Below are 288,358 nucleotides of genomic sequence, written 5' to 3' on the forward strand. Positions count from 1 at the left end.
ATTGATTTTGAATTTTATTGTTAAGGTTAAGTTCTCATATTTTCCTGTCTGGCCAGCATGATTGGAATAGTAGAATCCCTTTCCTTCTTTGTCTTGAGTTATTAAAAACAATTAATTAAAAGGTGGATTTGGTTAGTGATTTAATGACCCCTAATTTAAGTAAGTGAAGATAGAAGGTTGGATTTTTAGGAGGTAAGTAGCACACGTTTTGGAAAATTTATTTAGGAAGAAAGCTACTGTAGCAAGGAATTTTGGTAAATAGATTTTTCCTAGATGGCAAGCTTAAAAAAAAAAGGGGTGGCTGGAAGGTTGGGTTGGCTGTTAGGATTAACAACGTAAGGGGAAGGTAGCCTTAAAGGAAGGCATGAGATACTGATGGAAAGACTACAACTTTGAAACAAAGAAAAGGATTTGTTTTGCTGTAAAAGAGAGAAGGAGACGTGGACTGCATCCTCAAACAAGCTTTTAGAAAAAAAGGAGAGAGGGGGAAAGAGAACTGGAGATCGATAGAGGAGCTGAAGCAACGGAGCGCGTTGATCACAACCTTCTTGCACAAGAGAGCGAAGGACCGGAGCGATTTGGAAAAAAAAAAGGTACGGTGGTTCAGATTTTAGCTTATGATTATGTGCAGCATGCATATGAACTATAGGTTTTTGAGGAAATTTAAAACTGTATTTACTGCATTTGGATTTCCAAAAGATTTAAAAAAAAAAAAAAAAAATATCAGACTCTACACATTAATGGATATGGGACCAGACGTTAGTATGTGTTTCAAGAGGGCTTAGAGATTTGGTATACATGGGTTTGTGTTTGTACAGGTGTTCATCAGCATATAAAACAAGAGGTAAGCATCCGATTTATAATGGGCATTGGGTATATGTTAATTTATATTATGTGGACTCTACACATTAATGGATATGGGACCAGACGTTAGTATGTATTTCAAAAGGGCTGGGTGAAAAAAAAAGGGTAAGCATCAGATTTGTAATGGACATTGGGTATATGTTAATTTATATTAGGTGAACTCTACACATTAATGGATAGGGGACCAGACGTTAGTATGTATTTCGAGAGGGCTTGGTGAAAAAAAAAAGGGGTAAGCATCAGATTTATATTGTACGTTAGGTGTATGTTAATTTATACTATGTGACTTTATATTATGTGACTTCATGCATGTACTTTAGCATGACATTTAGATGGGGCAGCCTGTGCAATTTAGTGGTTGGAGAATTCAGTGTGAGGGCATGGGTGAACCCAGGTATTAGATATTTGTTTTAATGGATATAGATTACTCTTATAACTGTGAGTTATAACTATTATGATTTCATTGAATGCAAGTACCTCGTATTGTTTTTTTTTTGAATGGCTTGGTATTGTATTAATAATATATGATGGTAAATGGCTGAACATAATAGGGTATTGATAACATGATTTACAAACCAGATTTTAGTCATACATGGTTGTAATGGCTTGGTATTGTATTGATAATATATGATGGTAAATGGCTAAACATAATAGGGTATTGATAACATGATTTACGAACCAGATTCTAGTCATACAGGGTTTTAATGACATACTGGTTTCTATCAGACTGTATAAACAGAAAAAAAAAATAACTTGGATCAACTAGTGACGTGCAAATCTCAGCGAGCCGATGGAATTTTTAGGCATGTCTTGGCATTTTGGAATCATCGAGATGTTCGTTAACTGGTCCCCGAATGATGTTGAATGGGTCTGAGTTCTAATTTTTCAGCAAAATTAGTCTTTTCAGAAGTTTATCAAGAGATACCCGTTTTAGACAAATTATGTTAAAATGACCAAACTTATTTGTTCATAAATTCTGGTAAAAGTTTTGTGTGTTTGAAATAGAGTTCTTTTGGTTCAGATATAAAAGTACGTATTTGAATCCAACACCCCAACGAAAATTTATAAAGGGCATTTGGATAATGTACATGGAGGATATCATTTTTTTTATGGTTTTATTTTCTCTAGTTTAAATTCGTCATGTTTGTAAAAACACCTCAACCCTTGTACCCTGGACCAAGTTGTACATATGTCGTGTACCCTAAATGGGGAAGTGGAACTCCTCCTGAGGGAGTATAATAAGTCAGGACTTCTGTTTGCCTACGGAGAGGGTAGGTGGTACCAGGCTCCGGGATTTCTGTTATATTGTTTGGAGAGCAAGGCGTCTCCTCGGTCCACCCAGCCCGGTTGTCCTAGGGGGACCTAGATAGTTACACGGGGAAGCCCGGTGACTAGCCCTACTGACTGAGCTCAATTTGAAAGGCTCACTATGGGACCTCCCGATCTTTGGATCGCCCTAGTGGGAGCAACGGCCGTGGGTACCGCGGTCCTCTGTATGTGACTATTGGAATTGATGGCTTGGGTTTTGACTAACGGTCAACCCTAACTTTTGTGGTCCAGGGACAACTTAGCAAAAGAATATGTATATAAGTTTGCAATTGAACATATTTCTATAAATACAAATGATTTTCCTAATGCCATGTTTTCATATGCTTTGATCTTTACTGTCGTACTTGAGAGGCTAACCTCTCCGTTGAAAATGTTACAGGTTCTGATTGATGGTGTGGCGTTGAACAAGGCTCGACGTGTGTGTTGCTCGAGGGATTTGGTTTTGGGGCTGTTTTGTTATAAGACTTACTCTACTGATTTCCAAGTTTATGAACTTGAATTTTTAATAAGATGGTTTGTTCAGTTATTGGTTTGTAGCGAGCCCAAATCTATTGTGTGTTTCAAATAAAAAAAAATGGTTCAAAATTTTGTGTTAAATTTGGGACGTTACATTAATAGCCTCAATGTCTTGCTGCACCACCATATCAGAAATATAGGGCTTCAGTCGCTGCTCATTAACTTTGAAAATGCTACCCGTTCGAGGGTCCAAAAGATCTATCGCTCCATGTGGAAAAACTCTATGGACTATGAATGGTCCATCCCATCTGGACTTCAGCTTCCCTGGAAAAAGATGGAGACGTGAATGATAAAGCCACACCTTTTGACCAGGCTCGAACTGCTTCCTCACAATATGTTGATCATGGAAATGCTTGGTTCGAGCCTTGTATATTTTGGCACTCTCGTAGGCTTCATTGCGCAACTCCTCAAGCTCACTCAACTGCAACTTCCTCTCAGCGCCAGCTTGGGCCATATCAAAATTGAACTTCTTGATAGCCCAATATGCCCTATGCTCCAATTCAACAGGAAGGTGGCATGGTTTCCCAAAAACCAATCGGTATGGGGACATGCCAATCGGAGTCTTGAAAGCAGTCCTATAGGCCCAAAGGGCATCATCAAGGTGCTGAGACCAGTCCTTGCGGTCTGGTCGGACTGTCTTTTCAAGAATCCGCTTGATCTCTCTGTTAGAGACCTCAACTTGGCCACTGGTCTGCGGGTGGTAAGGTGTAGCAATCCGATGATGCACAGAATATTTCTTAAGGAAGCTACTTGCACATTACGAAAGTGCGTACCACCATCACTAATGATCGCTCTAGGGACTCTGAACCGGCTAAAAATGTTGTGCTTGATAAATCGAAGCACCTCCTTATGATCATTGATTCGGGTGGCCATGGCCTCGACCCATTTTGAAACATAATCAACTGCCACTAAAATGTAAACAAATCCGAACGATGGCAAAAAAGGACCCATAAAATCAATGCCCCACACATCAAAAATCTCAACAATCAAAATAGGAAGAAGGGGCATCATGTCACGCTTGGCAATGCGTCCTGTCTGCTGACAGTGCAAGCACCTCCTACAAAAATCATGGGCATCTCTATGCAGTGTCGGCCACCAAAATCCTGACTGGAGGACCTTCGCGACGGCCTTTCGACTAGAAAAATGGCCTCCACAAGCCAAGGAGTGACAAAATGATAGAATGGAGTCATACTCCTCCTCAGGAACACACCTCCGAATCATCTGATCTGGACATAATCGAAACAACTCTGGTTCCTTCCAAAAATAGTGCTTTACCTGCGAGAAAAATCGATTTCTCTCATTGCGGTTCCAGTGCGCAGGGTACTCTCCAGTCACCAAAAAGTTGATGATATGTGCAAACCAAGGCAGATGCTTGACATGAAAGAGCTGCTCATCCGGAAATGAATCATCAATCTGCCCCTGATCAGTAGATGTCTCCATTGTCAGTCTGGATAAATGATCTGCTACAAGATTCTCATATCCCCTCTTATCTTGAATCTCGAGATCAAATTCTTGTAACAGAAGGATTCATCGAATGAGACGCGGTTTGGCATCCTTTTTACTCATTAAATATCGCAATGATGCATGATCTGAGTAAATGATGACCTTGGAGCCTAACAAATATGAGCGAAACTTCTCGAGAGCAAAAATTACGGCTAGTAATTCCTTCTCTGTGGTGGTATAGTGCATTTGTGCATCAGAGAGGGTCCTACTAGCATAATAAATCACATGAGATCGTCGCTCAATCTTCTGACCGAGAATCGCTCCGACCGCGTAATCTGACGCGTCACACATAATCTCAAATGGCACGGACCACTCAGTAGATCGAAGAATAGGAGCAGTAGTCAGAGCCTCCTTCAGGGCCAAGAATGCCTTCAGACAGGCATCATCAAACACAAACGGCTGATCTTTTGTTAGCAGGTTGCACAACGGTCGAGAAATCTAGCTAAAGTCCTTAATGAACCTTCTATAAAAACCTGCGTGCCCTAGAAATGATCGCACCTGCCGCACAGAGGTTGGTGGAGCTAATTTTGCAATGGTCTCCACTTTGGCCTTATCGACCTCGATCCCTTTCTCAGACACAATATGTCCAAGAAAATCCCCTGTCTCACCATGAAATGACTCTTTTCCCAACTAAGAATCAGATTTGTCTCCCTACAATGTTGAAGCACACGAGATAACTTTTGGAGACAATCGTCAAATGAAGAGCCATAGACCGAGAAATCGTCCGTGAAGATCTCAAGGACATCATCCATCATATGTGAGAAGATCGCCATCATGCACCGCTGAAATGTTGCCGGGGCATTGCAGAGCCCAAACGACATTCTCCTATAAGCAAAAGTGTCATATGGACAGGTGAACGTTGTTTTCTCCTGGTCCTCGGGATGAACGACCACCTGATTGTATCCTGAATAACCATCCAGGAAACAAAAATACTGTTGACCCGCGAGTTTCTCCAAGATCTGGTCGATGAACGGCAGAGGGAAGTGATCCTTCCTAGTTGCACTGTTCAACTTTCTATAATCTATGCATACTCGCCATCCTGTGGTAGTTCTCATGGGGACACTCTCTCCTTTTTCATTCATCTCTACAGTGAGCCCAGACTTCTTGGGGACAACCTGGGTAGGGCTCACCCACTGACTGTCGGAGATGGGATAAATGATCCCAGCATCCAACCATTTGACTACCTCCTTCTTTACCACCTCCTTCATATGGGGATTTAGTCTCCTTTGCGCCTCTCTTGAGGGTTTAGCCCCCTCATCCATGATAATCTGATGCATGCAAAAGGAGGGGTCTATCCCCTTCAGATCTGCCACCGACCATCCAATCGCCTCTTTATGCTCGTGCAAGACTTGTAAAAGCTGACACTTCTGTGTGTCAGTCAGGTCTGCAGAAATAATGACGGGAAGAGTCTGGTCCTTGCCTAGGAAGGCATACTTAAGTGTGGCCGGTAAGGGCTTCAACTCCAGCTCAGGCGGACTCTCTATGGATGGTCGGGCCGGCTTTTCTGCCAATTCAGGAAGCGGCTCGAAGTGCCAGGTCCAACTCAGCTCACCTGTCTGACTCTCTATTGACCCATGGAAATCTTCTTCGAGTGATTCATCAACCTCCTCCTGAGGTGGTTCACTCAATAACCAGGTATGCTCTGCTTCTACTAGGTCCTCAATGAAGTCAACCTCGAAAGAAGCCTCATCGCCGGCAGGTCCCATCGCCGCATGAAATATGTTCAACCTCATCTTCCTGTTGCCAAATGAGACATCCATCGCGCCTGTGCGACAATTAATGCACGCATTGGCAGTGGCCAGAAAGGGGCGTCCAAGAATGATGGGGGTCTGTCGCATATCATTAACTCCCTCCATATCTAAAGTGATGAAGTCAACAGGGAAGTAGAAATCCTCTACCTTGACTAGAACATCTTCCAGAATCCGTCGCGGGACCTTGATTGATCTATCTGCAAGCTGCAGGGTCATAGGTGTTGGTTTCATCTCCTTTAATCCAAATTTGTCATAAAAGAAACCCGGCAAGATATTGACACTTGCCCCAAGGTCGAGCAATGCACGCTCAACAGTGATGTCTCCTATGACACACAAAATAATTGGAGTCCCTGGGTCCTTAAGCTTTGGTGGGGTTTGGTGCTGCAACACCGCACTCACCTGCTCAGTCAAGTATATCTTCTTCGACACTTGTGACCTCAACTTTCTTTTCTGCGTACAAAGCTCCTTTAGGAACTTTGCATATGCAGGGACTTGCTGAATGGCATCAAGCAACGGGAGGTTTATCTGAACATGCTTGAATATCTCAAGCATCTCTTGCATATTCACTCCATGTTTGCCTAATGACTTCGGTCTCTCTAGCGCCTCAGGAAAGGGGGCTTTGGGAATATAGGACTTTGAAGGCTCAGTTGGTAGAGCCCTCTCGCTTTCCTGAGGTGGGATGGTAGGGACAGGCTGCTTCTCACTCGTTCTCTCTCTTTCTTCTGCAGCCTCCCTCGCCTGGTATTGCTTCTCATTCCTAAGGGTTATTACCGCTTGAGCCTGCTCTTGATGGGCATCTGTCATGTGCAAGCCATGCATCGGCTCCTTACCCCTAGGGTTCACCACCGGTTGGCTAGGTAAAGCTCCCTCACTCCGCCTGCTAAGCGCCTCGGCGAGTTGTCCCATCTGCGTCTCAAGCTTCGCAATAGAATGTGTATGGGAGCTCAGATTTGCCTTGATATCCGAGAAGGCTTGCAGCATCTTGTCCTCAAAGGACTGGCTGGATGAAGGCTCCTGAGACTGAGGTTGATTATAAGTAGGCTGAGCTGAAGGGTAGCTAGTTCTCTGAAATCCAGGCGCATAACCGCCTTGCCTGGGTTGGCTTTGGGAATGGTTGAGAGGTTGGGCTTGTGGATTTCTCCATGAAAAATTGGGATGGTTCCGCCAGCCCGGGTTATATGTACTGGAATATGGATTGGGTGCGGGCCTAGCGAAACTCTGCGCCATCTGAGCTTGCTCCTGGACAAACTCAGGGTACTGTGGCGCAACGGGGCAATCAACAACATGGTGTGCAGGGCTAGCACACAACGCACACACCTGTAGGACTGGAGAAGGACCCGACAACAACTGATCTAATTTCTGAGACAGTTGGTCGACCTTGTTTTGCAACTCAAGGTGCGTCCCTATCTCGAATATACCAGCCTTCTTCGCGCCATCTTGCACAGGTGTGGCCCTCTCAGATCGTGAAGCAAAAGCATGGTGCATGGAGTTCTCACTTAAGGTCTCAAAAAGGGCCCATGCTTCATCTTCACTTTTGAGCATAAAAGTGCCCCCACAGGCAGCGTCAACCATTTGACGGTTCTTCTCAGTGAGACCATCATAAAAATATTGCACCAGTTGCCAGCGGGGCACCTGGTGGTGGGGACACTTGCGAAGAAGATCTTTCATCATCTCCCACGTTTCATGAAACATTTCTCCCTCGATCTGTGAAAAGCTAGTGATGGCTTTTCGATACTGGTTCGTCTTACCAATTGGGAAGTATTTCTTTAAAAACTCCCTTTGCATATGTTCCCAAGTGGTAATTTGAACTGTATCGAGGGCCTTCAGCCAATGCTTGGCTTTATCCTTAAGGGAGAAGGGGAATAACGTCAATCTTAACGCGTCATCTCCAAAATTGTTGATTCGCACCGTAGAGCAGATCTCGAGAAATTCGTCGAGATGACGGTATGGGTCTTCGTTGCTAAGGCCATAAAAGGAGGGTAACATCTGGATGACACTGTCCTTGATTTCAAAATGGTTCGCTCCCACATCAGGTCTTGTGATGCAGGAGGCAGGAGTGTATGTGTTGGGCATGAAGTACTCCCTAAGAGGACGGATCAACTGCTGATCTTCAGCCATGGGGCTGGATTGATGGGCTCTCCTAAAGAAAGATTCGGGATCCTCAACAAATTCGGCAAGCTCAGGTTCAAGTGAACGTCGCCCGTGCATGCACCAAAGGGGAGACCGGTGCAGCAACCGTCCTAAATTGGGGTTTTATACCTAACTAACGTGCTAGCGGCCAAACCACACAAACCACAAAACGAGTAACAAAAACAATTACTGAAAACAAGGAATAAGAAGCACCACGCAGTTGCACTCAGTAGAAAATTTATGAAAATGAAATCTATGTGCACGGTACCAATCGTACACAGTCACTTCTAAGGGGATCCTAATGGGTGAGCTGTGCAGAAAAGTAAGCTTGTCTCTACGGTATGCACACACGTGGTTCTAAGCCTAAATGCGAAAAGCAAACTAAACAATTCTAATTAAAGACTGAATTAAACTAACAACCTATAAATACGAGAACAAACACAAGGCAATAAAGTGAATACTAGTATTTCGCTGTTCCCCAGCAACGACGCCAAAATTTGGTGTGAGTTTTATGAAAACCCTTTTTAAAACAATATTTTTAATGAAAATCCAGTGAAAGCCAGACACCAAAAATATAAAAACCGGCTCGCACAAGTGGTGGAGTCCGGGTCGATCTCAGGGAACGGAAAATACTTCGTATTCAAACACACACTCTAACTACTCTTTATTGCCAAAATAAAAAGAATTAATTAAATAATTAACTACGAGAGTACGGCCCTACGCAGAGGGCTTAAACAAAATAAATAAATGGTTTTATTACAACCCAATGAATTGAATAAAATAAAATAAAAGCCTAGTCTAAAGAGAAAAACAGGAGTCTTCAGTGCTTAAGGCTTTGGTGGTCCCTTCCTGTCCCTTCCAGGTTAAACACTTTGGTATGGTTTGATTCAGGGTCCTCTGAGGGTTCACTTGAGGGCACAAAAAAATTGATCTCTTTGCACATCCAACGCTTCCCTGCAAAACAGAAAAACACAAAACAAAGCAGTACGAGAAAAACTAACAAGAATTTAATAGCTAATGACTAAAAATATTCAGCAAATACATGATTTGAATTATGTAACTAAACTAAACATAAACAAACTAATCTAACCTAACACTAAAAGACAAAATAGGAAAACAACTTAACTAATTTATAACCAACTAATGACAAATTAACTAAAGGACATATGAAGACACGTAAATATGGTCTAACTAATTAAACCTGAAATGCAATTAACTATCACTAATGAGCTAATGCTAAACTAATCACGTAGTGACTAAAAACAAAGGAACTGTATGAAGCTGCACCCTAATTGTGATAAACTACTTAACTTCAAGTCACAAGTAAAACATTAAATCTAAACTAACTATTACTATTAAAGAAGATAGATCTAATATACTAACTACTAATTAATTGACCTCACATTAACCACTAAAACCTTGCAGCAACCTAATTACGAAACAGGAAATTAAAACTAATTGATGTTAACCCAACTCTCTGCAGTAATAATTGATAGACTCTACTCAATCCAACACAAAGTGCTGCCTAGCTGAAGCGTCATCATCGTTGATTACGTTGGTAGATGTGATTAACGATGATGACAAGACCCATTGCTCTAAAAAAAAATTGAATACACTCAGAGAATCACAATCTGCTGAAATCCAACTCTACTTAGTTTATTATCGTTAATTGCATCATGCTTGAAGATACAAATTCAACAGATTGCTTAAGAGCCCAGATCAAAACACAAGATCGGTGCACACTAACCAGCACACGTAACCTGAGTCTCCCACTAATCGGTCCACAGTAAACTGGTTCACCCAATTATAAAAATTTCACAGATCAACGTGCTCTAAGATTCACGCTGCTCTGCTTGATGAAATAGCTTAACATCAGAAATTAACATCATGGCAAACAATAACTAATGTAGCTAATTTAATAAATAAAACAACACAATGATAACTAAACTAAGCAACATGTTACAGAATATAAACTATAACAAAAAGGAAAAAAAACGTTGACCTAAATAATAAAAAGAAGAAGTGTTGAACTTATTTAACAAAAACGACGATGAATCTAAAGACTAAGAAAAATGTGGTATGTAGGTATAGAAACGGTGCTAAAAAAATCACTAAGTAAGAACATTAACATGCAGTTTGCAAAAGAAAGACTTACTGTAAAAAAAACATAAAACAACACTGAAACATGGCTGCATAAAATTAACAAAAGACGCTACCATTAACTAAAACAAAACAGGAAACGACTACATGGCTATTCTATCAAAACGAAATCTATGTTTTTCTTATTTTTCAACACTAAATACAAACCAATCTAATCTTAATGTGCAGAATATGATATGATTTATGAGATGTAAAAATCAAAACTACGATGCATGCAATGAATGATCCTAATCTACGATGAAAAAGAAGGAAAAGATGGAGGACTTACCAAGGTCGGCTGGAGTGGTTGAGAAAAGAGGGGTCTCTCCCGTATCAGATCATCATGCTGCTCCCTTGTGCTGAAAGAAGACGAAGAAGAAGAAGAAGACGAGAAGGAAGAGAGAAGGAAAAGAAGAAGAAGAAGAGCCGGCTGGTAGTGAGAAGGGGAAGAGAGAGAGAGAGAGAGAGAGAGAGAGAGAGGGGGGGGGGGGGGGAGAGAGGGAGGCGTACAATCCACCAGGGAAAAGATGCCTCTCCTTTGCTTATGTTTCTTATTTATAATATAATATTAGGTTAAAGCAAATTTTTCAACACAAGTCCAATATTTTCAATAATTTTCAAAAATTTTCAAAAAGACCCACTTTAGTAAAACCTGTTTTATTGTCTAAAAAGAAAACTTTCTAAACTAATTAAAAAGTTATAAATTAGCTAATACAAACCTAAGCTAGCTAATCTATGATTAAAACATTCTAACTATAATAGAAACACTAAAAAATATATATATATACAGGGAAAGCTTTGAAAAAAATACGATTTTCTGATAAAATTCAATTCAATGCAATTTCTCAGAACTAACAATAAAAATGGGTTTTTAGAGCGATTTTAACACGGATCATGCATAAATAATGATTAATAAAATGCAAATATTATGCATGATCACTCATCCTTCATTTTTTCCTCTCTTCGTCGGGTTTATCTTTGAACAACAGTAAATGTCGTATGTCTATGTTCAATGCCTCCCTTCCTTGCTGGCCATTGGGCAGTAGATTTTTGGTTGCGCTACTTCGGATCCTCCTATTTTCTATCTGGGTCTCCCTTTGCAACTTACACGCATCCCCTCAGCCGCTTAAAATGCCACTCTTCAAAAAATTCAGACCAAAATTTCCTCGTGACAGACTTCCTACCTTTCCATCACAAGTAGGCTTACCCTCATCAAACACGTCTTATCCTCTGTCCTGGGATTTCTTATGTCTATGTTCTTGATGCCCACGAGCGTGGAGAAGAAATTCTCCCGTTTGATGGCAGATTTCCTCTGGTTTGGCTGCCATCCTCAGACTAAGCGTCATCTGATGGGTTGAAATTCTCTATTGTTCCCTAGGTGTATGGTGGGTCTGAGAATTCTTGCTCTGAGACTTAGAAGTATTGCTCTTATCGTAAAGTAATGCTGGATGGCGTACCGTCCTGACAATCCGTGCACTCCCTTACTGCATGCTAAATATGGCTCCCTTGAGTCATTCTTTTTTTATCGTCGTCATCATAGGCTTTGTACTTCGCACCTACGTCGCATGTGGCTTAAAGCCATGTCTTTCGTCCTCATGGATGAGGGCGATCCCGGCCCTGCCACCCATCTTTTGCATTGGGCAATTGCGCCCAACGGTGCTTTCTGCACCAAATCTCTTTATCGGTATCTTCTTCCTCCTGGAGCTATCTGGCTACTTGAGCATTTGTTATGGGCTAAAGGCCCAACTCCGCGTTCTCAGTTCTTAGCTTGATTGATTCTGTATGATCAGGTACAGACGAACAACTACCTTAAAAGATGGGTTTTCAGTTTCCGAGTCGGTGTGTCCTGTGCAATGCGGCGGAAGAATCTATCTATCATCTATTTTGGGCTTGTCCCATCTTTGTGGATCTCTTCAAGTGTACGTGGAACAAACTTAATGTCAACGTGCCACAGGACTCCTTCGCACTCGATCTTTTGTGGGGCCCACCGTAGGTCCGCAGTTGCAAGAGATGATGAGTGATATGGAGAACTTGGCTCCTCACTTCCTAGTGGGCTGTTTGGATGACTCGCAACAATGCAATATTTCGTCAAACTCCGGTTGTTTTCAATAAGCTCGTGCATTGCATCTTGGCTGATGTGTACGGAATTTTGCGCCTCTGCTGCCCTGGTCTCCTCCGCCTTCCGCCTCTCTCTCTTCCTCCTGACCCTGACTGAATTTGTCAGAATTTGGTTCTTTTTTTGGCCTTTTGTCCTCATGTTTTTCTGTTTGCTTTCGTGTTTTTCGGCCCTTGGTTTGAGTATGTTGTTTTGTTTGCTCGCGGGCTCAACGTTTGTTGACTCTTTGTCTTAGCAATGTTGATGTTTCGTTCCACTCTCTCTCTCTCTCTCTATATATATATATATATATATATGTAAGCTATACTAGCTCTATTGAGCTGAGCCGAGACAAACACCCCGTGACTTGTTTAAGCTAAAACTGTTGTTTGTGGCTGGACTTGGCAACTATGCGAATCAATAATGAACAAATGAATTTGTGATGAGCTGAGACACGAGCAACTCGTTTGTTCATTATTGATTCTCATAATGAACAAAGACTCTGCTTGCTTCGTTTACCAGCCCTATCAGTACTTCGTACTTTGTACCGGTTCCAACACTCTTATACATTTTTGCTAACTATACTCGGACCCCATAGTTATTGAAAGCTTTTGCTATGTGAGAAAACTTGTTTTCTTGGAAGCCGAAAACTCTTCCCTTCATTGAAAGGAAAGTAAATTTTGAGCAACTCTCTTATAAAATATGATAATCTATTATCTTTAGTAGGAAGCTAGCTTCCTCTTTGTTACTCAAATTGATTTTCTTTTAATTCTGCAAAGTTTTCCTTTCGTTGATTGTCACACTTCCCACTGGCTTCATACATTTTTTTTATTAAAAAATATATATTTTTATAACAAGTTTGCATCTTGGTTTTATATTTGTTTATACGTGGTTTATTATTTGCCCACACATCATATTGCTTTATATGTGTTTCCTTTTCATCCTTTTATGCAATTGCATAATCGCTTCACAACCGTATCCCACTGCCTTTTCACACTCGCTTCCCCACTTCCGCTACACGTACGTATCCATTTCGGTTTTTGGTAAATATGGTCCGATCCCATCTCCCGCCGGCGAGAGTCGCGCGCTTCCCCGCCCACTACGGACGCCGCGTATCGACTGGCCGCATTTGAAGCGCGCGGAGACGATGGTCCGGCGACGGCGGTGGTGAGTAAGAAGAAGGGAGAGACAGATGAGCAAACTCTCCACCCTCTTCAATTCCTCCGTGAAGGCCGCGAAGAAGAAGTCCGCTGCTCCGAAGGAAGCCCTAGACCTCTCCTCCCTCAAAGCCCTCGCCCTGTGGCCAGACTCCCCCACGCGACCGAAGCAGAAACCCTCCCTCCTCTCCCGTAATTCCTCTTCTTCGATCTCTGTTTCCATCTCTCGGACCGTTCTCCCCGCTCCTTTCGGCTTACCTTCTTTTTTGTTGGGGTTTAGTTCCTCTTTTGGTTATTTTTTATTCTTTTTACTTCCTATACTTTGCGAACATTTGTGTTGAATCATCTTAGGGCCGAATCGAGATGAACCTGTGGGGATTGTTTGGATGCACATGCTTATCTGGAACGTGAGACAAGTTGGGATATTGCGTTGTGGAGAACAATAGGATATCCCGGCTTATCCCAATTGTCTGGTTGGGTGGGCGGATCCAAACACCTTGTTTAGCTTTATTTCTTTATCAGCGTTTTGTTTGGAGTATTTCATAGAGGTTTTGATGATTATGCGTCATCAACTCTACAAGTACTTCGAGCCAAGAAGGAATCAAGAATGCTGGCGTCCATAATTTACAATCGTGACCTAGCTAATCTAAGAAAACTTAAATTTTGTTTACTTTCTTTTTGCGTGTTTTATTTATTTATTTTGTATACCATGAGCGCACGCTTGGATATTACTAATTGATCCTGAAGGTGGGATGTCGTGCTGTTGTGTTATTTTCACTTACCGAATTCCCCATCTTATTCCATTTATCTCGAGTCGAATGCATCCAGACAACCCCACTTATCATGCAGTTTATCAATTTATCTTACTTTCCCTTATAAGTGGGTTGTTGGTACTTTCAATTATCCCTCAAAATGCTACCCATAAACTTATGAAGAGCTTTTTACTTTCTCCAACGTTATGCATGTCAATTTGTGAGTAGGCCATGCAGATAGATAGTGTGATATTTGTTCCCTAAATTGTAGTGATTGGGGATTGAAATAGCTGTTAATGATTTCTCAAGGAGTCTTTCATGTCATCATCGGAGGCACCAACCTTGATTTTTTTTTTTTACGTCAGACGAAATTATTATTAGTCATACAACCACTCAAAATTCCTCAAATATGTGTTTATAAGTCAAATTGGTTGGTTGGGATGTTGTCTTTCTCATGTTCTCAACGTTATACATTGGGAGATTTATTTTATTTTATTTTCAGATGGCAGTCCTATGGAGCTTCCTGAACTGCCTTCTTCGTCCTCCAAAAATGCGATGCTGCTGGGAAGCATTTTGGATATCCCGTGGTTTTCAAGCACTCCTTCTACATCAGTTTCACTGCATCGCAAAGAGCTGTTGAGAGGAAGAAAGCAAAAATGGGTATTCAAACATATGCAGAGTCGTCGGTTTGAAAAGTTGATACGAATGTGTGCAAAGAAATTAGGTGCTGAAGCAACACTCGAGGTGTTTAGTAAGTTGGGGCGAGAAAATAGCATCAAAGAATACAATGCGCTAATAGAACTTAGTGTAGAGACAGCACGGACGTGTGCTAATGAAGATGATTCGATAGATCAAATTCACAAAGCTTTACAACTTCTACAGTCGATGAGAGAACAGGGATTTCAGATTGAAGAAGGAAGCTACGGTCCATTGCTTCAGTATTTTGTTGACATGGGCATGATAGAGGAATTCCAGTTCTTTAGTAAATTAATTATGGAGGAAAATCCAGACTCATGTTTCAGGATAGGCTATTATGAGATGCTTCTATGGATTGTTATCGATAACAATGATAAAATTCAGGAGTTGTGCAATTATGTCGAGTCAAATAGGAGCGAACATGATCTTAAGTTAGCAGGTATGCTCTTTGGATTTTTTTTCTTTTGGTCCCACTTTTTTCAGATTTTTAGTGTTTCAATGTTACGTCCTTTATCCACTACATTTGTAGTTTACAAATCTTCTTTAATGATGAGTACAAGAAGCAATTTGGTGTGCATTCTCAGTAAACCATGTATCAACTTTGTGGTCATCTCTAATCGGTCTTCTTGTGCAGGTCTGTGTGTTTCATGTTTCCATGACGTCAGACTGGATATGTCTGTTGACATGATCTGATGATTTGCTTTCATCTTCTTTTTTCTCTTACTAGCATGCGGCTCTTAAACTCCCCAAAATTTAGCTACTGATCCTTCTCTTTGTTTGTGCTTAACTTCTATGCTTGAACGGATTCTCTTCTTTGTCTTACCTGAAGATGCAGATGCTGGGATACATGAATGCCAGTATCCATACAAGCATACAGCTACATATACTTTTATATATATATATGTGTGTGTGTGTGTGTGTGTGTGTGTGTGTGTGTGTGTGTGTGTGTGTGTGTGTGTGTGTGTGTGTGTGTGTGTGTGTAGCTATTTAATCTATGTTAGGAAATCCTATAGTATGGGAAGGAATCTTGCTTTTCCATGGGCTTTTGGAACTACATGGTAATTTTTTTTGGACTTGTTGCAATGGGTAGCCTCACCTTAAGCAATGACTATAATTAAAAGACTTGGTAAAAATTTTTTTTGGATAATCCAAGCCCCCCCCATCACAAACCACACATTGGCTAACCTCTGGTTGGTAAACCCTTGAGGTCCCCCCTGCCCATTAGGGAGTACACCCAGCTTTGACCTTGCGACAAGGGACACCACCCCTGGGTTTCGAACTTGTGACATCCTGTCAACTTGTTGACATTCACAAGTCTCCCCTATCAGATGAGCGGAGCTCTTGTGGGCAACTTGTTAAAATGTCTAAATAGGTATTATAAAATAAATCGGCCTAAAGACCAACAGCAGGTGCATTTTCCTTATTTTAACTTAAGTTGCTAAATTTCATTTGGTACAGTAGGAAGGCTTATATGATCTTACATCCTTTGGCAGAGAACTATTTGTTGGCATTGTGTAAAAATGACAGGAAGAATGAACTTCTGAGATTGTTGGAAGTCATGGATATTACAAAGGTTTCATCGTTGGAGGGTGTGACTAGACTTTTTAACTGCCTTGGAAGATTATCACTGCCGGATCTTGCTAAGAAATGTTTTTTGGCCTTCAAAATGTCAGGTAATTAGCTTTTGCTTTTCCCTTTACCTTTAGGGTTGAGAACTTGAGGTTTATGGTTGCTTAAATGCTATGTGGAAAACCTCTAAAAGATAAGGTCTTCCTTGATACTTGAAATTGCTAATCTAATCCCATAACAGCGTACCTTTTCCCTTTGTAAATTGTTTTCTTTTTAAGAGGGAACATTTTATGTTTTTTTGGTCCAATGTTGTGGTCAGCATGTGGAGTAGTCGTGTATTTCTGTTCTTCTAGATTTATATTGTGCTTCTTCTGTTTCTGCCACACAATTCATGTTTTTTAAGGACTTTCTGGTTTATAGATGCGGAGAGGCTTTCTTCTGAACATGCATGGATTTTTAATATTAGATTTTGAATCATATGGAAGTTTCACTGAAAACTGAATAACATGCTCATGACCTTGTGGATAAGCAACGAGAATCCGTTTTCCACATAATTCAAGGGATTTTATCTGTCCATTACTGTAGACCAACCCACACTACATTTTCCAAGTACTCTGTACTGTTTAACAAATTTGCTTCCACAATTCTCTACTGATCAGATTCAACTGGTTCAGGCACAAAAATAAGCAACCTAGTTTGTTGGCTTATTTTATGCAAGACAGGGACATGTCAAGGCCAGGTCATCACTTAAATTTTTCAAGACAATCCAAAGAAAGGGAAAAAAAAGTCGCCGGTTCTTTATTAGATGATTAAGCTGAGTCAAGGATGGATCTTGATAAAAGCAGTTTGAAGCCAAAATAGACATGGAAACAGACACAAAATATCCTTGTTTTTTCTTCTTTTCTCTTTTTGCAATGTGCACGTGTATGCACATGCATTTATGAGCGTAAACAAATTGATAAGCACCAAATGTGTTATTGCTCGTTTTCCTTGACTTTCTACTTTTTCATTGTAAACAATCCTCAGTTTTAACACAAAAAATTTACCTGTTTTGTGGGTGGTCCATTCTAATGACTTGCATGTTATATCAATTATAAATAATATCGGCTCATATAACTGATTACTAATGTCGTTTTAAGTTTTATTTCATGGTTAGGTTCACCTATCCATGAAACTTTCATCTATAAAATATTGTTCTTTCTTAATGAAGTAACTAGTTACCTACTCAAATATTGCTGTTTTGAGAATCTAGTTACCTACTCAAAGATTTAGTTTAGATCTCAGGGGGTGGAATCCTAAATTCCCAATGAACTAGAAACACTCATGATGTCTTTTTTGTATAGCATACATTTTGTCATCTGTGACATTTTGTTGCATGATCTTTCATCATGGGCTTCTTGGTGCTTTGACCATAGAAAGCTGAGAAAAGGATATCCTTACCTTATGTAATTTATATCTTTATATTGTGCCTAAACTGTCTAAAAATTGCAACTTTTTTTTGTCTTTGTGCAGTGAAAGCTGCAAGTTACTGAACATGTTTTCTGTTGATCATTGGCACATTGATGCTACCTTTAGCTCGTTTGCTGTAGATACTAATTATTTGCCATTCAGCAGGGACAGAAATGGACGATCTATCATCTTTCATTTGCAATTATACCATCAGTGTGCCTAATTTGAAGGTGAGAACATTAAAGAAAACAATTGGTAAACCTCTTTTTTTTCTCCCTTCCTTTCTAGACTGTTTTTCGCAAGATACAACTAATGCTTATATATTCCACCTTGATCTTAAATCTCCTCTGTTGCAAACTAAACAGGATTATGCAATAGTGATTGTATGTCATTTTGTAAGCTTAATTTTAGTGAAACGTTTGGTTAATGTTACTGGCACCATATATAGTACTTGGAGCACTTGATGGAATGTGGATACCTTAAACATTTATAGTATAGGATCACTGTATCAGTCAATATTTCTAGAGTAAGAGCAAAAAGTGCCTAGGCGTTCAGTTGGGGCTAGGGCTGGGAAACAAGCCGAGCCACGAGTGGCTTGGCTCATGTTTGGCTTGTAAAGAGCTCGTTCGAACTCTTAAAATAGGCTTGGCAAGCTGAATATGAACAATAGGTACTCAGCTCGGCTTGACTCATACAAGCTAGTTATGTAGTAAAAATATATTTTAGGCATATTTATGTCTTTTTTTGTAATCCTTTCTTCCAGCTCTAAAACAATTTATTTTTTCTATAAACAAGCCAGCTCGAACTTGGCCTGTTTAACTCATGCTCATTATAAGCTTGGACTCAGCTTGGCTCAACACAAGGATGATCCAAGCTTGAACACTTCAAGCTCGGCTCATTCAGCTCGTTTACCAGCCCTAGTTGGGGCAGGGTTTGGCTAGGTGTGTTAGAACATCAGTTTCCTCCTGGGCTGATCTGCAAAAGAGAGAAAGATGAGAAGAAAAAGGTAGAAAGAAGATGAGACGCTGAGTCGATTTTACTGCACACGTAGCCTGGTTTAATGTATTTAAGCATTAGGTATTAGGTTACAACTTAACAAGTTACAAATTACATGCGTGCCCCAGTAAACACGTCAATAGGATTTCCCAGTTTGAGCCCCAAACTGGATCCAAGCCCAAACTGCCAAACTGGGTCCAGCATACGGCACTTAATACTCTCCCTCAAGTTGTGCATGGTCTTGAACCATGGACAACTTGTTCTTCAGGAACCAAAATCTGTTTTTCGTCAAACCCTTTGTAAACAAATCCGTCACTTGGTCTTCTGTAGAAATGAAATGAGGTTCAATCTCTTTGTCTTCAACCTTCTGTCGAATGAAATGCTGCTCTATCTCAATGTGCTTTGTCTTACTGTGAAAAATAGGATTAAAGGATATGTTAATGGCACTTTGATTGTCACACAATAAAATAGACTTGGAAATATGTTCTTCCAATTCATTCAACAAATGCCTCGTCCAAGTAGCTTCAGCAGTTGCAGCAACCATTGATCGATATTCAGCCTCAGTACTTGATCTGGCCACTGCTTTTTGTTTTCTACTGCTCCAGGATACTAGGTTCTCCCCGAGAAAGATGCAATATCCGAAAACCGACCTCCTTTCATTAGGATCTCTTGCCCAGTCTGCATCACCGTAGACCATGACATCATGCATGCTTCCTTTTTTTCAACTTTTCTGATACACCAACCCATCTCCAATAGTACCTTTTAAGTATCTCAACACCTATGTCACATGGGTGCGGGTGCGAGTGCGGGGATTCGGCACTTCCAAAAAACCCGGGTGCGGGGGTGCGGCAGGGGCAAAAATGTAATATATATATATATATATATATATATATATATATATATATATAACATGCGTTTTTTTTTTCAATTTTTGCAGCAGTCAGCAGCTGACAGACAGCTGCTGCAGCTGACAGACAGTTGCTGCAGCTGTCAGTAGCTGACAGAACAGCTGCTGTCAGCAGCTGACAGCTGCTGTCAGCATAATTTTTTTTTTAAAAATTTCGCAGCCCATTTGGGCAAATTTTTTAAAAAAAAAATCCAAAAAAAATGGACCTTAATGATCCTGGGTGCGGTCAACGCACCCAGGATCGGGTTGACCATACCCGGTGCCGCACCCGCACCCGCGTCGAGTCGCGTCGACGCGGGTGCGGCACCTTGCTAGCCGAATCCCTGTGACATAGCTCAACACCCTCTTGACTGCATCCATATGCCCTGTTCGTGGCTCATGCATGAACTGCGACACTTGATTGACAGAATAAACAATGTCAGGGCGAGTAAAGGTAAGATATTGAAGCATGCCAACTACACTTCGATATCTTGTAGGATCCGGGTACAAATCTCCATCCTGTGAACTGAGCTTTTGATGTAAGACACTCGGTGTAGACAAAGGCTTGCAGTCGTGCATACCAAATTTCTTCAATAAATCTAGTGTGTATTTATGTTGTGTCAAGGTCTAGTAACCATCCTTCCTGTCTACCTCGACTCCAAGGAAATAATGCAAATCTCCCAAATCTTTCATCTTAAACCTTTGACTTAATAGTCCTTTTATTTCTTCAATGTGATTCATGGAGTTCCCTGTGACTATAATATCATCAACGTATATCAACAACAAGGTGGTTATGCCTTTATCCTTGAAGATGAATAAGGAGTGGTCTAAGAGAGATTTACAGAACCCATGCCTCTGTATTTCTAAGGAGAAACTCTCAAACCACGAGTGTGAGGCCTGCTTCAAACCATATATGGCTCTTTTTAGTTTGCATACATATGTGCTCGGGTCTCCCTCAGCATATCCTGGAGGTTGTTCCATATAAACTTCTTCCTTCAAGTCTTCATGAAGAAATGCATTTTTGACATCTAACTGACTCAATGCCCATCTATGTTTGGCGACTAAAGACAATATAATTCTTATTGTCCCCATTTTGACCACTGGACTGAAAGTCTCATCATAGTCCTGCCCATATTCCTGTGTAAATCCCTTTGCAACAAGTCTTGCTTTGTATCATTCTATAGTGCCATCGGGTCTGTATTTGATTTTATAAACCCACTTGGAATCAACAACATTTCTGTTAGGAGGTCTGGCAACAATTTCCCATGTCTGACATTTATGAAGCGCTTCCACTTCTTCATTCATGGCCTCAATCCATTTGTTTGATTTCACATCATGATGAAACCCTATAGGTTCATCATGCTTATCAACCTGAGACAGAAAAAGTTGAAGATCCATAGAAAAATTATTGTAGTTGACCCATCTGTCAATAGGATGTCTGATTCTATTCGAACTCCTCAGGTTTCCAACAGGCATAGAAGTATCTGATCCAATGTGAGGAACAGTGGGAGTACCTTTTTCTCTTCGCACATACACATACCCTTTAAATTTTTCAATAGGGTGCGATTGTGGGTCTGCCCCTTCTTCAGTGTATGAAGCTCCACTGACTTGATCCCCAGATTGAGGTAAGCATACTTGGCCTGAGTCAATATTATTTTGGTCAGCCAAGTTTGTTTCTTGAGTACACTGAGGTGAGCAATCACCATAAGTATCTGCAAATAATTCTGCATTCATCCACGGATGATAAACTTCTTCTCTGGGAATCCTTTGACTAGTATTAAATGATACATCTTCAAGATTATTCTCGTCAAACACAACATTCCTGGAAATCTTAATACGCTTAGTCATGGGGTCATAGCACCAATAACCTTTATAATCATCAGCATATCCCACAAATCTACACTTGGAAGCCTTTGGTTGGAATTTGTTCCTAAGAGAATCATCAATATGAACATAACAAATGCATCCAAACACCCGCAGAGCATTATAATCGGGTTGAATGCCGAAAAGAGAACAGAATGGTGAACTATTTTGCAAAACTGTCATAGGCAAACGATTTATAATATAGACAGCTGAATGGAATGCTTCTGTCCACAAACTAATGAGAAGATTACTGTCGTGCATCATGCTCATGGCCGTTTCAACAATATGCTTGTGCTTTCTCTCAGCGATCCTATTTTGTTGTGGTGTATGTGGATAAGACACTCTACGCTTTATTCCATTACTTTAGAGAAAATCAGTAAAATCCTTCGATGTATACTCACCACCTCCATCACAATGAAAATGCAAAATATTGGTAGAGAAATGGTTTCGAACAAAGGCCTGAAAGTTGCGAAATATGAAAAAGGTTTCAGACTTATGTTTCATAAAGAATATCCAAGTATAACGAGAGTAGCTGTCAATAAAGATGAGATAATATCTGCTGCCAGAAGAAGAGCATACGGGCGCAGGACCCCAAACGTCTGAATAAACAATTTCAAAGGATCTTGAAGCTCTTTTATTTATAGAATCAAAAGGAAGTACATGACTCTTACGCATCTGACAACTGAAACATTTTTTATTACTGTTCTCAAGGGCTAAGCTTGATTTAGGAATTAATTTGCTTGATACAAGTTTCTCAAGAAAAAAATAACTGCAATGACCAAGACGATCATGCCAAAGACTTGGCTTATTATATTTGGAAAGACTAAAAACAGACTCAGGACCTGACTTAGATGACTCAGACTGAAAAGACTTAGACTTCAATAAGGGCTTCAAGACGGGACTGGTACGCGCAAATGGATCTTCCTTGAAGATGTACATATTTCCTTTTCGCTCCTCTTCAGCGAATGTCCCTCGTTTGAAGATCCTTGATATACACAGAAGAGGGAGTGAATTCAACATAAGAATGTGTATCATCAACAAGTTTAGACACAGAGATGATGTTCTTTTTTATGTTAGGAGCATGAACAACATTTGACAAATTGATAGATGATTTTGACAAAGGAATGATTGCATTACCAATGTGAGAAATGTGATGGTGAGATCCATCTCCAGTAACAATACTATTTTTACCAAAGTAAGAAACCGAGTTCGAGAGCTTACCAACATCGCCTGTAACATGGGTTGCTGCTCTAGAATCAACATACCATGATCCTTGATCATTCTATTTCAAGTGTAACCCAGACAGTGCGGTCAACAAAAGTTGTTTCACCTCCCCATCAGACTTGGTAACATTATCTTCCTTTCTGCTCTCAGTGTTTTGCAATTTGCCTTTATTTTGAGGATTAAACCAATAATTTGCCTTAATATGTCCTTTTTTATTGCACAGGTAACATGTCGGGACAACTCTTTGAGTTTGGTTCTTCGCATTAGAGTTGAACGACATATTGGGTGTGGGAAGCAAACCTGGACCTGCAAATCTGCCACAACCTCTTCCTCCTCTGAAGCCATTTCCTCCACGTCCACGACCAAAGGAGAACCCAGTGGCTAAGACATCTTGGGAGTCAGATTGAGCACTAGAATCTTCAACGATACCTTTCAATGACATTTCGTATTGTAGAAGTTTTGCTCGGAGGTCTTCAAATGTGGGAAGTACGGGCAAGCACAATAATGATGTCACCAATACATGATAATCTGGGCCTAAACCATTCAATGTCTGTTGCACTTTATCCTTGTCCGACACTTCACATCCAATAATGGCTAATTGATCTGTAATGGTCTTCATCTTATTCAAATAATCCATGATAGATAGACCACCTTTCTTGAGAAGCTGAAATTCTCGCTTGAGGAATAAAACTCTTTCCTCAGATATCTGAGAGTATGTCTCTGTCAACTTGTTTCACAATTCCATCGCTGTGCAGTCATCAGAGATAGCAACTAGTACTTCCTGAGACAAGGTAGAGGTGATGCAGGCAATTAATGCATGATCTTTTCTCATCCAAGAGACATAATCCGGGTTGCGAACATGGTGAGTAGATGCAGCCTCATGAGCGTGTGTTTCCTCCTTTGTAATGAACTCTGGTGGGACTGGAATTGATCCATCTAGATGACCAAAGAGATCTTGGCTCTTGATAAAAGGAACTATTTGCCTCTTCCAAGTCAGGAAATTGGAGTTATTTAATTTTTCAGAAACAAGTTGACTAAGGAAGTTTGATGACAAACCAGACTGGGATGGAAAAGAATCCATGGTTACGAGACACGAGAATATAAAATGGAAAGCACTCTAAGAAAAGGGCAATCAAATGATTACTTAAAACTCAAGATAATGTAACTGTTTCAAAATCAGTCCAGAAGAGGACTCACTATAACAAAACTCGGATCTGTCTTTTTTTATCACGAGAATACTCAAATTATCAACACAATATTTATGAATCAAGCCAAAGCACAACTAATCAACGTTTGTGCATATCCAAGATATCGGATCACGTGAACAAGGGCCAGATCACGTTGATTAACTGAGTTTTCAGATTAATCAACGATGAATATTCAGATAAAGGAATGGGAAAACAGATTCAACAAAAAGAGAAGAAAGGAAAGCACGAGCGACAATTCAAGAGATATTGATTAATTGTATTTTCAGATTAATCAGCAATAAAGAATGAGAAAACAAATTTTAGAGAAGGAAGAAGAAATCGTGTTTTCAGATGAAGGAAGAAAGAGGAAATCACGAGTTTCAATATAGGGTTTCAGATGAAAAACACGACAGTGCTTTAAAAAAGAAACTGGATGAGAAGAAGAGATCATGGTTTGAGAGAGAATACGATAACCCAGATTGGGAAGAGGGAAAGTTTCCTGGCTGAAATTAGATGATCTCTAAGGTCATACCTTTTTGGAATCAACACCAAGCCCTAGGTCCAACCACACTCTGATACCATGTTAGAACATCAGTTTCCTCCTGGGCTGATCTGCAAAAGAGAGAAAGATGAGAAGAAAAAGGTAGAAAGAAGATGAGACGCTGAGTCGATTTTACTGCACACAGGCTGACGATATTTTTCAATGTGTTATCGTAGCCTGGTTTAATGTATTTAGGCATTAGGTATTAGGTTACAACTTAACAAGTTACAAATTACATGCGTTCCCCAGTAAACACGTCAATGGGATTTCCCAGTTTGGGTCTAGCATACGACACTTAATAAGGTGAGCACCTGTAGCAATACACAATTGCATTTTACTAAAAGCTAAAACTTGTACTCTCTCTCTCCTCTCTCTTTGGGTCATTAACAGGTTTGACCTCCTTGATTCACATCATCGTCCATATTGCTAGTTTGGACCAAAAACCCAACCAGTTTGAACTTTGTGGGAACCAATGATTTCAGGATGTTTGGGCCAAGAATGATGCCTATTTGCTGGAATCATGTATTTCAGTTTCTGGGAAAGAAACTCGTTCTGCTCTGGCTCAGCTCTGGCTCAGCTCTGGCTCAATCATGTAACCATATGTGATTTGCTTCTGTCTCTCTTTATTGTTGGATCATTAACAGATTTGACTCCTTGATTCAGATCACAGTCCATATGCTAGTTTGGGGCAAGAACCAAACCTATTTGTGGGAACAATGAGTTCAAGGTGTTTGGGCCAAGAATCAAACTAATATATAGGAACTGTTTGTTTCAGGATATGAGAAAGAAAGTCGGTTCTAATCTGTGCAAGCATATAAGCATATGTAATTTGCTTTTGGCCTGACCTTACACAAACTATTATTCACCACATTTATCCACTCTAATAACCTTATGCAAATCACCACAGGTGATATTTATCATTTCTTTTCAAAATAAGAGGCTTGATGCTTGGTTCCATATTGTCAAGGTCCTACATTCTCAGGCACTTTTTGGTATAGTCAGAGGAAAAAAAGGTCATGTCATGATCTGGGTCTATCTGGATGTGACCCATCTGACCTGTTGATGCCCTTGTTGTGTGTGAATTAATAAAATTCAATAGGAGGACACTTGGTGGAGAGGTAGACAAGGAGAGGAGTTAGTTTGTTTTACAAAAGTTTAATTAAGGAAATTGACAAGGCATCCTGCTTTGCTAGTTAGATATGAATATGCATCAAGTAAAGATTAGAAATAAGTGAATACTAATTGGCTAATTGCACTTTTGAGTGAAAGGTGCAGTATGTCATAAGTTGATGGTAGGATTTTATAAGGGGGCATACTATCTTGATTGATTCATGAATATTGAAGAATGTGTCCTCTTATGTATGATGGCATATGACTTTTGATCTATGTCACATGGGTGCGGGTGCGGGGATGCGACACTTCCAAAAACCCGGGTGCGGGGGTGCGGCCGGGGCAAAAATGTAATTTTATATATATATATATAATTTTGAAGTTTTAATTAACATTGTCATAATATGATTCATCATGCATGCAATATATCAACCTAAATATCAAATTATCAATCAAATAAGTAAAGCAATTACATAAATCGACCTAAATATCAATAAAAAAAGTAAAGTATAAAAGAACTAAATTACATACCAAAGTATATCCTGATGAAGTAATGGATGTTAATAATCTTCTTCTTCATTATCAAATGCATCATTAGAAGGAATACTGGGTTCAGCTAAATCCATGTTTGTTATGTTGAAATCATGTTCTCCCTCGAAGTCACACTCTTCTGGGTTTACATCCCAAAATTTGGATGTTCCTTGTCTGCGTTATAAACCCAATTTGAAAATGATAAATACAATACAAGTATATTTAAATGAAAACTAAGAAATAATCAAATAACTAAGAGAGCAAATTAGTACCTGTATTCATCATTGCTTCGCGAAAGTAATCGAAGATTTGAATGAACATATACTAAATCCTCTGCACGTTTGCTGGTAAGTTTGTTTCTCTTCATATTGTGGATTTGAGAATATGTGCTCCAATTTCTTTCACAACAAGATGAACTAGCAGGCTGCGATAGCAATCTTAATGCAAGACGTTGGAGAAGAGGTGTTTCTGATCCAAATGTTGACCAACATGTGATAGGATCTATATTATCTTCTCTCGCGAATAATGCCGGTCCATATAATCTCGAAGATGAAAATTTTCTAAACTCTTGTGTGACTTGATGTAGAAGATATGCTTATGGAAAAAGTCTTACAACAACAACAACAACAACAACTACGCCTTCATCCCAAAACAATTGGGTCAGCGATATGAACCAAAAAAGAAATTCATTTTGGGTCTTCCACATGAATCCTTTTCCTCCAATCATTTCTATCCAATGCCATGTCCTCGGTGAGGTTCAAAGCATTCATATCTTTTCCTATCATCTCCATCCAAGTCTTCCTAGGCCTACCCCAACCTCTTTTAACTAATATATTTTTCCATTTCTCCAACCTTCTAACTGGAGCATCATTAGGCCTTCGCCGAATATGTCCAAACCACCGTAAACGATTCTCTCTCATCTTATTTTCAATGGGTGCAACACCTACCTTCTTACGTATCTCCTCGTTCCGAATCTTATCTTTTATTGTATTTCCACACATCCATCTAAGCATCCGCATCTCAGCTACACTCATTTTTTGAATATGATGTCTCTTGGCAGCCCAACATTCCGTACCATATAGTAAAGCAGGTCTAATAGTCTTCCTATAAAACTTTCCCTTCAACCGCAATGGCATTCTACGATCGCACAGCACTCCAGTTGCACTTTTCCATTTCATCCACCCAACCTTTATCCTATGATTTACATCTCCATCAATTTCTCCATACTTTTGAATGATGGATCCCAAATATTTGAAATAATCATTCACCGGTATTTCTTGCTCACCAAGCTTCGCTATACTCCCATCACTACTTCGTTGCTTACTAAACCGACATTCCATATATTCAGTCTTACTCTTACTCAACTTAAAACCTCTAGCTTCCAATGTCTGTCTCCATAATTCTAACTTGGCATTAACCCCAACTCTAGACTCATCAATCAAGACAATATCATCAACAAACAACATACACCACGGTGCATTTTCTTGAATTGATCTCGTAAGCTCATCCATCACTATCGTAAATAGGAAAGGGCTTAAAGCAGATTCTTGATGTAACCCAACCGTTATCGGAAAATTGGTTGTCACCCCTCCACAAGTGCGGACATTGGTTACTACTCCTTCATACATATCTTTAATTATACTAATGTACTTGAGAGAAACACCTTTCTTCATCATTGTCCACCAGAGAACGTCCCTAGGTACTCTATCGTATGCCTTCTCTAAATCAATAAAAACCATATGCAAATCTTTGTTCCTCTCTCTATATCTTTCAATAAGTTGTCTAAGAAGATGTATAACTTCCATAGTTGATCTTCCAGGCATAAAACCAAATTGATTCTCCGATATCATGACAACCTTCCTCAACCTAGACTCAATCACTCTCTCCCAAAGTTTCATAGTATGACTCATGAGTTTTATACCACGATAGTTTGTGCAATCTTGTATATCACCCTTATTCTTATATAAAGTCACCAAAGTACTCTTCCTCCACTCATTAGGCATCTTATTTGTTCGCCAAATCAAGTTGAAAAGATTTGTCAACCATTCTAAACCTTTCTCTCCCAAGCATTTCCAAGCCTCGATAGGTATACCATCTGGGCCAACTGCCCTTCTTGATTTCATTTTCTTCAAAGCCTCTGCAATTTCTTTCTTTTGAATCTTGCGCATGAAGTCACGATTTATCTCATGAAAATGAATGGAGAAGTCTCCAAGATCTTGAGCATGACTATCATTGAATAGCTTATCAAAATAATCTTTCCATCTCTCCTTAATCTCCTCATCTTTGACTAAAACCCTTTGCGTTTCATCTTTGATACATCTAACCATACCCAAATCCCTCGATTTCTATCTCTTATCTTTGCAAGCCTATAAATATCCTTCTCGCCTTTTTTGGTATCCAACTTGTCATAAACCTCCTTATATACCTTAGCCCTCGCGTTTCGAACTACTTTTTTAGCTTCCTTCTTTGCTATCATATACTTCTCCAAATTCTCATTATCACGACTCTTACTTAGATTTCTATAACACTCTCTTTTAACCTTAATAGCTAATTTGACATCCTCGTTCCACCATGATGTATCCTTACCTAGTGGTGCACCGCCTTTAGACTCACCCAATACCTCCTTAGCCACTTTTCTCATGCCACCCGCTATCTTATTCCACATTGATTCTGAATCCTCCTCGAGACACCAATCAACTTCCTTAACTACCTGCTCTACAAACATTCCTTGTTTAGCTCCTTTCAGTGCCCACCACTTAATTCTAGGACCTATCCTATGTCTATCCCTTTTGCGGCATTGTCTAATTCTAAGATCTAAAATTAAGATTCTATGTTGTGTAGCTACACTTTCTCCCGGTATAACCTTACAATCGATGCAACAACCCCTATCTCTCTTCTAGAAAAAGTCTTGTCATACACATATTTCTATGTCTTGATAGATCTGGGTCTAAATTTGGAGGGACACAACCAATACCACCAGCCCGCCACTTATTTGCATAATATTTTGGATTAAGAGAATGTGCCATGCAATGCAAAGGAGTGGTTCTCTTATCCCATCTTCTGACTAAAATTGAATGAATATGATTAAAAAAATCTGAATAATCCAATGCAGGATTTTTTTCTTCATGCTTGAAAACTATAGCTTGTATTTTTTCAATCATATTATCCCACATTTCATAAACTCTGTGAAGCATGAGCTCATCCTTATCAACTTCTCTTAACATTTCCCAAATAGGTTGCGTAAATTGAATGAAGTATACCACTCTGTCCCAAAATTCATCATCAAGAATGATTTTTTTAATTTTTTGAGCCTTAATATCATCATCAGCACGATAGAATGTCCAATTTTCATCAGTCACCATGTTAATCAAAGCATTTTTCACTCTTTTAATCCTCTTCATCATTACAATGATGGACGCAAAACGTGTTTCAGCGACCTTCAACAATTTTAAATCAGAATGCCTATTAAATATAGCATTAGCACGATGATGGTTAACAACAAAATTCCTAATGCTTTTGGCATTTCTTTCTAAATCTTCAATCCATGAACATAAAGCATATGCTTGTGAATTTTCTTCTTCTTTGGGGTTGCAGATGCTCTTTAGGGCTAGATTTAAGCTGTGTGCTACACAGGGAGTCCAAAAAATATGAGGGTACTCACTCTCCAAACTCAACGCTGCACTTTTACAAACCGGAGCATTGTCTGTAATGATTTGTACCACTTTCTGATCACCCACTTCTTTTATCACTTCTATAAACAATTCCTTTAAATACTCTGCATTTTTATATTCCCCAGATGCATCAACTGCTTTCAAGAGTATTGGGCCATTAAGCGAACAAACAATAAAATTGATTAATGGACGCCTTTGAATATCTATCCATCCATCAGACACAATAGAAACTCTATTTTGCTCCTATGAATATTTTTTAATCTCTAGCAACCTCTCTACATTTGCCCTCTCTTTTGCAAGAAGTGTGGTTCGTATTTTTTCTGAACTTGGAGGCACATAACTACTCAAATTACAATTTGCCAAGGATGTTACTAAATCCTTCAAATAAGGATTTCTAGCCGCATTAAATGGGAGTGAACCAGAATAAAAATACCTCCCGACTTTTCTATCCAATTCTTCTCTTTCATATGTATTGAATGCTGCTTGTATCGTTCCTCTACCTCCTACATTGACTTTTTTTTTCCAGCATCTTCTTGGTGTCTTGCAAATGGCACACTGACTGCAGAAGAATCGGCCATTGCCTTTCTCTTCTCATATTCTTCTTGTATTTTCTTGTATTGTCTTCGCATTGCCTCATCAACTTTTCTACAAGCTGAAATGCCATGTCCTGGTATCTTCAACAAATAAGCCTTCACTCTTGTGTAAGATCCAACAAAATCTCTCCACCTCCTTCTCCAGTTTTTGCAAGTTTATCTACATGTACTCATAGTGGCCCCACATCATCAATCCCACTGCAATTATCAGCAAAACTAGCAGCAGAACTCACATGTTGGGATGAGGATGACGCAAGTCCTTTCCCTTTATCCGTCATTTTTATCCTGAAAACACAAAAAAAAAATACATTAAAATTTTCAAATCAATTATACTCGACCCTCTCCCCTTGTCGAAAACACAGGGAGAAGGGGGGGCTCAGCCCCTCCCTTGCCGAAAACAGAGGGAGCAGGGGGGAGGGGGGCTCGGCCCCTCCCCTGAAATCAAAGGGAGTAGGGTGGGGGGCTCGGCCCCTCCCCTACCAAAAACAGAGGGAGCAGGGGGGGGGGGGGCTCAGCCCCTCCCCTGCCAACCCAAAAAGAGAGCCAGAGGGGGGAGGGTCTCGGCCCCTCCCCGTTGACCCAAAAAAAGAGCCAGAGGGGGGCGGGGGGGGGGGGGGGGGGGGGGCTCGACCCCTCCTGTGCCGAAAAACGAGGGAGCAGGGGGGGCTCAGCCCCTCCCCTGCCGACCCAACAAGAGACCGAGAGAGGGGGGGGGGGTGCGGGGGGGCTCGGCCCCTCCTGTGCCGAAAAACGAGGGAGCAGGGGGGGGGGGCTCAGCCCCTCCCCTGCCGACCCAACAAGAGACCGAGAGAGGGGGTGGGGGGGGGCTTGGCCCCTTCCCTGTCCACCCAACAAGAGAGCGAGAAGGGAAGGGGGTGCTCGGCCCCTCCCCTGCCGACCCAAGAAGAGAGTGAGAGAGGGTACATACCTACGAAAGGAGAGGAGGAGCTGGGGCGGCGATGGGAGAGAGCTCGAGCTTAGGGGGAGAGGAGAGATAAGGGCAACAATTTTTTTTGCCCTAATCCTCCTTTTCATCGGGGAATTTTTTTTTCTGCCCAAACAGTGGACAAAAATGACCCTGGGTGCGTTGACCGCACCCAGGGTCGTGTTGACCGCACCCGGTGCCGCACCCGCGTCGCGTCGACGCGAGTGCGGCACCTGTTTTGCCAAGTCCCTGTGACATAGCTTTTGATCAGTCATCTTAAGGCAAGGAATCATCTAGGTGAAAAGGTAATGTCTCTGGTTTGTTCAGACTCCGGTCCTCCATTTTGCAGTTCTTCTTGTCAATATGAACTATGTTTTTGGAACTTTGCATTTCTTTTTTCACATGCAATTATTTTTTAGATTTATTTCTTCTTGCATTGCTAGTTTTTTCCTTTTTGTTGATTTGGAGCTGAAAAGTTATTGAGTTTATAACATTACAAGTATTGTTCCTTATGATGAACTCTTGTTAAATGCTTCTGCTGCAATGGTTTTTTGTTTTTTATTCTTTTAACTGCTTGTATCATGCTGTTTCTTAGACATAAAGGAAATATAAATGCCTTCTTATTCTGCTAACATTCTGAATTGAAGGTTGATGAAGTCATTGCAGAATTCAGCAAATTGCATGAAAAGCTTGGAGTGCGACCGTCATCATCATCATATTGCATGCTTGTGACTTACTGCTGTGACTCCCTGAAGGTAGTCAAACCTGTCATTTTTGTAGAATTTGGGAATTTTTGTCAGGCAAAATCTAATGGTGGATCTTTGACCAATTCTGTTTAAGCTAAACTTTTATGATATCTGTTTAGCTAATTTTCACGATATCTGTTTCTTCTGGTTTATTACTTTTTGCAGTGTATGTATGAACATGCATCATGCTTCATATTTCAGTGTTAAAAAATTAATAGGCGTGGGCTAGAATTTTTAGTAATGGGTTTTATGCCTTTAAAAAGGTGATGTTCATGTCGTCCTACTCCTTTTCTTTTCTTCTTTCTTCTTTCCATACTGTGACGTCTCATCACTCCTGCTGATTTTAGTAGATTTTATTTTATTAAAAATGATTGACTTTAAATGCGTACCCTAAATACTGGTGTTTGTAAATGTGTGTGTGTTTTCTCGTTTTAGTTTTCTTCCCATTTCTTGAATCTCACTTTGAAAAATCTCCGGATCTCATTTACTCTTGTATGTTTCGTATGTCAATGTTTATTAAACATATTATTTGTCTATTGTTTATTGTTGATTGATTTTATGTTGTATACATTTTTTTATTAATTTTAGTAGTTTGTTTACATATTTTGTATGTTTTTTAATTTTTTTTTGTTTGGGGCACCGCCTCGTGCCTTTGACAATTAAGCTCTTACTTTTAATATACATGTTGTCGTGTTTTGCTTAGTATACTTAACGAGTTTATCTTTATTTGAAATGTTTACCTAAGCCTTTGAGACATTATTACAAAATTGTTTATATTTTATTTCCAATATGTGTTTGTCTTTTGAACTTTAATGATCAAAATTCTACCATATTCAGAATTTATGTTTCCTTACAAAAACATGTTGTTTTTATGGTTATGCTTGTCTAATCGAGAGATTCTTAAAAAAATGATTTTGAAGTATATTCATTGTGTCTATCTTAATGGCTATTGTATCTTGCTTGAATTGTTGCTAATATTTCTAAAATTTTTAAATTATTGATTAAGGTGCATATCTTACTCGCTTTTAAAATTGTTTAGTTTATAGTATCATTATGTCTTGTTATGGAACTTAACCATCATCTCTCTCTCTCTCTATATATATATATGTACATATTCTTGTTCAAAATATAGTTGTTTTGAAACTATATACATATAATCTATAACTATTTTTTAACTATTGTGTTAAAACATTTCTTTTAAATCTATTTAGTTAGAATATCTTCCTTGTGTAGTTGGAACCTCTGTTTTGTTCTCTATGTAGGTTCTTAAAGATGATATGGGTTGAGAAAGAAACTAAAGGCATTTGGTGAAGATTATCAATGAAGACTTTGATCCTTCCTTTTGTTTTGTATTTTCAAACTTTTGGTAATCCTTAAGTTTGAGGGGGAGTGTTAAAATGTATTGATTTATATATATATATATATATATATATATATATATATATATATATATATATATAGTCATATGTGTGAATATATTTGTATATGAGTGTGTGTGTATATATATATATATATATTATAATTTTAAACTGTTTTTCTTTCATTTGTAATAGGTAATACCTTTTAGGGGCATTATGGTAATTTTGTACATGTAATAGGCTCTGCCTGTTAGGGGAAGAATGGTAATTCTGTTCATGTAATAGGCTCTGCCCTTTAGGGGCAGAATTGACCTCTTTTTTTATTCTGTCCTTTACATTTGTAAACAATGTAAAGACAGTTTTGTCGTTTAGTCAATATAGCTGTTGAGAATCTCTAACAGTTATATTCAGTTTTATCTTTTAGTGAATATAATTGTTGGAAATCTCCATCAACTATATTTTTAGCTGTTGGAGCCTTTCCCAACAGCTATATGGGTCCTCTTGGCCCTCTTGTTTGTATATAAATAAGGACCTCTTGTCTCATTAAGATGTAATGCTTTTCCAAAGCATTCTACTCAATAAAACTTATATTTTTTATGCTTTTGTGTCATTGTTTTGACTCTTTGAAGGCTTGTATATGTACTTTGTGCTTGTGTATTGCCTTAGTGTTTTTGTATTGTTCTTTATTGGACTTAATAGTGTTTGAGCAGTTTGTATTTGTTTTTCTGCATATTTCATTACAGGGTAAACATGCTAACCATTAGGATGTATTTTGCAACATGTATGTGCCATGGGGCACACACTTAAGCACAATGGAAAGTGTCAAGGCGATACATGTTACTAAACCATATAAGGGGCCATGGTTGAATGTTAGTGTTGTTTATGTTAAACAGGTCAATAGCCTGAATCATTGCAGGAGGGGCAAAGGTTTCTGCTTATGGTATACACCCTTGCAACATAGTGGTGTTGAGCGTGAGTGCACCCTAAACCCTTAAAGATCAGAAGCACTAACGGAATAGCTTCAAAAGCAGCCTGCCGTAGTCCCTAAGAAGGATTGAGGAATGTCAAATCATCCATCTCAAATGAATTGTAAAGCTGCTTCTTTGCTTATCTAACTCGCTTTCTCATCTTGAATAAAAGAAAGGGAAGTACATGTAAAAGAAAGTAATAATGTAAGCTAGTAAACCTAGAAGAGAAACACGAGAAATTTGGTCATAAATAATCTTATGGGTGTCTAAAAAATGTAAAAAGAGAAAATGATCCTCAGAACTACTTTGAGGCTGGAGATAGTTACATATGGTGGATCTATAAATGACATTGAAAAGTGGAAGAAAATTGAATTCAAAATATATCGAATGTTTAGAGCTGGTCTGCAAAAAAAAAATTGAACGGTGAAAGAAAATTGATTGAAAAATATCTGACATGTGATTGACAAAAAACTACCAAAAACAATAAAGCAAGGACTATTTGTTGAGAACTTGAGTTCTCTTGATGCCTGAGGGATTTGAATTCTTGTATGAGGCCCCTGACCTTATTATGCACATTCCTTATCCCGAGAAAAAAGGAACTTGAGGAATGTCCATGCAACAGAAGGAAAATGTAAAAAGAATGAGAATGCAACGGAAGAATAAATTAAAAGAGAATGAGAACTATGATTTTCATGATGCTTCTTTATTTTTGGTTTGGTGATGTTAGGAAATGCTGTATCCATGTGCCTTTTAGATGTTCAAGAACCAGAGTGCCAGAAGTATAAGCCATGATTACCTGGTTTGCTACTGTGGTCAGTCAGGAGACTCAGGACTTTCTACCCAGCATCATAGTTTGTAGGTTTTTATCAAATTTGTTTTCCATATTGATTTTCTATATCTATTGAATTTCGTAACTGTGACCCTGAATGCATGTGAAATGGTGCTAAACAAGATTGTAGCTTTGGAACACATACATTTTTGCATGCCACATTTGGTTACTCACAACTGTTGCATCTACAGATGTCCACAAACAGTAGACACCTTCAAAACGCCACATAATGAAGCTTAGGGTTGGTGAAATCGTTCTTTGTTTTGTGCATTCATGATGAGGTCATAAAAGTGTCTATTTTAAAAACTATATGTCCCTAACAAGAGGAGGCTACATATGCACTCTTACAGTATGAAAAACCCAAGATGCACATATCCATGAAATGATATTTGCATTTACAGAGTTGTTTTAATATTAGTGTAATTTGCTAATATGTTATATTTTTTTTTGAAATTCTTGGTGTATCAAACTTTTTCCCTAGTTCTCCTTGTGTTTTGACTTCTAATTCCTTCTTTCTAACACTCTATCTTCCAACCACTCAGAAAAAAGAGGGATTTTGGAGAGTTCTCATTATTTTTTCACTAACAGGTGCAAGCTGCCCTTGATGTTGTGGAGAAAATCTGTTCATCAGGATTATCCTTATCTATTGAAACCCTGCACCCTCTTTTTCGTGCCTGTGAGCAGACCTGTGACTTTGATCTGGTAGTTTCCATCTTTTCAATTTTCATTGATTGTCTTGTATTTTTGTCTTTGCTTTTTTTTTTTAAAGCATATACATTAACTTGTTTTCTATTTATGATATCTTGAACATGTTCATACAATCCTATGTCACCTGGGTACGGGTGCAGGTACGGGTACGGAGAGTACTACATGGCAATTCCAAAAAATGTGGGTACGGGGACACGGTTAAATATATACTGAAAAATATATATTATATATCTAAAATATATACAATATATCTAAAATATATTATATATATATAAAATATATACTGAAAATATATATTTTTATATCTAAAATATATACTGAAAATATATATTATATATCTAAAATATATTATATGTCTAAAATATATATTATATATTAAAAATATAATATATAATATAATATACATGCGAAATGCCGTGTCCGGTACCCATACCGGCACCCAAAGTGCCGTGTCGCGGTATCTTAGATACAATCTATTTTACTTTGTTCTTTGTTGGCATGGATGGCAATCTACATGTCTTTTTCCTTGATAAATAAGACCTAGATTTTCTTTTGTTTCTAGACTTGTTTTTGCTGTAAATAATGTCACCCCAAGTTCGTAGGCTTGTGTGCAGAATTGACCAAGCTTACTACCATATTTATTGATTATGTTTTTCCAGAGTCAGACTATTTTTTCATGCCTTCGTTTAGTCTTGGTTTACTTGCTTTGCCAAGGTGGGAATCAAAAGCAGGAAGCAATACGAGAATCAGAATTGGGAAGTGAGGAGTGAGAAGAAAGCAATATGGGGAATCATTTAGGGGACAATAAATGAAATCGTGTGAATTACTGTTAAATTAGTGAAGGTAAACAGAAAACTTTTAACAAATGATTGTCAAGTTAATAACTATATCATTCTATTGAAAAACCTCTAGATCACTTAAGAGAATAACACACAGATATACATTCAACAAAAGTACAAAATATTCAAAAGTAACACCTTTTTTCTCCATGAAGGATGGGTGAAACCACCCCAGAGGGGTGTAAACCCGGGAACATCCCTCGACCCCAGGGAGCCACTGGCTTTGGCTTATGCAAGGGGGATAACGCCGGTGGGAATGGAACCCCAACTGCCTGTATGACAGCTGAAGCCAGTTCCAACTATGTTAACCCCTCGGGTCATTCAAAAGTAACGACTTATTAAACTTACTTTGGAAAACAAACATAGAAATAATAAAGGAACACAAAATTCTATCATCCAGTGTCATACTTGTATCATCATCATTTTACAAAAAAAAGCTAACATTCAAATAGTGTCAGGACTGTGAATAGGATACCCATGATCAGGAATTGTGACCCTTCCTCTTCACACTCCCTAGGAATCATGATTCCTACTTACTCTAGGTTCTTCTGGTAACTATGTGGACACCTCTATGATATATATCTTTTTATTACCCTGGGAAACATGATTAATTTCATGGCTACATGAACATGTCCATAACATGTGTTCCAAGAGGACATCGTTGCAATATTAGGAGTGCACTGTATGTTGCCGCTGAGCCAACAATAATCTTTATCTAGATGGAATCATATGGTCTGCTAACCTTGTTGGTACTCCAATTGCTTGCTCATGTTTGAAAGCAATTTCTAGTGTATTTTCAATTCCTTAAACTTGTAATGTCACATGAAAGTGGTTTATCGCTGTGCCTTAATAGTAATTTTTCAAAGACCTTTTAGTTTTTATCAGTACAAACAAAATTCTGGTATTAAACTGGTCTTTTTCGCAGAACCGGTTATCACCATCAATTAAAGGTTCTGCTATTTAATTGGTGGACTTACAGGTCTTTGTGTAATATTTGCTTTTAGAGCAGTTCAATATTTTCATAGAGGATGGGGGGTTATCTTCTTCCAAGAAACTTAATGTGCGTATTTTAGTATTTCTTGTGACCTAGATAATCCTGGAGAGCTGGGACATTCAGGATTTTGAATTCTGAAAATTATTTTATTGTTCAAAGAATCATCGGTAGGCATGTATTGATATCTATGTCATAGGGTCACACCACTTTGACCACGTATCTTGCATGACACATGTGGACACGTGACAGGACTCATGTAGCTCTAAGACAGATTGGACACGAGTTTGACCGCATCTGACATGGTCAAACATGTATGGATAGACTTCCAACTAAACAAAGTTAACTTGATAAAAGACATTATGGTCTTTTACTAGTTTCCTTTTTTGAGAAGCCTAAGAAGACCCTTCATGTTAAGTTAACGCGATGCCTTGGAGTTTGTGTTAGATGTGTGTGATGGATGCAGTAGAGGAGGAGAGAAGAGAGATGAATTGGCAGCCAATAAAGGAGAGGACGATCCATCTGATTAGGGTTTTCGTCCTTATATATTAATGTATTTTGACTTGTACAAAAATACCCTTAGTATACATAAGAAGTACAAACACATCCCGATATAACTTGAATGACTGAAGTACCCCTACAATAACATAGGCTGCCGTGAGTCTATTCTTAACACTCCTCTTCATACTGTACATGGTTTTGAACCGTGAACAATTTGTCTTTCAAGAGCCAATGTCTGTGAACTGAAAGTGGCTTGGTGAATAAATCGACAACATGCTTCTCACTTGTGACAAAAATGGGCTGAATCTCTTTATCCTCAACATTCAAACATATGCTCTTGATCTTCAAACATATGCTCTATTATACTAAGGGTATTTAGGATCTTCAATATCATCAATACTTGCGAACCTGTAAATAGAGCTAACAAAACGTCCCAACTATACACATATATATATCATAAAACATAAAAGAAGATATACACACACAAAGACGAGTGTTAAGAACAATGTTTTTAATAATAGTTTTAAGCACAAAATTTTAAACAAAATAAAAAAAGTTTAAATTTTTTTTTTTTGAAAAAATAAAAAAACATATATATTTAACATATTGTCATATTTAACACATACATATGAATGAACCCTTAAATATCACAAATACGATTAAAAGAAAACAAGTCAACTCACCAAGGAGTTAAATCCACACAAGGGAAAAATAAAATATTCATGAAAAGGGTTTTCCAAAACAAATAGCGATATAAAAATGCACATCGAAAATAATGAGAAAATTCAAAATCCCACATACAACAAATCAAGAGATATGATACTTTGCAACAATGGCAAACATGGATCAACAATTATATAAATCAATATATATACAAAGGCGATACTTTAATGTCTCAAAGGGATGCAAAGGCTCAAACTGGTCATAACAATTTAAATTTCAATAATAGAAACAATATCTATAAATACATTCAAAATATAGCAACCTATGCTACCAAGGCATATCATGATGTATAAGCATGCTAATGGACCATGTAATGATTTAAATAGAAAAACAATGAAAATGCCTACAAGGGCAATAAGAGAGTAATATGTAAAGGCCACCTGTGAGCCAAGCACTCATACACAAGAAACAAACTCACAAGAGAATATATATATATATATATTACCTCACAATAATCAGCTTAAAAAACATTAATTAAATTTATGCAAAACACGCAAGACAACCAACATGGAATAAATCTAAATATCTTCAACACACACACACACACACACACACACACACACACACACACATATATATATATATACAACATGCAATTAAAGCATATTCAATGCACATAACAATGCATGAAAATATTTCAATGAATAAACATTTCCCATACAAGGGAAAATGAGTAGTAAAAGTTTAAAAATTTTATAGAAAAATTTAAAAAATCTTACATAACAAAATGAACGATATTTGCAAATCTCAATACCAATTTGCTCACCACAAACAACCACCTCTTAGACCTCCAACCCAAAGCACTTCACAATTCAAGTGTATCAGCGCATATGACAAGATCAAACATAAATGTCAGAAATAACCATATCAGTGACATGGCTATCTGACAATACAAACCAGCTACAACCACAAGAGGTGCACATTGTAATGAGATATGCGAGAATACAAAAGGTTCAATAATGAACCGAATCACACAAGCACTTATGTGCAAAATACACAAACCCACTATGGGGTGAATGCCAAAAGGCAAAAATGAATATTATTAAGGAGAGAATGTGAGAGTGCTCATACAAATCTTGTGGGGGGAGACCCCTTTATATAAAAAAGAAAACACACTAAAGAGGGGGCCATTGGGGCTCCCACAATAGACGTTGGGGAGCCCCAACGTCTATTTGAGTGGGCCCCCCAATGGTCCCTTACATGAAAAAACAAAAACAAAAATAGAAAATAAAAAACAAATTAGTTGGATCAGCCCAAGGTATAAATTTGTATTTATGTTATAACCTTCATCACAAAATTATTATCAACCTGGTGGGCCACTTAGTTACAAATAAATGCATAAATTACTATAAGATTATATATAACAATTGTATTTTTTTGGTTTAAAAAATCACTCTCTCTCTCTATATATGTGTGTGTGTGTGTCGTGTCCTAAATTTCAAAAATGTCTCGAATCTGTCTCATCCACGAATCACGTCATTTTCTCAAATCCATGTCTCGTCCACGAATCACATTTCTGTATCCACTCGTGTCTTTGTGACATAGATTGAAAGTGTATTGTGGCTTCATGGAGGAGTCATGGAACATGGTGAAAAAAATGTCTCTTCTACTTGGCAGTCATCTGGTGAAGTTCATTATTAACATGAATTTCACTAGAATGAGTCTAAGTAGTAAACTACATAATGGAACAAGCATTTTCTGACTTATGAACCCATTATTAAAAGTTCATATAGTTGCACTAACTGTTTTATTTTGTCTGATTGATGTGTTCTATTGGAAGCATTTACATTCTGAATTGCTCTGAGTTCATAGCAAATTCTTTAACTTGTCTTGCTTCTCTTGATCCTTTTGTTTGGTACGGTTTTGAATCCATTAATTATTCTCATTTATTTATTTTTTGTTTGACTGTAAGGTCCATTCCATCTATTCATTGATGCACCGTCTTGATTTAAAGCCTACTTGTGAGACCTACAAATACATGATAAATTTGTCTATCAAGATGAAAGATGTAAGTCACTATACCTTTTTGTTCCTTTTTTTCTGCAAGAGGCCTTCTCTTTGGATTTTTAAGAAATTCTAGTGTTTCTCATGTGTAACTGCCAGCATCCTTTTGTTGCATTAGGTCAATGCTCCTAGACCCCTTTCCTATTGTTGTAGTTTGGCAATATCGTTATTGCTGAAGCTGCCAGTTGTCAAATTCCAGACTACTTCGCTGATGATAACTGGACATATGTGATTGCTGCAGCAATAGATCTATGATTTTGCCGGGAGAGATCCCTGGATTATTTTCATTCAGTGTTCATTGATGTTGGATTTGGATATTCTGTTTGATGTTATCCACTTCTCTTCAGTTCTACTTGTTAAATTATGTATCAACCTTGTAATCTCGTGTATGTATATATATATATATATATATATATATATATATATATATATATATATATATATATATATATATATATATATATATATATAGAGAGAGAGAGAGAGAGAGAGAGAGAGAGAGAGAGAGAGAGAGAGAGAGAGAGATGTACTATGTATATATGTATATGTATCTCTCTCTCTATATATAAATATAAATATATTTATATATATTTCTTTTTTGTCTCATTGTTCACCCAAAAAGGGTATTTCTGTAAATACCTATTTTACACATATTTCATTTTGGAATATGATTGTAACTTTTTTAATTCTTTTATTTTTCTTCTTTTTCATTTTCTTTCTTTCCTTTTTATTTTTATTGTATTTTGTGCCACATAGGGAGGCTCCCAAAAGAGTCGTTGGGGAGCCTCCAACGGTCACATATGTGACCGTTGGGGACTCCCAATGACTCTCTTGGGAGGCCTCTATGTGGCTCCTTGTTTGGTTATAAATAGGGGCTTCTCCCCTCTTGTATTTTTATGGATTTGAGTCAAAGCCCAAGCCTCTAATAAAGTTCGAATATTTATTTTTATGCCTTTGGTGCATTTGTGAGAGTTTGTGATTTTGTGCTTTTATGCACAAGTGTTCTAAGTGTTCTTATTGTGCATATGTGCACATATTTGTTATTAATAATATTAAGGTCTTGATCTTAGTATCTTGTTGAAGATACTTTTACATGGTATCAGAGCCTCGTTTGAAGAAGAAGGATCGTGTGTTTTTTCATTTTTGAGTGCCTCTAAAAACGTGCCTTCAAGCTATTGTTTTTTGGAGTGAATCATCCTCTTCGGGCAACATTTTAGAAGCCTCCTTTATCAAGAAAGACTTGAGAAACCCTTGAGGTACGTATTGTTTTTTCATCATCTCTCATCTCTAATGGGTGAAAAAGATTCTCATTTTTCTCTTGGGTTCAAACTCAATGGGTCCAACTATCATGTTTGGGCCGGAAATATGGAAGCTCACATCAAAGGAAAAGGGCTTTGGGGCTATGTCCATAGCTCGATTCTCGAACCGGAACCCAAGATAACCTCGCTAGAAAAAGGAGAGATAAAAATTCTTGAAGGTGATGAAAGGATCAAGGCTCTTGAAGAATATACGAAAAAGCATGAAGAATGAGAAATGAGGAATTTTAAAATCCTCTCTTGGATTTTTTCGTCTGTAGAAACGAGAATTAATGCAAATATCATCAAGTTCAAAAAGGCTTCTCAAACATGGGAATATCTTGAGAAGATGTACACCTCTAGGGACGTGTCCCATAAGTACTATATCTAAAAAAGAGCGCTAACGCTTCAGCAAGAGGAGATGACTATAAGAGAGTACTTTGCCGAGCTCTCTTCTATTTGGGACGGGCTTGCTATGCTCGAACCTAAGTGGAGTGGAGAAGCCATAGAACTCCGCCATAAACAATTGGAAGAAGATAGATTTTTCAAGTTTTTGAATAGGCTTAGGCCTGAATTTGAACAAATCCGATCTTGTTTTTTATCCGCTTTCACTTCCCCCTCTCTTGAAGATGTAATTACTAAACTTAGTGGGGAAGAGACTCGGATGAGTATAAGCAAGAGCAACCCAAGTGTTCTAGCTACACCTTCCAACAATGAAGAAAATGAAGGTGTTAATGCCGTCTCAAGACCGAGGAGTAATTTAAGGACCTACAAGCCCCCTCATTTCAAGAATCAAAACTCAAGTGGTCAAGGAGTAAAGAGGGACTATAGCAAGCTTACATGTCATTTTTGTAAAGAGCCGGGGCACATTAAACCTATTTGTCCAAAATGGAAGAAATTGCTTGCAACGGTTATGACATCTCAATTGGAGGAACGACCTTCATCGTCAAATGGGTCTCTTTCCCTTCAACAAATTGTAGAATCTTTACAACCTCTTCTCAAAGGAGGGATTTCTGGAGCCGCTATGTCTACTTCCTCACCACCCGGTAAGACATCTTGGCTTCTAGATTCTGGTGCATCCTTTCACATGACCCCGAATGCTTGTTCTCTTTCCGAGTTTTCTAAAAATTCTCTTCCATCTTTTGTCTCAACGACGGATGAAACACCTCTTGAAATTAAAGGAGTAGGTAATTTTGAAAAACAAGATTTTTTTATTCCAAAAATTCGCCTTATACCAAAACTAAATTTAAATTTACTTTCGGTTTCTCAACTCTCGGAACATGGTTGTGATATAAAATTTTCTTCTAACAAATGTTGGATACAGGATTGCCGGTCCAGGAGATTGATTGGGGAAGGCTCTAGGAGAGGAGACCTATACTATGTTGATTTTCTTCAAGTTCCCAAGAATCAATTTTGTAATGTTGCTCAAAACAAAGATATTCATGTATGACATAAGAGACTGGGATATCCCAACATTGTTAAAATCTCTTATTTGCCTTTTATTAAACATCTTTGTAAAGAGGATTTTGTATGTAATGAATGTATTCTTGGGAAAATGAAAATGATACATTTTTTACAAAGATCCATGTTTACAACAAAACCCTTTGAAATTGTTCATTTCGATGTATGGGGTCCGGCTCCTGTGATATCTAAAGGAGGATTCTCGTACTATGTGATTTTTGTGGACGATTACACTAGATTTTGTTGGATATATTTTTTTAAACATAAACATGAAGTGTTTTCAACTTTTAAAACTTTTCATATGATGGTTTTTAACCAATTCAATGGAAGTTTAAAAATTCTTAGATCCGACTCTGGTGGTGAATACCTTTCAAACAAATTCAAGAGTTATCTTGAAAGTTATGGTATCCTCTATCAAAAATCCTGTCCTAAAACCCCACAACAAAATAGGTTAGCTGAACGAAAGCATAGGCATATCATTGAAACAACTAGAACCTTGCTTATTTCGCAAAATATTCTAAAAAAACTCTGGGTTGAGGCAACCCTCGCATCCGTCTATCTCATAAATAGACTTCCATCAAAAAATTTAAACAAGATTTCCCCATTTGAAAAATTGTATGAGAAAGAACCTGATTATAGCAGGTTAAGGGTTTTTGGATGTAAATGTTTTGTTCTTACTGATAAAAACAACAAACTTTTCCCAAAGGCTATTCCTTGCGCTTTTCTTTGTTATTCCAAAACCCAAAAGGGTTTTCGATGTTATGATGTTAAAAATGACAAATTATATGTTTTCAGAAATGTAAGTTTTTTGGAAAATCTTAGTGGTTTCGAAAACCTTGAATCTAATGACGAAAACGTAGATTATTCTTTTTTATTTGATCTGTTAATTGAAAGTGATGATACTAGTGATGATGAGTCAAATCAGAATGACTCAAGTGATAATGAAACCAGGGAAACCAGTCCTGTGTCCTCTCCATTTCCTCAACATGTCGATGAGGAACCTCCTAGGGATCCCATCATCTATACTCATAGAGATAGAAAGACCTTCAGAAGTGCCCTTGAAAAATATGATGATGCTAGTAGGACTGCTCCTCAAAGTGAGAAGAACCTTCGTAGGACCGAAAGACATAGAAAAACTCCTTCTAGGTTCATCTCATATGAATCCTTCTCACCTAAACATAGAGCCTGTTCAAGCGCCATTCATTCTTACATAGAACCTAGAAACTTCGAGGAAGCACGAAAATGTCCTGAATGGATAGCCGCCATGGATAATGAACTCGGAGCTCTCAGAAGAGCCAAGACATGGGAATTTCAAGACCTTCCTAGAGGTAAGAAAATAATAGGGTGTAGATGAGTATTTAAGGTTAAGACTAAGAGTGATGGATCCCTCGAAAGATATAAGGGTCGACTGGTTGTAAAGGGGTATAGTCAAGAATATGAGATTGATTATGAGAAGACCTTTGCTCCAGTAGCTCGGATGGTTACTGTCCGATGTCTTATAACTGTTGCCTCAATCAACAAATGGAACATCTATCAAATGGATGTTAAGAATGCCTTTCTAAACGAAGATCTAACTGAGGAAGTGTATATGGATGCTCCTCCTAGAATGAAGACTCCTAAAGGAAAGGTGTTTCGCCTTCGAAAAACACTTTATGGTTTGAAACAAGCCTCCAAGGCTTGGTATGATAGGTTTAATTCCGTAATGATAGAAAATGATTTTTCATCCTGTTTTACTGATACTGCTTTGTTTGTTAAAAAATCCAATGCAAGTATTGTCATCTTACTGTTGTATGTGGATGACATGCTCATAACTGGTAGTGATTGTAAAGGGGTTAAGAGCATAAAATCAATGTTGAAAGATAAGTTTGAAATGTCTGATCTGGGTTTCCTGACTTATTTTTTGGGTATTGAAGTAGCATACCCTCGTAGAGGGTATTTCTTATCTCAAACTAAGCTTGCTTTTGAGATCATTGACAAATCAGGTATTACAGATGAAAAGGTTTGTGAAACTCCTGCTATAGTAGGAGCTAAAATGAAAATTGATGATGGTGTTCTCCTTTCAGATCCTACTCCCTACAAACAACTTGTTGGTTCATTGATGTATCTGAGTATCACCAGACCAGATATCTTTCATGCAGTTCATACTGCAAGCCAGTTTCAACATGCACCAACTTTCGTTCACATGAGTGTCATCTTGCGAGTCGTAAGATACATAAAGTGTACTCTAAGTAAGGGAGTTTTTCTGTCATCTTCTTCTAATTTAAAATTAATTGCTTACACTGACTCTGATTGGGGAGGTGACCCAAATAACCATCACTCTACCACTGGTTTTTATGTGTTCTTAGGACACTCACTGATTTCGTGATGTAAGAAGCAACAAAAGTGTCCCTATCATCAACTGAAGCCGAATATCATGCCATACAACTACTACTATGGAAATTATATGGATCCATCAACTGCTTGAAGACATGGGGATCACTATTGAAGGGCCCACTAAGCTATGCTGTGATAACAAGAGTGCAATTTACATTGCCAAAAATCATACTTTCCACGAGCGGACTAAGCACATTGAGATGGACTATCACTATGTTCGTGAAGCCTATCTAAAATGAGTCATTGATCTACCTTATGTTACTTCAGAATATCAGTTGGCAGACTTTTTCACTAAAGCTTTATGTGCACCTCGATTCAACTTTCTTCTTGTCTAACTTTCGGTCATCATGCCCTAAGTTTGAGGGGGGTGTTAAATTATGTATCAACCTTGTAATCTCGTGTATATATATATATATATTCATATATATATAGAGAGATACATATACATATGTACTATGTATATATGTATATGTATCTCTATCTATATATATATATATATAAATATATTTATATATATTTCTTTTTTGTCTCATTGTTCACCCGAAAAGGGTATTTCTGTAAATACCTATTTTACACATATTTCATTTTGGAATATGATTGTAACTTTTTTAATTCTTTTATTTTTCTTCTTTTTCCTTTTCTTTCTTTATTGTATTTTGTGCCACATAGGGAGGCTCCCCAAAGAGTCGTTGGGGAGCCTCCGTTGGGGGCTCCCAACGACTCTCTCGGGAGCCCCCTATGTGGCTCCTTGTTTGGTTATAAATAGGGGCTTCTCCCCTCTTGTATTTTTATGGCTTTGAGTCAAAGCCCAAGCCTCTAATAAAGTTCGAATATTTATTTTTATGCCTTTGGTGCATTTGTGAGAGTTTGTGATTTTGTGTTTTTATGCACAAGTGTTCTTATTGTGCATATGTGCACATATTTGTTATTAAGAATATTAAGGTCTTGATCTTAGTATCTTGTTGAAGATACTTTTACACTACTTTGTTATCCCATGCATGTTATATTCTTTTCTTTTCTTTTTTGTTGAGTATATTAGATGCACTATGGTCTATCTTAACTTGATTGTTAGTATTTGGTTTGTTATTTATTTATGAGGGTATTTATGTCTTGTCATGTCACTCCTTGAATTTTTACTGAGTGCTATATTATATTACTACCTTCTTCCAGTAAAGGAATTGGTGCCATTTTCCGGAACTGTTGCTTTATGGTGGTTGAATCTCTTGATGCCAGTGCAGCTGTGTCTACTGTATCATCAAATTGCTGGCCTTCTAGATACTATCTTATGCCCACTTATAGTGAATTTCCAATCTCTTGTCAAGCATTTCTATTGAGAGTTCCTTTCTCTCCAACACGACACCCCCCAAAGGTAGCATTGGTTCTCATATTCGTACTGATGCTTATGTGGGCCTGCTTTCTTAGCTTATGAGTAGGCATGCTAAGCTTCATTTCTGTCTGCTTTTACCTGCATAATATTGTTCCTGCTTTTTGTCTTTCTCAATGTTTACTATCCAGTTTGTTAGTACACCGTCCTGCCCATGAAAATAATTGCAAGAAACATTAATCTATGCTCAAGCACTAATTAGCAGAGTTACCAGTCGAGGAAGCGGGAGCGGGAAGCGATACGGGAAGCGGGAGCGGGAAGCGAGGCACTTTCAAAAATTTAGAAAGCGGGGAAGCGTGGGACCACTTAGAAGAAAATTCCGAACCGTCTCGGAAACGACCTAGGAAGCGAATCGGAAGCGACCTAGGAAGCGAACCGGAAGCGAGGGGAAGCGAAAAAAATGAAAAAAATGGGGAAGCGAGGGGGAAGCGTGGGGGAAGCCCTTCCCATAAAAGGGAAGCGCGCTTCCCAAAAAAGGGGGACGCTTCCCCTCACGCTTCGGAAGCGCGACGTTTCGCGCTTCTGAAGCGCGCTTCGGGGAAGCGCGCTTCCCCTTTTGCCTAGGCGCTTCCGGTAACTCTGCTAATTAGTCTAATAGTGGACAGTGGGTGAATGTGCATTTGACCTAATTCTGTGTAAATATCTGATGGAGCCAACGAATGAGAAGCCATTTGGAAATGTAGAAAGTGTGGATGAAGGTCATCCTTTTTTGGATTCTCATTTGGTGAAGGAGATAGTGGAGGCTTACAACCGATAGTCTGTGGTATAGACTATAGATGTAATGAAAATAGCGGAAGCACCAATGATCCAACGAACTCTTTAAAAGAGTCAAACAAAGAGCCAGTAAAGTGCGCAAATAACCCACTAAGGGGTAAAGTGCCTTAAAGGCAAAAATATATTGAGGAAGGAGAGAAAAAGTGGGCTGAAAAACCCTTACAATGCAAGAGGGAGAGCCCTCTTTTTACGGAGGAGAAAAAGGTAGAGAGAAGGACCACATAGGGGCTCCCTTCTAGTCGTTGGGAGCCCCAACGACTAGAAGGTGGGGCCCCTAGTGGTCCTATTACAATGAATAAAAAAAAGAAGAAAAAAAAGAAAAGGAAAAATAAAAATAAAAAGAAAAACCTAAAAGTAAAAAAGTACATGGGGAATTATAAAAATACCCCTATCGGGTATTTGAATTGAGAAATGAAGAATATATATATATATACTTATATATATACATATGTATATATATAAGTAAATGTATATATATACATTTATATATATACATATTTTAACACGCCTCAAACTTTACGGGGAGAAGACCAAAAGTTTGCCAAGAAGAAACAAAAAATGCGGAGTTGGAAGTGCTTTGGTGAAGAAATCAACCAACTAATATTCTGAAGTAACATATGGTAGTGTGATGGTTCCTTTGAGGAATTCGTCTCGAACATAGTAACAATCCATTTCAATATGCTTGGTACACTCGTGGAATGTATGATTGCTTGCGATGTAAATTGCGCTCTTGTTATCACAACACATATTAGTGGAGGAAGAAATAAGGACGCCCATGTCATAGAGGAGACTTCTAAGCCACACAATTTTCATAGTTGTCATTGCCATGACCCGATATTCAGCTTCAGTAGATGATAAATAGACTTTTTGCTGTTTCTTACATCTCCACGAAATAAGGGATTTTCCTAAGAAAATACAAAAACCTATAGTTGAGATACGATTATTGGATTTCCTCCCCAGTCTGCATCAGTAAAAGCAGTTAATTCAAGAGATGAAGAAGATAATAAGAAAAGCCCTTTGGAGATTGTGTTCTTGATGTATCGCACAACTTGCATCACGGCCGCCATGCGAACTGTAGTAGGAGCGTGCTGAAATTGACTCTGAACATGAACCACATGAGCATTATCTGGACGAGTGATGGATAAGTAAGTAAGGGATCCAATCAATTGCCGATAGGAAGTAGGATCCTCAAGAAGAACACCATCCTCAAGTCTTAACTTTGCATTTATAACTTCAGGAGTTTCAATTTTCTTTTCATCCGAAACTCCTGATTTGGTACAAATGTCTATTGCTAACTTCATTTGAGATAAAATTTATCCTCAAGGAGAATATGCCACTTCAATTCCTAAAAAATATCTCAAAAACCCTAAGTCAGACATATCAAAAGTTTTCTTTAGCATAGTTTTAACATCATTTACTCCTTTTTTGTCACTTCCAGTGATGATCATATCATCAACATACATAAGTAGAATAACAATGGAGTCACTAAAACCCAATTTGATTAATACATTACTAAACTTGTCATACCAAGCTTTGGGGGTTTGTTTAAGGCCATATAATGCCTTTTTCAATTTCAAGATTTTTTCATTTAAATTCATACTAGGAGGTGGTTCCATATAAACTTCTTCACCCAACTCTCCATTTAGAAAGACATTCTTGACATCAAGTTGAAAAATGAGCCATTTTTTAATAGAGGCTATTGTAATAAGGGTTCGAACACTAGTCATTCGAGCAACAAGGGCAAAAGTCTCATCATAATCCACCCCATATTCTTGGGCATATCCTTTGGCTACTAATCGAGCCTTAAATCTTTCTAAAGAACCATCACTTTTAGTTTTTACTTTAAAAACCCATCTACATGCAATGAGTTTCTTGCCATTAGGAGGATCAATGATTTCCTAAGTTTGTGGTTTGTTAAGTGCATTAAGTTCAAGTTGCATTGCTTCATTCCAATGAGCATATTGTTTGGCATCATTATAATGGGATGGTTCATGAAAAGAATGAAGAGCTAACAAACAAGCTCGAAAATTAAGAGAAAAAGAATCATAAGATACAAATCTATTAGGTATTTTAGAAATACGATTTGATCTTCTTTGAGAGGATTCTTCTAACGATTCGTTTTGAGAGAATTTTTCAAGAGCACAAGGAAGATTACTTTCATTTCTTCTAGTATAAACTTGTGTGTGACTTGTTATATTTTAATTTAGATTTTCGTGTAAATTATGTTGCTCATTATTTTGAGGTTCGATATGATCTTCAATGACAGCTTCAGGAAGATCAATAGATTCAACATGATTGTCAATGCATTTTTCTTGAGGTAACAAGTCAAACAAAAAGGAATAATCATTATTTTCATTTAGGTTATGCGAAAAACCATTTTCTTCTTCTAGAAAAGTGACATCTTTTGAGATATAAAGTTTTGTTATTTAGTAAGTCAAAGCAGCGATAACCTTTTTGTTTTTTGCCATATCCTAAGAAAATACATTCAATTGCCCTTGAAGAAAGTTTTTCAAATGACGAAAGATTTTTCAAAGAAGCTGAGGGTGTTCTATTAATTAAATATGTTGAAGTCAGATTAGCTTCGGCCCAAAAAGATTTTAGAATATTTTTGGAAACTAATAAAGTTCTTCTTGTCTCTATTATATGTATGCTTTTTTTTCGCAAGACTATTTTGTTGCAGAGTGTTTGGAGAAGAATGTTGATAAAAAATTCCATTTTCTTTCAAATATGTTTGAAAATCTTTGGACATGTATTCACCTCTCGAGTCAGATCTAAGAATTGAAAGGTTTTCTAAAAATTGATTTTTAACTATTGCATGAAATTCTTTGAAAAAAGAGAAAACCTCAGATTTACGATTTAAGAAGTAAATCCATGTAAATCGAGTGAAATCGTCAACAAAGACAACATAATATGAGAAGCTTCCTTTGGATATAACAGAAGGACCCCATACATCGGAATGAACAAGTTCGAACGACCGTTTGAAAACATAATTTCTTTGAGGAAATGGAATAGCTTTAGATTTCTCAAAAATGCAATCTTTACAAGTCATGTGTTTGTCTTTACAAGTATTGTCCAAAAAAGGAAAAACATACATCTTTAAAAAATTCGGATGACCAAGTCTCTTATTATGCCAAACTTCAATACTTTTGATATTTACAAAATTACAAAATGACTTGGATGGAAGAGACAAAAAATCCATGTAATAAAGATCGCCCCTCCTATGGCCTTGCCCAATTAGCTTTCCTGACTGAAGATCCTGCACGGTGCAATCTTTAGGTGAGAAAGAGACTTGGCAACCATAATCGGTAATTTGAGAGACCGAAAAAAAATTTAAGTTGACTTTCAGAACAACTCTTACTTTAGGGACAATTTTTTTGAGAGGATTTCAAGTCAAGTGTTCCAATACTTTTGATTTTTAAAGATGTCCCATCGACCGCTGAAACATACGAAGATATAAAGTCGGAAAAAACGTTCGAAAGAGAATTTTTTATGAGATGTCATATGAATGGAAGCACCAGAGTCTAGTATCCACATACCTGGAGGTGACGATGAATAGTATAACGGCTCCAGAAGTAGATGTTGAAGAAGTTTTGAGAAGATGCTGAAGGACTTCGGAAATTTGGCAAAAAGTTTCTTTGATATCTCCTCCGTTGATATTTTCTTCTTTCTTTAGAGTGTTTTCTTCAACCACGACCACATTTTCTTTAAGCTTAGGACAAACCGGCTTAATATGTCCCTGTTCATTACAATAGTGACAAATCACCCCCTTTCTATACCCATTATTTTTTGAAAAATGAGTCGGTATATATGCTTTTACATTTGTTCCCGGCCTAGTAACGGCTAAAATTTCATCATTCTTAAGACTTATACCAAGACGAGTTTCCTCTTGACATACTTCGGCAAGAGCATCTTCAATAGGTAAGGCTTTACTTCTATGAAAAAGAGATGCCCTAACTTGTTCAAATTCAGGCCTAAGTCTATGGAGAAATTGAAAGAAATGCTCTTTTTCAATTTGTTCTCTTCTAAGCTTAATATCTTCCGGAGCCACCCATTTTGGTTCAAGAAGAGCCAGCTCATCCCAAAGAGGGGTTAGAGCACTAAAAAAATGACAGACACTCATGTCCCCTTGTCTAGTAAATCTATTTTTTTTTTTTGACAAAAAAATTGTCAAGCTAGATCTTTTTGGGTATACATACCCTTAAGGAAGAACCCTGCTTCATTGACTCTCCTAAATTTAGCAATGTTGACACAATTTTTAATATCAACATTGTTCATGAACCATGCCAAAATCTTGGCATGGTTACTTTCCCAATCTTCTACCTTGGATTGGTGCTCATCAATGGCTTTGATGCGGTCATCACCATCTAGAGCTCTCTCAACGCCTTCTTCAATTTTGGTGAGCTTTAGGGTGAGTTCAAGAGTGGTGCCCATCACAAAGCCCCACAACTTCTTACCTCTTAGATGATTTTTCATAGCCGATGCCCACATCAGATGGTTTGCGCCATTGAGTTTGAAGGAGAACTCAACTCTTGATTCATGCTCCATTGATGACGAGAAAGATAAAACATGAAGAGCTCCAAAGATCTCTCAAAAATATAGAAAATCCAATGGCTCTGATACCATGTAATGAAAATAGCGGAAGCACCAATGATCCAATGAACTCTTTAAAAGAGTCAAACAAAGAGCCAAGAACACAAGCACGTAAAGTGCGCAAATAACCCACTAAGGGGTAAACTGTCTTAAAGGCAAAAATATATTGAGGAAGGAGAGAAAAAGTGGGCTGAAAACCCTTACAATGCAAGAGGGAGAGCCCTCTTTTTACAGAGGAGAAAAAGGTAGAGAGAGAGACCACATAGGGGCTCCCTTCTAGTCGTTGGGAGCCCCAACGGTCATATTAATGACCGTTGGGGCCCCAACGACTAGAAGGTGGGGCACCTAGTGGTCCTATTACAATGAATAAAAATAAAAAAGAAAAAGAAAAAAGAAAAGGAAAAATAAATAGAAAAACCTAAAAGTAAAAAAGTACACGGGGAATTACAAAAATACCTTTATCGGGTATTTGAATTGAGAAATGAAGAATATATATATATATATATACTTATATATATACATATGTATATATATAAGTATATGTATATATATACATATTTTAACATATAGATACCTTGGGGTTTTGACTGCCTTCTGAGATGGTTAGAGTTCCTCATTGTTCAGCTTTGTTGGAAAGTGCATTTATTTTTTGTCCATAATTCTCTCTGTTATGTTTGATCATTTCTTTTTTTCATTGCTATTTGGCTTGTGGTAGACTCCAGCTTTACAAGTGACATAAAAAAATTTTGTGCTGGATGTTAGCTTTTGTTATGTTGTGATTGAGTGGTGGTTTTGATTTGTTTCATTCAGACAGATGATAATAATTTTTTATTCAACAGAAGACTTATTTTAAGATATGCTTTTTTTCTGTAGTTTGAAGGGGCATACCAGTTGCTGGCTAGTTTGGATGAGAAGAAAATCATGCCAACTGCACGCATGTATAATTCAATCATGGGAGGATACTTTAGAGAGGTAATGAAGCAAAATTTTTAATATTTGATTTCAGATGAGGATCATCTCTTAACTATATTTTTTCTTTGGATATGTTGCATGTGTCATTGCCTTGTATTAACATAAAGTGGAATTAGCTAATAAAGCAATGTATGCCCGTCCACCTTGTTTCAAACTTCCATTGCATGAGAACCATCCTGTACCAAATCAGCTTTGGCATTTCTCATCTTTGGGTAATGAAATTGTATTGCATCACACTATTTTAAGTCCTTTAAACCAAAGTTTTCTATCTTGGTAACATTTGTTCAAGAAAGTATACCTCTCGTTATTCAATCGTGCAATAATTGATGCATATATATATGTGTGTGTGTATACACATTCATGACTATAAAACGTTTTGTGTATTATTGCTTATTTGAGTAGCTACCACGTCTTGTATACTTTTGTGAGCATATTTTTAGCTGCCACCTAGGGTATAACTAAAAATGTAAAACTGTATGAATTACAGTAGTTATCCTGACCCATCACCTGATCTTGAGTGGCACATACATAAAGATGCAACTTCTATAAGCTGAGGCCTCTGTAAGGAGCTAAGCCTCTTTTTGTTGTTTGAGGCCTGTGCCTCATGTTGGTATGCACTTGACACACTCAAGGGCATACTTCTTTCTACCTTTGATTCTCACCTTTTCAGATTGAAACTGAACATTGTTGAACGTGAGCAGTGTCAATTGTGGCAAGATGTTACTTCAAATGCATGACAAAAGTACAAACAGAAGTGAAGGTATGCACAATTGAAGGTCTTGGAGGATGGAGAAGTCTGGCCTACACTTGGAAAGTACCAGTACATTGGTGGTCTGGTTTAGGAAACGACTTTGAATACATTAGGTTCAATAATGAACCAATAAACGTGCACATGAAGTGCGAATACACCCACCCACTAATGGGTAAACAAAAGCACGTAATGTGCCAACACATAAACCCACGAAGGGGCAAAGCCACAAAGGCTACAAAATATACATCTTCATTATGTGGAAGGGGGTGAAAACCCTTATTTTACAAGAGGGAGAGCCCTCAAATATATAGAGGGAGAACAAACGAGAGAGAGGGGCTATTGATGCTCCCTTCTAGTCGTTGGGGCCCCAACGGTCAACGGTCATATTAATGACCGTTGGGGCCCCAACAACTAGAAGGGTGGGCCCCCCAATGGTCCTTCTATTTTGTAATAAAAAGAGAAAAAAAGAAAGAAATAAAAAGAAGAAAAATAAAATGTAAAAAATACAACCATATTTCAATTGAAATATGTGTAAAAGGAAAAAAGACAAAAGTACCCTTATCGGGTTTTACAATGATATGTCAATATATATATTTGTATATGTATAGAGATATATATGTACATATATACATAGTATATATGTACATCTCTCTCTCTCTATATATATATATATATATATATATATACATGAAAAGTTGCATTTTAACACCCCCTCTCAATCTTTGCGTGGCGAAACGAAAAGATTGAAGAATACACGAGGAAAAATCTTTAAGGCTTTAAGAATCTTCAGTAAGGATGCCATGGAGATTTGCAAATATCTTCCTCTAATTGACTTTAATGGAGAGCATCTTCTATGATCTATCCAAGGTACTTCTTTTCATCTTATCTTCAAGATCCTGTGGAACAAACCAAAAAAATGTCCAAGTAAAAGATATCTTTGCACTTTAATCAAGTGAAATATTCCAAACAAGATGAATTAACCAAAAACCATATCATATGATTCATCCAAAAGTAATGGTGCAAAAAGATATTCTATGTATAGTAAAAACACAATGATTTTATTTGAAGCACAAGATTTGACAGAACAAAATAATTACTTATGTATGCAAAATGATTTTAGAAAACCAATTTTCATAATCATATACCATGTTAAAGAGTGAGCGAAAACAAATTACAAGAATGCATAATGCATTCATAAGGTCCAACATTGGACAAACATAACCTCATAATGAGGAATAACACAATGGTCCACTAAGGGACACCACAAGAAGCCTACGAAGAGGCATAAGTTGCACATAATTTATTGAACGAGGGCCTAAAGTCCATAATGAGCATATGCATATAATATCATGAAATGAATCAAAATGAATCAACACTTAAAAATGTCATTAATGAACATGCTCCAATCATACTTTAGTCAAGTAATATTACTTCGGCTTACCAGATAGAAAGACAAGTGTTATTGATTTTAACAATTCTTTTGAAAGCGATTTCAAGAAGGAAATGCTCAAGAGCATAAAGGAGTGTATAAAACACAAGAGTTCAAAGGGTTTTAACTCCACTTAAGAGGCAAAATAATGAGTGTTATTTGAGTAGAGAACCTTAAACATTTAGGAACATCTCACTAAAATGATTCAACAACAACAACAACAACAACTATGCCTTCATCCCAAAACAATTGGGGTCAGCGATATGAACCAAAAAAGAAATTCATTTTGGGTCTTCCACATGAATCCTTTTCCTCCAATCATTTCTATCCAACGCCATGTCCTTGGTGAGGTTCAAAGCATTCATATCCTTTCCTATCATCTCCATCCAAGTCTTCCTAGGCCTACCCCGACCTCTTTTAACTAATATATATTTCCCATTTCTCTAACCTTCTAACTGGAGCATCATTAGGCCTTCGCCGAATATGTCCAAACCACCGTAAACGATTCTCTCGCATCTTATTTTCAATGGGTGCAACACCTACCTTCTTACGTATCTCTTCGTTCCGAATCTTATCTTTTATTGTATTTCCACACATCCATCTAAGCATCCGCATCTCAGCTACACTCATTTTTTGAATATGATGTCTCTTGGCAGCCCAACATTCTGTACCATATAGTAAAGCGGGTCTAATAGTCGTCCTATAAAACTTTCCCTTCAACCGCAATGGCATTCTACGATCGCACAGCACTCCAGTAGCACTTTTCCATTTCATCCACCCAACCTTTATCCTATGATTTACATCTCCATCAATTTCTCCATACTTTTGAATGATGGATCCCAAATATTTGAAATAATCATTCACCGGTATATCTTGCTCACCAAGCTTCACTACACTCCCATCACTACTTCGTTGCTTACTAAACCGACATTCCCTATATTCAGTCTTACTCTTACTCAACTTAAAACCTCTAGCTTCCAATGTCTGTCTCCATAATTCTAACTTAGCATTAACCCCAGCTCTAGACTCATCAATCAAAACAATATCATCAGCAAACAACATACACCACGGTACATTTTCTTGAATTGATCTCGTAAGCTCATCCATCACTATCGCAAATAGGAAAGGGCTTAAAGCAGATCCTTGATGTAACCCAACCGTTATCGGAAAATTGGTTGTCACCCCTCCACAAGTGCGGACATTGGTTACTACTCCTTCATACATATCTTTAATTATACTAATGTACTTGAGAGAAACACCTTTCTTCATCATTGTCCACCAGAGAACGTCCCTAGGTACTCTATCGTATGCCTTCTCTAAATCAATAAAAACCATATGCAAATCTTTGTTCCTCTCTCTATATCTTTCAATAAGTTGTCTAAGAAGATGTATAGCTTCCATAGTTGATCTTCCAGGCATAAAACCAAATTGATTCTCCGATATCATGACAACCTTCCTCAACCTAGACTCAATCACCCTCTCCCAAAGTTTCATAGTATGACTCATGAGTTTTATACCACGATAGTTTGTGCAATCTTGTATATCACCCTTATTCTTATATAAAGGCACCAAAGTACTCTTCCTCCACTCATTAGGCATCTTATTTGTTCGCCAAATCAAGTTAAAAAGATTTGTCAACCATTCTAAACCTTTCTCTCCCAAGCATTTCCAAGCCTCGATAGGTATACCATCTGGGCCAACTGCCCTTCTTGATTTCATTTTCTTCAAAGCCTCTGCAATTTCTTTCTTTTGAATCTTGCGCATGAAGTCACGATTTATCTCATGAAAAGGAATGGAGAAGTCTCCAAGATCTTGAGCATGACTATCATTAAATAGCTTATCAAAATAATCTTTCCATCTCTCCTTAATCTCCTCATCTTTGACTAAAACCCTTTGCGTTTCATCTTTGATACATCTAACCATACTCAAATCCTTCGATTTCCTATCTCTCATCTTTGCAAGCCTATAAATATCCTTCTCGCCTTCTTTGGTATCCAACTTGTCATAAACCTCCTTATATACCTTAGCCCTCGCGTTTCGAACAACTTTTTTAGCTTCCTTCTTTGCTATCATATACTTCTCCAAATTCTCATTATCACGACTCTTACTTAGATTTCTATAACACTCTCTTTTAACCTTAATAGCTAATTTGACATCCTCGTTCCACCATGATGTATCCTTACCTAGTGGTGCACCGCCTTTAGACTCACCCAATACCTCCTTAGCCACTTTTCTCATGCCACCCGCTATCTTATTCCACATTGATTCTGAATCCTCCTCGAGACACCAATCAACTTCCTTAACTACCTGCTCTACAAACATTCCTTGTTTAGCTCCTTTCAGTGCCCACCACTTAATTCTAGGATCTATCCTATGTCTATCCCTTTTGCGGCATTGTCTAATTCTAAGATCTAAAATTAAGACTCTATGTTGTGTAGCTACACTTTCTCCTGGTATAACCTTACAATCGATGCAACAACCCCTATCTCTCTTTCTAAGTAGGAAAAAATCTATCTGACTCGTATTAACCCCACTTTTAAATGTTACTAGGTGAGACTCCCTCTTCCTAAACCAAGTGTTTGCTAAGATCATATCATAGGACAAACAAAAATCTAAAATCCTTTCTCCACTTTCATTTCTTTCTCCTATACCATAGCCTCCATGGATATTCTCAAATCCATCCTTACTAATGCCTACATGTCCATTAAGGTCACCGCCGATGAAAAGCTTTTCTCCATAAGATGTCTCTTGTACTACTCCATCTAAATCTTCCCAAAATTGATGCTTAATGGAATCATCTAAACCTACTTGAGGTGCATAAACACTAATAATATTAATAATATCCGTACCTAATACTAATTTAATAAGTAAAATTCTATCACCCTTCCTACGGACCTCAACTACATTATCTATAAACTGACGACTCATAACAATCCCTACTCCATTCCTATTCCTATTTATTCCTGTATACCAAATCTTATATCCCCAAGGTTCTATCACTTTAGCTTTCTCACCTACCCATTTGGTCTCTTGAAGACATAAAATATCAATCTTTCTCCTACACATAACATCTACTAACTCTACCAACTTACCAGTTAAAGACCCTATGTTCCAAGTGGCTAACCTAATTTTATGGTCTTGGACTAACTTCTTTACCCCCACCCGTCCAACAAAGTGAGGGAACCCTTGCCTATTTGACACCACACCCGGGCGCCGGTGTGACGCGTCGCTTCTGGGCGACGACCTAGCAACCCTTGCACATTTATCACTGCCTCCGGGCCTAGAGAGTACAGCGCGTCGCTCAGTAGGGAACGCCCCAACGAAATTCTCATATTGGTTCATTTTCATAGGATATGACAAAGTTTTTATGCTGGCTGTCACAGGCCTACCGCAACCCTCCTCCTTTATCCGGGCTTGGGACCGGCAGTGTATAACTCTCACTAAAATGATTGCAATTACAAAAACTCAATTTTGCATATCAAATACAAAGGTGGCCAAAACCATAAGCACTTAATATATAGATTAAATGCCAAAAAATCAATTTGATTTTAAAATATGCATATTAATGATATGATTCACTTGTATCTTTAAAAGATAAAATATGAATGAAATTTCACAAATTTCAACAATAGTTCATCCACTAAAAGCAACTACCTCATTAGTCTTCCAAAACCCACAAATCAAGTGTATAAGCTACTAGAACAAGAACATAATCATAATGCCATTAAAGGTCAAAAGACATACACAAAGGTGTGTATAAACACCTCTTGTCTACATGTAATAATACTTGAAATGAGTGTATCAACGATAAAAACAAGAGAATACACGCCAATATGAACAAAAAACATATCTTGTCTTCGTAAAAAGACACTCAAAACCAAGTATGTTCAACTACTAGAACAAGAGTATCAAGCCAACTATGGGCTAAAACGCAATACATCTCTTGTCTACATAAAATAACACTTGAAATGAGTGAAAGAAGCCAACCATAGGCATACATCTCAGCGACTAGAACAAGGACACAAATGCCAACATGGACTAAAATCACACACCATGGTGTGAATCAACGTGCCTTGTCTACATATAATAACACTCAAGATAAGTGTGTTCAGCTACTAGACCAAGAGAACAAAGCTAACAAATGGCTATCAACACACAAAGGTGTAATAAAAATCTTGTCTACATATGATAACACTTAGATAAAAGTTATAAAAGAAGAAGACTTTTGAGGCAATAAACATTGATTTTAATATACCTTAAAACATTTAAGGTTCCAACCATCATATATCCATCACAGGTTCACATAATTAAGAGCATCCATAAAAACAATGGCAAAAAATAAATGAGTGACATACTCATAATTAGAGATCACATAACAAGTCATTTTAGGGTCAAACTACAAGTTGACAACCTAAAATGACACAACACGAGGTGCCCATAACTCACCTCAACAAACATCTGAAAAAAAAAAACAATAATAAGGCCAAACAAATGATGCATCAAAAAACAACCGGTGATGAATAAATATAAATGCCATAAAAGCCAAAAAACACTTTAAGGAAACATTTTCCAAATAAAGATCCAACATAATCAATCACAACAATATGTCTTATAACAATAATTTTGCATAAACACGATTTATGCTTGATCATGATCAAATCTTCAAAAAGAAGTCATTTATATTAAAAGGCTTATTTATGCCACAAACACAACATAAAATATTAAGCTACGTTATGTGCAAGAACCGATTTGGAATAATCCAAGAATCAAATCAAGCCTTTAACTATGATGGATATAAAGTGCAATTATATGCACATCATATGATAATAGATGCATTTTTACGCAATTCAAGATGTCGAATGACAATAATCTTAATATGAGCAAATAACAAATTTAGGACAACATAAGCATTCATAAAGATGGTAAGATTATGAAGTTTGAAAACCACTATTGTAACTTTAAAAATGTTGTTCACAACCAATGTTCTCACAACAACCATGAAATCTTCACAAAGAGTATATACTCATAAGAAGATTACAAGGACTGAAAGGCCTCTCAAAGAGAGTTCAAACACATAATCCCCAAATACGGGTACACACGAAAAAAAAGAAAAACTTCATTAAAGTGGGAGAAATCCCAACAAAGAAGAATAATAAGATTGCACTATGGCATAAATCAAACATTTATTGATGAGGAGAAATTCATAATTTTATAAAAAACATGACTTAATAGGTTATAACCAACTCTTAATGCAATAAGTATGCACCAAACATTAATGAAGACCATAAATTTTATAATAAAACACACTCTTGAAATTAAATTGAGGAATCTTTTAAGAGTAAAAAGATACAAAGAGAATAACCATATTTCATAAGATCATTTTAAAAACTTAATTCAACCGCTATTATAAGATGCATTCTTAGTCAAATATTGCTCATATGAAAATGATACATTAGGTAGGAGAATCAAAACTTAATTAGGAATTTTTCATAGATAATATATGTCAATAATTTTTCAAAGAGACACACGATATTATGAGAGGCCTTATAGAGGACTTTTTAGTGGATAAACACATACCTTCAATACGAACCAATCGACTATGATGCGAGTGTAGAAGAGTATGTGATCAATAGTTTTACACTACATATCTCATAAACATTTTAACATAACTTTCTTAAAGGCTTACCTTTCATATAAAAGGTATTCTTATAAACAAAATTAGGTATAAAATATAAGTTCAAAACTCCAATGGTCATAAATTTTTACCGACCCATTAAAGCATGTTTTGAGCAATCATATATTTAATTTTTCGAAAAAACAAGTTCACCGGTTTTAAAAAATTTCAAAGAAAGACATACGAAAAGGTATGATATACGAAAAGAGTTCAATGGAATGTTAAGAATCCAAACTCATAATGACAAGGAGAACACATATGCAAAACATATCTAATTCTTCATAATGCACGACACTTAAAGGAATGGAATGCATATTGAATAACTTTAAGAAAGAAAAAAGTGAGAGAAATGAAAACTTCACCGTTTTTATTTAAAATTTTCTTGAATAGCACACTTCCCGATGCAACAAAGAACAACTCAATCCCAACCGACCTCTGATACCATGCAAGGAAATGACTTTGAATACATTAGGTTCAATAATGAACCAATAAACATGCACATGAAGTACGAATACACACACCCACTAATGGGTAAACAAAAGCACGTAATGTGCCAACACATAAACCCACGAAGGGGCAAAGCCACAAAGGCTACAAAATATACATCTTCATTATGTGGAAGGGGGTAAAAACCCTTATTTTACAAGAGGGAGAGCCCTCAAATATATAGAGGGAGAACAAATGAGAGAGAGGGGCCATTGGGGCTCCCTTCTAGCCGTTGGGGCCCCAACGACTAGAAGGGTGGGCCCCCCAATGGTCCTTCTATTTTGTAATAAAAAGAGAGAAAAAGAAAGAAATAAAAAGAAGAAAAATAAAATGTAAAAAATACAACCACATTTCAATTGAAATATGCGTAAAAGGAAAAAAGACAAAAGTACCCTTATCGGGTTTTACAATGATATGTCAATATATATATATATATATATATTTGTATATGTATAGAGATATATATGTACATATATACATAGTATATATGTACATCTCTCTCTCTCTATATATATATATATGTGAAAAGTTACATTTTAGCAGTCTGAACTTGGTCATTTGAGTTGTCACCTTTTAAAAACCTGTGCTTGACTACTTGGACTAATTGGTTGATTCTCTTTATTCTTGTATGTATGCATGTATGTGTGTGTGCATTCTTGCTTTTACTGTATGTCCTTGTTTTACTAACTTTTTGTCCCAAGATTTGGACTTAACTAAATATTTTCATCAATGAACCTTCTTTTCCTTTTTAAAGAAAAAAACTTTATCAACTGGTAAATTGGTCTTGTGATTAAAGCACAAAAAAAATTGTGGATGTTCTATTATTGATGCTAAAGATTATCATCTTTCTTCTTCCTTTGGTCATCATTGTTACCAACTTATGTTGTCTTTTTTATTGGGCAGAAAAATGTTAGATCTGGAATGATGGTTCTGAAGCAAATGGAACAGGCAGATGTTAAACCAGATTCTGAGACCTTTTTCTATCTAATATTCAATGCTCAATGTGTGGATGATATTGAAAAGGTATATGTATTTTAGAACTGTTAAAATAAAATAATACTTTTCAAAAGAAATTTATAAGGGAGAGTAACATTATCCTTGCATAGCCATGAAACGGGTGCAAAATGTGTTTTGTTACATGCAGTGTGGAAAGGTCGAGAAAAATGCATATGGTGCAAGGATCATGTTCCTTAATCTGTATGAGTTGTATATCTAGCATCAATAAAGGTCATAGAGAATCTTCAACATATCATGGAGAAGTTGGATGAAAAAACAGCTATTTCTTTATCACAGGTGGTGTCTGATGCTGAGAGCAGCATTTAGAGGCCGAGAATATTGCATTGTTAGCCTAATCAAGTTCACATGTTCTATGCAAACACTCTGTCCTATATGGATCAAGAAAACCTTGCCTTTTATTGCATGATTTGTTTCAACCTTACAAAAAACATGGGTCAGTTTCTATTAGAAAGATGAACCTCTTGATTTGGAAGATCAAGTGGTAAATGAATATAGGGCAAATCACACACAAGTACATACAAGCACATATCTATGTATGTACATATAATGAGGTAAACTTTCATTGTTTCAACATTACACTGATTTCTTGTTAGTGAAGTTTTGTAAAAAAGAGAAGATTATGTATGTTTAAAAAGTAAGAGTATATTTGCCTTTTGTGCTTAAAATCAAGGGAGTCGTAGGTTACCTTTCCACGATTTATGCACAATGTTTATTATGTGTGTCCGCTTTGTCTGACATGGGGAAGTGTGACTCCATATTTTTCATTGCGGTTACATCAGTTTATGGGATTTGCAATTCACTGCTGCACGCATCTGATTGACAAGTGGAAGATTGATCCATAAGTTACTACAAAAAATATTTTTGACTATTTTTTTATATTTCAGAATATCCTACATACACCATGCTATGTTTATTTTTTAATATTGATGAGCTATTCATTTTGTGATGTCTAACCATGTCCAATGTTTGGTCATTGTATATTTACAGTATTATGAAGAAATGCAAAAAACAGGTGTTCCTTTAACCAAACATGTATTTGTGGCACTTATTAATGGTTATGCAAAATGTGGGCAATTTGACAAGGCCAGGCAGGTAACTATGCAACTTGTGTCCCTTATATTCTTTTTCTTTTATTTTGTGACTCAATCCATAGACTCAAAGGACACTTGTTTTCCAGCATACAGTATAAATACATGTAAAAATTTCTCTTATCAGCATTATCTGTTACATGGTTTGATTGATAAAATCTTGTAAATGATAAAACCACATAATTATTTGTGTTTGGTTATTATAGTGTTGGATAATGTTGTTACCTATTTGTTATACATGTTTGCCTTGCTATTTCTTTATGCATATGTTGTCAAATGCATGGTGTTTTAATTCAGCAACATATATATTTCATGAAGATAAACAGAGAAAGAAAGCTTGCAAAGCTGTAATATGTACATTCATAGGAAACCATGATTTCAATTTGAGTAGTTTTTATCTTAAACTTTCAAATAATATTCTCAATATGAAATATACATTTACATATCAAAATATAATTTTTTTTAATGTTTTTAGTCAATTAATTAATGAAAAACATATGTTTTCTCCTGTCTTATTTTTTGAAAACTTTGCGAGCTCACTTCTCAAACTCGGAATGAGTCAGTCATGGTTTGTGTCCATGTCTTTGTGACACAAGTTCTTAGTTACCTTTTGTCATGATAATTACTTCCTCTTTCTTTTTCTTTTCATATATTTGTTTTCCATTATCACCGTATTCTTCTCTGCAAGGTATAGAATTGAATTGCATATGATATAAAATCAGAAAGTTATTGTTGTGGTGTAGGTGGTTTTAGATCATAGAATACAACCTAAGAACACTAGAGAAATTAAAAGTGCCCTTCTACTAGCCCTTGCATCATGTGGACAAATGTCTGAGGCCTTAAAAGTTTATGAAGAAATCAAGCTTGCAGGGTGCTGTCCAGAACCCAAGGCTGTTGTCAGTCTTATTGTGAGTCCCATTTCATTGCAGAGTTTTGGCTAATAGGTATAAGTTCCAGTTCCAGTTCCAGTTTGTATAACCATATATTCTGATGTTCTTGTTATCAATTTGTTTTGTACAGGAGCATACACAGTCTGACGGGGAGTTAGATCTGTTGCTTCAATTGCTTGGTGACTTGAATGATAAGTCTAGCTGGTGTGATGGGTGTGGTCGGATTGTTCTATACTGTATTCAGTACAAAAATCAAAGGTTGCCTTATGTAATATTGTTTTCTGTCGAAAATGTATTCATAATTTCTTTCTTTGTTCTTATCTTTTTTTTTTCTGGAATCAGTTGTGCAATTGACCTACTCAAGCAGCTTATAGAAAGAGATGAATTGGCTGCAAATTATATTTGTGATCAGGTATTACTCTATTTTATTTGAAACTCTAGACATTCCTTCCAGCTGGAAATGTCCATGTTAGGCTGTTAGGCACTTATAAAAAAGTCATAAACCAAGGAAATATGGAATAAAACAAGAATGTTTTTATTGGCATTACTAATTTCTCGATCATTACACTACATTACTAGTTTGGCAGCTTCTCTCTCTCTCTCTCTCTCTCTCTCTCTCTCTCTCTCTCTCTCTCTCTATATATATATATATATATATATATATATATATATATAGGATTTTGAAAACCTACCAACTAAAAACCCTACCAAACCTAACCACCACACGTTTTATTGGATTTATGGTATTTTTTGCAAAATTCCGACCATACAGATGTGATCTATATGCTTGTTTTTATAGGAATCAGTTCTTGGAGCATTTGATTCCGATGCATGGATAGCTTTTTATAAGTTCCAAAAATCAACGGCGTACAATTTTCACTAATTTTCAAGGCTCCAAATACCATTTTTTATATCCAAAATTCATGATCCAAGTGTCGATCTCTAGTAAATCAATCATGCTGAACACATCTGTACGGTCAGAATTTGGAAAAAAACACCAAATTTTTTCCAGTGGGTAGGGTTGGCATGGTTTTTGGTGGGTGTATATATATATATATATATATATATATATATATATATATAGAGAGAGAGAGAGAGAGAGAGAGAGAGAGAGAGAGAGAGAGAGAGAGAGAGAGCATTAATAATTTTAATGTTGCAATCCTTTTTCTTGGCCTCCATACACTTGGACCTGGTTCACATTGCTGCAGTAACCAAAAATTGATAAAATCATCTTTAAGGAAATCCTCCTTATGGATGACTTACCTCATCTGCAACCGCATATCAAAACTCTTGCCTTGGCAATTATATAATCCCTAATCTTGTTTTGTGAACATAGACTGACTACTACCAGAGAAATCCAACATTAAGACCCTGAAGAGTATACTTTGATTTCACTGTTTTGACAAAAGATCATCGTTATCAAGCTTTATCCTAACTACTGTTCTTGTTGTTATTGGTCATTCCTAACTAACTATTCCATCGTACTGAAATGGGGCAGGCATTTGGCCTAATCTGTGACATGGATCCTGCTGATGTGGAGATTGGCTTGAGCTTGCTGCAAGGTATTAAGGAACATGGTCTCTCTCCCTCAAGAACAAGTCTAGATTTTCTTCTCAGTGCTTGTGTTGGTGCTAAAGATTCACACAATGCACGATTGATTTGGAAGGAGTATAAAAAAGCTAATATTCCATTCAATGTGTTAACGTCATTAAGGTATGAATCCTCCATTGCAAATTGTCTTAATTTAATTTTTAGTACTGGTTTTTGAACTTGAACAATACACTAACAAATGGTATTTTTGAAGTACACTTTTGGCAAATATTGGTATTTTGTTGCCACAAACACCAGATGTGTTTCACATTATCCCAAGGCAACAGCATACCGTAATCCTATTGTTGGCTACTAATGTTTGCTTAGGGTTATCTCCCCAAAAGGTTACTGCAGAAAAGCCTTAAAATTTTGGAGAACTTTGTGAAATCAAATTTACAAACTGAAGCATGCAAGGAAAAAGGTAAAAAAGAACCCTAGTTTTGGTGGAAAAAAACATGCTAGAATTTTGTAAAGATTATCAGGAGGACAAGAAATATTACCTGCTATAGTACGAACTTGGGAAGAGGGTCTCAACATTCAGATCCTATTGCTGTCCAAATGTGAAAGAGAAAAAGAAAGTGCTCATCTAGCTCAGCTCATCAGGGCTCGTGTTTGGCTCCACTGGCTCAAGCTGGCTTTCACCTTCAATGAGCGAAGCTTGAATGGTCACTCAGCTCATTTAGCTTGTTTACCAACCCTGCTTACAAGTCATCAATACTCGGATCATTAGGGAACAGAAAAGCTATGTCAATGACAAATGATAAAAAAATTAAAGCAAAAAAAAAAAATCAAGGTTGTCACAGAATGTGGATGAAATTGAGACATGGTAGTGACCATGTGTCACATAGGTTTGTGTCCTTAAAGTGTCAAGACTTGTATGGTGTTTGTGTCAGTATTGTGTAGTTCTGAGATGGGGCAGATGTGCCGTATTCATGAGGTGTTGCTTTAAGCATGAAATTTGTGTCACTTTTCAGACCCCCTTATCTCCTGTTCCATCTCTGAGATCACTATGTGCTTTCCTACTACCAGTGAATAATATATTAAATGAATAAATAGCCAAAGATTTCTAGCAGAAAATAACGTTGGAACCTGACACCATTTCAAGAAACTCAATAATTTTAAAAATTTGTAAATTCTTCAGTGAACCTAAAAATAAATGCCACTTAACTGTCCAACTCGTACCCAAACCAGTTGAATTAAAAATCCAACTCTCTAGAACTGATGCTGATGCTACTACTGTCTTCCTATTATGACTACTACTGCCTTGCTGCTTTGAGTGCTTCTGTCACTAGGAGTCGCGAACCAGACAGTACATAACTTGGCTACTGTATATGTTGTTTTTGTTGCTGCTGCTGCCACTACTACTACTAAAACAATAGTAACAATAATAATGATAATAATAACTGCTAAATTAGTTATATGGATTTGAGAAAGGAATTCTTTAAAACCTGAGAGTTGTTTTGTGTGGTAGTGTAGTGGATAAAGGGAAAGAGAGGGTGATGGTAGGACAGAGATCTGGATGAGAGGGGAAGCTCAATACTCAAGTCCATTGGAACTGGGAGATGCATGGTCCACAAGAATAAAAAATGGAACAGGGCAATGAGGCATCACCCAAAAGATAGGGGAGCATAGGAAAGGAGAAAATGGATTAGCACAATGCAGTATTTGAATGGTCTATCTTGCCCATTATGTTTGCAATGTAATTTAAAAAAAAAATCTGCCACGAGCTCAATTACCCCTTCTTGAAAATTGGTTGGATTTACTGAATAATTTGTTCAGTGACTGTTCTATGGCACTATGAGGAAGAGTTTCATCATAAGTAAATTCCTTGAGCTAACTTGCTTTACCAATAATATTTTCTATGCCTGCAGGATGTTCCAGGTTTTGCTGGCTTCTGGTAAGCATTCATCTGCATTGAAGTTTTTGAGAGAAATACAAAAAGATGATCCTCATGTTCGTGCAGTTATCAAGGCATCACAAGCAATCTTTTCTAAGCACAATTAGTCTTCCAGCATGGGGTTGAATGAGGTAGGTCGCATCATCATAACAAACGGGTCTCGTGCTTGAATCCCACCGGGGTTATCCTCCACCTTGCCCATCTAAAAAAAAGGTGGGTACCTTTCCAACACAAGTCCGATCTTGTACTGAATCAATTAACATGTATGAAATTTTTGTAAGATTAATTATATCATAAAGTGAAAGGAAAAATCTCCTTTTCCAGAGCCCCACGCTTATGCTTGTTGATGTTGTGATTCCCTTGGCATCCCTAGTTGTTCCAGTTTGTTGCCTTCTTTCATGGAAACCCGTAAAGTTCAAAGCCATTTGAACACAAGAGAGGATCAGGTGCAATGTGATTGCACACTTTTAGTGTGCTGCTGCACCTGATATCACCCACCATTTATAGGATACAACCTGTCAGCTGTGGGGTCCAACAATAGATGGAGGGTGATCAGGTGCAGCAACACACTAAAAGTGTGTTGCACCTGATCTCAATTCTTAACACTGCATATTGTTGGTTATCTTGATAGTGTCTATTCAATTATTTTCATTAGTCGTCATCTGATGTCAAATCCATCAGACCAATTATTTGTGGTGTTGTCTCAGATCTTGGAGGTTATGCTCAAACCCATGTAACGAATATCAGCTATGTTCAGAAAAACAATTAAAATACATTTTATTTTTATTTTATAATTTTTTATGTACATGCTAATACTTCACATGTACTGATATTTTTTTCCAAGAATTACTAAAAAACGGTTTTTTTTTGTAATTTATCCCAGAGAACGAGTTTTATGACATTGGGTCGATCCGTCTCGAAGTTATGTTCCTAATTTTCAGCTTTATTATGGCTGCCTCTGAACTTTCGTTCTACTTTGAGACCCTTCTATTGCTTGATGTCTCAAAAGATAATCCCTACTTTGAGACCCTTCGGACGACCATCCCAGGAAGTATAGCTTGGGCGGGTGTTACTCTAATTCCTCCCTCTCGGTCCCAAAAGGAATTTCATATCCTATTTGTTCACGTACGGTCAATCATGAAAGGGGTCTGATTAAATTCAAATTCTTGTATTTTTTTTGAAAGGCAAGCTGGGGTTAGGCAGACTCCTACCAGTTATACAACTATACCACTGGGTTTTGAACCTGCAAGGTTCCAACACAAGGTGACGTGCACTAGCTGCTCTTGCAAGACAAGCGGAGCCCCCAGGTTGGTTCAAATTCTTGTATTGCAGTAACCATGAAAACTTTTTTCTCCCCAACCTCTTGGTCATAGTCATGGTAACCCACTTTCCGTGGTCAACCATAATTTGATGTGCTTCTCCTGATCCTGTGGTTCCTTCTAGCAAGAAGTTTCCTTTGGCTGAGAGAGAGAGTTCTCTTTTCGTGGGCCATTCTTGTTCATCAATTTTTTTAAATTTCATTCTCAAATCAAGTCATTCTCAAAACTTGTTTTTTTGTAAAAAACAAGTCATTCTCAAAATTCAATACAAAAGAAAAGTTGTCCTTAAAAATGACAAGCATTCTCAAAATTCAATCCAAGAGAAAAAGATATTCCAACTGTCCAAACTTGTTTTCTTTGTATTCATCTATGGATTATGAGTAAACAAAGGATCAATAAAATTGGACATTACTTGTAAATCATGACTATAATTAACTGCAGGAGTGGGATGGATAAGGTTACCCAAGACTTTGCCAAGTCAAGTCAGTGTAGCTTATGATACCAATATTGATTTGAAGCTAGATGACACTTCATACTCTACTTTGTAATGATTGGCCTAGCCCATATCTCCATACGATTCATATCTAAGTCTTAGACCTATCCCTAGCTGGTTTAGTTTAGCAAAATTTTGGCTAGAACAGGAAAATCTTAATCACGTTTAGTGAATCAGCATAATTAATAATCTCTCACTGATATTGAGTCATGAGTCACTCCATGCTAGCTCGACAATTCTACGTCTTTGGTCAGGTTAATATATAGTTAACCAAGAACTGCAAAAAAGGTGTGTGTCACACACATATAGTTCAACAAGACTCTAAAATATTTTTTTTCTCGGAAAAGATATTCCAGGGGCAGAGACCTAGCCGCAATGGCTCAGTGTAAAGCCCACGAAAAAAATGGACCCGGGTCGGACCCGCTAGGGTTATCGGGGGTGAGGGTTTCTTTAAACCCTTCTTCCTCCCTCGCGCCGCTCTCCCCTTCCCCTTCTCGTTAAACCTGAAAACCCATGAAGGGTTTCGAAAAGGTGCAAAATTGTGTAGAGACGTTGCAAATCTCGAGAAGAGAATCTTCCTTGTGCAAGGCTCGACTCCTCGAGCATAAAATTTTTTGCGGTTACTCGGAAGGAAGGATTGGATCAACGATGATCCCAAGACTTGTTTGAGATTTCTTGTTTCGTAGTGATTGAGCATGCCAAGTTATGTTACTGATTTTTATGTCATACGAAACACTATGTGAGGTTATTCTTCAGGAAACTCATGACCTACTGTCGTAGCCGTACCTTGAGACATGTACGGTATATACATAACAATAAGTAGTGTGAGAGGTCATTGAGTACCTCGAAGTGTGCAATGAGCACTTTGTTGAAATAAACGAAAATAATGATGTTCGCCTCTACAGGACAAAGGCTCAAAGAGAAATGTGTGTCATGTATGAATTAAATGAATTGCAACATATTGAATGTTACCCTTTCATCGTAGTCGTACCTTTGGACAGGTACAACCATACCTTTGAACATGTATATCTGGTTTGTGTTACGATGATTGGATGATAGAGTTATAGCAACCTCAAAATATGCAAATAACACAATGTTGAGATCACATAAATGGTGATCATTCATTTTTACAGGCAAGATACTCGAGTTGGTTGAAAGACCAGAGCAAGCAGAATGAGTCTTCAGTTAATTAACACTTGATGCACCCATTCAAACCGCTGACTCCCATCAAAAGAGAAGACAGAAATGTACAAAAACTCTGATGAATAGGTCCTTTAATGATAGTTATGGGCAAAAGACTCAGATTTCCTAGTCATCGGAGTTAGGAGAAATGGGCTACAAAAGGTAGCTTTAGACACTTATGCAGAAGTTGGATGCATCCTTTGGAACAAGTGACCTTTGGAGAATTCTCTCTCGGTCACCGACCGTCTCCTTAGGAGCGGACTCAACTAGCTATTCGGGGTATTGAAAACACATGTCATAATAGACCTCCAAACTAGTCTCAGTTGTTTCTACGATTAATGTCTTGTTTATACCTGCAAGGCCAACTAATATCGAAACATAAATTAATTTGTTCTCATTACTAGTCGAACTGTTTATGCCTATTGTGGCATTACACTTGTTAGTTAAACTACTAACGTTGTTCTTTACTTGTAATAATCAGTTACTCAGGCAAGCTAACTGCTTATAATGATGCTTACACCTTGTGTTGTACATTCCCTTCAGTTTAGTTGTTCTTTGCTTATGTTGCTCATGCTAGAATAAATGTAATTTCTCGCAATTCAATTATACATGCTACCACTATCTTTAATGAAATAAACTGCTTATCTTATGAATATCCTGCTATATTTATTCTACATTTTTTATTTGTACAACTACCAGTTTGTCATAAAACTGACCCATTTCATGGGCAGGTGACGAGTAGTACTTTTCAGATGGCTGATGACACGATGCAACATGGCTTGAGATCACCATCTTTCTGTTGGCATCTTGACTATTCTCTATAAGTAAGATTTGTTTGTAAGCTAACGTGCCCATAATTGTCAACTTGTTTTCCTCTCTAAAAGAAAATTGCTTTCGCTTACGATTTGAAAGATCAAAATCCAGAACTTTGAAAGGTTTTCTCTAAATATTTTCAAAATTTACAAGTTGAAAATTTCGGGGCATTACACTCAGCCTGTTGTACTTACGGTCCTTGTCCATGTTAGCATAAAGCTCTGAGGGCTTACCCCTTGACACAGCCGAATAAATTATATTTGAAAGGATGTTTCAACCCAAAAAATAAATTTAAAAAAAAACACAAAAAAAGAACAAAGAAACTAAACAAAAATACTTTTTCGATGATACCTGATTTGCTAAAAAATGATGAAAGGGCGCTGAGATACAACCTCGATGGCGTTCTTAAAATAGGAGATAAACAAGTATAGTTGTGCATTTTCTATTTGTTTTATACTATTTTTTGGCCACTTGTGCCAAAAGTCTAAAAACATAAAATAAATGATAAAAAATATATAAGGACATTAGCTTTTCATTACCATCAATATCACCTTGATATGATGAATGTGAAGAAACATCATCTAAAAAATAGATTGTTCCTCTTAAACATATGAACAACGAACATAGGTGAGGATGAGGAAGTCTGCATATATTTTATTGAATCAGTCTGCATTTTATCAACCAAAAGAGTTTGGTGTAGTGGGATGGGGCCTAGACTATTTAGGTTCAAATACCATAGGCATCACCCCCCTACGTAAGCTTAAGCTTGTCTACATAACATGTTTATATTCTGATTTTAGAACTCAGAAACAAGAACCCTAGAGGGTTTTCAGTTCTAACTGAAAACATGAAAGTTATAAGCATGTGTCTCAACTTTCCAACAATTATAAAAATATAAGTTTTTGACATCGAATGAGAGAGATATAGATATGAGAAAAAAGACTGTTATACAAAAAAACCATTACATATTTGTGAGTAAGTTCACATGTAACGTCCCAAATTTTTAAGTTCCGAAAAGCATGCTTTTTTTTTATAAAATTCCAGTGGGGTAAAATCAATCGGGAGTAAAACTTGGCAGGCTATTTTTTCTTCACATTCACATTTAGAGAGGAATTAAATCTTAGAATTTTGAACATCTATAATAGAAATAACGATTTTACATGTTCTTTATTAATAATAAAAATCAGGAATTTAATCAGAGTCTTGAGCAAATAATATGCTCTTATTCATCAACTTTAGCGAGCTTGGAAAAGATTTCACTGGACCTCTGTCACAACCTCCCGCTATCGCATGTAAATTCAATCACCTCCCAAAAAATATTGAATATTCATAGGGTCAGACAAACATGTCTCAGTAGAGTAGAGTTATACTAAGCAAGTAATCTAGAATTCACAAGTAGCAATATCTTCAAACTTTCATGCACTTATATTTTAATTTTGGCAATATTTAACAAGTATTGTAAGTATATTGAATAAGCACGAACAAATAACTATTATTCATCATTCACTTGAGTAAGATGCATGAACAGTTAAATATGTATGAACTTACCAATGCAGATGTCCTTTTTATGCATGAATAAATTCTTATCTTTGATTATCTTTTTTTTTATATGATACATGCCATGCCCACATGATGCACATACAATTAGGTTATACTTGTTAGCCATGTTGGTACCACACAGACAATAACCTGATGAAGGACCATGGCTCAAGCATAATTCCATGCAAGGGTGACTTTGGCTTGGCGGGGTATTCTTCACCAGTCTATGTGCTGAACTCTAAGAGTAAGAGAGACTTCAAACATAATAATAATATACTTGATGCATCAAATTTTCCTCATGAGTTCTGTATTATCTACGCTGCAGACTATGCAGAGGCTTCCTCTCTCTTCATGGGTGGGGAAAGGTTCAACCTTCCATACTCAAACAATATCCACGAAGCCAATATATATTGCTTACCCTCTCTTAATAAGCCAATGCTTTAGTGTTATGGTTTTATTTATTTGCATTAGTATTTTTCATGCAATACCATAACCAAATTTATGAAAGCTAATTCAGTCACTTTAAGACCCCAATTTTCAAGTTTGAATAGGCATTAAATCATCCATTCATACATCTTGCTCAGTAAGCATGTGCACATATCAATAACAACAATTTCAATACATATGAAAATTCACAGTTTCAACCTCAAGGTAAAGGTCTATATAAATCATGATTTTTCTAATAGTCTAAACATGTTTTCATCATTATCAAATAAAGATTTGCTTATGTTCAGGATTAGCTTGCTAAAACATTAACAAACATCGTCGAAGAATCATAAATCTATCGAGAAATAACCCGAATAAGATTTTCATTAAGCAAGAATCATAACAAACCTTAAACAATCATAAAACATGAATTATTTACATAACAACGTAATTTTTAATCATGTTAAACATAAAACACTCTACCCTAGATGTTCAGATTATCTTTCTTTATCAAGAACAAGTATAAAGCCGATATCAAGAGCTGTTCTTGAACAAACTCTTAGATTCTGAGAAAACCCTAACTCTTTCCGATTGTTACAGAGGCTATAAAAATTTTTCTGTACAGTGGACGTACCTAAATTTTTCTCAAAACGTAGAAACTTCACAATTTTTTGATGCCTCAAATTGTTCGTTAAAACTCCTCCGAACGAGAAAGATACAAACATTTTGGTGCAAACCTATATTTTTCTATTTCTACTGTTAGAGATTCGCGCTCTATCTGTGAATAGAGCCCACAATTTCATAATAGATGCAAAATTTTGTTATCTTTCCAACACACCAAACCACTCATCAAAACTTCTCTAGACGAAGGAGATACGAACGATTTACCGGACAGGTGTCTTGCCAAAAAACAAAAAACAAAACATTTTCTGAAGAATCCGAATTGAAAAACTCATATTTTTTTCAGAAAAATGACCATAGAAATTTATAAAATTTTTACAAAATATTAATATTATTATAATATACTAACCCAAAATAAAATATTCAGAAAAACAATCAGCTAGCATGGATCTTTTATCATTTTTTATAATTTTAGTTTTAAAAAAAAATGGTTTGATAAAAAGTGATTTTTCTTGTGGTTTTTTCTTTCGAAAACCTCTTTCAAATACATGATCCAACAACCATATATCAAACCCACACTTGGGAGGCATGATCTAAGGTCCATACTCATGAAAAATTGAAGGTATTCATACCTACGAATCCCAATTTATGTGTAAAGTATAGAACTCTCTACCTTAATGACGAAAATTGATTATGAGAGAATAGATGACTCTCCTCGCACAAACTGGCCGTTCTACGCCAAAAAAGACCTTACTCAAGATCTTTCCAAGCTTTCTCAATGTGCATCGAAGCCTCTTATACTGAACCACGTTGAGAAGACCCAACGTCAAAGTGTAAGGAAGAAGAATAAGGGAGATAGGTTTTTGGAAGAGAGAGAAAGAGAGCAAAAATAAATAAATATGACAATAATGGGGGGGGGGGGGGGCGTGCAGCCCTCATCGATATATAGGCATTGCCCTTTAGATCAAGGACCAAAAATAATTCTAGCCCTTTGATCTAAGGGTTAGAATAGAGTGTTAATTTTTTCTTCCTTCTTTCCTTGCCAAATAAACAAGTTCACTAGTCAACAATAGAGTTTTAATTTTTGTTAAATAGTTTGTTGTCTTCTTAATTTAGTCCTCAACTCTATTTAGGATTCTCTAGAGGTGACACTACCCCTATGGAGCCCTTTAGAAAATCGTCCTCCTCTAAGAAGATTATAAAAAAAAAATTAAACTTTTAATTACACCAAATAACTAGTTTTTTATTTTAACATTTTTTGTTTGTATTTTGGTATCATATTTTAAAATTTTATTTTAGAGTGCTACTTAGGATGGGACGGCTCATCTATAAACTTCTACCATTATACATTTCTCATTTTATTCTAAAAAAATTTATTAATAATAAATTCTACATCACATATATAGAAAAAAGTTCTCATGTGCAAAAGGTAAAAATGTTTTTTTTTAATTCAAATATTTAAGATTTTGGTACAAATCAACCTAAACAATATCTGGGTTGGTGTATCTCATGCCCATATGCTGACCTCGGAGGTTTGGGCTGGGTTTAGGATAACTTGATACTATCTTTTATCATTTACAACCCTAGGGTCATAAGACCCGAAGGGGTAGCATACTTGGAACTGGCCTCGTCTGTTAGACAGGCAGTTGGGTCGATTCATGTGGGCGTTATTCTCATTGCATAAGTCAAAGTTGGTGGCTGCCTCAGGTCAAGGGGTATGCCCCGGGTTTACAAGGATGGTTTTCTGGTTCCTACATGAAGAAAAATGTGGTTACACATTTTTAGTGTGCTGTTGCACCTGATCACCATTCCTCTTTGAGATCAGGTGATCAGGCCCAAGTAATGATGTGGGTGATCAGGTGCACCAGCATTCCAAAAGTGTGCAATTACATTGCACCTGATCTTTCCTTGCCAACTTCATTTTTATTGTGTGTAATGTTTTTTAATAAAAAAATGCAGTGTTGTAAAAATTTTATTTTCGTATATGCATTTTCTAGTCTTGCAGTATAATACATAAACATATATTAGCAACAAAAATACAAAACACTGAAAATTTATCAAAATATATTAAACTATTCCAAACGTGTCATGGCGTGTCAAGCGGTCTGTGTCTGGGTGCCATGTCGTGTCCCATAAACACGGGACTCAAATATTTTGTGAGTTGGTTTTATTTTTATTATTAAAAGATGTCAAAATGAAGGTGAAGACAGAACATCCCAACATGTTCTTAAATATTTAAATAAAATAAAAAGGTGTAGTTGGCATAAAGAACCATACGTGCAGTGATTTTTACATTTAGCTGTCACAAGTTGCACCTACTTGAAAAAGAACCTCACTTTTTCAAAAGTTATTCCATTTGTGGTCTTTGTTACTTTTACCTTTTTAAAATTACTTATTTAACGTTAAGTGTAGCATCTCTTTTTGTTGATGCGAGGGATGGATAGGGATATTATGTGGAAAAATAATGGTTACATCCTAAAGTACCATTCCTTTTTATTTGATTAATTTGATCCTGCAGATGCATTCAGCATGATACATTTACTTTTTTTTTTTTTAGACCTGGTCGTGCTGGCTCAGCCTGCCATACCTACGGTGTAAAACTCGAAGGCTAGGACCTTTGCCCCTAAAGCTTATGCTAAGCATCCGCTTGCGCAGAAGGGTGACACTCATGGTAATCGATCCAAGGTCCAACCCCACTAGGCCAACCCCCTTGGGGCATGCTACATTTACTTGCAAATGCAATTTTTATAAAGTGGTTTTAACATAAAAACACGACTCCCATTCATGAAATTTTAACACAGTGTAAGCCGTTGAATTTTGAAGCCCTTAAAAAAATCAGTTTATAAAATGAGATTGGACAATATAAAACATGCTTTTGCACTTAAAAGAGTTGCTATGCTTGGGCTTGCACAAGGGGGTGACACCAATAGGATTTGAACGTATACCACCTGCCTAGCGGCCTAGGTCCCATCTCACTATGCCAAACCCTTTTGGGAAAAAAACATCAACTTATTCTGTTTTTTGCCTAAAAGAAAATTTTTAAACTGTCAATTTTAAAATAACTCAAGAAGTCCTCTCATCATCTCATTAGTTTCTTATAAAGTTTAGGACTAAACAACTTCATTCAGTGTATACAATGTGACCGAACCATCTAAAACATGTTTTTGACTAAGCAAATCAAATCCACGGGACTTCATTTTAAAAAAAGAAAAGAAAAAGAAAAAATAAAATATGATAGGACATAGGCATTTCCACTGGAGGGTAGGATAGCCAATAATTTCCCATATATTATGGGTTATCACATCCGCTCTTCATTCTTTTGAAAAATCAACAACTTGTTTAGTTGCTTAAAAGTAATTTTTTTTTTGGAAAATTTTAAAACTGTCTATTTTTAAATAAGGAGTTATCTCAATAATTACTAGAAAATCAGGTGTTAGATATTTAGGTATGGGTTAATGTTTGCTAAACTCATGGGTAAGGAACCCTTTAGAAAAAAATGTAATATGTTTTTTTCACATCTGACCCTTCAAATGTGATCCAGGAGAGTAGAAATTAGTGATTGTATCATGTTATTCCAATTTCTAAGATTTTGCAAGGATTGAAAAAATCAATGGCTTACAGTTTACCCAATTTTCAACCCTTACAAAATTGTATTTTCACATACAAAAAGATCCAATGAAATTTCTAGTATTTGACCATGCTGAGCACACATTAATGGAGTTGTATTTGATAAAAAAAATCTAACTATAAGTTTAAATCATGAGGTTCCTTACCCAAGAGGATAACCCTCTAACCATAAGAAACTAAGGGTGCGTTTGTGTGTCACAGAAAGTGGGTTGTTTTTCTGCATCGAAGGACATGCATTTTTGTGGAGCCCACAGTGACAACACAAATGGTGGAATCCTGAAACGTTTCAGCGAAAATCCTCGACGGGCGTGCCTTTTACACGCTGGAGGTGTATTTTTTTGCGGTTCTCGTGGGGTCCGATTTCATTTTCACGGCAGTGGAATCCATTCCGTGACATGCAAACGCCATAACTTAAAAGGAGCATTTAACATGAGCCTTCACATGTAAATCACCTTAAAACAAAGATAAAAGAACAAACAAACAAACGAGCTCATTTTTTTGTCCAGTGGTGCTGCATGCAGCTCTGCTGCTGACGAACATCCATCCCAACATTTCTTGAAAAGGACAACACATCAATGGGGGCTCTGCGTGATTGGTAGGACCTGGCAGTGCACGTCTCACTGTAGTGAGACGTTGCAGGTTCAAAACCGTACTGGTGCTATTGAATAGTAACCGGTGGGGGTCTGCCTGCCTAACCCCAGCTTGTCTTTAAAAAAGAAAGAAAGGGAGATTGATAAACAAGTCAGCTGCATTTCCACCATGCAGAGACGCTGCATAGAATGTCGCTGCATGTGAATGTACATTCATGAATTACCTGGTGAGTCTTCCAAAAACCGTTAAAACGACACCCACTGGATGCCGCTCATCCAAAGATCTGACGGCGGTGGAGCCAGAGACCGTATCATGTCCATAACGCCAAAACCACCGCTCTCGCCGTCCTTCATGGCATCGAAGGCAGAGCAAAAGGCGAAAGAGCCAAGCAAAGTTTCGCTCTTTCTCAGCCTTCGTCTTCTTCTTCTTTTTTCTTCAGAGCCTCGTCGCTCTCGCTGCCGTCCTTCTTTCTCGCTTCCCGAGAATAGATCTCTCTCTCTCTCTCTCTCTCTCTCTCTCTCTCTCTCTCTCCCTCTCTCTCTGTTAATCTATAGAGGAGCAAAGATCGGCCGAATTGTTCGTCTTAGTGAGTCTCCTCTCTTCTGTTGGAGCCCTAATCCCATTTGTTTCGTGCATCTTGTTCTATTCGTTTCGGAGATGATCGTAGATCTGCATTTCTTCGCGGGCGAAGATCGGATCAGTCCTCTTTCCTCGTCTCGTGCGTCACAATTCAGAGGGATCTCGAGGTGCTTCTAGAAGCTTCTCCGGTCGGAAGCTTCTGGAATCGGTACGGTGATGGAGTCCATCCTGGGTAAGGCTCTGGAGTACACGCTCAGCCACTGGCTCAAGTCCTTCTCGAGGGACCAGTTCAGATGGCAAGGCCGGACAGTGCAGCTCTCGAATTTAGGTAAATTCGGCTCAATGCCCGATTTTTCTCAGTTTCATTCTGAAAATCATCATGCGCATTGTTGGTAATGTTAGAAGATGAAGGATTTTTTCTCTCTCTCTTGGTTTTGAATTGTTCGGGGTTTGATTTTTGGGTTCTGATGAGGTTTTGGGTTCGGAATTTGGATTAGATATAAACGGGGATGCTCTTCACGCCAGCATCGGGTTGCCTCCTGCGCTCAATGTTGCGCAAGCGAAAGTCGGGAAGTTTGAGATAAAGGTGAGGTTCTTCCTGTATTTTCTTCAGTTTCTTCTGTTTTGATTTGGAGAAGAATGAAAATATTGCCTTTTCTGCTTGTTTGGATCTTTCGCTTGCGTTGAAACATGTTTACGCATGCAGATGAAGCAATTTGGAACTCTGTTGTAGGAAACCTTTCTAGATTAATTTGTTGGAGAAGGATCGATTTGTCTCAGTTACGAGGATAATTGATTGAAGGTTTAAAAAAAAATGGGTATGATAAGCTTGGTAACAATAGAATGAACCGGCATGAAAATTCATGGTTTTACAATGGGATATATGTACTCGAAGAACTAGCTCAGTAACCTAACCTTTCTGAGTGAGTTACGTGAGATTTTCACAAGCCATGAAAATTCTGTTACTGTTGGGGGGTTGCAAAATCTTTCCTGTTTTAAATTATCATGTACTTGTATGTTTTTTTTAAGTTTTTAATAATTTTCATGTTTTTATTAGTTTTCTGGTACATTTAATTATAAATATGCCAATCTTTTCCCAATGTTGTCCTGAGAAAAGCAAGAAAAGAAAAAATGAATTTAGTGCTAGAATTTCCCTTGCCAACAAAACTCGGAGAAGGAGATTTTTTTTACTATGGTAATAACAAATTTATGCCAAATTCAGTGGTTTGTTCCTCTCCACCATGTTTGGATTGATTTGATGTAACGGTTAGTCTTGAACACTGTTTTTTTATAACAGCAGCTTACTAATGAGGAGTTGCTATAATTCAGATGTTCCTCTCCACCATGTCTTGGCAAGACACCTTCAGTTTCTATTGTATGAACGTAACTATTTTTGTGATAATCTCACCCATCTCAATTGTGTATAAGGAAGAAATTGTTATCCTTATCTGTTACCTTCCCGACCACTTGAAATCATTTGAATCCAGTATTTGGGTATGTGCGTTAAAGGGCAGACCTGCTTAGTTATGGTTAGCTTGTTCAAGAAACATTCATCATGGTATTCCTAGTTATTTGAAGTCAATGATCATCATTAAAGTGTCTGTACCTACATAAACTGGGATGCTAAACGAAGACATCTCGCTGGTGAAGAATTCAGTATCCATCACTCTCTCTCTCTCTCTCTGTCTCTTAATCATTAAATTTTTTGTGTTTCACTGATCTTTGAAGACTTGGAACCAAATTGGTTATGTTCAGCCTTCTTGGTTCTGGCCACTAAAATAGTATCTTGGTCATGCAAATTTTTTTTTTGAGATAAAATAAAAAATGGCTACAATTATTAATAAAAATCTATTTCATATGGACAAATCAAACTATTTGCTGCAGTCAGGGCTGGGCTAGGACTGGGATTTAAAAAAAACAAACAAAAAAAATTAACTGTTTCGGGAGGCAGGACTGGGCTACAGCCCAGTCCTGCCCCCCCCTAGCTACGCCCTTGTATATGGTCAAACTCAATTACTTGTCAATTCACAAGTTTATCTAGATAAACATGCACATATGCAACTTAGCTTGTGCCACATATGTTTTCTGTTTCCGACAAGAAATTTTTGTAGTGACTTCGCATCCATCCTAGCTTCAATAGTTTTTAATTAAAATTTCTGAGATTTAACTGTATGCGGCTCTCTAGATATTGTTCTGGGCATCTGGATGAAAAACTTTAGTTTCTTTGTGTTGATGTACTGAGGAATCAGTGGCCTACTTGTTGTCCTATGGCAGTTCTTTCTTTCCCTACTCAGTTATGGAACTTATCGTGTGATAATGTTCTTTCTGTTTCCTGATTATTTCTCTATTAATAATTATACCTACAGGATTATCATATTGTACAATTTTCTACCAAAGTTTTCCCTTTTGTTTATTTTTTTCTGTGACATTCTCTTATAATTTCTTGGTAAATCTGATTCTTAAACTTGGGCATTTTGTGTGTGTATCATCATGCTGGATGCCTATGTCAGTTGCCATCTGTTTCCTATGTACAAACAGAGCCGATCGTCATTCAGATTGATAAACTTGATTTGGTGCTTGAAGAAAATTCTGATGCTGAACCTGATAAGGCTTCTGTCAGGTAATCTCTTCCAATTCTTTCTTGGAGATGTTCGTAGCACATGATATTTCTTTGATTTTTTGTTTTTATTATTTAGACAAGTATGGGAACTTTATGTTGTCATTTGCTATATTTATTTACAGTTCCCAATCACCCCCAAATTCTGCAAGAAGCAGTGGCTATGGCTTTGCGGATAAGGTGACAAACTGAGAACTACATTTTGTTCTTGTCATATTTGATGTGATCACTTTCTTGTTTTAATAATTTATTGAATTAGTTGTGTAATATTTTATCTGGACTTCCATTTCTTCTTTTTTTTTGGAGAAAATATTGGGTTTGTATGAGTTGTGAATTGGTACTCATGAGATTTGCAAGAGCAAGAACAATTTCATCTCATTAATCAAATAGTTATCTAGTTCCTACTTTTGCTGTCATTTCCAGCCATTGATTGATTTCGTGTGAAGTTCAAAGTTTCAGATTCCATTATTGTTTTATTACTTTATTCTATGTCGCAAATGAAGTGCAGTGCATATAGAATCCTTCTTGCAGAGCTATTAATTTATGATTTTTTGTTAAGTCAATAATATATTTTTTAATTTTGTGACTTAGTTTTTTTTAATAACCTATTTTTAAGGAATTTGTTGTTTCTTTCTATCCATTTTTATATTTACTCCTTTTCAATAAAACCTGACAAAACATGAAAATTTGAAAATCTCATGAGAAATTGCGTTGATTAACTTTGGATGCCTTGGTGTTACTGAGTACCTGTGATGCTTTTTACACTTGAGTTTAATTGCTTCCATGATGATGATTCTAGCAGAGTTTGTAGATTAAGTGAAATAGCTATTAAGTTTTCTTATGAGGTTTCACTTTTTGTTGTTTTAAATGAATTCATCGTAGTAGTGCTAATGGGGTTCATTTGTGCTAGACTTAAGTTTCCCCAAATATATAGTATTTGATCTAGATGATTATATGTTTGATTACAGTTTGTTCTAGAATGAATCTATATTTGATTGAATCTAACTTGGTCCAAGCACATCCATCTCTAGATTCAATCAGTTCTGACTCATGAAAAATATGCTGTATGATATCAGAGCTGTGCCAGATGCTACCATGAATGCCCAAATGATCATGCCAGTGCTTTCTCGGGAAACTGATACTTCTTTCCTTATGTGCCATTCTCAATGTAGGCTATCCACTTCTCTTTTCAGAATCCTTGCCAGTTCAGGTCGTTTCCTTTTTTTATGTCAAGGAACCAACCAGTACCGAGCCCTAATTGGGCCTCCACCCTATAGTGGTTAACCCTGGAAGTGTGGACCCACCCCATAGTGCTACTCCATACCTGTTGCAGGTCTAATCCCAATGGGAATTGAACTCATGACATCTTGTGCCTTGGGACACTCACCCTAACCAACTGGGCATCCCTGCAAGGCCGAATTGTAATTTTTTTTACTGATCTCATGAAATGTATTTGAGATCTCTGTTTGGTCATGATGTATACAAGTTGCTGTTCTCTTTAGCGGTGATAGGAGGGCAGTTTGCTTCTAGCCAATTGCTCCAGTGCATTAAATTCATAGTTCATTGTATAACCCATCCTTCCGCTATCTAGCTTTCGATACAAACAGCTTGTGATTCACCTTGTAAGTCATTTCTTTGATCGGTCATACTTCAGATATTGATTATGAATGCTCTTGGTGTTTGTTTGCTTATCATTGTATCCACTCAGGGTATTTTGGTCTTTTCATATTTTTGGGTTTCACTTGTTCTTCTACCATTAGAGCTCACTTCATCTTTTAATGACGCACACTTTTATATTAATGATTTAATAAATGGTTTTCAGCTTATATGCCTTTCATCTTCCGTGTAAGGTGAGTTTTGTAATAAGGTTGAGAGACATGACATTGATAATTTACTTTACCATGGTTTGTGGTTGTTATTTTTATTGGTAGAATATCCTGTGATAAGTATTGAGAGGCTTAAACATTAGCGTGCTTCCATTACAACTGAGATGGTTTAGTCTTTCATGACTGATTTCATCATTGAAATTTGTCTTCTGTTGTTAGTAGAGTCTCCAACTGTGTTGATAGTTTATGGAAATGTATCAGATTGCAGATGGGATGACCATAGAAGTGGGTCAAGTTAATCTTATGCTTGAAACTCGGGGTAGTGCAGGGGGCCAAGGAGGTGCAACATGGTATTTTTTCTCCACCTTTTTCCTATCATTTAAGTTTTTATGCGATCATATTGTCACCCAGTCAAGTCAAACTTCGTTCTTGAAACTCAAAAAGAACACCAAGCCTGTGTAGCATGCCTACCTTGTTTCCACCTTCTCCATTATGATGGTTTCATGTTCTTTGGCTATGTTATTTTCCCTATGTTGGATGTGTATCCAAGATTTTCCTAAACCATTAGTTCCATTGACTCCAAAAATCAAGCTTCTTTTGACAAAAAGTTATAAAAGATATTTGTGCTCAGTATTTCCGGTAAGGTTTAAGGTTCTAGCTAATGGTTGCATACATGCTTGAGGTTTTCAATTTTTTTTACTGGCAGGACACCGCCTATGGCATCTATTACTATACGTAACCTTTTGCTTTTTACAACAAATGAAAAGTGGCAGGTATTATTTTGTTAATTTATAGCTGTTATCACTGATGTCTTTTTGTTTCTCTAAATTCTAATGCCTGATCATGTTTTTGGTGGCAGTTTGTCAACCTCAAAGAAGCAAGAGATTTCTCCAATGATAAGAAGTGCATTTATGTATTCAAGGTAATGACTGTTTTCTGTATTATGAACCTTGGTTAGATAGCTTGTTATTTAAGGATGTCTCTAGAGTCTAGATGTAGGGGAAGTAAGATTACTTCTACCTCTCCTTCTCATGTTTGTTTAAGCATGAGAAACACAGTTGTTTTCTCTCTTGTTAGGCAGAAGAAAATGGACTTTGTGGGTTCTCACCTGTCCAATCACCTGATTGAAGGGATCTCTGAATGAGTTGCATCATTTTTTGATTGTATGTAAGAAAGGGAAGGCACATTCTCCTTCTGTGGTCATTTCATAAGCTAGTTTGAACTTCCTAAAGTGATTCTGTTGTATAGATTTTCATCATCTCTTATTACACATACCTTAATGCAACATATTTGTGGCTAATCTGTTTTTTTTTTTGTGATCTCCAGAAATTGCAATGGGAATCATTGTCTGTTGATCTTTTACCTCATCCCAACATGTTCTTGGATGAACATCTTACACGTGCAGGTGTTGTAAACAATAAACGTGATGATGATGGTGCCAAACGTCTATTCTTTGGAGGGGAAAGATTTTTGGATGGCATATCTGGAGAGGCTTATGTAATACATATTGATATCTGAACTCTCTGAGTTTCATTCATTTGACAGTTGGCAATTACATATCTTGTTTCTCATTTGTTTTGACATTCAGATCACTGTGCAAAGGACAGAGCAAAACAACCCATTAGGACTAGAGGTTCAGTTGCATGTTACAGAAGCCGTGTGTCCTTCGTTTAGTGAACCAGGTATGCAAAAGCAAAAGGTTTCATGTTGTTTTACTTTTTTACTTTCTCATATGTCTGATAATGCCAAATGATGAATAGGTCTGCGTGCTTTTTTGCGGTTCATGACTGGATTATATGTGTGCTTGAATAGGGGAGATGTGGACCCAAAGGCAAAGCAGGTTTGCATGCACGCACATAATGATTGGTTTTATTTTTCATATTTGCAAGCAAATTTTCAAATGGTTATTATGATATTGATGATCATATGAAAGCTAGCTTCTCTTACTGTTTTTTTTTAATGGAATTCATGGCAGCGAGCAAATGAGGCAGCGGGACGTTCTCTAGTGTCCATAATTATCGATCATATTTTTCTTTGTATTAAAGATGCTGGTTAGTTTCTTTTTTTATAAACTACTTTTTTGAGCCTTTCTTTACTGGTTTATAATGTGATAAGTGTTGCTGCTTTTGTTTGTCCCTGTGGGTGGAATGCTTCCTATCACGTTTTTTCACTTCTAAATGTTGTAACAAAATGGACTCAATCCAATAGACATGCAAGAACACACTTCAATCAAGTAACACACTTTATTGAATGAACCACACCACCTTCACAAGGGTCAAAATATATTTGTTATTGCATAGAGAAACTCTTACAAGAGTTAGAAATACATAGGCCGAAGGCCTATTTATAATACAAAGAGGCACTAAAGGGGCAGCTCCAAGTGGCTGTTGGGCTGCTCCGTTGGGGGCAGCTCCAGCAGCTATTTGGAGCTGTCCCATCAAGTATGAAAAAGGAGACTTATTACAAAAATATAAAAGAAATAAAAAGACAAAAAATAAAATATGGTCAGCCCTTAATGGGCTGGTGCCTATTTTGGTTTATATATATATATATATATATATATATATATATATATATATATATATATATATACCCCCATCCCCTCAAACTCATGGTGGAACAACCGAGAATTTTCCAAGTAGGAAGTGAAATCGAGGTGACAGGCGCGCTTTAATGAAAAAGTCCGCTAGTTGATACTCCGATGGAACATAAGGCAATGTGACGGTCTTCGTCAAGAATTCTTCACGAATATAGTGGCAATCCATTTTAATATGTTTTGTCCTCTCATGAAATGTGTGATTGCTTGCAATGTATACAACGCTCTTATTGTTACAACATAGTCTGGAGGGTTCTGCGATGTGAATTCCCAAATCCTCTAGTAGTTGTCGCAACGATACTAACTCAGATGTAGTCGTTGCCATGGCACGATACTCAACTTCAGTGGAGGAGAGAGATACCTTCTGTTGCTTTTTGCATCGCCATGAAATTAGAGAATCACCTACAAAAACACATAAACCAGTGGTTGAGCGTCTATCATTCACATCCCCTCCCCAGTCAAAATCAAAATATGCAATGACTTTTATCGAGGAAGAAGATGATAAAAACAATCTATGATTGATGTAATTCTTAATATATCTAACAGTTCTCATTACAACACTCATATGTACTGTAGTGGGAGCATGCTAAAATTGACTAACAGAGTGAATAATATGAAAAATATCAGGATGAGTAATAGAAATATAAGAAAAAACTCCAATCATTTGTCTGTACGGAGTTGGATTTTGCAGATGTTCTCCATTATTTTTCTTCATTTTTGCATTTATGACCTCTTGAGTATCAAGCCATTTTTCATTCGAGAGTCCTGACCATTCAATGATGTCTATTGTATAATTAGTCTGTGACAAAAAATAACCACGAGGTGAGTAAGCCACTTCTATTCCAAGAAAATATCGTAAAAAACCAAGGTCCCTCATGTCAAAGTTGTCTTTAAGCACATCTTTGATATGATTAACTTCCTGCTTGTCACCTTCTGTGACTATCATATCATGTACGTAAAGTAGTAATATCACCATTCTTGCATTAGAAGACTTAACAAATAACGCAGTGTTAGTAAAACAAAATTTAAAATGAAGTTGTGTCATCACACTACTGAACCTATCATATCAAGGTTTGGGAGCTTGTTTTAAGTCATACAAGACTTTTCGTAACCGAAGGGTTTTCCCATGTACTAAATTTAAACCTGGTGGTGGATCCATGTAAACCTCCTCATCTAGATTACCATTCAAAAATGTATTTTTTACGTCCATTTGAAAGATAGGCCATTTTTTGATTGAGGCTATAAAAATAAGAGTTCTAACAATGATCATTCAGGCGACTGAAGCAAACTTCTTGTCGTAATCTATTTCATATTCTTGACTGTATCCCTTGGTTACTAGCCTGACTTTGTATCTTTTCAATGTTCCATCCTATTTAGTTTTTATCTTGTAGACCCATCTGCATCCTATAGTTTTCCTTCTTTTAGGTAATGCTTGGATTTCTCAGGTTTTTGCCTTGTCCAAAGCTTCTAATTCATCATTCATCGTCTTAATCCATTATTGATGATTTTAATGTCGATTATGTGTATGAGTGTATGGCCATTAGACATGATCTATACCTTTGTTCAAAGGAATCATAGAATACAAATCTACTAGGAAATTTTGAAATTCTTACAGATTTTCTAATATTAGAAGAATCTATATCTTGATTTTGAGAATATCTTTGTAAAACACATGGTGGATGGTTTTCGGTACGTCGAGTATAAGTTTGTATGTTACTATGAGACAGGTTCATATTATTAAGACCCTCATTTACATTCCCATTTGCATCATGAGTGTCTTTATTTTCACTCTCATGCACATCATGAATGTTTTCACACCTTTCATGTTCATTGACAAAGAGAAAAGGAAAGAATAATTACAACTCTCTTGGATTTTTTCTTTGCTAAAACCAATTTCATTTTCAAGAAAAGTAACATTTTGTGAAACATATAATTTGTTTCTTTCAATGTCATAATATCTATATCCCTTTTGATTTTCGGTATAGCGTAAAAAAAAAGGATTGCTTTTGGGGAGAGTTTGTCATTCTTATTGGTAAAGACAAAACACTTACATTCAAAGACTTTTAACCTTTTATAATCAGGAGATGTTTTAAATAATCTTTCAATATGAGAGATATTTTCAATATTTTTTGAAGACATTCTATTTATTAAATAGACTGCCGTAAGGGAGGCTTCGGCTAAAAAATCTTTTGAAATATTTCTGGACACAAGAAGTGTTCTAATGGTCTCAATAATATGTTTATGCTTCATTTCGGCTAGTCCATTTTATTGAGGAATGTATGGACAAGATTTTTGATGAATAATTTCATGTAGACCAAGGTAATTTTCGAACTCTTTTGACATAAATTCTCCTTCGGAATCGGTTCTAAAAATTTGAATATTAGTTTTAAATTGAGACTTTATATAGCAATGAAAATTTTTAAAATAATCAAATACTTCAGATTTTTGTTTAAGAAAAAATATATAAGAGTGTCTACTATAATCATCCACAAACACAACATAATAAGATACACCTCCTTTGGATACAACTGGAGCCGATCCCCATAGATCCGAATGTACTAAGTCAAATGAATTTTTAGATATAAAATGTCTTAACCCAAAGGGTAAAGACTTCATTTTTCTAAGAATGTAATCTTCACAAACAAAATCTATTTTTTTATAACTTGTAAGAAATGAAAACAAGTGTAATTTGGACACACTATGATGTCCTAGTCTTTTGTGCCAATTTTCTATATCTTTCTTTTTCACAAAATTACAAAAAGTATGTTTTGATAACTCAAGATTGTCCATTACATAGAGATTTCTTCTTCTATGGCCTCGCCTAATCGGCTTCTCGGACTGGAGATTCTGTATTAAATAATCATTAGATGAAAACAATACTTTGCATCCATGATTTGTAATTTGAGAAACAGATAAAAGATTTAAATTTAATTTTAGTACTATAATATTTGGTACGTGAAAGATTGGTTGTTTTTTAAAAACCCCACAACTTTTGATTTTTAAAGATGTTCCATCGACGATTGAAACATAAGAATTATTTGAGTTAGTATGACATTCAGATAATATGCACTCATTTGGAGTCGTATGAAAAGATGCACCGGAATCAAGGATCTAAGAAGTCTTACCAGGGTCACCACTTGTGGATATAGCCGCTCTCGAGAAGGAAAAAACTTGAGTTTTGAACATCGGTTGTAGTGCCTCCATTAGTTGAGCCAAAGATAGCGAACCGTTATATGTGAAGCGGTCTATATCATTCCTTTCAACCGAATCAACTCTTTTATCATCTCTATGATCTTATTTTTTTTTTCTTTTGGGACAAAAATGTTTGATGTGTCCCAGTTTATAACAATGATAGCATATGATTTTGCCATTTTTTTTGTATTCATGATCACCTCTTTTGTTACTTCTTTCATAGTTATTGGAGCTTCTTCTATTCTCATTTTTCGCAAAGTGAGGAAGTTTATAACTCCTAGTGTGATTACTGGGCTTTGATTGACATAGCAAGCACGAATTCTTTATCTTTTGAGGATGATGGTTTCTTCAATCTATTTTCTTCCATAGTTAACTCTTCAAGAGTTTCGACTACGGTTGGTACATATTTTTTTATGAAGGAGAGCCAACTTGGTTCCTTCAAATTCGGGTCTAAGCCCATTAATAAATTGGTAAAGATTTTTCGTTTTAATTTGGTTTTCACGGACTTCTACATCTTGGGGACAATGTCATTTTGGCTCAAGAAGAGTCAATTCATCTCAAAGGAGAGAGAGTGCATTGCAGTATTCCCTAATGTTCATTTCTCCTTGAGTCATAGTCCTTACTTTGTTTTTGAATATTGCATATATCTTTAAGACTATACATGTCTTTAAGATATTTTCATGCATCACTAGCGAAATCAAATTTCGTTAAACTAGAGCACTCGTGGATGTCTACACTATTGATGAGCCATCCAATTATCTAGGAATGTCCCATCCTCCATTCTTTCCATTTTTTTTATAATCGAAAACGACTTTAGACGTTTTTTATCCTTGAAGAGTAACTTCCTTCCCATTCTCAATTTTGGTAAGAATGAGTTTAGGCTCTTTTTCGATACCATCAACCAAATCCTATTGACCCTTTTCTCATATTTTGTGCTTCACTATGGATGCTCGCATCACATAGTTTGTGTCATTGAGTCGTACGGGAATGGATATGTTAACTTCCCTTTCATTTTCCATTTTTTTATAATAATAATAAGAGAGAGAGAGAGAGAGAGAGAGAGAGAGAGAGAGAGAGAGAGAGAGAGATTTGAGAGATGGTGCGCTTCTCGATGCAACGGTCCACGATTCACTGTTTTACCAAGCTCACAATCCTCCTCTTGATGCTATCACGATCCTTCTCTTGATACTTATTGGAATAAAACTTCAAGAGCACCAAAGCTCTGATACAATATAATGAAATGTACTCAATCCAATAGACATGCAAGAACACACTTCAATCAAGTAACACAATTGATTGAATGAACCGCACCACCCTCACAAGGGTCAAAATATATTTGTTATTGCGAGAAACTCTTACGAGAGTTAGAAATACAAAGGCCACGAAGCCTATTTATAATACAAAGAGTCACTAAAGGGGGCAGCTCAACAGCTATTTGGAGCTGTCCCATCAAGTCTAAAAAAGGAGACTTATTACAAAGATATAAAAGAAATAAAAAGACAAAATAAAATATGGTCAGCCCCTAATGGGCTGACGTCTATTACAGTGAAAAGACCGAAATGCTTCTGATGGGTCTTTCATTTTATATATATATATCTTAACAAATGTCACCTTACAAGTTCATTTGATCACAGAGTTCCAGCTGGAGCTATTGATGCAGTCACTCTGCTTTACTCGGGTAATGTGTTGAATATTTAATACGATATTTATTTATTACTTCATTGTGTACTGTATCTGATAATACATACCTGATACCTGTGCAGGCTAGCGTATCTTGTGGCCACAAAACCAAGAACATGACCCGTGTTATGGTTGCTGGGTTATTCTTGAGGTGCATTCCATCTGCATCCATTCGCTCAGCCTTTCTTGCATGCATCAATCTTCTTTTGTTATGTCAATGCAACTTTTCCAAATGTGCATGCATGCATGTCTACCACTTCTGGAATGACGTTTGTAAAGGACAGTATACAAAGTGTGCACAAAGAGCACGTTGATAAATCTGGTCTGACAATTACAGTTAATGTGCTTGAGTGCAGGGACACATTTTCACAACCACCATGCACCCTGGTGCAGCCATCAATGCAGCTTGGTCTGAAGGATTCTACTGTTCCAAGCTTTGGTAGCTCTTTACTTGCCTGTACATTTTTTGGGGTCGTTTGTCATCTACGATTCAGAAAGCAACACTTTTCACTTTATTCCGTAGATCAATTTGTATCTGTCTTGTTTGCAGTTGATGACAGTGTCTGGCCTCACATTTATCCTCTTGGAGAGCAGAACTGGCAAAAATATGATGCCGTTCCACTTCTTCAACTCTATTCTGTTCAGATAACTCCTGCACCCTCTCCACCCTCATTTGCCTCAGAAACCGTAATCAGATGCCTGCCTGTTATGGTATTTCCACGATCATGTTAAGTGCAATTCTCTGTCCAATTTGTTTAAAAGATTGTAGTCTACAAAATGTTTTTCTTTTTTTATTATCAGATCAATCTTCAGGAACAATCCTGTTTGAGGATAGCATCATTCTTGGCTGATGGAGTTGTGGTGAGCCCGGGTGCTGTTTTGCCTGATTCCTCAGTTAACTCTATTCAATTCACCCTTGAAGAGTTTGATCTTACAGTTCCACTGGTTGTTGGAAGCTCTGGAAACAGCTGCTTTGCTGGTGCTAGGCTCCATGTGGAAGATTTAATTTTATATCAGTCACCAAAAATGAAATTTAAGCTGCTGAACCTGGAAAAGGATCCTGCTTGCTTCTGTCTTTGGGAAGATCAGCCAATTGATTCCAGCATGAGGAAATGGATGACACGAGCATCCCGTATTAGCCTGTCTCTCGAAACAGAAAGCAACTTGTTGAAATGCCTGGGTTCTCCAGATTGGTCAACAGGTTCACTGAGATGTGTTGAGCTCCATGCTGCTGCTTTTGAGGTGGCTATGGCAACTGCTGATGGTGGCCCACTGATAACTGTGCCACCTCCTGGGGGGATTGTCAGAATTGGTGTTGCCTGTGAGAAATACCTATCCAATACTTCTGTTGAGCAGTTGTTTTTTGTTTTGGATCTGTATACTTACTTTGGAAGAGTAAGCGATAAGATAGCAAAAGTTGGAAAAACTACCAGGCAAAGAAAAAGAGAGGAGAGCTTCACTAGGGGACTGATAGATGTAGTTCCAAGTGATACAGCAGTCAGCTTAGTTATAAGTAGCCTCCAGCTTAAATTTCTCGAATCATCATCACAAAATATTGAAGGGATGCCTTTAGTTCATTTTGAAGGGGACAATTTGTTTATAACTGTTACTCATAGGACTCTCAGTGGTGCCATAGCTGTGTCATCCAGTCTGCGATGGGATAGTGTTCAGGTAGACTGTGTGGACACGGACAGAAATATATCACATGCTAATTTTAGTGAAGCTTACTTGGGGGACAGTTCCATATTGCCTGTTGGTAGATACCCTCAAATGAGAGCTGTTTTCTGGATTGAGAGAGGTCAGGGGAGGCAGAATGAGCATGATTCAGTCTCATTTTTAGAAATACGCGCCACTCATGTGATTCCTTATAAAGCTCAAGATTCAGAGTGTCATACTTTGAGTATAACAGCTAAGGTGGCTGGGATACGGCTTGGTGGTGGGATGAATTACACTGAAGCCCTGCTGCATCGGTTCGGTATACTTGGGCCAGATGGTGGGCCTGGGGATGGATTGTCAAAAGGGTTGAAGTACCTGTCTGACGGACCACTGGCAAAACTTCTGAAAGCATCACCTCATGTTGAGATGGACCAGAAAGAGAGTATGAGCTATCCTGGTTTTGTTCATGTTATAAGAATATCATGAAAAGTATGCCTTGTTCTTGGGAGATTTTTTTTTCCATGATATTTCCAGTGCCTCTTTTTGACCTTGCCAGTTTATCATGGACAAAGGAGATTGTGGCCAAAAGCACTTTTTTGTCAAAATTGAACGCCATTTTGCAAATGACTCCATTTTTCTCTGTGGTCGTGATGTTGGTGCTAGAGGTTGTCATATAAAGTTTGTCTGTCTTTCTGTTATCTTTGATATTTCTTGGTCACGTGCCGTGACATGTTTCTGTTTTTTTCTGCCAACAATTCTAAAAACTGGAACATTCAGTTCATTGGTGCATCTACCTTTTGTTGGCAAAATGGTAGAGATAGCCATGAATTATTTAAGATTGATTGTGTTACCTGATAGAAATTTACTGGTGATGTCGAAGTAGAAATTTCATCACGATTCATACTTGATGTTATCTCTGTTATACAAACAAGTCTTTTATTTTTATCTTTGATTTGCCAACTGCAGATGGCAGTTCCGATGAGATGAGCGATGATGGACTTTTTGATGTGGGAAGGCCAGATCACATGGAGTTGTTTATAGAATTGAAGGACTGGCTATTTGCATTGGAAGGTGAACAGGAGATGGCAGAATGTCAGCAGTCTGGTGATGTTGCTAATGTGGACAGAGAAGAAAGGTGTTGGCACACAACCTTCCACAGTTTGCAAATAAAAGCAAATAGTCAAATTGGAAACAGTATTGAGAAAACTTCTAGGCTGAAAAAGCATCCTCTAGAGTTGGTCACGGTGAGCTCATCTATGCCAAATTAGTAATTGAGTTTTAATTCCTTTTGCTGCTCACTGTTTGTTTGGATGCCATGCTTCTCTTCCAGCTTTAGCGCACATATTCACTGCATTCTTTATACTTTTAGCTCTATAGTCAGCTTTCAGGAATTATTTTATGGGAGTTGCATTAAGATACATATCTAATGATTTGTTTTAGAAACTGTAAGAGGCGTCAATTAAATTCCAAATAGAAGCATACCTTGATACTGAAAAGAAATTCACTTTTTATGTTACATTGAAATTAAGATTCGAGATGTGCACATTATCACAGAGAGGCACATGGTGGTTAATCTGAGTAAATTGTCTGGCAAAGTGGCCTGTGATCTATGTAGATAAATTCTCTGTTTCAAAATGTCTGCAGGTGAGTGTAGATGGCTTGCAGGCCATAAAGCCTCTGGTTCGGGGTCAGATTAGCCAGACTAACGGAGATACATGGAGACAGCTGAATGGATCAAGCAGAACCAGTGGTGGTATTAATCTTGAAGCCCACTTGGTGTTAGCTGAAGATGATGAAACCATTGACACAACTGCATGGGTGGTTGAGAACTTAAAATTTGCTGTAAAAGAACCGGTAACAAACCCAAACATTTTCCTTTCGGTGGTTTTCTTATTAATGTGGTGCATGCATCGTGAGATTGAGTTGCAAACTTGCATGCAGATTGAAGCAGTTGCAACCAAGGTGGAACTGGAATACCTCGTTTTACTGTGCAGGTCAGAGTTTGAAGCAATGGGTAGAATAGCTGCTGGAATATTACGGGTGCTTAAGCTTGAAAAATCCATTGGTCAGTCCGCCATTGATCAGCTAAGCACTCTTGGTAAGAAATAACGTATATTAACACTATTATCTCAATGTGAATGATAAAACATGGACATTGTTTTGTTTTGGGAAGAATTCCACAGTTCATGAATGGTTTAAAACTACATTACTTCATGATCTTAATATATGATTCATAATCCTTTTGGAGTAAAACTTGCATGATTTGGTGGTAAATATAATTAAATGCAGGAAGCGACAACTTGGACAAAATTTTTACACCAGATAAATTGAGCAGACGCAGTAGCATTGCCAGTATTCCATATACTCCACCAGCGCACCTAACAAATGGAGGCCATCAGGGCGTGGAATCTACAATAGCATCGCTTGAAGCTGCAGTTGCTGATTCGCAGGATGTTTGTGCTACATTTGTATCTGAATGCTATGGTTCAGGATTGTCCACCAAGCATGCGAAGGACATAGAACTGCTGAACCTGAAACTTCACAAAATGAACATGTTACTTGCTAGATTACGAACAGATATATCAATGTTGTAATTTATAACTAGGGGGCTTTGTCAACAGATGGTTGGCCATTTTTCATGTATATAAAATAACTCAGTTACTAGGCAATGCATTATTACAGCCTGAATAATCAGAGGTGCTCTCTTGTATAAAAGCAGCAAATGCATGTATAATCTGAGGATACAATGGTGCACAGTATGGATTTTGATCTCCATTTTTGTTTGGATCTTGTGCATTAGTCTCTCTTCCCGAAAGTTTACAGAGTCTGATTGGTTGTTACCAACTCTTAATTGCTGATAAAAAGGAAGGCCCAATAAAGGTGATTTTTGGAGTTCCAGCTGCTCTTTTGCTTTATAGTTTCTTAGAGAATGCTAGGTAAAGAAATTCACTGCTATAATTTGTAGATTTCCTCCCCTTTGATGGAACATGATTTTCACACTGTTCATGGTAACTGCAAGAGGCATGAGATGGAAAAACTACAGCCTGCGTTTAGCATATATATATATATATCGAGCTCGGACGTGCGTCAACAAAATTTCAAAAAAAGTTTTTAGGTTCTTGACCGCCTCTAAAAACTGTAAAACACAAAAAAAAATCATCCGATTTGTGTTGGACGACTTAACTGTTTGATGATACGCCCTCTCTCTCTCTCTCTCTCTCTCTCTCTCTATATATATATATATATATATATATATATATATATGAGAGAGAGAGAGAGCTAGATGGTTATCCCTAGGTTTGGACTTGAATCAGATCTAAATAATGACTCAAAATCTAAACATGGATTTGAAACCAAGTAAACCAGAAACTTGGATCCAAAGTCAGAACCGAAATTTAATTTTCAAAGGTATGCCCAAATTTGTCCATAGGCATTAACTTATCTTCTAAACGTAGTTGATACCTTAGTGAAGGTTTTTACAAATAATCCAAGACCGATAAATAAGCTTGGCCTCGAGTTCAGGATTGGATCTATATATCAAGTTTGGTCCTTGTTTATAATTTTATATTTCGACCTATTTCAATTTAAACTTAGATTTCAGCATATACTGGAATAAATTTTAGGTCAATATATTGGAAATACTACTAAATTATGGTAAGTCCAGCTTGTATCACGGAAATCATTGGACTTAGTATAACAACTTCCCCATAGATCGCTAGAATCAAGGAGCTGTTGAAGTATCGTCAGAATCCAATGCAGTTAGGAGTTGCTAAAATGAAAGAAAATGTTTCCAGCAGTTGGAATAGTCAATAATTGCTAAAATGAAGGAAATCTGATTATTAATGGTGAACATTTTTTGATATGGAAAAGAGCCATGGCCTTGAATGCCAAAAAAAAATGGCATTTGTGGATGGCTCCACCATCAAGAAGCCTACATAGCCACCAAAGTTTGTCGCCGCTTGGAAAAGATGCAACAACTTAGTTCTTTCATGGATAATAAACTCCATCCATAAGAACTTAGCCAACAATGTCATTTATGCAAGTTCTGCCGCTGAAGTGGAGTGAGTTAGGAAAAGATTTTCCCAATCAAACGCTCCATGCATTTATCAAATTCGATGGGAGATCATAAACTCTAAACAAATGCGAACCTCTATTGCAGCATGCTACACCAAGATGCTTTGGGACGAGTTGGCTTCATACGTGACCCTTCCAACATGCACGTGTGGGGCAATGAAGTTCGTCCATGACATGCAACAACAAGATAGGCCCATGCAATTTTTAATGGGTCTTAATGAAAGATTTGGATCCATACGAAGGCAAATACTACTCATGGACACATTATCGTCGTTACCTAAGGCATATTCACTCATTGTTCAGGAGGAGAGACAAAGAGAGCTGCAATTTTAACCATCAACCACTGTGTTTGTTGTAGCAGCTTCCAATCCCCAAATGCGTTTTCAAGCCAATCCCAAAAATTGGCAAGACCAGGGACATGTCTACCCCGCTGCGATCATTGCGGTAAAGTGAGTCATAACAAGGCTAAATGATACTTTCTTTGTGGCTTTCCTACCAAGGTCAATCACTTAAATTCTGATTCCAATGCCATAAATTCGAATGCCAATGTTGTTGCTGATAGCAAAGAGAAAGCAGTCCACCCACAATTTACACCTGAGCAACATCAACAACTGTTTGCATTCATTGCCCAAGGTAAAATAGAATCATTGGTCAACCTAGCATGTATTTTCCTTTCTAGCACTTCCATCCCATTTTCTCAAGAATGGATCATGGACACCTGCATCACTCATCACATGACTTATTCTTTTTTCAGTTTGATAAATCCCAAACCTGCAAATTATCTTCCTGTTAAACTGCCTACGGGGGTGTCGGTGCCGGTCACCCATGTAAGAGATGTTTTCTTGACCAGTCACATTAAAATATCCAATGTACTTTGCATTCCCGACTTCAAATTCAATCTCATTTTCATCCTAAAGCTGACCCGAGAGCTGAAATATGTTGCCTTCATTAATCATGATTCTTGTGTTTTATAGGACCCTCACTCAAAACAGATGATTGGGAGAAGTAAACTAAGAAACGAGCTTTGTTTTCTAGAGATGGTAGGTGATTTTGCCTTTTCAGTTTCTTTCACATCTTATCTTTGGCACTCTAGACTCGGTCATGTTTCTAATTCCTGTCTATAAACTTTGATTGATTCCAATAAGATTGAATGTCATGCATTTAATGATCATTGTCATGTTTGTCTTCTTGCCAAACAAGTTTGGCTCCCATTTTTTAATGAAGTCATTTCTACTCACAACCCCTTTGAATTGATTTACATTGACATATGGGGGGATATCAAACTCCGTCATTACCAGGAGCTCACTATTTCTTGACTATAGTTGACGATTTTAGCTGATCAACATGGGTATACCTAATGAAGTATAAATTTAAGACATTTCATGTTTTATAAATTTTTTTATCATAATACACAATCAATTTAACACCTGTGTGCTTCAAATTAGAAGTAACAATGATGCTGAAGTCTTCTCTAAGAAAATTTGAGCTTTCCTAAATGAGAGAGCGATTCTTCATCAACATAGTTGCATGTCAACTCTTCAACAAAATGGGGTTGTTGGGCGCAAACATCATGATCTTCTTAATATAGCCCAGGCTTTTCAATTTCAAGCAAATTTACCATTAAAATTTTGGGGTGATTGTGTTTTGACCTCGGTATATTTCATCAATAGGTTACCTACCAAAGCCTTAATGAGAAAAATACCTTATGAAGTTTTATTTGGTCAAATTTCTCTCTATTATGGCTTAAATTTTTTTGAATGTCTTTGTTATGCGCATAACATTAATTATACACATAAATTTGACACTTGTGCTAGAAAATATGTGTTTATTGGATATCTCTCCAGACAAGTTGGTTAACGCTTGTACGATGTAGATGCCCATGACATATTCACTAGTCTTTTATGGTTATTCCCTTTTCAAGAAAAGAAATATACCTCAAATAATGACAGAGATAATGTCCTTCCTACCCCTATACCCGAGTTCTATCAAGGTGATGCCCAACATAACGCTTTAGAGCAAACTATTAAGGTACAAACTGATCACTCCAGCATCTCCACCAACATTGATCAACCTAACTTCACCTCCAATGCTAATCCCTCCAGGGTCAATACCACTGAAACCCATCCTACCATTCACAATCATATCAACGATCCTCACCTTCGACAATCTCACAGGTCAAAAAGCACACCAACATATTTCAAAGATTATGAATGTCACACTTTGACAATCTCACAAGTAAAAAAGCACAACAACATATCACAAAGATTATGAATGTCACATCGGAACACTTTCCAACCAATAGAAGGTAGAAAGTATAAAGGGCACACGATACCCACTTAGCAAATACCTTAGCTACCAAAAATTTTCTTCAGCACATATGACTTTTCTTGTTACCATTTTTCGTTCCCCCTAACCAAAATCTTTCTCACATGCAAGCGAGCTATCAGTTGCAAGTAGGTTTTTAAAATGAAGTATAATTCTGATGGCATGATCGAAAGATATAAAGCACGTTTGGTAGCTAAAGGTTACATTGAGGCTGAAGAAATCAATTTCAATAAAACATATGCTCCTGTAGCCAAATTGGTCTATGTGAGATGCTTATTAGAAGTAGCAGTCATTCGAAATTGGCATCTTTTTCAACACATTCCTGCATGACGAGCTTGATGAGGAAATATATATGCAATTGCCTCTTGGATTCTCTCATAAAGGGAACAGTATGGTTTGTCGCTTAAATAAATCAATTTATGGATTGAAGCAATCATCAAGGAATTGGTTTCTAAAACTTTCTCATGCTCTCAAAGAAATTGGTTTTCTACAATCCAAGGCCGATTATACTCTGTTTAGCCAGATTATTGGCATGACTTGCACTTTTGTGCTAGTTTATGTCGATGACATAATTGTAGCAGAAATTGATAAAGAGCACATAAAGTCCTTAAAACGTCTACTCAACTCTATGCTTCGGATCATAGATCTTGGTGTGCTAAAATACTTTTTCAGAATAGAAGTAGTTGGATCCAAACAAGGTATATTTCTATCCCAGAGAAAATATACTTTGGACATCCTTGATGACATTGGCTATTTAGGAGCACAACCCATAGGTTTTCCAATGAAGCAACACCTTAAGCTCGATAATTCTAAAGGTAAATTCCTTTATGATGCAAGTCAATACAGGTGACTTGTGGGTCGACTCATCTATCTTACCATCACTCACCCATATATTGTTTATCCGGTTCATATTCTCTGACAATTTGTTCATCAGCCTCGACAACCTCACTTGGATGCGGCTCTAAGACTCTTGAGGTACCTCAAAGTCATCTTACTATCTTCTACCAATTTCTTAGATCTCACTAGATATTGTAACTCGGATTGGGCCGCATGTCCAAGGATTTAGTGGTCTGTTTTAGGGTACTGTATCACGCTTGGTACCAGCCCCATTTCTTAAAAAATGAAGAAACAAACAACGATTTCAAGATCTTCAACTGAAGCAAAATACCATTGGATGGCTACTGCATGTTGTGAGCTCACATGGCTAACTTATGTATTACAGGATCTTGGAGTTGATCAACTTCATCATGTCACTTTGTTTTGTGCCAATCAGGTTGCGCTTTACATTTCTACCAATCCAGTGTTTCATGAGCAGACGAAACATATCAAAATAGACTGCTACGTCGTTCAAGATAAAATCCAAAATGGAACTTTGCAAACAAAGTATATTCCATCAAATCTACAATGTGCATATTTATTCATAAAGGCCCTTGGGTATGCTCAGTTTCATTCTCTTAAATCCAAATTGGGAATGATTGATCCCCATTCTCCAACTTGAGGGGGGAATATTGGAAATACTACTAGATTATGGTAAGTCCAACTTGTATCACAAAATTCATTGGACTTAGTATAATAATTTTCCCATAGATTGCTGAAATCAAGGAGCTTTTGAAGTATCGTGAGAATCCAATGCAGTTGGGAGTTTCCAAAATGAAGGAAACATTCCCAACAGTTGCTAAATTGAAGGAAATCCCATTATTATGGTAACAACTTTTCTCTGTATAACAACATTTTGTAAAATCTGTATATTTAACTGATGTATTCATGAAATGTGAAATGATCACTTCTTTCTTTTCCATCCATTTCACCATACCTTTGAGTTTCACTCACCATGAATTCTATTACAATATGATTCATATTAGAACGAATGCATGGTAATAAAAAAGCTCTTAAAAAAAATGACCAATATAATTGTTATGTAAAATATAAAAAAATAATTCAAACTCAATTAACGCTCAGCCTAGACAAGGCTCAAGCAAACCCGCTCAAATTTGCTCTTGCCTTTAAGATTCAACGAGGTCGACCAAATTATAAATTAGATACCACATACAGCCCAAGATTTGCGTTGAATTAAAGTCAAATGTTTGAATAGGCATGTTTTAATTTCTATTTTAGGTACCACCACGGGTCGCTCACATGGCCAGGGGTAGTTGTGAGGGCACTGGATCAAACCCCTCTGGCCACGGGTGTGTCCGTAACTTTCAGAGGTGAACCACATAAGGCAGTGATGGTCTTGGGGCCCCACACGGAGCTTTCCTCGCTTCTGCATGGTTTCCTTGTCGTTACTAAAAAATCTACTTTAGGTAGGAATGCAGACAGTTAGGATTCAGGTCGAAATTAGAATCTCTGACTGTACTAATTTGTTTAGTTGGATTCGGTAGCCAAAGTTTGATCAGATTAATAATTGGTTCCGGATTTGGTATTGAGTTTGCACCCAAATCCCAGTCTGAGTCCAACTATGATCTAGATTTTAAGGTAGCTGGATTGGAATTTGGTTTTAGCTAATGCCCATTCAAATAGATCCAATCATGCCAGTCTCAGTAATGCCTAGATCAGACTCTTGTCTGACCCGTTTATATCCCTAATTTTAGGTCATCCCCAATGAAGGAGTTGTGAGTTTTGCATTACGGATTGGGTTACTAAATGATGCTTTTTTAGTCACGATATAATTTAAGATAGGCGCCCAAGAAACCACTCAAATGATAAATAGGTCATATCACAGAATAAGTTATGATTGTTGTACCCAAGGGGTTTGGCGTAGTGGGATGGGGGCCTAGACCGTTTGATGGTTAGTCTAGGTTCAAATCCCATGGGCGTCACCCCTGCATAAGCCAAAGCTTGGTGATTTTCTGGGGTTGATGGGTAAGCCCTCAGTAAGTACGGCAGGCAGAGCCAGCACGGCTAGCTCTATGTGCTCGGGCTAGTTTCTCCCAGTGAAGAAAAAAGAAAATAAAACTGCAAGTACTCAATATCATATTTAGGTATTGTCTCTTGAATTTTTATATGCCTAAATGCATGTATAAAATGGGCTTCATTTGATGCATCACTTTTTTATCAGTTGGCTTGGGAGAAGGTGCATACCCCTGCTCTGGGTTAATCACGGTGCGAGTGCCTTTAACTGGTAGGCTCCATAAGAGCTTGGGTGTCGGTGACGCTACTTGATGTTTACCTCATAGAGGGTTAGCCCATTAAGTAACCCGGTTCCCGGTGAAGGTTTTAATATATATAAAAATAATGAATAGTTTGGCTGAGGCCTCCAATTGATTCCAAGTGTAACTCCTTTTGAATCTTTCGTTTAGTTTCATGAAATGAAGATGGGGCATACCTTGGAGGGGTTCAAACTTATAACTGTAACGCCTCCAAAATTTTAACCTTAATTATTATTCAAATATTAAAATTTTGAGACCAAATTTTTCTTTGATAAGTAAATCAGTTTTTATAATGCAAAAATGATTTTAAAAAATGGTTAAGACTTTGGGCTGAGTTACACTAAAGATAACAATTAAATCAAAATATATGAGACATCTACATTTTAAACCACATACAATACAAGACTGAAATATAAAATATTTTAATTTTATTTTAAATTAGAGTATAAAAACAATAATTCGGTCTTTACATGATCAAGTACCTGAAACAAAAAAAATCATGTCTACCAAGATCACAAGATAAGAGTATACCCTCGAGGATGCAACTCGACCAATCCTTCACTTCAACTATTCGTCATACTTTACTTGTATTACATGTGCTCCATAAAACGGGGTCAGACTCGCTAAAGTCTTGTAGAGCAACTGAAACTAAAACTTAAAAAGAACATATCAAGCATTTAAATATAAAGACATGATATATTATTCATCAATCATCAAGCAACAAACAATAAAACAACATCCCATAAGTCATTCATTTAAGCATTTAAACCTAAGGCATTTAAAAGCATTCCATCACTTAATATTTCATTCAACATGAAATCGTAGTATAAAACATAATTCGTATACATTCAAGATATAAAAATCATCACTTGATTATATAGATGCATCTAAGACATTGAGGTCATTGCATTATTTTCATATGCATTCATAATTCTTATAAATAATAAGTAACATCATATTTGACCATGCCAGCGTGAAACACATGCGTATACTTCCTAATTAAATCAGTTAGATATTCATGACACATTAATCATGATACATATGTGTGATATATTCAAATCAGACAATCATAATGTAATCATTTGCAAAAAAATTATATAGGTATAATGTGTCATTCACCTAATAAGTCAACCTAGTCATTTATAGGCGTGATGTATCATTCACCTATTTGCTAATATAAGCATCACAATCATAACCTTATATTAAGATCTAAAATCAATAAGGATTTAATTCTCATATTTGAGTTCAACATATACTCATAGTACAATAGAAAAGCCAAACTTATAGATTTATAACTGACTATCTCAATAAAGTCAAAAGATCATCATAATTTATCATAACATTTTATTTATTCATAATAAAGATTTACAAGATCTATGTCGGATCACCTAGTCTCGAAAATGTACAACCTCACAAGGAGTTACCGCCTTAGATAGATGGTATGTTTGGTCTTGAATAATGCATTTTCTTACAAAAATATACCGTCTTTGCATGCTACCTGCTCTTGAACAATACACGTCCTCATAGAGACTTACCATCCTAGCTAGATTACCTGATCTGGTCATGCACACCCTCATAAAGAATCATTTGAGAGCAGTTCTTCAACGGGTACCATATCCAATGAAAACTATTATCATACATACATAAATATAATTGACCACTCTCAGGGTCGATAGCCACCAAAACGGGCACAAGCATGTATACAATCAATAAGCATCACATCATATATCACTTCATATGATATTTAAATCATAAAATCACACATTTAACCAATAATGTTCCATGAACCATAGTTCACTATTGAATTCAAATATTTATCGCATGCATTCATAATTTCACATCACGTGGTGTTTAAATCACATCATACAAAAGCATATTATCCTACACATCATATCATCACAAAAAATATTGCATTTTGTAAATTGAACCTTGAAACATGAGTTTTATGCATGCATACGTAAACATGCTCATTTCATAATACGAAGCAACTTAAACTCAACATACATAACTCTTACATAGTTTGAGTTATGCACACAGGATTCAAGTCCTATGTATACATTTTTACTACATGAATCAATATATCACCATAGATATAATTGCGTAAGAATAATATGTCAAAATCTCATTGACCATCCCATCGTACATCATGCATACATGTTCCTAAAGCAAACAAGACATATAAGTTCAAAACAATTTATAACATTCAATGCATTCTTCCACACAAGAATAAATGAGTCCATCATATGACAAAACAATATATATATAACATTTATAGTATGCATCACACAGGACTTATATGTATCCATAGTAGTTATATGTGCACTATATATCAAACTTATACAAGCACACAAAATAATATAGTATGCACAATCCAAAGTATGATGCCACACATTGCGTACATATTATACATTCATAAGTGCAAGGGCATTCAAACCCACACACAGGTGTACCTGCAACAAACACACTCCATATTTCGCTAACTAGAATCATGATAAGCATGATCTTCGAACTATAATCACAAGAGTCCTAGATATTCACAACTAAATGAATTGTGTGAGAATGACAGTGTTGCATACAATAAAATAAATTTATTGAGTGATGCATTCGCACCACGTACTTACCACATATATTTACTCGATTTGCATTTCGCATTGTAATGCATTCAATACACAATGACTTATAGTTGTTTTGATACTTAGCATGATTATCACATTTTTGGTATATTTTGCACTCAAATGAGCTAAACATATAGGCAACCATAGCACCTCTAAATATCCACAACTACGTATGATATATGCACATAATTTATATTTGCAATTCAGTTAAGAATTTAACGTCATACCATATGATTATAAGAATAATGTCTAAACATGCTCTCTACAAGTTCAGCTAATGTATCTTATCTTAATAATGTGAAGAACAATGAATCGAAACTCGAAAGATCGAAGGGTTTCAAAATCCACAAGAACCACTCAAGCAACAATGCACTAAACTCTTGGTGTATGGTAAAAAATGCCAATAGCTGAGATATATAACATAATGAATATTTAGGTTGGTTGGTTAGCAGCTTAAGCACATCTCTTCATTGCCAGAACAACGCCAACGATATATATATATCAATGAATGAAATTCAAAAGCTATAAACACATTTTTAATTTAAAGATAAAAATGAGTTATTTATTTATTAATAATTCTTAAAAATTATAGATTTTACAATAACCAACAAATCAAAGATTGAACATTTAGAAAGTAGGGTTGGATAATGAATATGGCAGCCCATAGCCCAGCTTATTTGGGCTGGGCTGCAAGCTTAACATTTGGGCCTTGCTTGAGCTGGGGTGTGTTTTGGCTGTAATTGGGGAAGAGATCCCCTTTTCAGAGGGGGTTAGATGTAGGGGTGTCAATGGGTCGGGTTTGACCCGGACCCCACCCGTACCAAACCCTATAGGGTTAGGGTTTGGTGATAAATAAGAAGGGCCAATTACAACGAGTCAGCCCCAAAGGATCCGATTAATATATAGAGCCATGTATGGTTTGTGAAATTTCATATCAGACCCGGGCCCGAACCAAGTTCTGAGTAAGATCTGCAATTTTTCAATGTAAAAAAGGATAAAAAATATTATTTTATCGGGAATGGTTCAAATCTGGTTCATGTAATCCTTATAGGATTCATGAATGGTTTCTCGTATGGTGACCTGGGACTGGACCCGGTACCAGTATCTCAAATGAGGTCTGGGTCTGGTTCCATATGGGTTCTAACCAATCCCGACCGTTGACAGCCTAGTTAGATGAAGGCATGCCCCCCATGCCCTGATCCGCATATTCATGGATCTCCTCAGCAATCCATGATGTTAAAAGGCCTAAATCTCAAATCCCACCGAAACAATATACATGAAGTCCATATCACAAGACTCAAGCGAGATTCACTGTATACAATGGACGTTTTTTACTCCAAAAAGGGGAAAAAATGAAAAGTAAAAAAAACTAAGTAGCATCTTGCTACCATTTAGCTAAATGAATATTATAAGTTGCATTATAATGTACGATACCTGCAATCTCAGTTGTTCTTCATGGTTTTTTCTTCTCTCTTATGATATTTTAGGATGGACAAAGAAATAAGACTAGCTAAAATTTGGCTCTTTATTACTTTATTTCTAAATGACATTTGCACCATGCATTTTTCTAATGTAACAAAAATTTGTTTGGATATATATATAGTCACTAGAATATGAGAAATATGAAAACTAATATATATGAACCGTGATTTTCATGGATTTTTTGTTCTTTTCTCTTGAATCTAACGGAAGGGATGTGATCTACACTACAAGAAAATTGTTAATTAGCGACGGAAATTTGCGACGGATTTTTTCCGTCGTAAATTTGCGACAGATTAGCTAGAGAAAACTAATTTCATGAATCCGTCACTAATTAGCGACGGATTAGCGATGAAAAACTTGCATCGCTAATCCGTCGCTACTTAGCGACGGATTAGCGACACCAATTATTTTGTCGCTAATCCTCAATATAAGAAACCATTTTAGCGACGGATTTAGCGAGGGAAAAATTCCCTCGCTAAATCCGTCGCTAATTAGCGACAGATTAGCGACGGAAATTTTCCGTCGCTAATCCGTCGCTAATTTTCGATTTAAACCGAGCGCGAAATTTTCCCTCTCCCCATTCGAAATTTAAACTTACCTCGCTCGATTTAAACCGACTTCGGATACTGAAGCAAGGTAACGAGAGAGAGAGAGAGAGAGAGAGAGAGAGAGAGAGAGAGAGAGAGAGAGAGAGAGAGAGAGAGAGAGAGAGAGAGAGACTAACCCGGCTTCAGACTCATCGGTCTCGTCGGCGACAAGGAACTCCACGATGCCGAGTCGGAGGCGAGAGAAGAGGATGGGAGGGAGCTCATGATCGGCCTTCTTCTTGGGGTGGTTGGAGCGCTCGACCTCCTCGGCACCGAAAGCCGCATTGTAGAAGGCGACAACATCGGCTGGCCTCGGCGCCTGAACCACGAGCTTCGGCCTGAGCATCGAGAACTTTGCAGCGGATTCGCCGTCGCTCTATGCTCCGCTCCCGTTCTGGTGTTCCCCTCCTTCCTGCGCCATCTCTCACTTTCCCCTTCCCCCGAATGCACGAAATGAAACCCTAGAAATGCAACCACAACGAAGAAGAGGTAAAGCGAATGCACGAAAATGAAGAAGAAGAAAAAAATACGAACTAAGCAAACGCCGGTTCATAGAGGACGGCGATGCCGGAGAGCACGCTACTTAGCGACGGATTTTTTTTTATTTTGTTTTTAAAATTTAGCGACGGATTAGCGACGGATAATGTCCGTCGCTAATCTATCGCAAATTAGCGACGCCAATAACGACGGATAAGGTTTTTCGCTAATTAGCGAGCAAAAATTCGCGATGGACGCTGTCCATCGCTAATCCGTCGCTAATCCGTCGCTAAACAGTTTAGCGATGACTTAGCGACGGATTAGCTATGGATAGCGTCCGTCGCTAATCCACGATTTTCTTGTGGTGCTACATGCTTGGTTTTGTAAGATCTTGCTCTTGAATCATCCAATTTTGATGCATAAATGAGATTTTTTAAAGCTTTAAAATCAATAGTTCATAGTCTTAATAAATATTCAAGCATTCAAAAATCACATTTTTTCATCTGATTCCTAGCAGATTCACCATGCCAAGCACATCCGCATGGTTGGATTTGCAAAAAAAGTATTGAAAATGCCCATATTTCAGGTTTTCATGTTCTAGTTTTCATATTTCAGTTGTCATGTTCTAGTGAATATATATATATATATATGAGATTATATGCAAATGAGTTTTTTTTTTAATAAAATTAACCAACGGAGCTTAATACATTGAATAATAACTGGCGGGGGCCTTCCTAACCGCAGCTTGCCTTTAAAAAAAACCTTATAGATGTGATCTATAATGTTTAGGTTAGCTCTTTCATAGTTCGATTATAAGGGGTAAGAAGCAACTTTATGAGCCTTAAAGGCCTACAATATATGTGCAGTATTTTGTTGGCTCATAAAATCCTGTATTGTTATTGAAAAAACACTACCCAACAGCCGACCTCCAGCATTTGAACCATGATGAATTCATCCATGAAGTCCTATTAGAATAATAGGATCCATATGAAAGCTATCCAGTGGTATGGGACCAGAATGTTGAAAAGAGAAAAACAGACGAATGAAGGTGCTTAAGGTGTGTTTGATCCGGAGGGCACCTTTGGGTGGGGACAGACCGGCCCCTACCTGAGTGCTGTTCTGCGTTTGAAACCGCAGGCAAGAAGCATCAGGAACAGGATGAGCCAGTCGCATCCCCATGGTGCGACCTACCCGTCCAGGACAAATGCCAACGTGCGTCGAGTCAATCATGACCTTAGTAATATATATATATATATATATATATATATATATATATATATATATATATATATATATATATATATATATATATATATATATATATATATATATATATATATATATATATGAGACTGTAATGAGTCAAGTTTGTCTTAGATATCTGACCCACCTGACCCAAACTTCTCCTTTACACTCATAATTTTTGAAATTTTACAATATATTTTCATGATATATTTGTTGGACATATGGATCGGGTTCAACCCATTGGGTGACCCAATTTGACATTAAAAGCTTAGTGGATTGTTCATATTCACTGTAGCTCCTCTCCCTCCTTCACTATATAAAGGAATGACTGACTGTAATGGATGACAAAAAACCATCGTCATATAGTAACAACTTTAACTTAGCCCACATTCGGTTCAGTGGTTTCAGGGTCCTGCTCATCGTCGACCTAAGGCTTGGGCTTATCATGGGCGTCGACCGAATGAGGAGAACACCGATCACCCACATGCACACTTTATGGCGTCTTCATGTACGCTTTTTGTGTATGTTGATCCAAAAAATACCAACAATGATTTCTCATCATCCAATGCAGCCAGCCACCCCTTTATATAGTGAAGGAGGAAGATGAGGTACATGAATGTGGACACTCCACATTCACCTAACCTCCTCTCTTATAACATTAACCCGCTAAGCTTTTAATGTCAAATCGGGTCATCCAATGGGTTGGACCCGATTCATATGTTCAACAATATCTAATTCACAAATATCATAGTTTTATTGATTTTAAAATTGTGTATTTTAAAATGTTATTTATGTTTTATTTTTTGTTGGTTTTACTGTGGTATGCTATGCTATTGAAATTGACAAAGCCCAAAATTTTGAGTTGGTAATTGTTGTGGTTTAGCTTAAACGCCCCTAGGAAATCCATAGTGGCTTGCAATGTCTTCAAACCAGTGTTACCTGGTGGGAAATGCATTTTCTGTGAAACCGTTTCCTAAATGAGAAACTCTGCGTTTCCAAAGAAATTATGATTAACATGTTTCTGCTTCAACGTTTCCCATGAATTTCCCACTTATTTTCCTTGGGTTTCTCAAGTGTTTCATTTCATTGATTTATCAAGTTATTACAGTTTTTTTTCCTAAACGTTTTGCATGTGTATCCTACACGCTTCCCAATCGTTTGGCAGTTCATTTCCAGTTTCTCGTTTCACACGTTCCTGAAAAAAGTTTTCCAAGACGTACGCTCCAATCTCTTCTCCCTTTCTGACAACCTTGCTTCAACCATTCTTACTTTTTCCTACTCATTCCATTGTAGCCAAGTATAATAAACTTGCTCATTTCAAAGCTTGCAAAGATCAACCGTTAACTCTACCATGACAATACCATGAATACACGTCTCGTATTCATGGTGTGCTCATTTTCACCTTTAAAACGCTCTTTTTTATTTTGACAGAGAAAGCTGGGTTCAGGCATACCCCACCAGTTATACAACCATATACCATTAGGATTCGAACTTGCAACGCTCCGCCGCAAGGTGACGTGCACTAACTGTTGCTGTCAGACAAGCAGAGCCCCCCACCCCTCCTTTGTTTTAATCATCATTACTCAATTGTTTACAAAATTCAAACATTTAAATCCTACAGTTTCCCACTTAAGGATGGGGATGTAAGCGGGTCAAACTCGGTTTGGACCTAGGCATCACTAAATCTGACTTAGTTGGATTCGGATTATGAGTCTCTGACACATGTGGAAAGGCAATGCAGAATCCAGTTTCATTTAGTGACTAAGATATATTTTATAAGTAATCAGGCTCGATTATCTATTAGATTTGGATATGGTTCTGAATCGGGCTCGTGGTATGAAGATATCTACATATGGAATTCAAATATGACTAGTCGGATTCGAATTCAATTAAATATGTGTTGACATCCTAACTTAGGGATGACGATTGTACGGATTTATGGCAATGAATCACTTCCCCATCAGATTTGATAAATGATTGGACTTAGTGAAGAATTCAAAATCTATGTTCAATTGGTTCATACCAATAACCCAAATGCAGTTATGCTAACCATTTAGTTATTTTAATTCCATAACGGTGGAGCCAAACAGATCCGGGCGTGTGGTAAAAGGACATCCGATCCATATCCGAAACCAACATCCCCATACCAAATTAGATTGGATTCAGTTCCACCAACACACAGAAAACTCCGAACCGTTTTGCTTGACCAACCACAGGCTGTCAGCTTACCACAAAATATGATAATCGAAGGAAAAAGCTATAACCTTTTAAAAGTAAGTCTCCGCACTTTCAATTGCCACGTATAACTCATATTTATTTATTTCCCATACTCCTCTAAAACTTTCAAATAATTCCCATTAAACCACTAAATTGTCAATCTGTCTGTACTCCATAATTGGACTTGTCTTTTGGGTTTCATCATTTGTCAACTAATTCCTTACCACTGAATGGCAATGCTTGTTATTTACACAAAAATCATGGTTATTTTTGAATTTCGTTCAGGATGAACAAGTTTGCAACCTTGCCATTCGCTTCTGAATCATTTTTCATCAGTGTATTCCGTTTCCCACAAAAATCTTTACCCGTGTTTTTCTCCAAAATTACCCGCATGGTAAAAAGGATTTTTTTTTACTTTGACGAGAGGGATACGGAGAGACGAGACGTAAAGAGTTGTTCAAGCGGTCAAGGCGAAGGCGTAAACACAGAGACATCGTCATCATCATCATCACCATCCATTATTATCTTCTCTTCCCCAATTATCCTCTCTCTCTCTAAAATTTCCGGCAACTCCAACAATTTTACCGGCTCTCTCTCTCTCTCTCTCTGATATCTATTAGATACTAAAAACCTGTTTGGGTCTCTCTTTGGTACCAAAAATTCCTTTTTCTTCAGGTCATCAGAAAATAAAATTTTTGAAATAAATAAAGGTCTTTTTGGGGCGTTGTGATCATCTTTTTTTTTTTTCCCTTTATTTGATATTGTCAAAAACTCAAAATCCGATTTTTTTTGGAGGGATGGGATTTTTTAGTGTTTGATTTTGTGTTGGTTTTCGTCGTCCTGTGTTCTTGATTGGTTTTGGTGAGGGATGGGGAAGTTGGTGACCTAAAGGAAGGGGGGTTTTCCTCCTGAAGGACTGTTTGAGGGGGGAAGGTTGGGTTGGGGAGGAACGGCTGGGGGCGTCTCTTGATATGATCGGCGAGTTGGGGTTCTTCTCCGGTATCGGGGGCATGAAGGGTGACGGACAAAAGCCGCAGCAGGCCGCCGGCGGCGGTCGGAGCAGCGGGTTCTTCCCCAATTCCAAGAGGGCTATCTCGAGCTACTGGCGGTTCGTCTCGTCTGGCGCCTCCACGGTTGCCTCCACCGTCCGGTCTGCGGGGTCATCTGTTGCGTCCGCCGTTGCTGCTGATAGGGACAACGACCCCAGCCGCGATCCGGTAATCGAATATTGTTTTTGAATGTGCGTATATATATATTTTTCTTTTGTCTCACCAAGTGTTTTGCTGTTTTTTTGGTTGATTTGTGTGAATTGATCAATTGGGGAGCTTGATGATTGATTTGGTTTACGGATTTTGATTACTGGAGATGTTGGTGTTGATTTTTGGTGTGCTGACGTTTGAGTTATCAATGGTTCTTTAAGCATAATGAGTTGTTAGTTGTTTAAATTACTGCAGTTTCCGTTGTGAATTGGGGACCTAAGTGTTAAAAGTGTTGTAACTATTAAGAATAGTAAGAAGAAGATGTTTTAGGAGAAGACGATGAAGAAGACATTTCTGCTCTACTTGTTCACCTGTATACAGGTTTGGGAGCAGTCAGCTCACCGGGAGGATCACCCTCCCAATTCAAAGTTTTTTTTTTCCTGGAAGTGGAGAAACTCGCTGCGCACACTGGCAACTATGACATGGGGCGGTCTCTGCTCTCTCATAACATCTATTCCTGTCTAAGGCTTTGTAGCTAGAAATAAGAGTCGAACTTGTTGGTTCAGCTTGAATTTCTGAGGGCAAGAATTATGCCACAGTTGCATGTACCTCAGTGAATAGTTGAGTGTTGGTATCTAAGACTGCATCTCTGCCAAGTAGATTGTGAAGGTGTTGCGCTCTCTGCTTCAGTCAACTCAAACGAATTAGTTTACTAAAACAATTAAGTGCTCTAGCACGCGCTTGGGTGGTACTATTTTTGCATTGAGTTCTTCAGTGATTTACAAAGGCATGCATGAGATTGCTTAGTAGTGTTGAACTCTTAAAAACCGATGTAGAGCTGATCACTGACATGGAGTTCGCCGTTTATCATTTTTGAATGGGAGATTTGGCACCCAACTCTTTATCCAACATAATGGACTGTGGTTATTGAAAATAACCATCAATGATGATTTTTAATATCACTTTTAATATCACGATCATTTTTCCCATATCATTGAGTCTTTTTTTGAGACATCCACCGTTGACAAATAAGCTGGAAGAGTTGGATTGCCTTGTTAAACACTAAATGTTGAGAAAATTATAATACCAATGTTGCTCACAACTCCCTATGGAACAATGCTAAGAGAGCGAACATGCACAAAGGGTAGCAGTGAGTGATCATAGGGTTTTAACAAAATAACTCAAATAAATGGACGTTTCTTTTTTAATTGATGAAACTTTTGAAATATCTAAGACAATCTTTAAGACAATACTAACATCAAAAGAAGAAGTAGACTAAACTTTTAAGATAGCTAAGACAATCTTTAAGCCAATACTAGCACCGAAAGAAAAACAAAATACTAATAGTTCAAACCTTAAGTCACAATCATGAAAATGAAAATCTTCAAGAATGCTATTACAGAGGTATAGAGCCACTATGATTCCTTCTTCCTAACTAAATAGTAAAGAGTGCTATTTGTCAATTAATTCAGTTTGCTGAAAAAACAAATTACAATATTAACCAAAACAAAGAGTAATGAGTATATTAATAATGTCAATCAAAAGAGCTAAAATAAATGACGACGTCCTTATCAATGATTGTTTCCAAATCGTTTTTTAAGAGTTCAACACCACGAAGCAATCTCATGTGTGTCATACTTTGTAAATCTCCGAAGACCTTCATGAAAAAACAATAACATAGTCTTTTAAGTACGTGTCATAATAGCAGCTGTTAAAATACAATGTATATTGCTTTGTATTTAACTGATATATGTATATCTATACAATATACATATATCAGGGGTATTTTGGTCATTTAGTTTCCTGTAATAAAATACAGTCCATCGGGGATTGTAGAGTCCTTTTTTATTTTTTGTTTTTCTATTTTTTTTATTGTATATCAATATGATTGTTGGGAGGCAGTCCAACTAGTATGACCGTTGAGAGCTTGGACTGCCTCTCTCTATTGCATGTGAGGCTCTATAAATAGAGCCTCACTACCGCTCTCGTTATGTTAAAAAGTAGTTACTCATATTATGTTATATTCATAGATGATTTTAGTAGACATACTTGGATTTACTTTCTTAGACTTAAATTCAAAGTTTTTTCATGTTTTAAAGATTTTCATAATCTTTTTAAAAATCAATTTAAAATGAACATTAAAACCTTTCGCTCTAACTCCAGGGGAGAGTTTCATTCAAAATAATTTCAATCCTACCTAAAAACCCATGGTATTTTACACAAAAAGTCATGTCATAGGACCCCTCAACAAAATGAAATTGCCGAAACAAAACATCGTCACATTATTAAAACTACTAGAACATTACTTATTTCAATGAAAGTTCCAAAGAGGTTTTGGGCCGAAACCGCTCTCACCATGGTCTATTTGATAAATAGAATGCCTTCTCAAATTTTAGAAAACAAAATTCTAATTTAAATACTTGTTAAGACTACTCCTGATTTGATAAGATTAAGATTTTTTGGATGTAAATGTTTTCTGCTTCTTGAAAAATACAACAAACTCTCTCTTAAAACTATTGAATTTATTTTTTATATTGGATATACTTATAATAAAAAAAGGCTATCGATGTTATGATTCAAAAAATGATAAGCTTTATATATGTAGGAACGTCTTGAAAAAGAAAAAGGATTTGATTTTGAAAAACCTATGGAAGATTCTGAGTATGCTTTTTTGTTGGACTTATTGCCTAAGTTCAATTATGACAATAATGATGATATAGTTAGTGATAATGTTGAGCAAAATAATGAACCAAGAGAAGAAAGAGAATCAACTCATAACCTTATACACTACTCTAGACGTGACCATGGGGAGCATCTGTGTGCTTTTAAAAAAAATAGTCAACCACACAATGAAGAAAAACCTAGTGTTAGAAGATCTGAGTGAATAACTAAAATTCCAAGTAGGTTTGTTTCATATGAATCATTTTCTCCAAACTATAGGGCATGTCTTCTAGCAATTCACTCATATCATGAACCATCCAACTATAGAGAAGCCAAAGATATAAAGGAATGGGTCGAGGCTATGAAAATATAATTAGATGCATTACATAAGGCCCATACTTGGAACGTTCAACATCTGCTAAAGGAAAGAAGACAATAGGATGTAGATGGGTATTTAAGGTCAACACAACGAATGACGGATACCTAAAAAGATATAAAGCAAGTTAGTTGCAAAAGGGTATTCCCAGGAATACCGTATAGATTATGAGAAAACCTTTGCCCCAGTAGCTCTTATAACCACAGGTAGGACTCTAGTTGCAGTTTTTCGTCTTCGAAAGACTTTATATGGGCTTAAACAAGCTCCTAAATCGTAGTATAATTGGTTTAGTGAAACTATGATAAATTTTGGATTTAAATCCTATTATACTGACACTGTTCTTTCGTAAGATCTACATAAACTTCACTCATCATATTGCTCTTGTGTGTTGATGATGTGATCATCACTGAAAATTATTTGAAGAAAATTGAAAAAATTAAAATTATACTTAAGAAATCTTTTGATATGACTGACCTTTGTTTTTTGAGATATTTTTTAGGTATTGAAGTAGCATAGTTGCACGTTCGGGAATCACAAAGACAAAATATGCTGACACTCTTGAAGTAATAAATGCTAAAATACAAGCTGAAGACAAAGTCTTTTTAGATGATCTACCTCCTTATAGACAACTTATCAGACTACTAATGTACTTATCTATTACTAGACCGGATATTGCGTATGCAGTACATACTGCTTGTCATTTTCACCATGCGCCTATATTTGTTCACATGAGTGCTATGTTATGAATAGTTCGATACATCAAGAAGACTATATTTAAATGCTATGTCACAGGGATTCGGCCAACCAGGTGCCGCACCCGCGTTGATGCGACGCAGGTGCGCGTGTGGCACCCGGTGCGGTCAACCTGACCCTGGGTGCGGTCAACACACCCAGGGTCATTTTGGTCTAGTTTTTAGATTTAAAAAAAAAATTGTGCCCGATGAAATGGGCTGTAGAGGGGGAGGATTAGGGCGAATTTTATTTGCCCTAATCCTCCCTTCGTCTCCTCTCCAACTCCCTCTGCTCTCCGTCGACCCTGACGCCACCGCCGACGTCGTCGCCGACCGCTCCGCCGAACCTCTTTAGGTATGCCCCCGACTCCCTCTGCTCTCCTCCTCTCCTCCCCCCGTCTTCCCTCTCTCCCTCTTAGAATGTCGGGGAGGGGCCCGACGTTGTCGTGGCTGTGAGCGGTGCTAATTTGCCACGAGGTGCTTGGGTGCTCGACTTCTTAACATGTCCACCGTGCACATGGTTGTGTGCACGGCTTGTGCTTTTTTGGGTCTCTGTGTTTGCTTTCCCTTTGCTGCAGCGGAATTGTGTCCCTATTCGGTGCTAACGACTCAACTGCAAGGTTCCTTGTGCATCTTGCCAGAGGGCTTGGACATGCGGTTTGGTAGGCCACACTGCAGCGTTCTGTCGTTGTTGGTTCCCTTGCCGCTATGTGGGCTTTCAGATGTTCGGTATGTGTTGGCTCAAGTGGGGAGTCAAAACAACTCTCCTTCCTGCACTGATATTTTCAATGTCGGAATCGACGGATGACGCTTTGCAGTTGCGCGGCCTTCGGGCCAATGCTGCGATGTTTATGAGGGATGCTACCTGGTTGATCCTGCCAGTAGTCATATGCTTGTCTCAAAGATTAAGCCATACATGTGTAAGTATGATTTTTATTTCATTAGTGTTAACTGATAAAACTTAAAATATATATATATATATATATATATATATATATATATATATATATATATATATATATATATATATATATATATATATATATATATATTTGCCGCACCCCCGCACCCAAGGTTTTTGAAAGTGCCGCACCCCGCACCCGCACCCGCACCCATGTGACAGTTTAAATGCTATTCTTATCCTTTTCTTCATCTTTATATCTCATTACTTGTACTGATCTGATTGGAGAGGGGATTCCAATAACCGATATTCAACTAAAGGTTTTTGTGTGTTTGTAGATTATTCTCTCATTTCTTGGAGATGAAAAAAACATTAGAAAGTGTCTTTGTCTTCCACGAAAGCTGAATATAGGACGATGACTATAACAACAATTGAGGTCGTATAAATGAGATCCTTGCTTTCAGATATGAGGGTAGCTATTTTAGAACCTTCAAAGTTGTGTTGTGATAACAAAAGAGCTATATGTATAGCCAACAATCATATGTTTCATGAAAGACCAAAGCATATTGAGATGAATTGTCACTATGTTCGAGAATAATATTTGAAGGAGATGGTTACTTTACCATATGTTCAGTCTGAGTTTCAGATTATGGACTTCTTCATCAAAACTCTTCCTGTATCAAGTTTTTTGTTTTTTCTTGACAAACTTTCGGTGATCTCACCGTAAGTTTGAGGGAGAGTGCTAAAATACATTGTATATTCTTTTGTATTTAATTGATATACATATATCTATACAATATACGTATATCAGGGTATTTTGGTCGTTTAATGTCTTGTAATAGAATACAATCCATTAGGGGTTGTAGAGTCCTTTTTTATGTTTTATTTTTCTATTTTTTATATTGTATGCCAATATCACCTTTGGGAGGCAGTCCAATGATCGTTGGACTCTCTCCCTCTATTGCCTCACTACCTCTTGTTCTCTAATGCTTTTCACAAGCATTTGGTGTGTGAATATAAAAATGTTTATTTTTATGTTGTTCTTGTGATATTGTGTGACTCCTTTGTGAGACTGTATTTGACCCAATAGTGGTCTTTGTGAGTTTGTGATCTCTTATAGCCCTTAGTGGCATTCCAGTGTGATTGTTATTCACTTCATTTCAGCATCGACTTGTGCGATGTACTTAAAATACTCTATTATTATTTTTTAATGGAGGTCTTCGATGATTTATAAAGTAGGACACATGAGATTGCTTCGTAGGTTGAACTCCTAAAAACTGATGTGGAGATTATCGTTGATATGGAAGTAGTTTATTTTGACAATTTTGATTGATTTTTTTAATATATTCATTACTCTTTATTTTGTTTAATATTGTAATTTGTTTTTTCAACAAATTGAATCAACTGACAATTAGTAGTCTTCGGTTAGGAAGAAAGAATCATGGTAGTTTTATATCTCTGCAATAATCTTCTTGAAGATTTTCGTTCTTATGATTGTAGTTTGAACTGTTATTATTTTGCTTTTTCTTTTGGTGCTAGTAGTGACTTAAAGACTACCTTAACTATATCAAAAGTTTTATTTACTTTTTCTTTTGGTGTTAGTATTGGCTTAAAGACTGCGATATCTATATCAAAAGTTTTGTTTACCTTTTCTTTTTGTGTTAAAGGTTTCATCAATTAAAATAGTAAAATGTTTATTTACTCGAGTTTTTGTCAAAACCTTGTGATCACTCACTGCTACATTTGTGTGCATGTTCGCTCTCTTAACATTGTTCCCCGGGGGCTGTAACGGTGATGTTATAATTTTCTCAAAATTTAGTGTTTAATTAGGCAATCCAACTCTTCCAACTTATTTGTCAAGGGTGGATGTCCCATAAGTCGACTCCGTGATATGAGAGAAGGGATCATGTGATATTGAAATTCACCATAACTACCATCCATTCAGCTGGATGAAGGGCGGGGTGCCAAATCTCTCATTTTAGCAATAAGGTCATCTTAATCCCGTTGTCAATGAAATGCTGCCATCACATGCACATGTATCTTCACTTCAGCCAGTTGTTAATGTTCTTTCCAAGAGACTTCTACTAGAGCCTGCAAGGTGAGGAGTTTCATTTAGTTGCCTTTGAAGCTCTGACAAAATTAGTGTTTATCTCTTGCATACTCTGTATGAATACTTTGGTGGCTGATGGTCATGGTAATATTGGTGAAAAATTGTTTGCTTTAAAGGTGTTGTCACAAGATATTCGATTGCATGAGCATCTGTCTGAATGTGCTTGTAGTGTAATGAAAAAGAGGAACGTAAACACAAAAACCACTTATGAGTTATGAGTCAATAGGAAAATACAAGCACAAGGGCCTCTTAGGGGCCAAAAACACAAGTAAAAATAATGTCCTTTATTGGAGCAAATATTCTTGAGAAAGCATAAAAGAATAGGGGCAAGAGGTCCCTTTATATAGAGTATAAGAGGCCAAGGGAGCTCCCAATAGAGTCGTTGGGAGCTCCCAACGGCTATAAATGTGACCGTTGGGGCTCCAACGACTCTGTGGTCTAATGACTATAGAGCCCCTAGCCTATATAAAAAGGACAAAAATAAGAAAATTACAAAATTGTCCTTAGCAAACATGACCTATTACAATGAGGGAAAAATAACCAAAATACCCCTAAAGGGCATTACCTATTATAATACAGAAAAATTTAGTATATATACATATAAATGTACATATACCCATATACATAATAAGCAATATACATAGCTATATATAGAGAAATGGGTAGGTTCTAAAAGATACGTGCTAAATGGTTTTTTCTACTCCGATGTTTTTTTCGCAGTTCCGACCCCATAAATGTGTTGGGCATGGTTGGCTTACGAGGAATCCACATTTGGATCATGTATTTTCGATGAAAAAAATGATATTTGGATTCTAAAAAATTTATAAAGATTTTGGACCGTTGATTTTTTGAACCTTATAAAAACCCACCCATGTGTCGGAATCGAACACTTCAAGAGCTGATCCCTATAAAATCAAGTACATAGATCACATTTGTACGGTAAAAATTTAAAACTAAAATAAAAAAACATGAAAAACTCATTTAGCACCTACCTATTACTCACTATATATATATATATATATATATATATATATATATATATATATATAGACACACACACACACACAACTTTAATACTGCCCTTCCAACTTACGATGTAATCACTGAAAGTTTGCCAAGTAAGAAATGAAACCAAGGAGAAAAAAGAGTTTCGTGAAGAAATCAACTAGCTGAAATTTTGATGCTATGTATGATAGGATATAATTGTTAAAATATATGTATGTATATATATGCATATTCATATATTTTATATGTTCTTAGTTTTGTAATAGTTAATGCTCTATAGGGCATTTTTATCTTTTCACTGTAATACTAATAACTAAGTCACTGGGATTCGGCTAGCAGGGTGCCGCACCCGCGTTGACGCGGGTGCGGGTGCAGCACCCGCGTTGACGCGGGTGCGGGTGCAGCACCGGGTGTGGTCAACCCGACCCTGGGTGCGGTTTCGGTCCATTTTGACTCGTAAAGAGACTAAAATTAACGACACAAGTAAAGACAACGAGAGAGAGAGAAGAAGCCGTACCTCGAAGACGAGTCTTCTCTCTCCCAAAACGAATCTCCTTGGGCAGAGACAGACGAAGAAGTGGGGAAGAAATACTTGACTCGTATTTATAGGCGGTCCATGCCCGTTATGGGTCTTCCCCCGATCTGGATATTGTGAGATTCAAACCGACGATTGAGATTGAATATTGAGTGTGCTTCTGCACTCCCACACTGACGGCCAGGATTCGCTCGGATTGTGCTTTCTCTTCCCCATAATCCACCGTCTGATCTCGCTTCCGATGGACGGGTCAGCAATAGCGACGACTTATTCCACCGCCCTTTTTCTGCTTACCTAATCATGTAATCATGCTGAAACGAGCAAAAACACAGAAAACCCCCAAAATTACTATATATTCTTGTAAACCCTGCCAAAATTTTTGGTTATTACATTTACCTGACCTTCCCTTTTTCCTTCTTTTGGATTTATGTGTTGCTATTCCTAAAATGGAGCACTTTACATATAGACGTTTAACATATGAAAATTTTACAATTGACCATCTCAGTTCTCAAAATATTTGAGATAAATGGTTGACTTTTTCAGAATTTGTTTAAATGGCTGATTGAGTTACTTTTTATATCACTCAAACCAGGTTAACTTTCGAAAATCACATTTTTAACCGTTCACTTTCTTTAAATGGTTGAATGTCATCTCGCTACAGCTAAGTTTAAATGAGTAATTTCAATGGATAAAAGTAACTCAAGCAGTTATATGACAGGTTTTTAAAAAGGTAATGTTAACCTTAAATATTTCAAAACTGAGGCCACTAACCATAAATTTATCAAGCCTTAAATGCTTATACGTAAATTACCTTTCCAAATCGAAAAATGAACGTAGTTTATGGCAAAAATGAACCCCCGGACCCCTCTTCTCTCTCTCTCTCTCTATATATATATTACATTTTTGCCCCTGCCGCACCCCCGCACCCAAGGTTTTTGAAAGTGCCGCACCCCCGCACCTGCACCCATGTGACATAGACTAATAACTGTTTATTAGAAACAATTATTGTTTTATTTATTTTGTTTTGTATCAAGCCATTGGGGCTCCCACCCATAGAGTTGTTGGGGCCCCAACGGTCATAAAATATGATGGTTGGGGCCCCAACGACTCTATGTGGGGAACTCCCAATGGCCTCCCCTTCTTTGTTTTGTGTATAAATAGGGGATGTGCCTCCCCTTATATGTTCAATGCTTTCCAAAGTAGAGTTGCGAGTCGAGGAAGCGGGAGTGGGAAGCGATACGGGAAGCGAAAGCGGGAAGCGAGACACTTTCAAATTTTTAGGAAGCGAGAAGCATGGGATAACTTAGAAGCGAACCAGGAATCGTCTCGAAACCGACCTAGGAAGCGAACCAAAAGCTACCTAGGAAGCAAGGGGGAAGCAAGGGGAAAGCGAAAAAAGAGAAAAAAATAAATAAAAAATGAAAAAAAGGGGCAAGTGAGCTTCCCATTTTTTTGGTGCGCTTCCCAACATGTTTCGGAAGTGCGACGTTTCGCGCTTCGGAAACATGCTTCCCCACTCCCAAGGGCGCTTCCGATAACTCTGTTCCAAAGCATCTTATCAATCAAAGTGCCTATTCTTTTACTTGTTTGCCTAGCCCTTTGTTGGTTCTTTGTGTTGTCCCATAGTGGACTTGTGCTTTTGCACTTTTGTGCTTGTATCTTGCCTTGTTTTGTCCACTCTTAGACTTGTATGTGCTTTTGCACATTGTTCTTATAATTCTGCATACTTCATTACATGGTATCAGAGCCATAGTGTTCTTGTCCCTTTGGAAGGTGGCCAAATCATGATTCTTGGGATTGTGGTGCTTGCGATATCTTTAGTGGTGGGACTCCTCCGTGTTTTTTCATCTTCCTTCTTCCTTCTTCCTTCTATCTAGCCAAATATGGAGAATAAACAAAGATTGATCTTTCTTTTAAATTGAATGGTTCCAACTACATGATGTGGGCGTCCGCCATGAAAAATAACATAAAAGGAAAGAAGCTTTCGGGATACGTGATGAGCTCTATTTTAGAACCTCTACTCAAACTCACTAAGTTGGAAGGAGGTCAAGAAAAAACTTTGGAAGGAAATGCTTGCACTAAAGCCATTGAAGATCATCAATCCAAGATAGAAGATTGGGAAAACAAATATGCAAAAATTCTTGCATAATTTATGAACAATGCTGAGCTAAAAATATGTGCCAACATTGCTAAGTTCTACAAGGTGAATGATGCATGGTTCTTTATGAAATATATGTATACTCAAATCGACCTTACTAGGCAATTCTTTCTACAAGAAAAATTATGTACCATTAAGGAAGGGAACATGAGTGTCCGTAATTACTTTAGTACTCTTGGTCCCTTATGGGATGAATTGTCTCTTCTTCAACCCAAGTGGGTGCTAGTGAAGATGTTGAATTAAGAAGAGAGCAAATAGAAAAAAAAAACACTTTTTTCAATTTTTACATGGGTTTAGACCCGAACATGAACAAGTTAGATCTGCTCTACTTCATAGATCTAAGCCTCTTCCTTTGAAAGATGTCATTGCTGAAATATGTCAAGAAGAGACTCGTCTTGGTATGATCAAGGGAGGGGATGAAGTGTTGGCCGTGTCCAAACCCAACAATCATGTGAAAATTTACAAGCCTTTACATTTTGGGAGGCAAAATCACTATAATGGTGGGTAAAAAAAGGTTATTTGTCATCATTGTCATGAACCGAGACATATTCGACCAAATTGTCCCAAGTTATATGACACCCCCAAGAACAAGATAGCCTCCGTTGAAGAATCCACACCAAGGAATAAAACACCAATTAAGGGAAGAGATTCTTTTTTACTTGCACAATTATCAGACACTTCAACAATTATTCAAATCTCCATCTACATTAGGTACCACGATAGCCTTATTTTCTCCTCCAGCTTCTTGGATCCTTGATTCGGGGGCCTCTTTCATATGACACCTCATGATAATGGTCTATCCGATTTATGCACTAACTTGAAAACTACCTATGTTTTAACTGTTGATGAAATATCTTTTCAAATTAAAAGCATTAGAACTGTAAATCCTTCTCAAAGTTTTTTTGTGCCAAAAGTGAGTGTTGTTCCTCAACTAAATTTAAACCTCCTTTTCGTTTTTCAATTTTTCGAATATGGATATGAAATCTTCCTTTCATCTAAGGGTTGCTTTGTGCAAGATCTTCGGTCTAGGAAGCAGATTGGGCAAGGCCATAGGAGGGGAGGTCTCTATTTCATGAATTATTTGAATCTTCCTTCAAAATCATTTTTTAATTATGTCCAAGATAAGGATGTAGAAACTTGTCGTAAAAGATTTGGACATTCCAGCTACTCAAAGATGTATCTTTTTGCTTTTTGGCAAAATTTTTATAATGAAAAAGATTTAACTTGCAAAGTTTGCATTTTTGGAAAGCTGAAATCCATCCAATTTCCTAATAGAACTTTTGTTTCTTAACAACCTTTTTGAATTAGTGCATACAGATGTTTGGGGACCTTCTTCTGTCATATCAAAACGAGGGTATTCATATTATGTTACATTTATTGATGACTTCACTAGATATGTATGAATCTACTTTCTCAACCTTAAATATGATGTTTTCTCCTTCTTTGAAAAATTCCATATGATTGTTAAAAATCGATTTCAAAATAATATTTTTATTCTTAGATCCAATTCGGGTTGATAATATTTTTCAAATGAATTTCAAAATTATTTAAAACTAAATAAGATTTGTCACCAAAGGTCATGTCCTAGAACTCCTCAACAAAATGGTTTTTGCCGAAAGAAAACATTGGCATATTATAGAAACCATTAGGACATTACTTATTTCTAAAGATATTCTAAATTTTTTTTGGGTCGAGGCCGCTGTAACATCAACTTATTTGATTAATAGGATTCCCTCATCATACTTACAAAATATAACTCCATATGAAAAATTATTGGAAAGAACACTCGATTTTATTCGGTTACGTATTTTTGGTTGTAAATGGGTTCTTTGAGATAAATTGTCTCCAAAAGCCATTGAATGTGTATTCATGGGTTAGGGAGAAAACCAAAAAGGATATAAATGTTTTGACCTTAAAAATAACAAATTATATGTTTCCAAGGATGTAACCTTTTTGAAAAATGAAAATGAGCTTGAGAAAACTAAAGAGAAAGAAGACGCAGATTATGCTTTTCTATTTAATCTCTTACATCAATAAGACTTAACTTCTTGTGATGATTTGTTAATTAATAATGGTGATAACACTATGAGTGAAAGTAGTAATGAGCATTCAAATTGTGAGACTATGGAATCACTAAATGATATCGTTGATAAACCTATACAAATATATACTCGACGAGAACAAAAAAATCATCCAAGTACTTTAGAGAAATATTCTCAAAATTCTTCTATATAAGAAACCTCTCTTAGAAGATCCAATCGTGTCTCCAATCCACCAAGTAGGTTTGTATCTTATGATACCTTGACACCAAACTATAGTGCATGTTTAATAGCTTTTCATTCCTATTATGAACCATCACATTATAATGAAGCTAAAAAACTTACTCAATGGGTTGAAGGAATGAATGTTAAATTGAATACTCTTGGAAAGTTTAAAACATGGGAAATAACTCCATTACTCTTAGGAAAAAAACCTATAGGATGTAGATGGGTTTACAAAGTTAAAACCAAAAGTGATGAGACCTTTAAGAGATATAAAGCTAGGTTAGTTGCCAAAGAGTACTCTCAAGAATACAAAATTGATTATGAAGAAACATTTGCCCTAGTAGTCAGAATGACTAGTGTTAGGACTCTCTTAGCTGTTGCATCTATTAAAAAATTACCCATCTACCAACTAGATGTTAAAAATATTTTTTTTAAATGGTGAATTAAATGAGGAGGTTTACATGGATCTTCCGCCAGAGTTTTGTATTAAAAAAAAACTTTAAACTTAAGAAAGCTTTGTATGATCTTAAACAAACTCCTAAGGCTTGGCATGATAAATTCAGTAATGTTATGACTCATATTGGTTTTCATTCCTGTTATATTGACACTGCTTTTTTTTGGGTTAAAAGTACATGTTTAAAGTTATTAGTTTTCTACTTTATGTAGATGACATGATTATCACTGAAAGTGACAAGTAGGGAGTCAGTGATATTAAAAACATTTAAAAAAAAATTGATATGTCTGATTTAGGTTTCTTAAGATATTTCTTAGGTATTGAAGTTGCATACTTTCCTAGAGGCTACATTATTTTTCAAATGAAACTTGCTGCTGGTATTTGCACTAAGTTTGGCGTTACAAATGATAAGAAGATAAAAACTCCATAATTGATTAATGTTAAATTAAGACTGAAAGATGAGAGTCTACTTGAAGATCCTACACTTTACCGCCAACTAGTTGGGTCGCTCACTTACTTGTCTATCTCATGTAGTTAACTTTGTGAGCCAGTTTCAGCATGCTCCAACCACTGTACACATGAGTGTTGTCTTAAGAATTGTCAAATACATCAAGAATACTATTACAAATGGGGTTTTCTTATCCTCATCTTCATTTGATTTACATGCCTATACTGATGCTAATTGAGGTGAAAATCCTAATGATAGAGTCTCAAATATGGGTTTTCGTGTGTTTTTAGGTAACTCTGATTTTTTGAAGATGCAAGAAGCAACAAAAAATATCATTATCCTCAACGAAAGCTGAATATTGTGCAATGACTACGACAACAATGGAGCTTGTGTGGCTAAAAAGTCTTTTTAGTGATATGGGAGTTATCATCTCAATATCATTCAAGATGTATTGCGACAATAAGAGTGCAATCTACATTGCAAACAATTACATCTTCCATGCGTGAACTAAACATATTGAGATGGATTGTCATTATGTGTGTGATGAGTATCTGAAAGACACTATTACATTGTCATATGTCACATCAGAGTATTAACTTGCCGATTTCTTCACCAAGGCTCTTCTTGCTCCTTGTTTTATTTTTCTCCTTAGTAAACTTTCGGTCATTTCACCGTAAGTTTGAGGAGGGGTGTTAAAATATATGTATGTATATATATATTTTATATGTTCTCTATTTTATAATAGTTAATGCCCTATAGCGGCATTTTTGTCTTTTCACTATAATAATAATAATAACTGTTTATTAGAAACAATTAATGTTTTATTTTTATTATTTTATTTTGTTTTGTACCAAGCCATTGGGGCTCCCACCCATAGAGTCGGTCATAAATATGACTGTTGGGAGCTCCCCAACGACCCTATGTGGGGAGCTCTCAATGGCCTCCCCTTTTTTGTTTTTTTTATAAAAAGGGGATGTGCCTCTCCTTATATGTTCAATGCTTTCCAAAGCTTCTTATCATTAAAAGTGCCTATTCTTTTACTTGTTTGCCTAGCCCTTTGTTGGCTCTTTGTGTTGTCCCATAGCAGACTTGTATTTATGCACTTTTGTGCTTGTAGTAGTTCAGCATACTTCATTATAATAATAGTCTTCTTAAGATATTCTTCACGAACATTTGCCTCATTTAGCGAATATCATATTATTCCTTGTGGAAGGATCTAGAAATATTATATCGATTCCTATGTGAAAGAAGAATGGCAGAAGCACATGATTTGGGGGAATGGCTTGATGTTCTTATCTATTGGAATGTTCAAAAGAATAATTTCTGCTGAAGGACAAATAGAGAAGGGCAAAACATTTTCATAGCCCTTACAAAGTGTGCTTTTGTAAGTCAAAAGCAAAACCATGGCATTATGCTTGTGTGAGCGCAGTCAGTTGGTTTGTGTAATTATTGGATATTAAGTGCTCAAATGGAGAATAGTCAATCAGTGAAGGTGCATTAAGATTGCTAGTAAACAACATTTTGATGCTTTGTAAGTTTTGTTTGCACCACAAGCGTTTGTGAAGTTATATTCTGAGCGCACAAGCATCTTCCGCAGACGGCACCACAGACTGCTCAGAAAGTATGAAGGACCCTTCACCATCACAAAGAAGGTGGGCAAACTGGCGTATAAGCTGGAGTTGCCCCCAGACTTCAAGGTGCACCCAGTGTTCCACGTGTGCAACCTCAAACAGTTTCATCCAGACGATGGAGATCCAGAATGCGGTGTGCCACAACGCACTCCCATCATGCAGAGGGCCTCAACAGCACAACGGGCTGAGAAGCGCCTCAGTAAAATCCTTCGTCATAAGGTCAACTACTTGGGCGAAGCAAAGAAATATCTAGTGTAGTGGGAGGAAACAACGGAACCAACGTGGGAGCCTGCATTTCGAATGAACAATCGCTACCCAGCTGAAGTCAGGGCTTACCATGAAACGGATGGCACCGAGGACGGCGCATGATTTGAAGGGGGAGCATGTTTCCTTGCGACTTACATTGTAAAGTTGTGCTTAGAGTCTGTTTTGCTTTTGTTGAGTCTGATGTAAGCTGCTCGGTTCAGGTGAATCAATACCCTGAAGGGGCAGCCCGTATGCTTGAACTGTAATAGCCCTCAGGCAAAATTGTGAATGAATTAAATGCATTGAGCTTTCTTTTGTTCACCCTCGTTGTGATTGCTTCTTGTGATTGCAATTCTTCTCCCTCTATTCTCTTTTGCTCTCTTGTACTCTGATTACAAACTTCCGCGAGTGGCAAGCAAACTGACAAGTAGGCTTGCGGCGGTAAGGAAGGACCGTCGCGCTGGCCCATTGAAGGAAATAGGCCCGTGACAAAAGTGACTGTGTTATCTAATATGCCAATAAAATCTTTTAAGATGCATGCCAAGTTCTTCCAAAGGTGGTCATTTGCTCTCTAAAGTAGTTCTCATTAGGCTCATCACGTTCACTTATTCAAGCTTTCAAGTTTTTGCAATTACTTAGGCTTGTATGGCTAAACACATTCAAGCTGCTAGGACGGCTTGACATGTGTTGAATTCCAAAATTCTTCCAAGATAATGTTGCTGATTTCAAATTTTGATGTTCTGATTACTTGGTCTCTTTCACAAGTTAGGGAGAAAATAAAACATGCATGACAAGGCATGATTTATGTAGGTTGCATGCAAGTCTATCTGTGCTTGGCTTATTTTGATGCGACTTATTTTTGTGCTAACCTAGATTGGGAGAAGGGGAATAAGGATAAGGAGAGTATAAAAACAATTAACCACATACCTTTCTTACAGTTATTCTTTAAGCCTTAGACAGATATAGTACCCAAAAAGTTGTTAAGAGATGTACATGTGCACACACATGTATATATATATACACATATATATGTATTTTGTATATATATATATATATATATTTATTCTTAGAATTATCGAGTATTTTTATTTGTATTCTTTATTTTTGGTTTTTGTCTAAGGGCAATATGGTCTTTAGGACCATCTAGCCGTTGGGAGCTCCACAGCGGCTAGTTGGTCTCTCTCTAGCCTTATCTCTTGTATAAATAAGAGACTTTGCTGTCAGTATCTGTTATGCATATTTGCACAATAAAATATATATTTTTTATATTGTGTGTGTGCCTTAGTGCATGTTGAGAGTTGTCTGTGTTGTGCTATTGCCCTTGTAGGCGTCTTTATTGATCTTTTGTGATATCATTACAAAAGTGACTTCATTGTGGACGAAATGTAAGAGCCATGCCGGTATGCACATACACAGGCACATATGACACAACCAGGGCTATGTCACACGGACTCTTCTAACAGGGCACCACACCCGCATCGCACCTGCACCCATGTGGGTGCGACACTTGGACACAACTTCTTTATATATATATATATATACATAAATGCACATACATACATACATGCATATATCTGCACCTCTGCAGAGGAATACCAATTGTAGATTGTTAATTTGATTTATTGCATGAATTTATGCATGATGAATTGATGATATGATAATTATTTTTATTTCATTAGTGTTAACTTAAAACTGTTATATATATATATATACCCTCCCGTGCCCCCGCACCCAAGTTTTTTTAAAATGCCGCATCGCTGCATCCACACCCGCACCTATGTGACATAGAACCACGGTCACAATACCACTGATATTTTGAATTTTTCATGATTTTATCCGCATGCCATGCAAATCTTGATAAGTTTCCAGGAAATTTAAAATACCACCTATTTTGAGTATATCATGATTTTATTTAATATTCTCAGATTATATAGTTTTAATTTTCTTACATTTAAAGTTAAGATGTACTGTGATTTTCCAGTATTTCTTGTAAAATAAAACTTTCCAAGAAAATCCTGAGAAAGATTTGTTACTATGGGCAGTCATGCAGGTGCATGAAACAACTATTTCATGGAAAGTAGGAGAGGGGGTATTGCACATGCGTGCATATGTAGTGGAGTGAGGCTCAATATCATAAAAGGAAAAAAAAAATCAAATCATGGAATGAGCAAAAACCTGCAGTAAAATTTTTGCACAAACTTGGCAGCATTTTCAGTCTTGTGAACCTTGTATTCCATGAAGTCGATTCCTTTTTGGTGAAGTGTACTGGAAAGGAGATGTTCACCTACTTGCTGGAGAAGTCTAGATTTACATTACAACAACAATAACAACTACGCCTTCATCCCAAAACAATTGGGGTCGGCGATATGAACCAAGTCTAGATTTACATTGTTCATCAAAATATACAGCTGTGTGAATCAATTGTTTAGGACATAAGGAAAGATGGTGCATCTCTTCGTACTTTCATGTTCACTGTATCTATTACAGCTCACGAAAGTTCCATCATTACCTTGTCTTGTGTCATTAAAGTCCAAATTAAAGATAATGTTTAGAAAAGCCAAAGCTGAAGGGTCAGTTCAGTTAGGCTCTAAGAAGGTGAAGCCCAATTGTTGATGTAGAACGAGATGTAAGCCTATAAAAGGAATAAAAGTAGAAAAAAACGATTGTTAATTGTAAGAAACTGAATGTCGGACTAGATTAGAAAAAAGGGTAGTATTGAAATAATAGTGGTATAGACTTTTAGCCTTTCCAGGGCTACATGTTTTGTTTATGAGAAGGTAGGTGCGTCATGTGTCAAAATCTAAGTAAGGTGGAGTTTCACCAAGTACATTCATTCTCAAGGGTTTTAGGACATAGTACTAAGAGGCAGGTTGCGTGAAGTCTTAATTGTGTAAAAGTGTTTGTTCTTTGATGATTACTTGGCAAACATCTTATACTCCCTGTGGTTTATGATGACATGTCAATGCGCCACTGCTAGTTCTGATGTCTTGTATGCAATTTAGAAGTCTTACTGAATTTTCTTACTTTTGGCTTTTGTGTTTAGTTTTTGGAGAGTTAGGGACTGCTGAATGTGACTGTCCATCCCTTTTTCCTCTTCCCTGTTGTGTTGTGCTGACATCTTCTTTTTCCAGTCATTAAGTAATTTCCTTATTTTATGGTTTCTGAATATTGTGCAATAGGTGATATGGGCTGGGTTTGACAAGCTAGAGTTTGAGGAAAACATTGTTCGCCGGGTTCTTTTGCTGGGTTATAGGACTGGCTTCCAGGTTTGGGATGTTGAGGAGGCAAATAACGTGAGAGAGGTAGTATGTAGGCAAGATGGATCTGTTTCATTCTTGCAGATGCAACCGAAGCTGATAGCTTCCAAGAGATCAGAAGACAAATTCTTAGGCTTTCGTCCATTGTTGATTGTCACAGGGGATGGAACTGTTAACGGAGTCGATGTTAGTCATGAGGGCTTTGGCTCATATTCAAGTGGCAGTATTCCTGGCAGTCATGAGCTGGGAAATGTAAATTTTATTCCTACTGTCGTTCGTTTTTATTCCTTGAGGTCGCATTCTTATGTACATGCATTAAAGTTTAAGTCTGCTGTTCACTCAGTAAGGTGCAGTGCTCGTATTGTGGCAATAGCTCAGGCGTCACAGGTATGCACTGTGATGCATGATGTATTGGATTATATTTTTTTACATGTTTCTTTGTTGGGAAGATCATGAGATGAAAAATTATATTGCAGATCCATTGTTTTGATGCTGCAACACTTGGAAGTGTATATATCGTTGTGACATACCCCATGGTCTCAGGGTGTCAAGGATATGGGTGCAGTGGTATCGGCTATGGCCCACTTGCAGTTGGCTCCAGATGGCTGGCGTATACTGGAAATCCAGTAGTTGTTTCAAGCACAGGCCATGTCAGTCCGCAGCACTTGACCTCTGCCTCTTCAAATGGGAGCCTAGTTGCTCATTATGCTAAAGAATCAAGTAGGCATCTTGCTGCGGGCATAGTGACTATTGGAGACATGGGATATAAGAAGCTCTCTAAGTATTGCTCAGAGCTTCTTCTTGATGGCAATAGCACTCACAGGAACGGCAACAATGGACATTATCCTGATGCAGAACATGCTGGAACGGTATGCAGTACTAAACTGGTTGTTGAGAAGAATATGTTGCTTATAGCTGCCTGATCTTTTATTTGCAGTGTAGCGAGTGAGATTGTCCATGGCAATTGTCTATCCAATTTAATCTGAAACAAATTTTTTGCAGGTCATTATCAGAGATATTGTCCACAAATCTGTGATTGCTCAATTTAGAGCTCACAAAAGTCCCATATCAGCATTATGCTTTGATCCTAGTGGAACCCTCTTGGTGACTGCTTCAGTTCAGGGCCATAACATTAATGTCTTCCGGATTATTCCACCTCCTCCAGGAAGCTCTTCAGCAGCTGGCTTAGCTGCGTCATACGTACATCTTTACAGGCTTCAGCGCGGGCTAACGAATGCGGTAGAGTAACCTTTATGCTACAACCAAGAAATTCCATTTCTCATTTATATTGCAAGAGCTTCTTTGTCATGTTGCTGCTTGTGTTTCTTCTTTGACAGGTTATACAGGATATTAGCTTCAGTAATGATAGCAAATGGATCATGATCAGTTCTTCCAGAGGAACTAGCCATTTGTTCGCAGTATCTCCCTTTGGCGAGAATGTAAATCTGCATCCAAATGAGGTCACTTGCACCAATAGCAACAATGGTTTTGGTTTGACAGCTCATTCAACTCTTCATCTGCCACCTACCTCTGGTCCATCAAAACTTAGTCAGCATACATTGAATGAGTCTGGCCCTCCAGTCACACTTTCTGCTGTAAGCAGGATAAAGAATGGTAATGGCTGGAGAGGCACCGTCAGTGGTGCTGCAGCAGCTGCTACAGGCAGGGTAAGTTCCCTCTCAGGAGCTGTTGCTTCTGCATTCCACAACTGCAATGGTGGTGATCTTCATACAGATTTCAACTCATTGAGACCAAAGTACCATTTGCTTGTGTTCTCTCCAACTGGTTCTGTCATACAGTATGCATTGCGCGTTTCGTCTGGAATGGATTCTGGAGCTGTTGTTCCTGGTCTGAATACCAGTTCTTATGAATCAGTTCATGATCATGATGGGAAGCTGTTTGTTGAGACACTCCAGAAATGGGATGTTTGTCATATGCGGAATAGAATAGAAAGGGAAGAAAACATTGACACTTATTATGACCATAAAAATGGAGATGTCAGCAAAGTTCCAAGAAGGTATGAGAACGTGACTACAGGTGTCCATCACTCTGATAAAGTTTCTCTTGTGAAAGAAAATCTTAATCCTGAGGAGAACCATCACTTGTATATTTCCAAAGCTGAATTGCATATGCATCAAAGTTGGGTTCCATTGTGGTCAAGATCACTGGTAATAGTACTATTCAACCTAGTAACTATAGCTGATTGTGTGATGCATATGCTCTTTGTTTCTTTTTCATTTTTCCCCCTTTTTAATTGCTTTGCAGATATACTTTCAAATGATGGTCCTGGATAGTATCAGAATGGAAAATGTCAATATTTCTGGTGGGGAAATTGAGATTGAAAGATTTCCCACTCGTAACATTGAGGCTAGAGTTAAAGATCTGGTGCCTGCAGTTGACTATCCTCAGACTTCTAACTTTGAAAAGCTAAGGTGCATGTTGTTTCTTTATATGCAGTGTGTCATTCTGGCCTTAAAAGTTAGTTATGTAGTATGGGTAGCTGAACAATTTCCCAACTGCAACATATTTCATATATTAAAACATGTGCCAACCTTTGGTTTCTTGCCTGCTAATTTTATGCTCCCTTTCTCATTAAATGAATAGTTTGAAGACAAGTCCTCTGCTTATGCGTGTGTGGTGGTGTTTTCCATGGGAGTAATAGTCCATGTGAAGCACAAACTAGTCACCTGTAGTATGCATTTGGCTTTCTTGCAAAACAACAATTTTATCGTTTTATCTCAATATCATTCTTATGGACAGGCATGAAAGGTGAGAGAGTTTGTTCTTTCACAAGCTCTTCACTCTTCTGGAGAGGCATGTTTTTTGGATTTTAGGAGAAGCATTAGGAAGGAAGGATTTTGTTAGAGGTCTTACTGTGAAGAAGCATCTCTCAGGATGTGGCCTTAGCACTCTCCAGTAATGTTTTTTTTGTCTGCTGGACTGGAGTTAACCATGACAGCTTCAGTATGGTTTGGGATTTTCTATCTACATACAGTAGGTTGAGATCAAAGACTAATCATACTTTTCTAAAAATAAGTTCAGGTTGAGAAATTTAGAGGAATAGATATCAAAACAAATGAACTGCTGAGGACAGAGATTTGGAAGATAGTTGAGAATAAGGGAAAAAGAAAGTATATGAACCAAGGGAATAGTTTTACTTTGTTGGATTCATGTGATATACCTTGTGAAAAGTTGTAGATAGAGCTATAGGTTTGGCATGTGGGCCTTGATGGACATTTATCTGAATTTTGAGGGTGGAATTTTCTCATTATCAGTGAATTATTAAAATGCCATTATGTAATGGAAATATGGAAAATGAAAAAATTAAATGTTGTCTGATTTTTTCATGGACAGGTAAAATTCGGCCTACAACCCTAACATCCTTGGTTAATTTCAGGCCCACAACTGACATGCTAAAATTTGAATTGAATACCTGGACATGCTATGTGCAATAACATTTGTGTTTGGTATTCATGATTGTGCCAGTGTGTGTGTGTGTGTGTTCACACTTGTAGGTAGCTTTTAGTACTGAATGTGAATAAACCATCCTCTTTCAATTCACAGTTTATCTTTTCAATCAATCCCGTCTGCATGTGTGTGTGTGTGTGTGAGAGAGAGAGAGAGAGAGAGAGAGAGAGAGAGAGAGAGAGAGAGAGAGAGAGAGAGAGAGAGAGAGAGAGAGAGAGAGATTGCAAAACATTTTCTTGCTCATTGATAGGGTACATGTTCTAGGTAATCTCACTAAGTGCTTGTGGTGCATCAAACTCCTAGTCTTGTGTGTTTTTGCATGTATATGTGAAGCCATATTACATGTCTGTGAAACCATACCCTTCTTTTTACAGGGTACCTGTTTTTGATCACTGTTCCAGTGCACCCTTGCTGCATCAAAAACCTGGACACTTGGATGATGGAAAGCTGTCATTGCAAAGCAGCTGCAGCTATCCTGACATTATACCTGAAGCTGCTGCTAGAGCTGAAACAGAGACCAATTTCTCCGTTACTGAGGAGAATGGATGGGGTGATCTTCTAACATCAACAGAATTGTTGGAGGGCTTTGTAAATAATAATGAGAGCCCAAAGAAAGAACCCCTGCACCAGGGCGATGGGTATGTGTCAGATTAAGGTAAATAGTCAGCGACTTATACACCTTTGGACTTGGGTATTTTCATTCGGCTTGGCCCTGCGTTTGAGGCTGCAGTTTCTGCATTTTATAGGGTGTGTTTGCATTGCATGCCAAGGAAAAAATGTGTTTTGTTTGGAAACTGCACCTTTTTACAGGTGCCACTTGCACCATCTAGAACAGTCACTCCCAAATCCATGGGGGACATCCCTCCTGCGGAGCCATTTTCCAATGGAGTCATTTTAGTTTGTTCTGGCCCATTGGCTGCTCATCCGGCCAATTGTCCTGATATCCTGAAGATTATGTTCCAGTTTCTAAGACACCTGATTTGTTTTAATGTTTGCTGATTCTTCTCACACTGCTGCAAATCCTTTCTCGGCAGGGAAGAATGAAGGAATTTGTCTATCCATATTTGTTCCTCGGGCACACCAATTCTTTTATTTCTCGAGGCTCATTAACTTGTTAATATGAGGGTTGGCGGTGTAGCGTAATTGTGGATTATGGTGTTGGGTATCTGGTAACTTTGTAAATACAGATTTGTGAAGGGAAAAAAGAGAAGAAAAGAAGAGAAGGAAATATTTTACGTGATTGATTGTATGTAAATAATGACTGTCTTAAATTCTTGTACAGTGAGCTCTGTGGCGGCCATGCCTAATCGCATTTGTTGTTTGCTGGAAATGTAATGAGATCAATTGGTCCTTCAAAATTGTTAAGATAGTCCCACTTTAGATTGCTTGTTTATGTTTTCTTGCAAGGTACGGTGTAGCCTCATCTTGTTTATGCACAATTGGCTGTGGATTTTGTTCATGCAATGAGAGCATCAAATTCTCTGTGAGGAAGCAGGAGAAATATTCTGATCGATCATTCTTTCTTTTTGAAAGGCAAGCTGGGGTTAGGCAGACCCCTACCAGCTATACAACTATACCATTGGGTTTTAAATATGCAAACATTCCAACACAAGGTGACGTGCACTAGCTGCTCCTGCCACACAAGCGGAGCCCCTGTTCGATCATTTTTGCAAAACATTCTTAAATACTGTCAATTTTTGCTTCTGCTTGTCGTTTTTTCCATGCAGTTATTTTTTCTTTTTTTTGCAAAACTTTGCACGGTTTTATGTGAAAGAAACGACTTTCCTAGGAAATTTCTTTACACTGCAAGTTTCTTTTAGTTGCTCTTTAATGGTTTTGAAATGCTTTGTGATGAAGAAAAGGAAATTCTCAGGTGTTATTTGGAAATTTAAGCGTCTTTCGTCGGAATAGAGTTGCTTTGAAGGGAATTTCAGGTCATTAATAATATATTCAAACAGGGGAACCCTGCTAAAGTTTTGAACCCAAGCTTCGCTAGAATATGCATATCTATGGGGGAATTTTTTGCTGCTCATATAATTTAATGGATTCTTGTGATTAATGCACTAAATAATGGATTTGTATCAAGCCTTATGTATTTATTTTTTATAATTTGTTTGGTAAAAAGTATGCTTTACACGAAGCGTTTACAACATCTAGACATTTTTTGAATCTTAAAAAATTAACATTTCACAATGCATTTAAAATTTTACAATACAAAGTATCGTAGGTCGTTGGTTTTTAGCACTTTAAAAAGCAAATTTAAATATTGAAATTTCATCATTTAAAACATGTTGCTTATTAAATAAATGATAAAAGTTCAATATGTAGAGTCTGATCGATGAATGATCTGATCATTCAACGCCATCTGATAATTGTTGGTTGTAAATTTCACATCTTTCTTTAGTTGTACGGTTAAACAAATATGGCTCAAGGATCACAAAATATTAACGTTGCCTTATTTATTTTTAAAAGCAATATAGATATTTTCAGGACCAGGCTTAGTGCCATATAAAATCGAAGAGGGTCATCTCAAGAACTTTAATTAATTCTTTTGTTCTTATCTTTGTGCACGTGGACCATGAAAAAGCTGAAGGTGAACCACAATGAGAAACATACTTGCCCCATTAGCATTTACGCAACAGAGTAACCATCCCGCTTCCACATCTCTCCTAACATATTCTACACTGTTGAAAGGGATTTAAATGGATTGGACTTGGGTCAGATCCAGTCATTACCAAATTATGACCTTATCAGATCTAGCCCAATTGGATATATATTGGAAAAGGTTAATACCAACTCTGAATCTCATTTCACTAATTGGATATATTTCATATGCTTGTGGGAAATTTATTTACGTGTATTTTTGAGTGTTGAGCTGAGTTATCAGAAACGCAACTTGCATGGTGGGAAACTTGTTTTCTGCAAAACCGTATCATAAATGTAAAACCCACGTTTTATACTGCCAAAACAATGATAGTGGCAGACAAAGCTAGCGCGACTAGGTCTCTCATCCTGATGGTGGTTTGTCAGTGTAAATATAAAATAGTTTTCTGAAAACTCTGCTCAAAGCTCAAAAATACACCTAAATAAATTGGACCAAATAAAAAACAAAAAAGTACACCGACTTTGCGTTTCGGATTCGGGTCTACATTCTGACCCATTTGAATGTAGTTTGTATCGTTCAGCCGTTGAGGGACAAATTATTGACGATTCTTTAGTTAAAATTGGGTTATCTCTATTTGTTTCTTTTTTATGCCATTTTCTTCTTCACTTTTATCGATTAGAAGGCTTCTTGACGATTCTAGCCCAAGAGAAGTGGTTCTGGATGTTTTAATGATAATTTCTGATCTAGAAAGAATGTCAAAGGTTAGTAAGATATCAGTTATTCAAAACTTCAAATAGCATTCTGCTGCTTGTGTGGCCCTTGTGTTTCATGTGAAGAAATGAACATCTGCTGTCATACTTGCTAAGCTTTTTATATGTTTTAACCTCAGATAGAAGTAACCTGGAGAACTGAACTCTATATGTTATCTTAAGCTGAATAACATCACTCGTTTAAATGCACGATTCCTCAAGTTGGTAATGCAATTCCTGCTGTTTCAGGACTTTTATGAAGCCATAGACAAAGCAAATCTACTGGAATTCCTCAAAAAATACTTGGCTTATGAAGATTCCAATATCAGAGCAAAAGCCTGCAGTGTTACTGGCAACATGTGTTGGCATAGTCCCTACTTTTACAACTTTCTTGTAAGATATTTGATTTGAATTTTCATTGTAGGCAGTGCTTGAAACATAAAATTTATTGCTATGCTTTATTTTTCCTGTTTTCTTTTAATAGGTAAATCATGATATGATCGACCCCCTCATCGAGCGATGTGCTGATCTGGATAAAACGCACCAGAAAATTTGCATGCTTTGCTGTAATTTTCTTTCTGTTCAACATGCATAATTTGAAATCCAACTCTCTTAGAGGCACTTTTTTATAGAATCCTGTTCTTGACATTTGACATAGTTGAAAAGGCCATGTTATACATCGGCCATTTACTTTGTGAAGTTGTTCGCTTTTGCTGACATTTTTTTTCTTTAACTTGAAGCATTGTGTTAGAACTTTCAAGATGCGCATTGATCATTTTATTTTATCCAGGTTGGCAATGCCGCCTATCACAATGACCTGTTATATGATTAACTCAGAGTGTCCATTCTTCAGCTCACAAATTTACTGCAAGCAACAGAAGAAGACAAGACTCGGGCAAATGCTGCAGGTGTTCTTAGTAATCTTGTGCGCAACTCCAGCTAGCTCTGAGAACACATCATTTGCGAGGGAGCTATGCAGGTCTGTCTAATGTGTGGTTTGCCTTCAGTATTTATTTCTGTTTCTGATCCAATTTATGTTGTTCTATGCAGGCTTTGCTGAAACTTGTTTCAGACTGCACACTGTCAGTATTGAGCCCCAGAAGAGGCGACGCTCCAAGCGAGTCTCCATTGAAGATTGCACTCTTTGCTCTTGTAAATATGTATGTCCATGCTCCTTGCAGAAACTTTCTCCTCTCTACAGAGTATTTCCCAGTATTTGGACGTCTCAGACAGTCACCCGACCCAACAATATCCAAGTATGCATCCCGAATCTTATAATGCCTGATCAGGTTTTGTCTATATCTTTGTAAGCTGTGCATCCAATGTTGGGATAAGCCACGATGAGTGGCAGTTACCCATGTTTTTGGTAACTTCCCCTTTTGGTGTCCCTTCCTATAAACATACTGAAAATCAGAGAGGGAACGGTTATGCTAATCGATCCCCGGCTGTCTATGAGCGACCCTATTTAAGCAAGCATCAAGAGAAAAAAAAAATATTAAGGAAGAAAATTACACTTTTATGAGTTTTTCCACTAAAGAGGGAAAGAGGGATCCTGCTCACCGACTGCTGAATGAGCCTGAGCTCATTGAAAGGCTGTAGTCCGGCTGAAGAGCGAAGCTCATCCCATTCCAGCCACCAACGCCAACCATCAACTATCATTCGGTCGATGGTTGCCTCAGGTACACTCACCTTTTGGCTTTGATCTTGTTATGCACAACAAAGGATCCTAACATTGGGTTATGGGCCCACACCATGCTTTTTCACTGCGTGGCTCTGTTGGTGCTTTTTTTGGCGACTGTCGCCATGGGGCAACAGTGTTTTCCGGCATTCCATCGCCGCAAGGCGATGGATTACTTGCACCGTAGGGTTGCAGAGAGGTCTTTCGGTGCAAGGGGGTCGTCGTGGGATGTCATCAGGGGAGATTTCTTTCGCCGTTCGGCGAAACAATGGCATCCAAGGGCCCCTTTTTACACACTCCCCTTTCTCTTTCTTCTGTTTTACCTCTGCCGTTGGGCGTTGAGGGGCTATGATCACCGACGTCGCTGGCAGCACAAATCCATCGCCGGAGTGCCACTATCGTCGGGCATTCAGGTCATTTGGTTGACCAGCATCTGGATTGACTAGCCGTTGATTAATCCTTTCGTTGGAAGGGGGTTTTCGTCAGGGTCATTGTTAGACGTTGATGCTGTTGACGCCAGGATGCATCGTCGCGGGGGGATGGGGCGTTTCATCCGACTCCTCTCCGTTGATCGTCGGAAAGGGGTTTTAAAAGCCCTTTTTTTCTTTTCCTGTGGTTCCTCTGCAGATTGGGGTCACTGGAGTTTTCTGACATGGGTCATTGAGCAGGCAACATGGGTCGTCGGTATGCGGGTCGTCGGGCAGGCGACGTCGGTCGCTGGCAGGCCGGATGGGAAAACACTCTTCTGAAACATGAAAACAGAAATCGGGTTTTCTGTTTTATGCTGAAACCGGATCGAGTTCGGTATTATTTGATTCGGTGACAGGCTCGATCTAAACCCATTCAAGATGGATCAGGTTTGCCATTTTTCCTTGGATCGGACCCAGACCCATAATGGTTCCTGGTATGGGTCTGATCCGGAAAGATCAGGTCTGACTCGGGCTATGTTTATATCGGGTCAGACTCGGATCTGGTTAGTACCAGGTCAGACTCAGATCTAGTTTATACCGGGTTGGACCTAGATCCAGTTCATGCCAAGCCAGACCAGAATCCGGTTCATGTCGGGTCATACCCAGATCTAGTTAGTACCAGGATCAGACCTAGATCCGATTCATATCGGGTCAGACTCAGATCAAGTTAGTACCAGGTCAGACCTAGATCCATGCACTATTTGGCCTTAACCAGATCACAGACCGATTCAGCCATTTTCGAGACCAGTTTAGAGTCGTTTTTGATTGGTTTCTTCCAGTTTCTCACCGGTTTCGACATGTTAAGACCCTGTTTTCGTAAATATAAGAAGATACATGAATTTTGACATACAATTATAGGGTTTTATAAACTTTTGTTCATACTTAGCACCAGTTTATAAGGTTCAAAACTGGTTCATACTCTTGGATGACCGGTTCAGGGCTGTTTCAGACCAATTCAGAGTATTTTTAGACTGGTTCCTGCTTGAGGACCTAGTGTTTTACCCATTTAAGCTTGGCTTTTATTATTGTTCATGCATTTTATTTATAATTATGCATGCATAAATGAATGTATAATATTGGCATCAAAGATAGCTAGATGACTTAGTGAATTCATGTCACCAAAGTGACTGAATACACGTATGTTGTCAAATTTTTGTTCTATCATATAGCTTTAGCAAATATTACTGTTGTACCTATATTTATAAATCGATAAACGACCTAAATGTAGTTTTATCGTGTTTAAAATTTAGGTAGGGTAAAATGAGACAAATGTGTTGACATACATCATACATGAGTATCCAAAGGTACCATGTGTTGATGGTCTAACTTCACATGAGCCTCAGTTTTACCAACTATGATCGGTAGGCGTAGTGATTATGCGTGTCAAAGCTCTTACCAAAGTAGGACTCCGATAACCCCCTATACTCGCCCGAAAATAAGCATATTTAGGGTATTTTATTTATTGTTTTTTCCATCAAGTTTGTCTTGTATATGCTTTCTTTTAATACGTGTCTTTTGTCATGCAGTTTCTAGTTCTGTGATTTTAGATGACTCAAGTTATATACCTTTTCTTGATGGATCTAACTTTAGTGATTAGAAAGAAACTGTTTTTTTTGTATTAGGATATATAGATTTAGATCTGACTCTAAAGATAGAAGAACCTGTTGCCCTAACTGATCAAAGCACTGCTGAACAAAAGAGTGCTTTTGAGAAGTAAGAGTGCTCGAATAGACTTAGCATGTTGCTTTTACAATCTAAAGTGGCTAAGAATATTCGCAGTGCTATCCCACAATGCAAGATAGTGAAAAAAATTTTGAGTGCCATTGAAGCGCAATTTGTGAGTTCAAATAAGGTTAGAGCCAATACCCTAATGTCAAAGCTTATAACTATGAAATATTCTGGAGAGAGTAATATTCGTCAACACATTTTAGAAATGAGGAACATAGCGTCTCAACTGAATGACATGAAACTGACCATTTCTGACTCATTCTTAGTGCATTTGATTCTAGCGTTCTTACCTTTGGAGTATGGACCTTTTAAAATCTCTTACAACACACATAATGATGAATGAACATTCAATAAACTTATATCCAAGTGTATTGAAGAGGAAGAGAGATTGAAAGGAGAGAAGGTGCAAAGTGCACATATGACTTCTCATGGTTCCAAGGTAGGACGAAAGAAGAATGCATTCAAGAAAAATACTAGGAAGAAGTCAGCAGGGGATAAGATATCTCAAGGCAAGCAATCTGACTCCGCTCCCATAAAGTGTTTCTTTTGCAAGAAGAAAGGACACATGAAAGCAGATTATATAAAGTACAAGAAGTGGTTGAAAAAGAAAGGTAATTTGTCATTTATTTTTTATGAATGTAATTTATTACAAATTCCTGAAAATAGCTGGTGGATTCACTCTTGTGCTACTGCTCATATTTCCAACTGTCTACAGCCGTTTCTAAACAGAAGGGAACCAACAATGCATGAGAAAAGCATTTATTCGAAGAATAAGATGTGTTCACATGTGAAGGGTGTTGGGACCTGCAGGATTACTTTAGATACAGGCGTAGATTTGGATCTTCATGATGTCTTTTGTGTTCCATCATATAGTAGAAACTTAATTTCAATTTCAAGATTGAATAAATTTAGATATTGCTTTAAATTTAAAAATTTCAAGTTATTCATTTACAGAAATTCTATTGAAATTGGTTATGCATTAGTTTATGATGGTTTGTACAAATTAAACGTGAAGATCCAAACTCAAGAGTCTTTGACTTCTGAATACGCATTGGTTGAGAATAAACGTAACATGATTAATGATAAATCATACATGCTTTGGCATCGAAGATTGGGTCATATCTTTTAAAAGAGAATAAAAAGACTTGTAAATGAATGGATTTTGAAATCTCTAGTTTTTACCGACAATGACTCATATGTTGATTGCATAAAAACTAAGCATATAAACACATATAAAGAGGGTGCGAAACATAGTAGTGAAATATTGGAGATAGTTCATACAGATGTATGTGGATCTTTTACCCTCTGTTATACAGACGAAAAATATTTTGTCACCTTTATTGATGATTATTCATGGATATGTATCTCTTTTTGATCTTTGAAAAATTTGATATTTTTTAGATGTTTAAGGAATTTAAGAAAGAATTAGAGAAACAAACCGATAAAGTTATTAAGATAGTCAGGTCTGATAGAGGTGACGAATATTATGGTAGGTTTACAGAGATGGGGCAAAGGAAAGGACTATTAGTGCGATTTCTCAAAGAGAAAAGCATTGTGTCTTAATATATCATGTCTGGTAGTGCCTACCAGAATGGTGTAGTTGAAAGGAGAAATCATACACTTAAAGAAATGGTTAGGGCCATGTTGAATTTTTCAACACTTCTCATGAAGTTGTGAGGTGAAGCCTTAAGGACTGTTGTGCATATTTTGAATAAGGTTCATACGAAATTTGTGCCTAAAACTCTCTACGAGTTGTGGATAGGTAGAAAACCATCACTGTCTTATATGCACATATGAGGATGTCCAACAGAGGCTAAGTTGTATAACCCCCACATTAAAGCCTTTTATCCAAGAACAATCAGTGGATATTTCATTGGTTATCTAGAGAGATCAAAATGATACAGGTTTTATTGCCCATCTCATTCACCATAAATTGTTGAAATGGATAAGACAAAATTCCTTGAAAATGGTTCACTTGGATTAAGTGCACTTCAGAACTTTGGTTTTGAAGAAATACAAGATCTAATTTCATTACCTGTTAAGAAAAACACCGAAAGATACCACATTATTATCCTTAATGTTGATGTGGTTGATCACCTGGTTGTTGATGCACAAATCCAAAGTGAACCTATTGTGGACAATGTAGAAGAGCACGAACATGATGAATATGTTCAATCTGAGCCTGAAGAATGACTTGTTTGGAGATCTACAAGAGTTAGAAAGTTTGCCATACATCCTGATTATGTGGTGTACCTTCAAGAGCCTGATAATTTCATAGATATAGATGATGAAAGCAAACAATCTTCGCACTGGATAAAAGCCATAAAAGAATAGTTGGACTCTATGGCTAAAAATCAAATGTGAAATCTTGTCGAGTTACCTAAAAGAGTAAAATTTGTATGGTGTAAATGAGTCTTTAAGATAAAAAAAGACTCCAAAGGTAACATAGAGAGACATAAGGCAAGATTGGTTGCTAAAGGATTCACCCAGATGGAAGGCATGAACTATAATGAGACATTTTTTCTTGTCTCAACTAAGGAGTTAATGAGGATAATTTTGGCCCTCGTAACTCATTATGACTTAGAGCTACATCAGATGGATGTGAAAACAACATTCCTCAATGAAGATTTATACATGAAACAACCTCTTGGTTTCTATGAAGATGATCGTTTGGTTTGCAAGCTTAACAAATCAATACATGGATTTAAACAGGCCTCCCGACAGTGGTATATTAAATTTTTTCAAGTCATTGTGTATTTCGGGTTTACATAAAATATTATTGATCAATATATATACCTTAAGGAAAGCGAGAGTAAGTTCATTATATTGATGTTGTATGTGGATGACATTTTTCTAGCAACCAACGATATAAAGTTACTTATAGAGACAAAATAGTTTCTTGCATCACATTTTGATATGAAAGATATGAGTGAGGCGGCTTATGTACTTGACATAGAGATCCACCGAGACAGAGCAAAATACTTTCTAGGCCTCTCCCAAAGATCCTACATAAATAAGATATTAAAGCGATATGGGATGGAGAATTGTTTTTTCGGTACAACACCCATATCAAAAGGTGACAAATTGAGCCTAAAAGATTGTCCACAGAACGAAATTGATAAAGCATAGATGCGTGCTTATCTATATGCATCAGTTGTTGGCAGCTTGCAATACGCGCAGACTTGTTCAGGTTCAGATATTTTCTTCGCAATAGGGATGCTTAGTAGATTCTAGTTTAATCCAGGCATATTTCATTAGAAGGCTGCTAAGAAAGTCTTGCAGTATTTGCAAGAGACAAAATACTATATGTTGACGTATCATAAGGTTAATCACCTCGGGGTTGTTGACTACTTAAATGCCGACTTAGGAGGATGTCTTGATAGTAGAAAGTCTACTACTGGGTATATCTTCTTACTTGCTGGGGGAGCGATTTTTTGGAAGAGTGGGAAGCAGACGACCACTGCTGCTCATACCATGAAGGCAGAGTTTATAGCATTGTACGAGACTACTTCACATGCCATATGGTTGAAGAACTTCATATCACAATTAAAGATGATCGATTCCATTGAGAAGTCACTGAAGGTCTACTGCGATAATGAAGATGTGGTGTCATTTTCGAATAACAATAAAAGTACTACATCATGTAAACATATGAAATTAAAGTACTTTATTGTTAAAAAAAGAACAGAGAATCATCCGGTGCATATTGTTAATATCTGTATCAAAAAGATGATTGTTGATCCTCTTACTAAAGGGCTAGCACCGAGATTGTATTCCGAACATGTATTGATGATGGGCTTGCTAAATTCTTTATTTTGACATATGCATATGAATAAAGTGATTACATACAGTTTATTGATTCTCATTATAGTTGTTAATCTCGTAAGGATTAGAGATTTAACTAAGGATCTGTAAAATAGATTTTAAAAGCTAATCTATTCATCAAACAATTCCCATAAAGTTTACTGATTTATCGTTGGAACAAGTGAAAGAATGTTGGGATAAGCCACGATGTGTGGCAGTTACTCACATTTTTTGTAACTTCTCCTTTTGGTGTTCCTTCCGATAAACATACAGAAAATCAAGGAGGGAACGATTATGCTAACCGATCTCCTGCCACAACTATAAAAAGGGTATCCATGAGCAACCCTGTACAAGCGAGCATCAAGAGAAAAACAAAGAAAATGATTAAGGAAGAAAATTACCTTTTTTGAGTTTTTCGACTAAAGTGGGATCCTACTCACCAACTGCGGAAGGAGCCTGCGCTCACTGGAGGGCTGCAGTCCGGCTGAGGAGCGAAGTTCATCCCGTTCCAGCTACCAATGCCAACCACCGGCCATCATCCAGTTCTTCGATGGCAACCTCAAGTACACTCACCTTTTCGCTCTGGTTTTGTTATGCGCAGCAAAGGATCCCAACATCCAAGTGATCATATACGACTCTGAAGTGCCTTGTGTGAGTAAAACTGTTAAAATATTGTATCAGAAATAGCAATTTAGTAATAGAAGATTTCCAACCTATATTCAGTTTTGGTTTCTCTCCAAATCCCATTTCAAAAGTACTTATGATCTCTGGACACACAAGGGGTAAGCCCACCGAGTTTTATTAGGACAGCGACCGTAAGTACGCCAGGCAAAGCCAGCATGACTAGGTCTCTAATCCTAGTGATGGTTTGTTCATGTAAATATCAAAAAAGTTGAAGTTGGCTTGTCCTCTTGAGATGCTTTAGGCAGGACATGAACGTGACTGAGCTCATTGGCTTGGACGTTTCGACCAACTTGAGCTCCAATGTACATATAAATTAGCTGGACCAAGTTTTTGTTCTTGCAGTATGTTTGGACATGAAATATTACCAAGTTGAAAATTGATGTTTTAGCTAACGTCAACACTGAGCAGTAGCTCTTGAAATTGGTCATATTGCATATGATGTTCAAACCAATGTCAGTATCGGTATCCGCCCGGAATAATTTGGCCACCGATTCAGCTGTATCAGCCCATGCCGATACTCAAGTGAATAGTTCTGTATCGGCCCAAAAATAATAAAAAATATTGTGTCAATAATAACGTGACTTGTAAAACTATTAAAATAAGATTAACAAATTAAATTTTAGTATTTTTTACATTTATAAAAATAGCTGATTCAAGGATATAGCGGATTGATTTTTTGCCATACGATGTGTATAACATTGTTTCAAACCAATGCTATCAGTATCGGTGAATATCGGCCGATACGCATCGTATCTGAAGAAAATCAGCTATTTTTAATAAATGTAAAACATACCAAAAAATGATTTAATGGTTTTGACATGTGCCACGTTATTATTGACACGTAATCTTTTTTTATTATTTGTGCTGATACAGAACGATTCACTTGAGTATCGGTATCAGTATTGACTAAAACAGCTGAATCGTTGGGCTGCCGATCCAGCTGTATCGGCCTAAAAATAAAATAAAAAAATTATGTGTCAATCATAACGTGACACGTGTTAAAACCATTAAAATAATATATAAATTTTTTTTTTGGTCTTTTTTACATTTTTTTAAAAATTATGGCCCTGCAGCGTATCAAAATTTTACCGATACGATGTGTATTGACCAATACGCACCTATACTGATAACATTGATTCAAACTGTCAAACATGCTCTTAAGTTTGGCTCAGTGTAATGATATCTCCTCAAGTAACTTGTAATCGGGTTCGAGATATATCTACGAGTATCATAGTCGATTCCAACCCGTATGGATCTGATAAGATCTGGGTTTTTTAATAAATAAGGAGGTCCGATAGAGAATTTGGGCCCAACCCTAGGGTCTGGTTAGTATACAGAGCTGGTATCTTTTCTGACGTTTCTTACCAGCTGTGTTTAGTTAGGGGTGTCAACGGGTTGGGTTTTGTGCAGACCCAAGTAGGACCAAACCCAGACTTGATTTGAGATGTTGGTACCAGGACCAGATCTGGGTCCAATCAGACCTACTATAAGAGAAACCATATCCGGATCTTATAAAGATAACATGAACCAGACCCAGACCATACCTGGTAAAATAATATTCTTTATGTTTTTTACATTGAAAAATTGTGGATCGTTGTCGGAACTCGGGCCAGGCCCGTGTCTGGTATGAAATTTCACAAATCCTACCTGGCTCCATGTATTATTCGGACAACCTGACCCATTGACACCGCTATGTTTTACCAGAATTCTGATTAAGATCCACAATTGTCCAATTATTACTTTTATCAGGTATGGACCAACTCTGGTTTATGTAGTCCTATAAGGACCCAAGTATGATTTTTCCTACATCAGGTGATGGTCCGACCCGTTGACATCTCTAGTTATATCTGGTTAAGAAAATGAAAATGTAAACTCATCTGATATAATTTAAAATATGGTTTTTTATTAGTGATGTGTATAAGATACTTAGGTAAGGTCCAGCCAAGTTGGATATCAAGCACAAGTTATAGCTGAAACCTTATTTGGACATTTATTCTGGTGGGGTTTGGGTCTGCCCGAGTCTGTGTTACAGGGAGACCATTTGGTTTCCTGTATCTAGGGGCAATGCACGACAGAACAGACTCGCAATGTGACACGCTATGGCATGGTTTTTAATAAATTTATGTTTTTGCTGGATTTATATTTTTATTAATAAGCATATTTTTATATTATAACAATTAAAATATAAAATTTGTATTAACTAATAAAAATACGCGTCCACTAAATTACTATTAGAAAAACCATGCACATTCATGTCTCATATTCATATCGTATCTATGTCTATATCTACGTGACGTGACATAGCTGAGGAATAAGGGGGTGTAAGTGCATTGAATATGGTTCGGATCATACCATATCCAAAATCTGAGTCTGAAATTCAAACCGTAGGTCTGAATTCGAGCCAAGATATGAATAATATCGGCGGAGTTGGAGTTGAATTTGGATCTGAAACATATGTGGTTACTGGATACAGCAAAAAGAGATGAGCATGTTGGTGTGAATCTTTAGGGCTGTCCAATTGGTTGCGTTAGTACCTGCCTTTAAAAAAAAATAAAATTGGTTGCCTTTGCGTCGGGTACATTTCTTTCTAGCCATGGGCATAAAAATTGACAACCTGAATATTATTGGGTTGACCCGAATCTGTTTCTAGTAATATGTGGACCGGGTTTGGATTATAATTTTTGTTGGATATCCAACTTGACTCAGTTTTTTTGCTGGAACCTAATCCAAGTGTGTGTGTATATATATATATATATATATATATATATATATATATATATATATATATATATATATATATATATATATATATATATATATATATCTGTTAGCTCACTACCACTTTTCTGGCCTACCGCCGGTTTACCGGGCTTTTGAAGGGTTTTTTTTTTCATGTTCTTTAATATACATACTATTGGGCATAAGAGTGGATGACAAATGATCGAACGATGCTCTTCCATTAGATTTTTTGCGCAAAACTGGACATTTAGCAGTGGTCTCAGCTGCTGTTAAATGTCAAGTTTTGCGCAAAAAAGTGCCGGCCGCTGATTGCGTGCACGTCTCATAACAGTCATCCACTGTATAATATATATATATATATATATATAGAGAGAGAGAGAGAGAGAGAGAGAGTAAATTTATGAAATTATACAGATCCGCCTTTAGAATTCAATTTTCATAACCTTGCAAAACCTGAAGCCAAACCCAAATCGGACAACTTGACTTGTTATTTGGGGAGTTTTGGGTACACCCTGATGTGTCGAATACCCCGACCTGTTGACAGTTCTACCAATCTCATTAGATCCAAAAAAACAGGCCAGGTCATGCATGGACACTGCTTTACGGCCCCTATCAGAAACTCTGTCAGATACAGGCCAAACCGCAGACGTGCTTTTGCCTGACTACCCGGACCCGACGTGCTGTGGATCCAGCAGTAGCTTGTCCAAGCTATCCTTGTAAATTATGCAGCCTGGGTCATTATGTTTTTGCTCCGGTTGGGATCCAACATGGTCGGAAATTTAGTGTAGTTTTTTTCTTTTTCTTTTTGGTAATCCAACGGAAAACCTTCCATCACTGCCCACATGGGATTACACCCTGCTTCAACATTGTGTAAAGAACGCCATCCGTGGGTTTCGAATTTGTGTTATGCTGTCAATTTGGTGACATTCACGAGTCACCCCTACCATATGAGCAAAGCCTTTGTGGGCGAATCCGTTGTAGATATGGGCCCGTTTTGAGTTAACCTTGTGCCGAAACAATTTTTAGAAGTACAGAAATTCCTTCCCATCTCTTTCCTATGGAAAAAAGTACAGAAATTCGAGCCATCAGAATCACACGTGATGGCTTCCCAAAGTTACTCTAACGCTCCAGATCGGCTCACCCTCATCAGAGACCCAATCTTACCCGTCCATTCTTTTGTCCCACAACAGCACAATCCAGCTGGCTTAACCATGCCTTTTTGCAGCTTTATCCTCCCCAACGTGTCATCGTCCCATTGGCTGTAAAAGGCAGTTGATAAGGATGACACATGTCATCACGGTAGAATAGCAATCTGACGAATCACAGCGTGCTGACGCGGCACTGTGAAGGAACAAAAGCCCGCAGGCAGGACACTCTGCTTAGCAGAGTGCTGGTCCAGTTATGGGCAGGGACACGAAGTAGATGCAGCCGGTGGGCTCCTTCGATGCCGCGGACGACTATGAGGGAGGGGAGGGACGGGGCCGGGGCCGGTCTGAGCCGGATAACAGCGAGGAGAACGCATCAGCGATGCCGCAAATACTCATGGTGCTGTCGCTGGTGCTCGAGCGGCTGGTAGCCCGGAACGACCAGGTGGTCTCCGGCCTCGCCGTGAGCCCGGCGAGCTCGGGGCTCAGTGTGTTCCATGGGGTGAGGGCGCCTAGCATCAGCATTCCCAAGTACCTGGAGAGGATCTACAAGTATACCAACTGCAGCCCCTCCTGCTTTGTTGTTGGGTATGTTTACATGGACAGGCTGGTGCACAAGCACCCGGGCTCGCCGGTGGTCTCCCTCAACGTGCACCGCCTGCTTGTGACTAGCGTTATGGTGGCAGCTAAGGTGCTTGACGACGTGTAAGTGGTTCCTACTTTTCTTCATGGAGCGAAATGGGGTCTCCTTTTTGTTTTTTTGTTTTTGTGGAAGAGGGGGGGGGGGGGGGGGTCTGGTTTTGCCTTTTCTTTTCATCTTTTTGGCAGCTGGTGTGTGTTTTAATCACGTTATTTGCTTTGGTTTGCTTTTTTTTCATGTTTTTTTTTGTGGGGTTTTGAGTGGTAGAGGTGTTCTTGCTTGAGTCGTGAAAATTGAGAAGGCAGGTAAGGTACCATATGGCGAAGTTGGTATTTTAGTGCAAGTTTTGGCCTTCTGCTCTTTTTTTTATTTCAACAAATTATTGTTTCAAAAAATGGCCTTCCCCAAGTTCTTTATTAGCCTTTTTTCCCCTTACAATTTTATCCTTAGAAGTGTTAAACAGGGCAGTGAAGATGAGTTTCAGCCGTCGATGCAACTCTTTCTTTTCATTTTTCTTTTGACATGATTTAACTCATCAAAATGTGATGAAAATCATCTTTCCTAGTAAAATTGATTGTCGTTAAGTTTCTGAATTGAGATTTTTTCATTACCTTATAAGACCCATAAAATGTTGTTATAATAATTTCTTTTGGTATCCCAAGTCCCAACCTACTAAAAATTCTTGACTGGGAAACAGACCCTATTTGGAACCAGCTAGGAACCCTCGATTTCTTAGCAGCAGTATTGAATTCCAAAATATAGGAACTTTGAGAAAAAATCGATTTTAAAAAGGGTTTTTGGTTGAAACCAAGTGCTTGCTTATACGTTGTCTACTCAAAAGCCCTTAAGAGGAGAAATCATAAGAACAAGCTGCATTTTGGTTGAAACCAAGTGCTTGCTTATACGTTGTCTACTCAAAAGCCCTTAAGAGGAGAAATCATAAGAACAAGCTGCATTTTGGTTGAAACCAAAGTGTTTGCTTATATATTGTCTACTCAAAAAACTCTTCTGACGGGAAATTTGAAATATGGACATTGTCAGTCGTTTCTGAAAATCCAGAAATTAAAGGATCTTTAGGATTTCCTACTATTCCTAGTATCTAGAACTGAAAAAATATAAGAAATTTTGATTCATCTGCATTCAAGAGTAGGCTTCAAGGCCAAAGCAAGGGCACACATGCAATATGAATGAAATTTCCGAAGAATTCTGGATTTTTCTGTGGTATCAGAACGCAATGCTCTAAGAATCATCCTCTGGGAGTGTATTGCTCATAGAATCTAAAGCAGTGGGGGTGACAATTGCCGACAATGTGCTGTCTTTTTTTCTATATACTTGGCATTTTATTATAGTGATGTTATTCTTGTGGGAACCTTGCGGTTTGGTCAGTACTTCCTGTCCTGATGTCTAAAATTGTGCAAGCCGGCTTGTAAGTTTTCTTCCCCGCCCTTACTATATGGAGAAATTGCACTCGGGATTTGAGACTTGGATTAGGGGGCGGACACACATGGACTTAGCTTGCTGTATCTACAATTGGGCAAGCCGGTTTGGTCTTAGCTTGCTGTATCTACAATTGCCATCCCATCGGCATAAAACTCCGTGGGCGCATCGTTCGACCTGCAGGGTGCCTTTTGCTTCACCTTGCCAATGGGGGCGGACACACATGGACTCAAACTTAGGGTAAGGGAACAGGAAGACCTCCCTATCGCAAGACTATGTTGGGTGGCCTGTTAAGATCCTGGTGGTTAAAGAGTTCTGATTTTGCGTACTTTAATCAGCTTAGGGCCTTATGATGTATTGGTTAGACACCTAACACAACCCTTCGAGGTCTGCATATAAGGTAGTTAATTGTTGATCAATTATACTTATGTATATTACTTTGCTTAATTAACATATTATGCTGTAGATCTGGACTATATGACATGCCTGGTAGCTTGTGATATTATTTTGTTTATATCCTAATCAAATTGTTAAGAAGTCATCCTTATACCTATCGATGTCGTTTTGGGATTTACAGGCACTATAATAATTCATTTTATGCCAGAGTTGGGGGTGTGAGCAATGAAGAACTTAACCGGCTAGAGCTTGAACTGCTTTTTCTTCTGGACTTCAGTGTCATGGTGACATCTCGTGTGTTCGAGAGCTATTGTCTGCATCTGGAAAAGGAAATGATGTGGTACTCAACTGAAAGGAAAATAGAAAAGCTGTCACCATTGCTTCTGGACAGTGAAAAAGAGGCCTTGACTGAAGAGACATGACCCTGTCAACTGTACAATGATTATGTTAATAGACAATCTGCTCTAGCTCTTCTACTTAATAGAGAGGCTTGGTTATCTAATCTTCCTTAACTGCTCTTAGATTTGGAAAGAATGTGAAGTATGCATCATACATCCAAACAAAATATATAAGTTTTAGTTCTTTACTTAAGGAGTAGAGATTGTAATCGACACCATCTCTTCAAACTAATCCCCCACAAAATGCAATACCTATACAAGAAATTTTTTTGTTATGATATTTATCCTCTCTTTTGTTTCAAAGAAGTGTTGCAATGTGACATAATAATCATTGCTTTAACTGAGCAAATTGCAAAGGCATGCACAGTGACAAACAGGAGTTATACTGGTAAGGGTATACCACCTAGCATTTTCACCATTTTTTTCCAACTGAAAGCTTATTTCGAAATTTTGATTACTTTTAGATTAGGGATGTAAACGGTTCAGATTCGGATTGGATGTACCCAATACCATATCCGACTAATCGGATGTGGGCTAAACGGATTCAAATTCAGACTAGGATGGTGAAAAGCTCATACCAAATCCACTTTCTTACATGTAAACGGATACAGATATCCATCAAATTCAGATATTTATTGGATTAAGTAGCAAAAAATCAAAACCATATCCGCATCCGATTATAATAGGATATGGTTTTAACTTTCCAAATGCAACTGAATGGAAACAAACTCGGTCGTGATTGACATCCCTATTTTAGACTGAATTTTCTCTTTAATGATGTTGATAAGATGGTTGGGCATGATGAAAGCTAAAGTGGATTCTTCTCAACCAGGATCTAGGACAAAGCAATCTTTACAAAATGATACAGATAATACTCTGCACACAGACAAGCAAAAACATGCACTATGTATCTGCCACGTAAATTATTGGATCTTTCAACGTCTGACATTATTGACCATTATTTTTCTCTTCCTTGTTTCTGCCAAAAAAGTGGGTCCAATTTCTCATTCTTTCTGTTAGTCTTTTAGCCCTGAATACATACACCCAGTTCAGCAGCTTGTACAAACTTTACATCAGATCACTCATAAATAAGAGGTGATAATGTAGTTATTATCCACCTTGTCTGTAAAGGTATTCAACTTATTGCAGAAGCAAGTGGTGTTCATCTCACCTTGAAGTCGTGTGGTTCAAATATCTTTACAAATGACGAGATGAAGATGCTAACTTTTCATTGCAAGTAATCAAAGTATTGATGTCCAAAGAGTTATTTGATTTTTTCTATTAAGTATTCACATTATATGCAGCGCCGCTGCATGATGGGCATGCGGCGACCTGCTTGACGGCTACCCATCTTAGCATTTCTGGAGTTGGGTGTGGTGTTCATCTCGAGAAATGTTGAGATGGATGGTCATCAGCAGCCCCCCCTGTTTATGGCAAGCTATTGTACTCAATAAACATTGCAATGCAATGTTAATTTCAAGAGGCATGTACATGGAGAGTTGAATGATACAACTGGGGACTAGTTGTCCATGCAAGTGTCCAATAACTCCATCCGTGTCTGCATGTTCAGCTTCAAAGTTGGTGCTTCAGATCTGACGAGTGGGTCAGATCTTGTGAGGCCTAAGCACAGGCAATTTGTCACGCAGCTTTTATTGCTTGCTTTAGGCTTGTCCTTTGCAACTTGATGCAAAAAGGAATCAACTGAAGGTCCATTGTCAAGACTCATGATTCCCTTTGTGCAACGGATCCAGAGCCAATTAAGGAGTACATTGCTGTTATATTTCTTTGAACTTTTTTCCATAATCATCACTAATGAATTATACTTAAAAACACCCCTACCTTGTTTCATTCCTCCATATGGTTCTTATATTTCAAAATGTTATGACAAATGCGATCTTCTGTCATGCCATGTCTAGCTACCTTAGGGATGGTTTTGACATGGTTGGCAAAAAAAGAGGAAGGATTTTGAAAAATGGTGCAAAGGGAGGATGGTTTTGGGTTTGCCTTATAAGGACAGGATGATTATGAAAGAAAAACTCTTATTTTTTTTACCACTTGATGAAACCAGGAACTTGTAGACTGTTCCCTTTAATTGCTTTTTTCTAATGTTATTCTTCCAACAATTTGTGAAAGTAGGGACAATTGAGGTTTCTCATGTATCAGTAATGCTGATTAGATGCTTCAAATTAGGCAATTGTGTACAAGTCGCCCAATCCCGAAACTTAACCACACTAATGTGGTTTTTTAGGTCAAGAATGCGACAAAGCTGAGTTGATCCAGGTCAAATTTGAAGCCACTCTACAATCTATCAAGCTTGATCTCAATGGATATGTTTTTTTCATGCAAATTGTTGGGATTGTTTCCTACCCTATTTCATTGGTTTGGTTAAGTTAATGGTTTTGAGTTTTCTACAAAACTTTAGTCCCTATTGAAAGTTGGAGGAACTTTTTCTGTCCTTATACAGGGGGATGGTGCTTTATAGGAAATGGTCTACAAGGGCATTAGATTTTAGGCTTGAATAAACCTATAAATCTACAATTGGATATTGAATCACAAATAATATATTTATATTTGGCAATCCAAGCTTGGTTTGATTTTTTTTATGGCACTTATGGTTTTTTATCCCAAGACCATATATGTCCATTGACCAAGCCATAAAATTGCGCATTTATCCTAGGGCTTGAATAAACCTATAAACCCACAATTTGGCAACCAACCTGGCTTTGACCTTTTGGCACTTGGATAGTTTTTTTTATCTCAAGCCATAAAACTGCATTTATCCCATTTGAATATGTTTAGATATTATCCAAACCGATTTGTGTAGCCATTAAGACCCAAACATTTCAAGATCCACTACCTTATCTCTGAACCTGTTGACCATTGACTTTGACTCGTCTAGAGACAACTCGGCTCAGTTCAGTTTGACATTTTTTGGCACTTAGATATGCTTAGATATTATCTAAACCAATTTGTATAACCATTAAGACCTAAACATTCCAAGATCTGTTGCCTTATCATTGGACCTGTTGACCGCTAACTTTGAGACAACTCGGCTTGGTCCAGTTTGACCTTTTTTGGCACTTGGATGGTTTTTATCTCAAGTCCATATATGTTCGTTGACCAAGCCTCCTGCCCCCTCCTCCCCCCCCCTCCTTTGTGTCTAGCGGGCAAGGGCCTCGCTCCTGCCTCTTTGCTCTTCCTACAGGCAGGTTGAAGCCTCATTGCCTTCATCAGGCATAGGTGCAGCCCCCTGCCTCCCCGTGGTTGCTGATAGCAAGTCAGTAGGGGCTTGCAGCCCCTGCTTCTTTCATGTTCAACAAGTTCGCAGGGGCACGTTGCCCCTGCCCCTGCCTCTGCTTCCTTCACGTCAGATCAGCGGCAATGCTCATGACCTTCTATTTTTGGTGTTAGCTTGCTAAGACTGTCGTTTTTGCAGCTCGTACGATGGATCCCGCTCGTGCCCCACGACCCAACCCGTTAATCGCTTATACCTGCAGACGCCAACAAGCTCGCAACTCCCCAATATAGGGGAAGATTTCACAGAGGACTTGAACAATTGAATTGAGTTTAATTAACTAAAAAAGACAAATAAATAAATAAATAAATATATATATATATATATATATATATATATATATATATATATATATATATATATATATATATATACAAGTATGCATTTAACTCAAGGACGCGGTTTCGCGATCCTTATCCTTTACTTTCTGTCAGTCTTTACTTTGCCATCGCACTTTGCACCTAGGATTTGCGTTTGCACTCCTGCTCATAGTCTTTACTTTGCCGTCGCGCTTTGCGCCTAGGCTTCTGCTTTTGCAAATATTTCATTACAGCCTTGCCATTGTAGATGATGTTCAGGTTTTCTCTTATTGCATGTGCTATAAAGGCATCATTGTGGAGGATGCAAAGGCATTTACCGTTCTCCCTCTTGCAACAAGAGTTGAATCGAGAGCTTAACGATACATCGTCGTCTAAGGACATGAATACCTTGCAAGGATCCTGATATTTATATATTTTTTTAAAGCCCAGTCCTAGCCCAAACATGATTCTATATGAAATAGATTTTTATCCATTTTTGTAGCCCAACCCAGTCCTAGCCCAGCCCTGACTACAACAAATAGTTTGATTTGTCCATATAAAATAGATTTTTATTAATAATTATAGCCATTTTTTATTTTATCTCAAAAAAAAAAATTTTGGGCGCTGCCCTCGAACCCCCGACTATCACACAAGTTTTTTTTGCTACACCTCTTGTTTGCCCCCCCTCACATGAATCCTAGCTACGCCACTGTCAACCCAGGACTTGCAGGTTGTTCTGAATGAGAGCTACAACACATGCACCAGCCATAAAAGTTCAGACAATAAAAAAATATTAGATTGTGATACGTGGAATCAGCGAGCGCAGTTACCATAGATATGTTGGTACACCCCCTGTGATACAGGCTTTAGACTCGAATGATCAAGATTGTTTCCTTGTATAGACTCAAATAGGGGCTATCACCCCCTTGTATAGGAATAGCTGTGGGTACACCCCCTGTGATATGGGAGGAACACTAACTGTCTTTGCTGATTCGGGTATCAGTTTTCTGATTTGGGTTTTAGATGAACATAAAAAGATCTAATTTCTTTTAAGGACTTTTGTTGAGATTTTAATTCTGTTTAAATTAGATATGTTGATTTAAATGTTGATCTGCTTGTTTCTTGTACTAGGTTCACGAATGATCAAGATTGTTTCTGTTTGATATAAATTGATTGGTGTTATAGATTTTTAATATGCATCCTTCTAAAATTGGTTCACAGTTTCACACTGATTGTAGTTAAATCGATTGATCGATGCTTGTGTTCCGATGTTTATTACGGACAGGTTTTCAAGAATCATATATAACCTTATGGGTTTTATACACAAATTTTGCTATATGCATTGAGTCTTGGACTCTTGGCTGATTTGATGGGCATATTCTGATAAGAATAAATAGAACTAGTCTGCAGTTCTTTTTAGATTGGATTTATCAAGCTTCTACCTATTTGTGATTTCCTAGTTTAAATTAAATCTGTGGTGTTTCAAGTTTTAACTGTCATGTTTGTTTGAGATTTAGTTTAATTAAACTTGAATTTTAAGGCTTGATGCTTTCCTCTGTATTCATAACGAGTGTTAATGCTATTAGAAAAAGGAAATCTGATTGGTTTCATAGTTCTGAAATTTAGATTGTGATTGCGAAGCTGTGTGATACATATTGTCTGGATTATTTTAAGAAATGAGCATGATTAGTTTATGTGTGCTGACACTGAAGTTGTTTAGTAAACCCCACAGTATTTTACAGGAATTCGATTGCAAGGGAAGTTCATGGTTCACTTTGGGTCTCTTTTTTTCCCTTTTGTTTTGACATTCCACTCTTCATCTTTTGCTATTAATAATAGTTTTTTTAAAGTGTTCCAAAATGATTCCTATACTTTTATGATGCAGGTATATTTGCTTGTTCTTTGCTTCATTAATAACCATCACAAGCTATGATCACGATAATAATAATGACGATGATGATTTTTTGTACAATTTGGAGCATGAATCATCTAGTGGTGTTGGGAAGGACAATGCAAGAAAGGGCAAGACCAAGAGGTTTTTTAATTGTCCATATCAGTTTGAGGACAGAAATGAAAATTGTTTTGATGAGGAAGATGAAGAAGAATATGACTATTATTTTGAAGATGACCAAGATGATGAATCACCTAGCATGCATAAAACAATAGTGCTATGACACCATGTATTGAAACAAAAGAAGAATGGGCAAGGAAAGCAAGGTGGAACCCAGGTTTTTATGTGCAAACACTGCAAAAATATTTATCATGGGTCATATACTCGAGTTTTTGCACATCTCATGGGATCTTCAAAGGGATAAAGTGTTGGGATTGCCTTTTGCCCTGTAGTTGCAAAAAATGCAGAATTGACAAAAAAAATTAAGAGGCAAGTTCGCAGAGTGGAGGTTTCATCAAGTGCATTTGAGTTGAGGAGATCAAGAATTGATAATCCGAAGACGCCTATTAGTATGACTACATCATCTAGTGGAAGCCAAAAAACAGTTGATATTCGTGATACCTTTAAAAAGGTAGAAAAAGATGGTGTAGATCACAAAATTATCAGATTTTTGTGTACAAATGACATACCTTTCAATGTGCCTCAATCATTATATTGGAAAGAGATGATATCTGCAGTTAGTAAAGTGCCTGGATATAAACCCTCATCATATGAAAAAGCACGAACAACATTGCTTGACAGTGAGAAAGAGTGTGTTCACAGAGAGTTAAATGAATTTCGAGAAAAGTTTGAGGAGTTTGGAGTTTCCATTGTCTCAGATGGTTGGACAAATATCAAGAACAAACACTTGATAAATATACTTGCCTCAAACTGTTTTGGCTCGATGTTCTTATATGCAAGCGATTTTTCTAATGTGCAACAGTTAGCTGCAAACATTGCCGAGTTTTTGAAGACGAGATTTAGACTTGTGGGGCCTTCTAATGTAGTGCAAGTGATTACAAACAATACAACAAATTGCAAGTTAGCAGGTGAAGAATTAAAACAAATGTATAAGTATATTTTTTGGTCACCTTGTGTTGTGTACACACTTAATTTGATCTTTAAGGATTTGGCACATGAGTTTCATTGGTTGGGAGAAACATATTTGCAGAGTAAAGAAATTGTGAAGTATATTACAAATCATTCAAAGGCACTAGCAATCTTTAGAAGCAATGAAAAATTAGAGTTAATAAAAATTGCAAAAACAAGGTTTGCTTTACATTATACTACTTTGAAGCGCTTACTTGATGTGAGGGAGAGCTTGAGGCTCACGGTAATTTCAGATAGATAAAGTGAGTGAACGCAGTCATGCACGGATGAAACTATGAAAAAAAGGCTGTTACAACAGAAACAACTGTTCTTGACAAAGAATATTGAGATTCTGTACGTTTAGCATTATTGATTACAAAACCCATATATAAGATGATTAAATTTTGTGATCAGGAAGGCCCTATAATTGGTGAAGTGAATGAAGGCATTGACAACATGTTGGGGGAAATCAAAGACAATCTAAAAGGACAACCAGATTTGTATGAAAAGATTCATAAGATTGTCTCAAATAGATAGAATAGAATGAATGTGCCTCTCCATAGTTTAGCCCACATGCTTACTTCAAAATATTACGAGTCGGAGTATCTCAAGATCCCAGCAGCAAGAGGGGTCAAACGAGTTTCTCCTGGTAAAAATTTTATTCTATCTATTTAATAAAGTTTAAAGTTTAATGATTTAATTATTTTATTTGTATTTTCTTGTTATAGTTATTAAATATTTTTTTTTGCAGAAAAGGATAATGATATCTTAGATGGTGCAATGCTCGCGCTTGAAGTAATATCAATTGGAAATAAAGAGCTATTTACACTTTATAGGTCACAACTTATGACTTTTGCATCAAGAAGTGAAAGATTTAGCCGAAATGCAACAAGAATAGATGCACTGAATCCTATAATGTCGATGCTTAATTGGTGGCATTTTTATGGTGGTGATACACCTGAGTTGAGAGCATTAGCCATTAATGTTTTATCTCAACCTATTAGCACATCTTCTGCAGAAAGAGCATGGAGCACCTATAGTTATATTCACAATGTTAAAAGAAATAGGCTCAATGAAGATCGTGCTGATATCTTAGTGTATATTCATTCCAAACTTCCATTGATTGACATGTATGATTAAATAATGTTGTACTTTTGTTTTGGTATTTTTTTTTCTTTTTTTCTATCATTGATTATTTATTATCATTCATATTTTATATTCTTGTTATAAAAAGGTGCAACAATCACTACAAAGGACCTAATCGAAAATGGGATATCAATCCAGAACTGCCTATTGTAGAAGAAAATACGTTGAGATTAGAGGACATGCATTGAAGATATTTGGATGATAGTGCACAACAATCAAGCACTATTTTTAAATCCAAACCCAAAGATGCACAAACAAGAGCTCCATTACCTTCAATAATCATACGCACAAATGAAGTTGAAGATGATACAAATCAATTCAACAAAGCTAATAGAACTGCAAATATACAAGAGTGACCATAAGTTCCTTAAGGTCGGATTGATCGTTTCTTTAGCAGGAGACCTAGGCAAGGTATGTTGATATTGTGCTTTTTATATTTTAAATTATGATTTTTGAACATTTTAATTTTTTAACGTATTCATTATAGAAAATGAAGAAAGTAACAAAAGACATGGTCGTGGAGGATAAGAAACACGTGATGATGCAGAAAGTTTGCCATCTATCGCTGACTTGAAGGGGAAGAGAAAGATGACAGATTAATGAATTATTGAATTATTAATTATTTTTTTGATGATGTAGTTGGAGTAATCCAACTTAAAAACTTTTATGTTACTTTTTTGTCATGGTCTTGTAATATTTTGTTGGTTTGATATATACTTTTATTTTGAATCTTGCATGATGAAGTGAAGTAGTAAATTATGTTAATTTTAAGTTTAGAGTTTAGAACTTTGTAGCTTATAATTTATAGTTTAGAAATTTATAGTTTAAAAATTTAACCATATCTCTATGTAATCTTTGAGTTTATTGATTTCTCATTTTCTATGTTACAGAGATGACAAGATTTACAACAATCACAACATCAAATAACAAGTCATTTGATTCTTTCGTTGAAAAAGGTACACTTTTTAATCAAATTTAATTGTTTTCTTAATGAATTATTTAGTGCTTGCATGCGTTTGTTAAATGGTTGCAACAAGAATGTGAATTATGATCTTCTCTTGCTATATAATTTTTTAAATGTTTGACAGTTGCAATATGATGCATTTGTTAGATAATTACAACTTATATTATTTATTGTCTTAGATACATGTTTTATTTTGTTAATGATGACATAAATCTTATTTTTTGATAAAATAAAAATATATAATATTATAATTACATTTTCGCTTTCCTTTCGATTCTTATTCGCTTTCCTTTCGCTTCTTACTCGAATCCTATGTCGCTTCCTTCTTCGCTTCCGAGACACTTCCTAGTTCGCTTCTAAGTCATCTCGTGCTTCCTGCTTTCTAAAATTTTAGAAGTACCTCGTTTCTCGCTTCCGCTTCCTCTATCGCTTCTCACTCCCACTTCCTCGACTGACAACTCTGGCCAAGACGAGTTTCTTCTTGACATATTTCTGCTATGTCATCTTCCTTAGATCTATGAAGAAGGGAAGATCTAACTTGTTCATATTCGAGCTTAAGCCCATATAAAAATTGAAAAAAGTATTCTTTTTCCATTTGTTCTCTTTTTAGTTCCACATCTATACTAGAAACCCACTTTGGTTCTAGTAAAGATAGCTCATCCCATAAGGGTTTAAGAGTGTTAAAGTAATCCCTTACACTCATTTCTCCTTGCTTGATAGTCCATATTTTTTCTTGGGGGAAGAATTGACGAGCAAGGTCATAAAGAACCATGTTTCATTAGCCATCCAAAATTTAGCAATGTTGGCAAAATTTTGAGCTCCACATTGTTCATGAACCATGCAAGAATCTTTGCATGCTTACTTTCCCAATCTTCCACTTTAGATTGATGATCTTCAATGGCCTTCATGCGGGCATTTCCTTCAAGAGCTTTTTCTTGATCACCATCCATCTTGGTGAGTTGGAGTTGTGGTTCCGGAATGGTGCCCATAACGTATCCCCAAAGCTTTTTACCCTTGAGGTTGTTCTCCATGACGACGGCCTACATCATATAGTTGGAGCCATTAAGCTTGAAGGAAAGATCAATCTTTTGTTCCCCTTCCATTTAATCTTTCACAAGAAGACAAACAAAGAGAGATATAAAATAAAAATATATAACTACTTAACTAGCTATATTAAGAATTAAGAGCATAAACCTTGCTCTGATACCATGTAACGAGATATGCAAAAAAACAAAGAGTGCTATAAGCACTTACAATGTCCACCAATGGACAAACAAAAGAGATGACACCCAAATCCACAAAGGGACAACACAACATAAAAATATAAATGTCTCTTATTGAAAAGAGAGAGCTCTCAAGAGTGAAGAATACAAGAGGGGTTCACCCCTATTTATACAAAAAGAAATGAGTGAGGGGTGGCCTTATTTTCCCCATGGAGTAGTTGGGGGCCCCATCGACTCAATGGTGGGGCCCCTTATGTGGGTCAAAAACAAAATAAAAAAAGAAAAAGAAAGTGCAAAAAATAAATACAAAAAAGGGGGAAATAACAAGTACCCCTATCGGGTACTTGTGAAATGACTAAAATACCCCCATTGGGTATATTAGACTATATATATAAATATATATAGATTACATGTATTTTAACAGATGCAACAACCAAGTCTCTGAGGAAGTGCAATCAAAGTTATGATTGTCTTATACCATAAATCACCTGTTAAAAATTGTTTCCTAAGAGAAGAAAAACCATACTAACTTACCAAAGGGAACAAAACCAATTTCCTGCAAAAATAACAATGAACTTACAGATTATTTAACTCGAACATGCCAATGATATGCCCATAGACTTCGAGGGAAAATACTAAGCAATTTGTTAAGGAGCCAAATACTGAAGCTATGTATGACAATAGAAAAAATATCATCTGCTTGTAGGCAAAGAACAAGCCTGAAGAAGAAAACATAACAAGTGGATACAAGGTGCACATCCCTCATTAAATATTGTTTTTTTCAGAAGCTGCAATGACTGAAATATACAGACCAAATGTTTAGGAAAGGATTTTTCAAAGACAGACTGCCAAATTACAGTTCAACTCCATCCAAATGTGAACATATATTTGATCAGTAAAATCTGCCACATTTGAGAACTACACAAAGGCATAACATAAGCATTTCGCTTTTAAAAGCCAATGATGGTTCAAAATGAAAATCAATTGCAAAAATGAAATTTATGGTTTACTTGTATAGCCTAAAGAATAGTGGCTGGAGATGCAGAACAAGCACAAATATTCTAATTACCGTAAATGCTAGCTCTTTCATCTGCATTCTGAAGGAGGATTCTTGAGAACATTCAATATCATCTGGCAGAGCCACACAATCCCATCATCTATAGACAATGGAAAACAAGAATGACACATGTCAGCTTGAATATGGTAAACAAAAATGTCTTATAATGATTTCTGAATAAATGAACAGGAATCCGCAACACGTAATTGTTTAATGTAGAAAAATAAACCATTTTTCATGGCAATATCAAGAATTACCAAAAAAATATAAACCACTATAAATGTAGTCTAGATATGCACATTAGTAGCCAGAAGCAAAAACAACGAGTAAGGTTTGGTTGTCAAGAAATGAGAACTGCCCTTGGTTCTGTTTCTACGAAATAAATACATGCACACACACACACATGAATGCGAGCACACACACACATATATTATAGTGTACATGTGTCCATAGCTTAATAAGAGTACGGGTTTCTATCATGTTCACTATATGTGGAGTCTTTTGTCTTTTTAGGCAAAACAAGTCACAGTGCTAAGATAACCTTTGTAAAAGAATTTTCAAAATCCCCAAATTACAACACCAACATTTAGTCAAACCATGAAGATCTTGCAGTTTGAATTATAGACTAAGTCAAAGTAAACAACTATTGGAGGGGGAAGAAATAAATAGCATCTAGAATAAACAAATACAGAATTTCAAAATGACCTTTTAACACAAAGAAACTCCATGTTCGATATAAGATAGTATAACAAGTTATATATTCTATGGACAATTTACGACTGAAGGTACAACCCACCTTTTTTTATACCCCATCGAGAAAGGCTTCCAAGCCTCCAGAAGAAAAGGGAAGGTGGAGCCATTTATTTTACTTGTCTTCATTTTTTTCTTTTGGCCTTCAACATTAACAGCTTTCAATTTTTGGCATTTTAAAATAATAGATGAAATTACCTGCAATATAAACATTGCAAAAGAATCATTGTGGCAGACAGACAAGTACTTAATCAAAGTGCTCATAATAAGTCATTGAATATCCAAAGAAAAGAGGTGCATATTTGCAAAAAACAACTAATAAAATGATTATATATACACCGCAAATCTGCAAAAATCTATAGGGAAACCATCACAAAGCATATTGAGAAAGCTCACCAAAAGGAAACAGGGATGAACATACCTTGGCAGCAAGGATGAAAATGTCATTTGTCTCTACATAAGAAAAAAACACATCAAAATTTAAAAAAAAAGGCATTCACAACAGCAGAGTTGCCAAAATGAAAGACTACTGACAATTACCAATAGCATGTTCATTGAATCTGGCAAGTGCTTCATGGCATATGCCACCGGATCCCTCCCCAAGGCATAATAAAGAATGAGATGATTCCCAGTCAGCCAATGCACATGACTTGCTATAAGAGAGCTAACAAATCAATATTAGCCAGAATCCAATAATTAAGAGCACAAAAAGCTATCAGAATTAGTACTTTCTCATAAGCTATGTCACACGGACTCGGCTAAGGAGGTGCCACACCCGAGTCGACACGCCTCGACACGGATGCGGACTTGGGTGCGGCTTCGGACTCGGCTCGGACTCGGTCAACGAGTCCAGGCCGAGTCCGTCCACATTTTGGACTCGATCAACTTTGACCGAGTCCAAAAAGGTCCCTAAAAAACCAATTTTTTTTTATTTTTTATTTAAAAAAATATATATAAAAAGAGTGACTGTGCTGCAGTCACAGCACAGTGCACAGTCTGTGAAGTGTGCACAGTGTCTGTGCAGTGTGCACAGTGCACAGTCTGTGTGCACAGTGCACAGTCACAGTGCTGTGAACTGTGCACAGTGCACAGTCACAGTGCTGTGGACCGTGCACATTCACAGTCTTTGACTGTGCACAGTCATGTGACTGTGCACAGTCATGTGACTGTGCACAGTCACACGGACTGTGCTGTGGCATTTTAAAAATAAAATAAAATTATATATATATATATATATATATATATATATATATATATATATATATATATATATATATATATATATATATATAAATTTTTTTTTTTGCCGAGTCCCCGTGTCCAAAAATTTTAAAATTGTGCCGCACCCGTGTCGCACCCACACCCGCACCCATGTGACATAGCTCATAAGTGCCACATATGATCTATGTCACAGGGACTCGGCCAACTGGGTGCCGCACCTGTGTCGACGCGACGCGAGGTGGGTGCACGTGCGGATGCGGCACCCGGTGTTGTCAACCTGACCCTGGGTGCGGTCAACGCACCCAGGGTCATTTATGTCCAACTTTTGGACTATATATATATATATATATATATATATATATATATATATATATATATATATATATATATATATATATATATATATATATATTTGCCACACCCCGCACCCAAGTTTTTTGAAAGTGCCGCACCCCGCACCCGCACCCATGTGACATAGCTTATATGTTAGTTGGTGCTTGTTCCCTTTTGTAGAACTAACCCTTTCCTCAGAAAAAAAAAAGTTTTCTGGTTAGGCTTCTTAGAAGCTAAGTGCTCTTACATGAATGATTCTTAGTTTTCTCATGGGGCATGCATGTTTTGATAGGACTTTGATTTTATAATGTTGTCATTCTAGGAAGAATGAAATTAAATGGCAAGTGTCTGGTGTAATTGTTTGGGACATGTAGGAACAAGGTTCCCATCTCTTGGTCTGTTAGAGCTGCATAAAGATATACAAACAAGAACCAATCCGGACAAAAAGGCAAAACAAATTGGATTGGGCATTCTCCTGACTTCCCACTAGGCAAGAGGTGTGCCGAACCGACCTAACTACTTCATCAAGGTGTTCGCAGACTGATGAAAGTATTGATATTTTCTTCATGATGTTAATAAATGTGGCAAAAATAAATAACAGAATCTGTCCGTATATTCCCGTCAAATGAATATTATCTGATTATATAAGATTAATACTCTACTGGTAAGTTGAGTGAGGTAAAGTTGTAAACTTGTCAAGACAGAATAAGGATGTCTTGCAAAGTATGAAAATTGATGTCTTGAGAGTGTGTCCGTAAATGCGTTTTAATTCACACCATTAGTTGCATAAAGACTAACACATGCATCAAAAGATGTCAGGAATTGATAAGTCCAATAAAGCGCTTCATACTACCTTATTAGAAACATGTTGAACACCAACCAACATTTGATCCTTCATAACCAAATCTTCTACCTGGATTTCCATATCTGCATATACACCTGCAATTCATTGTGTCTTCATATTCAGTAATGATGAGATATAATTTAACTTTTACTACTTCCACATTGTGTTAAATATAGCTTACTATTCCAAAGAGCACAAGAAGATAGCTTCCAAGATTCCTATCATCTAGCGGATACATATTTACAACCATCTTGCATAATCTTTAACTAGAGGTGGATGATGGGCTGACCAGGCCCATAAACTGGATGCATTGGGTTGTGACCAGGTCAAACCCAGCCCACCAAAGAGCCATGTCAGGTTTGGGTACACATCCCAACCCATGGCTCATACATGAGGCCTATAGGCCAGTAGGTTTGGCCAGGCATGCTTGGGCTGTAACTGGGTTGATATATCCCAACCCATGGCTCATAGGTGAGGCCTATAGGACAGTAGGTTTGATCAGGCATGCTTGGGATGTAACTGGTTGATGTATCCCAACCCATGGTTCATACGTGAGGCCTATAGGCCAGGCATGCTTGGGCTGTAACTGGTTTGATATATCCCAACAATGGCTCGTACATGAGGCCTATAGGCCAGTAGGTTTGGCCAGACATGCTTGGGCTGTAACCTATGTCACAGGGATTCGGCCAACCAGGTGCCGCACACACGTCGACGCGACGTGACGCGGGTGCGGCACCCGGTGTGGTCAACCCGACTTTGGGTGCGGTCAACGCACCCAAAGTCATTTTTGTCCAGTTTTTAGACTAAAAAAAAAAATCCCCGATGAAAAGGGTTGCGAACTTACGAAGAGGAGGATTAGGGAGTTTTTCCCTAATCCTCCCTTCGTCTCCTCCTGAAGCCGAACCGCTCCGCCAAACCAGGTATGCCCCCACTCCCTCTGTTCTCCTGCTCTCCGTCTTCCCTCTCTCCCTCATAGAATGTCGGGGGGGGGGGGCACGACGCCATCAAGGATGTCGTCGGGGAGGGGCCCGACTTCGTCGTGGCTGCGAGCGGTGCTAATTTGCCACGAGGTGCTTGGGTGCTCGACTTCTCAACATGTCCATCGTGCACATGGTTGTGTGCACGGCTTGTGCTTTTTTGGGTCTCTGTGTTTGCTTTCCCTTTGCCGCAGTGGACATGTTGAGATCTCATGGTTCGGATCAATGGCTGTTCGACCTATGTTCGTTTTCTCCATTGATCCGTCCTCGATTTGGGTTTTCTAGTGGGTATTTGGAATTTAGGATTAGGATTTGGGGCTTTTCGAATCCGCCTTCGATCGGTCTGTATTTTGTGTGATTTACTCCTTGGGGTCTAATTTTTTGTAAAGTTTTCGATTAATTGAGATTTGGTGGGTTTCCCTTGATTGTAATCCTAGGGTTAGGGTTTTGTGGGGATCGCAATAGTTATCGCTCGATCTTGAGTTGATTCGGCAGAAATTTTGTATTTCCTCGTTTGTTTACTCGTTTCCCTCTTTCAATTGGTTACTACTCGTGAACTTTCTTGGTTTTGTAGAAGAGTACTGCTGGGGCTTCATGTTCATTCAATCTTTCATTTCTCTGTGTCCATATATATATATATATATATATATATATATATATATATATATATATAATTTTTTTTTTGCCGCACCCCTGCACCCGCACCCATGTGACATAGGCTGTAACTGGATTGATATAAATTCAATGGTGAGCAACAAGATGCCCGACCTGGAGCATATACTGGGAAGGCCAGCAGGCTGGTTGATGTGCTGTGCTCAGTCAAACATGGTCCAACAAAGGTCCAGGCCAGGCCTAAGCCTGGTCCTATTTGTACAGTTTCAAAAGTCTGGGCTCACCTGAACCATTGCCCAACCCTAGCCTTTAAAGAGTTATGTAATAGAGGTCCCCAATGATGCGATATTTAGAGGTAAACAAAAGTACCTTTTCCAATTTCTCCACTTTGTTTAATCTTGAGACCATGACAACGTCTTGTGGCTAGAAACTAGTCAAAGTAGTCGTACACCACAAAAAAGACATCATGACATTAGTTACTAGTATTTCCATGCATAAAAAACATGTGAAAGGATAAACTAAGGTGGTCTATTTCCCATGCATAACATTCAGCTGAAAAAGGCTTCATGGATTTCATGCCACTTGAATAGGAAATAAATAAGTCTTTGCATTTTCCAATTTTAGCATCTACTTATTAAAATCAAATGCCAGAAAATAGCATATATACCGAATGAGATTTTAAATGCAATGGAACTTTAGTTTGAATGCAGCTTGCGCCTTGATTCAACCAGTATTGGACTACCAATGCATAGCCAAACAGAAGAAGCAGAACCTATCAGCATAAGAAGGCTTAGAAAACCACAAGATCTTCACAAACATACAATGCATGATCCATGAGTGAAGTCCAAACCAATTAAAGTTATTCCATGTTTGATCTTTTCACTTTCAAAGAGTATTATTTCAATCCAATATCAGGATCAGACAAATTCTTTTTTATGTGCTTGAAAGTTTTTGGCCTTCAAGTTGCTCTTAAATCTTTGCTTCTACAGAAGTATTTTCTGAGGGCCAAATTTTCAGGTCGATATGGCAGCTAAAACAGACTTCCTCAATTCCTTTAAAAACTCCCAAAATCAATGTGGCTCCTCTTAGAACTTTGCAAACTCATGAGTCCACAGAAATTGCTATATGAAAATCTTCTGCTCTTCTCTCAAAAAAAGAAAATCTTTTGCTCATCTCTAATTGGAAGGATAACCCTGTAAATAGTTATATATTGCTTATAGACCTGTAAATAGTTAGATACTCTGTTCTCTTTTAGTTCACGTGCTCTAGTTAGCTAATGCAGAAGTTGAGCTTCGTTGGAATTCAACCGATCAGCGTAACCAATGACAAATGTAATATTGCAACCGTAGAACTCAACCTTCAAAAACGAATTTCATAAGAATTTCTCACGAATTGATACATCTAACAAGTTTAAAGAAAACTCCAATAAATTTTTCTCAATGAATTGATGCAGCTGACAGGTTCAAAACTGGAGTTGGATCAAATACCCAAAGCCTCATTACTTCTCTGCACCAAACTAGATTGAAGTTACCGCTGTTTGTAGCCAGGATGTTACAACTCCACGATATATACATTTCTCCTCAATACACGCCATAAAACTCAAAAAGGGGTCACCTCCAAAAGATCAAGCTAAACTCGAGATACATAAAACCAAATTCCTCACATTTCTCAGTATCCCGGAAATTCGAACACTTTGCCCATAAAGGAGATTTCTGGTACGATCGGATCGAAGAGAAGACAGACTCTGGAGAACTCGTTTACGCCGACGCAGCACTCCTACCGTTTTCTCACTGTCGAAAACGAGTTCCATGGCATGCCGCTGAGTTGGCAGAACTACAATGGGCGCGTAGCGATGCCACCCAGTTTTCCGTAGATTCCAAACACATAATTGGAGACACTTTGAGTCGAAGCCTAGGCATTCGTGCTCAAGAACTCTTGGAAGTTCAATGCTGGTTTCTATTGGGTGCACCCACTTATCCAGAGAAATAGGATAAGATGGGGTGCTATGTTATGAATAACCTTGTAATGTCCAAGCTTATCCCGGTTTTCCGGATAAGTGGGTGCATCGAAACACCCATTGAATAAGCTATAGAGGAAGAAGGGGGGCGATGCAGAGGAGCTGAAACAGAGAGAGAGAGAGAGAGAGAACATTTATCATTCAACATTACCAAAATACATCCAACCGAATATTGGATGAGAGAGAGAGAGAGAGACCTGAGTTTCTTGGGGAGATGGTGGCTGAAGCAGAGATGCGATCTCGTCGGCGTACTCGACGTCCAGTGGGCACCGTATCTCCTCCATTGTAGCCGCGACTCGTCGCTTGCTCCTTCTGCCGGTCGGAGAGTTGTTTAAAAGGTTCACGGTGTATCACAGGGACATGACTAAAGGACACGAGACAAGAAATCATGTTGGAGTATCTCTGTGAGGTAGGTCAAGGGTCTTGACTGGTTTTGGATTTAGACCAAGTGAGGTTGGTCCACTCGTACTGGTTCTGAGGTTAGAGTTAGATTAGGCACTCAGCGCCAAGAAGTCTGCCTGTGATCTGACCTAGTTGGCTAGGTCCATGCTGCTGCCAACAATGAGGACCCGAGTGCTAGCCATGGGGTCGCCAGATATTGGGATATAGAATGGAGCTAATTTGGGTCGGGTGCCCTACGGACCAAGTCCATCTAGTCCAGTTTCTCAATACCTAGGTCAATGTCGCAAATCTCCTTATTAGGGAACGCTCGGCAAGTACAATTTTGCACTAGCCCCAAGGAGAGTTGGCCGGGGATGGGCCCTATAGGTGGGTTAAGGTTCAATCCCTGTGGGCGTCGCATCCCTGCACAAGCGGACACTCGAGTTGGGGTGAGGGTCCTAACTATGGAGTTTTCCTCTTTCGGGAGTCGATCTATGGTTAAGGTTCAATCCCTGTGAGCGTCACATCCCTGCACAGGCGGACACCCCGGTTGGGGTGAGGGTCCTAACTATGGAGTTTTCCTCATTGGGGCGTCGATCTATGATATACCATTTCCCAGGCCTTGGGTTTCTCTGTGTAACTAAATAAAAAAGTATAATTTTGCACTAAATTAAATTTTTTCTTGTTTAAATACAAAAGATTTTCCATACTCAAAATTACAAAATGGTAGAAAAGAAAAAAAACATATGAAACTTGATAAACATAAAATTGTTAAGTGTGTTGATCTTCGTTATTATCATGATATTTTAAATATAGACAATATGTTGAGAGGCTATCACATTTTCAGTATTTTATCAGCTTTTGAAAAAAAATCATGATAAAATAGTGATATTTTAGAAATATTTGTAACTATTGTCTAGATAAGAGAGAGCGTTAGTATTATGGCCTGCTTTTTTAGGTGAGAAAGTGTTCATCATCCGTGAATTGTCCTTTAAAAATCACCGAGGAGTACAGATGTGAAGGATAGACTGGCGATGGTAAAGGGAGTTGGATTGATATATTTTTTTTAAAGGCAAGCTGGGGTTAGGCAGACCCCTACCAGTTATACAACTATACCATTGGGTTTTGAACCTGCAACGTCCCAACACAAGGTGACGTGCACTAGCTTCTCCTACCAGACAAGCCGAGCCCCCGTTAGTGAGTAAGATTGATATTGGATGTGGGCACCGGTGCCCTGTTCTTCATTTGGGGTCACCAGACGGGGTATGTTTTTCCTCAGCTTCCTTTGATTATTTGGGTTTGGGCAACGCCCCAAGCATGACCAGAGATGGTCTAGTGTGTGCTTAGCCAACCATGACTTTTTCTTTTCTTTTGGTTAGGCTAATGAAAAATATTTCATTATTAAATCACATATTGGTAGGCCAATGGCTAGTAAAACCCTTAAAGTCCTCACTGCTCAACGGGGAGTATTCATCTTCAACTTTCCGGGGAAGGGCGCTCCATGTGGGTTTTGAACTCATGATGTTCCATCAACTTATTGACATTTACAAGTCATCCCTACCAGATGAGCGCAGCCCTTCTGTGTAAGGCTCTGGTTTTATTTACGAGGAACAACAAAAACAGGGAGTGGGGGGTGTAAAACTTGGAGCTCTAACAGTCATGCCTCTGTGTGGTTTAGATGTGGTTGGCAATGCTAAGTCATTCTAATGAGACACCCAAAAATTCGTTTGTGTTTCTAAACCTAGCTACTAAGACATTTTTTGATACTTGAACAGAGAAACCACCTTCAGGACCAGAGAACCAGAGACCTAGCCCCGGTGGCTCTGCCTGCCATACTTGCAGTCTCTGTCCTGGCAGCCTAAAACTCCGCGAGCTTACCCCCTTTAAGACTTGGCTAATGTTTTTCGTTGAGACCCTTTGACTCAGCCATACCCATTATTTCTTGGCCATAGTCTTGCCAAGAAACTGATCCTTGAATTGACTCCTGTGGCTTATATCTCAGAATTTATAACTATTTTCTTTTTTTGGGGGGGTTTGAATGAGATGGCTGTCTCGGGTTCGATTCCTATGGGGGTTATCTAGCTATTAAAAAAAAACTATTTTTAATCTTCTCTTTGTATTGACCTTTTTTTCCTTTCCCATGCTTTTCATTTGTGTGTCATGTTCTCAAATTAAACTATGATGAAAAAAATCAAGCAGAGACACATGTTCGATAATATTTTTAATTTATAATACAAATTTATGATATAAATAAACTTGATCATCCTTTACAAACTTGTAATGCATACTTGACTGACCAAAGTCACCAAATCAAGCTTGTCTAGAGTGAGCTCAGAGGGGATAGGCCCGCATTTGAAACCAAGCTCAAGGGATAGTAAGCTCACGGAGTTTGCTGTGAGGACACTGGTCGTAAGTGCGGTAAGCAAAGCCAGCACAGCTAGGTATCTGATCCTGGTGGCGGTTTCTCCATATAAATATAAAAAAAACTACTAATGATTGATCTAAAAGAAGGAATGAACAAGGGTTAATTAGGAACAAGTACTTTACATGTTATAATTAAAATTAATGAATACACTACAAGAAAATAGGTTGTTAGCGACGGACGTTAGCGACGGAAAGATTCCGTCGCTAGTTAGCGACGGATTGGCGAGCGACAAATATTCGTCGCTATTATCACTGAATCTTAAGAAAGTAGCGACGGAAGATAGTCCGTCGCCTAGTCCGTCGCTAATTAGCGACGGATGTTGCGACAGATTGTTTTGTCGGTACGATCGCACCATTTACCGACGACGTTAGCGACGGAAACTAGTCCGTCGCTAACTAGCGACGGATGTGGCGACAGAATATAATCCGTCGCTATTTTCGTGAATTTGATTTTACGTTGGCTTAGCGACGGAATTAATCCGTCGCTAAGCCGTCGCTAACTTTCGAATAACCCTAATCCCAACCAGGTTTTCCTTTTCTTCTTTCGCTGCTCCTGCGCCGGTCCCGCTCCCGCCGTTCGCCGGTCCCGCTCCCGCCGTTCGCCGGTCCCGCCGTTCGCCGGTCCCGCCGTTCGCCGGTCCCACCGTCCGTCGGTCCCACCGTCCGCTGGTCCCACCGTTCGCCGCCCGGAGAAAGGTAACGCCCTCCCCCTCCCGTTTCCGGCAAGGGGTTAACCCCCTGCCGGAAAACGCAGGGGGTTAACCCCCTGCCGGAAACGGCAGGGGGTTAACCCCCTGCGTGCCGTTTCCGGCAGGGGGTTAACCCCCTCCCGGTTCACACAGGGGGTTAACCCCCTCCCGGTTCACACAGGGGGTTAACCCCCTGCCGTTTCCGGCAGGGGGTTAACCCCCGTTTTCACACAGGGGGTTAACCCCCTACCGTTTCTGGCAGGGGGTTAACCCCCTCCCGGTTCACATAGGGGGTTAACCCCCTGCCGTTTCCGGCAGGGGGTTAACCCCCATTTTCATGCAGAGGGTTAACCCCCTGCCGTTTCTGGCAGGGGGTTAACCTCCTCCCGGTTCACACAGGGGGTTAACCCCCTGTCGTTTCCGGCAGGGGGTTAACCCCCGTTTTGACGTAAGGGGTTAACCCCCTGCCGTTTTCGGCAGGGGGTTAACCCCCTTCCGGTTCACGCAGGGGGTTAACCCCCATTTTCACGCAGGGGGTTAACCCCCTGCCATTTCCGGCAGGGGGTTAACCCCCTCCCGGTTCACAGGGGGTTAACCCCCTCCCGTTTCCGGCAGGGGGTTAACCCCCTCCCGGTTCACAGGGGGTTAACCCCCTCCCGTTTCCGGCAGGGGGTTAACCCCCTTCCGGAAAACGGAGGGGGTTAACCCCCGCGTTTTTCGGCAGAGGGTTAACCCCCGCGTTTTCCGGAAGGGGGTTAACCCCCTGCATTTTTCGGCAGAGGACCCTTGCCCCTTGCCTTTCCGGTAGGGGGTCGACCCGGGCAGGGGGTCGACCCCCTGTCGGAACAGCAGGGGAGTCGACCCCTTGTCAGAACAGTTTTTTTTCCGTGGTGACTTCATTTTAAAAAATTGTTTTTTTGTGCAGATTTCTCAACGGAACCAACTCGTGCTCGGCCACCTGTGGTAAGTAAATGACAAAAACAATGCAAATCGGGTAAATACCCGTGGTGAGTAAGTGATGCAAACGTATCACATGTTATTTAATTTATTGAATGCAGCACTTTATTGTTCACACACTCACTTAGTTGTTGATATCTAGGACTGCTTTGTTGGAGTTCGGAGATCATGCTGAGCATGATTTTAATGTAGAAATATGGAAGTGTTCTTATTTTTGGAGTACGGAGTCCATGCTAAGCATGGTAGTAGTTAGTGAGATATTGAAGTGTGTTTGCTGCAGGTACATGTTTGCCATTTATTTGATATGAATGATTATGATGTATTGCAATATTTGATGTAATTGTATCCATGCTTGCATGTAGTTACTTTCAATTTGATTTTGACTTCCATGTTAAATTTTATAATAAAAGCATGCTTCAAATGATTGTATCATGTCATTAATAGTTTGCACATGAAAATATTAAGTTATCAATGCATGCATCAAAATTCTTGTTATTGTTTGACATAGTATATTGCATGATAAATTTGATATTTTCTTCATCGTCGCATTCTGATTGTTTTTTTCTTAATTCGTTAGGATACTATTCGTAACATCATACGACAGAATGACTGCAAACCGTGAATGGATGTACCGTAGGATAGTGGACAATGAGTTATCGCATGAATATATGGATGGTGTCGATAGTTTTATTGAATTTGCAACGGCGAGTGTCAGTACGGTAGATCCCACAGGTCGGATTAGGTGTCCCTGCAAGATTTGTAAGAATAATCGATTTGTAGAACCTCATGGCGTTAGACATCACCTATACAGGAAGGGTTTTGTGAGTGATTATCAGAACTGGGCGTTTCATGGAGAAGAATTTAGAAACGATTTTGATGCACGGGTGAATGTGGTGCACGATAATCCATATACGAATTTGATATTTGATGCTGCAGGAACAGAACTGGGTTCTGCTATGAGTTCTAGTGATGTAAGAACTGTCGTAGATGAAGAATCACCAAACGATGCAGCTAGTAGATTTTATGATTTACTTAAAGATGCTGATGAGCCACTTTGGAACGGTTGTGAGAGTCACACTATCTTGTCTGCAGTTCTTCAACTAATGAATTTGAAGTCCGAGTATAATTTGAGTCAATCATGTTTTGACCGTTTGTGCATGATTGTGAAGAGTATGTTGCCTAAAGATGAGAAATTGCCACAAAATTTCTATCGTGCGAAAGTTATGGTCAACGCTCTAGGTATGGGTTACAAAAAGATTGATGCTTGTCTAAATCACTGCATGTTGTATTTCAAGGAGCAGGAAAACGACATATCATGCCCGTCATGTGGGCATCCTCGGTTCAAGCCAAAGACAAGAGGCAATGGTAGCACGAGATCAAAGGAAGTTTCATACAAGTCGCTCCGCTACTTTCCTATCACTCCTAGATTGCAGCGATTGTATATGTCTTCAAAGACAGCTAAACACATGAGATGGCATGCAAATAAAGTTCGACACGATGAAAACAAGATCACGCATCCTGTTGACGCTGAAGCTTGGAAGCACTTTGATCGTACTCATCAGAACTTCGCAATGGAAGTGCGAAATGTTAGACTCGGTCTATGTACAGATGGATTTAATCCATTTGGGGGTAGATCAACTCCATACTCATGCTGGCCAGTATTTGTAACTCCATACAACCTTCCACCAAGCTTGTGTATGAAACGTCCAAATCTTTTCTTGTCTCTGTTGATCCCTGGTCCGACCTCACCTGGCCAAAATCTTGATGTATATCTAAGGCCATTGATTGATGAAATAATGGAGTTATAAAGGAAATAATGGAGTTGACTTACTTAGGCATGAATAACAGGGTTACGGTATTCAAGTGTCATTGGTTTGATCCAACTGCAACAAGACTCGACAAAGCTTCAGGCATTGTGGAGGTGAATCATAAATCCAGGTTTGGAACATATGAACCATTCATATTAGCCTCGCAAGCTCAACAAGTTTATTATACTTCATATCCGAGTATAAAAAAGTCAGATAGAAATGAATGGTGGGCAGTTTGCAAGGTGAAATCCAAACTATACCCCGAGTATGATCAGTTACAAGAAGATGAGTTAGCTGAAGACAATGATTACTATCAATCAGATGATGTCTGTGACTTCGCTTATGGTCACGATGTTGCGCATGATATGCATGTCATATCTCCATTGGCTGATGAAACATTCATAGAGGAATGTGATCCAAATGATGTACCAAGTGGATGGGCAAACAATGAAGAAGAAGAAGAAGAAGAAGAAGAAGAAGAAGAAGAAAGTCAAACTAGTGACGAGGAAGAATTCTCAAGCTAGTGAAAAAAATCTTATACTACAAACCTCTATTTAAATGCATTGTAATACTTGATGTGAGTTGTATTGCAATACTTGGTGTGAATGATTAAAAATTTTATTTCAATGTATTGTAATACTTGATACGAATGATTCGAATACATTGTAATTTATCTGAATGTATTATAATTTATGCAATTAACGAATGATTTGAATTAGTGCAATACTTGATGTCAATGATTTGAATTATTTGAATGCATTGCAATGCTTGATGTGAATGACTTGAATGCATTGTAATACTTGATGTGAATTATTTGAATGTATTGTATGACATATGTTATTTGTTAGAATATGGTTCGTGGAGGTTATAGTGGTCGCTCATCCAGTAGTAGCCAGGCTCAACCTTCATCTTCACGGGCTCCTGTGATAGGTATATCATATAACTAATTAGATGCTTGATTAGTTCAAATGCACATTCTGAGAACTTGGTGTGTATTTTTTTACAGATGATGTTGCGCCTGTATACGACCCACCTACACCAGTTGATCGCACAAGTCAACAGCCAACACAGGAAACAGGGTCTTCACAGGCTGGCACAAGAAGACTCATTCGAATAGTGTATATCGATAATCGACCGTAAGTATTTTGTTTTCAATTATTGCATATCTTTTAAATATTTTATATTGATATTTACTGTGTAACAATTCATGTGCAGCACGAGGTTTGAGCCACAAGAAGTAGTACGGGAGATTAGGAATTCACTTCTTCAACATCTACCAGGACCAGTTGCTCAATGGAAAGAGTACCCAAAGGAGGTATTAGACAGATTGTGGTCCTCATTCATGGTATACAGTTGTTCCTCATAGTTAATGTGTTTCATATTTAATTTATTTAAGCAATGTCTACTAACTTTCTGAAAATATTTGTAGGCTTCGAATCGCTTTGCAACTACGGTGGAAGAAAATGATGCAAGGAAGGTGTGGCAGAAGGTGGCTGCCAATCGATTTGCAGACATGCTGCACACTATGAAGACTGCAGCAAAAAAAGCATCTGGCGTAGTAGATGATCCATTACTGTGGAAGGGCCATGGTCCTATTACTATCAGGAGAGATTACTGGGATGAAATGTGCGATATGTGGGCGGGAGATGCATTTAAAAATCGCTCTGCGAAGGCTTCACAAAATCGATCGAAGATGCCCGAAGCCCATCTACACACAGGTGGATCTAAGACATTTGGGAGCCACCTAAAGAAAATGGTAACTCATCAATATATAATATTAATTTTATAAGTATAGTTGCAAATTTGTGTACTAAATCTTTTGTCATTTAACTTCGCAGGAAGCAGAAAAAGGAGGCAGTGTACCATATAAGGATGTGTTTGTAGAAACACATAAACGGAAGACCACGGGAGTCTTCGTATCAGAGAAGGCGAGAACGACAACGGTATGTATTAATTCTATTAATAATCATTGCAATATATATGCAAGTCATCATAATGTTATCATTAATTATTAATGAATACTTTAAACATTATTTTGTAGGAGGCATATGAGCAACAAATGGTAGAGCGATATGGTGAAGACGCTACTCAGCATCCATCATTTGATCCTACAGCATGGGTGACTGCAGCAGGTGAACCCAAAAAAGGTCGCGTGTTCGGGTTTGGGAGTAATATGAACACTTCACCAGTTATTGGTTCTTCCAGTTACGGCTCACCAACTTCTTGCGCCGACATAAGCTCCAAGCAGCCGACTATTCTTTCCGGTGATGATGTACGCGAGATCATTAATGAATCACTGAATAACTACTTCCAATACACCGTCGCCCCCTTTCTCCGAAATGAGATCAAGGCCGCTGTTCAGGATAGGGGATCTTCGATTCCAGGTCCCTCTCAGGTATAATCACATATATAGTTTTTTTGACTATCTTAAAGCACATCTGAGCATGGTAGAATCACATATAGAGTTTTTCTAGATGCCTTAGAACACATATGAACATGCTATAATCACATATTCAATTTTTTTACTGCCTTAGCACACATATGAGCATGATAGAATCACATATATATATATTTAACTTTTTGTCTGTCTTAGAGCACATATGAGCATGATAGAATCACATATAAAGTTTTTTTGATTGCATTAGAACACATAAGCATGCTATAATCACATATTCAGTTTTTTTACTGCCTAAGAACACATATGAGCATATTATAATCACATATTCTGTTTTTTGACTGCCTTAGCACACATATGAACATGCTATAATAACATATAGAGTTTTTTAACTGCCTTAGAACACATATGAACATGTTATATATCATTTATGATAGAATCACATATAAAATTTTTGGCTTTGCCTGCCTTAGAGCACATATGAGCATGCTATATTCACATATTCAATTTTTTTACTGCCTTAGCACACATACGAGCATGATCGAATCACATATATAGTTTTTTGCTTGCCTTAAAGCACATCTGAGCATGGTAGAATCACATATAGAGTTTTTTTATATGCCTTAGAACACATATGAACATGCTATAATCACATATTCAATTTTTTGACTGCCTTAGCACACATATGAGCATGATAGAATCACATATAGAGTTTTTTTATTGCCTTAGATCACACATGAGCACATGATAGAATCACATATAGTGTGTAATTTATTTCATTATATTTTGTTTATCAATACTGACTGTTCTTTTCTTGTGTAGGCTGCTAGCGATAATCAGGGTAGTGGAGCTGAAGGGACAGATAAAGACAATGAACAAGAAGACGCACAAAATCTTGGCGATGATTAGAGGATTGTGTTGAAGAAGTTCTATTTTTTTTATTTTTCCTAATTGTAATTGTTGAATTGTAAATAATTAAACTTCTTAGTTTTAAGGTGGAACGATTAATTATTATAGATACTTGTTATATGAATTTTTTTGTGTGGTTTGTTTTTTATTTACAGGAAATATAAATTGTACAGGAAATATAAATTGTACAGTTCTCCGTAATTAATTTTTAAATAAATTTTTTTTGATTTTTTTTCGTTTTTGCGACGGATTAGCGACGGATGATTCCGTCGCTATTCATATTAATCTAGCGACGGCTTAGCGACGGAATTAAATCCGTCGCCACGCCGTGGTCGCCGTTTAGTACCGGCGGATTGGCGACGGAATATAGCGCTCGTTATTCCGTCGCAATTAGCGACGGACTTGGCGACGGAATAATTCCGTCGCCAGTTAGCGTCGAAATATTCGCGACGTAAGCATACTGTCGCCGCGTTGTCGCTAATCCGTCGCTAACATGGTTAGCGACGGATTAGCGACGAAAGGTGGTCGTCGCTAATCTACTGCTCTGTTGTAGTGATACCTCAAGCACAAGGAATGATTGAAAGAGATCCCATCGAGTACTGCTTAGACCAGGCGATGTAGACGTCATGCCTATGGCAGAACCGACTATGTCAGAGAAGGTAGATCCGGTCCAAGCCAATATGGACCCGATCCACCGCAAAACCACCTAATATAACTTCATTACTCCAGGCCTCACCAACCTTTGATAAAACTAATCTTTTGAAACTAACGGCCTACATCTTCATAATCACATGATACAATAAGGAACATTCCTACCAAAAGATTGTTCTGTGTTGCCAATAATAAGATTATTTTACTAAATAACGGAGAGACCATGGCTATATTTCCTCAATGGAAAAATAAATAAAAAAACATAAACTTTGAGCGATAATAACAAACACTTGATATCGTTAAAAATATACCTAAACTTTTTCATGGTTAATTAAGAAAACCCAAGGTTTACTTTTGTCAAAGTTGTCATTAAATGTATGTTATATAATTGCCAAAACTTTATGTATATTTTAGAGAAAAAAAATCCAAAAAAAGTATCATTTTGATTGCAAATTATTATTATCGCCAAAACTTTAGGCGTGCTCTTGAAATTTGTGGAAAAAAAAAAGAAAACATCAAATTTGGTTCAGTGGGGAGTCTTTTTCTGAACCACCAGTTGCGCAGAGCCCGCCATCAACACACACATCACAAACCAACGGTGACCCCAACTCTGGCAACAAAGAAGGTTACCACAATTCGAAGCCACCATTCTAACACGGCCTCATTTTCTCCAAGCTAGAACTAAGATTATCAGCCAACCAAAAATAAAAAAAGAGAAGCAGAAAACAAAGTGGAGGAGTTGGAATGTTAAGTCCATTTTTTCAGTGCAAACGAAGCTAAAGCAAAGGGTTGGTGAGGGAAAGCAACAAGGAAACCAGACACGCCTTCCATTAACAGCATTATTCTCCCCCTCCCTCCCTCTCCCTCCAGACTCCCACATAGAAGAAAATAGCAAAACTGGTTGTTGGGGTCTCTTCGATTTGGTAACTTTTCATTCATTTCATAGGGTTTGGTCTGCTCTTGCTGGTGTACATTGTGGGGTTGGCGAGATGCAGTTCCATATCTCTCCCAGCTTGAAGAGCGTGACCGTGTCCACCGGCAAAGGGTTCAGGGAGTTGATCAAGGTGAAGGTTGGTGGGTCTAGAAGGGTCTCTTACAGGACTGTGTTCTACACTTTGCTGTTCATCACGTTCATGGTTCGGTTTGTTTTTGTGCTGACGGCCATGGATAGACTCGATGGTCATGGCAGGTGTTCTTCTTTAGGTATTGCTTGTTTCTCTAATCTTAACGTTAGTTTTGTTTTGTTATATTGTCATCAAGGGAAATTTTCTTGACTCTTGTTATAAGTAATAACCAAGTTGGTAACGTTATTTGGACGTGAAATAACATCCTAGAATTGGCAGACAGTTTAGGGTACTTCGGGTTATTGAGCAAAGTTTTTTCCTTTTTGAGGTGGTCATTACAGAAAAGTTGGTGGATGAATTTTTTTTACTGTGGTAAAATTGTAGGATATCAGGATTGTTGGTTCTAGGATGGTGGTAGAATTAGTAAAACGTGGAAAGCAAAACGGTTCAGTTATCACTTTAGAAAAAGAGAAACAAATATGGTAATCAAGTGGGAGTTCAGTTATCACTGTTTAAGTTTGTTTTTGTGTAACCAAGGTCTAATTTAGAGATGGTAGGATGTAGAAGGGGAAAGATGATCTCGGCTAATGCATATCTTCTCAACTATCCACCCACATCTGACGCACATGTTGACTTATTCCACTTTGCTGCAGTAGAGGTCTCTCTCTCTCTCTCTCTCTCTCTCTCTCTCTCTCTCTCTCTCTCTTGTAGCTTTTCCAAAATATGTGAGCAAAATTTTTCAAATTTTCATTAGTTACTTACATTTCACATGTGTGTTTGTGTGTTAAGAGCGTTGATTGCTTCTTTTTTTAATTCGATAGCATCATAAAGAATGTTTTTGCGCTAATTTAATGAATTGTTTTTTCATTGTGTTTTTCTCAATCCATGCATGCTTCACCTTAAGAGCAGGTAAAGAAGAAGAGGAATGAAACCCAATTTTTTTTTTCACGCATTAGTAACCACAGATAATAATTATGCTTCGCATTAAGAACAGGTAAAGAAAAGAAATGAAACCCAATTTTTGTTTTCACGCAGTAGTAACGATGGATAATAATTTATATACACGGAGTAAGAGAATAAATAGAGAATTATGTGTCAAAAAGGAAAAACGAAAAAGCCATAGAGTTTGACGAGCTTTTATTTAGAGAAATGTGGCAGCAGTCTGAGAAATGGTTTGGTGATCGAGTGTTCGCACCTTTTTAATGAGGCGTGATCCAGTGTTCGGAACCAACACCTAATAGGCTCTTTTGAAGGGAGGGGGAGGCATGGGTCCCCTTTAAAATAAGGGGGCAGGGGTATGTGGCAGCCAGTGGTTGGGCAGAACACTGGATCTGCTTTGTTTTTTAATTAGGCAGTGGGGAGTGGTAGGGTCCCCTTTTAATATAGAGGCAGCCACTACGTTGGGCCCCTTGGTTGAGGCTGAACACTTTCCCAACCATTTGATTGGTTCTGCAGGAATAATGATAGAATTTCCTTCTCTTCAACTAAGGAGTTTCTAGGGAGGGATTGACCCATTGCCAAACAGTTAAAACTTCTGGGTCACCGAGTTGAGTTGAGATCAAGGAGCGACTAAGTACCATGGCTATGTGACACTAGTGAAACACATGACAGCATTGCATGAGGCCCACAGTTACAGAGTGCCCCCTCACTTGCTCACCCAAATTAATTCTGAAAAATGGAAGGTTTTGCCTGATTAAAAATTTAGGCTGGAAAAAGTTGCAATAATTTTGGCTGCCAACTGTTAAGTCATAGTCTGAACTTTTTTTTATGACAAACCTCACCAAGAACCAGATCACTTAATGGGCCTGCCTCCCTGCAAGGTAAAACTCCTGGTTCAGGACACAACCATCCAGCCTTACGTGCCCCAACATAGCCTGACCTTTTCAATATACACTATCTTTTTGTTAATTCCTAAAAAAAAACTATCTTTTGGTTAACAGGACTGCCCTTTGGCATTGCACACTTAGCAGAACCACAAACTTTGAATCGATATTTTTACACATTTGCTGGAATCAGCTAATCAATATGCTTAAAAAAAATGGAGTTTAATACGTCGAATGTTATTTGCAGAGAAAATCACATTCTCCAACAATAACACGTGTAATTTTCATTGAATTGTCTTAATTTTTATATTTACCCTATTTATTTGTCCAAAGATTTATATATTACAAATTCCAACCTAGTCAACTTCCATGCAGCAGCCCTTCCCTTTGGCAACCATAGCACAAAGTATATATGCATAATAGCACTATGTTGGGGCGCGTGGTAATTGAATATAACAAATAATATGACTATATTATATGACCATATAACTGCATGCGCTTGAGTGACTATTAAGTAAACGTTAATACAAATCAATATGCTCTTGTGATAAGCATAGGATTGTATATGAATATTGCAGGTCATGCTGCGAATTGACAATGGCTTTTCAAAGTTACTGAGTCAAAACTTGCCTCTTGCCCTAAGAAATCTGTTTGCTTAGAAATTAATCTATGAAAACTTTGCGGTTGGTGTCCACCTTCCAGTAACACCTCTTCGGTAAAGCAAACTTGTCAGTAAACTTGACATGCCTCCAACCAAATGATATATATATATATATATATATATATATATAGAGAGAGAGAGAGAGAGAGAGTCACTAGAATATGAGAACTACCCTGTTTCTTTTCTCTTAAATCTAACCATACAGATGTGATCTACATGATTGGGTTTATAAGGACCAGCTCTTGCATCATCATTTGATGCATAAATGAGTTTTTAAGGCTAAAATCAATTGCTCATAATCTTCATATATAATACAAATCCATCTCTCTCTCTATATATATATATATATAGATAGAGAGAGAGAGAGAGAGAGAGTAGTGATGCAAATATGCAAAGTGAAATATGTTAAATGAAACATGCTAAATGGTTTTTTCGGCTTTTCCTGTCTTTTTTTTCGATTCTAACCTGATGTGTTTGGCACAATTTACTAGGAACCAACACTTGGATCATATATTTTCAATAAAAAATGATATTTGGAACCTCAAAATTTTACAAAGATTTTACACCATTGATTTTTTGAACCATATAAAAACCTACCCATATGTCAGAATTGATTGCTTCAAACAATGATCCTTATAAAATCTACTAAGTAGATCACATCCGTACAATCAAAATTAAAAATAAAATAACCTGAAAAAACCCATTTAGCATGTTTACATGACACACACGCATATATATATATATATATATATATATATATATATATATATATATATATATATATATATATATATATATATATATATATAAAGTAGCTGCCTATACCAATCCATGGCTACCGCTGCCTACGGGGCTTTTGAAGGATACTTTTTCATGTTTTTCTCGAATATGACCATACATATGTGTTCTACGTGTTTGATTTTATAGGAATAGACTCTTACATTATTCGATTCTGATGGACAGGTAGGTTTTTATAAAGTTTGAAAATTTCCCGTGTAAAATTTTTATAAATATAAAAAACATTCAACTTAAAAAGTTATATTTTTTTATCGAAAAAACATGATCCAAGTGTCGTCTCCTAGCAAATTGGCCATGCAGAACACATCTGTGCGGTCAGATTTGAGAAAAACAACTCGAACCCCCCTTCACTTGCAGTAGGCTGCCATAAGCACCTAAGGCCGTAGGCAGCTTCTCTCTCTCTCTCTCTCTCTCTCTCTCTCTCTATATATATATATATATATATATATATAGCTGAAACATGCTAGACTTCAGCTGGTTTATAGGGTACACGATATGGACTAAATTTCGCTAAGGCACGTCTTTGCTAAATATATAGTCTATAATGTAGACAAACTTCGAATAGGTTCATAATATTTTTTGACAGTTTCATTTATCCATATGTAACCGGTTATTACGTAGTTTGAGAGGAAAATAGTGTGCATCTCATTTTAATTTTTACTGTGACTTTCAATCAGGATGTGTTGGAAGAAGACTGAGACCAAGGCTATGGGCGAAAAGGGGTTCAAAGGTAATATTCTGGTATAATCTTTCGGAACTTTTTTTAGATGAAAAAACATTTATCTTCTTTTTTTCATTTGAAATATTTATCTTCTATTATTTATTAAGAAAAATGTGTATCCAAATTCTTGTTGAAGGTTCCAGAAGAAATCTATGAAGTGCTTCAAAGCAAAAATGAAGGAATGACAGAGGGTATTGTGGTTCCACAAACGTTTGAAGAGTTTGTAGCAGAAACCAAGATAAACAAGACCGACGCCAGAACCTTTGCATTAAAATTGAAGGCATTGGTAAGGATTTATACTTTAGAAATATAGATCAGTTTCTTCGCTTTAAGTTTTTTATGCAGAAGAAAATTTTATATTTTATGTTGGTTATGTACTATCTTTGAAAAAGATGTGCCTTATTTAACAATCATAATTTTACCTTTCCAACCAACATGAAGTGGTCCTTCACCTAAAAAAAAGATGTGTGTTTCCTTCATCAAAATCAATGCAAATATACATATCTTCCAAACTAAAGCTTTTCCATCACTTTCATAGATAGATGATAACTTAAAAACCCCAATCTCTTTGGCCAATTCATTACATAAAGGTCCTTGTCTGTCTTACCATAATTTTCTCTAGTGTATCCATTAAGCAATAATGGTGTTTTAACTGAGAGAGGATAAAAAAACTGAGAGAGGATAAAAGGTCATAGTATGAGGGTTTTGGATCTCTTAAGCCATCCCTTATGTGCCCTCAGACAATCACATGACAACATTCCATGGGCCCCACAGCAACAAAATGAGGGCCCCACTTAAAATGCTGTCATATGATTGGCAGCACATATATAAGGGATCACTATAGAGATGAATTTCAGGTTGGTCTGGAGAAGATCTAGTCATAGGGCTCGAGTACCTCACTAAATACTCGGGCCACACAAATAACAGAAAAACGCTATGCATTTAGTGATTTTCTGTGTTTGTGATACAAAAAATCACTGCACGTGCAACAGTTTTGTGTTTGTGTTTTACACAGAAAATTACTGCACACAGCGATTTTCTAAGTTTGTATTTTACACAAAAAATCGCTGCACGCAGTAGTGATTTTCTGTGTTTTGTGTACTCACCGAACAATGACTCGAGTTGGTCTTAGGTGCCTTTGATGCAATGCTTTCAGAATTGGTTTTCCAAAAAAAAGCTTTAATTGGTCTGAATCAAATCGCTTTGAACCTGTCTATTATTATTATTTTTTAAATTCACAAAAATAGAAAGAAAAAAATTATAAATAGGCTGATTCAGACTGGATCCAGGCTGCAGTATCGCACGGAATCGGCTTGATACTGCCAAAGGGCTGAATTGCTGATTTTATAGAGGGGCATGAATAGGCCTCCGCATCGAATCACGATAAGGCTGATTCGATCCGATGTTGACAACATTGTTTTGATGGCTAGTCTGACTTTCCCATTCCAATACGATGAACATCAATCAAGCTAGCCTGAATTATTGGATGCTTTAATTTTCCTGTTTGGTTGGATCTCCTACCAGTTTGTGACTTAGTTCAAAGGAGTCAGTAGCAGTTAATACACATGATCTAGATTGAGCAACAACCATATACTTCCATGTCTAACTTCTCAGGTAGAACAACTTGAACAAAAGGCTAGAGCAGCCAAGATCCAAGAATACCTATATCGTCATGTGGCATCCAGTAGCATACCCAAGCAACTTCATTGCCTTGCACTCAAACTTGCCAATGAGTACTCCTCCAATGCTCAAGCTCGCCTCCAACTTCCGTCACCGGAATTCATTCCTGCACTCGTTGATAATTCTTACTACCACTTCATCCTTGCTTCGGACAACATTCTTGCAGCTTGGGTTGTCGCATCATCGCTCATCGAAAATTCTCTTATGCCGGAGAAGATCGTGTTCCATATTATCACCGACCGGAAAACTTATGCTCCAATGCAGGCCTGGTTCTCGCTGCATACGCTCACACCGGCTATTATAGAGGTCAAGAGCCTTCATCACTTTGATTGGTTCACAAAGGGGAAAGTTCCAGTTTTGGAAGCCATGGAGAAGGATCAAAAGATCAGGTCTCAATATAGAGGCGGCTCATCCGCCATCGTTGCTGATACTAGTGAGCGGCCATATGTAGTTGCTGCAAAGCTTCAAGCTCTAAGCCCCAAGTATAATTCTGTCATGAATCATATAAGGATATACCTACCACAGGTACTGAGTTTTTTTTTCCCTCAACGTATACATTTGGAGTTTCTTCTATATAACACTAGCCTTTTTTTGAAGACAACATTTTGTTTTGCTCAATAACATCTTTTCAAATACATAGCATTTTGGTTCCCTTTTAAGAATACAGTGTACCAATGTAAATCTAACCAGACATCGCGGTCAGCCATAAACTTTGGAGTTTGCAGATGGAAACCCTTGAGAAGGGTTAGAATGGCAGCTCCCTCAGGTATTATAGAATCTGAAATGTCATTTTGCAAAAAACCTTTTCCAAAAACGAAATTGTTACAGGGTGCTTCTGTTGTAGTACAGAATCACCATAACATATGAAGGCATACCCTTGATTTACATAGATCTGATTAACAAAAGTAAAAGCTAACTTTTAGACAGTGTTTACAAGATCTATTCATTGAAGTTGATTCCAACATGATATATTGGGCCATTTTTTAAACTATCTTCATCTTCATGAATTGTGAGCCGTCCATTTTTCACCCTCTTGAAAGTTGAATCTCACCATCTTGAAACCAACTAGCATGGTAATTAATTAAGTCATGCTAAACACCATATGCAATTAGATCCAACATTTGGTGGCTAGATCCATGCAAACAAGAGTGTGCAGTGCACCACCACATGGTATCATGGTTGAAAGCCACAACAGAGGTTTCCTCATTGTTTTATTGCACAATTGAGCCTAATTTTGCATTATATAATCTCGAATGGGATATTGATTTGTTGGGAGTTTGCAGTTGTTTCCGAGCCTTGACAAGGTTGTGTTTTTGGACGATGATATTGTCGTTCAAAGTGATCTTTCTCCTCTATGGGACATTGATCTCAAAGGAAAAGTGAACGGAGCAGTTGAGACATGCAGAGGAGACGATCCATTTGTGATGTCGAAGAGGCTCAAGAGCTACCTCAATTTTTCTCATCCCCTCGTTGCAGAGAACTTCAACCCTCGAGATTGTGCGTGGGCGTATGGCATGAACATCTTTGATTTGCAGGCATGGAAGAAGACCAACATAAGCCAAACCTACCACTATTGGCTTCAAAAGGTATCTCTATATCTCCCATCCATATCTCATTCATATTGCCTTGATATGTCTTCTATGGGAAAGAAGTGTATGTCACTTAACATGAACCAAGTGCATGAAGTATGAACCCTCGGGTTCTACCAAAAAACATGCTATCTCAAATGACATACATAGGTAATTATTGTATTGGTCTTTTTCAATTTATAACCGGAAGAAACCGCACCCGGCACAAAGACCTGGCTGTGCTGACCCAGCCTTCCATACCTACAGTCATCGTGCCAGCATAAAACTCCAAGACTAAGACCCCTAACCCCATGGCTTATGCTGGGCGGCAGCTTGTGCAGAGGGGCGACATCCATGAGAATCAAACCTTGACCGCCCATCTAGCGCCCAAGGGCCCACCCCACTATGTCAACCCCCCATGAGGCTTATTGTATTGGTCTTTCATAAAACAAAAACACCCTTAAGGTTGTGTTTGGCACATCATGCCAAACAAGACCAATTAAGTTCATGATCATAAAACATTTCTGCCACAAAAAACACAATTTGGCACATCACAGTAGCAAATATCGGCATTTCTTTTGAAAAACATACTAAAAACACAACACTGCATCCAGCCATTTAAAATGTTAGTATTGCAATATTGCCCCTTTTTTATTTTTTAATTTGTTCATAAAAAAATGTTTTTAGATTTTTTATTAGAATTTATTTCAATATTTTGCTGATAAAAAATAGAGGAATATAAAATTTTGCAAAATTTCACAAGAAAAAAAGCTTGCATTACTTTCCTATTTGAAACATTTGTCACTAGAAGGCACGCCACTTTGATTTTTTTTTCATGAATCAAACACGCCACGGGACTCAATATTGTGTCTTGATAAGTATTACGGGTGTCAAGGGGTTGGGTGTCACCAGACCCTGACCTATATTGAATCCGATAGGATCTGAGTTTGGTAATAAAGGAGGCTTGGTTAAGAATTCATGTTGAACCCATAAGGCCCGATTAGTATACGGAGTCGGGTATAGTTTATGAAGTTTCATACCAGACCTGGGTCTGATATGAGTTTCAATAAAGATATGTAATTATTCATTATAATATATATATATATATATATATATGAGAGAGAGAGAGAGAGTAGGTGCTTGAACATTAGGTACTTTGTGATATGCGTTTGATGAGTTTTTCTGCTCTTCTGGAGTTTTTTTTTGCAGTTCCGACCCCATAAACGTGTTGGGCATGGTCGATTTATGAGGAATCCACATAGGGATCACGTGTTTTTGATGAAAAAAATGATATTTGGAGCCTTGGAAATTTACAAAAATTCTGGTCAGTTGATTTTTTTGAACCTTACAAAATCCCACCCATGTGTAGGAATCTATCACTTCAAGAGCTGATCCATATAAAATCAAGTACATAGATCACATATGTACCATCAGAATTTAAAAATAAAACAAAAAAAAATCTAAAAAACCCTTCAAGCACCTATGCTCTACTATATATATATATATATGAAAGGAAGTTATTATTCAACGTACCACTGGGGTTTGAACCTGCAACATCCCACCATAAGGAGATGATGCACTGGCATCTCCTACCAACCACATGGAGCCCCGTTGGTAAAAAAAAAAAACAATTATCCAGTATGAACTAGGTATGATTTATGTAATCCTTAGGAACCGGATCGGAGTCCGGACCCACCCAGATTCGGTGAAGGTCTGACCGGCTGACACCTCTATTAATTAAGTTTCGTGACTAACATTGTCGAGTTATTTGGTGCAGAACCTGATGTCCGGCTTGAACTTGTGGCAATTGGGGACACTACCGCCAGGGTTGATTGCCTTCCATGGTTATGTGCACATCATCGACCCATTTTGGCACATGTTGGGGTTAGGGTACCAAGCCAACACCAGTGTTGAGTCTGCAAGGAAGGCTGCAGTCATCCACTTCAACGGCCGAGCCAAGCCATGGCTAGATATTGCCTTTCCACATCTAAGGCCACTATGGGCCAAGTACGTTGACCGGTCAGACAAATTCATAAGAGGGTGCAACATCTTGGCTTCTTAGTTCCTTAAGACTGCCTCGGTTTGGTTCTTTTTTTAATCTCTCTTTCTCTCTCTCTAGAGAAAAGAAATGCCCAAGTACCCCCCTGAAAAATGTTGTCCCTGTGCTTCTTTAGATACTAACAAGGATAAGATGAGAAATTGGGGCATTGTGATCAAGAAAGGGGTATCTTTGTGGTTTGAGAAATTTCAAGGCCTTTGTAGAAATTCATTATAAAGATGTGACTGTGTGTTGATATTTTTTTTAAACACTTTTGTTCTTTATAAATTATGGCATTCATATCCAGTTTATCAGAACAGCCAGACCAATTAAAATAATTAAATGTTCAAATATCAATCTTTTGAAGGGTGTGTTTAATTAGAAGCTTCTACGAGTTCTAATTTGGCGCACCCATGTACCTTGTACGTGTTCTAATTGAAACATTGAAATTCCATGAAATAGTATGCTTAGCTTAGGTTTTATTGATTATGTTCGAAATATCATGTAAAAATTACTTAAAAGAGATTAATTTGCCAATGACAACCCGTATCCATACTAATAAGGATGTCTATCCTTTAGGTTGGGTTGGATATGTAAGTGTATCAGAATCCGTTTAGTCAGATCCGGTAAACGGAACAACATGAGAACACTATTCTGATTAGGCTTTGGTTTTAAGCTTTACATCTGAATCCAAGTCCAAATCTGACTAACATCCAAATCCACATGTAAAATGCATATCAGAATTTGAGTCCAACTCTATTGGCTGCTTAGGCCACGTCTGATCATGCAGGATTCAGCCCGTGGTCATGTCCTACTACTTGACTTACTGAGAGTCCTTCGGGGCATGTTTGATGGCTTGTCCATGAAATTAGGGAACAGAAGAATAAAACAAACAGAGTTCGTTCTTAACAACTGTTCTAAGTTCAACGTTTGTTTAGACCGTTCCAGCTGCTGTGTTTTAAATATCAGTTGTTTGATGACGATGTGCAGACAACTTGGACAGTCATGGATAATGGGTCACATTACTTCATTGAGCAGAAATAAAGAAAAAAGACAAACAAAGAAAAGGAATTCTCCAAAAATCAATTCCAAACATATAAAACTCCATTGGAATATTCAGGGAAAACATGATGTGATGGAAACCCATCGCCAAAAGAAACTCATTAACACATTGGGTAAAAAACGACAACCCATAACTCAAATTCTTGAGTTGAATCTAGAAATGAGAAGAAATTCAATGCAAACAACGAATTCTTCTGCATAAATCCATTCTTCAAAAAATAGCATACAATTCCAAAGATCAAAACATCCACTGAAAAAATTAAGGAAAAACAGGGCATGTGCTGGAAACTCATCGCCAAAAGATAACCCGTCAACAAATTGGTGAAAAAATGACAACCCATTCCGCAAATTCTTGAGTTGGATTCGAAAATCAAAAGAAATGATGAGAAATCTGATTCGAAGGGCAACACCACCAAGATAGCACAACAAGCAAAAACAAGAAAACCCCCATCATAAAATCATCAAAAATTTTCCAAAAACACAAAGAACGATATGGAAAAGTGGGGAGAGGCATACGTGCGGCTTGAAGAGTGGGTTTCCGAGAACAATTTGCTCTTGAAGAAGAGGCCGTTGGCGAATCTTGGTAGAAGAAAGGGGGAAGGGGGAAGAACGAAGAAGAAGAGGGAAGAGAAAGAGACCTTTCGCCGCTGACCTCTCATTGTCCTGTGGCTGCAAATGATAGAGAAAGAGAGGGAGAGCTGGGGATTGGAGGGAGAGGAACAGAGACAGGAGGGGGGCAAAACTGAGAGGGCGTCACTCATTTTTTTTTTTATTTTTTTTACTTTTAATATGTGTTCGCCCCATCCCTGTTCTTTTCGTAACAGAGGGGTGATCGAACAAAAATTAAGCCCGGAAATGGATGCAGCAGACGCCGTTCCACCCGTTCGCTTGTCCATTGTTTGTTTATGCTCAAAATGGGATAACAGAGGGATTTGTGTCCCATTTGAGCGGAACACAAAAGATAGAGGTCCCTTCAACTCTTGTGATTTTGACAAAGGCATCATGCCCACGACATTTGCGATGTAAATGCCCGGAATATGTCTTAAGTTGCGTGGCAACCTAGCCGAGTCAATACACAAATGCGCTACAAAGAGCCTTGCCGTCTTAGCTCACTTTGGACTAGGTTCATGTAGGGGTGGAAAAATCTGACCGGACCCGCCAACCCGCTTCTTAGCTGGGTTAGGGTTTGGCTTAAACAGGTTTGTGTCATCAATGGGTTGACCCGCCTAACCCGTTTATTAAACGGATCGTGTTCGTGTTAGGGGTATGCCAACCCGTTTAATAAACGGGGTAGGCGGGCGGGTCAACCCGTTTACACGAACCCGTCAACCCGCAACCCATTTTTGTGTTTCTAATTGTGTTATTCAGGACAATCTATTAATAATATATAAGACTTGATCTAGAATTTTCAAAAAATTTCAGCACCAAAACTGAAATTATTTTTTTAAAATAAATGCTTACAAGTAAAAAATAAAAAGAAAACCCTAATCAGTTTTTTCTTTTGTTTCTCTGAGAAAATGAGAGAGAGGGAGAAGAGCAGTCGGAGATGCGGGTGATCTTCGATGAACGAGATGGACCGAACCCTCTCCAGCTCAGAGGAGCGACGATAGCGAGGATGTCTTTCTCAGTCGTTGCCTCTCACGACTCCTTCTCGACAAAACAATGACAGAGACAATAAGGGTTTCTCACCTCCTGCAGTGGCTTACTTTCGACAACGCGGCTAGCCCTGCAATTAGATAGGTTATTCGGGTTACTCGGGTCGGTTATCGTGTCTATGTTATCGGGTTGACCCGTTTAATAAACGGGTCATCGTGTCGTGTAATCTTGTCGTGTTGACCCAACCTGTTTATTAAATGGGCCGTGTTCGTGTTTTCCACATCCAACCCGTTTAATAAACGGGTCATGTTTGTGTTGAGGTATTCTGACCGGTCGACCCAACCCGATTGCCACCCCTGTTCATGTGGTATGCCATGGTGTCAATACATACACTTGGAAATGTTAACAAAGCTTTATTTCAAAAAGGAAAAAGAAATTAGAAACAAATCTTATTCAACAAACTTTCATCCTACCAACATGGCCTCCACTTTGGGTGGTAGGAGCAGTTAATTCTCGTCACCTTGTGTTGGGGGACATTGCAAGTTCAAAACCCAATGGTGCAGTGTGTATAACTGGTGGGGGTCTGCCTAACCCTAGTTTGCCTATCAAAATAAAAACTTGCCATCCTGTGAAATGTGTGAAAGGTGCTGCTTGATCTTTCTACATCGCAGCGAAAGGTTGTCTTGATAATTACAGCAATAAATGGAACCACAATTCATTTTCCAAACAGCCACGACTAATACTGGACCTAGACACGTAGGGACTTAATTGGTTTGGAGATAACCAGCTGTCTATGACCCTCACAAATTTCAAACCTCAAATAGGGATCTCAAGGGTTTTACAAAATGCAGGCCAGCCAATGTGTGGTTGAGAATGGGTTTTTTTCCTTGAACTAATCCCTCTCCTCCTCCTCCCTCAAAAAAAGAAAAAAAAAGAAACTTGACTATTTCCCTTTTTTTTTTCTACAGAGAAAGCTGCGTGGGGTTAGGCAAGACCCTACTATTTATACAACCATACCATTGGGATTCGAACTTGCAACATCGCAACACAAGGTGAAGTGAAATAACTACTACTGCCAGACAACCGTAGGCCCCATTGGTAACTTGACTATTTTTTAAATGCAGCCCAATAAAATGATTGGTCACTTCCAGATAGGCCTCACAAAAATTGTGATTCCCTTAAGTTTGAAGATGAACAATATCAATGGAGGGAAAATAGACCAATAATTAAGATTCATTCAGATATGATGAAGCTTTCTTGGAACTTATTTTCTCTTTTCCTTGTTTGGCCAATGCATTTGGCAAAAAATAATTATTGAATCCTCAAAAGTGTTTCACTCATTTAGTAGGGTGACTCCTCCTGAACTTCACCAAATTGACAGAATGTCACAAGTTCGAAACCAAAAAATGCCTGTCTTTTCACTACAAGAAAATACTTTGTTAGCGACAGACGTTAGCGACGGAAAGATTCCGTCAATAGTTAGCGACGGAATAACGAGCGACAAATATTCATCGCTATAATTAATGAATCTTATGAAAATAGCGACGGAAGATAGTCCGTCGCCTAGTCCGTCGCTAATTAGCGACGGATGTTGCGACAGACTGTTTTGTCGGTACAATCGCACCATTTACCGACAACGTTAGCGACAGAACCTAGTCCGTCGCTAAATAGCGACGGATGTGGCGACATAATATAATCCGTCGCTATTTTCGCGAATTTGATTTTACGTTGGCTTAGCGACAGAATGAATCCGTCGCTAAGCCATCGCTAACTTTCGAATAACCCTAATCCCAGACAGCTTTTCCTTTTCTTCTTTCGTTGCTCCTGCCGTTTGCCGCTCCCGCCGTTCGTCGTTCGTCGGTCCCGGTCCCGCTCCCACCGTCCGCCGGTCCCACCATTCGCCGCCCGGAGAAAGGTAACGCCCTCCCGTTTCCGGCAGGGGGTTAACCCCCTGCCGGAAAACGCAGGGGGTTAACCCCCTCCCGGTTCACGCAGGGGGTTAACCCCCTGCCGTTTCTGGCAGGGGGTTAACCCCCTCCCATTTCCGGCAGGGGGTTAACCCCTTGCCGTTTCCGGCAGGGGGTTAACCCCCTCCCGGTTCACACAGGGGGTTAACACCCTGCCGTTTCTGGCAAGGGGTTAACCCCCTCTCGGTTCACGCAGGGGGTTAACCCCCATTTTCACGCAGGGGGTTAACCCCCTCCCGGTTCACACAGGGGGTTAACCCCCACTCATTTTCGGCAGGGGGTTAACCCCCTCCCGGTTCACGCAGGGGGTTAACTCCCTGCCGGAAAACGCAAGGGATTAACCCCCTGCGTCCCCTGCCGTTTCCGGCAGGGGGTTAACCCCCTCCCGTTTTCGGCAGGGGGTTAACCCCCTTCCGAAAAACGGAGGGGGTTAACCCCCGCGTTTTCCGGCAGAGGGTTAATCCCTGCGTTTTCCGGAAGGGGGTTAACCCCCTGCGTTTCTTGCAGAGGGCTAACCCCCTGCGTTTTTCGGCAGGGGACCCTTGCCCCCTGCCTTTCCGGTAGGGGGTCGACCCGGGCAGGGGGTCGACCCCGGCAGGGGGTTGACCCCAGGCAGGGGGTCGACCCCGGCAGGGGGTTGACCCCAGGCAGGGGGTCGACCCCAGGCAGGGGGTTAACCACCTGCCATAACAGGCTAGGGGTCGACCCGTTGCCCGAACAGGGGGTCAGTTCACTCCCTACGTTCCGTAAGGGGGTTAACCCCCTATGTTCCGTAAGGGGGTCGACCCCCTGCAGGAACAGCAGGGGAGTCAACCCCTTGCCGAAACAATTTTTTTTTCGTGGTGACTTCATTTTAAAACAGTGTTTTTTTGTGCAGATTTTTCAACGGAACTCGCTTGTGCCCCGCCACCCGTGGTAAGTAAGTGACAAAAACAATGCAAATCGGGTAAATACCTGTGGTGAGTAAGTGATGCAAGCGCATCACATGTTATTTAATTTATTGAATGTAACACTTTATTGTTCACACACTCACTTAGTTGTTGATATCTAGGACTGCTTTGTTGGAGTTCGGAGATCATGCTGAGCATGATTTTAATGTATGAATATGGAAGTGTTCTTATTTTTGGAGTACGGAGTCCATGCTAGGCATGGTAGTAGTTAGTGGGATATTGAAGTGTGTTTGCTGCAGATACATGTTTGAGATTTGTTTGATATGAATTATTTCAATGTATTGCAATGTTTGATGTGATTGTATCCATGCTTACATGTAGTTACTTTCAATTTGATTATGTCTACCATGTGAAATTGTATACTGAAAGCATGCTTCAAATGAATGTATCGTGTCATGAATAGTTTGCACATGAAAGTATTAAGTTATCAATGCATGTATCATAATTCTTGTGATTGTATGACATCATATATTGCATGATAAATTTGATATTTTCTTTATCATAGCATTCTGATGGTTCTCTTTTAACTGGTTAGGATACTATTCGCAACATCATAGGACAAAATGACTGCAAACTGTGAATAGATGTACCGTAGGATAGTGACAATGAGTTATCGCATGAATATATGGATGGTGTTGACAGTTTTATTGAATTTGCAACGGCAAGTGTCAGTACAGTAGATCCCACAGGTCGGATTAGGTGTCCTTGCAAGATTTGTAAGAATAATCGATTTGTAGAACCTCATGGTATTAGACATCACCTATACAGGAAGTGTTTTGTGAGTGATTATCAGAACTGGACGTTTCATGGAGAAGAATTTAGAAATGATTTTGATGCACGGGTGAATGTGGTGCACGATAATCCATATACGAATTTGATATTTGATGCCGCAGGAACAGAACTGGGTTCTGCTATGAGTTCTAGTGATGTAAGAACTGCCATAGATGAAGAATCACCAAACGATGCAGCTAGTAGATTTTATGATTTACTTAGAGATGCTGATGAGCCACTGTGGAACGGTTGTGAGAGTCACACTATCTTGTCTGCAGTTCTTCAACTAATGAATTTGAAGTCCGAGTATAATTTGAGTCAATCATGTTTTGACAGTTTGTGCATGATTGTGAAGAGTATGTTGCCTAAAGATGAGAAATTGCCACAAAATTTCTATCATGCGAAGTTTCAGACGATTTGTGGTTTGCAGACGATTTGATCTAGAGTTGCAAAGCAAAGTTTCACATCTCACAGATGCAGAAGTACAAAAAGAACGTGAAACTAAGTTTGTGGAGTGGTTGAAACAGTTGGTAAAGAAGCTAACATAAATTTTGTACTTATAAACAACACTAAGTTACTTAATTGATCGTGATCACAATAATTGTTTATGTCTGTGCGTAGGTTCGCCATGGTGATGTTAAAGATCAAAGAATATGTGATTTAGAAAATGGTCCGACCAAAGTTGTGCAATGCTACAACGGGTATATCGTAAATGATTATCGATTCCATACAAAAGACTACGGTATAAACAAATCAACGATAAATAGTGGCGTGTGTGTCAAGGGTAGCAGCTACGGTGAAAATGAACATGATTACTACGGTGTTATAGAGGAAATAATGGAGTTGACTTACTTAGGCATGAATAACAGGGTTACGATATTCAAGTGTCATTGGTTTGATCCAACTGCAACAAGACTCGACAAAGCTTCAGGCATTGTGGAGGTGAATCATAAATCCAGGTTTGGAACATATGAACCATTCATATTAGCCTCGCAAGCTCAACAAGTTTATTATACTTCATATCCGAGTATAAAAAAGTCAGATAGAAATGAATGGTGGGCAGTTTGCAAGGTGAAATCCAAACTATACCCCGAGTATGATCAGTTACAGGAAGATGAGTTAGCTGAAGGCAGTGATTACTATCAATCAGATGATGTCTATGACTTCGCTTATGGTCACGATGTTGCGCATGATATGCATGTCATATCTCCATTGGCCGATGAAACATTCATAGAGGAATGTGATCCAAATGATGTACCAAGTGGATGGGCAAACAATGAAGAAGAAAAAAAAGAAGAAGAAGAAAAAGAAGAAAAAGAAAGTCAAACTAGTGACAAGGAAGAATTCTCAAGCTAGTGAGCAAAATCTTATACTACAAACCTCTATTTAAATGCATTGTAATACTTGATGTGAGTTGTATTGCAATACTTGGTGTGAATGATTAAAAATTTTATTTGAATGTATATTAATACTTGATACGAATGATTCGAATGCATTGTAATACTTGATGTTAATGATTTCAATTATCTGAATGTATTATAATTTATGCAATTAACGAATGATTTGAATTAGTGCAATACTTGATGTGAATGATTTGAATTATTTGAATGCATTGCAATGCTTGATGTGAATGACTTGAATGCATTGTAATACTTGATGTGAATTATTTGAATGTATTATATGACATGTGTTATTTGTTATAATATGGTTCGTGGAGGTTATAGTGGTCGCTCATCCAGTAGTAGCCAGGCTCAGCCTTCATCTTCACGGGCTCCTGTGATAGGTATATCATATAACTAATTGGATGCTTGATTAGTTCAAATGCGCATTCTGAGAATTTCTAATGTATTTTTTTACAGATGATGTTGCGCTTGTACACGACCCACCTACACCAGTTGATCGCACAAGTCAACAGCCAACACAGGAAACAGGGTCTTCTCAGGCTGGCACAAAAAGACTCATTCAAATAGTGTATATCGATAATCGACCGTAAGTATTTTGTTTTCAATTATTGCATATCTTTTAAATATTTTATATTGATATTTACTGTGTAACAATTCATGTGCAGCACGAGGTTTGAGCCACAAGAAGTAGTACGGGAGATTAGGAATTCACTTCTTCAACATCTGCCAGGACCAGTTGCTCAATGGAAAGAGTACCCAAAGGAGGTGTTAGACAGATTGTGATCCTCATTCATGGTATACAGTTGTTCCTCATAGTTAATGTGTTTCATATTTAATTTATTTAATTAATGTCTACTAACTTTCTGAAAATATTTGTAGGCTTCGAATCTTTTCGCAACTACGGTGGAAGAAAATGATGCAAGGAAGGTGTGGCAGAAGGTGGCTGCCAATCGATTTGCAAACATGCTGCACACTATGAAGACTGCAGCAAAAAAAGCATCTGGCGTAGTAGATGATCCATTACTGTGGAAGGGCCATGGTCCTATTACTATCAGGAGAGATTACTAGGATGAAATGTGTGATAAGTGGGCGGGAGATGCATTTAGAAATCGCTCTGCGAAGGCTGCACAAAATCGATCGAAGATGCCCGAAGCCCATCTACACACAGGTGGATCTAAGACATTTGGGAGCCACCTAAAGAAATCGGTAACTCATCAATATATAATATTAATTTTATAAGTATTGTTGCAAACTTGTGTACTAAATCTTTTGTCATTTAACTTCGCAGGAAGCAGAAAAAGGAGGCAGTGTACCATATAAGGATGTGTTTGTAGAAACAAATAAACGGAAGACCACGGGAGTCTTCGTATCAGAGAAGGCGAGAACGACAACGGTATGTATTAATTCTATTAATAATCATTGCAATATATATGCAAGTTATCATAATGTTATCATTAACTATTAATGAATACTTTAAACATTATTTTGTAGGAGGCATATGAGCAACAGATGGTAGAGCGATATGGCGATGACGCTACTCAGCATCTATCATTTGATCCTACAGCATGGGTGACTGCAGCAGGTGAACCCAAAAAAGGTCGCGTGTTCGGGTTTGGGAGTAATATGAACACTTCACCAGTTATTGGTTCTTCCAGTTACGGCTCACCGACTTCTTGCGCCGACATAAGCTCCAAGCAGCTGACTATTCTTTCCGGTGATGATGTATGCGAGATCATTAATGAATCACTGAATAACTACTTTCAATACACCGTCGCCCCCTTTCTCCGAAATGAGATCAAGGCCGCTGTTCAGGATAGGGGATCTTCGATTCCAGGTCCCTCTCAGGTATAATCACATATTCAGTTTTTTGTCTGCCTTAGAACACATATGAGCATAATCGAATCACATATTCAGTTTTTTGCCTGCCTAAGAATACATATAAGCATGTTATAATCACATATTCAGTTTTTTGACTGCCTTAGAGCACATATGAGCATGCTATAATAACATATAGAGTTTTTTTATTGCATTAGAGCACATATGAGCATGCTATAATCACATATAAAGTTTTTTTGCCTGCCTAAGAAACATATGAGCATGATAGAATCACATATAAAGTTTTTTTGACTGCATTAGAACACATATGAGCATGCTATAATCACATATTCAGTTTTTTGACTGCCTAAGAACACATATGAGCATATTATAATCACATATTCAGTTTTTTGACTGCCTTAGCACACATATGAGCATGCTATAATAACATATAGAGTTTTTTTACTGCCTTAGAACACATATGAACATGCTATATATCATTTATGATAGAATCACATATAAAATTTTTTGCTTTGCCTGCCTTAGAGCATATATGAGCATGCTATATTGACATATTCAATTTTTTGACTGCCTTAGCACACATACGAGCATGATCGAATCACATATATAGTTTTTTGCCTGCCTTAAAGCACATCTGAGCATGGTAGAATCACATATAGAGTTTTTCTAGATGCCTTAGAACACATATGAACATGCTATAATCACATATTCAATTTTTTGACTGCCTTAGCACACATATGAGCATGATAGAATCACATATATATATATAACTTTTTGTCTGCCTTAGAGCACATATGTGCATGATAGAATCACATATAAAGTTTTTTTGACTGCATTAGAACACATATGAGCATGCTCGAATCACATATTCAGTTTTTTGCCTGTCTAAGAACACATATGAGCATGTTATAATCACATATTCAGTTTTTTGACTGCCTTAGAGCACATATGAGCATGCTATAATAACTTATAGAGTTTTTTTATTGCATTAGAGCACATATGAGCATGCTATAATCATATATAAAGTTTTTTTGCCTGCCTAAGAACACATATGAGCATGATAGAATCACATATAAAGTTTTTTTGACTGCATTAGAACACATATGAGCATGCTATAATCACATATTCAGTTTTTTGACTGCCTAAGAACACATATGAGCATATTATAATCACATATTCAGTTTTTTGACTGCCTTAGCACACATATGAGCATGCTATAATAACATATAGAGTTTTTTTACTGCCTTAGAACACATATGAACATGCTATATATCATTTATGATAGAATCACATATAAATTTTTTTGCTTTGCCTGCCTTAGAGCACATATGAGCATGCTATATTCACATATTCAATTTTTTGACTGCCTTAGCACACATACGAGCATGATCGAATCACATATATAGTTTTTTGCCTGCCTTAAAGCACATCTGAGCATGGTAGAATCACATATAGAGTCTTTCTAGATGCCTTAGAACACATATGAACATGCTATAATCACATATTCAATTTTTTGACTGCCTTAGCACACATATGAGCATGATAGAATCATATATATATATATATATAACTTTTTGTCTGCCTTAGAACACATATGAGCATGATAGAATCACATATAAAGTTTTTTTTACTGCATTAGAACACATATGAGCATGCTCGAATCACATATTCAGTTTTTTAACTGCCTAAGAACACATATGAGCATGTTATAATCACATATTCAGTTTTTTGACTGCCTTAGAGCATATATGAGCATGCTATAATAACATATAGAGTTTTTTTATTGCATTAGAGCACATATGAGCATGCTATAATCACATATAAAGTTTTTTTGCCTGCCTAAGAACACATATGAGCATGATAGAATCACATATAAAGTTTTTTTGACTGCATTAGAACACATATGAGCATGCTATAATCACATATTCAGTTTTTTGACTGCCTAAGAACACATATGAGCATATTATAATCACATATTCAGTTTTTTGACTGCCTTAGCACACATATGAGCATGCTATAATAACATATAGAGTTTTTTTACTGCCTTAGAACACATATGAACATGCTATATATCATTTATGATAGAATCACATATAAATTTTTTTGCTTTGCCTGCCTTAGAGCAAATATGAGCATGCTATATTCACATATTCAATTTTTTTACTGCCTTAGCACACATACGAGCATGATCGAATCACATATATAGTTTTTTGCCTGCCTTAAAGCACATCTGAGCATGGTAGAATCACATATAGAGTTTTTCTAGATGCCTTAGAACACATATGAACATGCTATAATCACATATTCAATTTTTTGACTGCCTTAGCACACATATGAGCATGATAGAATCATATATATATATATATATATATATATATATATATATATATATATATATATATATATATATATATATATATATATATATATATATAAAAACTTTTTGTCTGCCTTAGAGCACATATGAGCATGATAGAATCACATATAGAGTTTTTTTATTGCCTTAGATCACACATGAGCACATGATAGAATCACATATAGTGTGTAATTTATTTATTATATTTTGTTTATCAATACTGACTGTTCTTTTCTTGTGTAGGCTGCTAGCGATAATCAGCGTAGTGGAGCTGAAGGGACAGATAAAGACAATGAACAAGAAGATGCACAAAATCTTGGCGATGATTAGAGGACTGTGTTGAAGAAGTTCTATTTTTTTTTATTTTTCCTAATTGTAATTGTTGAATTGTAAATAATTAAACTTCTTAATTTTAAGGTGGAATGATTAATTGTTGTATATTCTTGTTATATGAAATTTTTTGTGTGGTTTGTTTTTTATTTACAGGAAATATAAATTGTACAGGAAATATAAATTGTACATTTCTCGGTATTTAATTTTCAAATAATTTTTTTTTAATTTTTTTTCGTGTTTGCGACAGATTAGCGACGGAACCATCCGTCGCTATTCATATAAATCTAGCGACGGAAGTAAATCCGTCGCCAAGCCGTGGTCGCCGTTTAGTACCAGCGGATTGGCGACGGAATATAGCGCTCGTTATTCCGTCGCAATTAGCGACGGAATAATTTTGTCGCCAGTTAGCGTCAAAATATTCGAGACGTAAGCATACTGTCGCCTCGTTGTCGCTAATCCGTCGCTAACCATGTTAGCGATGGATTAGCGACAGATTCGCGACGGAATGTGGTCGTCGCTAATCTACTGCTTTGTTGTAGTGTTTGTTGCAAAGCCCAAGTTGCTTCCTAATGGACAAACAAGAGACTTGGTTTTTACCCCAATCAATGAGCAAGGCGTTTTTTTCCCGGTTTAAAAAAGAAAATACATATCGTCAACAAGACTTGGTAAGTAAAAGAATAAAACAAGACTTTTTTTTTAATAGAAAAAGTGTTTCGGCCACTCAGTTTGCAGATGTACAACTTCTAAGTCTCTTTTTATTAGAGACTACACTCGACTTCGGACTTACGACAAAGATGCATAAAGTTTACCTTTGAAAAACACAAACTTTTTAAATATCGTGAAATCTTCCTTATTATTATTTTCTTAATAACCTGGTTTATGGCATTGGTACCAAAGTGTCCTCTATATTTAAGTGGTGAAACAGATGCATTGGTGGATATTTTTTATGGTTTTGTATAACTTTTTAATCAAATCTATGGATAATCAAATGTAACCTTGATTATGTTCATGAACAATTCTTTCATAATTGCATGCAACTATGATTTATGAAAGATCTTGTCATAGTTTTTACCATTTTTGGTTGTAGGATGAGTTCATATAGAAATTTATATAAGTTGTGTCAATTTAGACACAGAGAAAAAATCTCAACCTTAGAACTTTTGATAAATTGCCTTTGATGTCTCATAGATCAGGTTAAGGGTATAAGCCTGAGTGAGTTGGATGATGTAGTATGTATCTTATTTCTTTTCTATAGTAGGGTCTCTTAAAGATGAGGCTTTCAAGAGATAGACCTATTCACGACACTAGTATAGAGAAACTACTCGGGGACTCCATAGAAACCACAAAACATGCAGTACACATATTTGCAATAAACCTGACATTGTTTCTCTGTTAGTTAAGTAATTTGAAATGCATCAAGGCAGGTAGCTCTATTGAGAGACAATGGTTGATAACTAGACATGTTAGGTAGCCTTCGAGATAGGATTAACTATGCGAGCTTTGGTATTAAACAATCAACGTGTTCTGTATTCGTTCTGTGTGTGTATATACTGGGTGAGCAAAGTTTTTCTAATGATCGTAACAGTAACTAGCGTGTGCACATTATATTAAGGTCAAACCTTTAGTATGTCTCTTCATATGATCCTAATTAATATATTAATAAATATGCATATATTGAGTGAAAGTCATTATTTGTCAAACAAGTCATTTTGTAAATCATGTTTTTGGAACATGTTTGTAATTATTGCGTTTGTTAAATTTTATTTTTTATATTCTTAAAATATTTATAACTTTTAGAGTATTGTTTTCATTAAAAATATTACCTAATGAGAAATGACCTTGTCAATTAAAAAAATATGGTTGAAGGTTGTCATCAACCGAGACTCTTTTTTTAATAGAAGATTAGAGTCTCTATGCTCTATAAATAGAGGGTCTCACCCTAAGAAGAAGCAATGGAGAAATCCTTCTAGGTAGACTTGTATCATGCAACCAAGAGATAAGCTTAAGTCTACCCCATTCAGAGTGCTCATAAACTTAGGGTAGACACAAAAATTTGAGCTCAACTATCTTTTGATGGTAGTTCAAGTTAAAGTAAGTTGATCTAGTCTTGTATTTTTTTTTCAATCAACATGGATTTGAGAGCTTTAGTTGATAAAACGTAATCATTTTCTTTCTCTGTGTATTGATGTTACTATTAATTTATGTATATTATTTATTCAAATTTACATTTGGATCTTATACATATATTTGGGTCAGATCGTAACGTGAAATCGTATAGCACTTGACATAGTTTGCGGAAGCCATAACTTCATAACCGGATATTAGAATTCAGTGGTTTTTAATATGTTGAAAAACTTATTCAATTATCTAAATTTTGTTTTAAGTCAAAAGAAAATTCCTCTTTTTTCATGTACAAAATTACAGAACAATCAAATGATTTATATTTTGGTAGATTCAATTGCTTATTTGAATAAGCTTGATCTTATTTTTTATCTTAACTTAAATTATATCATTGATTATTGTTTTTAATTATATGTTTATTTCTAATTATGAGTATAAATTATTTAAAATTTGATTGATTATTTATAATCTTATATACTAATTTAGAACATTGATTTGATCATAGAGATTTCAATTGCATATTTAATATATATGTTATATAGATTATGTATACAAGTACATTGCTTCTCTCATTACTAGACTTTCAAATAATTAAGAATAAAAATGAGATGTGATTATTTCTCATAAAACAACGTAATGAAATTTTACACTTAATGAGACCCAAAGGGGTTTGGTGTAGTGGGATGCAACCTAGGCCACTAGATAGGTGGTCTAGGTTAAAATCCCATGGGCGTCACTCCTTGTGCAAGCCGAAATGTGATGACTCCCTGGGGGCAAGGGGTAAGAACCTTGTAGTGTGCATATGAAGAGAGAGAAAGGACCAGAGAGGTGAGTTGAGTAAACGACCTTCTTTAGAGGGGATGCTTTTTTCTTTTTCTTTATCTACTATTGAACGAGAGCCTTTCCTTAATAAAGGAGAGTTGTTGGAATTGCTCCTCTGCTGAGCAGCCGTTGCCCAGCAATCTCGAGATACTATCAACTTTTCCTTCTTAGAGGAAGCAATAATCGTTATGCACTTTATGCATGTCTATCCCGATGAGCCATATTTGAATATGCCTCATTTAGATAGGCCCATTACTGGGCGGTTCATGCGTTGGAGAGAGAGTGGGCACACCCCTCTTCTCAATGCATGACCATGACCATCCATGGTCATGTGTGACCAACATCTCCCACTTGGCCATGTGAATAACATCACAATACAGGATTTTACCTCCCATTATTAGAGTATTTTACTTGCATCAAAGCTCTTGAAATGAGTTATTTTCTTGGTTACTCATCCAACTATACGTATCATTAGACATATCTTAATCCCGTACAAAATACATGTTTTGAAAACATCTCCTCTGATATGCCTTTCGTTAGAGGATCAACAATCATATCAGATGTAGGTAAGTAACTGACTGTAATTTCATTATTTTCAATCATGTTATGAATATAATGATATTTTATCATTATATGATTACTTTTAGAACTATTCACTCCACTCTTTATAAGAGAGATGGCAGCCTAGTTATCACAATAAAGTTATACTGGCCCGTTGGTTATGTCCTACTTTAAATTATTAATAAAACAACTTATCCAAACGGCAAATATAACAGCAACATTGCAGGAAATATACTCTGCTTTCTGAGTATGCTGAGCTACACAACCTTATTTCTTGCATGACCAAGAAACTGAGCCTCTAAGGAGAAAAACATATCTAGAAGTGAATTTGCTATTATCTCTGCTACCAGCAAAGTCAACATCAGAATATCCAACCAGTTCTAAGGTATCATCTTGAAAACACAATTTTAAGTTTATAGTCCCTTTTAAATATCAAAATATTCTTTTCACTGCTTGCCAGTGAGGTCAATCAGGATTACTCTAGTAGCGACTAACGAGGCCAACAACAAAGCTGATATCAGTCAGTCTTTCTTGTCCTTCACATGGACTATCATTCTTACTTAATTTGACACCTTTTATCATAGACATTCTAATTGACTTACAATCACTAATTCTAAATTTCTTGAGTATATGATTAATATATCTTTTTTGACTCATGCTTAAAAGTTTAGAATTTCTATCTCGAGTGATTTTATTTCCAAGAACATATGATGCTTCTCCCATGTCTTTCATCTCGAATTGAGAATTTAACCATGACTTTGTTTTGACAATCATGTTATTATCTTTTTCAGTCAAAAGAATGTCATACACATACAGTAAGAAAATAGAGAATTTGCTCTTACTTTTCCAAACATAAACACAATGGTCAAGTACCATTGAGGTGGTGATTGCTTGAGTTCGTATAGGGATTTGTTCAACCTATATACTTTATCTTCTTAGCCTTTAATAACATAGCCTTCAGGCTGTTCCATAAAAATAGTTTTTTTCACAATTTAAGAATGTAGTTTTAACATCCATTTGATATAGATCTAAATCATAATGAGCTACAATAGCAAGAATTATCCTTATTGAGGCAAATTTTGCAACAAGTGAATATGTATCAACATAGTCTAATCCTTCTTTTTAAGAAAAAATCTTTAGCTGCTAATCTAGCTTTAAATTTATCAATACTACCATCAGATTTGAATTTTTTCTTTAAAATCCATTTTCATATGATGTCTTTCATTTTCTTAGGTAAATTGGTTAATTCTCAAACTTGTTTTTTTTAATAGATTCAATTTTCTCATCCATAGCTTTTACCCAGTCTGTTGACTCAAGTGATTTTATTGCCTCATTATATGACAAGTTATCTTCTATGTCATTAAGGTCTAAGGCATAACACAGTTCTTCCGACAAGTAGACATAATAGTCATCCAAGTATGATTGAGGAGCTCTAGACCTTTTGCGTCCAGCTTGAGTCTAATGAGAATTAGAAGGAGTATTAACAATTGCTTCATCATTACCTAATTGTTCTTGTGAATCATTAGAGTTATAGTAGAAATCAAGTGGATCATCTCCATATATTTTAAGAATAACCGGTTTCATGTTTTGATCTTTCAAGAATACAATATCTCTACTTTTAATTAAACCCTTATTAGGATGGTAGAATCTATAGCCTTTGAATTTTTTAGGATATCCAATAAAGATACACCTTATGAATTTAATATCGAGTTTATCTCATGATCGCTCTATAACTTTTATATGAGCTACTAAACCTCATCTACGAAGGTGACTTATGTTAGGTTTTCTTTCAGTTCGTAACTCATAAAGTGTAGAGATTATAGCTTTACATGAAACCCTATTTAGAATATATGTTGTTGCATATATGACTTCTCTCCAAAATACTTTGGGTAACAAAGTATTAGATAATATGCATCTAACCATATCAAGAAGAGTCCTATTATATCTTTCATCCACACCATTTTATTGAGGTATTCCCAGAGTTAGTTTGAGGTATGATCCCATTAGCCTTACAATATTCAGAAAAATTATTTGAGGTATATTCTCCTACTCGATCAAACCGTAAAACTTTAATCTTTCTATCAAGTTGGGTTTCAACATCTTGACGATATTCTTTAAATTGTTTTAATCTTTATAGTTATATGTTATAAGATATATATAATTATATCTTGAATAATCATCAATAAAAAACATGAAATATTATATTCTTTTATGAGTTTGGGTCTTGAAGAGACCACAAATATATGAATGAATAATTTTTAACAATTAAGATGCTCTAATTATATTATTTAGAAAATGTTTTTTATCATTTTTTCATAAATATATGATTCACATCTGTGAAAAGATGTTTCTTCAAAGTTAGACATTAGATTTAATTTAACAAGTTTCTTAAATTTTTTTAAATTAATATATCCTAGTCTTTGGTGCTATATATTCACATCCACATTAAAGACATTATCAATATAAGCAGAAATAGATAAAATTTTATTGATCTTAGAATCTGAAATTTTAAATAGTTCATGTTCTTTATAAAAAAACCCATCAAATAAAACCCGATTGTGTTTGCCCATAGTGACCTTTTGAGGTAAAAACCTAACTTCAAATCCCTTAATGACTTGTGTTGAAACAAACACTAGCTAGGTTCCATCTCATGGACGGTACATACAAGACATTTGATAACAAAATATTATTTTTTGGGGTTTCAATATGGTAAGTCCCAATACCCATAACATCAAAGTAGGTGTTGTTCCCCATGTACACCCGATGTTTTCTGAGTTTATACTCAATCATGTCCACCATTCTTTCCTTACTCTTGCCTATATGTCATGTTCTCCAAAATCCATTCACCACCCAGAAAGTGCCTGGTTTGCATACGAGCATTCTGATATCACACAGATTATATCATGCTTCTCTTTTTGCCTGCCATTTTTTTTCCTGTTGTCGTTGTTATTGTTCAAGCGACTGCAACAATCTTTCTTGAAGTGTCCAAGTTTTCCACACTTGAAACACTTCACTTGGGAGGTGGTTGCCTGCGGCTTGTAGAATGTTAAACCCTTTTTCCTATCAAATTTGTCATTATTTTTAAAAGTCTTTCTTTTGAAATATGGGTGTCTGAAAGGACAATGGTTGATGCTAGGAGCATCTTTAAAGAAATGTAATTTACTTTTCTTGTCTTGCTGCATATGTTGTTGCTTAATTTTCAACTGACCTGGCAGCTCTTCCAATGTTAAGTTTTTAGAGTTCAGAGATTATATTCCCAACGATAGCCAAGTCCTTTGCTATTACCAACATTTTATTCATGTGATCAACTACATTTTACCAACATTTTATTCATGTGATCAACTACATTGTTATTTTCTTGTATTTTATATGAATTATATCGCTTCAAGAGCAATTGAATGTGGGTTTTTGAGGTAGTATCATATTTTTTTTAGATAACTTCAAATATTGATTTTGCAGTAGGGTAATCCTCGAACACCCTAATGAGATCATCATCCATGTATGTGAGCACGATCGTTCTGGCTAACATGTTATCATTTTTATATTTGATATAAGCATTTTTATTTGCTTCAGGCGCTTTGTCACCATGGTCTCTCATTTCAATATTCAGAGCATTCTCGATGCCCTCTAAGGTCAAAACAAGAGAAATCCTTCTCTTTCAGATATGAAAATTGATTCCATTCAGTTTATCAATTTTGGCTAACTCGGTAACACAGACCCTACTAGACATTTTTTTTGATATTTGTCATCATATATTGGCAAGATATGAAAAAATGTATGTCCAACATCCAACAAAAGGATAAACAACATAACATTAGCCATGAATACCCAAAATATAATGTTCATAATCAAGAAATAAATGATATAAGGCATATTTTATCATGCAAATATAAAAAAAATTATGAAGGACAACCAATTCCTAACTTATTTCAGTTAAAATAAGGTTTTATGAGACAAACTGAATAAACTAACCACCTTTTTGCAATTTCAAAAAAGTCAGTAGTCAGTTCTATTAATTACAAAACTTTTTGGGTTCATCAGAAAGAGGCAAGGGGCTTTATGAAAATTTACAGTATGTCACAAGTATTTTCCTGTGTACAGGTTTCTTTATGGAATTTACCAAAAATTGAGGCCCCTGTCTTATAAAACAGAGGTATAATTATAAATACAGAATAAACAGAGGGTAGCAAAGTAAATTTATGAAGCAGGATAAAAATGTAATTAATAGAATAACCAAGGGCAGAATAATAAATGAACCATAAAGGGATATAACAAGAATTTATAAAAAAGAGCAAGGATACACTTATAATTTTACCTTAAAAAAGGTATAAAACCGACAAAGTCAGTTTGAGGAAACCCTGATCTTTGAATTTTTTTTTCTGGTTTCCCTTCTTCGGTTTCATTTCCAGTCTCGTAGCTGCTCTACCTCTTTTGAGTCTCTGATGGCTTCAATCCAGTGGATGAGAGGATGGGAGGTAGTCTACAACCACCGATCGACCTTGTGGCAACACTCTTTGTCGAAGATGGGCAGAGGCAGTGCCAGAGAAGGAGATCATCGGCCCTGACGTCGAGCACGTGACAGGATCTCCTTCCCCCTCTTATTTTTGTTGTAGAGAACAGGGGTTGCCGAATTTCGGTGACTTGCTATTTTTTTTTATGCTGAAAGAGAGGTCACCAGATCCGGTGAACTTTTATGTTTTTTTTTCTCTTTTGGTGACAAAAAAAAGGTCCTTAAATTTTTTTTGTTTAGATGCATTAATGCAGTTACAGAGCAACCTCCTTGTGGCTAGACGCAGACCTCAATTCAGGGTTTGCTTTTTCTTAAAAAAATACAAAATAAAGAGGGGTTCTCCCTTTGCTAGAAATCAGAGGGATTGGCACCCCTGCAGCCTCCTTTGACCCAGACAGAAAAACAAACTTTTTATATTCTGGTGAAGGAAGTTTCAGTTACCCCTCCAAAAAAAAAATCAGAGAGGGTTTTACAGGGAAGATCTCCTACCTGAGATTAGTGTTGAACAAAAACAATGAGAGGATCTTCTTCCTCCTCCCTTTCAGTTGCAGACAATAGGGGTCGCTGGAATCTAGCGACCTTTGTTCCCATTTAGCCTTTTTTTTTTTTGCACATGAATAGACCCCGACTAAGGGTCTTCTCTTAACTGTTAGAGGGGTTTTTGCCTCCTCCCCTTTATTTATTTATTTATTATATATTTTATTCTACTGCTCACAGAGGGGATCTTACTTACTTCGATCTCAATCTTTGTTCCTCAAAAAATTGGTGGCAGACACCGAATGATAGAAGGTTTTTCATCTGACACAGGGTTTTCCCTCTTTTTACCATTAAGTGGGTGGTTGGTTTTTTGGCAAAACCACAAAGACAAAAAAACACTTGTACTAACCGTGCTCACTTTTTCTTGTTTCGATTTTCGGTGTTTAATGATTTGCAGCTTCGAGCGACAATCTACAACTTTGATTGATGATCGACAACTACAATCAGTGAGTTGGGGAGGGATTGCACATAACAAGAACCTAAGCTATGATACCAATGAAGGGATGGACGAACCCTGTAGTGCACAAATGAAGAGAGAGAAAGGAGGAGAGAGGTAACTTGAGTAAACAACCTTCTTCAGGCAAGATGTTTTCTCTTTCTTTTTTTGTATCTACTATTGAACGAGAGCCTCTCCTTAATAAAGGAGAGTTACTGAAATTGCTCCTCCCCTGAGTAGTCGTTGCCCAGAAATCTTGGTATACTATAGACGTTTCATCCTTAGAGGGAGTGGTAATCGTTATGCACTTTATGCATGTCTATCCAGATGAGGCATATTTTAATATACCTCATTTGGATAGGTCCATTACTCGGGGGTTCATGTGTTGGTGAAAGATTGAGCCCACCTCTCTCCTCAACACATGAATCCATGTGAATATGGCCATCCATGGTCATGTTAGACCAACATGATTAGTCTTTGTTCTTTACCTATATCTTTCTAATATCAAGGCCCATGAGGCCTTTGGACCTTTCTAATCGACCATATTTCCCATATGGCCTTATGACGAGCCTATACCTTAAAAGCTTATTTCCATTTTACTCCTACAAAATTGCACCACCTTTCAAATATCTCCACATATAAAAGCCACCAACCACCGTCCACACTCTATATCACAAAGATCCATCGGGCATGGGTTCGACTTGTAACTAGAGGTGGCAAAATCTGACCCGATCAGCCAACCCAACCCGCCAACCCGCTTCTTAGACGGGTTCGGGTTTGGCTTAAACGGGTTCGTGTCATAAACGGCTCGACTAGCCTAACCCATTTATTAAACGGGTCGGGTTCGTGTTAGGGGTATGCCAACCCGCCAACCCGGCTGACCTGTTTAATAAACGTGTGAGGCAGGCGGGTCAACCCGTTTACCCAAACCCGCCAACCCGTTTACCCGACCTGACCCGCTTGCCGACCCGGATACCCGAACCCGACCCACTGCTGAGGATGTTTAAATCATTAAATATGCCCTTAATTTTAGGCTGTTTCTGAACGGCTTTAGGATTTTGGAGGGCAGGGTTAGTGGAGCTTGTGTGGGGGGCTGGAAGAGTAAACCCTAATCTTTGAAGAGTCATGGACAGATACCATCATACCAACAGGCGGAGAAGCCCACGACCGAATCTGCCATCAACGAGAATGAGATCAAGTTTACCACCCAAGGCCTCATCAGGAACTACACGAGCTCTGCATCAAGTCTTCTTCAGGTGGCTACTACACAGAAGTCGTTGGTTCCATCATTTCTTTTTTGTTGTTCTTGTTGGGTTTTCAGAAATATGATGTTGGTTGCGGCAGTGGCGGAGCCAGAAGTTTTTCGTTGGGTGGGCAGACTTTGGGTCTCGGGGACAATACTATGGTCTTAAAGGATGATCCATTTATTCGGACCAGTGGCGGAGCCAGAAATTTTTTGCCCACCCATCGTCAGAAGAAATTTTGGTTGTGCATGGTAGATCTGACATGCTCTTCTAGAAGCGGCCTCCCTGGCTGGAGAAGGCGATGACCATCAAGTTGATGGTACCATCTCATTTCATCATTCTGAGGGCCTTCATGGCATCGGCTTGCCCTTGGCTAAGCTATAACAACACACTTTCAATCCCTCTTTTCCTCCGTTTAGTGAAACAAGCATAGTGTTTTGCATGGCACCCATAACCACATTTAAGTTCCAGTCATCCATAACCACATTTAAGTTTCAGTCATCCATATCACCATTCTTGTCATTCGGATCTCATCGATGCAAGTTGTTTTCATCAAATTGGACCCTGTGTATGTGATCTGCATCATCCATTTAGTGAAGATCGGCATTTGAATAGACAGAATCCGACTTATGTAGAGGACTTTTTGCTGATTCAAAAATCAATAACCATTAATAAAAAAACATGGTTTTTTTTTGTTAAAGAACACTGTCAAAATAAATTAAACATCATGTTTTTTTTGTTAAAGAACACTATTAAAAGATTGATTTCTATTAAATCAACCATGGTAAACCCATCGATAGTGCCATATTGATCAAAACGACTTAGTACCAATGAGATCCCAGAGGGAGTTATGACCACAGAGGATGATATAGGGATGAGTGGAGCCGGGTTCCCCATAAACGTAGGTTACACGGTTTCACAAAGAACAAACGACAAAAGAAGAAGCTGGAGGAAAAACACACAGATCTTCAAATCTTCGTTGAATATTCACAAAGAGAGAACTCCAACTCTCACGAACTAATAACCTGTCTCTTCTCTTCTGCGGTTTTTACACAATTCAAAAATTAAGGGAAAAGGTTAGCACTACCTTGGTCAGAAGAAAACACACATGGACGTAGCATATTCTTTCTTTAACATAGTCAGAAAAAAAAAGTCTGGTTTCTAATTCTGGGGTGGGCGACCGCCCACCCATGCCCACCCCTGGCTCCGCCAGTGGGTTGCGGTTGTTCTTCGTTGTTATATTGGTTTTCTATGTGATTTTGGATGTGGATTTTTGGAAATATGATATTGGTAGTCATTTTTTTGTTGTTATATTGGTTTTCTATGTGATTTTGGATGTGGGTGTTTGGGGGTTTTCAATCTAATTTTGTGAGTGGTTTGTTGTTTTGGGGGTTGTTTGATTTGGGGAGTTAGGTGTTCTTGGATTTTTGTGAATATTGTGTGTGTATGTTGTTAGGGACTTACTATCCAACCTGCCCGCCAACCCGTTTACCCGACCCGCCCACCAACCCATTTACCCGTTTACCCGAACCCGACCCGCCAACATGCCAACCCGTTTACCCGACCCGACACGTTTATTAAACGGGTTAAGAGTGTCATGTCATGTTACCCGTTTAATAAATAGGTCGGGTTCATGTTTGCTACAGTCAAACCGTTTATGAAACGGGTTGGGTTCGTGTTGAGGTATGCTGACCTGCCGACCCGCCAACCCGTCTCCGTCTCAAAATAACTTTATTCTTATTTGAAGAAAATTAATAAGAAAATAAAGATCTTATTTTAAAAGGATTAAGAAGAAAATAAAGAGAAGAAGGGTTTAGGGTTATATATATATATATATATATATATATATATATATATATATATATATATATATATATATATATATATATATATATATATATATTAACGAGGATAGGGGTGGGGGCAAGAGTAAGTCCATCCCCCCCTTGATCCCCATAGGGGTTTTGATTTTCACCTTCATCCGTAGTCAATTCTCCATTTTATGTCCTTCATCCCCGGTTCAAGAGTGGGTTGGGACGAATCCCCGTTTTTTCATGGTCCACTGCCATTATATCGATTTTAGGTCCGATCAGGATTCCATCTGTTTTCAACCTTAGCTAGGGGAAGCAGATCAGGTCATGCTGAAAATGAGCTTTTTTGCTCATGCTGACATCGTGGCCATCCCATTTGCATTTTAAAAAGGTCAAAAATCAACAAAACCACGTGACATTCATCCAAAATGCAAACAAACGGCCAAGATGTCCGCTTGAGCAAAAACGCACGCTCATTTTCAGCATGACCTGATCTGCTTCCTTAGCTCGGTCAGTGAGCCAATATTTAATTTGGACCAAGGAAACCGTATCCTATTCATACGGCATGTACATCCTCCCAAATATATGTACGGATTGTGTTTACTTTACCTTCTTCAACACCACTCTCCCTGTATTTCATTCTCTGCTTCCCATAACTTACATAATATTTGAATGTTTTGTGGTTCATGGTGATGGGTGGGATTGGGAAGCTCATACTTTTTATCCTTCCCATTGCAACACTGATTTTTCACTATGGCAAGTGCCAGGATCCATACTACAGCTGCCCAAACAATGCGTCCTACACATCTAACAGCACCTACAAGACGAACCTGGACAATCTGTTCCTCTCCTTGGCAGGTGACGCCTTCACTAACAATGGTTTCAGCAACACGTACAAGGGGGACTCCCCTGACCAAGTCTACGGGCTCGTCCTCTGCCGAGCCGACGTCTTCCAGGACGATTGTGCAAACTGTATAGCTGTTGCCAAGACGCTAATAGTGCAAGTGTGCGCCAGCAAGAAATCAGCTGTCATATGGCTTGTTCAATGCCTCTTGCGCTACTCTAGTGTGAGTTTCTTTGGGGACATTGATGTCCAAAATCAAAGACGTTTAGTGAGCAGTGAGACCGTCTCTAGCCCAAAAGTGTTTGATCAATTGGTTGGTTCATTGTTGAGCAACCTCACGAAATCAGCTTCTGCGTCGAACGAATCTAGTCTCATGTATGCTGTCGGTAATGTAATGTATACTGACACAACGACGATATACGGTCTAGTCCAGTGTACAAGAGACTTGTCACTGCAAGCCTGCAATTCATGCTTAACACAAGCCATGTCTTCTCTCTCAAACTGTTGCAGTGACAGACTGGGTGCTCGATTTTTGAGCGGAAGCTGTATCGTAAGGCATGAAACAAATTCTTTAGGCCGTGCAGCGTTACTTTCAGAACCACCATCCACAGGAGCAGAACCACCATCCACAACAGGAGCTGAACCACCAACCACAGGAACTAACGGTGAGAATTTGTGTTTGTCTCTGTGCACGTGCGTGGACATCTATTTTGGTGCTAAACCACCACAACTTATGATAGCGCGCTCTTGATTTCCATAAATCTATTTCCTTATGTTAGACTCTTACATGATGTTTTGAGTCATTCTAAAACCATCTGTATCTTCATGAATTGTGAGTCATTGATTGTCACTATATCAAAGTTTGAATCTTATGGCACATGGGTGATGATCAAGCCTACTTATTTAATAAATAAGCCATGTGAAGCACATCTTTATTGAGATCTAACATTTGGTGGCTAGATCTGCAGGGAAAAGAATGTGTAACACAACACTGTGCGTGTGCGTACGTGTGACTATTAGAATCATAGTGACAAACTTTTTAAACGGCAATTTCTCGTTTTTCAAAAACTTGCGAGAAATTGAAATGTTTTCATAAATCTCGCATTTTTTTGGCAAAATCTAGGCAATAAAAAAATAAATTTAAAAATATAAAATTTATTTTTTATAAGAAAATATTAATAAAAATTATTTAAAAATAAAAATACATGTTTTTTCGTGATAAATAGCTGTTTAAAACGTAAATATCACGTTTAAATCATGATATTTTATGTTTTTTTTCATAAATCTTGCAAGAAATTGAAAATTTCACGAGAAATTGCCGTTTTAAACTTTAGGGCAATTTCTCGCAATAATCTCACCAGATTTTTCATAAAATCTCACGATATTTGTCACACTGATTAGAATGAGGATTCGGTCTTATTGATATTTCATTTACAATTGGATGACTCAACTGATGGATTTCATACTATGATTACATAAGAATTTCATATATATTTCCAGTTTGATCTCATATGCGTCAACTCTTCCCATGAGCTATTGATGAACCATCCCATGGTTTATGGTGTATATATACCAAACAAACCCTTTCGTTTCTCATGTTTTGCAGACTTCCATAAAGTCTCTGCTTGTTTGAGTTCAAATGTGTCTCACTTTTTTTTTTTTCTAAATTTAGATAATAAAGGATCCCAAGGGGTGTCATCGAGAGTAATTGCTGCAATTGGGGTGCCTTTCTCGGTGCTGATAGTATTGCTGTTGGGTATAATTTGCATACTTTGGTTAAGGAGGAAGAGAGCTGAAAGGACAGAAAATAAGCCGCTCCAAGGTAAGCTGATCTATTATATTATTCTTCTGCTCTTTTTCTTGGAAAGAGAAAAAGGTTACCAAGATGCCCACAATGTGGAGCAGCAGCATTAAGAAGCACTACACACTTATGTTGTTCGGACACAGACCACCTGATGCATGGTCATTAAGACTGTGAATAAGTGGCATGAAACAGCCCGCTTTTTGTAATGAAAGTGGATCATCACCAGCTGCACATTGGTAGGCCTCTGGTCTGGTTGGTAAAACCCTAGAGGTCCCCCTGCCCACCAAGGAGTACACCCGGCTTCAAGGGTTGTTAGGGCTCGGCCTGTTTACAGCAAGCCACCACTCAGCTCGGCTTGGCTAGTGCAAGCTGAGCCGAGCTCGAGCTTGTATGAGCCTGAGCCAGACGAGCTGGCTCATTAAATAAAAAAATATTTTTTTTATAGGGTCCATAGTGAAAATGGAAACCCTGACCTTTGGTTGCCTACATACCCAACTACACCAATCAAATTTTTTTTTAAACATATCTCACAGAAAACCTATAGAAGTTCATCTAAATGAGCCTAAACGAGCCGAGCTAAGACGAACATGCATTGTTCACGCTCGACTTGATTACACTATACAAGCAGCCTGTGCATGGCTTGTCTCACCGAGCCAACTTGACGATCATGAATGAGCTTCAAGCGAAACAGACTGAGCTGAGCCACGAGCTGCTTGGTTCGCCCTCATGGACAGGATATATAGATGTCAAATCTTGTGTTGAAGTTTTACAATAATTCTTTAAAGCTGAAGAGAAAAAAATGTAATTATTTAACTTCCTAGTCTCCTAAGATTCATCAAAACAGTAAACAAAAGAGAAATCATAGATAGGTCAAATGCTTGCACTGATGAAAATGAGCCAAAACATCAACGAAGCAGCTCTTGGCTTGGAATCACTGTGCAAACCCGTGCATTGTTCTGCTCGTACCAAAGACAAAAAGACGACCTGTCTTATTTTGTCCCACATGAATCGTCGGGTTCCACTAAAAAAAGAACGTGGATTAACGATGGACATTTACTACGGATTTTTTCCGTTGCAAATGTGCGACGGATTAGCGAGAGAAAACTATCCGTCGCTAACATTCAAAATATTTGCAAAATTAACGATGGAAATATCTCTCTCGTAATTCCGTCGCTAATGAGCGACGAATTAACGACAGAATTTTTCCATCGCCAAACACTACAAGAAAAAATGTTAATTAGTGACGGAATTATTCCGTAGCTAATCTGTCGCTAATTATTGAGGGATTAGCGAGAGAATTTTTCTGTCGCTAATCCATCGCTAATTAGCGACGGAAAAATTCTCTCGCTAATTTTTTATTTAAATCGTCATATCTGAGGCACAAAATTTTTCCTCTCTCTTCGTTCGAAATTTAAACCGATGACTTCTCGAACGATGATGACTTCTCGTTCAAAATTTTCTCTCTCTCCTCGCCAAACTGCTCCTTGGCAGCATCCTCCAGCCGATCCAGGCCATCCAGTAGATGATCGGACCCAAGCACGTCATCCTCGCGGAGGTCTCCTACCACTATCCCTGTGAGGTCCTCCGCTCCTTCAAGGAGCTCCGACGGCTCGGCATCGAGCTCCCCGACGGCAAGCTCGGCGTTGACGACGACGCCCTCCTCAAGTGGAAGGCCGAGTTCATGAGCTCACTCGCGAGGTACGCCATCCTCATCGCCCCCTCCTTCCGCCGGTGGCCCGCTTCTGGCTACGATCTCCCCATCGATCCCGCCATTGAAGCCGAGAGAGACACCAATTGCGGTCCTGAGGACAAAGGAGGCATCCCGGAGTCATTTTACATGAACGGCGGACTGAAGCTGTGCGTCGTCTGGATGATCACCTCGCTGATTGCCGGTTCCGTCGGAGTGTGCGCCAGAGAGCATGCTGGTTCTGTGCAAAAGACCCTGCAGTGGCAGACTGAGCCGCTCGGGTGCAATGCATGTGTGGTGCGGTACAAGTCCGGCCTATTGCTGTCGGAATACCGCCCGACAGAGAGCAATTTTTTTTTTTAAATTTAGCGACAAATATTATTCGTCGCTAATTTAAAATAGTGACAGACTCACGACGGATAATATCCGTCGCTAATTTAAAATAACGATATACTCGCGACGGATCATGTTCGTCGCTAATCTGTCGCAAATTAGCGACGAATAAGTTCTATTGCTAATTAGCGACTAGGATTATGCGACAGACGCTATCCATTGTTAATCCGTCGCGGCGAATTAGCGACGGATAGTATCTGTCGCTAATCCAGACTTCCTGACCAAACCCTATAGGGTCCATGTATGTGAAAAATAAGAAGACCAGATTAAGACCTGAGTCCAGACCCAAAAGTCCGATTAATACATGGATCGGGGTATAGTTTGTGAAATTTTATACCAGACCCAGGCCCGACCCGAGTTTCAATAAGATCCACAATTTTCAATGTAAAAATGATAAAAATATTATTTTACCTGGATTGATCCGGATCTGGTTCATGTAGTTCTTATCGGGTCTGGGTATGATTTCTCTTACAGTAGACCTGATTAAACTCGGGTTCGAACCCGATACCATACCCGAAAATCTTGTTTGGATCGTTGACACCCCTACTAGGGACCAGGGCGAGGGTATAAGATTAAATAATTTTATGTAAAATAATCCTCAGATAAGGAGGCATGGTTCTGTGTTCAGGACTGAAGACTTGCCCTTTTAAGGGTGGGCTTTTTTACGGGGGCAGGCAATATGTGGCTCAAGAGAAGTATCACATGGGCTCACGAGCATAAAGGGTGAACAACGAGTTGAGTAGCTCTAGCTCGTTCATTTATAAAATGAGCCAAAACTCATACTTAAACATAAGCTCGATCAATTCGAGCTTGAACACCAGCGTAAGCTCATTGATTAAGGCTCAATTAAGCTCATTTATTTTGTATATACATAGCCATTTGTTTTCCTTATATTTATATGTTGCACATATATATGCAAGATATAAGGAAAACAAAGGGCTATGTCATACTGGTTTTCCTCTATCCGCTTAAAGGAGGGGTCATTGGGTTCAAGCCCCTTTCATGTGTTTTGAAAAATATTTCTTAAGATGCACATCCATCTTAACATTTCTAGAGATGGACACCACACCCATCTGGAAAAATGCCAAGATAGATGGCTGTCAAGCAGCTGGTAGCATATAATGTGAATGCTTTTAATATTTAGGCCTGCTCAAGCTTCGCCGAGCAGAGCTCAAATAGCCTAAGCCCATGCTTGGCTCAGCTGGACTTTAGCTAAACTTAAGCTCAAGCCACGCTCGAACAGAAAAGGCTTAGGCTCAGCTCTACGTGTCTAGTTGGAGAACGAATCAAGTAAAACATTTTATGTAAAACGATCAACGCATAAGTAGCACCATTAATTTGTGTAGCGGAATCCACCAGTTATTTGAATGCCAAACAACACAAGTTTCACATCTCGAGTATTATTGGGCCACAATTTTTCCACATGATGGTACAATCATGCAATACTCTCTCTCTCTCTCTCTCTCTCCACACTTAATTGTACCATACTCCAAAGCTTTGTCTGATCGATTTCACATGATAGCTCTATGTTGAGCATGGTTCTTTCAGTAGGAAGTGCAGTTTGGATCAAGCTGAATTCTTACATAAAAATATGTTTTACATTTTACTTTTTGAAAAAATATATTTTTTAGTTTTACGCCAAAACAAAAGAATCGCTTTATTCCAGCAAGCAACCATGCATTTTCAGAAAATGCCAATGCTTTTGGAACTATAACTACAGTTTTAGGTTGAAATTAAAGTCGCTACCAAAATTTTCTTACTCTGGAACTCATCTTTATTCTGGAACTTATCTTTATGGTTATGTTAATTTCTTCATTATTCCTTGACCTTGCACATATGGTGGAATCGGAATTCTCTTGATTAAATGAGCATCATACTGGAATGTGTATCTGATCTGAATCCAACTATATGGATTAATTTTGGGCTACTGAATCCAACTAAACGGATTTGGATTCAGCAGGATATCTGACCTGAATCCAAAACATTTATATCCCCAAGTCTTGGGCATGATATATCTTACTTATGGAAGGTAATCCTTACTGACTTAGCTTAATCTATCACTAAAACAATATCAAATTATGCCCAGGTGAGAGTGAAGAGGGAACTGTGGAGTCCCAAATTTTTGACTTGGCTAGTGTAAGAGCTGCTACACAAGATTTTGCTGAAGAAAACAAGCTTGGAGAAGGTGGATTTGGTTCTGTCTACAAGGTAATTCACCAATGTGTATAAAATCATGGTTTTGGCTCTCTTCATTTGGGATGAGGGAAATAACTGTCATGTGAACTTTGCATAGGGAAAACTGCCAGATGGTAAAGAAATTGCAGTAAAAAGGCTTTCTAGAAGTTCTACTCAAGGGGCCACTGAATTCAAGAATGAGGTACAATTGATTGCAAAACTTCAACACAGGAATTTGGTTAGGCTACTGGGTTGTTGTTTGGAAGGAGAAGAAAAGATACTCATCTATGAATATGTTCCTAACAAAAGCCTTGATGCTTTTATATTTGGTAAGTGACTTCCCTTTTCCATGTTCTTTTGTTCTAATAGATAAAAAAGTGGGAAACACCCTGTGAGGCCCACATTAAATGGCGGAGAGCTGAAAAGAAATTAAAAATCGAGTTGCAACCCTTCTGCGGAAGAGGCCGGATCAGGTGAGATCACATTGCACAAGTGCATCGTGCAGCTAAACCTGGCTTTTCCTCCCCCAAGGGAAGGGTCTTTCATGAAAAGGGCACAGATTTCTCAAACTCTCGCTAGCTCAGCTTTTCCATGAAAGTACTTTAATGTGAGAGGAGGTATAAAATAATTTTACAGATAACAAAAATTCATGGAAAAAATTTGGGCTTATGTCAGCATGACACTTTCCCACTATGATGCCAAATGTTCAACTCATAGTGAGAAATGTTGTCCAAACGATACCAGCTCAGCAATTTTTGAGGAAAACTACATAAAACAAGTGGAGCCTAAGGGACCATTTGTTTCATGCCTTTTCAAGACTCTTTCATAAGAAATAGGGCCTCTTTCTTACAAAGGGTGAAACAAACATGTCTATAAGAAAATATGGAGAGACACGCCTGATAAATGCTTAAAAACAGCTTTCTGTCAAAATGAGTTCATAACTCTCTCCGGCTAAGTACTTTCGCTCCAAAGAATTTTCTTAAGTGGGAGTGTAACAAAAGCCTCCTTGGTGTTTTATAGTTTAGCACAAACGAAGGGCATAACTATATCCATCTCTGTAAAGAGTGCGTTCTTGTACTGACTGAACCATAACAATTTGTTTTCCCTTTGTTTGTCGTGGAAAGGGGATCGGATGACACGTGAGCAACTCGACTGGGGAACACGTTTTAAGATCATAGTAGGAATTGCAAGGGGACTTTTGTATCTTCATGAAGACTCACAGCCCAAGGTTATTCACAGGGACTTGAAGGCAAGCAACATCCTGTTAGATAAAGACATGAACCCCAAGATTTCAGACTTTGGGCTGGCAAAGTTTTTTGGTGTAGACCAGAGTCGGGGCAATACCAGCAGAATTGCAGGAACATAGTAAGCATGCTTTCTTTTCATTTAATGTGGTGTGTTTATGCACTTCAAGTAGGCCTTAGACAATGATCAACTGCATATCCATCTCAAGCTCAACGCATTTCTTCACTCATTAGTGGATATATGTCGCCTGAGTACGCAATGCAAGGCCAATTCTCTACTAGATCGGATGCTTTTAGCTTTGGTGTCATACTGTTGGAGATTATAAGTGGTCAGAGCAACAATTCTTTCTATCAATCCGATCGTCCACAAGACCTTTCAGGCTACGTAAGTCTAACTTGATGCCATGCTTACACAATTATATATATATATATATATATATATATATATATATATATATATATATATATATATATATATATATATATATATATATTAGAGTGTAGGTGCTTGTGATACGTGCTTGATGGGTTTATAAGGTTTTTTTATTTTTTTTTTAAATTCGGACTGTACAGATGTGATCTATGTACTTTATAGGGATCAGCTCTTGAAGTGTTCGATTAGACACATGGGTGGGTTTTTATAAGGTTCAAAAAATCAATTGTTCAAAATCTTTGTAAAATTTTGAGGCTCCAAATATTATTTTTTCATCGAAAACACGATCCAGTTATGGATTCCTCATAAATCAATCATGCCCAACACATTTATAGGGTAGAAACTGCAAAAAAACACACCCAGATATCAGAAAAACCCATCATGCACGTATCACAAGCAATTACTCTCTCTCTCTCTCTCTCCCACTTTCGTCTGTCTCTCTCTCTCTCTCTCTCTCTCTCTCTATATATATATATATATATATATATATATATATATATATATATATATATATATGTGTGTGTGTGTGTGTGTGTGTGCGCGCCCACACCTTGATCTACATCATGCAGGCATGGAAGCTTTGGAGGGAAAATAGAGCACTAGAGTTGATGGATGAAGCATTGGGTGGATCATGGCAGGCAAGCGAAGCGCTGAGGTGCATCCATGTGGGCTTGTTATGTGTTCAAGAAGATGCAGAAGCCAGACCTACAATGTCCGCGGTTGTTCTGATGCTCAGTTATACCTCAATGACCCTTCCCTTGCCTTCCTCTCCTGCCTTTTTCGTTATTAAAAGCTTTCGGGGATGAGACGTTGTTGGTGACCCGATCTGGCTGTGGGTGGGTCAGATCATTCTACTAATAGTTTATACTTTTAGTTTGCATTTGATTATTGCAGATGCATTCAACATAAATTTCTCTTTTCTTAAGTGGATCAAAACAACTCAATGTGAAGCCTGTTTTTAGTGAAAGCATGGCAAACGCACCTATGGGTTAGACCGAGTAGATAAAGATTGTAGGTATGCACTTTCTACTGGAGATTTTGGTACTATCAACGGTAACAACTATTTACATGCATTTTACATAAATAATGCTCTCATGTTGATGGGAAAGTTGTGGGTGCATCTAATTGGACACGGACTAGTAGGATATGGTTTGGCCTGGCTCTAGTAATCCAAACTGAGAGAGAGAGAGAGAGAGAGAGAGAGAGAGAGAGAGAGAGAGAGAGAGAGAGAGAGAGAGATTATATATAATAAAAATGTAGTAATATGTTCAAAATATGGTGATATTATTAATTGTTTCAAAATAACTCGATTTTTTCATAATATTTACGATTATACTGGTTATTTAATGAAAAAAATGGTGTTATATATATTTATACCTTACACATTTTTTTTAATTAGTTTGTTTTTTGGCTCGAGATTTTGCAAAGAAAATTTTTCAATTTTTATGAGAATTTGGCTGCTGCTATTTGGCCACATTTTGAACTTTTGCCACGATGCATTGTAGCAAATTTGGGAAATTTATTGGTCATATTTACAGTTTCTTTGCTTTTTAAATTTTAACTAAGATCAACCAAAATAAATTACTGCTTTAAGTGTTGCTCTTTAGGACCATAGCACGGTTTTTCTTGCGGTGGGCCCGATTGGAGCCAAGTATGGACCTGGTGCCAATGCCTCTAAGTCAGATCTGTGTACAAAGCCACCTTGTTTCGAACCAGCTCCAACCCGTTGACATCTCTAGGTCCAGCTATCTTATTCGACCCATCATTATCCATTTAATTTAGAGAGTACTATTGGAAAATGGCATGCGCGTAACTCACTGTCAGTTTATGTTTACTGAAGTATGAATTGGTATTTTCAGTGTTTTTTTTAGTAAATCTGACCCCACAGATGCATTCGGCACGTTCATTTGCTAGGAATCAATTGTAGGCTAGTGCATTTTTTTTATGAAAAATGTGATTTTTGGATGGCCTTGGATTTTCAAGCCTTAAAGGATCCTGCTTATGTGACTTAATAGGAGGAACTGAGAGCTGGTACTCATAAAATTGAGCATGTAGATCGCATCCGTACGGTGAGATTAAATAAAACAAAAAAAAAAACCCACGGAAATCTCAATTCATTAATGACCCTACCAAGTTGATTAATGGGCTAGCTCATGTATGAAACTAGGGCTAGGACTTTCACCAAAGTGTGCAATCAGGGGACTTCACCAAGCTAATTGGTTGGGTCAATAGACTGACTCAACCAACTTTGGAAATACGTTATACCTCTTTAATAACGCCAACTAGCCTTATGACTTTTTCTAAGAAGAATAGTTTATATGACGACACCTTGAGACAACAAAGGTTGCCAGACTGAGAATGTTAAAATGGTTGAACGGTAGGGAAGAAAAGTAGCTGAGAATGAGGGAAAAAAATATTTTTTATATATGTACTTAACTTACAATCTCATAATTGTATGAATAAATAATAAAAAGTTTACATATAATGAACCAGTTTTACTAATAAGAATAGTTTGACCCAAGTCAACCACCAAATGAACCACGAGTTATCTTATCGATACATTCCAATATATGCTCTCCCTCAAGTTGAAGTGTGAGGGTTGATGATGCTCAACTTGTTTTTGAGTTGAACAAATTGATCATGACCCAACGCCTTGATAAAAATATCTGCACATTACTCTGAAATTAAAAGAAACTGAGTCTTGATCAGACCACTCTAAATTTATTTCTTTATCACATGCATGGCAATTCATCAATTTTTTATATGTTTAGTACATTAATGAAAAACAGAATTCACGCCCAGTCCTGCCTCCCGAAACAGTTATTTTTTTTTTTTTTTAAAAGCCCAGTCCTAGCCCAGCCTTGATTCCATATGAAATAGATTTTTATCCATTTTTTGTAGCCCAGTCCTAGCCCAGCCCAGCCCAGCCCCCACTGCAGCAAATAGCTTGATTTGTCCATATGAAATAGATTTTTATTAATAATTGCAGCCGTTTTTTATTTTATCTCAAAAAAAATTTTTGGGTCGAACCCCCGACTATCACACCAAATATTTTTTTTTTTTTTGCTACACCCCTGTTTGCCGCCCCCCCCTCCTCCCATGAATCCTAGTTAGGCCACTGTTCTTAGGTATGTTAACATGTATTTCAGCCATATTAACTCACAACTGGCGAGAGTCAATGACATATATATATATATATATATATATATATATATATATATATATATATATATATATATATATATATATATATATATATATATATATATATAGCCAAACTATGATAAGATATATTAAACTCTGAACGAGGCGACGATAATGAGTTGGATCCTTCAAACACTCCCCCTCTTCTAAATTAAGTTTTACATGTTTCATAGAAAAATATGATGGTTTCGCCCTCAAATAACCATGATCCCAAAGAATGATTATCAATTGCATAAAAAAATTTTAATTTTTTAATATAAGAATTAAATTTTTAATAAAATCTAAAAATGATTATCAATTTATTAGAGAAAGTGTAAGTGAGTGAGAAAAGTAAAAAATACATAAAAAAATACGAAGAATTAAGTAAAAAGAATAGATAACGCATATGAAAAGCATAATAAAAACATTAAGAAGCTGTGGTTTTTGTTGCGATAGACTTTATTTTCTCTTTCTCACGCCTCAAACAAATTGCTAACGTTCATCATACGCCATTAATTACCTTATGCCACATGTCCAACTATTCTGATGACTCATTTCTGTGTCAATTGGTTAGGTGGCTTGACTTTAAAAAAGTAATGGAATTTAGTCATTTCACAAAATTATCAAAATACGCCGCTTGCCCGAAAGCGAAAATCCCTTGTGACAAAATTAGAATCCAACTTATCATGCATATATTTGTACAACACACCACAATGTTTTTATTATTACATTTAACAGTCTTTACTCTCTTCTCATCACCTGTGGGTTCATAACAGGTCATTTGTCAAACGAGGATTACCCTCATCTGAAAATCCTGACCGTCCATACCACCTTTACGATGATGACGTGTGGCAGCCATTTTTCTGGGATTAACGGTGTTGCGCCGTTACATTTTGAAACTTAAAAATAACTGAAAAAAGTAAAAAGGGAATCCAAACTTTCCTCCCTCTCTCTCTCAACCCCATCTCTGCAAATCATGATTTGGTTCGATGACTTTCCACAGAGAAGAAGCTCTCTCTCTTTCTCTCTCTCTCTCGTGTCAGTAATGTTGGGATAAACCACCACGTTGGTGGTGGTTACCCATGATGTGGGTAACGCTCATTCTCTTAAATATGCGCTTTCCGTTAAACCTGCACAAAATAAGGGAGAACGGTTACACAACCGTTCTCATTTTTGTGACTATAAAAAGGAGATTTCATGAGCAACCCTGATCAAGGTGAAACACAGGAAAATCGTGAGAGAGGGTTTAGGTTCTTACCTCTCCATACAGTCGATTTCCATCAAGAGGGAATCGGTCCTGCTCACCGACTGCATCCGGCAGCCTAGGCTTATGGAGGGCCGCAGTCCGGCTGCGGAGAAGTCCTTCCCTTCCCTTCCCTTATCAACCACCACCACCAGTAGCGGCTTTCTTCTGCTCCAGTCGACCTCCACCACCCACAGCAACTCAGCAATGACGACATCAGGTATATCTGCCCCCTGCAACTGCATTTTTTTACATAGAATTTGGTTTCTTCGGTGGCTTTTTGTGCAGGCCAACCGATCCACAAGACCGACCCAACAATGGGTTATGGGCCCACACATCGCTTCTGCTGCAGGCACACTACCCTTTTTCGGCGACTGTCGCCTTGAGGCAACAGAGCTTTTTCTGACAAAGCAGAGTCGCCATGGGGCGACGTTGCAGGCTGTCGACAACAGGTCACTGTGGGGCGACATGGTGTCGATGGCAGTCAGCGACTGTCGTCGTTGGGCAACAAACAAATAAAAAAAAAGGACCGGCTTACGTCAACTTTTGGGGGTTTTTCTGTCGATCAGGGTGCACCGGCTGCCCGTGGCCTTCTTCTTCATCTGGTGTTGTAGAGTCGAGTCGACTTCGCTTCCACCGACGACTATCGAGTTGTTGGAGCTCGACAGCCAGCATCACTGGGTAGTTTTTTCCCCATCGTCAAAAGAAAGTGACCGTCGAGTCACTGACGGTGGTGGAACTCCACCGGTTGCCTTACGGATCGCTGACAATCGTGGGATTGTCGAACCGCCGAGGCCGACGACAGTCATTCTCCTCTGCGACTGGAGAAGAAAACACAAATAGGGTTTGAAATAACCCTATTTCGCGTATCAGGTCTTTTTTTAAGTTTTTGGGTCCCGTTATGGATCTGAACCCGCCCCACCCAAATCTGATCCATAAAGTTATGAGGATCGGATTCGGGATTTGGGTGGGGACCTGCTCTGCTCTGACCCGGATTAGGCCAAACCACAGGTCAGACCCAGATTCGGCTACTATCGGGTCTGGCCCAGATCCAGTTAAACCCCGGGCCAGACCCAGATCCGGTTGTAATCGGGTTTGGCCCAGATCCAGTTGACCCCGGGTCTGACCCGGATTCGGTTACAAACTGGGTCTAACCCGGATCTAGTCTAAACCAGGTTCGGCCCGGATCCAGATCAGTTACAGTCGGGTCTGACCCAGATCCAGTTTGAACTGTTTCTGACACGGATCCAGTAGGGTCTAGGCACTATTTGACCTGAACCGGATCAGGGACTCGTTTGGCCCTTTTCGGGACCATTTTTGACCGGTTCCTTCCAGTTTTTTACCGGTTTCGAGATGCTAAGACCCTGTTTTCTTAAATATAAGAAAATACATGGATTTTGGCATACAGTTATAGGGTTTTTATGAACTTTTGTTCATACTTGACACTGATTCATAAGGTTCAAAACCGGTTCGGACCCTTGGATGACCGATTCAGGGCTGTTTCAGACCGGTTCCTGCTTGAGGACCCAGGGTTTTACCCATTTAAGCTTGGCTTGGGTTATTATTCATGCATTTATTTGTAATTATGCATGCATGAATGTGTGCATAGTATTGGCATTAAGAATATCTAGATGACTTAGTGAATTCATGTCACCAAAGTGATTGAATACATGTATGTTGTCAAAATTTTATACTATTATATGGTTTTCGCCAATATTATTGTTGTACTTAGATTTATGAAACGATAAACGATCCAAAGATAGTTTTATCAAGTTTGGAATTTAAGTAGGGTAAAATAAGGTAAATGTGTTGAGATACATCACATATGTGTATCCAAAGGTACCTTGGGTCGATGGTGTAACTTCACAAGAACCTCAATTTTACCGAATATGGTCGGTAGGCGAAGTAGTTTTGTGTGTCAGAGCTCTTACCAAAGTAGGACTCTGATGACCCCTTTCACTGGCCTGAAAATAAGCATATTAAGGGCCTTTATTCTTTTGCTTTTTTTATTAAAGTTTTAGTCTCGTACGAATGCTTCTTGATATGTGTCTTTTGTCATGCAGTTTCTAGTTCTGTGATTTTAGATAGCTCAAGCTCTATACCTTTTCTTGATGGATCTAACTTTAGTGATTGGAAAGAAATTGTTCTTTTTGCATTAGGGTATATGGATTTAGATATGGCCCTAAGAATAGATGAACCTACTGCCCTCACTGATGAGAGCACTGCTGATCAAAAGATTGCTTTTGAGAAGTGGGAGCACTCGAATAGGCTTAGCTTATTGTTTTTGCAATCTAAAGTAGCTAAGAATATTCGTAGTGCTATCCCACAATGCAGAACAGTGAGGAAATTCTTGAATGCCATTGAGGCACAATTTGTGAGTTCAAACAAGGCCAGAGCCAGTACCCTGATGTCTAAACTCATATCTATGAAATATACTGGAGGGAGAAACATTCGCCAACACATTTTGGAAATGAGGAACATAGCGTCTTAGCTGAATGACATGAATCTCACTATCTCTAATTTTTTCCTAGTGCATTTAGTTCTAACGTCCTTACCCTTGGAATATGGACATTTTAAAATCTCATACAACACACACAATGATGAATGAACATTTAATGAACTTATGTCCAAGTGTGTTGAAGAAGAAGAGAGGTTGAAAGATGAGAAGGTGGAGAGTGCGCATTTGGCTTCTCATGCATCCATGATAGGGCCAAGGAAGAATGCATTTAAGAGAAATGTTATGAAGAAGCCAACTGAGGATAAGTCATCCCAATGCAAGCAATCTGACTTTGCTTTCATAAAGTGCTTCTTTTGCAAGAAGAAGGGACAGATAAAGGCAGATTGCATAAAATATAAGAAATGGTTGAAAAGAGAGAGGTAATTTGTCATTTGTTTCTCATGAATGTAATTTATTATAAATTTCTGAAAATAGCTGGTGGATTGATTCTGGTGCTACTATTCATATTTTCAACTGTCTACACTTGTTTCTGAGCAGAAGGGAACCAACAATGCATGGGAAGAACATCTATTCAGGAAACAAGATGCGTTCACATGTGAAGGGTGTTGGAATCTGCAGGATTACTCTAGATACAAGCGTAGTTTTGAATCTTCATGATGTCTTTTATATTCCATCGTATAGTAGAAACCTAATTTCTATTTCAAAATTGGATAAATTTGGATATTGTTTTAAATTTGAGAATTCTAAATTGTTCATTTATAAGAATTCAATTGAAATTGGTTCTGCATCAGTTTATAATGATTTATATAGATTGAATGTGAAGATCCAAACTCAGGAATCTCTGACTTTTGAATATGCATTAGTTAGAAATAAGCGTAGCTTGATAAATGATAAATCTTACATGTTTTGGCATCAAAGGTTTGGTCATATCTCTGAAAAGAGAATAAAGAGACTTGTAAATGAAGGGATCTTGAAATCTCTAGATTTTATCGACAATGACTCATGTGTTGATTGCATAAAGGCTAAGCATACAAAAACATATAAAGAGGGTGTCAAACGCAACAGTGAGATATTAGAGATAGTCCATACGGATGTATGTTGACCATTTACCCCCTGTTATACAAGTAAAAAATATTTCATCACCTTTATTGATGACTATTTATGGTATATATATCTCTACTTAATTTTTGAAAAATCTGATGTTTTCAGATGTTTAAAGAATTTAAGAAAGAAATAGAAAAACAAACTGATAAGGTTATTAAAATAGTCAGCTCTGATAGAGGTGACAAATATTATGGTAGGTTTACTGAAATAGGGTAAAGAGAAGGACCATTAACGTGATTTCTCAAAGAGGAAGGCATTACGCCTCAATATACTATGCCGGGTAGTGCCTATCAGAATGGTGTAGCTGAAAGAAAAAATTGTATGCTTAAAGAAATTGTCAGAGGCATATTGAATTATTCAACACTTCTCATAAAGTTGTGGGGTGAAGCCTTAATGACTGTTGTGCATATTTTAAATAAGGTACCTACAAAATCTGTGCCTAAAACTCCTTACGAGTTGTGGACAGGTAGAAAACCAGCACTGTCTTATATGCACATATGGGGATGTCTTGTAGTGGCTAAGTTGTATAACCCTCATATTAAAGCCATTGATCCAAGAACAACAAGTGAATATTTCATTGGTTATCCAGAAAGATCAAAAGAGTATAGGTTATATTGCCCATCTCACTCACCACAGATTGTTGAAATGGATAAGGCAAAATTCCTAGAAGATGGTTCAGTAGGATTAAGTGCACTTCAAAGCCTTGGTTTTGAGGAAGTACATAATCTAGCTATGTCACCTGCTAAGAAAAACATCAAAAGATATCATATTATTATTCTTAATGATGATGAGGTTGATCATTCAGTTGTTGATGCACAAATCCAAAGTGAACTTATTGTGAACAATGTGGAACAACACGAACAGGATGATCAGGTTCAATATGAGCGTGAAGAATGACTTGTTTGGAGATCCACAAGGATTAAAAGATCTGCCATACATCCAGATTATGTGGTGTACCTTCAGGAGCCTAGTGATTTCATAGATATGGATGATGACCCATTGACTTTTATGGAAGTTGTGAAAAGCAAACAATCTATGCACTGGATAGAAGCCATGAAAGAAGAGTCTATGGCTAAAAAGCAAGTATGGGATCTTGTCAAGTTACCTAAAGGAGTAAAGCTCGTAGGGTGTAAATGGGTCTTTAAGACCAAGAAAGACTTCAAATGTAACATAGAAAAACATAAAGCAAGATTGGTTGCTAAAGGATTCACTCAGATGGAGGGTATTGACTATAATGAGACATTTTCTCCTATCTCAACTAAGGAGTCAATGAGGATAATTTTGGCCCTCGTAGCTCATTATAACTTAGAGCTACATCAGATAGATGTAAAAAAAGGTACTCCTCAAAAGAGATCTGAATGAAGGGGTATACATGGAACAACCTCTTTGTTTCTCTGAAAATGATCGTCTAATTTGCAAACTCAACAAATCAATATATGGAGTTAAATAGGCCTTTCGACAGTGGTATATTAAAACTTTCCAAGTCATTGTAACTTTTGGGTTTACAGAAAACATTATTGATCAATGTATATACCTTAAGGAAAGTGAGAGTAAGTTCATTATATTGATGTTGTATGTGGATGACATTTTACTTGCAACCAACAATATAAAGTTGCTTTCAGAGACAAAACAGTTTCTTGCATCACATTTTGATATAAAAGATATAGGTGAAGCTGCTTATGTTCTTGGCATTGAGATTCGTCGAGACAAAGAAAAAGGTTTTCTAGGTCTCTCTCAAAATTCCTATATAGATAAGGTGTTAAAGTGATATGGGATGGAGAATTATTCTCCTAGTTTTACGCACATATCAAAAGGTGACAAGCTGAGCCTAAAGGATTGCCCACAGAATGATATTGACAAAGCACAAATGAGTGCTTATCCATATGCATCAGTTGTTGGCAGCTTGCAGTACGCCAGAAAAGTTCTCAACCAGATATTTCTTTTTGCAGTAGGGGTGCTTGACAGATTTTAGTTTAACCTAGGTTTATCCCATTGGAAGGTTATCAAGAAAGTCTTGTGGTACTTGCAAGGGACAAAAGACTATATGTTGATGTATCATAAAGTTGATCACCTCGAAGTCATTGGCTACTCAGATGCGAATTTAAGAGGATGTCTTGATAGTAGAAAATCTACTACTGGGCACGTCTTCTTACTTGCTGGATACATGATCTCTTGGAGGAGTGGGAAGCAGATGACCACTGCCGCCCACACCATGAAGGCAGAATTCATAGCATTATACGAGACTACTTTGCAGACTAATAGTTAAAGAACTTCATATCACAGTTAAAGGTGGTCGATTCTATTGGGAAGCCACTGAAGGTCTACTGTGATAATGAAGTTGCAGTGTCTTTTTTTAACAACAAAAGTACTACGTTGTGCAAGCATATGGAATTGAAGTATTTTGTTGTTAAAGAAAGGACAGAGAATCATTTAGTGCATATTGTTAATATTGGTACCAAAGAGATGATCGTTGATCATCTTACTAAAGGGCTAGCACCAGGATTATATTCCGAACATGTAATGAGGATGTGATTGTTAAACTCTTTTTGACATATGCATTTAAATAAAGTGATAACTTTTAGTTTTTGATTCTCATTATGGTTATTGTTAATTTCATAAGGATTAGAGATTCAACTCAGGATCTATAAAATAGATTATAAAGACCAATCTATACATCAAGTTATTCTCATAAGGTTTTTTTATTAAAAAGGTTTATCGTCGAAACAAGTGGGAGAATGTTGAGATAAACCACCACGTTGATGGTGGTTACCCACGATGTGGGTAACGCTCCCTCTCTTAAAGATGCTCCTTCCGTTAAACCTGCACAAAATAAGGGAGAACAATTATACAACCGTTTTCATTTTTGTGTCTATAAAAAGGGGATTTCATGAGCAACCCTGATCAAGGTGAAACACAGGGAAATCGTGAGAGAGAGTTTAGGTTCTTACCTCTCCATACAGTCAATTTTCATCAAGAGGGAATCGGTCCTGCTCACTGACTGCATCCGACAGGCTGAGCTCGTGGAGGGCCGCAGTCTGACTGAGGAGAAGCTCTTCCCTTCCCTTATCAACCACCACCACCAGTAGCGGCTTTCTTTTGCTCCAGTCGACCTTCACCACCCACAGCAGCTCAGCAATGGCGGCATCAGGAATATCTGCCCCCCTGCAACTGCATTTTTTTACACTAAATTTGGTTTCTTCTGTGGTTTTTTGTGCAGGCCAGCCGATCCACAGGACCGACCCAACAAATAACACCCACGCCTCTTTCAAGCCAATGTAATGCCCATTTCACGTTTCACGTTCAATAAACTTAAAGAATTTCATTAGTCAATGATTTCTCTAAAAATGCCTGAACCAAACAATTATAGCCCTTGGGTGTCTGTTCCATTTTTTTAATAAAGAATGAATGAAGAAGATATGACCTTAATAAGCCAAATTAAGTAAATAGTCAAGGGACTGCTGCTGCAATGATGCTGATGACATATACAATTCACTGTAGCTTAGAGAGATTACAATGTTGTTTAGTTGAAAACCTTTAGCAACCATGACAAGCAGCACATTGAGAGCATAATCGAAGCACCCATGTCTAATGTATCCGATTAGCATCGTGTTCCATGAAACGATTTCTTTCAAGCATTTTGTCAAACAGGTACCGAGTGTTTACGGTTTCGCCACATTTCACATTCCGGACGATGAGGGCATTGACAAGAAACCTGTCGGAACTGTAACTCCACCTGAAAATATGCCGATGGACATCCTCACCCCTATGTAATGACCCGATCCTGGTGCACGCCTTGAGGATGTGAAGGAATGTGAGACTATCAGGCTCAACACCCATCTCATTCATTTGGGGGTAGAGAACCATTGCATCCTCATACTGGCCTTGCTCAACGTACCCAGATATAAGAGAATCCCACACAAATACTGTAGTTAGTTGTGCCATTTGGTCGAAGAGTTTGTGGGCATCCTCAAGACAATCAACCACATATGGCAAGTGGTTAAAACTCAAGAGTGACACACCAGGATGAGCTTAATGGATTTGCATTTCTTGTTGAAAGGCACCTATCTAAAATACGGTCTCCAGAGAGAGAGAGAGAGATGGCCTGCTTCTGTCCCGCCAATTCCATCGAACCACTGTAAGATTTACAGAGAAATGCGGTATATATATATATATATATATATATATATATATATATATATATATATATATATATATATATATATATATATATATATATATATAGAGAGAGAGAGAGAGAGAGAGAGAGAGAGAGAGAGAGAGAGAGAGATGGCCTGCTTTTGCCCCGCCTAATGCCATCGAACCACCGTAAGATTTGCAGAGAAATGGGGGTTGAGAGAGGAAAGTTTCGATTTCCTTTTGTTTTTACTTTTTTCAGTTTCTTTTATGTTTCGGGCCGTTACTTTGTCTGGGTTATGCTTTGGGCAGTAGAATGGCAGCCACGCGTCATCATCGTAAAGGTAGTATGCACGGTCATGATTGTCAGATGAGGGTAACCGTCATTTGACAAATGACCTGAACTGAACCCGTGGGAATAACCAATAAACCAACTTTACTCTCTTCTCATCACCTGTTTGCCTGCTGCTGCCACTCCGTCTTGGTTGGGGTAGCCCATCGTCACTCTTATCATGATGTCCAGTCTTTGGTACCTCAATTTCCTTCTCTTTACTTTGTTACAGGTCACCAAGTCCCAGAGTCCTTACTACAACTGCCCCAGCTCTGCTCTCAACTACACCACCAACAGCACCTTCGAACACAACCTGAACACCCTCTTAACCTCTCTGACAGCCAACGCTTCCCTCACCGGCATCTACAACACCACAATAGGCGGGAGCCCGGACCAAGTGTACGGTCTGGTGCAGTGCCACAGAGACATCTCTAATGAAGACTGCAGCAGCTGTGCAGCCTCTGCTGCTTCACAGATCGTTCAAGTGTGCCCCAACAAGAGAATGGCTGTCATATGGTTCGATAATTGCCTATTTCGCTACAATAGCTTCAATTTCTTTGGAGTCGTAGATGAGTCCAAACTTGCTTTGGTAAACACCGTGGGCATCTCTAACCCCTTAAAATTCAAACCGATTGTGGAGTCCCTGTTCAGCAATCTTGCTCTATCAGCTACCACCACCAACTCCAGCCTCTTGTACGCCACTGGTAGTTTTCGTTACACGGATAACGTGACTATATACTGCCTGGTGGAGTGCACAAGGGACTTGCCATTGAATTTCTGCAGTTCGTGTCTAAAGAGTTCCACGATTCAAATCTTCCAGTGTTGTTCAGACAAGCAGGGTGCGAGAATTCTGTCTGGAAGTTGTGTTATAAGGTATGAGATCTACCCTTTTTTCGGAAACTTGTTGATGCCGGCGATGAGATTGCCACCGCCGCCTCCATCGTCTTCGTCAGCTGGATCTCCAACGAATTTTTCTGGTGTTAATGGTGAGTCTCCGTCTCCTCTTTTATCTTTGTTTCTCTGTGTATTGTATCAGAGAAGCAGAAAGAAGCTTATCGTGGGAAGGAGGCCATTTTTTATGCAGCGGCGCGTTGCATGCTTATCATTCAGCTCCGCTGCTGATGACCATCCATTTCAACATTTCTCCCGGTGGACACCACACTCGTATCGAGAAATGCCAAGAAGGGCAGCTGTCACCATGCAGCGTTGCTGCATACAAAGTGCCCACAACTCCAAAAAAATATAGCTAATCCTATCCTGCAGATGTGTTCGACATGACTCGTTGCTAAGAAGAATGGATTGTGTTTTTTCTTGATAAATAAATGTGTTTTTTTGAAACTTGAATATTTATAATTTTTTTTTGAACCATTGGTTTTCAAGCTTTAAAATAAACATGCTCGCCCGTCCGGCTCTGCCGATTTAAAATCGATTCTTAACAAATCAAACATGTAGAATCATATTTCTACACAAGAAAAGAAGTCCCCCCCACTTTTTTCCGAAAATCTTAGTTCTTACGGCAGTTAGCAGTATAGTTGTTAGTGGGATTGATTTACCGTTGTAATTGTTATTTATGTGTGCATTGTTTTTTATGGATGAAGGGTGCATGTGCTCATCTAAACATCTTTATGTCATCACCGTATGGGTCTCTGCATCAACGGCGTTGGTGGTAAGTGTGCTTTGCGTCCTCTTGTTGACAAGGAAGAGGACTGCCGAAGACAGAGCACAAGGCAACTGCAGCGATCAAGTTCCAAGAATCACTTGGTTACCAGAGATGAACCAAACAACTGAGCTACTAGTGTTTGACAAACGGTACTTTATGGTCATTTGGGAAAACGCGTATTGCCATCCTTTTCTCTTTCAATAATTATTGTACTGGTTATGATAGAGGGGCAGGTTGCTGTCCCTATGTCTTAAAAATCTTAAAAGAAGTATCTTGTTTATATTGCACGGATATTTAACATCATTAGGAAAGTTGAGACAAGTAACATCAGTCATTAAGGTGATACAAATGCATCAAAGATAGAGGAAGCGATGGCCAATGGCCGTGACGTTGAGTCTCGTTCAAGGGGCTTGACTTTGACTAAAAAAAGGTGATAATATTATAGAATTACAATGACCTTAATGTCCAGAGAATGTGAAAAAATTCTTTTTCTTTTTCTTTTTTACGGTTTTTTCGTAATCATCTTCACCTTCCAAGTTAAACCCAAAACCATCCCTCTCTTATCTTATTTTTCAATACCATTTTTTTTTTTTTACAAACCACAGCAAAACCATTCTCAAGGTAGCTAGTGTTGCAATGTCACATGACCAAAGAATGTTTTTATCTTAACATTTTGAAATGCAAGAATGACGTTCTGGAAAATGAAATCAAACCCGGGGGAAGGGGTCCTAGCCTCTGAGCTGCCGGCAGAACGACCATAGGTATGGCAAGCTGAGCCAGCAAGACCAGGTCTTTGTGTCGGTTTCTTCGGATTATAAATTCAAAAAAAGTAAGTGATGCTTTTAGATATCATCCATAAGCAGGGATGTAAACGCTTTGGATTTGAGTTGGATGTGGCAAATATCATATTCGAATTAGACTAATCAGATGCTGAATAAATGGATTTGGATTGGGATGGTGAAATACTCGTGCTAGATTTGCTTTTTCTTTTCTTTATTTTTTATGTAATTAGATTCAAATATTTGTTAAATCCAGATCTCCATTGGATTTAGCAATAAAAAATCAAAACCATATCGACATCAGATTATATTAAGATATGATTTGGCTTACTAAATTTGACTAAATAGAGTTGGATTGGATTGAATATCCTATAAAATCTAAGCTGTTGACATCTCTATCTACAAGGTAAGGATGATTACAGAAAAAACTCTTTTTTTATTTGTCAAGAAGATCTGGGAACCCCTCAAGATCCAGTTTCAGTGCCATTCTCTGTTGTGGGTGTCTTGAGTTTTCCTTATCCATGACCCCATCCAAAAATATTTTGCTGATTATACAATGAGATTTTTCAAATTATAATTTTCTTTTATCTATCGACTAGGGTTCTACGCCCTTTTCATATACATAACTCCTCCTTTTAGAGTTGGGGCGTATAGGGCTTTATAGTTTCTTTGGGTATTCTTTGCACTGAGTTATGTTTCTTCATTCTTTAAATGGTTTTCCATTCTTTCTTTACACGTAGACGTAAGCCCAAGTACTGAAACATGTAAAACCTTATATATTTTCTCTCTCTCTTCTCTTATCTTGTGATTTGTTTGTTTTGTGGCGTGCATAACATGCTGCCCTTTTCGGAACCCAATCACATCACTGAGTTTTCAATCAAGCTCATTGGGTTCACAAGGTTCAAGTTCTGCCCCTGTTTCATCTGGACCTTTGTACTTGTATTATGGTTACCCAAAAACTTGATCGAGCCCGTAAGGCTGGCGTACACTTTTAGTGCACCAGTAAAAGTCTTTTGAGAAATTTGATGGTGAGCATCGTGACCTCTATTTGAGAGCATCGTGACCTCTATTTGAGCACATAGTGAGTGAGCAGCTATCAATTTCGGTGTATATTATTTATTTATTTATATATATATTTTTAAAGGTAAGCTGGGTTGGGACCATTGAGATTTGAACTTGCAACTTCCCAACACAAGGTGACTTACACTAGCCCCATTGGTAATAATAACCAATAATTTTCACGGTAGATATGGTCACCATTTCACCTGTCAACAAAACGGGGGTTTTGAAAGTGACTGAGGTTTCTCTTTTCTACTTCAAAACTAATAACTATTAAAAAAAAATGTGACCGAGGTCATTTGTGAGAACTGAGAACGCCGTTACATTAATGTAACTTGAAACGATTTATAGGGATTGAAAAACGTTATTGGGTTCCTCTCAACTAAATTCTCCTTTTCACAAAGCTGGAAGCCTACACAGACACCATAAAAAAAATCATGGACGGCTATTGAATACGCAAGCACCAGCAAACCACCTTTCCTTTGTTCTCGTCACCACCCTGCCTGCCATTCCCTTTTGGCCTCCCCATCTAACAGACAACCTTGAGCCCATCCATCATCACTCCATGGTGATGTCCGGTTTTAAGTATCTCAAGTTCCTCTTCTTCCTCCTCCCTTTGTTCCGCGTTGCAGAGGCCCAGAGTCCCTACTACAACTGCCCCAGCTCTGCTCTCAACTACACCACCAACAGCACCTTTGAAAATAACATGAACCGCCTGTTGACTTCTCTGTCAGCCAACGCTTCCCTCACCGGTTTCTACAACACCACAGTAGGCGGGAGCCCGGACCAAGTGCACGGCCTGGTGCAGTGCCACAGAGACATCTCTAATGAAGACTGCAGCAGCTGTGCAAACTCTGCTGCTTCACAGATCGTTCAAGTGTGCCCCAACAAGAGAATGGCTGTCATATGGTTCGATAATTGCCTATTGCGCTACAATAGCTTCAATTTCTTTGGAGTAGTAGATGAGTCCAAACTTGCTCTGGAGAACACCGTGGACATCTCTAACCCCTCACAGTTCAAACTGATCATGCAATCCTTGTTCAACAATCTCACTGTATCAGCTACCACCAACAATGCTAACCTCATGTACGCCACTAATGATGTCCCGTATACAGATAACGTGACTCTATATGGCTTGGTGGAGTGCACAAGGGACTTGTCAATGAAATTCTGCAATTCGTGCTTAAAGAGTTCCATAAATGCCGTCTCCCAATGTTGCTCAGATAGACAGGGCGCCAGAATTCTGTCTGGGAGCTGTGTGATAAGGTATGAGATCTACCCTTTCTTCGGAAACTTAACGGCAGCGCCGCCGAGGACGCCGACTCCGTCGACGCCACCGGCTAATCGATCTACATCACCGCCGCCGGTGGCTGAAACTCCAAGTAATTCTTCTGGTGATAAAGGTGACCCATCATCCTTCATATGTGTTTTCCGTTTCCTGTGTTCCATTTTGAGAAACAGAGAACATAATTTCTTGTTATCACGTATGGTTATCTTAATTATCTGCGTTTTTGCTTTCTGTATTAGGGTCTGGTGGGAAGTCCTCAAAAAATACTATTATCATCGCCGTATCAGTCGTTGTACCGGTGGTGTTGTTGCTATGCGTTCTGTTGGTGTGCTTGTTTGGGAGGAAGAGAGCAGAGGATACACCGATAGGTAACCAACTAACAACAATTAATTTAAGTTTCAACTTTTATTTGGTTGGTTAGAGATAAATTATTACAATTTTAGTTGATAAACTATTGCCCTTTTGGTTTAAACAAGATACTCCGTGATCATCTGGAAGGAGAGGAGCCATCCTTTTCTTTTCAATATTGATTGTGGACGACCTTATTTGCAGGGGCGTAGCTAGGATTCATGTGAGGGGGGGGCAAACAGGGGTGTAGCAAAAAAAAAAATGGTGTGATAGTCTGGGGGGTTCGGGGGCAGCGCCCCCGAAAAATTTTTTTTGAGTTAAAATAAAAAATGACTACAATTATTAATAAAAATCTATTTCATATGGACAAATCAAACTATTTGCTAGTCAGGGCTGGGCTACAAAGATGGATAAAAATCTATTTCATATGGAATCACGGCTGGGCTAGGACTGGGCTTTTAAAAAAAATAAAAATAAAAAATTAGTTCTGCGCCCCCCCCCCAACCCCCGCTCCGCCTATGCTTATTTGCATAGTGGCGTATGACACAGGGCAACCTGTGTCCCATTCTATGTTAGAATAGTATTGTTTGATTTTTACATTTGGTGGTGCATGCAAATTCCAGATATGTCAACTCCCATCGCAATCTTGCACAAGAGTAGTCCTTGTTGGCAAACAAAACACTAATGATAAATTTTCTTTCTTCTTCTTTTTTGATGAGGAACCTTCCCAAGTACACGGTCACTTAATGGGACTAGTCCACCCCTAATTTCAATGTTCTGTCCTGGTTAGGTTAAATGTTTAGCATCAATGGGTTGAATTCTTGTGAGGTTAAATCATATTTGTATATGACCAATTCCTCGGTTATAATCAATCCCCACCAGATATGTCACTTGATAGAGATGTGTGTCGGCTCTGGTCTCACTGTTCCTGCATGAAATGCACAGTTCTCAAGGGAGATGTGTGGTGAGAATTGAATATAAGCGATGATTTTGGTTTATACAACATGACCTGCTCTACCCCCATTTCTCGAAGCGTTGTGTAGAGAAACAGAAGATATTGTTGAATAACTTGCTGGGCAATCCATGACTTGTTTGGCCAGGTGAACAAGGAATTCTAGATTCTAGAATCTTACCAGTAGGCCGGCCAGTTATGCACTCATACCTGGCCAGATAACATGTAGTTGAGACTTAGATTAGGCTTTTTCATTATCTATTTTGATTGGCAAGCTAGGGGTATACCCTGCCTGAAACCCCTCAATTATGAGGGTGAAGCTTTATCATGAGAACAGATCTGGTGATATGCCAAAACACTTTCCGCTTGTATTTTGGTATCTCCACCATCTGTGATATTCATCTCCTTCGTTCATTGTGCAACGAGTGGAGATCAGCATAAGACGTCATCAACAGTGGTTGCCGTTGATCGCCAGGATGGACGGTGAATATGCCAAAAGCATGCAGGAAATGTGTTTTGGCATATCACTTGATCTGTTCTCCTTTATCATCCAGCTACCTCATTCGACCTAAACTTAAGATTGAGCTGTGTCAGGCTGAGAAGCTGAAGTGTTTAAAATGTTATTTTTACTTTGAGATACATACGAAATACTGAAATCCTACCATAAATACGCATGGCTGTGGGTATTGGGGAGTGTAGAATTTGTAATTACCCTATGAGAAGTTACATGGCTGGGAAAAGGTGGAGAAATTATTGCCACTATTCTCACGTAATGGTACACTATTAACCCCCTTTTCTTGTAGGCTTATAATCCCTGTTCTTGGGATATGATGGGGAACCAAAATTATTCTCACTTATCTAATGACCTACCATTGTCTAGTCCTTAAGCTGTCAAGAACTTTTTTAAGCTAATTTGCAGGACATGAAAAAGACTACATTTTGGTTGTTTTTGTTTTTGTAATCATGCTATCTGTTCAATATCTTCCATCACCTTGTACCATCATCATTTCGATAAAATGATGAAAATCTGCATCGCCATCAAGATTCACAACTAGGGCTGGTAAATGAACCAAGCAGCTCATGACTCGGCTCGGTTCGTCCTGCCACAAACTCATTTGTGATCGGTTCGTATAGTTGGCAAGCCGAGCCACGAGCAGCTCATTTAGCTTAAACGAGTCGAGCCCAAACACAAGGTGTTCAGCTCGACTCGGCTTGATAGTGCTCATATAGATAAAATATATATTTTTATGGATAATATATATTTTGTGTAATATATAAAAGGAAGAATGCATAAAATATATATAAAAAAGAAGGATGAATGAAAAATATATACATAAATATGGACTATTAAGTGTAATTGATAAAAAGATATATATTTTCAAGTATGATATATAAAAATGTATATACTATGTATAAATAACATGGAATGTTTTTACACGAGCCAGCTCGTGTTCGTCTCATCTCATTCAGGGATGAGCCGAGTTCGAGCTTGGCTTGGCTAAACACGAACACGAGCCAAGCCACAAGCTCAATCCACTAGTAAATGAGTCGAGCCCGAACATGCCCTGTTCGGTTGGTTTGGCTCGTTTACCAGCCCTATTCACACCCACTGCCATCATGATCACCACCTTGTCCCACTACCACCAGCTCCAATTTAATCATTTTAAGCATTGTTCAGGAGAAGAACAAAGGTGCATTTAAAATCATGGGTGAGTTTGGAGCCAACACAATTTGCATACTGAATTTATAAACAAGTTCTCCACAGTGGAGAACATTAGCACAAGAGCATCATTATTGTATCAAGTATTTGGTACAGATCATGTGAAATTTATGTGCAGCTACCGGTGAAATGGGAGACATTGAATCTCTAGTCTTCGACTTGGGTACTGTGAGAGCTGTGACGGACAACTTCTCCGAAGTGAATAAACTCGGAGAAGGTGGCTATGGATCTGTGTACAAGGTAATTCCCCAACTATCCCGAGTCATGTTCTGTTTCTCTTAACATTACTATTACTCGAGACTTGCACTGAAAAATTTTCTGTTTATTGAACAGGGCAAGCTGTCAGATGGTCAGGAAATTGCAGTGAAAAGACTTTCTAGAAATTCTGGACAAGGAGTTACTGAATTCAAAAATGAGGTACGATTGGTTGCAAAACTTCAACACAGGAACTTGGTCAGACTTCTTGGTTGTTGCTTTGAAGGAGAAGAGAAGATACTTATCTATGAATACGTGCCTAACAAAAGCCTCGACAATTTTCTGTTTGGTATGTATGTTCATTTCTTTTGCGACTGCCTTTTTCTTCTTTTGCTCTTACTACACCAAGTAGACACTAGATGATTTCACGTCATTAGACAGTACCATTAATGAATTCCTGATCTTATTTTATTTGAACATCCATGATCAGAATGCTCTGCCTCTTATAAAATATTTTTTCAGTATGCGATGGATTCCCCTCGCAAGTTTCTCATAATCAACACGGTTATATAAAGATCATCTGTAATTCTGTCAAAACAAGGGACTCTCATGCTTTTCTAAGATTATACTGTTACATTCAATGATGATTTGGGATTCTTGTGCATGTTATGGACAGGGGATACATTGAAACGTGAGCAGCTGGACTGGGTGACACGTTTTAAGATCATTGTAGGAATAGCAAGGGGCATTCTGTATCTTCATGAGGACTCTCGGTTGAAGATTATACATAGGGATTTGAAAGCAAGCAACATATTGTTAGATACAGATATGAATGCTAAAATATCAGACTTTGGAATGGCAAGGCTTTTTGGCTTGGACCAAACACAAGGCAATACTAGCAGAATTGCTGGGACATAGTAAGTGTGCTTCTTGTTTCATTAACACAGTCTTTTATATATGTGTTATATTTTCTTCATGCCCAATTTAATTAGGCCAACTTTTCACACACTATCAAGTTCATGTTGCTTATTGAGTATCTGCCCCTTGCAGTGGATATATGTCACCTGAGTATGCAATGCAAGGCCAATTCTCTGTTAAATCAGATGTATTCAGCTTTGGAGTCATATTGTTGGAGATTGTTAGTGGCGAGAGAAATGCTGCTTTCTATAATTTAGATTGTGCTGAAGACCTTGTAGGCCATGTAAGTATGAAGTATTGTTACTTCAAGCGCAATAACTTTTGCTCAATTCAAGCCCCATTTCCGCGCACTGGTGTTTGAAATTTTACTTCCATCTTCACATATTGAAACTTTGGATTCTTATGATGTAGGCATGGAGACTCTGGAGGGACAACAGAGCTCTAGAATTGGTCGATAAAATGATGCGAGGACCACTCCAAAGAAGTGAAATAGTAAGATGCATTCATGTAGGCTTACTGTGTGTGCAGGAAAGCGCAGCAGACAGACCAGTAATGTCTCAAGTGGTTCTCATGCTTGGCAATACATCAATGACACTTGCAATCCCTTCCCCTCCTGCATTTTTGGGGGGAAGAAGCAAAGTTCAGTCTGAAAGTGAGTCGCATGTCACTGTGATCTCCTCGGGCTCTTCCAAAACTAGCACAATACCATGGTCTGCAAATGATGTGACAATTACTGAACTAGAAGCTCGATAGAGTCGCTGCTGCATCAAAATGTGAGCAAAATATTTTTATGGAGGGGAAGAGAAACAGCTGGTTAAGTTTGATTTACATATCTTGGGGAGGACAAGAGGATTAGACACGTCGTAACAAGCTTGTCTTTGTTTCATTTTCACCATGTCCATAAGATCTTATGCACCGTCTACCTATGGATCAAGATGTTGTGTGACGATACCATTCATAAAAATGTTGTGTCAAGGCCTTGTTGGTGAACAAGTTTCATCAGATACTGAGCGGGGTTTGAGTTCTCAATTTGAATAATGTAAAATCATCCCTTCTTTAGACGGCCTGATATCTATTAAAGAACAGAAGTAGAGACAACTGGGAGGAATAGGCTTGTTGAATATGGGTCGAGGTCTGCTGTCCTATGGCCGGCCAGAACTGGGGAAGCCAGAGGCCCTTCTCTGGCCAACTAGAAACATTAAAAGAGTCGGCCAGAAAAGGGCCACCCTGTTTTCTGGCTGTCCATGCGCATTGAGAAATCTGCCCCCCTGGCCCTTTTTCGAATGGTTAAACACACTAATGGCACGTTTGGTGACGGGGCTCCTCTTGTCTGGTAAGAGAAGCTAGTGCACGTTACCTTGTGTTTGGACGTTGCAGGTTCAAAACCCAATGGTAGTTGTACTACTGGTAGGTGTCTGCCTAACCCAGCTTGCCTTTCAAATAACAAATAAGACCCTATTCTGGACGCACACACACATGCCATATCAGTGAGTCAACAAGGAATCAAAGGTTGACGCAAAATCACGGAGGAAAGAGAGAGGGCGCTGCAAGAAACGCTGGAGAGAGAGAGACCGATGATGTTCTCCTCTCGTTTCTAAAACAAAAACGTGAACGGCGATGGTGAGAGAGAGACGGTGGCGTGGGCGATGTGAAGGGTGGGAAAGGAAAAAAACAAAAGTTATGTGGTGTCATATCGGGCCGTCCTATCAAAATAAGATCAGATGGCTTAGGGTTTTTGGTGTTTTTCTTCGCATAAAATTTCAAAACATGATCTGACGGGGGAATTAGCAGTGGTCGCGTGTCCATTAGCGCTCCTGTCGAGAGCGAAGAGAAGGCAAAAAAGTGCCACCGAAGTAGCATGAGCAGGCTTCTATTGTGTAGCAACAATAGAGTTGGATAACATTTTTCGTCCACATGCATCCCGAAGAGCGAAGGAGCGTTCCATTCTTTTCGGCGGCATCCTTCTGCATTAGCGGCGAGTGGAGAGACACAATCCCATTCATCATTTTGGATTCACATAAGCCAAAGCCCATAGCACTGGCAACATCTCCTGCATAAATGCGAGGAGGATGTATAGCTGATATAGGATCTTGTTGAATAGGATTTGGTTCTGCAAGCGGTTCGGTACGAACTAAGAAATTTCGAACAAAAGGATTGGAAGTTGCTGATAGGAAAGGAGAGAAAAACAAAGCAATGCCAACAGAGTCAATCTGCTGTTCATCAATAGACTAAGCTTTCTCTTTTGCATCTCGTGTAAGATGCAACAAAAAAAGATTAGTGATCCTTCTTCTTGCTAACCACAGGAGGGCCTAGCGCCCAGAGGAGCAAAGCTCATTTTCCTTCTTGGGTAAAGCGGCACATAAAAAATGGCTGGCCCTTCCAAAGTCCGGTTCCTTCGTGAACCAAGTTCAGAATCAACAAGGGTTCTTCTGAAAACTCTATATATAGAGTTTTTTCTTGAAAAGCAGGATACGGTATATGAAGTATAAGATTCAAATTCAAGAATTATTATATGATCTGAGCCTAGGATGCGATCAAGTTGGGTTTTTCTGTAAAGCATTTTTAAATATAAACTTTTGTGTTCTAAATGCTTCTATCAAAAAGACGTATTACGTATTATGCTGTTGTTTTTTTTGGAAAAAACGAGATTTCATTTTTTTTTTCAAAGTGTTATTGAAAAATGTGCATTTTTAAATGGAGCTTAATTTGCTAACGACCACGGCAAAACACCCAGACTTTTTTTCTTTTTTTGAAAGGTAAGCTGGGTATTAGGCACACCCCCACCAGTTACACAACATAAGGTGACGTGCACTAACCCAGTTTTTTTTTTTTGACAGAGAAAGCTGGGGTGGGGTTAGAGAGGGTGGTGTATGTTCGCCCCCGATGATTCATTGAATCCCACGTCTGTGTTCGGGGGATCGAATGAGCACCACGTATTCATGCACATGGGGCTCGTATTCCCGTGTATGTTGACATAACTTTGCATCGGACACTGAATCCCACGTCTGTGTTGGAAGCCCCGAACATGAGATCTGAGTACCGGCCCTGTTGGGGGGGGACATATAACCTGCTTTGGTGGGGTTAGTAGGAAGACCCTACCAGTTACCATTTGAGGTTGAAACTTGCAACGTCCCAACACAAGGTGACGTACAAAAACAGCTCCTGCCAGAGCCCGGTTGGTACAAAACACCAAGACTTGTTAATGAAAGACCGAATGCCTTGAGTGAGACTAATTAAAAAACCCTACTTCTTGAAGTCCTCAAGTTGTTGAGAGACCAATGGCACAGATGACCCGTTCAACTGACAGATGGCTGATATTTATGCCAGATTGTCTATTGCCTGCAGGGGCCACCTCACCCTACCACGGTACCACCTTGGCACATCATTTGAATCCTAATCGGTTGCAATCACACGACAAAGTTTGTGCATTAAGAACCTGGTTTCCCTTCATCAGGCCTTGGACCCCACACAACAGACAGGATGGAGGGTGATCAGGTGCTTAATGCACAAATATTCACCTGATCTTTTCACTGCTATGTTGGGCTGGAAAGGACCTATCCTTGAAGAATATTATGGGATATATATGTGATTCAAACCCATTGACTTGGTCCAAATCCAATAGACGGGTGAATGAGTCACCAGAGTTAAGAGCTGACATGACCCGATCCTACTCTATCAAAAGTTGATGCGAGTCTTGCTTTGGTCAAGCTATGGTAATTGTTGAAAATATGTTTTTTTAGAGCCCGGATCCTAAAAATTAGGAGGTGTAAGTTTCACACATGCCTTTTCACGGGGAAGGTGTTGCGTGTGCACTACCGAAACATGCATTGTAGCTACAGTGCATGTTCCGACGTGCTCAGGGGTGTAAAGGGAGCCGTACATCAGCCCTGAAAGATATACGGCAGTGTAAGGCTCCCTCGTACACCCCCCCCCCATTGAGCACCAGTCCTCAATGAGAACTCAGGAACACGCATTGTAGCTCTTGAGGGGAACATATAACCTGCCCGCCTTTCCACGTATAACAACACAAAGATTTTCATGGTATGATAAGATGGGTATGATAAGATGCTTGCACCTAAGTATATAGAGCCTGAAATTTTTTATTAGTGGGAAACCATATAAAAAAAAGTCTTTCAAGGAAGAAAATTTATACCACGCCATCATTACACCAAAGATGATGTGTGTCTCTAAAGTAGTAATGCAATTTGTAATTTTTTAAATAAATTAAGTAATGAACCGATAGGGGTCAAACTCACCCTGCTTTTATATATACCAAAGATGATGTCTGTGCATACGTCAAACAAAACGTACGTGACCAATTCAATATGGAAGTCCATTTATACAAAGTAGTAATGCAATTTGTAATTCTTTAACTAAACTAAGTAATGAACCGATAGGGGGCTTATATATATATATATATATATATATATATATATATATATATATATATATATATATATATATATATATATATATATATATATATCAAAAGCATGTCTAGTCCGAACTTGGTTTGACGTGCTTGGATCATCCGATTTTTTTCGGTATTTTGGCCTTTAGCGGATGTTAGGACCACCCATAAAGTTCTCGGCAAAAACAGTGCTTTTAGCGGCGGTTCAAAATCACCACTAAAGGTCGTTTAAAAAAAATAATGTTTATGCAGTTAATCTTGCATGACAGCGATGAAAATGTGTTTGATTTAGAGTTGTCAATCGAAGAAGCAAAAGCGAAAAGCGATTCATGAAGCAAAAGCGGAAAACGAGATACCTCTAAAATTTTAAGAAACGAGAAGTGCGAGATAACTTAGAAGCAAATAAAAAATCGTCTTGAAAACGAGAAGAGGAGAAGCAACCTAAATAGCAAATCGGGATTCGAAGGGAAAGAGAGACGAAAAAAAAAATGACCTAAGATTTAAGGAAAAGCGAATAGGAATCAAAAGAGAAGCAAAAATGTAATTATATATATTTTTCTTAATTTATCAAAATATAAGGTTTATGTTATCATTGATAAAATAAAATATGAATATTTAGAAACTGAATCATGTATGCAAAGTACAATCATTTAACAAATATATATGTTGCAAGCATTTAATAAACAATATATCAAATAAAAATCACAATTCATATTTATATTACAACCATTTAAAAAATACAACACATTATAAGTATTTAATAAATGATACATAAAAAAGATCCATAATCTTTATTCATGTATCAACTATTTAACAAATGTATTATGTTGCAACTTGCAAGCATTTAGTAAATAATACATTAAAAAAAATTAAAAATCATATTTCTATTGCAATAATTTAACAAATGTAAGCAAGCATTTAATAAATAATACATTAAGAACACAAATTGATTAAAAAACGTACCTTTTTCACAAAAGAACCACATGACTTGTTATTTAATGATATGATCTTTCCGAGATAGAAAATTAGAAATCAATATGGTTAAATTTCCAAGTGAACAAAACACTCTGTTAGGTTCGTTCCACTCATTTACCAACCCTACCTTTAAAGAGCATCATGTAAGGGACACCCATAAGAAAATTCAAACTTGGGGTAAGGTGAGACCTCCCTGTCTATGAACTGGAGATCATATGAGCCACCCCTTTGGGTGAGCCCACGCCAACCCATTTGGTGGGCACTAGCTGCGGATTGGCCTCTTATGTAAAAACTACCTCTACAATTTATTATTTTGAGAACAAAAAAGGACCTATGTTAAATAAATTCAGTTCTAATGCATATTATGAGCAAATTTAGGCCCATTTTTGACAGAAAAGCAAGTCACTGTTATTCATACCAGTCTCCAAAGTATTAGTATATAAGTATGTTGAGAGGAATTTCTCAAAAAGAGATAAAAACTTTCTTGGTAAAAACTTTCTGAAGTTTTTGTTTATCTGGTAGGAACATCTAGTGCACGTCACCTTGTGTTGGGATATTGCAAGTTAGAATCCCAATGGTATCATTGTATAAACTGCCTAACTCCAAATTGGCTTTCATAAAAAAAAACTTTCTGAAGTTTTTATCATAAGAAAAAATTATCATGTGTTGGATGATGTTGGAAAAAAACATATCATGTGTTGAATTTGCAAAAATGAAAAGGTTAGAATCAAACAGAGTGCAGTTGAATTGTACCAAATAGAAGGTTCAGTACGCTCAAACCATGAATTCAGAACCCTAATTAGATAGAAGACTTTTGGTTAAGGGCATTTATATACCTAATCAAATAAAAGACCTTCGATTGATGGCATTTAGAGCCCTAATAAGACATAAGACCTTCAATTGATGACATTAAGAACCTTAATCAAATAGAGGACCTTTGATTGAGGGCATTAGCAGCCCTAAGACTTGATTTTATGGAGTGCTTACCCCTTTGCCCATCCTTTGCCAGATTTCAAGATCATCGAGTTTTGTCACCTCTACACAAACCCTACATTTCCGACAACCATGGCTATCACATAAGCATCTGACTGATCCAGCCACTATGGCTACTAGAGAGACACATCGATCTTCTAGAGGCAAAGGTAACATAACTAAAAGATTACATGGAGAGAGAGAGAGAGAGAGAGAGAGAGAGAGAGAGAGAGAGAGAGAGAGAGAGAGAGAGAGAGAGAGTACCTTGCAAAACACATGCTGCCTCGCCTTCGAGGAGGGGCTACACAACATGGACTTCTCGCAACAAAACTCAACAGATTGATCATTGAGTGTCTTTATAGTTTGCTCACATGCACCAATGAGCGGAGGTTTGACCTCCAAAGGGTAGAACAAAGAGTGTTTAGAGTATTTTCTCCATGAACGAGATGAGTGATGGAGTGTTTGAATACTAGCATCATCCAAATAAAGGTTTGGCTTCACAAAGTAGTGAATATCTCTATGAGAATCACTGAAGTATGACACCAATTCCCGCTCTAAGGACAAAACGTCAAGGGCTAGCAATTCTCACGATGTTATTTGTGACCCGACATAAGGTAAATGAAGAAATTAGTCGATTGAAGAACCAAACAAATGATGTTGACGATGGAAAGATTGCATGAATCGAACAATCAATATGTGCATGACATCAAGGCAAGGTGTCAAGTAGATGCACCGATAGAGTGGGGAGAAAAGAGACATTCTCACGAGTCTCCTACACTAAGAAGGTGCATAAAATTAGCCGATCGTGCTATGCGGTCCCTATACCATATTCATCACACAAGCAATAAAAGTGAGCGAGCTCCACCTATGAGGCTTGCCCAAGCGACATCGAGCTGAAGCAGAATGTATCTCCTTAATGCGCTTGAAGAGGGAAGGTCATCACACCAAGCTATCCAACTAATGAACAATATCACATACAAAAGTGAACAACTGTAGAAATGAACATCAATATGAAGCCTTATGAAGCATCCCATAACCTTTTAGCTAAACTGGATAGCAACATCCATTAGTAGAATAAAGGGCAAAGTAGCAGGCATGAGTCACTCTCATGCGACTCTAGGCAAAATGGAGTAGAGGAAGTGTAAGAGTCATTTCTGGATTTGAGAACTTGAACATGAAACAATCTACATCCAACAGTGTTGTAAGTACCCTCAACAAAGACGATGAACCTTCGAGCAGTAAGCTTTACCATAACTCACACTTGTGGTGTGTTGCGTTCCAATCAGTCTACCATAAATTGACTACTGATGGACGATGCAGAGAATTTAAAGCATTCACACAAATGATATCAACAAATACAAAATCAGTAGAGAAACCACAAACCAAGATAATTTGTGTTATGATAATAGTCTTAACAACTCTGAGAATGACCAAAATTGGGAAGCATACTCTGATAACAACTTGGGGTAGCTCTGAGATAAGTTTGGTAAGCTCTAATATCAGTTGTCACAAATTTTTTTTTTGCACTTTCTAGCTCACACAAAGAGAAAGCTTAGCAGGTTGTTTGGGTCATGCGACATGCAACTTGCCTTAGAGCCGAGGAGCTATGTAAGCCTAACTTAAGCAGATTTGAGGTCGTGCATATCCTATCACTACAAGAAAAACTCCAATTCGAGATGGATATTTGCAATGGATTTTTTTGTCGCCCATTAGCGACGGATTAGTGAGAGAAAAATATTCGTCGCTAACATTCGAATTATTTATGGAATTAGTGACAAAAATTATTCCGCTGCGCATCCGTCGCTAACTAGCGATGACTTAACGACATATAAAAACTGTCTCAACCTTCATCGCAAATTAGCAACGGATCAACAACAAAAAAATTATGTCGCTACTCCATTGCATAATGGCGACGACGTAGGCGACAACATTTGTCCGTCGCTAAATTTCTCGTAAATCCCTAATTCGATCCACTTTTCCCTTTCTTTTGTTTGTTGTTGGTCATCGAGCTCCCATCATTGGCCCACCCATCGACCTACTATCGACTGCCCACCGCCCCACGACCTCCCATCGACCGCCCGCCGACCTGCATCCTCCCTTCGCCCACCCACCGACCGTCGTCCTCTCATCCGACAATCGGAGGTGACCCCACACCCCTCTTCTTCACCTTCTTCTTGGGCCCGCCCCCCTCACTCTCTTTTGGGTTGTTGGAGGGCCGAAAACCCTTGTCGTGCCCTCCCCTCTCTCTGTTTCGGGTTGTTGAAGGGCCGACAACTCCTGTCGTGCCCTCCCCTCTTTATGTTTCGTTGCTAGAAGGCCGGAAGGAGGCCGGTGGCCCCCTGTCACATCTCTTGCTCCCCCCTCTCTCTCTCTTTCAAGTTCCTAGAGAGCCAACAACTTGCTGTGCCCTCTCCTCTCTCTCATTGTTGTTGCTGGAAGGCTGACAAGAGGCCGACAGAAGATAGGAGGTCGCTCGGCCTCCTCTTTTTTTTTTTGCAAGGGAGGGGCCGAGCCTCCTCCCTGTTAATTTTTTTGCCAGGGAGGGGTTCTGACCCCTCTCTGCCTCCCTGTCTTACGGGATGAGGGGGAGTGGCCGAGCCCCCTTCCCTTTCTTTTTTCGCCATGGAGGGGTCGAGCCCCCCTACCTGTCTTGCGAGATGCGATGAAGGGACTTCAACCCCTCCTTGTTTCCTTTTTTGCCAGTGAGGGGTCGAACCTCCTCCCTGTATTATTTTATATATATGTTCTTTGCAGGTACGTTACTAAGCAAATTATGTGATGCTTAGTGCTAAGCATCGCATGCTGTAAAAAATGCAATGCAAAAAGAAATAAGAAAAAAATTAAAAGGCAAAAGCAATTCAAATCGGGTAAATACCTGTGGTGAGTAAGTGATGCAAGCGCATCACATGTTATTTAATTTTTTGGATGCACCACTTTTCTGTTCACACACTCACTTAGTTGTTGATATCTAGAACTGTTTTGATGAAGTTTGGAGATCATACTGAGCATAATTTTAATGTATGAAAATAGAAGTGTTCTTATTTTTGGAGTACGGATTTCATGCTAGGCATGGTAGTAGTTTGCGGAATATTGGAGTGTGTTTGTTGCATGAACATGTTTGACATTTTTTTAATATGAATGATTTGGATATATTGCAATGTTTGATGCGATTGTATCCATGATTGCATGAAGTTACTTTCAATTTGATTATGACTTCCATGTGAAATTGTATCATTAAAACATGCTTCAAATGAATGTATCATGTTGTGAATAATTTGCACATGAAAATATTAAGTTATCAATGCATGCATCATAGTTCTTGTGATTGTATGACATTATATGTGTGTGTGTGTGATATATATCAAATATATAGCATACATTATATATTGCATGATAAATTTGATATTTTTTTCACTATAACATTATGATGATTCTCTTTTAAGTGGTTAAGATACTATTTGTAATATTATACGATAAAATGACTGCAAACCGTGAATGGATATACCATAAGATAGTTGACAATGAGGTATCACATGAATATATGGATGGTGTTGAAAGTTTTATTGAATTTGCAACAGCAAGTGTCAGTACAGTGCATACATGGTTCCTTAATATAAGTATTTGTTAAGTGCACACGATTTGATCTGGAGTTGCGAAGAGAAGTTTCACATCTCACTGATACAGAAGTACAAAAAGAATGTGAAATTAAGTTTGTAGAGTGGTTGAAAGAGTTGGTAAGGATGATGACATAAATTGTCTACGTGTAAACAACACTAAGTTACTTAATTGATCGTGATCACAATCATTGTTTATGTTTGTAGGTCCGCCATGGTGATGGTAAAGATCAAGGAATCTGTGATTTATAAAATGGTCTGACCAAAGTTGTGCAATGTTACAATGGGTACATCGTAAATGGTTATCGATTCTATACAAAAGACTACGATATTAACAAATCAATGATGAATAGTGGCGTGTGTGTCAAGGATAACAACTACGGTGAAAATGAACATAATTACTACGGTGCTATAGAGAAAATAATGGAGTTGACTTACTTAGGCATAAATAATAAGGTAACATGATTACTACGGTGTTATAGAGGTAATATTTGTAGGCTTCAAATCGCTTCGTGACTACGATGGAGGAACAAGATGCAAGAAAGGTGTGGCAAAATGTGGCTGCCAATCGATTTGCAGACATGCTGCACAATATGAAGACTGTAGCAAGAAAAACATCTGGCGGGATAAATGATCTACTGTTGTGGAAGGGCCATGGACCTCCTACTATTAGGTCAGATGTTTGGGATGCAATGTGTGATAAGTAGGCAGGGCATGAATTTCGAAACTGCTAAACTAAGATTGCACAAAACCGAGCAAAAATGCCAAATGCCCATCTACACACAAGTGAATTTAGGACTTTTGGGAGCCACATAAAGAAAATGGTAAGTCATCAATATATATTATCAATTTTATAAGTATTGTCGCAAACCTGCTACATAATTCTTTTATCATTTAACTTCGCAGGAAGCAGAAAAAGAATGTATTGTGCCATAGATGGATGTGTTTGTTAAAACACATAAACATAAGACCACGAGAGAGTTCGTATTAGAAAATACGAGAATGACAATTGTATGTATTTATTGTATTAATAATTATTGTAATATACAAGTTATCATAAACATTGTAATTCTTAATTATTAATTCATATTGTAATCATTACTTTGTAGGAGTCATATAAGCAACAGATGGTAGAGCGATATGACGATGACTCTACTCAGCATCCATCATTTAATCCTGCAGCATGGGGACTGCAACAGGTAAACCCAAAAAGGATTGTGTGTTTGGGTTTGGGAGTGATATGAACACTTTACCAGTCGTTGCTTTCTCCAGTCACGGTTCACAGAGTTCTCCCCTCAGCATCAGCTCCAAGCATCCGACTAACCCGCCTAATTCTTGGGATGGTGTATGACAGCTCGTTAAGGACACTATGCGTGACTACTTACATGAAGCAATTTCTGACGTTGTCCGTAATGAGTTGAACAATTTTTTTCAGAACAGGGAAACTTCGACTGCAGGTGAATCTCAGATATGAAAGTTTCATGCTATGTATTGTATGTCGTTAGATTTCATGTTACTTTGATTGCCTTAACTTAGGTATATTGCATATAATTTATTTCAGTATGTTATGTTTATCAATACTAACATTTCTTTTCTCGTGTAGGTTGTTGGCGATAATCAATGTAGTGGAGCTGAAGGCGTAGATCGAAACAATGAAGAAGAGAATGCATAAAATCTTGGCGATGATTAGATTCATATGTTGAATTTATTGTACCTTCTTTTTGTTTCAAAAATGTAAATGTTCATTTGTAAATAATTAAAACTTGCGAATTTTATAGTGGATCAATTAATTATTTTAGTTTTTTTTATATGTATTTTGATGTGTACTTTGTTTTTTATTCACAGGAAATATAAATTGTATCACGAGAAATTTTATCTCGATATTTATGTTTTAAATAATTTATTTTTCCTTTTTTACGATGGATTAGCTACGAAACTATCCGTCGCTATTTGATGCCAGCGTCCAATTTAGCGACGGATTTTGATTTGTCGCTATTTACTAGTTTATCAATATATTTTTGCGATGGATCTTAATTCATCGCTGAGTTTGTTGCTATAGTACCAATGGCATTAGCGATGGATATTAATACATCGCAAAACCAAAATCTTTGTATAGTAATGATGGCCTTGATACGGAGCTTGGCGTTTGCTAATTAGTCGCAAGTTAGCGACATAATTGGTGATAAATAGTTTTCATCGCTATTTAGCGACTATAATTTTATGATGGAAGCTAGCCATTGTTACACCGATGCAAATCCGTTGCCAAACAGTTTAGCGACAGATTAGGGTCGTCGCTAATTCACAGATTTCTTGTAGTGTATGTATACTTAGTACAATGGAATTGTCTTGAGCAGTAGTGTTGAATGGGTTGATAGTGGGGCAATGCCTAAGTCTTTGGCATATGAGTGTCCAAGCTAGCGAGGAATGGGTGTGTTTCCTTCTTGTGATGAGCCCACAAGCAATAGAGGGTCGTAGAGCAAGCTACACATCAAAATAAGCATCATGGACATTAAAGTGAATATTGAGTTCTCAAGATGCATCAAACAAGGGGCATATTGTATATCGGCATGTGCAAGCCCCACAAAGCATATATTAGACCCCACGAAGAACCCCTCATCATGATGGAGAACTCCTTTCAACCACCAGTTGAAGTCAGTTGCTAGTATGACATAGTGAAACTTTCTAGCCAAGAGGAATCACCATCCCTCGACATGCACTCATCGAGAATCTCATAAGGGTGCAAAGTTAGGTGACAAGAGCAAGCTCCATGCATGTATGAGATGCCTAAGTGTAGAATTTGCATACTCGTGAGTACACGTGCTCTCTGATGTACTATTCATGAGATATAGGGGTTGCCCACTTTGAACTGTACGGTAGTGCACCAATGCAGGTCAAAAAGAAGGTCTCCTATATAGGTGTTATGGGCGCTGACCCTACCAATAAGAGAAACCTTAATATCCTTTGAGAACCTTGAAGTTTTGTCTCTAATAATGTTTTCGTACGTAGACTTTGTATTTTGCTGAAATGATTGCCCTAGGTTCTTTGCACTAGGTTCTTTCTTACATATGAATGTGTCAATAAGATTTCGATCTTGCCTCGATAATTCTTAATGTGCATGGAGATACGTAGCTTCGAATTTTGGGCGGGCTCGCATAGGCAACGCCATGGCACCTCCGAATGAAGTACTTTCTTTCTATGTTCTAACTTCACGAACACATTCCCCACATATGGTTGTGCGGGAGAATACTTGACTGTGACATGAATTTTGCATGAAAGGCCTCTATTTGCATACACAAAGTTTAGATGCAGGCCGTGGGTGACGTAACACTCTGAAGCATTTGAATGGCATATGATCGCCCCGATCAAAAAGTGGGAAACACCCGGCGAGGCCCACATTAAATGGCGGAGAGCTGAAAAGAAATTAAAAATCGAGTTGCAACCCTTCTGCGGAAAGGCCGGATCTGGTGAGATCACATTGCACAAGTGCATCGTGTAGCTAAACTTGATTTTTCCTCCCACAAGGGAAGGGTCTTTCATGAAAAGGGCACAGATTTCTCAAAAAATTACACAACAAAAATTCATGGAAAAAAATTGGAACTGCTTACGTCAGCATGACACTTTCCCACTGTGATGCCAAATGTTCAACTCATAGTGAGAAATGTAGTCCAAAAGATACCAGCTCAGCAATTTTTGAGGAAAACTACATGAAACAAGTGGAGCCTAAGGGACCATTTGTTTCATGCCTTTTTCAAGAGACTCTTACATCAGAAATAGGGCCTCTTTCTTATAAAGGGTGAGACAAACATGTATATAAGAAAATATGGAGAGACCCGCCTGATAAATGCTTAAAAACAACTTTCCTATCAAAATGAGTTCATACCTCTCTCCGGCTAACTACTTTCGCTCCAAAGAATTTTCTTAAGTGGGAATGTAACAAAAGCCTCCTTAATGTTTTATAGTTTAGCACAAACGAAGGGCATCACTATATCCATCTTTGCATCTCTGTAAAGTGTGTGTTCTGAACCATAACAATTTGTGCTCCCTTTGTTTGTTGTGGAAAGGGGATCCAATGACACGTGAGCAACTCGACTGGGGGACACTTTTAAGATCATAGTAGGAATTGCAAGGGGACTTTTGTATCTTCATGAAGACTCACAGCCCAAGGCAAGCAACATCCTGATAGATAAAGACATGAACCCCAAGATTTCAGACTTTGGGCTGGCAAAGGTTTTCGGTGTAGACCAGAGTCGGAGCAATACCAGCAGAATTGCAGGAACATAGTAAGCATGCTTTCTTTTCATTTAATGTGTGGTGTTTATGCACTTCAAGTAGGCCTTAGACAATCAAAGCAGGTTATATGTTCCGCCCCCGAACAGGGCAGTTAGCTACATCTCATGTTCGAGGGTCCCAAAGAGCACCACGTATGTAAGCATGTGCATCTCGTATCCCCATGTTTGTCCACATTAATTAGCGTTGGAGTTTGATGCGATTGCAAAGACTTAAGTACGCTCTCTTCCATTGGTGCAAAAAAAAATGGCGATTCTTGAAAAGGACTGGTTGTAAAGACTTAAGTGCCCCGAAGATGATTATTTAAGACCCAGTCTCTGCACTGTAGGATTACCCAAGAAAGAAATCTCCCCTGGAGGAGGCCATGAACATCAACCCTATCACTCTCTCTCTCCTTTTTATTTCTGCTTTTGTGCACATCCAGCAGAAGATCCTACATTGCTCCATCAAGCACCGACTGACCTGCACATTGACTGTTGTGGAGCCTGATTCAGAGTTTTTACCCTTATAGGAGGAGGGTTTGGGGGCTCATCCCAACATGGGTAGCATCATTCAACTTGAAGAGTTGTAGATCCTGATTGAGAGTTTTTACCCTTACAGGAGAGGGGTCTGGGGGCTCCTCCCAGCGTGGGTAGCATCATTCAACTTGAAGAGTTGTGGAGTCTGATTTAGAGTTTTTACCCTTACAGAAAGGGGGGTCTGAGGGCTCCTCCCAGCGTGGGTAGCATCATTCAACTTGAAGAGTTATGGAGTCTGATTCAGAGTTTTTACCCTTACAGAAGGAGGGTCTGAGGGCTCCTCCCAGCGTGGGTAGCATCATTCAACTTGATGAGTTGTGGAGCTTGATTTAGAGTTTTTGCCCTTATAGAAGGAGGGTTTGGGGGCTCCTCCCAATGTGGATAGCATCGTTCAACCTGATTGGTTGTGGAGCCTAATTTAGAGTTTTTGCACCAATGGAGGAGAGGGTACTTAAGCCTGATTCACTCTCTCCCTCCCTTCTATTTCTGCTTTTGTGCACATCCAGCAGAAGATCCTACATTGATCCATCAAGCACCGACTGACCTACACATTGACTGCTGTGGAGCCTGATTCAGAGTTTTTACCCTTACAGGAGGAGGGTTTGGGGGCTCATCCCAGCGTGGGTAGCATTATTCAACTAAATGAGTTGTAGATCCTGATTCAGAGTTTTTACCCTTACAGGACAGGGGTCTGGGGGCTCCTCCCAACGTGGGTAGCATCATTCAACTTGAAGAGTTGTGGAGTCTGATTTAGAGTTTTTACCCTTACAGAAAGGGGGGTTTGAGGGCTCCTCCCAGCGTGGGTAGCATCATTCAACTTGATGAATTGTGGAACTTGATTTAGAGTTTTTGCCCTTATAGGAGGAGGGTTTGGGGGCTCCTCCCAGCGTGGGTAGCATCGTTCAACTTGATTCGTTGTGGAGCCTGATTTAGAGTTTTTGCCCTTATAGGAGGGGGGTTCGGGGGCTCCCCCCGGCGTGGTAAAAAAATGCACAGGGTGTCGTGGTGAGAAAGGCATATGTTTGTTTCAAGAAAGGTTGGAAGAAATCAATGAAAAATCCAACAGGGAGCATGCCAGAATCAAGATGTGGATGTCAAGCGAGAATGGTGTTGTGCAACTCAAATAACACAAAATAATAAGGGTCTGGTTTTAGTTAAAATAGAAAATAAAATGACAATAGAAATTGCTTAAAATTTACAAAAATAAACTAAACTCAATAACGAAGACACCACTTTTTACGGATTTGGAATATGACTTTCAGTTAGGGAGATATGACCCTGACAAGTTGGTCCTAATTCGAGTAGCGAATTACAACAATTTGCTTACTGAATAACACTATAAATCGCTATAGCGATTTGCGGAAGACACTACAAATCGCTATAGTGAAATCCAAAAACACTATAAATTGCTATAGCGATTTGCGAAAGACACTACAAATCGCTGTTGAAAAGCTAGATAACACTATAAATCGTTGTGGGGCTTGTTGGAGACCCAAAAATACTACAAATCGCTGTAAGAAAGCCCGATAACACTATAAATCGCTGTTGAAAGGCCCCAAAAAAATTTGATCCGGAGGGCGCTACCCCCCGAGCCCCCGCCAAAGGCAGCTCTCCCTCGGGATCCGCACCGCGGGGGAGCCCCCGGACCCCCCTCCTGTAAGGGCAAAAACTATAAATCAAGCTTCACAACTCATCAAGTTGAATGATGCTACCCACGCTGGGAGGAGCTCTCAGACCCCCATTCTGCAAGGGTAAAAACTCTGAATCAGACTCCACAACTCTTCAAGTTGAACGATGCTACAGTCAGTGTGCAGGTCAGTCGGTGTTTGATGGAGCAATGTAGGATCGTCTGTTGGATGTGCACAGAAGTAGAGAGAGAAGGGAGAGAGAGTGAGAGGGTTGATGTTAATGGCATTCTCCAGGGGGAACTCTTTACCTTCCTTGATTTCTTCTCTAGAGAGAGAGAGAGAGAGAGAGAGAGAGAGGGTTTTACAGTGTTTTACGGAGAAAGAAGAAAAAGACTTTGAAGAGTCAACGTCATCCTCGACTTTCTAGATGGAGGACATGTTTGTCCTTTTTTTGAACGGAGAAAGAAAAAGAAGACTTTGAAGAGTCAACATCATCCTCGCCTTTCTGGATGGAGGACATGTTTGTCCTTTTTTTGAACGGAGAAAGAAGAATAAGACTTTGAAGAGTCAACATCATCCTCGACTTTCTGGATGGAAGACATGTTTGTCCTTTTTTTTAACTGTTTGTTTTTTCTTTTTTGAATGAAGGGCATTTTTGTAATTTTCTCAAAGCATCACTTTATGAGAAGAATAGCAAGAAAGGGTACTTAAGTCTTTGCAACAACACCAGAGTCCGATGCAAAGTTATGTCAACATACACGGGAATACGAGCCCCATGTGCTTGTATACGTGGTGCTCATTCAAAGACCCGAACACAGACGTGGGATTGAGTGAATCATTGGGGGGGGGGGCAATTCTCTACTAGATCGGATGCTTTTAGCTTTGGTGTCATACTGTTGGAGATTATAAGTGGTCAGAGCAACAATTCTTTCTTCTTTCTATCAATCCGATCGTCCACAAGACGTTTCAGGCTGCGTGAGTCTTGATGCCATGCTTATATATATATATATATATATATATATATATATATATATATATATATATATATATATATATATATATATATATATATATATATATATATATAGTGTAGGTGCTTGTGATAGCTTGATGGGTTTATAAGGTTTTTTTTATTTTATTTTTAAATTCCCACTGTACAGATGTGATCTATGTACTTTATAGGGATCAGCTCTTGAAGTGTTCGATTAGACACATGGGTGGGTTTTTATAAGGTTCAAAAAATCAATTGTTCAAAATCTTTGTAAAATTGTGAGGCTCCAAATATTATTTTTTCATCGAAAACACATGATCCAGGTATGGATTCCTCATAAATCAATCATGACCAACACATGTATAGGGTAGAAACTGCAAAAAAAACACCCAAATATCAGAAAAAACCATCAAGCACGTAACACAAGCTGTTACTCTCTCTCTCTCTCTCTCTCTCTCTCTCTCTCTATATATATATATATATATATATATATATATATATATATATATATATATGTGTGTGTGTGTGTGTGTGTGTGCCCGCACGCACGCACCCACACCTTGATCTACATCATGCAGGCATGGAAGCTTTGGAGGGAAAATAGAGCACTAGAGTTGATGGATGAAGCATTGGGTGGATCATGGCAGGCAAGCGAAGCGCTGAGGTGCATCCATGTGGGCTTGTTATGTGTTCAAGAAGATGCAGAAGCCAGACCTACAATGTCCGCAGTTGTTCTGATGCTCAGTTATACCTCAATGACCCTTCCCTTGCCTTCCTCTCCTGCCTTTTTCGTTATTAAAAGCTTTCGGGGATGAGACGTTGTTGGTGACCCTTATCTGGCTGTGGGTGGGTCAGATCATTCTACTAATAGTTTATACTTTTAGTTTGCATTTGATTATTGCAGATGCATTCAACATAAATTTCTCTTTTCTTAAGTGGATCAAAACAACTCAATGTGAAGCCTGTTTTTAGTGAAAGCATGGCAAACGCACCTATGGGTTAGACCGAGTAGATAAAGATTGTAGGTCTGCACTTTCTACTGGAGATTTTGGTACTATCAATGGTAACAACTATTTACATGCATTTTACATAAATAATGCTCTCATGTTGATGGGAAAGTTGTGGGCGCATCTAATTGGACACGGACTAGTAGCATATGGTTTGGCTTGGCTCTAGTAATCCAAACTGAGAGAGAGAGAGAGAGAGAGATTATATATAATAAAAATGTAGTAATATGTTCAAAATATGGTGATATTATTAATTGTTTCAAAATAACACGAATTTTTCATAATATTTACGATTATACTGGCTATTTAATGAAAAAAAATGGTGTTATATATATTTATACCTTACACATTTTTTTTAATTAGTTTGTTTTTTTTTTCGAGATTTTGCAAAGAAAAATTTTCAATTTTTATGAGAATTTGGCTGCTGCTATTTGGCCACATTTTGAACTTTTGCCACGATGCATGTAGCAAATTTGGGAAATTTATTGGTCATATTTACAGTTTCTTTGCTTTTTAAATTTTAACTAAGATCAACCAAAATAAATTACTGCTTTAAGTGTTGCTCTTTAGGACCATAGCACGGTTTTTCTTGCGGTGGGTCCACTCCAAATTTATTTCTTTATCACATGCATGGCAATTCATCAATTTTTTATATGTCTAGTACATTCATGAAAAACAGAATTCACAGTAATAAGAAGTGCTGCCTGATTATCACAAAACATCATCATGGGATAAGAATGCTTGATTCTTTGGTATGTTAACATGTATTTCAGCCATATTAACTCACAACTGGCAAGAGTCAATGACATGACCAAGCCACGACAGTTTCTTGGTTTTGAAAGATATGGGACTTGTTCTCAACGTAGTGCAATACCCGGAAGTGGATTTTTTGGGTTTATGAACTTGAATCACAATATCTTGATAATTGCAATTGATTGTTTGATGACACTAAAATACCTTGTCCAGGTATCAATTTAAGGTAACACAAGAGAGGTAGAGTAGCATTATAGTGTGGACTTCTTGGCTCATATATATATATATATATATATATATATATATATATATATATATATATATATATATATATATATATATATATATATATATATATATATATATATATTAAACTCTCAACGAGGCGACCATAATGAGTTGGATCCTTTAAACACTCCCCCTCTTCTAAATTAAGTTTTACATGTTTCATAGAAAAATATGATGGTTTCGCCCTCAAATATCCATGATCCCCAACAATGATTATCAATTTTGTTGACAATAACCCTTCTCACCTCTCTCTTCTTGATTTACGGGATCTGATCTCATCTCATCCAAACAGTTACAGGAAATATCTCTGCATATCAAGACGGCTATGGAATTTAGTCATTCATTGTGTATTATAAATATTGTATCCCTGAATGATTCAATACAAGAGAAAAAAGAGAGTGAGAGTGTTTGCCGTGGATGTAGGTCTAATATGACCGTACCACGTTAATTCCTTCTTGTGGTAAATCGTGTTTTGATCCATCTGGTACACTTTATAAATCATTACACAATGATACATGCAAATCGCTTCCGGTCTACAAATCGCTACATGTGTGAGTCATATACAAGCTCACAAATCGCTACACGGTGGTAGTTCATAAATCGTTACTCACTTCATGGTGATAGTTCATAAATCGCTACATGGTATCAGAGCGTAGTTGATCTCTGGCCGTTGCGTCCCTCTTCTCATCCTCGTCAAGTGTTTCTCTTCTTTGTGTGTAGTTCCCTTCATGACGAACAATTCGTTAGGACAACTTCAATCTCCGTCATCAACAGAGCAAATTCTCGTTCAGGATCAGGTACCTAATACAAAAATCACTTCGATATTGTTGAATGGTATAAATTATCTTTCTTGGTCCAAATCGGTTTTCCTGTACCTGAGCGGTAGATCTAAGCTCGGATATATTAATGGAGAAATAACTAGGCCAAGCATAAACGACCTCAAATATCGTGATTGGAGGTATGTCAATGATCTTGTTATGTCTTGGCTTCTTAATTCGATGGAAAATCGAATTGTTGAGGGTTTCTTATTCTTAAATACCGCTCAATAAATATGGACCACTGCTGAAGAAATGTATAGCGAGCAAAACAATATAGCTCGTATGTATCAGTTGTCCTGTGAGATCTATAATCTCAAGAAGGATACTCAAGGTTTCTTTGACTTTTTTGGAAAAATAAAGCGTCTATAGGATGAATATGAGTCATATACATCCACCTGCACGTATATGATTTCCTTTAAAAATCTTCGCGAAAAGGAAAAAGCATTACAATTGCTCACTGGGCTAGGGAATGATTTTGATCAAGTTCGAAGCCAGATCTTGTTATCAACCGAATTACCATCGGTTAACAATATATGCTCTACCATAATGAAGGAGAAAACTCGCCGTCGAGTAATGAATGTAGAGAAGTCTCTCCTTGAAACATCCAATAGAGCTCTTTTCTTTGATGTTGTAGCTTGTGCAGCAAAGAATTATGAATCATCCGGCCAAAAAACAAGAAACAAGATTTCTTGTACCTTTTGTAAAAAAAATGGACATACCCGAGATAGATGTTGGAACCTTCACGGTAAACCAGGAATTGCTCTTGCTCGACGTCCCCATGAAGCTGCACCATCTAGTCATGTGGCCACCACTTCCAACCCGAATGATAGAGTTAGTTCAGAAGTTTTGTCAACTCAATTGAAGAATATTGTTGAGCTGTTTAAAATCATTTGTCAGAAAAATGATCAAGTAGCTATGACGGCCTCCACATCATCTTCTTCAAATCTAGGTAATATTTCTGATTATCACAATGATAAAAATTGGATCATCGATTCAGGAGCAAGTGAACATATGTGTTTAGCTATAATTGATAATTCCAAGCTAAAACCTATTTACGGTTGCAAGCATGTTGTCATTGCAGATGGAACAAAAGTTGAGGTAACAAGTATTAGTAGATTTCAGTCGTTTGATTGTGCAAAAGAATTGGATGCTATGGTGGTCCCAAGCTTATCGGCCAACTTATTATCTGTGTCAAAAATTATAAATGAGCTTAATTGCGATATCACTTTCTCACCATATAATGTGATTTTTCAGGACAGGGCAACGAAGAAAGTGATCGGTGAAGGAAAATTTTCAGATGGCCTTTATGTGCTTGGAAGTCATGGAAGGGCATTACTGGTTGGAAAATATGAAGAATGTTTGTGGCATAAACGCCTAGGACACCCATCAAGCCACTCATTAAACACTTTATTTCTTGACTTACAATTTGATTGTCATTCATGTGATGTTTGTAGATATGCTCGGATGACTAGACTTCCTTTTCCTAAATCAGATAATATTGCTGGAAAACCTTTTGATCTAATTCATACTGATGTATGGGGACCTTCTTCTGTGACGTCTTACTCCGGTTTTAGATATTATCTAACATTCATTGACGATTTTTCAAAGGCTACTTGGATCTATTTACTTAAGATCAAAGATGAAGTCCTTGGTAAATTTAAAGAGTTTTTCTCCATGGTAGAGAACCAATATGATACAAAAATCAAGATTCTAAGATCTGACAATGGCACTGAGTATAAGAATACTCAGTTTGATGAATTTGAAAAACAAAAAGGGTGTAAACCATCAATTTACCTGCGTAGGTACTTCTCAACAAAATGAAGTAGCTGAAAGAAAAAATCGTCATTTACTTGAAGTTACCAGAGCCCTGTTATTCCAAATGAATGTTCCAAAAATATTTTGGAGTGATGTTATTTTGACTACTTGCTATATTATAAATTGTCTGCCTAGCCGAAATTTAGAAAAACACTCTTCTCTTGAGATTCTAAAGGGACAAAAACTCAATTTAAATCACATGAGAATTTTTGGATGTGTGGTATTCATAGCCAATCAAGGATCAGATAAACTTAGCAGTTGTGCTTCCAAATGTGTCTTCTTGGAGTATTCCGTGTCTCAAAAGGGATATAAATGCTATAATGTAGAAGAGCAATGCCTTTTTATCTTCAGGGATGTCGAATTCAACGAAAATGTTTCATACTTTCAGCAAAATCAGTACCAGGGGGAGACAACATCTAGAGACATATTTGAGAAAAATTACTCTCAGGAAGAAGTAGTTTTGCCTGTGTGTGACTCATATGAGAAAATTGCAACCAGCATAAGAAGAACTTTTGACTTATCTCAAGAGGCAAACTCTGAAACAGAAAATCAACCTTTGCTAAGAAGGTCAGAGCGTCAATCTGGAGCTCCTGCTCATCTAAATGATTATGTCACACGGGATCTGATCTCGTCTCATCCAAATGGTTACAAGAAATATCATTGCGTATCAAGACGATTATGAAAACTGTATATCATACCGCTTTGATTTTTCCAATTTAGTCATTTATTGTGTATTATAAATATTGTATCCCTGGATGATTCAATACAAGAGAAAAAAGAGAGTGAGAGTGTTTGCCATGGATGTAGGTCTAATATGACCGAACCACGCTAATTCCTTCTTGTGGTAAATCGTGTTTTGATCCATCTGGTACATTGTATAAATTGTTACACAATGATACATGCAAATCGCTTCTGGTCTACAAATCGCTACATGTGTGAGTCATCTCCCATAAATCGCTACAAGCTCATAAATCGCTACACGGTGGTAGTTCATAAATCCTACTCACTTCATGGTGGTAGTTCATAAATCGCTATAAATTTCATAAAAAATTTATAATTTTTTAATATAAAAATTATATTTTTAATAAAATCTAAAAATGATTATCAATTTATTAGAGAAAGTGTAAGTGAGTGAGAAAAGTAAAAAATACATAAAAAATATTAAGAATTAAGTAAAAAGATATAAAAAGAATAGATAAAGCATATGAAAAACATTAAGAGGCTGAGGTTTTGTTGCGATGGACTTTATTTTCTCTTTCTCACGTCTCAAACAAATTGCTTCATAAAATCAACGTTCATCGTACTCATTTCTGTGTCAATTGGTTAGGTGGCTTGACTTTAAAAAAGTAATGGAATTTAGTCATTTCACAAAATTATCAAAATATGCCGCTTGCCCGAAAGCCAAAATCCCTTGTGACAAAATTAGAATCCAACTTATCATATATTTATACAACACACCACAATGTTTTTATTATTACATTTAACAGTCTTTACTCTCTTCTCATCACCTGTGGGTTCATAACAGGTCATTTGTCAAATGAGGATTACCCTCATCTGAAAATCCTGACCGTCCATACCACCTTTACGATGATGCCGTGTGGCAGCCATTTTTCTGGGATTAACTGTGTTGCGCCGTTACATTTTGAAACTTAAAAATAACTGAAAAAAGTAAAAAGGGAATCGAAACTTTCCTCTCTCTCTCTCTCTCTCGTATGTCAATAACACCCATGCCTCTTTCGAGCCAGTGTAATGCGCATTTCACATTCAATAAACTTAAAGAATTTCATTAGTCAATGATTTCTCTACAAATGCCTGAAGCAAACAATTATAGCCCTTTCGGTGTCTGTTCCATTATTTTTAATAAAGAATGAAGAAGATATGACCTTATAAGGCAAATTAAGTAAATAGTCAAGGGACTGCTGCTGCAATGATGCTGATGACAACGTTGTTTAGTTGAAAACCTTTAGCAACCATGACAAACAGCACATTGAGAGCATAATCGAAGCACCCATGTCTAATGTATCCGATTAGCATCGTGTTCCATGAAACGATCTCTTTCAAGCATTTTGTCAAACAGGTACCGAGTGTTTACGGTTTCGCAACATTTCACATTCCGGACGATGAGGGCATTGACAAGAAGCCAGTCGGAACTGTAACTCCACCTGATAATATGCCGATGGACATCCTCGCCCCTATGTAATGACCCGACTAACAGGCTCAACACCCATCTCATTCATTTGGGGGTAGAGAGAACCATTGCATCCTCATACTGGCCTTGCTCAACGTACCCAGATATAAGAGAATCCCACACAAATACTGTAGTTAGTTGTGCCATTTGGTCGAAGAGTTTGTGGGCATCCTCAAGACAATCAACCACATATGGCAAGTGGTTAAAACTCAAGAGTGACACACCAGAATGAGCTTAATGGATTTGCATTTCTTGTTGGAAGGTTGTTCTCGTCGCGAAATTTTTCCCCCGCCTTCCCTTCCTTGTGGAAGAGAAAAAGAGAGAAACGCTTTCGCGATTCAAACTTTGACCGAATTTTGGAAATTGTTTTGAAATACTCGCCTCCGTTTTGAAAATTGCGGGAAAATCCATGGGATGGGGCTCGACCTGTCGGTACGAGGTTCGACCGTTCCTGCCGCCTTTAACAGGGGTAATCGAACCAAGGACCAAAACTATGCTTGACTTAGCGAAATTATCAAAGTTATGTTCTATCCTAAATGCATAGAGAATTCAGGCATGTGTTATGAGATTTTGGAAAATGCCAGTTGGAAAACATGATGTATGCTTAGAAAAACATTTGGAGTTGGAAAGAATTTCTCAGGAAAAAGGTCAATTTCTCAGGAAACTCAGATAAAAAAAAGGGGTTTTTGAAAACATGAGAAAGCTTATAAAGATGTGGAAAATTCAGAAATAGTTGAAAATCTTGGGAAAATGGAAATGATTCTTGAGAAAAGATGGACTTTTTGGAAAGGGAAGCACTTCTTAGGAAAGCTTGGACTTTGAGAGTTTTCTTAGGAAAATGATGGAAATTCATAGGAAAGCTCATTGGAGAAGGAAATTCAAAACTTGGGGAATTGAAATCCTGGGAATTTTACCTTTTGAAATACTTGGAAATCGATTTTGGATCTTGGGGAAAGTTGGGAAATCCCTTTTGAAAATCTTAAGATAACATTTTCCAAGGCAAACTGTGGAAAACTTGTCTTTGGAAAACCGATTTTGAAAAATCCTTAGAATTTCTTGAGAAATCGATTTCTTGAGAATGAAGTTTTCTTGAGAAAATCTTGAGAAAATCAATGATTCTATGATGCAAATGACATAAGTGAATGAATGCACTTTGAAAAGATTTTCTAAGAGATTTGTTGGAAAAATGTGCATTAAGTCAAGATAAATCCTTCACATATCCTGACTGTGGCCATGAATATGTTCAGAATTTAGTTGATTTGATGCACATGATTTTGAAAACTTTGGAAATATGATGTGCATTTTAAGATAGCCTAAGAGTGTAGGCTCAATGTGACTAGTAGAAAGATGACGGATCTGGGTCTCGTCCATATTCCGACTAGGGCCGTAAATATGGATCCCACCGAGTCCATCAACTCCCTAAGAGTTGGTGCACGTGCCATTCGTGAACATCCATAGTGCTTTTTGAAATAAAATGCATGAATCATATAATCAGGATATTGCATAAAATCAAACTATATGATATGCATCCTAGTCTAAGCAGGAAATTAAATCTCTTATTCCAAAATTTACATTATTACATCATTAAATAAAGGAAATAAAAGAAATTTGCAGACTTCAGCTCCTTCTTTGGAATGTCCCTGCCAAGCTTGAAATAAAGTTAGCTCAAATATGTGGGTTTTTCCAAGATTTTCCAATAATATTATGAAATTATTGGATTTAATTGGATATAAACCTTATTCTCATGATTCCTTGATATTTTGAAATGATGAAAATGCTAGAAATTTAGTGAAAAACAATTTGAAATTCGGAATTGAGGTTAAAATGACCAAAATACCCCTAAAATTAAAGCTACATCTTTAAAATCAGGGTTTTTTGAAGGAAAACTTGGTAAAATTGAGATTTTGAAATTCAAATTGAATCAAATGATGATGAAATTCAGTAAGAGACATGATGACATGCTGCTAAACACATTATGACTGTAAAATCAGAATTTGGTGTATTGCAATTTATCCAAAATAACGAATTTCGCTTGTTTTTCGCTTGGATCTGGGTCCTGCGGAACCCTGTTTTGGTATTATGGATGATCCGAACCTCAAATGGATTCCAAATTACACCAAATTCGGTATGAAGCATCTAAACACTCTGATAAACAACCTAGAATGCTAAGAATCACGAAATGATATGATTTAAATGCTAAAATTCAAGGAAAGTCCTAAAATGGTGGATTTTGCCTATGGATCCGAACCAAATGCAATGCCTAATATGATAATGCAAGATTTACACCATGGAAACTTCTGATATTTTGCAGACTGCTAAAAGACCCGAAATGGAACATTTTTTGTTTTTACAGCCTCGGGATGTGAGCCATGGTGAGTTCAATAACAGGGATTTAGTTCTGACAGAGGTAAAAATCACCCTAATCTGATGTAAAATGCCAAACAAATATAAAACAGCCATAGAAATTTATGAAATTAATCAGAGCTATGAACGACACCTACATGAACAACTTTCATGTTTATGACTTCGGCATTTGATCAACAGAAACACATAGAAAAATATAACTATTTCTACCTAAACTAACAGAACAGACAAATGTAGCAAAACAGTGGACTGACAAGAAAAATCTGAATCAGGGGTCAACACTGTTCTAAAAATTACAGGCTTTTAGATGCAAACAGAGGACATCTCGGACACCACTTTCACGTTTTACAGTTTCGGATTTAGAGCAACACACAAAGAGAAACCATAGCCCTAAGTCGATCCAAGATCTCAGAGGCCCAAATTAGGCTCTGACACGTGTCCCGAACTCTCGGATTTTTGTCAGACATAAAAAAAATCAGAAAAATAAAAAAAAAATCATATTAAAAACTGGACATTCTCCCGATTTCAGAACATCTTTCGGATCGAAAATCGGATCTCCCATGAGGGATATCTTGATTTTACAAGTCGGAAAATGATTTTCAAAACGTATCCCGGGTAACAAAACCCGACTTGCCATTTTGAATATTTACCGCAGTAAACAAATTCAAATGGCTCCGAATTTTTGGCAAAATTTTAGGGACACCTAAGAGCGCATTCCGTGATTTTTGTGGGATTTTTAATAAAAAATAAATGCATGAAATGACGTGTGGACTGACTGACAAAAACAGAGACCTACTGAAAATAAGCAGAATTGAAATAAATGCTAAATTAATCCTAATTAATTCATGAAATGTACTAAATGAATGAAATAAAATGCAAATTAAACCTATCTAACTATATGAATGTTAAAAATCATCAAGGAAGCATAACAAAACATTTTATATATGTCATTTTATGAGAATAGCTCAATCCATCCCTCGGATGAGCTCTTTCTTCAAACGACTCCCGATTCGGATTATAGAATCACATCAAGGGGAAAAGAAGTGCACCTTGCTTCGTTACGCAGCGTAGGAGCTCTTGAAAGGGGCAGCTATCATGAGCTTCCTTCGTCCTTCGTTCCAAGCTTCGGATGGTTCACAAAAATCGACCTCTGTTGGAATCGAATTCGCCACAGCACGAGCTCTACTCCACCTTCTTCAATGAGCCAAAGGGGGCACGATTTCCACAGTTCAAAATCTGATTTTAGGAAGGCTAGGTCAGATTTTCCAAGTTCACAAAAGCTAAAAAAAATGATCCCCTTAGGCTGGGCGTGAACCCTTGTTTTTATAACTTTTCTGAAATTTTTTTGAAATTTAAACAGGTTCAATCTGAGCCCTCCATGTGGCGCCATCTCAGGGGGTGTCATCTGAGGGGTTTGAAATTCAAATTTGTCTTCTGCAGGGAGCCCTCAGGTGGCGCCACCTCATGTGGCTACTTTTATTAAAAATAAAATAAAAATAAAATTTTGAAGCCAAGTGGGACTCTGGATTGGTGCCACCTCAAAAGGTGTTCTGAGGTGTAAAGTTGAAAGCAGTAGGAGCATGCCATGTGGCGCCATCTCTGGAGGTGCTTGACATGTGTCAGAGGGATAGGAGTGGAGGAAGCAGATTGTGCCACCTCAGAAGAATTCAAATTCTACTTTTCTGCAGGAAAGGAGAGGCTGACATGTGGCATTTTCTCAGAGTGGCTCCTACGATGCCATGTGGCAAGAGGGAGGAAAAGGAGGGAAAGGGACACGTGGCACCATCTCAGACAAAATAGAAAAGGTGAAGTTCAGGATTTGCGCCACCTCAGTCTGGAGTTTGAATATTTGAATTCTAGCTTTCTCTAAAGGAGGCAGAAAGTGACATGTGTCACTTGCTTTTTCTGAAGAAAGCAGAGAATGACACGTGTCCCTTGCTTTTTCTGAGAAGAGCAAAGGGTGACATGTGTCACTTGCTTTTTCTGAGAAAAGCAGGGAGTGACATGTGTCTTCTACTTTTTCTAAAGGAAGCTGGAGATGACATGTGTCATCTACTTTTCTGAAAGAAGTAGGGAGAAGACATGTGTCCTCTACTTTTTCTGAAGGAGGTAGAAGGGGACATGTGTCACCTGCTTTTTCTGAAAGAAGCAGAGAATGACACGTGGCAGAGGGGAGAAAAGGAGGGCCAAGCCATGTGGCGCCATCTCAGACAGGATGAAAAAGGTAGGAGTTCTTGATTTTCGCCACCTATGGGGGTTTTTGAATATTTGAATTCTAGCTTTTCTGAAGAAAGCAGGAAATGACACATGGCACTTGCCTTTTTCTGAGGAAATGAGGACTTGCCACGTGTCCTCTGCAGGAAACCCTCCAGATGGCGCCACCTCAGAGGAGACAAGCCTACCTTTTTTTGTAGGAATTCAGAAGTGACACATGTCTCCTACTTTTCTGAGAAAAGTAGGAAGAGACATGTGTCAGGCTACTTTTCCAGAAGGAAGGAGGGGTTGACACCTGTCCCCTGCAGGAGACACTCTAGATGGCGCCACCTCAGAGGAGACAACTCCACTTTTTCTAGACAGGACAACCTATGACACTTGGCATCTCCTGGTAGTCTTTGAAATGACACATGGCGCAGGATGGATAGGGTGACACATGGCAGATAAAGGGGATGACATGTGGCGGCTTCTGAAGGTAGCCCCACACTGACACTTGGCAGAAGAGGGAAGGTGACATGTGGCACCAACTCTAGGTGAACCCTATGTTGACACATGGCATGTAAATGGGAGGAGAGAGAAATGACAAGTGGCGCCAATCCAGGGGACAAGGCTCCTATATTTTTGGGTTTTTCAAAAATTCAAATTTTCAGAAGGGGAGCTTGTGTGACACCACCTCAGTGTGGGTCCCACATTGCTTCTTTATTGAAATAAGGATAAAACAACAACTTCTTTTTAGAATTTTCATAAAATCTGGACTAATGGGCAAAACAGGAATTTTGGAAAGAGTTGGCCCTTGTAGGGCGATTTTGTAAAAGAAAGATATTTGAAATTGTCAAAAAGGGCAAAATCTGAGGTGAAGTGACTCAAATCCATATTGAAAACTATCCAGATGGTTTTCCTGAGGAAATATTTTGAAATTCAGAGTCCTGGGGGTAAAATGGGAAAAATTGATAATTTTGAAGACCCAGGGTTTTGAAATCAATTTTGAAAAGAGTTGAAATTCTAATCTGGAATGAAGATTTTGAAATCAAGAGTTCTGGACCTCGAAATGACATGCTGTGCAGTGCAGTGATTTGAAATGCTCATGCAATGATATGCAATGTCATGTCTTATGAAATGCAATCTTGAATCAAGACTTGAAGATGTCTGTCTCCTGTTAGGAATAAAATTTTGAACATCTGAGCTAAGAATAGAGAAATTTTGAGAGTTTCAGATGAAATTTGGACTTTTGCAAGGTTCGAGCTCAGAAAATGACCATTTTGCCCTCCAGCGATTTCAGAGGCTGAATGTTGATGATTAGTGAAAATGTCGGGGGAGTGAGTGAAAATTTGGGGTGTTTACAGATGCCCCTCTTTGCTACTAAGCCGGCTCATGGCCGAGCTTAGTGGCAAAGAAAAAACACACCAAATTTGGGCCATATGAGAAAATGCTCCAGTTAGAAGGATCTGACTGGGTATGGAGAAATTAGCCCGAGGAAGCTGGTAGATATGAAGCGGAGAATAAAGAGGAAAGATTCACTCTATGAGAGTGAAGTTCAGGTTTATGCCCTTAACTTGGATGGGACAGAAATACCTCGCATGGAATGAAGCTCAGGTTTGACCCTTAACCTGATGGGACAGAAATACCTCGCATGGAACGAAGCTCAGGTTTTGACCCTTGACCTGATTGGGGAATGGAATATCTCATCGAAATGAGACTCAGGTTTGTACCCTTAACCTGATCGGGTGGAAGATGAAATACCTCTTTGAATGAGGCTCAGGTTTATACCCTTATCCTGATCGGGCGGAAAATGAAATACCTCTTTGAATGAGGCTCAGGTTTGTACCCTTATCCTGATCGGGCGGAAAATGAAATACCTCTTTGAATGAGGCTCAGGTTTGTACCCTTATCCTGATCGGGCAGAAAATGAAATACCTCTTCGATGGAGGCTCAGGTTTGTACCCTTATCCTGATTGGGCGGAAAATGGAATACCTCTTTGATCGAGGCTCAGGTTTGTACCCTTATCCTGATCGGGCGGAAAATGAAATACCTCTTTGATCGAGACTCAGGTTTGTACCCTTATCCTGATTGGGTGTAAAATGGAATACCTCATCAAAGGAGGCTCAGGTTTGTACCCTTATCCTGATCGGGCGGAAAATGAATGGAATCCTCGAAGGAAGAGACCATGATGGAACCTTTGGATTTTGCACAGTAAATCCGACAGGGTTTTTTTTTTTGCAAAAGAAAGGAAAATGGGGTCCCTAAAGCTTGAAAAGGGATTGATCTTGGGCGTCTCATTGTTGAGACTAAAATCAGCTTTTGAAATTGCCTTTTGCGGGAAATGATTGGTGGTTTGACCTCGAACCGAAATGGGACTGTCTATGGTGGGACAGTGGGGACACAGGGAAGTGTGCAAATCTGAGAGTTCATGCTCTCAAAGAAGGGAAGGAATCAAGTCCTTAAGAGGGATTTAAAATTGGTGTCTGGATGTATCAAAGACGGATATCAAGCTCTCACTTCACGTCAGGATAGCTAGAAAATATTGTCAAAATATTGAGAATTTTGTTGTTGATTCCAAGTTTTTGAAAATGTTGCACATGGCTACAAAGATATTCTTTCTTTTCTACCCAAAGCATTACCTCCAAACAAGGTTCACTTTGTAGAATCGAGACTTGAAATCCAAATTGTTCGCAATTGGCCTTCTTCAAGGAAGCTATCAATTTCCTTGATATGAGCAGGAAAGAGAATTTGATGTTATGAAAGCGATTGATGAAAGAGTATTGATAATAGAATTTCACAAATTTAAAGAGGATTCTTGATAGATTTGGCAGTTTGATATCCTGAGAGCTTCTCTCTTGATAGTCTTTCTGCACTTTTTTTTGGCTCTCTGGGTTTTTTCTACATTCTCCTTTATTTTGGAGATATTCTTACTTTTTCTCTCTTTCTTTTTCCTCTCTTTCTCTCTTTTGGGAAGGGTACGTCACAAACTCCTTCAACTTGGAGATGTTTCGATCCTTCTTGGATGATGGGTTCGGAGATCTTTTGGTGACAGCTGAAATTAAATATCTTTTAGGGATTGTCGAGAGGTTCATCGCATCTGCCTTCATCTCGACAGTGCTTTGGACTTTCCCTAGAAGGATCCGTCACAAACTCCGTCATCTTGGAGATGTTTGGAATCTTCTTTGGCCCCGGGGGTCTACTCGCCTAATTCGCCTTCATCTTGACGACAGGTGAGAGATCCCTTTTGCGGATATTTAATTGCAGCTTGGGTGATTTTGAGGAAACGGGACTTGGGTAAATTCTCTCTTTTCTAGCACTCAGGATATTTCCACTGCCTTGTCTTTACAAGAATAATCCTTAAAGATGTGCCATAACTGCGATCAATATCAATCATCTACGACTTTTCAATAACATTGAATCTTCTTTTCTGGCCATATCGAGGACTTATCCTTCATCCTTTTGGTTGGCCAATAGAAAGAATTTGAAGTTTGAATCCCTTTTCGCAAAAGCTTCGCTCTTTTAGAAGTAATGCTGAGGGTAAACTGATTAGTGCAATAAAGATTCTGAAATCAACTATTGATTGACAAATTGACAAAATTTTCTTGAAATCCTTGATGAAAGAGAGCACATGAGGTCCAGCTTAATGCATCCGTGACGAAAATTCTCCTCTCTTTTTCTCAAAGGAGGTGACTATCAGTTCACTGAGAACAATATCAGTTCAATTAAGAACGACCATCGGTTCGCTGGAAACAATATTAGTTCAATTAAGAACGCCCATCGGTGGGAATAATATCAGTTCAATTAGGAACGACTATCAGTTCGCTTGGAACATTATCAGTTCAATGAAGAACAACTATCAGTTCACTTGGAACATTATCAGTTCAGTGGAGAACAACTATCAGTTCACTTGGAACACTATCAATTCGATAAGGAACGACTATCAGTTCACTTGGAACACTATCAGTTCGATAAAGAATGACTATCAGTTCACTTGGAACACTACCAGTTCGATGAAGAACGACTATCAGTTCACTTGGAACACTATCAGTTCGATGAAGAACGACTATCATGTCACTTGGAACACTATCAGTTCGATGAAGAACGACTATCAGTTTACTGGGAACAATATCAGTTCACTTGGAACACTATCAGTTTAATGAAGAACGACTATCAGTTCACTTGGAACACTATCAGTTCGATGAAGAACGACTATCAGTTCGTTTAGAATGACTATCAGTTCGCTTGGAACACTATCAGTTCAGTGAAGAACGACTATCAGTTCACTTGGAACACTATCAGTTCGATGAAGAACGACTATCAGTTCACTTGGAACACTATCAGTTCGATGAAGAACGACTATCAGTTCAATGAAGAACGACTATCAGTTCACTTGGAACACTATCAGTTCAATGAAGAACGACTATCAGTTCGTTTGAACACTATCAGTTTGGTTAGAACACTATCAGTTCGATGAAGAACAACTATCAGTTCACTTGGAACACTATCAGTTCGATGAAGAACGACTATCAGTTCACTTGGAACACTATCAGTTCAATGAAGAACGACTATCAGTTCACTTGGAACACTATCAGTTCGATGAAGAACGACTATCAGTTCACTGGGAACAATATCAGTTCAATGAAGAACGACTATCAGTTCACTTGGAACACTATCAGTTCAATGAAGAACGACTATCAGTTCGTTTGGAACGACTATCAGTTCGCTTGAAACGACTATCAGTTCAGTGAAGAACGACTATCAGTTCGTTTGGAACGACTATCAGTTCGCTTGGAACACTATCAGTTCAGTGAAGAACGACTATCAGTTCGTTAGGAACACTATCAGTTCAATGAAGAACGACTATCAGTTCGTTTGGAACACTATCAGTTCAATGAAGAACAAGGACCATTATAGAGAGTTGAATCGCTTCTATGAATGGTTTCAGGATTATCCCCTTATCCTGAACGGGGAATGAAAATTGGATGACCTGGCGATCGAAATTTGAGAATTTTGGTGATTTTAAAATTGGGAATTGGGTGACCCGGAGATCGAAATTGAAGAATTGGATGACCCGAGGGTCGAAATTGAAGAATTATGGAAAATGATTCAGGTTTATCCCTTAACCTGAAGGGGAATGGAATTGGGTGCATAGTCAATGCAAATGCAATGCACATGCACATGAAATGCAAATGAAGTGCAAATGAATGCAAATGAGTGCATATATATGCAAAATGAGAGAATGGTTTATCCTGCCTGCATATAGGATGTTTTGAGGTAAAGATAAATTTTCCAAAAAAATGCCCCAGTGTAACTAGGGAGAAAGTTTTGAATAGAAGAAGGACAATTGATGAATAAGGCGACAAGTTTCTTGACTGATAGATGTCCTCAAGATCATTCCTCACAAGAGAGACATTATGAAAAGGAAGAGGAAGTAAATAAGACGACACCAAGCTATTGAAAAAAATTTGATGACTTTATTGATGCTTTAAAATCAAGGAAAGAGAATGGGATTACATTATTCTTTTGAAAAGGAAAGATGGGAAATGGGAAATTGTTGGCATTGTCATCTTCTTGAATGATTGTAGAAAAAATCTTTGTCAGGATGACTAGTCTTCCTTTTCATCTTCAACGAGGAGCTTCTTGTCAATGCAGTCTTGAACAATGTTCTTAAGGACGAAGCAGTTTTCTGTATCATGCCCTACTGCTCGATGAAACTTGCAAAATTGTTCTTTAAATCTGCCCATAATTGCTGGAGGATCAGCAGCTTTAGGCAACTGGACAAGGTCTTTCTCAAGCATATACTCGAGGATACTCTCGAGTGTCTGATCCAGAGGGGTGAATTCTCGATCAGTTCTCCAGTCCTTGCGCTTTGATTTTTCCTGATCTTTCTTTTGATGCTGAGGGCTGGATTGGAGAGGTTTATCACTGTTGATGTCCTTCCCCTTTTGCTTTTTGATTCTCTCCAAACTATGATCATTCTTGTTGCCTTTGCTATTATTGAAAGATTTGGCCGCAAAAGTGAAGTGAGCCTTCTTCTTTTGTTCACCTTGAGAGTTATTCTTGGACAATGTGAAGCCTTCATAGACTCCATTCTCCACACTCAACTCGAGCCATTCTGCTCGTTCAATGAGTTCGACGAAAGATTTGGATGGTGAGGTAGAAATTAATCCTCTCAGAGGTTGCAAAAAATTATTGAGGATCAATGATAAAGCATGTCTTTCTGATATAGGATCCCTCATTTTGTTGCAGGTCTCTCTCCATCTGCGAATGAAGTCCCTTGCCTTTTCATTTTCATTCTGCCTTAGATTGCAGAGATGGCTCAATGTTGGGAGCGCTTCAGTATTGAACAAGAATCGTTCAATGAACAAATTCACGACTTTGTCGAACTCTTTCAGTTCTATAGGATTGACATGTTCCGCGTACCATTTGGCCGCGACTCCTTTCAGGCTGCGGGGAAAGCATAAGAACAATGCTCTGTTGTCTCTTTTGAACCTAGAGCATTCAGCGAAGAACATGGCGAGATGGGCTTTTGGGTCGCCAGAACCATCGAACTTGATGAATTTTCGGGGAAGATTCTCCAGATCATCATCCCCTTCTAAACCGTCGTAGAAGTCCTCGCTGGTGAAGACTTTATTGCCCTTGTCGCGGGCTTGCAGATCCTTGACCACTCTGGCCATTTCCCTGAATTGTGCTTGTAGGGGCTCTTCTGCGACCTGACTTTTTGATTTGTGACTCCTCCTTTGGCCACATTTATGAAATGCCGGAGGCACCTCATATTCTTCATCGGTATCATCTTCGTCTGAAGTATCTTGAACATTCTCCTTAGAGGACTTGGTTGACCTCTTGGCCACACGATCTCTAATTCTCTGACTGAATGGATTTTTGTCTGAGCTGGTGCCAGCCTGCTCACTCATCATCCTCTTCATCATCTTCTGAAACATTGCGTACATCTGAGGGTCGATACCATCATCTTCTGGCTGCTCTTGGTCTTTGTCTGACCTTGGCGAATTCATCTCTCCTTCTGATGTTGATGAGTAACTGATACGCTGAATTGGTGCGGTCTTCTTCCCTGACCTTGTCTGAACCATCAAATGTTGCGAAGGCTCTCTGCAGGATAAGGTCTTGATTAGACTCTGAGGAATTTTTTTGGATTGGGAAGAAAATTATATGGTGGACAATTGGAAGAATATCCCATTACTAGGGATGGAGTCGTCGTTGGAGTCACGACAATTATGTTGTCATTCTTTGTAAGAGAAATGAACAACGGAAAATGTGCCTTGTTACCTAGGCGAGGTCGTCAACCACGAGGAAAATACCATTTTGAAGGAAAGAGATACCTCTTGGAAAAACAATCCGGAAACAGATTTAAAGTAAGAAGAAGGCAAGTGGGTAAACAATTTCCACCACAATAATCAAGGTATGCACGAGGAAAATGCGGTGAAGAATTTTGCAAGTAAACAACAGGATCGAAAATCCAATGAGAGAAAAGATATGATTTTGAAAATTTACAGGCAGGATAAAAATGCAGCTGGAAATTCGAGATCCAGTAGAAAGGGAGAATGAAAAATCACCTGGAGTTTTGGAAGAAAAGGGATATTTGGGAAAAACCATCCAGGGTTTTAGAAAATAAAGGAAAATATGAGAATATGGATATTTGGAAAGATATTTTTGAAAAAAATATGAGAGAAATAAAAGTAGCATACAAACTCACATCCTGCATAAACATTTATGCACATTCAGCACTCCCTAAAAAGCTGACTCTAGATGCATCATTTTGAAAACAGCTGTAGGACCTTAATCCTAACTCTAAGTTCAGATCATCTTTGTCCAATCCAGTTATGCCGATATACCCGAATCGAGATCCGAGGTACGTGGCATAGAATTTTCAACTCCAGTTCTAAGGTAAGGTTTTCCAACATCCTTGAGCGCCTACCGATATACTTCGGACTGTGGCCCGCGGTACGTGGTAGGGGGGGGTTAACCCAAATAGGTGGCCCAGTTGTGAGGCTCTGTCCCGAACTATGGTTCTGTAAGAGAGCCCAGCAACGTGAAGACCGGGTAATGATAGGTAATTGAAGGTTTTAAAAAAATGATCACATGCAAGAAATAGAGGGCTCTAAGTCCTAGAGAGATAGATTTTGAAAATCTTTGAAGAAGCATACATTGTTTGCATTAAGATCCTAAATTGAGGAGAGTTGTATTTAGACCTAAGTCTATGTGAACATGAAAATATCTCCTCAATCTGGTCCTACCAAACCATGCCTAAGCTATATGCAATCAATGTCAGCTAGGTTAGAATCTAGGCTCCTAGGCTCACATGATATTAAAAGTAAAAGCTGACATTTTGTGAACATAATTTTGATAATTAAACTAAGTCAAGCATAATTTTAGGTCAGACAAGGACAGGTCCCATCACGGTCGCCAAACCTGTTCTCGTCGCGAAATTTTTCCCCCGCCTTCCCTTCCTTGCGGAAGAGAAAAAGAGAGAAACGCTTTCGCGATTCAAACTTTGACCGAATTTTGGAAATTGTTTTGAAATACTCGCCTCCGTTTTGAAAATTGCGGGAAAATCCATGGGATGGGGCTCGACCTGTCGGTACGAGGTTCGACCATTCCTGCCGCCTTTAACAGGGGTAATCGAACCAAGGACCAAAACTATGCTTGACTTAGCGAAATTATCAAAGTTATGTTCTATCCTAAATGCATAGAGAATTCAGGCATGTGTTATGAGATTTTGGAAAATGCCAGTTGGAAAACATGATGTATGCTTAGAAAAACATTTGGAGTTGGAAAGAATTTCTCAGGAAAAAGGTCAATTTCTCAGGAAACTCAGATAAAAAAAAGGGGTTTTTGAAAACATGAGAAAGCTTATAAAGATGTGGAAAATTCAGAAATAGTTGAAAATCTTGGGAAAATGGAAATGATTCTTGAGAAAAGATGGACTTTTTGGAAAGGGAAGCACTTCTTAGGAAAGCTTGGACTTTGAGAGTTTTCTTAGGAAAATGATGGAAATTCATAGGAAAGCTCATTGGAGAAGGAAATTCAAAACTTGGGGAATTGAAATCCTGGGAATTTTACCTTTTGAAATACTTGGAAATCGATTTTGGATCTTGGGGAAAGTTGGGAAATCCCTTTTGAAAATCTTAAGATAACATTTTCCAAGGCAAACTGTGGAAAACTTGTCTTTGGAAAACCGATTTTGAAAAATCCTTAGAATTTCTTGAGAAATCGATTTCTTGAGAATGAAGTTTTCTTGAGAAAATCTTGAGAAAATCAATGATTCTATGATGCAAATGACATAAGTGAATGAATGCACTTTGAAAAGATTTTCTAAGAGATTTGTTGGAAAAATGTGCATTAAGTCAAGATAAATCCTTCACATATCCTGACTGTGGCCATGAATATGTTCAGAATTTAGTTGATTTGATGCACATGATTTTGAAAACTTTGGAAATATGATGTGCATTTTAAGATAGCCTAAGAGTGTAGGCTCAATGTGACTAGTAGAAAGATGACGGATCTGGGTCTCGTCCATATTCCGACTAGGGCCGTAAATATGGATCCCACCGAGTCCATCAACTCCCTAAGAGTTGGTGCACGTGCCATTCGTGAACATCCATAGTGCTTTTTGAAATAAAATGCATGAATCATATAATCAGGATATTGCATAAAATCAAACTATATGATATGCATCCTAGTCTAAGCAGGAAATTAAATCTCTTATTCCAAAATTTACATTATTACATCATTAAATAAAGGAAATAAAAGAAATTTGCAGACTTCAGCTCCTTCTTTGGAATGTCCCTGCCAAGCTTGAAATAAAGTTAGCTCAAATATGTGGGTTTTTCCAAGATTTTCCAATAATATTATGAAATTATTGGATTTAATTGGATATAAACCTTATTCTCATGATTCCTTGATATTTTGAAATGATGAAAATGCTAGAAATTTAGTGAAAAACAATTTGAAATTCGGAATTGAGGTTAAAATGACCAAAATACCCCTAAAATTAAAGCTACATCTTTAAAATCAGGGTTTTTTGAAGGAAAACTTGGTAAAATTGAGATTTTGAAATTCAAATTGAATCAAATGATGATGAAATTCAGTAAGAGACATGATGACATGCTGCTAAACACATTATGACTGTAAAATCAGAATTTGGTGTATTGCAATTTATCCAAAATAACGAATTTCGCTTGTTTTTCGCTTGGATCTGGGTCCTGCGGAACCCTGTTTTGGTATTATGGATGATCCGAACCTCAAATGGATTCCAAATTACACCAAATTCGGTATGAAGCATCTAAACACTCTGATAAACAACCTAGAATGCTAAGAATCACGAAATGATATGATTTAAATGCTAAAATTCAAGGAAAGTCCTAAAATGGTGGATTTTGCCTATGGATCCGAACCAAATGCAATGCCTAATATGATAATGCAAGATTTACACCATGGAAACTTCTGATATTTTGCAGACTGCTAAAAGACCCGAAATGGAACATTTTTTGTTTTTACAGCCTCGGGATGTGAGCCATGGTGAGTTCAATAACAGGGATTTAGTTCTGACAGAGGTAAAAATCACCCTAATCTGATGTAAAATGCCAAACAAATATAAAACTGCCATAGAAATTTATGAAATTAATCAGAGCTATGAACGACACCTACATGAACAACTTTCATGTTTATGACTTCGGCATTTGATCAACAGAAACACATAGAAAAATATAACTATTTCTACCTAAACTAACAGAACAGACAAATGTAGCAAAACAGTGGACTGACAAGAAAAATCCGAATCAGGGGTCAACACTGTTCTAAAAATTACAGGCTTTTAGATGCAAACAGAGGACATCTCGAACACCACTTTCACGTTTTACAGTTTCGGATTTAGAGCAACACACAAAGAGAAACCATAGCCCTAAGTCGATCCAAGATCTCAGAGGCCCAAATTAGGCTCTGACACGTGTCCCGAACTCTCGGATTTTTGTCAGACATAAAAAAAATCAGAAAAATCTAAAAAACATCATATTAAAAACTGGACATTTTCCCGATTTCAGAACATCTTTCGGATCGAAAATCGGATCTCCCATGAGGGATATCTTGATTTTACAAGTCGGAAAATGATTTTCAAAACGTATCCCGGGTAACAAAACCCGACTTGCCATTTTGAATATTTACCACAGTAAACAAATTCAAATGGCTCCGAATTTTTGGCAAAATTTTAGGGACACCTAAGAGCGCATTCCGTGATTTTTGTGGGATTTTTAATAAAAAATAAATGCATGAAATGACGTGTGGACTGACTGACAAAAACAGAGACCTACTGAAAATAAGCAGAATTGAAATAAATGCTAAATTAATCCTAATTAATTCATGAAATGTACTAAATGAATGAAATAAAATGCAAATTAAACCTATCTAACTATATGAATGTTAAAAATCATCAAGGAAGCATAACAAAACATTTTATATATGTCATTTTATGAGAATAGCTCAATCCATCCCTCGGATGAGCTCTTTCTTCAAACGACTCCCGATTCGGATTATAGAATCACATCAAGGGGAAAAGAAGTGCACCTTGCTTCGTTACGCAGCGTAGGAGCTCTTGAAAGGGGCAGCTATCATGAGCTTCCTTCGTCCTTCGTTCCAAGCTTCGGATGGTTCACAAAAATCGACCTCTGTTGGAATCGAATTCGCCACAGCACGAGCTCTACTCCACCTTCTTCAATGAGCCAAAGGGGGCACGATTTCCACAGTTCAAAATCTGATTTTAGGAAGGCTAGGTCGGATTTTCCAAGTTCACAAAAGCTAAAAAAAATGATCCCCTTAGGCTGGGCGTGAACCCTTGTTTTTATAACTTTTCTGAAAATTTTTTGAAATTTAAACAGGTTCAATCTGAGCCCTCCATGTGGCGCCATCTCAGGGGGTGTCATCTGAGGGGTTTGAAATTCAAATTTGTCTTCTGCAGGGAGCCCTCAGGTGGCGCCACCTCATGTGGCTACTTTTATTAAAAATAAAATAAAAATAAAATTTTGAAGCCAAGTGGGACTCTGGATTGGTGCCACCTCAAAAGGTGTTCTGAGGTGTAAAGTTGAAAGCAGTAGGAGCATGCCATGTGGCGCCATCTCTGGAGGTGCTTGACATGTGTCAGAGGGATAGGAGTGGAGGAAGCAGATTGTGCCACCTCAGAAGAATTCAAATTCTACTTTTCTGCAGGAAAGGAGAGGCTGACATGTGGCATTTTCTCAGAGTGGCTCCTACGATGCCATGTGGCAAGAGGGAGGAAAAGGAGGGAAAGGGACACGTGGCACCATCTCAGACAAAATAGAAAAGGTGAAGTTCAGGATTTGCGCCACCTCAGTCTGGAGTTTGAATATTTGAATTCTAGCTTTCTCTAAAGGAGGCAGAAAGTGACATGTGTCACTTGCTTTTTCTGAAGAAAGCAGAGAATGACACGTGTCCCTTGCTTTTTCTGAGAAGAGCAAAGGGTGACATGTGTCACTTGCTTTTTCTGAGAAAAGCAGGGAGTGACATGTGTCTTCTACTTTTTCTAAAGGAAGCTGGAGATGACATGTGTCATCTACTTTTCTGAAAGAAGTAGGGAGAAGACATGTGTCCTCTACTTTTTCTGAAGGAGGTAGAAGGGGACATGTGTCACCTGCTTTTTCTGAAAGAAGCAGAGAATGACACGTGGCAGAGGGGAGAAAAGGAGGGCCAAGCCATGTGGCGCCATCTCAGACAGGATGAAAAAGGTAGGAGTTCTTGATTTTCGCCACCTATGGGGGTTTTTGAATATTTGAATTCTAGCTTTTCTGAAGAAAGCAGGAAATGACACATGGCACTTGCCTTTTTCTGAGGAAATGAGGACTTGCCACGTGTCCTCTGCAGGAAACCCTCCAGATGGCGCCACCTCAGAGGAGACAAGCCTACCTTTTTTTGTAGGAATTCAGAAGTGACACATGTCTCCTACTTTTCTGAGAAAAGTAGGAAGAGACATGTGTCAGGCTACTTTTCCAGAAGGAAGGAGGGGTTGACACCTGTCCCCTGCAGGAGACACTCTAGATGGCGCCACCTCAGAGGAGACAACTTCACTTTTTCTAGACAGGACAACCTATGACACTTGGCATCTCCTGGTAGTCTTTGAAATGACACATGGCGCAGGATGGATAGGGTGACACATGGCAGATAAAGGGGATGACATGTGGCGGCTTCTGAAGGTAGCCCCACACTGACACTTGGCAGAAGAGGGAAGGTGACATGTGGCACCAACTCTAGGTGAACCC

The 288,358-nt window shown here is 38.0% G+C and overlaps 9 protein-coding genes across 15 annotated transcripts; all 9 read left to right on the forward strand.

Annotated features, from left to right (window-relative positions):
- Positions 1–13,381: 13,381 nt before the first annotated feature.
- On the forward strand, positions 13,382–69,146 carry LOC149844407 (pentatricopeptide repeat-containing protein At4g04790, mitochondrial-like). Of its 2 annotated transcripts, none has more exons than XM_089994416.1 (15): positions 13,382–13,676; positions 14,739–15,371; positions 16,426–16,605; positions 18,113–18,180; positions 32,125–32,232; positions 35,967–36,080; positions 41,053–41,148; positions 53,895–53,993; positions 63,237–63,356; positions 64,338–64,442; positions 65,182–65,346; positions 65,459–65,586; positions 65,671–65,740; positions 66,827–67,041; positions 68,790–69,146. In XM_089994416.1, the coding sequence occupies exons 1-15, from the start codon at positions 13,520–13,522 to the stop codon at positions 68,920–68,922; spliced, it is 2,391 nt and encodes a 796-aa protein (XP_089850542.1). In that variant the 5' UTR covers positions 13,382–13,519; the 3' UTR covers positions 68,923–69,146. The 2 variants fall into 2 exon arrangements, with proteins under 2 accessions (XP_089850542.1, XP_089850546.1); XM_089994420.1 differs by having other exon boundaries at positions 18,116–18,180.
- Positions 69,147–79,787: 10,641 nt separating this feature from the next.
- Positions 79,788–96,470, forward strand: LOC149844408 (uncharacterized). 2 transcript variants are annotated; one of them, XM_089997207.1, is made up of 20 exons: positions 79,788–80,333; positions 80,503–80,591; positions 82,516–82,625; positions 82,748–82,802; positions 84,710–84,798; positions 85,155–85,221; positions 85,308–85,370; positions 85,775–85,945; positions 86,037–86,130; positions 86,209–86,288; positions 86,424–86,499; positions 91,871–91,914; positions 92,000–92,067; positions 92,273–92,355; positions 92,467–92,627; positions 92,718–94,014; positions 94,539–94,816; positions 95,217–95,426; positions 95,514–95,670; positions 95,862–96,470. In XM_089997207.1, exons 1-20 carry the CDS (start codon positions 80,222–80,224, stop codon positions 96,164–96,166), a joined length of 3,609 nt encoding a protein of 1,202 aa, XP_089853333.1. In that variant the 5' UTR covers positions 79,788–80,221; the 3' UTR covers positions 96,167–96,470. The 2 variants fall into 2 exon arrangements, 1 of the variants encoding a protein (XP_089853333.1); XR_016430400.1 differs by having other exon boundaries at positions 80,120–80,333; positions 95,567–95,670; positions 95,862–95,888.
- Positions 96,471–112,217: 15,747 nt separating this feature from the next.
- Positions 112,218–136,552, forward strand: LOC149844409 (autophagy-related protein 18g-like). Of its 3 annotated transcripts, none has more exons than XM_089994425.1 (8): positions 112,218–112,960; positions 131,642–132,106; positions 132,196–132,588; positions 132,722–132,958; positions 133,057–133,887; positions 133,985–134,151; positions 135,562–135,842; positions 136,222–136,552. In XM_089994425.1, exons 1-7 carry the CDS (start codon positions 112,715–112,717, stop codon positions 135,839–135,841), a joined length of 2,619 nt encoding a protein of 872 aa, XP_089850551.1. In that variant the 5' UTR covers positions 112,218–112,714; the 3' UTR covers position 135,842; positions 136,222–136,552. The 3 variants fall into 3 exon arrangements, with proteins under 3 accessions (XP_089850551.1, XP_089850550.1, XP_089850553.1); XM_089994424.1 differs by having other exon boundaries at positions 112,222–112,960; positions 135,562–135,825; XM_089994427.1 differs by lacking the exon at positions 135,562–135,842 and having other exon boundaries at positions 112,222–112,960; positions 136,222–136,379.
- A 14,501-nt stretch (positions 136,553–151,053) lies between these two features.
- Positions 151,054–153,938, forward strand: LOC149844410 (cyclin-U1-1-like). Of its 3 annotated transcripts, XM_089994450.1 has the most exons (3): positions 151,054–151,494; positions 153,205–153,266; positions 153,444–153,550. In XM_089994450.1, the coding sequence occupies exons 1-2, from the start codon at positions 151,067–151,069 to the stop codon at positions 153,263–153,265; spliced, it is 489 nt and encodes a 162-aa protein (XP_089850576.1). In that variant the 5' UTR covers positions 151,054–151,066; the 3' UTR covers position 153,266; positions 153,444–153,550. The 3 variants fall into 3 exon arrangements, with proteins under 3 accessions (XP_089850576.1, XP_089850562.1, XP_089850568.1); XM_089994436.1 differs by lacking the exon at positions 153,205–153,266 and having other exon boundaries at positions 153,444–153,938; XM_089994442.1 differs by lacking the exon at positions 153,205–153,266 and having other exon boundaries at positions 153,471–153,938.
- Positions 153,939–172,172: 18,234 nt separating this feature from the next.
- Positions 172,173–179,672, forward strand: LOC149844411 (uncharacterized). The gene is made up of 6 exons (XM_089997145.1): positions 172,173–172,185; positions 178,683–178,812; positions 178,892–179,021; positions 179,106–179,432; positions 179,515–179,619; positions 179,664–179,672. The coding sequence occupies exons 1-6, from the start codon at positions 172,173–172,175 to the stop codon at positions 179,670–179,672; spliced, it is 714 nt and encodes a 237-aa protein (XP_089853271.1).
- Positions 179,673–182,620: 2,948 nt separating this feature from the next.
- LOC149844412 (putative galacturonosyltransferase 12) lies at positions 182,621–192,008 on the forward strand. The gene is made up of 6 exons (XM_089997146.1): positions 182,621–182,820; positions 186,655–186,718; positions 186,835–186,984; positions 188,313–188,903; positions 189,662–189,964; positions 191,724–192,008. The coding sequence occupies exons 1-6, from the start codon at positions 182,621–182,623 to the stop codon at positions 192,006–192,008; spliced, it is 1,593 nt and encodes a 530-aa protein (XP_089853272.1).
- Positions 192,009–212,230: 20,222 nt separating this feature from the next.
- LOC149844413 (cysteine-rich receptor-like protein kinase 10) lies at positions 212,231–225,964 on the forward strand. The gene is made up of 10 exons (XM_089997147.1): positions 212,231–212,337; positions 213,207–213,255; positions 214,379–214,501; positions 217,062–217,809; positions 218,817–218,966; positions 223,115–223,236; positions 223,322–223,532; positions 224,328–224,568; positions 224,682–224,832; positions 225,450–225,964. Exons 1-10 carry the CDS (start codon positions 212,231–212,233, stop codon positions 225,684–225,686), a joined length of 2,139 nt encoding a protein of 712 aa, XP_089853273.1. The 3' UTR covers positions 225,687–225,964.
- Positions 225,965–237,478: 11,514 nt separating this feature from the next.
- On the forward strand, positions 237,479–247,281 carry LOC149844414 (cysteine-rich receptor-like protein kinase 15). The gene is made up of 9 exons (XM_089997148.1): positions 237,479–238,319; positions 238,932–239,174; positions 241,236–242,234; positions 242,359–242,487; positions 245,258–245,379; positions 245,473–245,683; positions 246,011–246,251; positions 246,385–246,535; positions 246,664–247,281. The coding sequence occupies exons 1-9, from the start codon at positions 237,515–237,517 to the stop codon at positions 247,003–247,005; spliced, it is 3,243 nt and encodes a 1,080-aa protein (XP_089853274.1). The 5' UTR covers positions 237,479–237,514; the 3' UTR covers positions 247,006–247,281.
- An 895-nt stretch (positions 247,282–248,176) lies between these two features.
- LOC149844415 (uncharacterized) lies at positions 248,177–248,565 on the forward strand. Its single transcript, XM_089997149.1, is given in 1 exon segment — positions 248,177–248,565. A coding segment is annotated over 1 exon segment (255 nt). The 5' UTR covers positions 248,177–248,310.
- The last annotated feature ends 39,793 nt before the right edge of the window (positions 248,566–288,358 follow it).

The sequence above is a fragment of the Nuphar pumila genome, chromosome 2 (assembly GCF_984573655.1).
Source record: "Nuphar pumila chromosome 2, dmNupPumi1.hap1.1, whole genome shotgun sequence".
In the NCBI taxonomy this organism is placed as follows: domain Eukaryota; kingdom Viridiplantae; phylum Streptophyta; class Magnoliopsida; order Nymphaeales; family Nymphaeaceae; genus Nuphar; species Nuphar pumila.

Excerpts from the sequence above, each read along its gene's own strand:
- LOC149844407 (XM_089994416.1), top strand. The coding sequence starts at position 13,520 with ATGAGCAAACTCTCCACCCTCTTCAATTCCTCCGTGAAGGCCGCGAAG. Across the intron at positions 13,677-14,738 it reads GAAACCCTCCCTCCTCTCCC|ATGGCAGTCCTATGGAGCTT; the intron begins GTAATTCCTCTT and ends TTTTATTTTCAG. Across the intron at positions 36,081-41,052 it reads AGACCTGTGACTTTGATCTG|GTCCATTCCATCTATTCATT; the intron begins GTAGTTTCCATC and ends TTTGACTGTAAG.
- LOC149844408 (XM_089997207.1), top strand. The coding sequence starts at position 80,222 with ATGGAGTCCATCCTGGGTAAGGCTCTGGAGTACACGCTCAGCCACTGG. Across the intron at positions 86,500-91,870 it reads TCTTTGTATTAAAGATGCTG|AGTTCCAGCTGGAGCTATTG; the intron begins GTTAGTTTCTTT and ends ATTTGATCACAG. Across the intron at positions 91,915-91,999 it reads AGTCACTCTGCTTTACTCGG|GCTAGCGTATCTTGTGGCCA; the intron begins GTAATGTGTTGA and ends ATACCTGTGCAG.
- LOC149844409 (XM_089994425.1), top strand. The coding sequence starts at position 112,715 with ATGATCGGCGAGTTGGGGTTCTTCTCCGGTATCGGGGGCATGAAGGGT. Across the intron at positions 132,589-132,721 it reads ATGCAGAACATGCTGGAACG|GTCATTATCAGAGATATTGT; the intron begins GTATGCAGTACT and ends AATTTTTTGCAG. Across the intron at positions 134,152-135,561 it reads TCTAACTTTGAAAAGCTAAG|GGTACCTGTTTTTGATCACT; the intron begins GTGCATGTTGTT and ends TTCTTTTTACAG.
- LOC149844410 (XM_089994436.1), top strand. The coding sequence starts at position 151,067 with ATGCAGCCGGTGGGCTCCTTCGATGCCGCGGACGACTATGAGGGAGGG. Across the intron at positions 151,495-153,443 it reads GCTAAGGTGCTTGACGACGT|GCACTATAATAATTCATTTT; the intron begins GTAAGTGGTTCC and ends TGGGATTTACAG.
- LOC149844411 (XM_089997145.1), top strand. Across the intron at positions 178,813-178,891 it reads GTGTATATCGATAATCGACC|CACGAGGTTTGAGCCACAAG; the intron begins GTAAGTATTTTG and ends ATTCATGTGCAG. Across the intron at positions 179,022-179,105 it reads GATTGTGGTCCTCATTCATG|GCTTCGAATCGCTTTGCAAC; the intron begins GTATACAGTTGT and ends AAATATTTGTAG.
- LOC149844412 (XM_089997146.1), top strand. The coding sequence starts at position 182,621 with ATGCAGTTCCATATCTCTCCCAGCTTGAAGAGCGTGACCGTGTCCACC. Across the intron at positions 186,719-186,834 it reads GGTTCAAAGGTAATATTCTG|GTTCCAGAAGAAATCTATGA; the intron begins GTATAATCTTTC and ends TTCTTGTTGAAG. Across the intron at positions 188,904-189,661 it reads TAAGGATATACCTACCACAG|TTGTTTCCGAGCCTTGACAA; the intron begins GTACTGAGTTTT and ends GGGAGTTTGCAG.
- LOC149844413 (XM_089997147.1), top strand. The coding sequence starts at position 212,231 with ATGGGAGGTAGTCTACAACCACCGATCGACCTTGTGGCAACACTCTTT. Across the intron at positions 223,533-224,327 it reads CCTTGATGCTTTTATATTTG|GGGATCGGATGACACGTGAG; the intron begins GTAAGTGACTTC and ends TGTCGTGGAAAG. Across the intron at positions 224,569-224,681 it reads AGCAGAATTGCAGGAACATA|TGGATATATGTCGCCTGAGT; the intron begins GTAAGCATGCTT and ends TTCACTCATTAG.
- LOC149844414 (XM_089997148.1), top strand. The coding sequence starts at position 237,515 with ATGATGTCCAGTCTTTGGTACCTCAATTTCCTTCTCTTTACTTTGTTA. Across the intron at positions 245,380-245,472 it reads GCTATGGATCTGTGTACAAG|GGCAAGCTGTCAGATGGTCA; the intron begins GTAATTCCCCAA and ends TTTATTGAACAG. Across the intron at positions 246,252-246,384 it reads AGCAGAATTGCTGGGACATA|TGGATATATGTCACCTGAGT; the intron begins GTAAGTGTGCTT and ends TGCCCCTTGCAG.